Genomic DNA, 288,358 nt, shown 5'->3' with positions numbered 1-288,358 from the left:
CATGCAGCCGTCCCAGGGTCAGCCTGTCCCAGCACCAGGGCACCTGTCTCCATCCCAGGTGACTGAGGTCAGTGCTGCAGGGAGCCCCGCTGCCCAGGCCACGGTCCCCGTCACCATCAGGATCGTGGACATCAACAACCACCCACCTGTGTTCTACGGAGAAAGCGGGCCCCAGACCAGGTTCGAGCTGTCCCTGTTCGAGCACCCGCCCCCGGGGGAGATCCTGCGCGGCCTCAAGGTCACCGTCAAAGATGCAGACCAGGTGTGTGGCTCTGCCCTCCACCTGTCTTCCTGAGAATCGCATGGGGCCAGCGTCTCACACGGCTTGTCACAGGGCATGTGGCCACCTCGGGAACAGAGCAGAAGGGGAACCCAGAAAGCGTAGGAGAGGCTGGCAAAGCCTGATTGGCCAGACATTTATGATTAGTTACAAAGTCAAAGTCAAACACAAGCACCGCCTGCCTGTCTGGCCTGGTGGGTCTGTGAGCGTGGCCTGTGGCCCCTGCGCCAGCGTGGGGCGCGGCCTCGGGCCTTCAGTGCGGTCCTCACAGCCATTAACCCTCCAGATAGGTTGCTCGCCTTCAGGAAGAAGGAAAGCTTGCCTCCACACTGAGGGCTGCTGAGTGTGAGTTCTGTTCTCATTCACCTTCTTGTTTCCTCTCCAAACCTCCATCCAGGGCTCCAATGCCAAGTTCGCCCTGCAGCTGGTGGGGTTGGGGGGCGCCTTCCGCGTGGTCCCTCAGACAGCCTTGAAGGAAGCCCAAGTCACAGTCCTCACTGAGAACTCAGCCGCCATTGACTTTGAGAAGTTCAGAGTGTTAACCTTCCAGGTATGTGACGCTCTGCGCTGCAGGGCAGGGAGCAGGGCCTGGCAGCTCAGGCAGCCCTGGATGCATTCCTGAGGGCCCCTGAGCCCCTGTCCCTTCTCATCCTACTCTCTCTCAGACCCTTTGCCTTGCTGCTGACTTGGGGAGGGAAATGAAGGTGACATGAGAGCCTCCTCCTGTGGCCACACAGCTTCTCTGAGCCTCAGCTTCTAACCCACAACTACGGACTGCACGGAGTGCCAAGGGGAGACTACAGTAGGATGTGCATGTTACTAGGTGGAGAGCCCTGCTCGTGTGGCTCAATGGATAGAGTGTCGGTCTGGAGACTGTTTGATTCTGGTCAGGGCACATGGGGTGTGCAGGAGGCAGCCGATCAATGATTCTCATCATTTCTATCTCTCTCTCCTCCCTCTCCCTTCCTCTCTGAAATCAATAAAAATATATTAAAAAAAAAAACAGGTGAAGAAAGAAACACTACTTGACACAATACATTTTCTTCTTATATACATTTGACATCTGTCACCTACTCTGATAAAAACTTTAGCAAAACATAAAAAATACTCCTTAGTATTTGCAATTATTTAAAACTATAACATATAAACAACATCTATTACACATAAACACATAAGTAATATATATTAATAAAAATGAAAAATACTTTGTTGATATTATTTAAATTATTGTAATTACTTATAATTAATTATACATACACACACAGCGCCAGCATCATTCTTTTTTAAAATATATTTTTATTGATTTTAGAGAGTAAGGAACAAGAGAGAGATAGAAACATTAATGATGAGAGAGATTTATTGACTGGCTGCCTCCTGCAAGCCCACACTGGGGATCGAGCCTACAACCTGGGCCTGTGCCCTGACTGGAAATTGAACCATGACCTCTTGGTTTATAGGCCAACATTCAACCACTGAGCCATGCTACCTGGGCAAACCAACATCATTCTTAAAAGTGAAATTCAAAAGCATTCTATGAAGCCAGAAACAAAACATAGATGTCTGCTATAACCACTATTATTGATACTATTCCTGAAATAGTATTATTCCTGGGTAAAGAAGGGAAATAAGAGGTATAAACATTAGAAAGGAAACGCCAATTTTATCATTTCTTAGGTGATGTGATTGTTTGCTTAGAAAAACCTAAGAGGAATAGAAAAATAGTCAGAAACACACCAAAGTTGTTAACCTGATTGGCTACAAAGTTAATGCACAAAATTCAATAATTTTCCTACATACAACAAATAGCAATGGAAATAATAGGATAACGGTTTTTCTTTTACAAAAACAATTAGCAAAAACATTTCCTAGGAATTCCTATAACAAGAAATAGGGTACATCTAAATGACAAAAAAAAAAAGCGCAAAAATTTAACAAACAGATAAAAAGAAGAAAACCCTGTTAAAAATGCCAATTCTCCTTAATAAAGAATCCAATGCCACCTCAATTAAGTCTTATCTAGAATTTCCTTCAGAGAGGTGGTGAGGGGACTTGACACCATCTGGAGAAATAAATATATAAACACTAGGGGTCCAGTGCATAAATTCATGCACTTTGAAAGGGACTGTGGGCCTCGAGGCTGCAATGGGCACAGGGGCAGGTCTCAGCCCCTCCTGCACACCCTACCCAGGCCTGATTGCCCCTCAGGAGCAGGGGGAGGTGGAGAAGCTCTCAGGGATGATCAGGGCCGGCAGACACCACTCGCACCCACTGATGGTGCTGAGTGATTGGTACCGGTGCTGGGTGCAGGCAGCGGGTGCGAGTGTGAGCAGGGCTGGCACAGGCAGCAGGTGAAGCACTGTGTGGGACCGTGGCACATGGGAGCAAAGAATTTTCAGTAACCACCAGAGGCTCGCCCCAATGACTGACAGAATCTTAACTTGGTCTGGCGCCTCTGCTCACCTGCTCCACCATCATCCCACTGCACACAACGCCTGCTGTGTTTCGTGCTCTGCTCCCTGCTGCTGACACCACCATGTTCCACACTTGGCCCCTGGTGGTCAGCGCATGTCATAGTAACTGGTTGTTCAGGTGTTCCACAGTTCCGCCTATTTTCATATTAGGGTTTTATATAGAGATAGTTGGGAAAACTCAGAAAAAAAGAATGAGGCAGGAATTTGCTCTAACAAATACCAAATTATATAATAGCATAAAGCACAATAAATTTTAAATTTGGAACTAAAAAGGAATATGCAGATTAGTGGAACAAAAGAAACTGGCGGAAATACTAGTTGGAACTATAAGAAAGCTGCCTGTGTAAGTTGGTGGGGGAGTGATGGAAACCTTCCAGGTGCCTCCTGCGGTGGCGGCAGGAACAGTGGCTGAGAGTCAGGACTGAGAAGAGGCAGGTGGACCTAGGCCAGGATGAGAAGAGGATCAGCACCTGACCTGCCTCTTTTCCTCCCTCCCCAGCTCCTGGCCACTGAGGTGGACACGGCCGAGAAGTTCAGTGCCACCGCGCATGTGGTGGTGCAGCTGCTGGACACCAACGACAATGCCCCACAGTTCACCTCTCCCCACTACGTTGCCAGGGTTCCTGAGGACGCCCCCGGGGGCTCCACCGTGGTGGCTGTCAGGGTGGGTTGGGGACTGGTTCCAGGACGGGATCGGGGTGGCGATCTCTGAAGGAGTCCTTACGAAGTCAGACAGGTCTAGGCTGCAGCCTGAGTTGTGATCTCAAGAGCCTGCCCTTGATAGGCTTCCGGCCCTCAGGGAGCCCCTGGGGTTCCTTCTTTATGATGGGATGTAGTCCCAGGATTACGAGGGGGGCATGAGTGTGAGCCCCAAACTCAGGCATGGCCCCGCCTCCTTCCCTCTCACTGACAAAGAGGAGGAGGGTACACACCTTGCAGATCTACACCCTTTGGGACCTCACACACTTGAGATCCCCTGGGCTGTGGGAAGCCTCCATCAGTTTCCACCTGAGCCAGGCAAACCCCACCCTCCTGCTTTGCCATTGAAAACAACTCAGAACTGCCAATGTGCCCACGATGAGGCAGGTACCACAGGGCGCTTTCTCTTCCAGGCTGTGGATGTGGACACAGACCCCTGGGGTGAAGTCACGTACTTTGTCTACGGGCCGGAGGCAGACCTGTACGTAGACCCGACCTCAGGCAGGGCCTTGGGCAAGGCCAGGGAGGCTGAGGGTGGGCGGGTTCTGTGCCACAGTCCAGAATGAGCTGGGGAGGACAGGACTTGGTCTGTTGGAGTGGAGATTAAGCAGAGACCCAAGGCGAGGTGCAGGGCTAAAGAGGGGAGGCTCCCAATGGCTGGGAGCTGAGGCCCTGACCTCAGGAGCCACCAAGCAGCTGCCGGGAGACCAACAGTGGCAGGAGGGGCATGTCCTTTAGTTGGATGTCAGTGGTGGCATATGGGTGGACCTGCCTCTCTTGGTGAGACTGCAGGAATAGGGGACCTTGGAGGAGCTGCACAGTTACAGGCACACATGTCCATGTGCATGTCCATGTGTTCATGTGTGTCCACATGTGTCCATGTGTGTCCACATGTGTGCACACCCTGCCTCTTCTCTATGCCTGCCAGCTTTCAGGTCCACTCCTCCACGGGGGTTATCTGCACGCAGCCCTGGGCCAGCCTGGATGCTGAGGCCACTGCCAGGTACAGCTTCCATGTAAGAGCAGAGGATGCGGGGGGCAGGCATGACCTGGCCAATGTGACCGTCTTGCTGCTGGATGTCAATGACCACCCCCCCCAGTTTGGACAGAGCATCCAGGAGAAGACGATGGTGCTGGGGATCCCTGTGAAAATTGAGGTGGGCTTCAGGTAGCTCAGTGGCCCTAAAGCCTTGTTTCACAGCTGCAAGAGACAGTGTGGCTAAGAATTTATTTCAAAACTAGAGGCCTGATACACAAAATTCATGCATGAGGTTGCAGAGGTCCCCCAGCCCAGCCTGCACCCTCTTCAATCTGGGACCCCTTGGGGGATGTCTGACTGCCTCTAAAAATCTGGGACTTCTGGCTTCTAACTGCTTGCCTACCTGCCTGCCTGATTGCCCTAACCACCTCCGCCTGCCTGATTGCCCTAACTGTTCCCCTGCTGGCCTGATTGCCCCTAATTGCCTCTGCCTTGCCCCACACCCAGGACCCAGGATTCCCTCCTCCAACCGGTCGCAGGCACCCAGGAGATGGGCTGTCTTTGCCTGGGCCGGCCACAGCCACAGGGGACTGTGGACAGGCAGCTTGTCCCTCTACGGGATCACAGCCTGGCTGGTCCCCTTTCCTCTCTCCTCAGTGTTGAGTGTCTGAGCAGTTACGGTGTGATGGCATGATGACCATTTGCATAGTAGCTCTTTATTACATAGGATACTATATACTGAATTCTCGCTCTGGGCTAGGGTTTTAAGGTAACTGCTAGGTCCCCACCCTCACCTCAGCCCAGAAATAACGCCTGAGAAGCAGATGTTATTGTGGCTCCACCAAACAAAGGATGGAGTCCAAACACAAACAGGCTCCTCCGATGGGCTGGGCTGGCTGGCGCCGGTCCCACAGCAGGTCTCAGAGCCACGCTTTGGCCACCGTGCAGGTTTCCCCTGAGGAGATGTGTGACCTCTGACCCCAAGCCTGACCTTCAGCTCTCACCTTCACCATCTGTCCTCAGACCCACCACCTGGTATCCCAGCTTTTGTTTTCCAACAGCACCTGCTTCCAATAGTTCTGAGCGTGGGCAGCAGGCACAGGTCGGGGGCCTGGCAGGGCGCTGGCTCACAGTGGGGCACACACGCAATTTCTCTCCCGGCTCCAAGCCACTCTGTGGGTCAGGACCTGTCCCATCGGCCCAGGCAGCTCAGACGGGACACAGCGTGTCCCATCAGCCCAGCTGCCGCGTGTGCCCGGGCAGCTCAGACGGGACACAGCGTGTCCTGGAAGCCCAGCTGCCGCGTGTGCCCGGGCAGCTCAGACAGGACACAGCGTGTCCTGGAAGCCCAGCTGCCGCGTGTGCCCGGGCAGCTCAGACGGGACACAGCGTGTCCTGGAAGCCCAGCTGCCCCTCTCGCTGTGCTCAGGCCACAGACCTGGATGCAGAGGCACCCAACAACCTGGTGGACTACTCCATCCTGCGCGCGGAGCCGGCCAGCGTGTTTGACATCGATGCACGCACGGGACAGATCAGGCTCAAGAGCTCCATCCGCTCCCTGGATGCCCTGTGCAACATCACACACAATGGCGACTGCACATGGGCCCTGGAGGTGCAGGCCAAGGACCGTGGCTCCCCATCCTTCAGCACCATGGCCGTCCTCAGGATTGACATCACAGATGCTGAGGTGGGTGTGAAGCTCGGATGGGGCAGGCTCCGAGGGCCTCTCAGAACTCACTGCAGCATGACCAGAGGGAGACACTATCTCCAGCTTCCTCTGAAAGACTCAATGTTGAGCAGGCTTCTGCACCATCACATACACCAGCTTTAGGATGAGGTTGAAGTCCTAGTTTCATTACTCACTAATGGACTTTTCCAGGCCTCCACTTCCTTTTCTATAAAATGGGAATAATGATACCTCCTTGTTATGGGTGTTGACAGCGGAAGTGAAATCATTATGTAGAGCTCTCAGGTAAATGTCAGGAAGAAAAAGTCATTATTTTAAGGCATTCCTATTACATTCAGGCAGGTGTGGCCCCCATAATCAAAGGTAAATTACATCCTACTCTCTGGAAAACAGAAACCAAATAATGAGAAGGTCTAGATCCGAGAGAGGATGTTTGCATCATGCTTCCTCTGGGTGCATTTCCGGGTGGGGCACAGGCACCGTGTGCTGTTCTCTGGGTGCATTTCCAGGTGAGGCACAGGCACCGTGTGCTGTTCTCTGGGTGCATTTCCGGGTGAGGCACAGGCATCGTGTGCTGTTCTCTGGGTGCATTTCCGGGTGAGGCACAGGCACCGTGTGCTGTTCTCTGGGTGCATTTTTCTGGAATGAAGCCCACAGTGCTCACCAGACTCTCAAGGGAGACCTGGTGTCAGCAAATTCAAAACCATTGGACTTCCGGGAGCTTGTGTCCTCGCTCTGTCCTTTAGGGACTAGCAGGGGCCACTGAGTGAGGTGGCTCTCTCTTCCAGACGCTGCCCTGGACCTCCATGGACACCTTTCTGACACAGACCAGAGACGAACCTGCGAAGGCTATGGGTGTGCTGGCCGGCGCCATGGCCATTACTGTGGCCATCACTGCCCTTGTGTCCACTGCCACCTTCTGGCACAAGAAGTCCAACAAGGTTCTGCCAGTGCGGCGCGTGCTTCGCAGGCGGCCCTGCCCTGCCCCCCGCGCTGCCCACAGCAATTGGCTCAAGTGCAATAGGACCGAGGCTGCAGCCAAGTTTGTTCTCAAAGAGGATCCCCCCAGTGAGAACTGCAACAGCAGCCTGGGCAGCCCCCCAGCCCCAAGAGCCCCAATGCCCCCTCCTCTACCCAGAGTGGCACCCGACGCGGGGGCACCCCTCTCAACTGTGCCCACAGTCTCTGGCTCACTCACCTCTCTGCAACCTCGAGGGTCACCCAAACACAGTGCCTCGGGGAGCCCCATCCAGTCAGCTCTGGTCTCCGAGCTCAGGCAGCAGTTTGAGAGGAAGAGTAGAGCTGACGAGGAGCGCTTTTAGAGAGCGGCCCGAGCCCCTCTCTTTCCCACCTCCTTCTCCCCTCTCTGCTCCTTAGGGTCACCCTGTTCTGTACGATAGTGTAACCCCCATATTCAGGGCTCTGGATAACACCGCGGGGCAAGGGGTTTCCCTGGTTCCGGGTGTGATGGGCCAGTACTTCCCATTGCTCTGGTGCTTGGCAGCTGCTCTCCATTCGGCAGAAGCCAGGAATCAACTAGGAGTCAGCTCTGTCTCCTGCTCACAGTCCCAGACCACACCCCTTGGTTCTCCTGTGGCCTCTGCACCTTCAGGCGAGGAGCGGGGGTGGCTCCTGGGACAAGGCCATCTGGAGCCCCACCCTGGCGCTCCAGCAGAGAGCAGGGGAGGAAAGCAGGCCCAGTGCTGGCTGGGGCTGGCGGTCAGCAGCCTCGCAGACTGAGGGAGAGCAAATGGGCGGGAAAGGCAGAGCTGCACTGGGAGCACGCAGGCAGCTGAATGTGAGGTTGTGCTGGGGCCGCTAGCAAGGTGTGGGGTGGGCAAAGTGTTTGAGCAGAGACCGTGGGCCCTCCTGTGCCCACGGGAACCAGGGACACGGGTGTAAAAAGGGCCTTGCAAGAGGGAGAGTGGATGCCTGGCCTGGGCTTCCCTGAGCCCAGAGTGTTCAAGCTGGAGCGGGGTTGGGTGGGCGTGGGGAGGGGGGGGTCCTAGTGGCCTCAGGAAAAGCTTCACGTCCCTTGCAGAAGGAGCTGTTCCCTCCCCCCACCGAAGCCGTGGAGGGAGCAGGCAGGTGTCAGGGCTGAGATCTGGGGAGACCTGCGCTCTTCTCCTCCACGGTGTAGCCGTCTGGAAGCTGCTGGAACTCCCAGCTCATCCTCCTTGTTTGTGAGATGAAGAAAGTGAGTCCTGTGGCCCGCACTCAGGCCCAGGGTAAGTGGGAAGTGACAGTGGGGACAGGGCTTTCACCAAGTGCAAGCAGCACCCATGGGTTCTCCGCAGGCCGTTCTCGGGGTGAGCTCTTCCAGGAAGTGTCAGGGACTCTTGGCTGCTCTGCCGAGCACCCCAGGAAGAGCTGTGCGGGGCGAGGGTGTTGCCACTGACCCAGCAGCCAGAGCAGGAGGCGGCATTGCCGGGTCCCAGTCCCCAGCCCCCTGGGTGCGGCGCAGCCAGCCCAGCCTCCATCTGCAAGGTGAGAGGAGAAGGCCCTGGGGCTTGTCCGCGGGTCCAGGCTCCACAGCCACTGGAGGCCACCCGGGGAGGAGCCCCAGCTCCCCCGCCCTCCCCCGGGAACATAGAGGCTGCAGCCCTTCAGGAAATGGGACAGCCTTTACATGTTGCCACCTCATTAAGAACCCTCTAGAATTTGCCCATGATCTTATTCAAGCAGGTGATGTGCACATGTGGGGTACTGGTTCTGAGGAGTTTGGGAAGCTCCTCAGGAGGGCCACATAGGCTGCTGGCCAGGCTCCTGCAGCCCCTGCCCCCGGAGTAGTGACAGGTGGGCTCTGGGGAGCCAGGGCCCCGACGGACAGATGGTCTGCAGAGTGTCAGGCAGCAATGGGCCAGGTCAGTCCCAGCGGCCCGCAGCCACTCCTCTGTGAAGGTAAATACCACCTCCAGCAGCCACACCTCCGGATCCTACTGAGGCTCCAGGTGGTCTGGATCCTGGTCCTGTCAGGCGTGATTTTGGGCCTCACTTCCTCTTAAGCACAAGGAACAAAGATGTGTTTCCAGGAGGATGACAGGAGCTGCCTAGGCAAGACCACCTTCAGCTCTATGCGTGCAGCATAGCGGAGACGGCTGCTGTTCTTGGTTGTAAAACAGGACTGAGCATGACAAGGGTCTCCACGCTGAGCACCAGGTCCTGGGGGTGAGGCCCTCAGGCATCCTCATCTCCAAGATGTTCCCCCACCGCTAGACCTGACCCCAGCACACAGGCAGCATCCCCGGGCAGACAGCGAGGCTTCTGGGGTCAGGGAGATAGGAGGGACGCCACATGGAGATGGGCATGCACCCATGGGAGACCCTTAGGGGTCACAGAAATCACTTGGAAGGAGGCGGTGCTTGGAAGGGCCCAGTTTCCAGAATGAGGCAGGGATGGCCTGCGACTGTTTGTGATCAATAAAGAAGTGGCTAATTTTGCAGCCACAGGCTGGTGATGCTGGGGTGTCACAAGGCCATGGAATCCTGCAAATGCATCTCCAGTTGAATAATTCCAGCAATCCACTCAGTGGTCATCTGTGCCAGGCCTCTCCAGGAAGGAGACGGCTCTTGTAACCAGAGGAAGACAAGACAGACAGGCGTCCTCCCATGGGTGCTGTGCGGAGCCGGGCCAGCAGAGCGCATTCTGGAGGCGAGAAGCCTGCACACCCTCTCTCCTGAGTCAAAGGCATTGGCCTCAAACTGCATCGTCAGAACTCTGAATACTAATTACCCATCAATTAACCAGGACATGTGAAGGATATTAGCAGAGGTAGCATGTCATCACATATATACTTATACATGTACACACGTGAGTGATCCTAATAAGCTCTGATGCTCCAAACAGCCAAGTGTGTATGCTGGGTCACATTCAACACACACACACACACACACACAGCCTGACACATCGTGAATGGTGATAACATTTATTGTGGTGATGCTTACTGAGGACTTATTATGTGACAGGCATTGTTCTGACAGCTTCAGTTCACATGTAAAAACTCATATAACCATCCAAACAAGCCCATGGGGTAGGTAGGAACTATTTTTACCCCCACTTTACAGATGAGGAAGTTAAGGCACAGAGCAAAGCGGTAACCTGACTGATGTTCCAAAGCAAGTATGAAGCAAAGCTAACACCCAAGTTCAAGAAACTGGGTTCCAGCGTCTGCTCTTGCTCCCATATCCATGTTGCCCATCAATCCGATGAATGCACGTCTTCATGCAAGGATTTTTTGCAGGGACATAGAAGGGTCTTAGAGAGCAAGATTCCCAAAAATCCTCCACAGGCCTTCTCCCTCCCTCAGTTTCCACACTCACAGAAGCAGCTGAGCTGCCCAGTGCGCAGACATGCTCCTGACCTCGGAGGCAATAGGACAGGTTCTGGCCTTGCTCTAACCATTTTCTTTAAAACTTATCCCAAGAAGTTTCACAGGAACAAATTCTATTATACCAGGTGCATGTATGGATATGTGATTTGTACAGGTATAAGTATATATGTACATAACATGTAAAAATATGTGTTCTTTGTTGTGAGGATTGTCTGTTATAAATAAAACTAAAGGCCCGGATGCACGAAATTCATACAAGAGGAGGCCTTCCTTCCCCTGGCTGCTGGCACTGGCTTCCCTCCAGCACCAGCTTCTCTTGCAGCCCCGGCTTCATCTGGAAGGTCATCTGTTCTAATTAGCATATTATGCTTTTATTATTGCAGATAAAATAAAATGCTCACGGGTGCTCCAGAGCTCTGTGTTTGCCTTTAAACGTACCAGTATTGTTGTTTTTTAACTTGAGGGTGATGATTAGATGAAAGGAGACTAGAAAATGTTAAAAAAATCATTGAACCTGCCCTGGCCAGTGTGCTCAGTGGTTAGAATGTCAGCCCATGCACTGAAGGGTTTTGGGTTCAATTCCTGGTCAAGGACATATACCTGGGTTGCAGGTTCAATCCCCAGCCCTGATTGGGGTGTGTGTGAGAGGCAACTAATCAATGGTCTCTCACACCGATGTTTCTCTCTCCCTCCTGCCTTCCACTCTCTCTAAAAATCAATGGAAAAAAACATCCTTGAGTGGAGATAAGCGTACACACAAACACACTCTCTCTCACACACACACACACACTCACACACACACATTGACGCTGACTAAAGGGGAGGATAAGATTCTCTCTACTATGGTGTGTGTCAGAGTCAGCAGGAGCCCTGCTCAGCACTGCTGTTCTAGTCCACGTGTTCTCAATTCTTCCCAATTACGCCTTGCAGGTCTTTCGAACCCTGCCCACTGTACTAACTCAGTCCAAGTTCCTCCTTGTCCTCTGCTCACTAGTTACAGGTGGTGGGTCTGAGCCCCTGCCTGAGGCTGGAGCTCCTGGGATGCTGGGTCTCAGACGGAGAGGCCATGAGAGGCTGTGGGTGTATAAGGATGAGTCCTTATTGAAGAAGCCAGTGGTCATATAGCCATCAGACAAGACAATTCTTCACAGCAATCCCATACAGGCAGCCGCACAACGGCTGGTGAGCACATCTTTCCCACGAAGCAGCTGTCTGAGCAGGCGCACACCGCCCCGCCTCCCCGCCTCCATCGCAGCGGCCCGCGCTCTCCCTTGGGCTGCAGCCTTACGCCTCTCGGGCTCAGCAGCTTCTCCGGCTTCCCTGCCCGCACGCACACTGCGGGGACATGCAACTGACCCGGAGCTCTCTGGGAGCTCCAGCCTCCTTCGGGCAGTGCCGCTCTCGGCTCCGGCCAAGCTGCGTTCTCGTGCCGATGGCCTCTGCATCTCTGAGCTCTCGCCTCGGCGCTGCTGGCTGCTCTCTCTCGCAGCTCCGGTCAGCAGCCTGTATTACTCCAGAAGCAGAGAAGGTTAGCTGCCAACAGCGACATCAACCCTTTGATTACAGAAGGGCACAGTGTACCGTATGTCCTTGCACCCACTTATGGTGTCTTGGCCTGGGCACCTGATGAGATTCATGCTCAGAGTGGCCTTGGCCATTCCAGTGATTGACATCAAGGCCTCTGTGCTCCCCCCGGCCCTGACTATCCAGGGACCTGGTGTGGTTCCCTCAGAATGACTGAACATTTCCATTAAAAAGGGTTTTTCTTCTAATGCTTGGGGAAAAAAATAACAGAACTTAGAGAAATGAGGGAATAATTACTTTAAATATGAAAGCAGTTTTCAATTTTAAAGAATTTGTTTCAACCAATATTGATTTTCCAAATAGTCCAGGTTGTGAGTGGGCCCAGCAGCTACAGCAAGACGGTGGGTCTCACCCAGAGGGCTCGCAGCTGATGGAAACATTGCCTGTCCTGCCCGACCCATGGCTTCTTTTCACAGGACATGTTAGGTCCCAGGAGGCTAATGGGGGCCCTGTTACTTGAGACAGGCCAGGAAGATGAGAGGGCATGGGTAAGGAGGGTGGGAGGGGGAAGCAGTGGGGGTGTCACAGAGGCGGCTCCTGCTACAGCTCCAGGCCATTTCCTGCCCTGGTGGCAGGAGACACTGTAGGGAGATGGGTGGGTAAAGCCTGGCCTTCCCCAGCTGGGCTCCCCCTCCTGCTCCTCCCCTTCCCCCTCCCCCTCCTCCCCTTCGCCCTGCCCCTCCTCCCTTTCCCCCTCCCCCTCTTCCCCTCCCCTTTCTCCTCCTCCCCTCCCTCCTCCCCCTCCTCCCTTCCCCCCTTCTCCCCTTTCTCCTCCTCTTCCTCCCCTCCCCCCTCCCCCTCCTCCCTTCCCCCCTTCTCCCCTCTCCCCTCCCCCTCCTCCCCTCCCCTCTCCCTCTCCTTCCCCCTCCCCTCCCCCTCCGCCCCTCCCCCCTCCCACCTCCCCCCTCCCCTCCCCTTTCACCCTTCTCCCCTTCCCCTTTCCTCTCCTCCCCTCCCCTCTCCCCCAGCAGGCTCTGACTGCTCAGACCACAGTGTTTGGAGACATCACCTTTCACCATCCCAGTGGGGTTTGCCATTAGGAGGGAGGACAGCTCTCTCTGAACAGGAGACACAAGAATGCAGCCTGTGCATTTAGAGGAAGCAATAGCTTAGACCCTCTCCCAAGGTCTGCCCCCACCCTCCCTATCCATGCCCCACTACCCCTGCCCCCACCCGAGGGGAGGACAACGCTGGGAATGGGGGAAGGGGGGCTGGACGTGCAGGGAGGTGACAGGGGGGAATTGGACGTGCAGGGAGGTGACGGGGGGCTGGATGTGCAGGGAGGTGATGGGGGTGCTGGACATGCAGGGAGGTGATGGGGGGGCTGGACATGCAGGAAGCTGACGGGTGAGTTGGACGTGCAGGGAGGTGATGGGGGGACTGGATGTGCAGGGAGGTGATGGGGGGGCTGGATGTGCAGGGAGGTGATGGGGGGGGCTGGATGTGCAGGGAGGTGATGGGGGGGTTGGATGTGCAGGGAGGTGATGGGGGGAGGGGGGGTTGGACGTGCAGGGAGGTGATGGGGGAGGGGGGGTTGGACGTGCAGGGAGGTGACAGGGGGAGGGGGGTTGGACGTGCAGGGAGGTGACAGGGGGAGGGGGGGTTGGACGTGCAGAGAGGTGATGGGGGGAGGGGGGGTTGGACGTGCAGGGAGGTGATGGGGGCTGGACGTGCAGGGAGGTGACAGGGGGGAATTGGACGTGCAGGGAGGTGACGGGGGGCTGGATGTGCAGGGAGGTGATGGGGGGGCTGGACGTGCAGGGAGGTGATGGGGGGGCTGGACATGCAGGAAGCTGACGGGTGGGTTGGACGTGCAGGGAGGTGATGGGGGGACTGGATGTGCAGGGAGGTGATGGGGGGGCTGGATGTGCAGGGAGGTGATGGGGGGGGCTGGATGTGCAGGGAGGTGATGGGGGGGTTGGATGTGCAGGGAGGTGATGGGGGGAGGGGGGGTTGGACGTGCAGGGAGGTGATGGGGGAGGGGGGGTTGGACGTGCAGGGAGGTGACAGGGGGAGGGGGGTTGGACGTGCAGGGAGGTGACAGGGGGAGGGGGGGTTGGACGTGCAGAGAGGTGATGGGGGGAGGGGGGGTTGGACGTGCAGGGAGGTGATGGGGGCTGGACGTGCAGGGAGGTGACGGGGGGAGGGGGGGTTGGACGTGCAGGGAGGTGACAGAGGGGGGGCTGGATGTGCAGGGAGGTGACAGAGGGGGGCTGGACGTGCAGGGAGGTGATGGGGGGACTGGATGTGCAGGGAGGTGATGGGGGGACTGGATGTGCAGGGAGGTGATGGGGGGGCTGGATGTGCAGGGAGGTGATGGGGGGGCTGGATGTGCAGGGAGGTGACGGGTGGGGGGGGCTGGACGTGCAGGGAGGTGACGGGGGGAGGGGAGGTTGGACGTGCAGGGAGGTGACGGGGGGAAGGGGGGTTGGACGTGCAGGGAGGTGATGGGGGCTGGACGTGCAGGGAGGTGATGGGGGGAGGGGGGGTTGGACGTGCAGGGAGGTGATGGGGGGAGGGGGGGTTGGACGTGCAGGGAGGTGATGGGGGCTGGACTTGCAGGCAGGTGACGGGGGGCGGGGGGGTTGGACGTGCAGGGAGGTGACAGGGGGAGGGGGGGTTGGACGTGCAGGGAGGTGACGGGGGGGAGAGGGGGTTGGACGTGCAGGAAGCTGACGGGGGGGCTGGATGTGCAGGGAGGTGACAGAGGGGGGCTGGACGTGCAGGGAGGTGACAGAGGGGGGGCTGGATGTGCAGGGAGGTGACAGAGGGGGGGCTGGACGTGCAGGGAGGTGACAGAGGGGGGCTGGATGTGCAGGGAGGTGATGGGGGGGCTGGATGTGCAGGGAGGTGATGGGGGGACTGGATGTGCAGGGAGGTGACGGGGGGCTGGACGTGCAGGGAGGTGATGGGGGGAGGGGGGGTTGGACGTGCAGGGAGGTGATGGGGGCTGGACTTGCAGGCAGGTGACAGGGGGCGGGGGGGTTGGACGTGCAGGGAGGTGACAGGGGGAGGGGGGGTTGGACGTGCAGGGAGGTGACGGGGGGGAGAGGGGGTTGGACGTGCAGGAAGCTGACGGGTTGGCTGGATGTGCAGGGAGGTGACAGAGGGGGGGCTGGACGTGCAGGGAGGTGACAGAGGGGGTCTGGATGTGCAGGGCGGTGACAGAGGGGGGGCTGGACGTGCAGGGAGGTGACAGAGGGGGGCTGGATGTGCAGGGAGGTGTTGGGGGGGGCTGGATGTGCAGGGAGGTGATGGGGGGACTGGATGTGCAGGGAGGTGACGGGGGGCTGGACGTGCAGGGAGGTGATGGGGGTGCTGGACGTGCAGGGAGGTGATGGGGGGTTGGACGTGCAGGGAGGTGACAGAGGGGGGCTGGACGTGCAGGGAGGTGACGGGGGGAGGGGAGGTTGGACGTGCAGGGAGGTGACAGGGGGAGGGGGGGTTGGATGTGCAGGGAGGTGACGGGGGGAGGGGGGGTTGGACGTGCAGGGAGGTGATGGGGGGAGGGGGGGTTGGACGTGCAGGGAGGTGATGGGGGCTGGACTTGCAGGCAGGTGATGGGGGGCGGGGGGGTTGGACGTGCAGGGAGGTGACAGGAGGAGGGGGGGTTGGACGTGCAGGGAGGTGATGGGAGGGGGGTTGGATGTGCAGGGAGGTGACGGGGGGGGAGAGGGGGTTGGACGTGCAGGAAGCTGACGGGGGGGCTAGATGTGCAGGGAGGTGACAGAGGGGGGGCTGGATGTGCAGGGAGGTGACGGGGGGGGCTGGACGTGCAGGGAGGTGACAGAGGGGGGCTGGACGTGCAGGGAGGTGATGGGGGGACTGGATGTGCAGGGAGGTGACGGGGGGCTGGACGTGCAGGGAGGTGACGGGGGGAGGGGAGGTTGGACGTGCAGGGAGGTGACAGGGGGAGGGGGGGTTGGATGTGCAGAGAGGTTATGGGGGGAGGGGGGGTTGGACGTGCAGGGAGGTGATGGGGGGAGGGGGGGTTGGAAGTGCAGGGAGGTGACAGGGGGAGGGGGGGTTGGATGTGCAGAGAGGTTATGGGGGGAGGGGGGGTTGGACGTGCAGGGAGGTGATGGGGGGAGGGGGGGTTGGACGTGCAGGGAGGTGACGGGGGGAGGGGGGGTTGGACGTGCAGGGAGGTGATGGGGGGAGGGGGGGGTGGACGTGCAGTGAGGTGATGGGGGCTGGACTTGCAGGCAGGTGACGGGGGGCAGGGGGGTTGGACGTGCAGGGAGGTGACAGGGGGAGGGGGGGTTGGACATGCAGGGAGGTGACGGGAGGGGGGTTGGATGTGCAGGGAGGTGACGGGGGGGAGAGGGGGTTGGACGTGCAGGGAGGTGATGGGAGGGGGGTTGGATGTGCAGGGAGGTGATGGGGGGGAGAGGGGGTTGGACGTGCAGGAAGCTGACGGGGGGCTGGATGTGCAGGGAGGTGACAGAGGGGGGGCTGGACGTGCAGGAAGCTGACGGGGGGGGCTGGATGTGCAGGGAGGTGACAGAGGGGGGGCTGGACGTGCAGGGAGGTGACAGAGGGGGGCTGGACGTGCAGGGAGGTGATGGGGGGACTGGATGTGCAGGGAGGTGACGGGCTGACTGCAGGGAGGTGACGGGGGGAGGGGAGGTTGGACGTGCAGGGAGGTGACAGAGGGAGGGGGGGTTGGATGTGCAGGGAGGTGATGGGGGGAGGGGGGATTGGACGTGCAGGGAGGTGATGGGGGGAGGGGGAGTTGGACGTGCAGGGAGGTGATGGGGGGGCTGGATGTGCAGGGAGGTGACAGAGGGGGGGCTGGATGTGCAGGGAGGTGACAGAGGGGGGGCTGGACGTGCAGGGAGGTGACAGAGGGGGGCTGGATGTGCAGGGAGGTGACAGAGGGGGGCTGGACGTGCAGGGAGGTGATGGGGGGACTGGATGTGCAGGGAGGTGATGGGGGGACTGGATGTGCAGGGAGGTGATGGGGGGGCTGGATGTGCATTGAGGTGACGGGTGGGGGGGCCTGGACGTGCAGGGAGGTGACGGGGGGAGGGGGGGTTGGACATGCAGGGAGGTGATGGGGGCTGGACGTGCAGGGAGGTGACGGGGGGAGGGGGGGTTGGACGTGCAGGGAGGTGACAGGGGAAGGGGGGGTTGGACGTGCAGGGAGGTGATGGGGGGAGGGGGGGTTGGACGTGCAGGGAGGTGATGGGGGGGCTGGATGTGCAGGGAGGTGACAGAGGGGGGGCTGGATGTGCAGGGAGGTGACAGAGGGGGGGCTGGACGTGCAGGGAGGTGACAGAGGGGGGGCTGGATGTGTAGGGAGGTGACTAGGGGGGGCTGGACGTGCAGGGAGGTGACAGAGGGGGGCTGGACGTGCAGGGAGGTGATGGGGGGACTTGATGTGCAGGGAGGTGATGGGGGGACTGGATGTGCAGGGAGCTGATGGGGGGGCTGGATGTGCAGGGAGGTGATGGGGGGCTGGATGTGCAGGGAGGTGAAGGGGGGAGGGGAGGTTGGACGTGCAGGGAGGTGATGGGGGCTGGACGTGCAGGGAGGTGACGGGGGGAGGGGGGGTTGGACGTGCAGGGAGGTGATGGGGGGATGGGGGGTTGGACGTGCAGGGAGGTGATGGGGGCTGGACTTGCAGGCAGGTGACGGGGGGCGGGGGGGGTGGACGTGCAGGGAGGTGAGAGGGGGAGGTGGGGTTGGACGTGCAGGGAGGTGATGGGAGGGGGGTTGGATGTGCAGGGAGGTGACGGGGGGAGAAGGGGTTGGACGTGCAGGAAGCTGACGGGGGGGGCTGGATGTGCTGGGAGGTGACAGAGGGGGGCTGGACGTGCAGGGAGGTGACAGAGGGGGGGGCTGGATGTGCAGGGAGGTGACAGGGGGGGCTGGACGTGCAGGGAGGTGACAGAGGGGGGCAGGACGTGCAGGGAGGTGAGAGGGGGAGGTGGGGTTGGACGTGCAGGGAGGTGATGGGGGGGGTTGGACTGCAGAGAGGTGACGGGCTGCTGGACGTGCAGGGAGGTGACAGGGGGAGGGGAGGTTGGACGTGCAGGGAGGTGATGGGAGGGGGGTTGATGCAGGCAGGTGACGGGGGGAGAAGGGGTTGGACGTGCAGGAAGCTGACGGGGGGGCTGGATGTGCTGGGAGGTGACAGAGGGGGGCTGGACGTTCAGGGAGGTGACAGAGGGGGGGCTGGATGTGCCGGGAGGTGACGGGGGGAGAGGGGGTTGGACATGCAGGGTGGTGACAGAGGGGGGGCTGGATGTGCAGTGAGTGCAGAGGGGTGCTGACGTGCAGGGAGGACGGGGGAGAGGGGGTTGGACATGCAGGGTGGTGACAGAGGGGGGGCTGGATGTGCAGGGAGGTGACAGAGGGGGGGGCTGGACGTGCAGGGAGGTGACAGAGGGGGGCTGGACATGCAGGGAGGTGATGGGGGGACTGGACGTGCAGGGAGGTGATGGGGGGACTGGATGTGCAGGGAGGTGATGGGGGGGCTGGATGTGCAGGGAGGTGATGGGGGGGCTGGATGTGCAGGGAGGTGACAGAGGGGGGGTTGGACATGCAGGGAGGTGACAGAGGGGGTGCTGGACGTGCAGGGAGGTGACAGAGGGGGGCTGGATGTGCAGGGAGGTGACAGAGGGGGGGCTGGATGTGCAGGGAGGTGACAGAGGGGGGCTGGATGTGCAGGGAGGTGACAGAGGGGGGCTGGACGTGCAGGGAGGTGATGGGGGGACTGGACGTGCAGGGAGGTGATGGGGGGACTGGATGTGCAGGGAGGTGATGGGGGGACTGGATGTGCAGGGAGGTGATGGGGGGGCTGGATGTGCAGGGAGTTGCTGGGGGGGCTGGATGTGCAGGGAGGTGATGGGGGGGCTGGATGTGCAGGGAGGTGATGGGGGGGCTGGATGTGCAGGGAGGTGACGGGTGGGGGGGGGGCTGGACGTGCAGGGAGCAGGGAGGTGACGAGGGGTGTTGGGGAGGGCTGGGTCTGGGAGAGGAGGCCATTCGGGCGTGATGGACGCTGACAGGGCAGCACCCTCTGGGGGAACCCGCGCCCCCCCTCCGAGCTGATGGATAACCAGGTTTCTGGCAAGGTCCTGAGCATGGACAGGTGCCTCCCACCCTCTGACCAGGATGGGATTGACTGGGAACCTGGGGCCAAAGCCTGGTACCCCCTCACCTTGGCCTCAATTTCCTCATAAATGAAATGGGTCTCCTCCATCCAGAGACTTAAGTGTTGCCTGTTTTGTCGCTGAGAGAAGATGGGAGAGACGTGGGTGTGTAGGCTGTCCTGGGACAGGAGGCAGGAGTAACCCTGCACTCTCTTCCCATTGGTCTCCAAGTGTGATCGAAATGACAGGGAAACGCCCACATTCAGCTAATGTAATGTTTCTAATCACTCAGGGTTTGTCCTCGCGGAGCAAACACCTGGTGGCTGGCTGACCTCCTCAGTGGAACCCGGTGTTCCTAGCTTCTTCTGGTCTCACCCCCCGGACCCCTCCTGCCCTTGGGAAATGAGGCCGTGTGGGTCCCTCTGGGGGGCCACCAGCCCCTCCCTGGGTCCTAGTTCCGCTTCAGCCAAGGGGGTCTGCTCGGCAAGTGGGCAGTGCACCCTCCATCACACGAAGCCCCCGGCCTTGCCTGGTGTTAGGAATATGGGGGAGAGAGGAGACTTACTAAAATATGTTCTCAGGCCCTGCCTCGACTCCCTGAATCCAATCTTCCAGGGTGGGGCCTGGACATCTTATTCCAAACAAGCACCCCTGTGAGGCTGCTCAGGCACATTTAGGAAATTAGTAATGGATGATCTCTAGAATTAGTCCTAGTCAGAAGTTTCTATGATTTAAAAATACACAGTATAGGTTTTGTATTTAGAAGACCTTCAAAAATCATATTTGTTCATATAATTCTCTAGTATTTATACAATACTAGAGGCCCCATGCACAAAATTCGTATGGGGCAGGGGTGTCCCTCAGCCCGGCCTGTGCCCTCTCGCAATCCAGGACCTTTTGGGTTAGGGTCCCTAGGCCTGGCGACTAGCAGGCCTTCCCCCAGCTGCCCTGTCCCCACTGCTGTCACTGCTTGCCATCTGTGCAGCGCTGCCCCCCACCAATTGCATTGCACCCTCCTTGGCTGGCCTGGCGCCAGTGCATGTCATAGCATGGTCGTTCTGCTGTTAGATCGTTCAATCGATTTGCATATCATGGTTTTATTATTATAGATGTTGTCAACTCCAATATATCTATCTCTTAGAGATCTGTAGGCAACCGTTTAAAACATGACATGGACCACTGCCTTCTTGTGGTGTGTACAGTTCAGGCGTGTCCCGATCTTCCCTGCCCCCCAGGTTAGAGCCTCTACTGCCGCAGACCGCCCCTCCTCCCAGATACATCGAGAGGGCGCACATGGCTGACCATCATTCCCTCCACATGCTCAGGGGCTGCCTCCACATCATGGTTGGTGAGGGGCTGGCCTGTGCCAGGCATTGCAGGGCTACACTTTGTCCCACCTGGATGGTGACATTGGCACTGAGGGTTGGGATGTGGGGCTCATGCAGATGCTGAGCTCAGTTTCATGGAAAAACTTCCCGGCCTTGAAGAGAGGGCCTTAGCAATCAGGTAGGGACTCACCAGGACAGCCGGGAGGCGGTGGACTTTACAACCTGGACAAGTCCCCTTATAAGTGACAGTCACAAGCCAGGGTTTATTTTGCAGAGCCAGCCATGCGCCGGAGAGACTCTGGGCCCCACATCCAGAAGGCTGGCATGGCTGGTAGGCAGGCCAGGTCAAGAAGACACTCCTGGATACCACTGCCAGCGACTGGAAAACAGGTCAAGGTAGACCAGGTGGCCAGTCACTTAAAGAGCCCGCCCAAGGAGCATATCAGTCCTGCTGTGCTTGAGATTCAAGACTCTCGGGCCCAGGGTGGCACGGAACACTGCCCACGGCACTGAACAGAGTCTGTTCCCCGCATCTCAGCTCCTTCACTTATGACAGGTACTCTCGGGCTCCCGGGTGGATCACAATGATGTTGTGAAGTTGAGTCGTGTTGGTGCTCATGTCGACGCAGAACCCTGAGGGCAGCTCAAACAAGGACGCGTGTCCAATCCTCACATGCCTGAAGTCCTCAGGAAGGTTCCCTGGGGCCTTTCCCAAGGAGCTGGACATGCACTGCAGAGGCCTGCATGAGAAACAGACAGACAAGCTTTATGGTGGACATCAGAGAACTGGGAAGTGGGACCAGGCATATCCTGGCATTAGGTGTGTGAATTAGAAAAAAAATATATTATTCACTTGAAATAAAAGAGTTAGAAAAGTTCACAGCTCATCAAAGTTCAGTACCAACTAGAATGGGTCTCCTAGAGATTTTGCTGATTTCCTGAAAATTCTAGGCCTACTCCCCCTCCAAAGTATCCACAAAGGAGCCCACCCCCTCAGCCCTCTGGCTTCTTGCCAGCACAGAAACGTCTCCTCTGTGCAGGCAGGTCCCAGCACACAGGATGGCTAAGCTGCATGTGAATTCAGAAGGACCAGAACTAGCAGCAAATGTGAGAAACTGAAGCCATATTCCTCCATAAGGAATTACCTTGGAAATTTTTAATAAGATAGTCCCAGCTCCCGTGTGGCAAATCGTATTATTGGTGATCCTTGGTGATGTAGGTCAACACAGCAGTTGAAAAGCCACTGGACACAATAAGGTCTATTGTGGCCCCAACCACAAGCTCAGGAAGAACCTGTCAGGGAACTATGTCTAACTAAGCTCAGAAATTCACCCTTTGTCTGGTTCTTGAGTTTCAGAAGGCAAACTCGAGGCCAAATGTTCAATTCTGTCTTGACACTGCCTTCCCTCCACTTCTTGCAAAAAGATCTAAGATGCCAGATGGTGCCTTGTGCTGGAGCGATGCCACAGGCTTTAAGGAGTGATCTTTCCTTCAGAATGAGCAGGAGTGGGAGGAGGCTGAGAACTCTGAGCATCATGGATCAGGTGATTTGACCAAAATTCATCCAGCCCTGCCGGCGTGGCTCAGTAGAGCGTTGACCTATGAACCAGGAAGTCATGGTTCGATTCCTGTCAGGGCACATGCTCGGGAGCAGACTCGATGCCCAGTGTGGGGCATGTAAAAGGCAGCCAATCAATGATTCTCATCATTGATGTTTCTCTCCCTCTCCCTTCCTCTCTTACGTCAATAAAAACATTTTTAAAAAAACATATATTTTATTGATTTTTTACAGAGAGGAAGAGAGCTAGAAACATTGATGAGAGAGAAACATCGACCAGCTGCCTCTTGCACACCCCCTACTGGGAATGTGCCCGCAACCAATGTACATGCCCTTGACCGGAATCGAACCTGGGACCTTTCAGTCCGCAGACCGACGCTCTACTGCTGAGCCAAATCGGTTTCGGCAATAAAAACATTTTTAAAAATTTATCTAATACTTCATCAAACATAATTGGTTCCTGAAACTTAGAATTTCCAACCATTCTCTAAAATGATTGCAGGTGATGGGTGACAAGTAATCTTGTGACCACCCCCCACCCCTGAAAGGTTCCCTCCCACGCCTGGCCTGGCCGAGTCCTGCCTCTGCTGCACACAGCTGCCTCTGCCCGTGGCAATCAGGATCAGAGAAGCATCGTGCTTTGGAAGGCAGACCACAGACTGTGGTTTAGTTTCTGATCCAACTAAAACATGTGTGCGTGTTTTAAATCTTGGATCTCACAACTTTTCTTGAATGCTGTGTATTTCCCATGATGAGAAGGAAAGGCCTATATTTAAAGTGATACATATGCGATTCTTGGGTACTTGCTCTGCTACCCATCATTCAGTCAACAAATATTTATTCGTCATCTGCTCCAAGCTACACACCTACTGGGTGCAAGGAGTGCAGTGGTGAGCAGCCCTGTGCAGGCGCTGCCCCTGCGGCCTTCTTTCCAGCTCAGCCTCCCTGTCAGGACATCTTTGGGAAGTCCTTTAACCTCTATGAGTTTCCAAGTAATGTCCTCTGCAAAGTGAGGGAATTAACACACATTCCGAGTGCTTCTAGGGAACGCTAAAACTATGGAGAATGAAGTCCCCCATGCAGCAGTCCAGCACCTGTGCTGTGTGTTCACCACCCTGGAGGAATACATTTCAGTTCCTCTCCCACACCAACAGACTCCCCTTCCCTGTTACCAGGGGCACTTCCTGATGAATATTGAGGTCCCCTGGTTCCCCTAAGACTCAGGACACACACTGCTCCTGCCAATGGCTTCAGTGCACAGCCAGTGAGGGGAGCCGTGGGCCCCTACTAAGCTGCTTCCACCCCAGCTTTCCTTCCGAGCAGACACACCTGCCGGGTTCACAGTCTAACCCTGTGACCTGCCCAGGTCTCTGAGTCCCTCGTGAGGTGAGAATCAGAGCAGCACATGCTGAGGGCACAGAGCGGGGGTGAACGGACCTCTCCCGGAGTGAGTGGGTGCTCCCCAGAGAGGAGGCTTGCAGAGGTCCTGCTTGCCGAACGTGCCCCGGTGAGAGCGGCCGCACGGGCAGTGACCCCGAGGACAACACTGAAGGGCGGCTCGCTTTCCGGGGTCCCCACCAGGCTGGCCGAGGTTTTGTCACTTTGCTTCCTGGAAAAAAATGTATTTTACTCCGTGAGTATCAGAAACCACAGTGAATTCTGTTCTCACCCCAAAATATAAGGGCTTACAGAACTCTCCACCCCCACAATTTTTTCTCTGTTCATCCCACATTAGTCTCTTCAAATGAGTCTAGCTCAACCCAACTTACTGGTGATTTGCTGAAAACACCCACTGGCGTGAAATATCTGGCATCGCTGGCACTTCTGCTCCCCCTCACCCTCACCCTCTGAGTCCTTACATGGCATGTGGGCCTTGGAGGAGCTATGTTGTCAGTGAAGGCCGGACACTAGGACAATGAGAGTTACTTGGGTTGTATTATTTTTCTTAAATAACGAGTGGTTTAGTGGTGTCTCTAAACTCAATAGACTCAACAACAAGGGTGTCTGAGTATATTACACCCCACCTCTCTTCTTGCAAGATGCCTTTAGGAATTGGGCTCTTATCATGGTAGAGGCAGAGTGCAAGAGAGAACTCACTCCCTGTTTATGAAATAATTAGAGAGAAATGGCTTCTTGGTATCAGCTTCCTGGCTTGTCTTAATAGACTATCAATCAGAAAGTTTCTGATCTCTTCAATTGGCAGGACATTGGGACATCTCGGATGGAAACTAAGTGACGTGTAAGAAACAGACACGCTGCCCTTGCTCTCCCTCAAGCTGGTGCTCTTCCCTCCCCTGCTGCTGGCCATCATATCGGAGATGGAGGCAGGCTCAGCGGAGGCCTGTGCCTGGATGGACCCACGGAAGGCTATGTTCCCACTGCCTGGAACAGGTGGGCGATGGGACTAACATTCTGGCTGATGAAATGTTAGAGCAAATAATGTCTTAAAAGCCCCAACATGCTTCTCCATTCCTCCTTCCCTGGTGCAGCCGCTGTTGACATTCCAGGTGGTGGGGCCATCGGCCTGGGCCCCTGTGTGAGCGGGTGGAGTAGACTCTCCCCTTGTGCACTTTCCCTCCTGACTTAGGCAGATCTGTGAGAGCAAAATACATGTTTCTATGTTAAACCACTGAAATTTGGGAATTGTTAGCACAGCCTAAGCATAACCTATCCTGAAAAAAAAAAAAAAAAGCCCTTGCAATCAAATAAAATATGCTCAAATACTTGAAGGTGATGTTTTCTCTCTACTGGCTTATATGATAGTCAAAACAGAAACTTCCAGCTCTAGCCCTGGTTGGCATGGCTCAGTTGGTTGGAGCGTTGTTCACACACCAGAGGGTGGTGGGTTCATTTCTGGACAGGGCACATACCTAGGTTGTGGGGTTTGATACCTTGTCAGGGTGTGTGCAGGAGGCAACTGACCTATGTTTCTCTCTTGCATCTATATTTCTCTCTCTCTCCTCTCTCTCCTCTCTCTCTCTCTCTCTCTCTCTCTCTCTCTCTCTCTCTCTCTCTCTCTCTCTAAATCAATAAAAAAAAAATTCCCAGCTCTAGTTCTCTAAGCACATTGCCCTCTAGGTCCCTTGACTGAAAATCTAGTTTTAATAGCCCACCTCTACTTCCAGGATATAATTTCTTTTATTTGCCTTCCATACCCTTCAACTTAGACATGCAATTACAGACAAGTAACATGAGACACAGATTCTCCTGGGAAAAGGAGAGCATAGCTATGCACCATTCAGAAAAGGCATGATGAGAGGCTATGGTTCCAGCCCTCCAAAGAAGGCTCCGGAAGGCAGTATGCTGTGGGACCCCATGCGGGTAGGCCCTCCACATGGGCTGCCAGAACTGCTTTTCACAGGGCTCAAAAAACAGCAGGTATTCAGGGACTGACTCAGACTAACCAGACTCATACACCAAAGGCTAATATATAAACAAGACATTGTTTTGTTTTTTTATAATGGGAATTTGTTTTTTCCAATGACTTGAATATTCATGAGCACAATCCAGTCCAAATATTCTCTGTAAGGGCAAATCAGAGAAGACAGAACACAGGAGAAGAAGATGGTTACATGGATTGCAGGGCTGACCATCTGGGGTTATTTTGTCCAGATGAGTTTGCTTTCTCTCTCTCTCTCTCTCTCTCTCTCTCTCTCTCTCTCTCTCTCTCTCTCTCTCTCTCTCTTTCACACACACACACACACACACACACACACACACACAAGTACAATGCTAGATAAATACTAACACACTGAGAGGTGCTTGCTTTGAAGTCCTGGGTGATGGGCAAAAGGCATCTATGGATGGACATTCTGTGTGCATGGGCCACCGCTGCTCTCATGGTTCTGATCCTGCTCCAGTGGCACAAGCCCCCATTCATGTGGTGAGCTGCCATGGATCGCACTGCAGGGGGCCACACTGAACACTGACCCTCAGCCGGCCAGAAAGTTACCAAAGACTTGGACCCTCTGAGAAAATCACCATCATCCCTGTCCACCCTTCCGCTCTCAGACTCAGTGTCTCGTCTACGCAGGCCAGTAGCCCAGCCTCTATAAAGAGCTGCTGTGGGGGTCAAATGAGAGAAAGCAGGAAAATATGTTGTGAGGTCTTTGGTAAGTGTGAGAGGGAATGACCTTAGAAATCCAGTGAGTGTTCAGCACCATGTGGAGTCTCCTTGGTGATGTTAGTCTGTTAGTTTCCGTGGATCACATGCCGTCCCAGATCTTCTCCAGAGTTGTTACTTCAAGGTTTTGGCACCAAATACCCCAGATACTCCTTTGGTAGAGCTCAGAGCTGCAGACGAGACACACTGACAGTTTGTGGACTCTCACACTCAGGCCTTCAGGGGCCCCAGCGCTGAGAAGGAGCCTTCGTTCCAGTGGCCCTGAGAGACTGGGAGACCTGGAGAACCCCCAGGAGCCAAGGCAAGTTTTAGGAAGCACCACAGACATGGCTGCACGGGCAGGGCGAGCTGTGCGCAGACAGCACGGCACACGGGACTGAGCCCTGGCACCTCTCAGCCCCTCCAGACTGACATTCGTGAGTAAATGAGCACCATTCAAACTTCTAGAACTCATTGGAAATCAAATCACTCTCTCCGGGCAGAATGGCACCCAGAGGAAACTGTGAGAATCAGTCAGTGTCCACCCGGAGGCGTGTGTGAGGCCCTGGAGCGCACCCACCACCCGCACCGATGCCAGCGCACGGCCTCTCTGTCAGCCGACTCTGCCAAGCCAGGTCCCGCTTCGTGGTTGTGGATGATGCAGCAGATGAGATCACAGGTCAGCCAAAGTGCTGCCCACCATGACTTACAAACAAGAACTGCCCTCTGCCCATTTAAGTTGGGTTTGGCCATGGCTCTGGCTTTGGCAGAGAATGGGGCAGACATGGCAGTGTGCCCGATCTAAGCCAAGCGTGTGAGAGGCATCACATTCCTCTGGTATCATCTGACCCCCGAGAAGGAGTTGCCCCGGTGGCCACCAGCTCTCCATGTTGGGCCCCAAATAAGATGGGGGAGAGCCTGCCACTCCCAGACCTGTGGGCTATGCAAACGGAAGTGCCGCTGGTGGCTCGGGGCCAAGCGGCCGCACAGGCGTGTGGGCACAGGCCCTCGGACGCCCAGGCTCAGACGGAGTAGACGTGAGACGTCGTGGGCACACAGGGAGCCTTACTGCAGACCAAGCGGCCGCTGCTGACAAGGAGCCATTAAACAGTAGTTCTTCCCACAAAGCCGCCGGCAGACATAGGAGCCAGCCACCTGCTGGCCCGCAGCCTCTGGATAGGAGCTCAGGCGGAAGAGGCTTCTTGCCAAACAGACACCAGCATCCGGTACCGAGAGGCCGGCAGGGCCACGCTGGGTCCTGCCTTTGCACCTGAGCGTGGCAACTTGGCCTCGAGCACCGGAGTGCTCTGATGAGGGTCCCACAGCAAGTGACTGAGCGCCCTGCTTCCGCTCCGGGACAGTGCGGAGAGGATGCAGAGGAGTCTTCTGCAAACGCTGGTTGTAAGAATTAAACAAGTTAATGCACAGAAAGCACTTAGACACTTTCTGGCACAGAGGAAGTGCTTTAATGGGTGCTAGTTCTTGTGGCTGTGTGGAGTGGAGGAGCGAGCAGGCAAACACGTGGGAGGAGGGGAAGGAGCCAGAGCAGGTGTTGGGCACCGTGTGCCAGGGGAGCCTCAGCACAAGTACTCGCCCACCCACCCACCCCTGCTGGCGTCCCCAGGCGCAGAGTCCAGGCTGGAGCCAGCGCGGATGGACAGGAGCCCGTCGGCCTCACTGAGGCTGGGCTGGGGCCGCGCCCCCGAGTCCTCGCCCAGGCCGAGGCTCAGCGCGTCCAGGCTGAGGTAGGTGCTGGGGGCCTGGGCGGAGCGCCCGGCGCGGCCGCGGCGGCAGCGCCTGCGGAGGGCCCCGCAGCTCACGAGCAGCGTGAGGGGCAGTGCGATGACCGCGGCCACACTGGCCACCACCGCGTTGATGAGCCGCTGAGTGGCCTCGGCGTCCGCCACCTCGTCAGGGGAGAAGACGACGCATTGCTCCTTCCGGGGCGCCAGGCCCCATGCGCACACACAGGCCACGTACTTGGTCTCGGGCAGCAGCCCCCGGAGGGTGACCCTGGTCCTCCCGGGCGGCACGGCCACCCGCCGCATGGCCCGCTGCCCGAGGGCGGCGTACAGGATGCTGAGGGCTGCACCGCCGGCCCGGGGCGCCTTCCACACCAGCGTCACGCTCCGGCGCGTGTCCCCCACCACCTTGAGCGCCATCACTGTCCGGGCCTCCTGGGGTCCCGTCGGCCCAACGTCCTCCGTGCTGGGCCCTGCAGGCCCGGGTGTGGGGGGCGCACGCCGGGCCACCAGCCTGTTGTACACAGCTGCTCCCGGCCCCTCGCCTGTCCCTGCCCGGGGGGCCCCCGGGCTCCCGCTGTGCTCAGTGGAAGCCTGGGGCTCAGCGATGACCAGGGAGGTGATGGTCTCAGAGGCGCCCAGGAAGTTGCTGGCCTGGCAGACGTAGTCCCCGGCATCAAGGTGGGACACGGCGGGCAGGCCCAGCAGCGCCCAGCTGGTGCCGTCCCTGGAGACCTGCTGGTGCACTGGGGGGGGAAGCATGGATGAGGAGGGTGCCCGTGCCCAGGCTCCCTCCCAGGACCAAGCTCGTAGCCCAGACTGTGTACACGTCACTGAAGGCCTTGTCACCCCAAGAAAACACTGGGGCTCACCCAACCTTCCTTGGACTAGCCAAGGAGATTGAGGCCCTCGAGGCTCTAATCTGGGGAGACACAGGCTGAGTTAGTGTCCAGGAGTGTCCGCCTTCTAAGCCTGCCCTGTGCCCACGTTCCTCAGCCCTGGAGCTCTGCAGCGCTGACCAGGCAGCGGCCGGTGGGGGGAGAGACGGAAGCCCTGGGACGTGCCCTCCCGGGGCTGTGCGGCCCTGCCCAGCTCCGGGGCACCTCCTGCTGCTGTCTGTGGCATGGCGCTCTGCACAGCTCCATGCACCCTGGTTCCAGACCCCTAGTTCTAACAGCACTGCCAGCCTGGCTGCAGGAGAGAGAAGAAAGCTGGTGGGACCAAATGTTCGTCAGACACTGAGATATTCCTCCTCAGCCCCCGTGGGCATGGTGAGCGCTGGCTCCGCACCCTGCCAGCCCATCCAGGCAGAGGAGCCCTCTGTCCCCGGGGCAGAAAGAGCCGAGCTGCCGATCACGGTCTGTGCCCAGCCCTCCTGCTGGGTGGGGGGGCCAGGCATGCAGCTCTCAGAGCTTCGGGTCATTTACACAAAATAAGAAGACTGCTCTTCAAAGCTCCAAGACATGAGGGACAGAATACATTTAACAAAGAGCTTCATGAATGTAACTCACATCAAAAGTTATCCTAGTGATACCAACTTAATATTTGCAGCCAGGAGACTCACTATAAATCTTAAACACACTGAGAGAGCACCTCCCGCCCATGTCAGCACGCTGCCCTCTCGGGCCCTGAGCCTCCAATAGAGGGACTGGTGGGATGTGACAGGACAGGCGAGAGCCACCAAGATGCCACTGTCCCCGGCCTGCCGCTGTGTGGCGCCTGCCCAACCCCACCGGGCAGAATGGGAGTGACCAGTCCGCTCCTCGGCCTCTGGGACCCTGCCTCACCTGCCCTGCGGGGCTCAGCAGGTGGCCCTGGCAGCTCACACACCTGTGCCGTTGAGTGGGCGCCCACTGACCCTCCTCCAGCTCATCTGGGGCTCAGGGACGCCAGTGGCCCCACAACGAAGCAACACTGTGCTGCCCAAGGGAGACCTGACGCTGGCCACGGCTGGCCGCAGCTCGGGTCCCTGGCACCTCCTCAGCTGCAGCTGGCCGAAGGCCACGCCGGCCAGGCCTCCCGGGCCCGCACACCGCAGCCCAGCCTCGATGAGGGCCAGGTGCGGGGCCTTGCCATCCAGGAAGTGGACCAGGTCGTGGAGTCGGCAGTCGCACACCCAGGGGTTGTCTTGCAGCCCTGCAGGCGAGAGGCCTGAGGTCAGCCCGGCTGGTCACATCCCCAGGCCCACTCCCTTCCCCTTGGAGGGACGAGGCAGGTCCAGAGCTCTGCTAGCAGAACTGGCATCCCAACGCATTTCTTGCCCCTCCCCCGCCCCCTCGGCCCCCAGCCCTGCCCCCTCGCCCCCCCCCCCGCCCTGCCCCCTCAGGCCCCCATCCCTGCCACTTCAGTCCCCCATCCCTGCCCCCTCGGCCCCCCTGGCCCTGCCCCCTCGGCCCCCAGCCCTACCCCCTCAACCTCCCCCGCACCCCCTGGCTCTGTCCCCTCAGCCCCCCTGGCCCTGCCCCCTCGGCCCCCATCCCTGCCTCTTCAGCCCCCCATTCCTGTCCCCTCAGCCCTCCTGGCCCTGCCCCCTTGCCCCCCCCCGCCCTGCCCCCTCGGCTCCCCGGCCCTGCCCCCTCAGCCCCCTGGCCCTGCCTCCTTGGCCCCCGAGCCCTGCTCCCTCAGCCTGCTCTTTCTCTCGAGGCCTCACATGCTTCCCTGTCAGGTTGTCATGAGCATAAATAAAAAAGAATCACATCAGGTACTGGGAAGGCCATACAGCTCCAACAGCATCATGGAGGGACCCTTTCAGGCCACTGGCCAGTGAGTATCCCTGTGGTGCTTGCTACGGGACACTGCCAGCACCGGCGCAGGCAGCTGTGAGCCTGGTTCCTCTGACAACGGCTCCAAAGGAGAGAAGAGAGGAGGCCGCTGTCCCCAGTCCCTGCGCTCCCATGACTTTCAGAGCTGGGAGGTCACTGCCCCCCCACCCCTCGTCAACACCTCCAACAGGGACAGGGCAGCCTGTGTCCTCAGTTCTCAGGCACAAATCCTCTTTATGTGTTTGCGTTTCTGAAATGCAAAATAAATGCTTTTAATATGATCCCCCAAAGACTGGTATGGAATGCGATAGTAGTGTGTCTAGGAATCGGTGTGTCTTGTACATGAATCTGCAGGCGTTCGGTTTGTTTGAAAGGAGGATGTGAGTGTGAAAAGGCTGCATTCAAATCTGCTGGATGTTCACAGCTCATGTGAGAGCCAGCGCGGCACGGGCCCCTCCTGCCCCAGCCCTCCCCACCCAGCGGCGGCTGCTCCCATCCCCCGGGAAGTGCGTGGAATGGGCCGCCAGGCTGTTCTGGCTTGCACCTAGTACAGAGTCTCCAGTAAACGACTGCAAAAGGCAGAGTCAGAGATCAGTGACGCGGTCACCGCCATTGGCGAAGTGGGACTTTGGCCACGTAACCTGTTGGCTCCATGAGAAAGCAGATCTGCATCAGCTGTGCTCACGGCTGCACTCCCAGCGCCTAGAACTAGGCCCACGTTCATAAGGGCTCACGTCAGCTTGCAGAGTGGGCACACAAGCCTGGGGCCACGCCCCAGCCCCTGGAGAGATGCCTGCAGGTACCAGGCTGCAGAGTCAAGAGCAGGTGTGACTAAAACCACGAAGGCAGCCCAAAGGCCACTGCAGAGGCCTGGCTGAGGAAGCTGCGCTATGAAGTGTTAGGCGCTGGTTTAACAATGCGAAGCTGGAACTTGTAGTAACTAATGTCTCTGGGTGGGAAGGTGGTGCTGGCTGATATATACAATATGATAAAATTGTAAAACACACAGATAAACTTCCTGTGTGTGTGTGTATGTGTATGTAGATATCTTGTGGAAGACAGGAAATATGAAAATAAATATAAAAGTGGCTACCATTTATGAGGGGGAGAAGGGACAGAAACTTTAGCCTTTCTAAAATATTTTAAATGTTCACATATATTCCTGCATGTGTTGTGTCATTAAAATTAATTTTCCAGAATGTATGTCCCCACCCCCGCCAGGGAGGTGCCTGGGGCGGTGGGCACCGCCCTCCGCTACCTCCTGGCTGCACGCAGACGCTCTGTCCCTGAGGTGTGACCCTGGCTCAGCGCCCCTTGCCCTGCTGCCGGCCATGGTTGGAACCAAGTCACCAAACATTTAAAAAAAGGATGCTCCAGTTCGACTTGATGTTCAAATTAACATTTGTCCTGGAGGTGCTCCCCGGAAGGTGCCCTTGTGTGGAGGCTCTCGAGGGGGCGGGCTGAAGGGCTTCCGCAGGGAGCCACTCCAGGGCAAACCCCCCAGCCCCAGGCCCAGGCTGTCTAGCCAGCGGCCTCTCTGATGCTGCACACCTCCCTCAGGGGGCTGGGAACCAGACCCGCTCCTGACAGAGCATTGGCCTAATCCTCCACCCCAGCCAGACTCACACAGGGCTGTGCTTGCTGCCCGTGCCCTGCTGTGCCCTGGAGCACGTTACATGACCTTGTCTTTCCTCCTGGTCCCCTTAACAAGAGAGTCCGCCTCCCGGTGGCTGGGGGCAGAGGAGGCCGTGTGTGCCAGTTCACACATGGTCGCCCGCAGGCCCAGGCTGGTGTCAGTCTCCTCACCCCCAGTGTATGTGTTCCTTGTAAAACGGGGATGTGCTGCACTGGCTGCCCTGGTGCGGTGAGGGCCGTTCTATGAGGAGCAGGAGGGAGTGTGGGGACCTTCAGGGCCAAACTGATGCTAATGGCCATCAAGGACGGCAGGTCAGCAACTCCGCCATCTCGGAGGGGGGAGGGGGGAGGTGCTTTGAAGACTGTGGGCTTTGGGTTTCCCAGGAGGCTGAGAGGAAGAGTATGGTGCAGGAGGAGGAGGAAATCAGGAGAGAGGGGAGCTCTGTGCACCTGGCAAACCCCGAGGCTGGGGCGGGTGGGGTTGTGGGGCAGGGATGGTCTGTAGCTGAACTACCCCATCAGAGTCTCTGGTGATTGGGCCTTTACCTTCCCCTGACAGGTCCTGGATGGGACTGTTCTCAGAGAGGGGTGTGGCCTTGGGAGAGGCTGTTCTGCGTGAAATGGTCCATATGGTCCCTAGGTGCTGGGCTGGGGGGAGGGCACGTCCCTGTGCTGCCCAGGTGCCTGTGGCTGCCAGCGCTGTGCCCACAGGCCTGCATGTTTGAGTAGATCTTTCTATCAACCTCTCTTCTCTAAGGGACACGGGCACAGAGAGGCTGAGCCAGGGACGCAGCTAGTAAGAGGCAGGGCCAGAATTGGAACTCCTCGCCTTACCGGTATGTGCCTGGCACCCAGCCTCCACTCAAACCCGGCACTGGCGCCTGGTCTCTCTCCCAGGGAGTCAGAGCCCAGAGGCAGCATCCGCGGCGGCGAGGGCCCTCTTACCTAGGACCAGCCCGGGGCGGCCCGGGGGCGCGGGCGCGGTGGGCCGCGGGCCCCAGGCGGCCAGCAGCGCGGGCGGCAGCCGCAGCAGCCGGTTGCTGGAGAGGTCCAGGAAGGCGAGGGCGCGCAGGAAGCGCGCGGCGCCGGGCGGAACGGCGGCCAACCGGTTGGCCTGCAGGTCCAGCAGCCTCAGGCGCGGTGCGTCGCCCAGCGCGGCCCAGGGGAAGGCGGCCAGGCGGTTGCCCGGCAGGCGCAGCTCCCGCAGGCGGCCCAGGCCCCGCAGCGGCCGCGCGCCCAGCCGGCGCAGCGCGTTGTGCGGCAGCCAGAGCTGCTCTAGGCGGCGCAGCGCAGCGAAGGCGGCGGCGGGCACGCGGCGGATGGCCGTTCGCTCCAGGCGCAGCCGGCGGGTGTCGGGCGGCACGGCTGCGGGGGGCAGGGTCATGTCCGGGTCGTTGCACAGCACGGTCCTGGGCACAGAAAGGGGGCGTCTGAGCGCGGGCAGGCCAGCGAGACCCTCCCCGCCTCCTGCCCGAGGCCGCCGCTCTGCAAGGCCCTGGACACCCGCCTGGCTCCCAGCGCGGGTTCTGGGATGGGCGGGAGCCAGCCCTCCTGGTTCCTGGTGTGTGTGTGTGGGGGGGGGGGGGGGGGGCTGATTTCAGAGCCTTTCAGGGGTCCCCGGGGCAGCTTGGTCTCTGTCACACCGAGGGACCTCAAGCTGATCCTGCCATGCCGGACACGGCCCCCCTCCCCCCCAAGTACAGCACTCAGGAGTCCCAAGATCCCCTCAGCATGTCCTTTTACAAATGTGCTAAAAGTATTGATGTTAAATTGTAACCATGTGGGCTTTTCTTCATTTAAAAAACTATATGCCAAGAGCATCCGAAACGCAGCCACCGAGGTGCCTCCCCTCTGACTGAGCCCGCCCCACCCCAGCCAGCCTCACACCGGCGGCCGTGCTTGCTGCCGGTGCCCTGGAGCACGTTACATGACCTTGTCTTTCCTCCCGGTCCCCTTAACAAGACAGTCCGCCTCCCGGTGGCTGGGGGCAGAGGAGGCCGTGTGTGCCAGCTCACACGTGGTCGCCCGCAGGCCCAGGCTGGTGGCCGGTGTCAGTCTCCTCAGCCTGCCAAGGCACCTCCTGCCCGACAGCGGCACCTGACGTTTTGGCTGTGAGTTGGGCCGCAGGGCTGGCTCTCACCACAAGAACTGCACACCTGCAGGATGGAGCAGCTGTGCGGGAGCCGGCCCAGGAGGCCGGGAGGTGCCAAGATGCAAGGGGCCTCAGCCTCCCACATGTCGTGCCCCTGGGCATGGCAGCCGCTCAGTTCTCCTCTGGCAGGACCTCCCTGCACATGGCAGACGAGCAGCTGTGGGCTCCCAGGGACTGTGGCGAGAGCTCTGGTGTCAGAGGCAGGATGGCTGCGGCTGCCATCAGGGGCCTGGAAGCTGTCCTTGGAGAGTCCTCCACACCGAGGTCAACCTGCTGCCAAGTCCCCGTCCCTGCCTGCCCACCGCCGACTGGCAGGCAGGGTCCCAGCGCCAGGCCCACTGCGCTGCTGCGGTGCAGCGGAGCTTCCTGTGGTGGGAGGAGGCCCTGTGCGGGCCCAGCGCAGCCTGGCTTCCCTGCAGGGGCCCCTCCTGGCTGACGGGCTGTAGGGGCTGGATGCAGAGACCTGAGCCACACGTGGAGCTCTTCTGTGCTCCGGCCCCTCACAGCCTCCTCCACCGGGCCAGCCAGCATGCAGGCCGGGACCCCGCAGAGGCGCACTGACTGTATTGCTGCCTGGTCAGGAACCAGCAGTGTCTCCGCCCACCGGAGACAGGGAAAAGGAAGGTGTATTCCAGAAGGTGGACAGGCTGTGGGAGAGGCCTGAGCCAGGTGAAATCCAGGTGAGGGTTTGGTGCTCACAGATGGATAAACTGAAGTGTCAGAGGAAAGACGCTTTAAAGACAGGAGGAGGAAGAGAGGGCGTCGTGGTGGGGGTGGAAGAGAAGGGCACACAAACCCCGTGGCCTAGGGACGCCCCTGGGAGGTGGTGGTGGAGGTGCGCCCAGAGCTCAGAGGGGGTGGGGAAAGTCGAAGAGCGGAGCGGAGGGAAGGGCGCTGCTGCAGGAGAATGGGCAGCGGCTGTCGGAGAGCTCTAGGAAGCGGCCAAGGCTGAGGCTCCCAGGGCTTTGCCAGAGGAGACCCAAAAGGCAGCGCAGGAGGCAGGCGCTCCGTCCTGGGAGGTGCTCAGAGACACCTGGGATGTGAATGGCACCTGGGAGACGAGGCAAGAGAATAGGAAAGGCCTGGGAGAGAGGAGGCTAAGGAGACAGAGAGAGAATGGTGGGAACGGAGGGAGGGAGGGAGGGAGGAAGGAAGAGAAAGAGGAAGGGATGAGGGGAGGGAGGAAGGGAAGGAGGAGGATGGAAAAGGGGGAGGAAGGGAGAGGGGGAGGAGAAAGGGAGAGAAGGAGGAGGGGAGGGAGGGTGGGAGGGAGGTTGGAAGGAAGGAGGAAGAGGTGAAGGGGAGAAGTCTTGGAGGAGGATTCGGAAGGGTTTCCTGGGCTGCACACCTATGCCCACCCCCCTCCTGCAAAGGTGCTGGTGCCTCGGAGGCAGAGCCAGGCCTGGCTGGCCAGACAGTGATTCGCACAGATGAGCCTCAGGTCCGGGAAATGGAGGTCTCACCTGGCCACTCTCTGAGCCTCATCCAGCCCTCCCCCCTAGCCAGCTGTGGAGCTGGGCACTGGGTGCCACTCACACCCCTGGCACCTTACCGGGCCATGCTGCCTTCGCCCAGCACCTGGCGGCTGCAGCTGCACCGAGGCGGACAGGAGCTCCAGGCCTGGGGCGGGGGCCTGAGGGCCAGGAGCCAGAGCACGCCCAGCGCCACCCTCATGGCTCCGGCTCCACTGCAGCCCAGGCAGGGGCCGGCCTGGCCCAGTCTGTCCTGCCGGCTTACCCCCTGCCCCCGGCCATCAGATAAACAGGACCGAATGGGGATTAGGGAAGGGAGCTCAGCCAGTCACAGTACTCAGCGGCTTACTGTTCCCTGGAATCACCCATCCTGACATTAGGGTGGGGGTCCCCTCTGTCACAACAGCCACAGGCCCAGAAGCCGGGCTGGGCAAGATGGGGCAGGGAAGCGGACAGGGCAGGCAGTAGCTGGGCCAGCTGGCTGACCGCCCACATGCAGAGCCCGAGGACAGCCCGGCCGTGGGCAGACAGACCACCAGGCTCCAGGCTTACAGGAGCCAAGTCAGGTGCTGGCGTCGGTGCCGCGTGGAGATTCTTCTCTGTGCTGTGTGCTGTGGTGCAGACGCAAAGCGGTGAGGCAGTGAAGGTGTCAGGAAGAGCCCAAGCTCAGGACCACACTGCCTGGTTCAAATCCCAGCACTTCCACTCAGAGCTGTGGCCTTTGATCAGTCACATGATTCCTCTTGGCCTCTGTGTCTTCATTTGTCCACGGGAAGTAATGTTATTCTGCTCTGGCTGTTTATGAAAACTGAACAACCCAAGTTCCCCAGACCTCGACAGCCCGAGGAGCAAAGCTCTCTTAGGAGTCTCCAGGACTTTGTTGGCGCTGCTCAGGGAGGAGTGGGGAGATAAAGAGGTTTGGCAAGACCCCCGAATGCTCTCCCAGGAGCTCAGGAGCCCCTGGGCGCCCGGCAGGCAGCTGTCTCCTGCCTGCCGTGAGCAGCCGGGCGGAGCAGCGCCTTCTGAGCAGAGCCTGGCCGTCACCGAGGACCAGGCGCGCTCTTCTCCACAAGGCTCTCCCGCAGGCGCCGAGCTGGGCAGGTCCGCCAGGCTCCGGAGCTTTGGGGGCGGGTGCTCTGCTGTCAGGATGGTCTCCTACCCCAGCCTCTCCCGTCAGACAGCACCTTCCACTCTTGCGTTACTCACACTTGACCCCAAGGCTTTGCCCCTTGGAACAGATGCCCTCTCTGTTTCCCTTGGCCTTTCCAGAAGGTTCCTTAGTCTCTCATGACCATGGGTCTAGGCAGGCCTAGACCAGGGAGATGTGCCCAGCAGAGCCAGGCCACGGGCACCATGCATGCCTGTGTGGACACGGCTTCCAGGGGAGGTGGTTCCCCTTCCTTCCCTTCTCCCAATCCAGCCCAGATGGTCTTCTACCTGCCACCTCGTCGCACCGCCCCCCCCCCCCCCCCCCCAGCCAAAGGCCAGCCCAGCCCCGCTTCTCAGTCTCTGCCTTCCCTTCTCCTGCTGGGGTGCCCTCTGTTGGCCTTACCTGCTGGACTCCACCCTGATTCCAGACCCGCCCTGCTTCTCCTCTCCCTCCAACTCTTGAAACCTTGTCATGAGAAAACCCTGACATATGTATTAGCCAGTGATGCAAGACAGAATTGGAGACAAGCAGGGAAAACTGTGGGAACACGGATGACCAAGGAAAGCCCCCAGTAACTGTGGGTGTCACTCAGCCTCAGGGTGCTTAGGCACGGATACATGTGGGAACATAAGAGGAAAGCATGGGAAATACATGTTTAGGAGATAAATTTCGCTGCTTTGGAATGACTGCATGGCTTCAGGCTGATGCTGAGCTGCAGGGGTGGGGTGTGTGGTTCCCGGAGCTGTGGCAGGAACCATCCCCAGGAGGTAGTCCGCCCTGGCTTCAGGGAGCACCACGCGCGTGAGCTGTGCTGCTGACCGCTCTTACCTGAAATGAATCGGATTGCTCCAGACCGGCGTTTCCTGCTGTAATCTCACCACGAGCCAGTGCATAACCTCATTGTAGAAGCCAAAGTTCGTAGTGTTGTGGGCCAAGCCCTGGGAGACTATTGCTTGGAGCTGAAGGGCTCTGTGGGCATCGGGACATGCCACCCTAAACACCACTCCCACCCAAGACCTGCACAGGCCCTGAGAAAAGATGCTCACACTGCAAGAGGCACACAGCTAGGCAATGGCAGACTCAGAACCAGAACCCAAGTCTCTGATCCCAGTTGGGGTTCTTTCTACGACAACAGGTGGCTTCCTAGCCATCATCTTTCCCCCACTTGTTAGTACACGCATGTGACCATGTGGACACATATGTGCACACACATGCTCAGGCGCTCAGCTTGTCAGCATCAAAAACATGCCAGGACTTGGCTTCTAACCAGTTCTCAGGCACAGCTGCAGCTCCCCTCCCTCCCTGGTTATGCAACTCTTCTAATTCGGCTCAGGCGCTCAGCTCAGCGTTCAGCCTCCTCCTAATCCCCCTCCAGGCTGGTAAAGGGAGCTCCACGCTTCACAAAGGCTGCCCTGTGCAGCCGGACGTTCCTTCTGCTCTGGCTCGGAGGACACTGTGGGAGGAAGGGCAGTGAGAAGGAGCCCAAGGTCTAGCTAATTCCCCTGGGCCCTCCTGTGTCGGCTGCCTTTAAAAGGGAGGGGTCTGGCTTTCAGGAGCCAGAGAAGCGCTGGGCCAGGGGAGGAAGGAGATGGCAGAGGCCGGGTCCCTGCCTACAGGCTTCGGGGAGCTGGAGGTGCTGGCTGTGGGGGTGGTGCTGCTGGTGGAAGGTGAGGTCTGGGGGTCGCCCAGAGTGTCTGAGGCTGGCGAGGAGAGGTCCCAACCCTCAGGGCTTTTGGTGGCTGCACTGGGGAGCTGAGAGGAGGAGCCAGGGAGGGTCAGGCAGGAGGGCCTCTGAGAGGGGGCATTAACCAGAGCGCAGCCAAGCATCCACTGCAAGCCTCTCCTTCGGCGGAGGCTGTGCGTTTTGCTCGCTGAGCTGGAGATTGTGTGCTCAGGCCCAGAGGCTCTGGAGACACCACTGCCGCCCCTCCCCATGCGCCTGCAGCCGAGCCCCTTGTGCTCTGGCCTCGGTGCCCTGGCCTCCCAGGTGTGGGCATGAAGGGACATAGTACAAAGCACCAGCTGAGTCAGACACCTCTCCGCGCCCCATCCCTGCCACCACCTCCTTCTCTCGGCCCTAAGCCTTTCCATGCCTGGGCGACAGGGTCCATGAGGCGCTAGCCTCACCCAGAACCCCACGATGCTCGCTGAGGCCAGAGCTGGGCTGGGCCAGCCCAAGACAAGGTTGATGGGGATGAACCCTGGTCAGAAACAACTGGCACATCTTCTCACCCAGTGAGAGTCGCCAGGGAGCCGGAGTGCAGCCGCGGAGGGACCTGGCGGCCGGCCCCGCTTCCTCTCTCCTGGGAAGCTGAGGGCAGCTCCCCTGTGCCCTGAACAGGGTGGGACAATGCCCACGGCACGTCTTTGCACACGCTGCTCCTCTTTCCAGAAGATCTCTCTCCCCCTGCCTTCCTAGGAAAAGCTCTTTTGAGGCAGGATGCGTCCCCATTTCTCACTTAGATGGGAGAAGCTGGCTCAGCGTGGGTAGCGAGCGAGAAGCCAAACTTCAAGTCAGGTCTGCCTGCCCGACCACCAGCGCTCAGCAGCCTCCCCTCCGCCAGGCTCCCCGGGGCTCCAGGCATGGGGGGTGCTGGGACTGGAGAAACTTGTGCTCCCTGCCCAGGGCACCCTGCCGGGGGCAGGTCAGCTGGTAGCTCCCGAGGCAGGAGGACGGCGCCCATGAAGAGCAGAGGGACCTGCAAGACGCCAGCTGTCCGTGAGGCTGGCTGCTTGGTGGGTGCAGGCTGGTCAGTCTCCCTCCTGGCTGTCTCCTGAGGGTCCTCGCAAGGCTTCAGCTGTGAGGCCAGCCTCAGGGGGGTGTTGGACGAGCTTCACGGAGAGTCTTGCTGAGTGTGAGGGCTTGTGGGGTAGAGAGCTGTTTAGGCTCCGCCTAGCCCACACTCCTGGTTCTGACCAGCCGGGCCTCCCAGCCCCTCTGCCAGCCCCTACCTTCCTTTCAGCTCTCGCCGGCCTCAGCCTCAATAGCCTGACTGTCCTCTCCTTTTGCACGAGCCCGGAGCTCCGGACCCCGAGCCACCTGCTGGTGCTGAGCCTGGCCCTGGCGGACAGCGGGGTCAGCCTGAACACTCTCACCGGAGCCACATCCAGCCTCCTCCGGTATGCTCCCTGGGCCCTGGCCTCTGGGTCCTGCCCCCAGCCTGACCTCTCAGCACTGAGCATTCTTTTACCAACAGAAAACTGACGGTGGGAGGGGGTGTGAGGGTGCAGGCTGAGCGGGGTGGATCCAGCCCCAGACCCCACAGCCCACACTGGTTCCTGGAGCACAGGAGATCCACCGACCACAGCGGCGCCGGGGAGAGCAGGCGCCTGCTCCCACGCTGGAATCTTGGCTGCATTCTTCCTCACCTCTCAGCTTCCTCTCTGAGCTGGGTCTTACTGTCTAACTCATGTGGTGGCTGGAAGTGCGTGTTGTTATGTGTGAATAACTTCACAGTCGCTGTCCCTGGGAAGCCCTAGTTACGTTTGTGAAAGCAAACAGGACTTCACAGGCTCTGAGACCTCCTCCCGGGCCGCCCCGTCTTCCCACTGGGCCCTGGGGGTGTTTCCAAGATGGGTCCCTTTAGGGGGACTGAGCCCTGGCTCCTGCAGGTGGAGGCTGGCGCCCGCTGGTGTGAATGGCCTGGGTCCGAGCCAGTAAGTGTTCCTCCTGCTTCTGCTGAAGCTCTACCTTTGTTTGGCTCATGAGGCCACGAGCTGGGCGGCCCGGGCTTTCCCTCTGACTCTGCTTTCATCGGCTCTGTGGCCTCAGTGTCTTCTCTGAGCCTTAGTTTCCCCATCTATGGAATACAGGTATGAGCTCTCTTTTCGACCGGGGTGTTCTGCTTACCGTAATGAAAGCACCTGATCACACAGAGACCTTTGTTCCAGCCGTGGGGCTGAGCCTGAGCCTGCACCCCACCCCCCACCCCCCGCAGGGACCACATAGGAAACAAAGATCATACCAGCTTCATCTAAGGAGCTGGGCCAACATCAAGGAAGGTGCCTGCATGCTACTCCTGGGCAGATGTGGGTGCAGAGGCCAAGGGAGGTCACTGTGCCCATGTCTCCGCAGGCGTTGGCCCTACGGCTCAGGTGGCTGCCAGGCTCACGGCTTCCAGGGCTTCGCAGCCGCGCTGGCCAGCATCTGCAGCAGTGCAGCCGTCGCCTGGGGGCGCTACCATCACTACTGTACCCGTACGTGTTTGGGGCTCCCAGGAGGAGGGACCCAGGCAGTGAGGGTGATCGGGATGGAAATCTGCTCAGTGTTTCCTGGTTCAAGGGGCAGGGTTCGCGGGGGGGGGGGGGGGGGGGGGGGGGGAGGGAGGTGCAGGCACCAGGCAAGGAGGAAGACCGCATGTGCTGGGCAGGCTGTCTGTGCCTTTGCTGTAGCTTCAGGCAAGTCAGGGGTCCTCTCTGCACCTTAGTCTCCTCTTCTGCCAAATGGTTTTTGTAACCAGTCTCAGTTTTATCCTGACAATCAAACCAGATCATGGATACAAAAAATGTCCTTGATGACGGGCACTGCTGGGGAGCAGAGTGGTGATATGTAGGTGTGGGGGGGGGGCGGGGGGGAGAGCACTGGGCATGAGACCCCACACCTCACATTTTCTTGGAGCCTGTGCCATACCAGAACTTCATGAAAACTAGTCAAGCTCTCGAGCTCCTAGGCCATATTGTCAAGTGCCATATTAATTGGCCAGGTGAGTGTACCACCTGCTGTCATTTACTTGGTATTTCTTCCTTAGAAGCGAGCCACTTTTAAATACCTGATGTATTTTTGTTCTTAACAGTATCTGTGACCTCACAGCTTCAATACACATTCATATACAACCATGTTCCCCAGAGGCTCTACAGAATCCCACTGACCTCAGCGCACACACCCGCTGCGGGGAGCAGTGGCTCAGCAACCCCCACAGCAAACACCCAGCTCGCAGACTGGGAAGCTGAGGCTCCGAGAAGTGAGGGCGCCGCCTAGGCCACAGCTGATGGGGCGACCCTGGGAGTCGGCCTGGCCTGCATGCCTTCAGAGGTGGCCTCTCCCTTGCTCCCGGTCTCCTCATTTGGAGCAATGGAGGTTCTGTGGGGCACGTGGTCAGCATGGCCAGGAGCCCTGGGCATGGCCCCTTTGGAATCACAGATCTGCCCTCGCCACAAACACAGGCACACACCCTTGACCCTTGGCAAAGTCACATGTCTCTCTCCAGCCAAAACACTGCCTTTGTCTGGCAGCCCAGCCCCTCCTGTCCCATCTGGCCTTGGAGCTCCTCTGCCATCACCCCCCAGCCCTGCCCCCCACACTCCCTCAACCACTCACACACAGACTCTCACATGTGCACACACACACCCACACACACCTTCTCAGAGAGCAACAGGCCTCTCTGTCCCAACGTGGCCGTGAGCCGGTGCCAGGGCCTAGACCCTGGTGCCCGCAGGGTGTGCGGCGCCAGGCAGGGAGGGCCGGGGCAGCACAGACTCCTCCTAGGTGACCTTAGGAATGCACCTTGGTCATCTGTTTCCAAAGCCAAAAAGGCTAATGCAACACACGGCAAGACGTCTCTGAGTCCTTGTGCCACTGTGATTGCTGTGGGGTCATGGCCAGCTAGGAAACAACACAGACGGGGCTTCAGCCACAGGGAGTTCTATCTTGTTCTAGAAGTCCAAGGTCAGGTGCCAGTACAGCTGGGTTTTGAGGAGAGCTCTCTTCCTGGTTTGCAGGGGCTGCCTCTTGCTGTGTCCCTACATGGAGGAGAAAGAGATCATCTCTCTTATCTCTTCTTTTTTAAAAAAAAATGTATTTTTATTGATTTCAGAGAGGAAAGGGAAGGAAGAGAGAGAGAGAAATATCAATGATGAGAATCATTCATCAGCTACCTCCTGCACACTCCCTGCTGGCGAGTGAGCCCGCAACCCAGGCCTGTGCCCTGACTGGGAATCAATCTGTGGCCTCCTGGTCCATAAAGCCCTGCCGCTGGGCCTCTCTCTTCCTAGAAAGGCACTAACCCATCTTGGGGGCTCCACTCTCAGAACCTAAGTGCCTCCCAGAGTCCTCTGGCGATGGGCTCCGTGGTATGGCTTTCGGGTGGGAAGCATAAGATTTGATCATAGAAGCGGACATATCCACACCAGCCCCTCCGGGGTGTGAATGAAATCAGTGTCAGGTGAAGGGTTTGCAGACCTGCTCCTCTCTGCTGCCCCATCTGGAGTGCTGTCTGCGGACGAACATGACCTAGAGTCAGAGAAGGCTTCTGGGGGAGGCCTTCTGGAGCAAGACCAGGAGGAAGCCTGGATGGGAAGGGCTGGGAGGATGTGAGGGTTATCGGTGGAGGAGGTCAGGTCACTGGGACCAAAACCACTGTCAGGACCTAGCCTCCCCCGTGGCACTTAGATGCCCAATCCCACGCCCAGTGCTCCTGAGTCGCAAGCAGACTGCTGCTTCTGAGCGAGAGCGGGAGAGCGAGACGCTAAGTGTTCCACTTCCTCTGCCAATACCCGCCCGCCTCCCCCCCCCCCCTTCTCGTTGCTGCCCCTTCGTTCTCTGTCCTCCAAGAAAGAGAGTACGGAGTGTCTGTGACCTCTTTATTCTCCAGAACAGCCCTCTGATGCAGGAGCCACCTTTCCCGTTTTGTGGAAGGAAAAGTGAGACTCGAGCGCTTCCCCTGCCTGAGGCCTAAGTTGTTGGGGATCAGAGGCGGGTTCAGGTCATTGTGCCTGACCACGAAGCCCACTGTTCTTCCGTCAGCTCCTCCCCACCACCTCCTCCTCCCTGCAGGCAGCCGATTGGCATGGAGCACGGCGGGCTCCTTGGTGCTCTTCGTGTGGCTGTCTTCGGCCTTCTGGGCAGCACTGCCCCTCCTGGGCTGGGGCCACTATGACTACGAGCCCCTGGGGACCTGCTGCAGCCTGGGCTACCCCAGGGGAGACAGGTGAGGCGGAGGTGCCCTTCGGGGGAACCCTGGCCAGGAGCCCTGTGACAGCAATGTCATAGTTGGAAATCCCAAAGGGAGGGCCAACAGTGGCCAAGCAGTCCTGACTCCTGAGCTGTGAGGCCCACTTGCAGGCTGACGAGGGGCAGGGCAGCCCTCTCCGAGAGGCCGAGGGACGACGGCAGAGTGTGGGGGCAGAGGGGGCGGCTGCGAGCACTGGCCTGCTTGGTGGTAACAGCTGCTGAGCCCAGGACCCCTCGACCCTCTCAGCAGTCAGCCATTGGAGCTGCAATTTGCGTGCTTTCTAAGGGGAGTCCTGCCCTTGGGCTGGAAGGATTCAGGGAATGTCACGGTCTTTGCTTTGGGAGGAGCTTCCTTGGCACAGCACAGAGGTCTCTAAACCCCTGAGCCGCTGTGGCAGGCCAGCCCTGCAGAAACAGAGCAGAGGCAGAGCAGATGCACAAGACATTGTCAAGGAGCCCATGTCTACTGCCCGTCCCCTCCCCACCCCCCAGACTCCTGGAGACCAGGACTGAGAGGACAGGCCACATGGGCTCAGCTCCCTCTCACTTCCAGCAGAACCGCGTTGCATTTAGATGTTTACTCACTTTTGTTCGTGAAGCATCTGCCCCTGATGAAACCTGCTCAGAACCCTGCGCAGCATTTCCCTGTCAATGCCGTCCTGCTGGCACCCCTTCCCCCATCCGCCCTTAGTGAACAGCACCCAGGTGACATGGTATCTTCTTTAAAATATGTATGTCTTTATTGATTTCAGAGAGAGGGAGGGAGATGGAAACATCAATGATGAGAGTTGATGATTGGCTGCCTCCTGCCAGCCCCCTACTGGGGATGGAGCCCACAGCCCAGGCCTGTGCCCTGACAGGAAATTGAACCACGACCTCCTGGTTCATAGGTCAACACTCAACATTGGCCGGCAACATGGTATCTTCTTAATGAAGGATCAGCCCTTGCACCTCCCACAACCACAGCAATTGCTTCAGTGACACAAGGCCAGTCTCTGCCATCCACAGGCTCCTTCCAAACCCCTTTGCCAGGAACACTCCTGGGATGCTCCTTCCTCTTGGTCCATTGGCATCTCCATCTGGTAAACATGGTTTCCAAACAGAAGTGCCCACCCCCATGCTGGCGGCACATGCTGAGCTGGGCACCTGGACGGACAACAGCTAGGGAAGGAGGAACCTCACCCAGCTCCCTGGCTCCTCCAGGCGCGTCTAGGAGGCCTGGTGGCTTCCTGGTTCTGAGGGGAGTGCAGCCAGGATGGGAGCGGCCACACTCTGAGCTCACATCCCCTGGGAGCGGATCCCCGCATGCAGCTGCCTGGAGCAGAGGTGAGGCGGAGGGACTCGGGGACCCCTCTCCTTGAGATACAGCCTCCCGCTCCCCTCTGTCTGCAGAAACTCCACCAGCTTCCTCTTCATCATGGCCTTTTTCAACTTCCTCCTGCCCCTCTTTATCACACTCACGTCCTATCGGCTCATGGAACAAAAACTCAGGAGGACTGGGCCCCCCCAGGTAAGGCTAACCCTGGAGCAGAGGACTCCGGCTGCTCAGGGACACAGGAGCTGGAAGGATGCAGATGCAGTCGGGGTTCCTGTGTTTTCCACAATCAGCAATGGAGCTGCTGCAGGGGAGGGGAAAGTGCCCCTCCTGTGGGTGCTGGGATCGGGCTCCATGACCCTGGGGAAGGGCCAAGCTGCTCAAGCTTACCGGCGACACTGAGCCCCGAAAGCCGCGCCTGCCCGACCTCACATGTATGGTTCTTTCTTCCCAAGGCCGTGAGGTCGGCACAAAGTTGCATGCTTTTTTTTTTTTTTTTTTTTAATATATTTCATTGATCTTTTACAGAGAGGAAGATAGAGGGATAGAGAGTTAGAAACATCAATGAGAGAGAGTCATCGATCAGCTGCCTCTTGCACACCTCCTACTGGGGCTGTGCCTACAATCCAGGTACATGCCCTTGACCGGAATCTAACCCAGGACCTTTTAGTCCGCAGGCTGATGCTCTATCCACTGAGCCAAACCGGTTTCGGCACAAAGTTGCATGCTTTTTAAAGCTGCTGCAGCAGCATGGAGGGTGAGCTCCTCGGAGTGCACGCGAGAAGAGAGCATGGCAACTTACTTTACAATTAGGTCGCGAGCGAGAAGCCCCTGAGTCCCAGGTGGCACACACTGGTTGTGTTCCCACGTAGGAAGCCGCCCTGTGAGCCAGGACTCTGCGGCTGCAGCTGCAGGAGAGCCGGTTCCCAGGCTGAGGTGTGAGGGCAGCGCACAGGGACCCTTGTGCACACAGACACACTCAGGGAGCCTGGGTTCGGCCAGACCCTGCCTCCAGGCCAGTCAGGTAGAATCTGGCCATTTTATAGACAAAGCAACTGAGGCCAAGCAAGCTTACATGAGAGGCTGAGGTTGTGCATCTGAAACGGCAGAAGGGATCCTGGGATCCCAACTTCTTCCACAAGCTCAGCACCTTCCCCCAGCCTGGCCACGTGCCAGCCTGTGTGTGCCCACATGGCCCCTGGCTGCCTGGGCTGCCAGCTGTCAGGGCAGTCATGCCTCCTCCCATGACCATTTCTCCCCAGGTGAACACAACTCTGCCAGCCAGAACACTGCTGCTCGGCTGGGGCCCCTATGCCCTCCTGCACCTCTGCGCAGCTCTCGCGGGCACGGCCCTTATCCCCCCCAGGCTGCAGGTGGTAAGGGACCCCCAGTGTCAGCGCCTGGGCTCACTCCACTTTTGTCTCTCCTTGCTTTCCTGCCTCCATGATAGTCTCTCTTCCTTTGAATACCCCAAATTCACTGGGACTGTGCTTGTCGCCCAGGACACATGGGTGGCTGCTCGATGCTGCCTAAGCCTCAGTGAGATGACAGGACAGATGGCCAGAGGGGACGTGCCTCCTGGGGCCAGGGGCTGAGGCTGTGCCCAGAGCCATGTACTCCCAGACAAGACACATGGACAACTAGTCAGGGTGGACAGAGCAGCAGGACAAGTGATGGGGCCCCAGGGGGAGGGGGAATCACCAGGTGAGACTGGGAAGAGGGGCAAGCCTTTGTGACTTTTCCTGGGTGTTTTTGCCACAACAGGTGCCTGCTCTCATTGCCAAAATGGTGCCCACAGTCAACGCTGTGAACTACGCCCTGGGCAGTGGAATCTGGCAGTGCCTGTCCCTGCAGCGAAGTGGGTGGGACTCGGCCCAGCGAGCTGCTCGGGTGCTGCGCTGACCAGGCCCCCACACCTGGACGGAGCCTGGGCTGGGTGCTGCCCGTGGGTCCTAACCAGCAGGCTCAGAGCCAAGCTCCAGACATGCATCCTCCAGTCCTAACAGCCATGAACCAGCCGCGCTGGACACTGTAGGAAGCGGCTCTAGGGTCAGGCCTGGGGCTGACCTGGGCAGGACCACAAACAACTCCCAGCCTGGAGGACAGAGCTCTCCCAGCATAATTAAGCCTGACCTTGCAGCCCTCCCTAATTCCTTCCTAAGTAGCTAATGGGCTGTGGGAGGTAAAGCAAGTGCTGCCAAAACAAGAACATCTGAAAACATGTTAGTCTCCCCTTGTTGTAACAGACTATAAAATAAAGCCTCGCTTGCAGGCTGGGTCTTTGTGTCCTCCTTCAGGCACGGGAGATCCACCGAGCCCCAGCTCTCTTCTCTTGTCTGTCTTTCCAATCCTTCACCGCCTCCTCAGGCTCACCATGGCCATGATGGTGTGGCACAGGACACAGGACCTTGAGACGCCAGGCTGCATGACAGTTGTGGGAGGGGGCAGGCCCTGAACGTGAGTCATAGCAACCCCTGACCCCAGGCCGAGGCTCTGGGAAGCTATTGCTCCTGACCTTGACATAAATGTCAATATGGTTCCACAGATTTTGTGAGGCTCAAACAGGATGACGTACGTGCACAGGGAAGCTGCTCATTGAACAGAACTGAGAGCATTCAGAAGCTGAGGTAGAGCCCCAGTGCACGCAACCCGGCCACCAGCATTCAGACGCCACTGATTACACTGTGATCCGGGTGCGTTTCCCAGCTTCCAGGGTGATGTCAGGACGGCTGGGTGTTTGGGAGGGGCCAGGTGCTCCCTGAGTTACCCACCAGCATGCCCTAGTCAGACAGCAGCCCGTGCTGCTTAGTTGTCAACATTAAAAAAAGGTTTATTTAGAATCCCAGAAGCTTGAGAAGGAGGCCTGTACCTCTGCTGTGGGACAGGCACAGGCTTAGGCAGCGCTGCCCGGCCAGGGCCACCTGCAGGAGCAGCCCGTGCGCTCCCTGCGGAGCCCGTGGCACCTGGGCGTGACACCAACACAGTCCCCACCCTGGGGCCCTGTGTTCCCCCTGAGTCAGCACTGCGGGGACAAGGAACAGGAGCTGGGGAGATGGAGAGTGGGGGCGGCGCAGGGCTCAGGGAGGCCTGGTGAGGCAGAAATGGCAGAACGCAGTCCGTGGAGGAGCCCTCAGAACAGCAGCTGGGTCCTTGGCACCAGGGCCTGACTGTTGCAGATGCAGAAATCAGGCCACACACTGGCAGCTCAGGGCATGCATACAGGCTGAGGCCAGTTCCTCATTCTGCACCCGGTGGTGAGGCGGCAGCTGCCTCGCACACTTTTTGAGGCCATGCTGGCCTCACTCCACGGCTTACACGGGCTTGTCTTGGGCCCTAGTCTGGGGCCAGGAGGGAAACGGTGGCCTGAGCGGTGCACACCACAAGTGTGGGTGGCCAGGAGGGCAGCAGGCTCAGTGCCTGGAGGTGTGCCCCCACCAGAGCCTCAACTGTGTTTATCAAGGAGCGACCTTCACTCACCATTTGCCACCCATGAGGGACTAGGAAACGTGGTGAGAAGAAGAGAGAGGAGCTCAGACTCAGAAAGGGTGGAAGCTGAGAGGCTGAGGACACAGCGAGTGGCAGCCCCCACACAGGCCCCGCCCCCGTGCTCAGTGGAGGGTGGGAAGGGGGCAAGACAGCCCGTGTGGCCAAGGACACCTTGAGCCCAAGCCCAGGTTTGTGTGGAGCTGGGAACAGTGGGCTCAGGACATCTCCCCACTGGAGGACGGGGTCAGCAGGAAAGGAGAAGGGCTGCAGCGGTGCTGTTGTGGGGGTGTAGAGGGGTGGGGGGTGGACAGGACGGGGGTCCCCAAAGCCTGAAGCCCTTTGCTCTAGAATAGGGGTGTCGAACTCAATCAGAGAAGGGGCCAAAATCTAAAATCCAGCCTAAATCGCGGGCCGAATGGTTTACTGAACAGTCATAAACTGTCATTGTGATGGAAACGCAGCGGAGTGCAGTGATGACAGCGCGGTGCGGGCCACATTGCAAGGCCTGGCGGGACGGATTTGGCCCACGGGCCTTGTGTTTGACACATGTGCTCTAGAAGTTCCAAGTCCACCCATGCCCTCGCCTCCACTCACATGTAGGCCTAGGAAGCCTCCTCATTTTTGGGCATGCCCCAAAGTCCTCTGAGCACCAGGTGTAGGCCTCTCACCCTGCCCTCCTGCCCCCCAGACCCTCAGCCCCCTCCCAGCCTCACTCTTCCATGGAGCAGCTCAGAGAGACAGGGAGGAGCTGACTCCAACACAGGCCCGCCTCTGCCAGCCTGGCACCATCGCTGGGCAAGGTCAGAGCCACCTGTCAGCCCTGGTCCTGGCCAGTCCCTGACACCGGCTGAAGCACAACCCCGCGGTCTGAGGACCCAGGACTTTCTTCGCTCTCAGTGGCCCTGGGCTGTCCACAGCCTCCCTGTGGCTGGTCTCTGGGGAACAGGTGTCCCTCTGCAATCAGGGACACGGAGAGCAGCACCCTTGCCTCCTTGGAGCTCTGCTCCAGGCCCCTCTCCGGGTTGATTTCAGTGGCTGTTCTTCCCGTCTCCTCACTCTCCTGCCCACCTGCAGCTCCTGCTAAGAAAGGTCTCGCTCTTTCTGGGCCCCAAACCACTCTTCTCCACTCACCTTGCAGCCCCTGATGCGACCTGGAAGGAACAGTGCCCGGCCCCTGCCCCACCACTGTGGCTCCCCTGCCCAGCCATCTGTCACTGGAGTGCCAGGCTCTCCCCAAGATTCTTGAACACCAGGAAACAGAGGCCACGTGGGGGGCAGGGGAACACAGCCCTGAGAAACCAGGAGAGAGGTGAAAGCAGCAGAATCCGAAGCCTGGTCCACAAACCTGAGAGCGCAGGCCCCTTCACTGGGCCTGGGGCCCACCCTGCCTGTGCATCAGGCCTCCCAGCCCCGCAGGCCCAGTGGCTTCAGCTCACACCCCACCAGAGATTCAGAATGGACTAGAAGAGGCCACCAGGAGGCGCTGGACAACCACCCAGGCAACTCCAGCAATCACGTCCTTGTGTGCAGTTTATGTCCAGAACTGGACCCCAAGCCTGTCCGTGCCATTTGGACTTGCTCATCTACTTCCTCAGTGTGTGTTACTGAGCAGCTGCTGTGTGCAGACACTGTGCCAATGGGATGACAGGGCCAAGATGCTTTCCAGTGACAGCAGGAGATGTCCATGGTCTTTGTCTCTTCGTGGCACTTGTGACCAACTGACATCACACGGAATAAAGTCAAAATGGGTAAAAGACTTAAATGTAAGTTATGAAACCATAAAAATCCTAGAAGAACCCATAGGCAGCAAAATCTTAGACTTCTCATGTAGTAGAATTTTCACTGATACATCTCCTAGGGCAAAGGAAAAATGCACAAATGAGACTACATCAAAGAACGCTCCCACACAGCAAAAGAATCCATCAATAAAATGCAAAGGGAGCCTACTGTATGGGAGAATGTATTTTGCGATGATACATCTGATAAAGGGTTAATATCCAAAATATCTAAGGAACTCATACATCTTAACAAAAGGAAGACAAACAATCCAATTAAAATATTAGCAAAGAACCTGAATGGACACTTCTCCAAAGCGGGCATACAGATGCCCAATAGACATATGAAAAATGCTCAAAGTCACTGATCATCAGACAGATGCAAATGAAAACAACAATGAGGTATCATCTCACACCTGTCAGAATGGCTTCCAGCAATAAATCAACAAACAAGTGCTGGTGAGGATGTGGAGAAAAGGGAGCCCTCATGCACTGCTAGTGGGGACACAGAGTGGTGCAGCCACTGTGGAGAACAGTAAGGAGTTTCTTAAAAAATTTGAAATGAAATTGCTGTTTGACCCAGCAATCCCACTTCTAGGACTATATCCTAGAACCTGGCACACCAACCGGAAGAAATATATACACTCCTATGTTCATAGCAGCACAATTTACAATAGCTAAGATCTGGAAACAGCCCAAGTGCCCATCTATAGACGAGTGGCTAAAAAAACATTTATACCATGTGATAGTGTGCAAGTTTTAATAAATAAATAAATAAATAGCCGAGACCAGTTTGGCTCAATGGATAGAGCATCGGCTTGGGGACTGAAGGGACCCGGGTTCGATTCCGGTCAAGGGCATGTACCTTGGCTGCAGGCATATCCCCAGTAGGGGGTGTGCAAGAGGCAGTTGATTGATGACTCTCTCTCATCGATGTTTCTAGCTCTCTATCTCTCTCCCTTCCTCTCTGTACAAAATCAATAAAATATATTAAAAATAAATAAATAAATAAATAAATAAATAAGGATCTCTTACACTTTGATACAACTTGAAGGGACCTGGAGAGCATTATGCTAAATGAAATAATCCAGTCAGAGAAAGACAAGTACCACATGATCTCACTCATACACAGAATCTAATGAACAAAATAAACTGATAAACAAAATAAGACCAGAGGTATGAATGCATAGAACGGACTGACAGCACTCAGAAGGTAGGGCGGGAAGAGATTAACCAAAGACCTTGTATGCACATATGCATATCTCATGGACACAGACAATGGGTTGGTGAGGGGCTGGGATTGGTAGGGGCTGGGTGAAGGGAGTCAGAGGGAGGGAATGATGAACATCTTTAAGGCTGTCAAAAATACTTAAAAAATAAATAAATAGGTGCCAATATGGATACAAAGACCAAGTAAGTGGCATTAGTCACAGTAGTAAGGGTGATCAAGATTACTCGAAAGTTTCCTTCAGAATCTCTACAAGTCTACCTCAAAACTCCTTCCCCTCATTCTAGACAAATAAACATGTCCACTGAGCTTCACTTGTATTTGGTTTAATTGTGTGTTTCCACAGAATTGTCCCCTGCTGACATTAAATGCACGGTGCTTTCAGCCCCATATGGCTGCTGCTGCTGCTGCTGCTGCTGCTGCTGCTGCTTCTTCTTCTTCTTCTTCTTCTTCTTCTTCTTCTTCTTTTCTTCTTCTTCTTTTTCTTTTAACTTTCTGTGGTTTGACTTGATTGCTAAATGCCACCATTACATTAAGCTAACAGAGAAGGCCCATGCATTGTTCCTGGGTTGGATGGGGCCCCAGCAGTGATGTGCCCTCCTTGGCGCCCACAGTAACCACAGGCCACCATGGCCATCCCGTCTTCCACCACAGCTGGAGAGGGTTCAGACAAGGCAAAGGTTTTTAAACTCTATCAAAAGGCTAACTCCTTGTAAAACAAGATGTTTGTTACAAATTTGATGTTTGAGTCCTCCTAAAATCTGTATGTTGAATTGCTACCCCCCAGTGTGACTGCTTAGGGACTCAATATCCAATTTGAGTAGGCAGAAAAAAGAATCAGTGAACTTTTATGATAGATCATTGGAGATTTTTCCTGTATGAAAACAGAAAGAATAAAGAATTAAGAACAATGAATAATCTCAGAGACCTGCAGGACACCACCAAGCATAATAACATGCACATAGTTGGAGGGTCCCCCCCCCCAAAAAAAAAAAAGAGAGAGAAAGGGTCAGAAAGAATATATTGAGAAATAATGGCCAAAAACTTTGCAACTTTGATGAAAATGATTAATCTTCACTTGATCATTTATATATATATACAAAAAGCAATTAACAAAAAGCCAACATCTTCTTATAATAAAATCACTCAACAAACTAGAAGTAGAAAGGAACTTCCTTAAACTAATAAAGTGTGTCTATGAAAAAAACACAGTTAACATCATACTTAATGGGGAAATACTGAAAACTCTACTGAGGACCCAGGACAAGGCAAGGATGTCCACTCTCAACACTTCTTTTCAACATCATACTGGAGGGTACCAGATTAAGAGGAAAAGGAAAACTATCTCTATTTGCATATGACATGACCTTGAATATGAAAAATCCTCAGGAAGACACATACACACAACTATTAGAGATAATCAACAAATAAAAAAAGTTTTTAGGATACAAGATCAAGATATAAATAACAATTGTATTTCTTTATTCTAACAATGAGTGACATAAATTCCATTTATTATAACATTAATTTTTAGGAATAAAATTATCAAAAGAAGTACAAGATTTATACACTGGTAACTAGAAAACATTGTTGAAAGGAATTAAAGAAGACCCAACTATATGGGAAGACATCTAATAATCATGTATTAAATATTATTAAACTGGCAATGCTCTCCAAGTTAGGCTACAGATTTTTTGGGGGGAAAAAAACCCTGACAATCTGATTCTAAAATTTTCATGGAAATAGAAAGAACCAAGAACAACTAAAATGATCTTGGAAAAAAAAAGAATAGTGTTGGAGAACTCACACTTCCTGACCAGAATGCCCTAACAACCAGGATGACACCCACTGTGGCCAGTGAACAGTCCAGATCAGGAGGTGGGGCCAGCCGGCCAACCTCCTACAGCCCCTCCCCTCCAGCCAGCCTCACTCCCAACCAGCCCCCCCACACCAGTCAGGGGCTAATCACCTGCAGCTCCTTCCCCCAGCCGGCCTGGCCCTGATCAGCCCCGATTGGGCCGAGCAGGCCTCTGACCTTCCTCCGTCTCCTCCTCCTGACCTGCCTGATTGGGGCTGGGCTGGCCAGACTCCACAAGTGCATGTATTCGTGCACTGGGCCTCTAGAAAAATTTTGAGAAAAGAACATAGGCATAAATCTTCATGACCTTATATTGGGCAGTTGTTTCTTAGATAGGACCTCAAAAGCACAAACAATAGTAAGATTTGATAAATCGGACTTCTTTAGAATGAAACACTTTTAGTAGTGCTTCAAAGGACACCCAAGAAAGTAAAAAGACAACCACATACACTCTGGGAGATAATCATACATTTTATGAGACTAATATCCAGAATATATAAAGAACTCTTATAATTCAACAATAAAAGGACAAAGAACTCTCAAGTTTTAAAAAATGAGCAAAGCATTTGTATGTTTCCCCAGAGAAGATATATAGTGACAAATCAGTCCATGAATAATGCGCAATCTCATTACTATTACAGAAATGCAAATCAAAACCATAATGAGATGCCAGTTCACACCTATTGTATTAAGATGGCTAGCATAAACAAGGTTTCCCTGGCTGGTATGGCTCTGTTGGTTGCAGCATTGTCTCATGCACTGAAAGTTCACAGGTTGGATTCCCAGGCGGGACACGTACCCAGGTTGCAGGTTTGATTCCTGGTCAGAGTGCTTACAGGAGGTGGCCTATAGTCTGTTCTCTTTCATTGATATTTCTCTCCCCCTCTTCCGCCTCTCTCTCTAGAATCAGTGAAAACAAATCCTCTGGTGAAGATTAAATAAAAAAGTTTGACAATTATAAGTATTGACTAGGATGTGGAGATATTACAATCCCCATACATTGCTGGTGGGAATGCTAAAGGAGTAACACTTTGGAAAACAGTTTGAAAGTTCTTAAAAAGTTAAACATAGTTTGACGCAGTGGATAGAGCGTCAACCTTTGGACTGAAGGGTCCCAGGTTTGATTCCAGTCAAGGACACATGCCTGGGTTGCAGGCTCGATCCCCAACAGGGGACATACAGCCAATCAATGATTCCCTTTCATCATTGATGTTTTTATCTCTCTCTCCCTCTCCCTTCCTCTCTGAAATCAATAAAAAATATTTTTTTAAAAAGTTAAACATAAGAAAAGTTAAATACCCATCAATTTCACACCTAAATATTTACATAAGAGAATTAAAAACATATTTCTACACAAAATCTTGTATACCAATTTTCATAGCAACATTATTTATAATAGTTAGAATATAAAAATAATCCAAATTTTAATTAATTGATAAATGGATAAACAAAATGTAGGTTATTCATATGATGAAATATTCAGCTATAAAAAATAAATGAAGCCAAAACCGGTTTGGCTCAGTGGATAGAGTGTCGGCTTGGGGACTGAGGGGTCCCGGGTTCGATTCTGGTCAAGGGCATGTACCTTGGTTGCTGGCATATCCCCTGTGGGGGGTGTGCAAGAGGCAGCTGATCGATGACTCTCTCTCATCGATGTTTCTGGCTCTCTATCTCTCTCCCTTCCTCTCTGTACAAAATCAATAAAATATATTTTTTTTAAAATTAAAAAATAAATAAATAAAGTAAAATAAATGAAGTACATATATATGCTACAACATGGATGAAACTTGAAAACAAAGCAAAAGAGGCCACATACAAAAGACCACATTTTATATTGTTTCATTAAATGAAATGTCCAGAATCGGCAAATACATAGAGACAGAAATTAGATTAGTGTCGCTACAACTGGGTGATGGTTGGAAGAGAGAGGACTGCTAGTGGGTGTCAGGGATGTTGAAAATGCTCTGGAATTAGTGTGATTGACTTACAACTTTATGAATATACCACTAAATTCTACATTTTAAGAGGGTGAATTTATGATGTGAATTATATCTCAAAATATACCTCACGTACAGTTCAGCTCCATGACCCTTGAATTCACAGTGCTCCAGGAGTGCAGATGGAAGCCCCCCTCAGAGGGGCAATCCAGAACGGCTTGCCCAGGAGGCAGCATGCACGTGGCACAATAATTTCTCAAAGTATCATTTCTCTGAGGTGTCCCAGAGGTGAGGGGACACCTCACCTGCTGCTAGGGCTTCCTGGACCTCCTGTCTTCCAAGCAGGCTCTACGTCACATGACAATACCTCCAGCCCCATGGGTCCATATATTGTAGCAGTTTCTTCTACATCTGAATACATTTTTTTCAAAGTGATTTCAAAAATCAATATCTAGTAGATATCTCCCATGAGAATGTCCACATCTTCCCCATGTTCAAGGATGAGGCAGAGTGGGAGAGGGTCTGTCCATGGGACATAAAGGAAGGTAGGCCTAGGGACTGAGTGCCATGTGTAAGGTCATTATCTTGTGACTAGTAACATGGTTTTGTCTTCACTGTGGTCCTGTGCCCTAGGAGCAATGCTGATACAGAAACTTATGGACAAATGCCAGTACCCATGAGGTGGTGTGTTGGTCTCAATGAAAAATGGAGCACAGGGAAAGAAACAGCAGAGAAGCAGCTGGAAGCTTTGAGAGCCCTGGGGGAGAAGGGTGGGTTTGGGGAAGTGCTGAGAGGAGCAAAGTCCTAATTCAAGGTCCTGGAGCAGCAAGTGTCCACCTTTAGGTAGGAAGTGGCCTGTGCCCAACTCTCTGGACCTCGCACTGCTAAGGTTTGAGAAAGTCATACCTTTCAGTTGAGGTATTTTTTGTGATGAGAGAGACATAAGGCCATTTTGGCTGAAGTAAAAAGCACAAGCTACCACAATTCACCCAATATTAAACATAATTTAAATAACCCTACAACTATTAAGAAAATTCAACTTATAATTTAAAAATTCACAGAATGGAAATCTCTGGATCCAGAGAATTCTATCAAATGTTTAAAGAAGAAACACTACCAATTGTATGCAATTTCTCCTAAAAAATAGAAGAAAGAACACTTCTCAATTTATTATTTTTTTAATTTAATGTCTAAACTCTTACATATTGCTATATTGTAAATCAAAAGATGCCTTAATCAATAAACCAAATTAATTTGGAGTCTTTTATTATTACCATAGCACTAGCAGGCTCAGAGTGGAATATTTCTGTCGAATTCTTGGCCTCAATATGGTGGAAGCTTTCCCTATTTATACTTTTTGCAGCTCTTTGTCTTCCAAATTTGGAATGAGACTTCCGGGCCTTCTGAGAAAGAAGTCCTGTGTGCTGGGACAGGGACATGAGACCATATCTCAAGGCCTGGCTTGGCGCTAGCACCGACAACTTTGTCTGAGGTTAAGTTTATGGCCTCTCTAGAATGGGAGTACTCTTATTTCCCCCTAATATTTAAGCAAGCAAGTGTTTTCAGAAGCCAAAATAGCAGGGTTAAAATTTCAAACAGCAGAGGTTTTTTTTGTTTGTTTGTTTGTTTTTACACTAGATGGAGGTTACTATGCTTCAATATGTCTCCTTTTCCCCTGATGGACCTTCCCCCGCCCAGTCATTCGCATCCCAGGCAAGCCTCCACCACCCAGGTGATTTCTCAATTTATCTATGGAACTATCATTATCCACATGCAACTATGATGCCAAAACCAAGCAAACACATGACAAGAGAATTACAGATCTAGATCTCAAACCAATATACCTCATGAATAGATGCAAAAGCCCTTAACATAATACCAGCAAATACAAATCAATAATACATAAAACAGTTATATAACATGACCAAGAGTGCTTATTTCCAGGGATACAAATTTTGTTTAATATAAGAAAAATCTATCAATGTAATTTACCATGTTAACAGATTAAAGAATAAAAATGTAGAAAAAGCATGTGATAAAATTCAACCTTCCATTATCATAATAAAAAACTTTCAGAAAAGTAGGAATAGAGAGAAATTTGAATAGAGCATCTACAAAAATTCACAATGAACACAGTTGTCTAAATGTTTTCTCTCTAAAATTAGAAGCAAAGCAAAGATGCTTGCTTTCTCAACTCTAACTTCATACAGTGTTGAAAGTTCTGGCCAATGAAATCAGGCAAGGAAACGCAGTAAACAGATGCAGATTGGAAAAAAGAAATAAACTGCCTCTAATTGCAAATGAGAAGATGTAGAAAATCTCAGCAAATGTATACGAATAAAAGAGAAACATGCAAATTGACCTCCCCCCCCTCCCCCCGTCCACCAGCCAATTAGAGCAAGTATGCAAATTAACTCAACAAGTGGCCCATCCTTGAGACCCAGGCCTCCTAGCCTGTAGGCCAGCGCACGTGTAGGCACCAAGGGGTGGGGCAGAAACATAATGATTCTGGACGGGTGCATTGGCGCCAAGCAGAGGCCTGGGTCTGCACGCCCCACAGGCCAGCACCCACAGTGCGGGGCTGGCTGCCAGCCTGGGGAGTGTGCGGACCCAGCAGCCTCTGCGTGGCCCTAGCCCCGCACCCACCGTTGTCAATTACAAAAGTACTTTATTATTTCAAATTGCATGTTTGTGTTGTGGTGAGAAGCTGGCACGGCCGCTCAGGCACAGAAGAGCACGGCCCTCACATTCTTCTGTCATTTCATGAGGTCGTCTCTTTGGCTTGTGCCCTCACGTGTGCCTAGGGTTCCTGCAGGTTCCTGCAGGCTCCTGCAGAGCCCCCTTCGCCCCGCACCTCCCCCATCCCCACATCTTCCTGCGAGCCGCAGTGTCTAGAAATTGTCTCCATCTGCCTGGCCAGGCATCTTCAGCAGCAGAGGGGTCACCCGAGAGCTCCCCCTACAGGGCACATTCCCAACAAGCGCCCAGGGGAGCAGGTCGGAGGCAAGGACTGCTTTGCAGGGCAGCCTCCGGCCCTGTCTCCACCAGCCTCTGCTAGGAGTCACCTTGCTCGCACCAGAGTGAGCCAGGCTGGCTCACCAGCTCAGCTCAGCCGCCTACCTCAGCTGAGAGAGGATTGCATTTCACAGAGGGATGGGGAGGGGCGTGCTCCTATAGCTCTTCTGATGATTCCCAAACTCCTCTCTCTCCTCTGGACGGAGAGCCCTGAGAGAGGCAGTCGTCCACAGCACCCCGCAAAGAGAACACAGCTTCTTTTGCTTCTGGCTTTTGAACTGAAGATGTGATTTTTCTCTATTCTCTTCCCCCATTTTAACTTCAAAACCCAAATGTGGAGAAGATACCAAGTCCCCGGCATCTGATGCCACTGTGCAGGTCCCCCTCCTTTCTTCCTCCCAGAGCAGAAAAGCTTCCACTTCCTCTCGTGCCTGAAGTCCCTTCTCTGAGGTCAGTGCCTCCTTCCTGTGGGGCCTCTGGCTGCCTTCCCTGGGCAATAATGGCAGGATGACCTAGAGAGTATTAAACACACAGTCTAATGTTTGCACACTACTGTCTGTAATCCATGTAGTGATTGTGTTATCTTGTGTGTGTGTGTGTGTGTGTGTGTGTGTTTACTACTTATTTTTGTTTCTTTATTTGGTTTTATTTATTAACTAGAGGCCATGTGCACAGAGGGAGGGGGAAGAGTGTCCCTTAGCCCAGCTTGCATCTTCTCCAATCTGAAACCTCTTGAGGGATGTCCGACTGCCCATTTAGGCTCACCGGGATCAGGCCTAAACGGGCAGTCGGACATCCCTCTCACAATCCAGTACTGCTGGCTTCCAACTGCTTGCCTGCCTGCCTGCCTGCCTGATTGCCCCTAACCACTTCTGCTTGTCGGCCTGATCACCCCTAATAGCCCTCCCCTGACAGCCTGGTTGCCCTTAACTGCCTTCCCCTGCTGGCCCAGTCACCCTTAACTGCCCTCCCCTGCAGGCCTGGTCACCCCCAACTGCCTTCCACTGCTGGACATCTTGTGTCCACATGGGGACAGCCATCTTGTGTGTTGGAGTGATGGTCAACTTGCATATTACCTCTTTATTAGATAGGACTAGAGGCCTGGTACATGAAATTTGTGTGTGGGGGTGTCCCTCAGTTGGCCTGCACCCTCTCCAATCTGGGACCCATCAGGGGATGTTTGATTGCTGGTTTAGGACATCCCTAACCCAGCAGTCAGACATCCCTCTTGCACTCTAGGACCACCTGCCTTCCTGTCTAATACCCCCAAATGCCCTCCTCTGCAGTCCTGATCACTCCTAACCCCCTGCCAGCCTGATCTCACCCCTAACTGCTCTCCTCTGCTGGCCTGATTGCCCCTAACTGCCTCTGCCTCAGCCCCCACCATGATGGCTTTGTCCAGAAGGAAGTTGGACATCTGGAAGATGGCCAGTCAACCGGTTTAATTAGCATATTACCCTTTTATTAGTATAGATAGTAATGTTTTCCAATTTTCAGGTTCAATAATTTGTTATATTTATATCATTCTTAATTATTTTTTTAGATATTTTCTTATGTTTTGTAACATTTTGAGTGAGAAGTTTAGTTTGTTTTTATCATCTTGAACTTTACAAGTATTTCACATTCACATATATATCTGTGACTTTACACAAATGGGGTTATACCTGCTGTTTTATGATGGACACCTTTTCTGTCGCCTTCAGTTGCATCATCTCTTCCCATTTGCACCACCCCTTGCATTTTCCTTCTTACATAATAAAACATTTAAGGCTAGAAGTTTATCTTTGTATGTAGATTGGCTATGCCCCATTAGTTCAACAGGTAACATTCTCACTTTAATTTCTTTCTTTTTTTAATATCATCTTACTCTCATTTCTGAGGAGTCATGATTTGTTCTGTTAATTGCTTATTAGAAAGTAGGCTTTAATTAATCTTCTTATATTGGGTCCTTGGTAGAATTTTATAGGGTAAAGACTCATTCATTGAGCAAAGAGAATTCTTTCTGTTCATTTAATGTTTTTTTTCCTTGAATTTTTATAGATATTCAAATCCTGCTAGTTTGTCCCATAAGTAATGTGAATTAGGACATCATACAAATGTTGATCTATTATCATTGGTGCTTCATTTCCCTCCCCTCAGCCCTCTTCTTCCTTTTCAGTGGGGCATGTGAAAATTCTCATCTTCCTCAGTGGAAGGGGCATGTTAGAAGATGATAAGTTAGTTAGTAAAATGATGACAATATGACCTCCAACTTCCTGCAATTTTCTGGCCCAGGGTCCCAGGTCAACTGGATCTGAACCAGTTCAGAGATCTTGGGGTTGGCGCTGCTGCCCTGGACTTCTGAATCAGCCACAGAGCCCAGAAGTGCCCTGTGAGGATTTCCGCTAGGGCAACCATGCCAGCAGGTGGCACCAGATGCAGCAGGTCCTGAATGAATTTGAAAGTTCCAGCTCCAAAGACTTGTTCCTCATCTTTCCATCTTGTTAAATGTGCAATAATATAACATTGTACGTTTTGCAAAATTCAACGTTTTGGACCCTGTAAGTGAATTATGGGAGGGGTTTGCTGTGAGAAGAAAGATCCTTGAGTTTGCTCCTCCCCTGAGCCAGGAACTCCCAGCCCAGAGGAGCTCCCGCTCCTTCTTGTGCACCTGCCACTGCTCTGCTTGCTCACGTCACAATGGGTCTAACTTGGCTTTTCTGCAATTCACATCCTAGGCTCCCAAGTCTGTTTGCCATTTCTTCCCTTTAGCCTTCTTGTTTCAACCACTTAACCTGGTACTTTCCTTTTAAATCATGTTTTATTATTTTTTTCTAATTTGTATTCATTTCTTATTTTGAATACAGATATTTTATTCGCATAGTGCAGCATTGAAAAGCTACACAGACTATCCAGTGGGAATAAAGTCTCCTTTCATTCCAAGCTCTTGGTAATGGAATGCCCTCTGCAAAGCAACCACTGTTAGCAGTTTCCTGAGTATCTTCCAATAGATGGCCTTTGAATGTGCAAGTATTTGTGTATACACACATCTTCCTTCGTTCCTGTGCAAGCTGTAGCTCACCACTCCCACATTCCACACATGGCTGTCCGCTCCACATCTGGCTGGGAGAAGCTCCGTGGAGAGCATCTCATTGTTAATACCATTATATTTCGGGGCTTTGACTTTTGGAAAATGCCTTGAGTCATTCTTGGAACCCCCAAACATACCCCCTGCTTCCCACACTCAGCTTCCAGTAAGAGGTACACCCTCAGGCATTGGCTCCATCCCACAGCTCTCCCTGGCTTTTATATCTCCCACAGAACAGCTGAGCTGAACAGGGAAATGGCTTTTTCTGGAAGGGACTCTGGACCTTCATCAATGCCAACCTGATGCCTGGCAAGAAGCCTAGAGTAGCAAAATGTCCCCAGCCACAGCAGACAAAGCGCATGGCTCCAGGGAGGCGGGCTCAGCTCCCAGAAAGCAGCGCCTGCTTCACCTGCCTGTTTCTCCCATAAGACAGGGACCACTCCCACCAGGAGCAAGTCAGCCTCCTTGGCAGGGCTGCGGCAGGACCCTCAGGCCGCTCCCTCGATCACACCAGTGGTCATTGCATTATACTTCCTGATGTTTTTTCTTGCCAATTCAATGATGTTTTTGAATGCTTGCCACATCACAGGTTGTGTTCTAGGCACCAAGCATATAACTGTGCATAGAGAGGCATGCCCCTGTTTGCAGTCTAACTTAGTTTTTCCTTTTCCAGTCCCCTCTCTTACTTGCTCTAACGTCCGCCCACAGGCTGCTTCTTGCAGAATATTTCCAGTGGAGAGAGACTTGATGAGCAGAAAACTGCCCAGTCTTCCTGCTTGCTTTCAATTCCTATTCCTTCCTCCGAAGATTTCCACAGATCAGGGATCTCACACAGCCGGGTGGCTTCTCTGGCTCAGTGCCCAAGGCTCAGGAGAATATAAAGGAGGAAGCTGAAGGAGGAAAGAAGTAGACACCTGGCAGAAGGCATCTAGCAGAAACTGCCCCACCTGGCACACCTCCCCTGCTTCCAGCACCCAGGAGCTGGCCTCTGCGCATAGAGCTGCGAGGAAGAGAGCACACTGGCCAGCCTTCCCCACTAGGTTGGCCACCACCCACAGTCTGACTGCGGAAATAGAAGGGGAGAGTCTTGTGGCCAGTTCCAGGAATTTTCCTTAGAGAATGTTGTGCAGGCTTCTGCCCTTTCTCCTTCCTCCATCCTGCCACCTAGAACCCAGCTGCTGGCCAGGACGTGGTAAGACCACATCCTGTGATGGGAGAGGGACTGCAACAGAACTCCATACAGCCAACCTGGGACTACAGACCTCCTGACTTTTCCATGAGGAAGAAATAAATTTTGGTTTCATTGTAACCTCTGTCAGTTTGAATTTTGTTGACTTTTTCATCTCTTCTTTATCCTAAGTAATCAATTACTAACCACTTAAAATTCTCAATAAATAAATGTTAATGTTTGAGGATCCAAGATGGCTGCGCCCAGGTGAACACCTAGCCGCAGCCGCACACAACAATTTCAATAAAATACAACTAAAATATAAAACGGACATTGCCCAGAAATACAGGAAGGTTGACTGACTGGAAATTCTACAGTGAAAAGCAAGGAGAAAACCAGAAGGAGGTGTGGAGGAGCTGGAAAAGCCAAGGTACGGAGACGCAGCGCGAGGAGAGGACGGAGCCGGAGAGGAGGGAGGCCGAGTGCCTGGCGGGCGTTCCCTAGCGGAAAGGAAATAAAACTCCGACTGTGCTGGGCCCCTGACTGCTCTGATCCCCAGTTTTAAGCCAGACCCCGGGGACTCAGGCTCAGCCATAGGGAGCCGGGCTGTAAGGCGGAACCCCGGGGAAGCAGCGAAAGGAGGTCCCGGCGGTGCGCAAATGCGCGCAGAGAAGGGACGGTCGGCTATGCCTCGGGATTGCCCTGACGGGAAGGAGACTGGGGCTCCAGACTGCTCTGAACGCCACCTCCAACTCCACTTCCAACTGAACTGAACCCCAATACCGGGCCCGTTGGGGGAGAGCATAGACTGTTTGGCAGCAGGCGAAAATCGAGGGCACCTTTCTCTCAGAGGCGCAGGCAGCGAGCACTGAAGGACCCGCATAGGGCGGGGCTGACGGAAGCCAAAGTTGCAGGCTCCACCCTGAAACCCCGTCCCATCTGTAACTGCGAAATGCGACAACAAAATAGACCACAAATGAAAGAAATGGAGGACAAAAAGCGTCTGGATATAGAGTTCAAATCTATGCTTATAAGGTTTTTCAAGAATTTCCTAGAAAAGATGGATAAGGCCTATGAGGATATGAAAAGAGATCAACTAGAATTAATAAGGAGTCATCGAGAAATGATAAGGGATCAACAAGAAATAAAGAATACATTGTCTGAAATAAAAAATATTTTACAGAGTCCTAAAAACAGAAGGGAAGATCACAAGAATCAAGTAAAAGATTTGGAACATAAAGAGCCAGAAGACACTCCTCCACAGAAGCTAGAAGGCAAGAGAATCCAGAAAATTGAAGATAATGTAAGAAACCTCTGGGACAACTTCAAGCGAACCAACATCAGAATTATTGGGGTCCCAGAAGATGAGAGAGAGCAAGATATCGAAAACATACTGAAAGAAATAGTGACAGAAAACTTCCCCCACCTGGTGAAAGAATTAGACTTACAAGTCCAGGAAGCGCACAGAACTCCAAACAAAAGGAATCCAAAGAGGACCACACCGAGACACATCATTATTAAAATTCCAAGAGCAAAAGACAAAGAGAGAATATTAAAAGAAGCAAGAGCAAAGAAGGTAGTAATCTATAAAGGAGCACCTATACGATTGTCAGCTGACTTCTCAACAGAAACCATGCAGGCCAGAAGGGAATGGCAAGAAATATTCAAGGTGATGAATAGCAAGAACCTACAGCCAAAAATAATCTACCCAGCAAAGCTATCACTCAGAATCGAAGGCCAGATAAAGAGCTTCACTAATAAAAAAAAGCTAAAGGAGTTCATCACCGCCAAACCAGAATTATATGAATTGCTGAAGGGGGTTCTTTCAGAAGAAAAAGTAAACAAAGATAAAAATTATGAACAACAAATACGTAACTATCAACAAGTGAATCTAAAAACCAAGGAAATTAAAAAAATCTGATGAACAATATTAACTATTGAATATAATAGAATCAGAGGTATGGAAGGGGAGTAAACTGACAATTCTTGGGGAAAAGGGGAGAGAGGGGCGTGGGAAGAGACTGAACATAAACTGTGCACCTATGGATGAGGACAATGGGGAGAGGGGAAAGGGCAGAGGGTGGGGTGGGAACCTGGTGGAGGAGAGCAATGGTGGGGGGGGGGGGAAAGGAACATTTGTAATAATATGAACAATAAAAACTTATAAAAAAATAAAAAATAAAAAATAATAATCATAAAAAAAAATAAAATAAAAAATAAATGTTAATGTTTATCTTTAAATCTCTGCCTCTTGGAATGGCAGTGGCTCATTTATAGATGCTGATTTACAGGCTGTGAATTATTCTCGTAGGAAACCCTCCTTTTGAAACCTCAGCTCTGGACAGCGGTGAGCTGGAGAGCACTGTGAACCAAGCAGTTTGGACTTGTCCTTTTGGGAGGTTGGATTCCAATATGCCCAGTTACTCAGGTGACACCCTGGACACCTATGTGCCCTTGGAACCTCAGCCAACCCCTGCCTGACCCAGTGTCAGAAACCGACTTCTTGCCACTCCATCATGAGCAGGCACTGCTCCTCAAGGACAGACCCTTTTCTTACGTTTTTTTGGGAAGGACTGGCTACTGGTTGTGGATTCTCTCTATAAATGATCCCAAGTCTCAGGAACCAGGTGGCAAGAGATGAGAAAAGCAGCCCCCGGGCCACTAACAGATGGTTCCCATCACTGGCGCCACCCGGGGTGCGTGGGCACATTTGCCAGTTTAAAGTCCAGGGAAATGTTCTGGTTTCTGGGCTGCTGGCTCCTGGCTCTGCATCCCACCAGTGCGAAGCCAGATGGGCTCCGCTGCCCCAAAGCAATTCCGTGTCCATTTTGTTTGTAAAACCTGCTTCTGGGCTCTGTCCACTATTCCAGATTGGGGAGGGAGGGAGAGGTGGCCAGTGTGTCACAGCCCTTGTCTGTCTGCATGATCATTGGAAACCCCTGCCCCTCCATTGGAAGGCCCTCTGCAATGTCCTCGGTGACCCAAGCCTGGGAATCACCCTATTCCTTTCCCCCAGGTTCACATAAGCCAAGTGCTGAGGGTCACAGATTTCAGTCCATCGTGCTTACAGGGCTGAGGGCTCCTCTCACTGCCTCACCTGGAGGCTTAGGCCCAGAGGGTTCAACGAGGAGCATTGCTCCAGGGCATGGGAGCAGGAGACTCTGGTCTGAGGACCTCACTCCCTGCACCGAAGGCTGGAAGGCTCTAGCCCACATACTTAGACACCATTTTGGAAAGAGAAGGAGGGAATGGAGGCAGCCATGGAGAGAGTGGACCTTTTTACCCAGATAGAATTGAAGGCTTCTTAAAATTCAGCTATATCCAAGTTTTAAACAGATTAATATGTTATTAATTTTTTCTGAAAAATCATCAAACAAAGACTCAGGACAAAAAGATACATTAATTATGGCCAAAATAAAATAATTTAAATGTTCTTGACTACTATGGGCTAAATTGTATCCCCTAAAATTCTTATGTTGAAATCCTAGCCCCCAGGATCTTAGAAAGTGACTTGGAGATGGGTTCTTCAAAGTGGAAATTAAGTTAAATGAGGATTATTAAGGTAGACCCTAATGCAATATGACTGTGTCCTTATAAGAAGAGGAGATAGAACACAGACACAGAGGGGCGACCCTGTGAGGACACAGGAAGAAGACAGCTATCTAGGAGCCAGGAAGAGAGGCCTTGGAAGAAATCAACCCTGCTGATACCTCAATTTTAAACTTTCTGCCTCCAGAACTGAGATAAAATACATTTCTGTTGTTGAAGCCACACAGTCTGTAGTACTTTGTCACAGTAGCCTGAGCAGACTGAAATATCTGCAAATCTGAATAATAGTGTCAAAAGTTTACATCTCCATTACATCTGTAATTTTTTTTTACATAAATTGGAGTATCTATATATATAAAAGGCTAATTATGCTAAGTGTCTGCCTGTCTGACCAGTAGCTATGATGTGCACTTACCACCAGGGGCAGGTGCTCAATGCAGGAGCTGCTGAGCTGCAGTGACTTGGCAGCGGTGTTTCTTGGGTGATGCACCCTGGAACCAGAGAGGAGGGAGCCCGATTCCTCATGGGGCCACGTGATTCCACACTAGGCCGTGGGTGATGTTGTGGCTGGGGCACTGTTGGCCAGGATCTGGTTTACTGCACACTTGTGTTTGATTTCCACACCCTGTACGACAGCAACTTTGCAGAGTGCCCTCTCCCACTCCAGGACCCCTCAGGGGATGTCAGAGAGCTGGTTTCAGCCTGATCCCCGCAGGCCAGGCTGAGGGACCCCATCTGCCAGAAGGACCCCACTTATTCCCCAGATGCAGGGGAGGGACCACAGGAGGTTGACTGCAGGGCATATCCAGCCCATCTCATCCAGTCCCACCCCACTGGCCACCTTCTAATTAATTTCCTTTCAATGTGCACAAGTCTGTGCACCAGGTCACTAGTGTAATAATATCTACTTATTTTACACTTGCTACGTAGCAGACATTTTTCTAAGGGCTTACGTATATTTACTCATTTTATTCTCATAACAACCTCATGTAATCCGCATTTCCAGAAATGAACAATGAGGGGCAGAGAACAGAACATGCCCAACCTCACAAGCATCCTGGGCAAGTACAGAGCCAGGGTCAGAGCCAGGGTCAGGTCCTGCGCCCGCACGGCTTCCTGGTAGTTCTCCATGTCAGTCCAAGTGTGTCTGCTGCTTCTGTTTTTAAGAGCCACTTGGAATTCTGTGTTCTATTCCAGGGTATAAATGCTAAAACTGCACCGAAGTCTTTGCTCATTTTGTAAGTAGCCATCTGTTCATCCTCAGGAACAGTATCTTATTCAGATAGAATTAAGGCATTTTCTGTCACCTCAGCAGAAGCAGAATGGCCATAGTGTTTCTAAGGATGGGGTAGGGGTGCTCCTTCACTTAGTAGACACCCTTGCATGGCTAACAGTTAGAGCTCCTTTCTAAAGAAGCTTTGCCTGAAATCACTTTAAGCCCGACTATGACAAAAAAGAAGCAAATGAGGGTTTCTAGGAGAGATATTAGATGGATGTGGAGCTGGCATCCTAAGAAATGGCGATGGTTGGAGACAGGGGGAGACCTCGGGCCCCAGGCTCCAGGGCCTGGCCCATCCTTGACTGGCTCCACCTGGTGTGTGGACTAAATGAGTTCAGGTCTAGTGTGAGTGGGGTAGAGGGTGAGTGGGATCTGCTAGAGTGCCCGGGAGGGCTTGAAACTGAAGAAGCAGAGGTGCTCACTCTGTAGGCTGCACACTGGGAAGGAACTGCAGAGTGAGCACCACTTGTCTGGCTCTAAGACTCGGAGTTCAGCCTGGAAGAGGGCCTACTGAACAGTAGTCCCTCAGTGTCAGGGCTCTGGTCAGGGTTCCTTAGCAACACCCCAGGAATCTGGAAAGCATTCTGGAGGTCATTTTATCTCCTATTCTCAATGTCTTCTTCTTCTTTTTTAAATTTTATTTTATTGTTTAAAGTATTACATATATTAGTACATATAACTTCTTTTTCCCCCATTGACCTTCCTCCAGCCTCCCTTAACCCCTGTGGCATGCCCTCATCCCACCCCCCAGTGTCTTGTGTCCATTGGTTGTATTTATATGCACCCATACAAGTCCTTTGGTTGATCTCCTACTCCCCACCTCCCCAACACTCCCCAGCCTTCCCACTGTAATTTGACAGTCTGTTCGATGCTTCTCGGCCTCTGTGTCTATCTTTTTGTTCATAAGGTTATAATGTTCTTTATTTTCCATAAATGAGTGAGATATGTGGTAGTTTTCTTGCATTGCCTGGCTCATTTCATTTAACATAATGCTCTCCAGATCCATCCATGCTACTGCAAATGGTAAGAATTCATATATATATATATATATATATATATATATATATATATATATATATATAGCAGCATAGTATTCCATTATGTAGATGTACCACAGTTTTCTAATCCACTCATCTGCTGATCGCTTTTAGGCTGTTTCCAAATCTCAGCTGTGGTGAATTGTGCTGGCTCATATATCCTTTCTGATGGGTGTTTCAGGTTTCTTAGGATATATTCCTAGGAATGGAATTACTGGGTCAAATGGGAGTTCCATTTTTAGTTTTTTGAGGAAACTCCATACTATTCTCCACAATGGCTGCACCAGTCTGCATTCCCACCAGCAATTCCCTTTTCTCTGCGTCCTCGCCAGCACTTGAGTTTGTCAATGATAGTCATTCTGACAGGTATGAGATGGTACTGCGTTGTTGTTTAGATTTGCATCTCTTGGATAATTAGTGACTTTGAGCATGTTTTCATATGTATCTTGGCCTTCCTTCTGTCTTCTTTTGAAATCTATTTAGGTCCATTTCCTTTTTTTTTTTTTTTATTGGATCATTTATCTTCCTTTTGTTATGTTGTATGAGTTCTCTGAAATGTTGGAGATTAAAGCTTTATCAGCAAATATGTTCTCCCATACAATGGGCTTTCTTGTTTTGTTGATAGTTTCTTTTACTGTGCAAAAGCTTTTTATCTTGATGTAGTCCCATTTCTTATTTTCTCTTTAGTTTCCATTGCCTAGGAGCAGTATCCGTGAAGAAATTGCTTCAGTATGTATGAGATTTCACTGCCTGTGGATTCCTCTAGTATTTTTATGTTTTCTTGTTTTATGTTTTAGTCCTTTATCCATTTTGAATTTATTTTTGTGTATGGTGTAAGTTGATGATCTAGTTTCATTTTTTGCATGTATCTATCCAATTTTCCAACACCATTTATTGAGGAGACTGTCTTGACTCCATTGTATGTTCATGCTTCCTTTGTCAAGTATTAATTGAACATAGTGGTTTGGGTCGATTTCTGAGTTCTTTAATTTATTCCATTGGTCTTTATGTCTATTCTTGTGCCAGTACCAGGCTGTTTTGAGAACAGTGGCTTTGTAATACAGCTTGAAATCTGGTATTGAGATCCCACCTATTTTGTTCTTCTTTCTCAGGATTGCTGCAGCTACTTAGGGTCTTTTTTTTTATTATTATTATTCCAGATGAATTTTTAGAGAGTTCTTTCTGGGTCTGTGAAATATGTTGTTGGTATTTTAATGGGGAGTGGATTGAATCTATAGATTGCTTTGGGTAGTAAAATTTGGACATTTTGATGATGTTGATTCTACCATTCCATGAACATAGTATCATGTTTAATAAAAGGCATTCAAATTGGAAAAGAAGAAGTAAAATTGTCCTTATTTGCAGATGACATGATATTGATATTGTACATAAAAAACCCTAAAGATTCCATCAGAAAACTATTAGACTTAATAAATGAATTTGGCAATGTAGCAGGATACAAAACCAACACCAAGAAATCTATGGCATTTCTATACACCAATAGTGAACTTACAGAAAGAGAGACAAAAAAGCAATCCCAGTTACCATTGCACAAAAAAAATTAAGATATCTAGGAATAAATTTAACTAAGGAAGTGAAAGACCTATATGTGGAAAAACACAGGACACTAAATAAAGAGATAGAGGAAGACATAAACAGATGGAAGAACATAACCTGTTTCCCTGAAAATAAGACAGTGTCTTATATTAATTTTTGCTCCCAAAGATGGGCTAGGTCTTATTTTCAGGGGATGTCTTATTTTTCCATGAAGAAGAATAAGGTACACATTTATTGTTAAATGAAAATACAGGAAATTTATTACCTGTATACGGTACGGTAGTATGGTAGTTGTCAACACAAACCAGACAAACTGTGAATCCTACAGTATCAAGAATTTACTCATTTATTCAATGACAATCATGTCAGCATCTTCTGGAACATCATCATAACTGAATTTCCTGGTGAATTTCTTGTGACTCCATTTCTCTCAGAATCAGTGGACCAAATCTCTCATGTTTAGCAATAACATTCTGAGACAGAGCCTAGGGGGGGCCTTATTTTCGGGGGGATGCTTTATATTTCACTCAGAAGGAAACCTGTAAATAGGTCTTATTTTCAGAGGATGTTTTATTTTCGGAGAAACACGGTAGAATACAAAAAGTTGAAGATAGTTTAAGTAGCCTCTGGGACAACTTCAAGTGTACCAACATCAGAATTATGGGGGTGCCAGAAGAAGAGAGAGAACAAGATACTGAAAACCAATTTGAAGAAATAGTGACAGAAAACTTCCCCCACCTGGTGAAAGAAATAGACTTACAAGTCCAGGAAGCACACAGAACCCCAAACAAAAGGAATCCAAAGAGGACCACACCAACACACATCATAATTAAAATTCCAAGAGCAAAAGACAAAGAGAGAATCTTAAAAGCAGCAAGAGAAAAACAGTTAGTTACCTATAAGGATGCACCCATACAATTGTCAGCTGATTTCTCAACAGAAACTATGCAGACAAGATAGGAATGGGAAGAAATATTCAAAGTGATAAATAGCAAGAACCTACAACCAAGATTACTCTACCCAGAAAAGCTATCATTCAGAATTGCAGGCCAGATAAAGAACTTCACAAATACTAATAAAAAAAAATAAAAGCTAAAGGAGTTCATCACCACCAAACTAGAATTACATTAAATACTGAAAGGTATTCTTTAAGAAGAGGAAGAAGAAGATAAAAATTATGAACAACAAATATGTAACTATCAACAAGTGAATCTAAAAACCAAGGGAATAAAAAATCTGGTGAACAGTATTAACTGGTGAATATAATAGAATCAGGGACATAGAAAAAGAGTGGACTAACAATTCTTGGGAGAAAAGGGAGTGGGAGTGCAGGAAGAGACTGAACAAAAATTGTACACCTTTGGATAAGGATAGTGGTGGTGGTGGTGGGGGTAACAGTAGAGGGTGGGGTAGGAACCTGGTGGAAAGGAGCTATGGAGGGAAAAAACAGGAACAATTGTAATAAACTGAACAATAAAGATTTATTAAATTACAAAAATATGAAACTTAGAAGAAATATGTGTTTTTAGCAAACAAACCTTATTAAAATTAGTTCTATTAATTACTATAGAATAAATGAAAAGGTCAACAAGTTACTCCATAAAAACAAATAAACAAAGAATCACTAAGCCAAAGGGTTTCAAAAAGAAATTTTACATAACATTTAAATATCAGATAATTCCTTCCATGGCCAGTGTGGCTCAGTGGTTGTAGTGTCAGCCAGTGTACCGAGGGATCTCTGGTTCTATTCAAAAGCTCATACCTGGGTTTCTGGTTCACTGTCCATCACAGATCTGGGCACATGTCAGAGGCAACCAATCGATGTATCATCCTAACACAGCTGTCTCTCTCTCTGTCTCTTTCTCTGTCTCTTTCTCTCTCTCTCTCTCTCTCTCTCTCTCTCTCTCTCTCTCTCTCTCTATATATATATATATATATATATATATATATATATATGTATATATATAAAACTTTCTCTCTCACTCCATTACTCCATTACACTCTTTCTAAAAAACAATGGGAAAAAATAAAAATATCCTCTAATAAGTAAATATCCTCTAATAAATAAATAAATAATGATAAATATCAGATAATCCCATTGTTATTTAAACTATTTCAGAAAATTTCATTTAGGAAGCACATATAATATTGACCCGTGGGCTACCAGGTTGTTTATTACAATAAATTTCAAATTTATTTGGAATATAGCCCCTAAATTTTTATTCCAATAAAAGGAAACCATAGACCCGTACTCTCTTAAGAATTTCCATGCAGTGTGAGAGGGAAAATGGCAGAGGAGTGAAATATAGTGGCAACAATACTTTGGTAAAAACTGCTGTTTGAATTTTAACCCTGCTAAGTCTGGCTTCTGCCTGATTAAACACAGAATACTTACCTCAGCTTCCAGGTGGAGACCTGAAGGCTAAGGCAATTTTCCCTTGCTTGGGACCAGGACCACAGGAGATGGATTCCCACTGACTCAGTAGCTTCAGGGATAGAAACTGTAGATAACCTTAGAGACTAACCACTGAGCTCTGCTTCTGTGTTATCGGCTAACGCAAGATAGGGCCACATTCCAATGTCCAGCAGGATGTGACTGGGAACCAACCCTGCGGGCTGTCCCCAGTCTTTAGAATTTAGTCTTTAAGATTTAGGAACAAAGGAAAATTCTTGCGGTTTAGGCCTTTAAAAGACTTGCCTACCCCTGGAACAGTACAGTCGTGTGGAGACCACCTGCGTGTGGTGCTCTCATGGCTGTCCTGGCCAGTTATTTCAATAAATCCTTGCCTGCTTTTTTTTTTAATTAATCATCAGCCTCCAGTGGTCTTATTTTGAACCCAGGGTTCGACCCCACAACATTTGGAGGCCCCAGCGAGATACCCGAGAGAGAGAGGAGAGAGGGACCCCCCCAGGAGGGGCAGGAGGCTCTCCCTTCTTTCGGGGACCTTAGCAGGAGACAGAAGCCGCAAAGATTTATTGAAATCGGGGAGACCGGTCTCAGGAGGTAAGGCGCCCAGGTTGAGATCTCAAAAGAGTAACAGTCCTTGGAGGGCTGGATGCGGCTTAACCTCCAGGCTCTGGCAGGATGACACGATGGTGTCCTCGGCCCGGGAGGACACTACGGTGTGTGTCCTCAGCCCCAGGTGTCTGGACTGGTTGTCTTGTGTTTTGTCATGTTTGTGTCAGGCCTATTTGTTTTGTGTTTTGTATTTTGGTCTCCGTCAAAATGGGTCAAGGTTTGTCTGTATCTCCATGTTCCCCTCTACAGTGTTTTTTGAAAAAATTTTCAGGACTTCAAGAAATGGGCGGACGAATACAGCTCTGATGTTAATGCTTTTTAACCACTCTTTTTCCCAGGTCAATGCCGGTCTGTAGAATAACTTTCCCTTACAGTTCCTAGAGTATTAGTCTTATTTCCTTTGTCCAACATGAATGCCATTTCTGTTTTGCTGAAACACTGTGATAGTACTTGTTTACTGAAAGGGTACAAGTACAGACGTTTGTTTGATATTTTGTTTATCTGCTTAGGTATAATTATTTGTTCATGTAAGTGTGAAAATCTGTGAAAAAGAAAAAAAAGAAAGAAACCTTTTATTTGTTTAAAGCTGAGTGCTCTGACAGCTAGCAAACCGCCCTGAGTGGCCACTGGGATTCCTTTTTCCCAGGGGTGCTTTGCTTTCTGTCAGAGGGGAATCAGCCCACCTAACAAGATTTATGTCTATGTTTATTGATTTAAAGGTATGAAGCTGTAACAATTGTGGTACAAAAAGTTAAAAGCAGAGACCAAATTCTAAAGTTAACTATTTACAAGAAGGAAGCTGACTGACAAAGTCACCAAGTCTGCTCAGCAAACTCAAAAACTAAATGAATCTTATTTCTGCCACCTGCCTCCACCCAGTCTTCATCAGTGGTGGAGGAACAGTCTCAGAACTGTTTGTTTCAATTGGCCATCTAAGTTTAATGTGATTAATAAGGTACAAGTACATGCTAATTTTTATAGACACCTTCTCAGATTGGGTTGAAGTAGGACAGACACTGCCTCTATAGTAGTCAAGAAATTAGTTTTGAGCTGCCAGTAGTCATAGGATCAGGTAACAGCCCAGCCTTTGTAACAAGGTTTCTCAAAGGACAGACATGAGCAGTACTCTAAAAAGTTTAATTAAATTTGTCCTAGAAAATGGTGAAAAATGGACCAACCTCCTGCCCTTCACCCTCTTATGGGCCAGGTATACACCCTACTGGGATGGGCTCCCCCCTCCCCCTTTTTTTGAGATCATGTATTGTAGACCTCTCCATCCTTCCCAGGATCAGAGAGAAAAACTGAAAGCTAGAATTTATAACCATTCCCTTGCTCAAGTCCTTACAGGCTCTGCAGTTTACCCAGAGAGCCACCCTAAACTTGTTCCAGATGCACTGCCAGTGCCCCCCATGGACCCTGTACACCCTTCCAGCCCGGAGACTCTGTGTAGGTAAAGAAGTTCACTGTCCAAGGACTCACCCCAATCTGAAAGGGATGCCACACTGTTATCCTGAGCACGCTTACGGCTGTTGAAGTAGACAGCACCCAACCCTGGCTACACCACTCCCAGCTCCTGCACAGAAAACAACCTAGATCCCTAGCCTGGGCTCCACACAGGCCAGGAGGATACTTGATGCCTGCAGGAGGGGAATTGGACTTCAGTGAGGACAGTACTAATGGGAACTGTAGTACTAGGGGTTTTGGTAACTGTAAGAACATTTTTTTTTATTTTTTATTTTTGCTAGCCAGTGAGAAAGTCCAGGGCTAAGTAAGACTAAATGTGCTATGGGACTGGAGAACAAGAACAGAATAGAGAATGCCCTTAAAGGAAGTAGGATGAGTCAATGATTTGACCATGCACATAAAACCAGTGGGGAATGAAATATAGTGGCAACCATACTTTGGTAAAAACTGCTGTTTGAATTTTAACCCTGCAGTGCTCACTTCGGCAGCACATATACTAAAATTGAATTTTAACCCTGCTAAGTCTGGCTTCTGCCTGATTAAACACAGAATACTTACCTCAGCTTCCAGGTGGAGACCTGGAGGCTAAGGCAATTTTCCCTTGCTTGGGACCAGGACCACAGGAGATGGATTCCCACTGACTCAATAGCTTCAGGGATAGAAACTGTAGATAACCTTTAGAGACTAACCGCTGAGCTCTGCTTCTGTGTTATCAGCTATCGCAAGATAGGGCCACATTCCAATGTCCAGCAGGATGTGACTGGGAATCAACCCTGTGGGCTATCCCCAGTCTTTAGAATTTAGTCTTTAAGATTTAGGAACAAAGGAAAATTCTTGCGGTTTAGGCCTTTAAAAGACTTGCCTACACCCGGAACACTGCAGTCGTGTGGAGACCACCTGCTTGTGGTGCTCTCATGGCTGTCCTGGCCAGTTATTTCAATAAATCCTTGCCTGCTTTTTTTAAAATTAATCATCAGCCTCCGGTGGTCTTATTTTGAACCCAGGGTTCAACCCCACAGCAAGGAGTAAGTGTAGGCTACACAGACATGCTCCCAGGACCAAACTGGAATTACAACCAAAAATAAAAAATTATTCCAAATAATCAATAGAAGACTAGATGGAGAGAACCATGATAACCTACGATGGAAAGTGGAGACCACATAGAGACTGGTAGGAAGACAGAGGAATGGAAACACAGGCCAGGCTCCCACAGACACTGGCTGAAGTTTTGGAGAGATATCTTATCTGTGAGGGGTTGCCACTGAGAAGTCTGGAGTCTAATTCCCAAACTGGGCCCCTCAGAAGAGAGCACCAGATCTGAGAAAGGTACCCACATAACACCTGGCTGTGAAAAGCATCTGGGTTTCTTCCTGCCAAGGAGAGGTGGCTGGAAAGGCAGGCACCTTTAAGGGCCAACGCACAAAATTTTGTGTACAGCTACTCACTTTGTGATTTGACAGAGGGAGGGCAGAATGGACTAGAGCTGTATGTGTAGAAGCCAGAGTTAGAGCTCAGAAGGCAGACACCCCTGTTTCCTGTGCTGAGTCATTCCCTCACACTGTGGAGGTCATCTTTCTCAGCCAGATATTTACTATCCAGGCAGTTTTTGCATGGGAGAGAAGATACTTGACCCACCCTATTGGAAAATACCTTGCCCCACTGTGTATAGTTCCTGCAGCCCATTAAGAGACTGAGAATAACAATTAGCTCTAGGCATAAACAATTGCTCCACCCTGTTGGAAAACTTCTTGCCACACCTGTGGATGGTTGCCTGAGAGCTCCTCAAGGCTGAATTCAATCAGTCTGCAAAGGCAAGATTCTAGAAGCTTTGAGCTTTTGCCTGAGGTAATTAGAAAGAAATAGCATTTGACACTCTTGCACTAAAGATTGAGAGGTGTAAAAGATCTAGCTAATACATACTAAGTGTACCGGTTAATAATGCAGATTTTGTAATAAAAGAAAACACGACAATTTAAAGAGAAACATAAAAAATGCTTTATTTAAAGTAATGTCCATCATTAGCTACACATTTCCCCCATCTTTAGGTAATTTGTGGATATCATCCCAATAAAACTTTTCTTGTTTTGAGGCAAACCATTCAGAGACTCAGTTTTTCACTTCTTTGTATGTTTTGAAGTGCTGCTCGGAAAGTGCGTGTTCCATAATTGGAACAAGTGGTAATCTGAAAGAACAAGGTCTGGTGAATACAGTGGGTGGGTTAATACTTCTCAGGCAAGATCTATTAAGGTGTCTTTAACTAATTTTGGAGTGTGTTATGGTGCATTATTGAAAGAATAAAAATGTTTAAAAGCTGTCTGTGTTATCTCAACTACCCAAGCCCCTCCCCCCCCCTGCCAGTGATGGGAACAGGACCCTTAAAGTTGTCTCAGGAAACAGCCCCGAGCAGGGAGTAAAGGGAGCAATGTTTGCTCCAACAAGATAAGAGAAACAGGATAACAGAGTAAACTTTGCTTTGACAGTTAAGTGAAATAGTGTATGAGATTACCAGACAGGACTGTTGACTTAGCGCAAACCCTGTCATAGAATATGTTATTAACGAGCCCAGTTCCCCTTTTAGAATTCCTTTGTTCCCCTCTTCCCCCTCTGTGTGTAACCCCTCCTGACATATAGTTTTTGCCTATATATACTCGTAAGATTCTTTGCTCGGGGCTCAACTCCTCTGCTCCTGCGTGAGTTATGAGTTGAGCCCCAGCGCGCTGGAATAAAAAGCCTCTTGCTGTTGGCATCAAGTGACGCCTCCTGCGGTTGATTGGGGTCGCCGTCTGTCCGTGGGACAGAGTGAGGGTCTCCCTCTGGGGGTCTTTCATTATAATGAAACAAAATTACTTTGCCATGCCTTCTGGAATATTCTGGTTGTTTCACAATCAAAGCGCGGTTCAAGTTGATTATTTGTTGTCAGTAGCAATCAGTATTAATGGTTTCACCTGGTTTTAGAAGATCACAATAAACCACACCTTCCTGATCCCACCAAATGCAGAGCATTGTCTTCTTTCTGGAGTGATTTGGCCTTGCAGTCGACCTGGATCAACCCATGATTTTGTTAACATCTTCAGCAAATTTGACATATGAAATTTTGAAGCTAGTTGTCAATATTGTTCTGGGCTGCAAACATTGCACAGCTCCTCTGTTGCCTGGAGGCAGAATGCCTTGGGACAGAGGGAGGTAGAGTAGGTCACTGAACAATGGGTTGGTTGGAGTTTAGAGGGAGGTGGTGATTCAAGCTCCAGCCAAGCGTGCCCAGGCGTTGGAAATGGCTGAAATAACTTTTGTAACCTTTGGGCTGTCATTGTAACTGTCCTAACTCCCTCTTGTGGTTTTCTGAGTATAAATTTGCTGTACCATCTGTGGTCTGCACTGCAGTTTGGCCTTTACCGTGGTGAAGTGCTGCAACTGTAGTTGCTGGCCATCTTAATAAAGGCTCATAAATTTTGATCTTTGTCTCTAATGGTCATCTCTTGTGGTTGCCCCATAACAAATACAACAAAATGGCATACATATCAAATCGCATGTATATCAACATATGTGTCACTCCATCTATTGAAAAAAATCTTCATTATTAACTGGTACACCTAGTAGTCATCAACACAAACTGGAAGCCAATATGGGAGATAAAGAAATAACCCTCAAATGAAAGAACAAGATAATTCTCCAAAAGAAGAGATAAATGAAGTGGAGATAAGAAATTTATCTAATACACAGTTCAGAATAATGATGATAAAAATGCTTAAGAGCACTAGAAGAGATATATTAACTATGAAAAAACACACAATTCGAAATAAAGAACAACATAGCACTAATGAAGAACACATTGGAAGAAATACACAGCAGATTAGGGGAAGCTGAGGATTGGATAAGTGAATTAGAAGACAAGGTAGAAAAAAATCACTCAATAAGAGAATCAACAAGAAAAAAAATTAAAAGGAGGAATGTATAAGGGAGCTGTGGGACAACATTAAATGTAACAATATTTGCATAATAGATGTGCCAGAAGTGGAAGAAAAGAAAGAAGGGATAGAAAATGCGTGTGAAGAAATAATGTCAGAAAGCTTCCCTAACCTGGTAAAGGAAAAAGTTACACAAGTTCAGGAGGCACAGAAAGCCCCAAGGAAGAAAATCCCAAACAAGCCCATGCCCTGACACATAATAAATACAATAATAAAAATTAAAGACAAAGAGAGACTATTTAAAAATATACATCTTTATTAATTTCAGAGAGGAAGGAAGAGGGAGAGAGAGATAGAAACAACAATGATGATACAGAATCATTGATTGGTTGCCTCTTGCATGACCCCCACTGGGGATTGAGCCTGCAACCCAGGATGCTCCCTTGAACGGCATTGAACCTGAGACCCTTTAGTCTGCAGGCCAATGCTCTATCCACTGAGCCAAACCTGCTAGGGCAACAAAAAGAGAATGTTAAAACAGCAAAAGTCAAGCAAGTTGTTCCCTACAAAGAAGTTCCCATAAGGGTGTTGCCTGATTTCTCACCAGAAACTTTAAAGGCCAGAAAGGAATGGCATGAAGTATTCAAGGTAATGAAATATAAGCATCTGAAACCAAGATTACTATATCCAGCAAGGCTATCATTCAAAATAGATGGTAAAATAAAGAGCTTCCCAGACAAAAAAATAAATAAATAAAAATAAAGGGCTAAATGTGTTTATTCCCACCAAACCAGCATTGCAAGAAATGCCAAGGGGATTGCTATAATGAGAGGAAGAAAGAGAGAGAGAAACCTAAGCATATAAAATTTAAATGTCAACAAATAAGTAACTTATCAATAATAACCTTAAAGGTAAATGATTTAAATGCTTCAATCAAAAGACATAGGGTAGCCGGCACCGGTTTGGCTCAGTGGATAGAGCTTGCGGACTGAAAGGTTCCGGGTTCAATTCCGGTCAGGGGCATGTACCTTGGTTGCGGACACATTCCCGGCGGGGGGTGTGCAGGAGGCAGCTGTTCGATGACTCTCTCTCATCGATGTTTCTAGCTCTCTATCCCTCTCTCTTCCTCTCTGTGAAAAATCAATAAAATATATTTAAAAAAAAAGCCATAGGGTAGATGAATGAATACAAAAACATGACTCAACTATATGCTATCCACAAGAGAACCATTTTATAACAAAAGACTCACACAGGATGAGAGTGAAGGGATGGAGAGATATCCATGTAAGGAGAAAAGAAAACAAAAAGCTGAAGCAGCAATACTCATATCCGATAAGATACTAGTAGACTTCAAAATGTGAGCCCTCACAAGAGACAATAAAGGTCACAATAACATTAAAGGGATCAATCCAATAAGAGGATATAATCCCAATAAACATGTATGCACTCAATATAGGAGCACCTAAATATATTTTTAAAAACTCCAAGAGGACTTTAAGGGAGCTGTTGACAACAATACAGTCATACTAGGGAACTTTAACACCTTGCTGACCTCACTGGATAGATTTATAGACAAAAAGTTAACAAGAAAACAATGATTGTAAAGCACACACTGGATCAGATGGATTTAATTGACATTTAAAGAACATTTTGCCCCAAAGCCCTTCTCTAGTGCACATGAGTCATTCACAAAGATATACCACATGTTATATAGACACAAAACAAGTCTGTACAAGTTCAAGAAGATTGAAATCATATCAATCATCTTCTCAAGTCACCATGGAATGAAATTAGAAATCAAATACATTAAAAACCATTCACATACTTAGAGGCTAAATAGCATGCCATTCAACAATGAATGGGTTAACAATGAGATCAAGAAAGAAATAAAAAAACTTCCTGGAAACAAATGAAAATGAACATACAACAACCCCAAATCTCTGAATCTCCTGAGAGGGGAGTTCATAGCACTACAGGCCTACCTCAAAAAACAGAAAATTGAATAATGAACTATTTAACCTACAACTTAAAGAATTAAAAAAAAAGAACAATAAGAAAATCCAAGAGATAGTAGAAGGAAGGAAATAATAAAAATGAGAGCAAAAATAAATGACGTAGAGACTACAAAAAAAAAAAAATCAATGAAAGTAAGAGCTGGTGCTTTGAAAAGATAAATAATATTAATAAACCTTTAGCTAGATTCATTAAGAAACAAAGAGAGAAGACCCAAATAAATAAAATCAGAAACTAAGGCAGTGAAGCAATCACTGACACCACAGAAATACAGAGAACTGAAAGAAGATACTATGAGCAACTAACTACATGCCAACATGCTGGATATTTTGGATGAAATTGACAAATTCTTAGAAAAAGACAATCTCCCAAAAGTGAATCAGGAAGAATCAGAAAACCTAAATAGGCCACTAGAAATAGAAGAAAGAAACAAACAAAACAAAAAAACTCTGAGCAAACAAATACCTGGTCTAGATGACTTCACAGGGTAGTTTTACATTCAAAGAAGAACTAACACCCATCCCCCTCTAATTATTTCTCAAAACCCAAGAGGAAGGAACACTTCAAGCTCTTTTTATTCAGCCAGCATTATCATAATTCCAAAACCAGATGAAGACACTTCAAAGAAAGAGAATTCCAGACCAATATCCCTTATGAACTAGATGCTAAAATCCTTAACAAAATATTAGCAAAAGAGGATTCACAATACATTATAAAAATGGTACATCATTACTAATTGGGATTTATTCCAGGGATGCAAGACTGGTACAATTTATGCAGATCAATAAACATGATGCATCACATATACAAATTTAAACACAAAAATCAATATCAATAAACAGAAAAAGCATTCAACAAATTCTATCACACATTTTTCATTAAAAAAACCCTCAGCAAAGTGGGAATATAGGGGTTTTATGCCTAAGAAGAGTCAATTTTAAGATACTTAGGAATAAATTTATTCAAGAGGGTAAAAGATTGTACTCAGAAAACTATAGGATGTTGACAAAAAGATATTGTAGAAGATATAAACAAATGTAAGAATATATCGTGTTCATGGATTAGTTGAATAAATATCCTTAAAATGCCCATATTACCCAAAGCAATCTATAGATTCAATGCAACCCCTATTAAAATACCAACAGCATATTTTACAGATCTAGAACAAATGCTCCACAAATTTATATGGAAGCAAAAAAAGCCCCACATAGTCACAGCAATCTTAAGAAACAAGATCAAAGTTAGAGGAGTCACAATACCAGATATCAAGTTATACTACAAAGCCACCATAATCAAACAGCCTGGTCCTGGCATAAGAACAGCCATGTAGCTCATTGGAATAGAACAGAGACACACCCCCCCCCAAAAAAAAAAATTGACCAAGTCATTACACTGAATTAATATTTGACAAAGGAGGCAAGAGCATACAATGGAGTCAAGACAGACTCTTCAATAAATAGTATTGGGGAAATTAGACAGATAAATGCAAAAAAAAAAAAAAAGTAAAAAAGAAAGAAAGATACCAGACCACTAACTTACACCATACATAAGAATAAACTCACATGGCTAAAAGACTCACAAGTAAGTCTTGAAGCCATAGGAATCTAGAAGAAACCATAGGCAACAAAATCTCAGACGTCTCTCCTAGGACAATGTTCGGCAAACTCATTAGTCAACGGAGCCAAATATCAACAATACAATGATTGAAATTTCTTTTGAGAGCCAAACTTTTTAAACTTAAACTTCTTTTAACATCACTTCTTCAAAATAAACTCGCCCAGGCCGTAGTATTTTGTGGAAGAGCCATACTCAGGGGGCCAAAGGGTTGAATGTGGCTTGAGAACCACAGTTTGCCAATCATGGTCCTAGGACAAAGGAAACTAAGGAGAAAATAAACAAATGGTACTACATCAAAATAAAAAGCTTCTGCACATCAAAATGAAGAAAGCCCATTGTATGGTAGGACCTATTATAGTTAGCAGCGGTACTTCTGATAAACAGTTAATATCCAAAATATATAAGGAACTCATAAATCTTACCAAAAGGAAGACAACCTAATAAAAAAAATGTACCAAAGACATATATATATATACACTTCTCTAAAGTGGACATACAGATGGCCAAGAGACATGGAAAAATGCTCAAAGTCACTGATCATCAGAGAGATGCAAATTAAAATGACAATTCACACCTGTCAGAATGGCTACCATCAACAAATCCATAAATGACAAGTGCTGGAGAGGATGTGGAGAAAAGGGAACCCTTCTTCACTGCTGGTGGGAATGCAGACTGGTGCAGCCACTGTGGAAAACAGTATGGAATTTCCTCAAAAAGTTAAATATGGAACGGCCATTTGACCCACTGATTCCACTTCTAGGAATATATCCTAAGACTTCAGAAACACCAATCAGAAAGAATGCATGCACCTCTATGTTCATAGCAGCACGGCTTACAATAGCCGAGATCTGGAAACAGCCCAAGGACCCAGCAGTAGAGGAGTGAATTAAAAGCTGTGGTACATTACTGGGCCAGCCTTGCTCTGTAGTTGAGTGTCAACACATGAACCATGAGGTCACGGTTCGATTCCTGGTCCGGGCACATGCTCAATCCCCAGTAAGAGGCATGCAGAAGGCAGCCAATTCATGATCTTTCTAATCATTGATATTTCTATCTTTCTCTCCCTCTCCATTCCTCTCTCAGAAATCAATTAAAATGAAAACCAGTGGTACATTTACACCATGGAACACTATGCAGCAGTAAAAAAGAAGGAGCTTTTACCCTTTAAGACAGCATGCAAAGACCTGGAGAGTATTATGCTGAGAGAAATAAAGCAGTCAGAGAAAGATAAGTACCCTATGATCTCACTCACATGTGGAATATAATTAACAAAATTAATTCCTGAACAAAATAGATTCAGAGACACATAAGCATGGAACAGGCTGCAGAACCTCAGAGGGAAGGTGGGTGGGAAGAGATAAACCAAAGGCCTTGTACGCATCTATGGGAAACTCAATGACATGGATAATAGGGTGGGGAAGGCCAGGCAGAGGGCAGAGATGGGCTAGAGGGGACTTTAAAGGAAAAACAGAGCATATGAGATATTTTCCACAATAAAGGTTTAAAAACAACAACAAAGAATTTAATGTAAAAACTTAGAATCTAACAGCAATTTTAAAATATTCATTATCCTCAAGTAGGTGGTTCGGTGGTGAGAGCATTGGCCCATGCTCTGAAAGTCAGGTTTATTTCAAAGATGCAAAGGGGTTCCATATTAGAAAATCTGTTAACTTGTAATACTTACCACAGATATAGAAGAGGTATTTGACAGCATTAAACATCTACTTGTGTTTTTTTAAAAGTCAAAACACTTAGTAAACTGGGAATTGATACTATGGACTTTAACATGATTTTATATATATATATATATATATATATATATATATATATATATATATATATATACACACACATACACACATACTATAGTTCAGAAGTCAGCATCTTACTGGCTTTCTGCTTAGGTAATGACTAAAATGATGATGTCACTATGTCCTCTATTGTATATGTGGTGGCCCAGTCCATGAAATTTGTGCACATTAAAAGGGAATTAATTAGAGGAAATATTTTAATATTGCTATTTGCCCTTTCTCTATAATAGAGATAAAAGAAAATTAGGGAAGTGTATATGAAAATCTCCCTCCTGTCAGAGTTTGTGGTGCACCACAGGACCCAGAGTCAAGTCCCCTCCTACCTGCATGCCTCGAAATTGCAGGAGACCCAGACCGGGCCATCCCCAGCCCTGTCAATCCCTGCTGGGCCGGGGGCACAGCCTCGGGTCCCCCATCAAGCCCAGTTGAATGGGGAGCGCAGCCTCAGGTCCCCCAGCCCCAGCATGAGGGTGTGATGACCATTTGCATATTAGCTCTTTATTATTTAGGATGTAGAGTTGGAGGCATTAGCCAGGACTATTTATAGAAGATATGCTTATACATTGTGGTATAAAAGTAGGTTTACAGTTGTGATTACATACAACACAGTTTTTATTCTTATATTATTACTTATTAATTATTGTATTATTTTCCATACAAGCAACTGTAAACTTATTTTTGTCCCATCCTCTATAGCTTGAAAACTGAAATATTAATGGGAAAACTATTAATAGTACAAATAAGATCATTTTTTAAATTACCAAAACATTTTATCATGCTAATGTATAAAACCCAAAGACCTTCTTACAAACAAACAAGAAAAAGATAGAAGACATGATGAAGAAAAGTCCCTGATTATTATATAAAGTACCAGGGCATAAGTATCTACACTGTAAAAGAGTAACATGCAAATTGACCATACCTTTGGGACATCCACCAGCCATTCAGGAGTGAGTATGCAAATTAACCCAACAAATTTGGTGGGTTTATTTGCATACACAGGCTCTGAGTGGCTGGGGGCAACAACGCAGGTATTCCACATCACTCCAGGCGTCTGGGCAGCGTGGGAAGGCGGAAAGGCTGGAGCAAAGGCGGTGCCCACAATCAAGGGAAGGAAGGCTCATTCTTGCAGGAATCTTCATGCATCAGGCCTCTAGTAATAGATAAAGCCCAAAAGAGGGTGACTAGCAAGGGAGATTCAACTTGGCAGGAATGTTAATTCTTACCACCCTAATTTATATATGGAAAGCAATCCCAATAAAAATACCGGTTTTTGTTTAACCAGGTAATTTGATTATAAAATGTATTTGCAAGTTTAGAGAACCAAAAATAGCCAGTAAGCCCCTCTAAAAATAGGGCAGTGGATAACCTTACCTAAGGCCTAATCCTATCAGGCATTAGAATATAGTATACAGATTCTATATTTAAGACATTTAATAATGGCCCATTAATAAACAGAATGATCAATGGAACAGAATTTAAAAATCTAGAATTAGACTCAATTTCATTTTAAAAAAATATATATTTTATTGATTTTGTACACAGAGGAAGGGAGAGAGATAGAGAGCTAGAAACATCGATGAGAGAGAGAGTCATCGATCAGCCGCCTCTTGCACACCCCCTACTGGGGATATGCCTGCAACCAAGGTACATGCCCTTGTCCGGAATCAAACCAGGGACCCTTCAGTCCCCAAGCCGACGCTCCATCCATTGAGCCAAACCGGTCTCGGCTCAATTTCATTTTTATTTATTTTTATTTTTATTTTTTTAAAACAATTCTTTATTATGTATGATGTGTCTTTTTTTTTTAAATATTTTTTATTGATTTTTTACAGAGAGGAAGGGAGAGAGATAGAGAGCTAGAAACGCGATGAGAGAGAGAGTCATCGATCAGCCGCCTCTTGCACACCCCCTACCGGGGACGTGTCCGCAATCAATGTACATGCCCCTGACCGGAATCGAACCTGGGACCTTTCAGTCCACAGACCAATGCTCTACCGCTGAGCCAAACCGGTTTTGGCTCAATTTCATTTTTAAAGGTATACATGAGAAAGGTAATGTTTAAAAGCAAACAGACTTTAAAAAAATACTTTTTAAAAAAGTCCTCACCCAAGGGTATATTTTTCATTGACTCTTGGCTGAAGAGAGAAACATAGGTCTGCTTGGGATCACACTTGAGACCCTTCAGTGCATGGAACAATGATCTAACCAACTGAGTCACACCTATGTCCATCTTCTAACTGATTGGTTTTTTGCTGTTGTTGAGTTATAAGGAAAATACAAATCAAAACTATAATGAGATACCTGTCGGAATGGCTTTAATTAACAAGACAGGTTAAACAGTACAGAGATCCTGGGACCTCTTTGGGGCAGGGCAGACTGGCAGACATTGCTGTTTGCTCTGCCCTGGTGATTCCATGAGACCCCACCTCACCCAATTTACAACCCCACCCAAGCTGTGCACAGCAGCTTCTGCATATGAATGGCCTGCCCCTCTTGCAAAACCTAGCAAACTGAAGCTGGATAAGAGGGCTCCAAAGTGTCCAAAAGAAGGCCTAAGGCCCTGCAGTAGCAGCCTACATTGCTTCACAGCTGGGCCTCATCTGGATACTTCCAAACTCCAAACAAAGAGGAGGAATCTGCAGATCTCTCTGTAGCTCCTGCTGGGTGGCCTCAGGTAGTGGCTGACTTTGCATCTTCTTGGAGATCCAAGAGCCAGTGCACCCAGTGGTCAGTGTGAGACCATACCAGATTACAACTCTCCAAATCCATAAGCAACACACTCAAGGGGCAGACTCTGTAAGCACCAAATCCCCACCGAAGCAAGTCCTGCCCCATAAGGGTGTTTCTAGCACAGCAGTTTTCCCATTATAGACACAGCTGGTCTTTACAGCCAATTGGCCTGGAAGTTAAATCCTCCCAGTGATACCAACAGCAATCAAGGCTTAACTACAACAAGACTGTGCACACAGCCCACAAAAGGGTGCACCAAGAGCGACCACCTTAGGTGATTGGGGAGACTGAGCCACTGGACCCTAAAGCACACCTAGCACACAAAGCCACTCTATCAACACAGTGAAGCAGCTAAAATGTGGAGACAAAGAATCATGTCACAAATGAAAGAAATGGAGGAAAGCAAACTACTGAATATAGAGTTCAAAACCATGGTTATAAGATTTCTGAAGAATCTTCTAGAAACCTCCGAGAAATTTAGTGAAACCCTCAAGGATATGAAAAGGGAACAATCAGAATTAAGCCTACACTGACTGAAATAAAGAATAATATACAGAGATCCAATAGCAAACTAGAGAATCACAAGAATAAAGTCAAAGATTTGAAATATGAAGATGCAAAAAAACACCCAATTGGAAAAGCAAAAAGAAAAAAGAATCCAAAAATATGAAGATAGTGTAAGGAGCCTTGTAACAACCTCAAGGGTGCCAACATCCAAATTATGGGGTTGAAGAAGAAGAAAGAGAGCAAGATATTGAAAACCTATTTGAAGAAATAATGACAGAAAACTTCCCCCACCTGGTGAAAGGGATAGACTTACAAGTCCAGGAAGTGCAGAGAACCCCAAAGAGGACCACACCATAATTAAAATACCAAAGGCAAAAGATAAAGAGAGAATATTAAAAGCAGCAAGAGAAAAATAGTTACCTAGAAGGGAGTACCGATATGGCAGTCAGCCGATTTCTTTTTATTTATTATTATTTTTATTAAATTATTATCTGTGTACATATTTTAACATTGCCCCCCCCCCCCCCCGCCATACATACCCTCTCTCCTCAGAGTTTTATGTCCATTGGTTGTACTTATATGCATGTATACAAGTCCTTCGGTTGATCTATTATCTCCCCCAGATCTCCCTACCCTACCTACAGCCGATTTCTTAACAGAAACTATGCAGGCCAGATGGGAGTGGCAAGAAATATTCAAAGTGATGAATAGCAAGAATCTACAACCAAGATTACTACCCAGAAAAGCTATTGTTCAAAATTGAAAGTCAGATAAAGAGCTTCATAGATAAGAAAAAGCTAAAGGAGTTCATCACTGCCAAACTACTATTATATGAAATGCTGAAAGATATTCTTTAAGAAGAGGAAGAAGATAAAGATAAAAATTATGAACAGAAAAGTGACAACAAATACATATCTATCAACAAGTGAATCTAAAAAATCAAGTGAATAAAAAATCTGATGAACAGAATAATCCGGTGAATATAATAGAATCAGGGGCATAGAAAGGGAGTGGACTGACAATTCTCGGGGGGGAAGGAGGTATTGGGGGTGTGGGAAGAGACTGGACAAAAATCTCACACCTATGGATGAGGACAGTGGAGGGAGATAAGGGAATGGGGTGGGGTGGGAACCAGGTGGAGGGGAGCTATGGGGGTAAAAAAGAGGAACAACTGTAATAATCTGAACAATAAAGATTTATTTATTTATTTATTTATTTATTTATTTATTTATTTATTTATTTTTTAAAAAGGAGGGGTAGACCTGTGGGTAACAAAATCCTGGTTCTTGGCAAAAGGAACCCAGATTGATGGTGCTACTCCAAATCTCAGCACTTGGGGTGCTTGTTTCTTCCCTCAAGCTCAGCAAGAACTCATATTTCGGTGTGGTAGGCAGAATGTGTGTTCTTGGCATAGTTCAGAGCGCGGGAAGGCAGGGGACCAGGCATGGATTTGCAAACAAAATATTGGCAGTGTCCACATCAACAATGCCAGCGCCAAGCTAAGGTTCTCACTGTCTGGGTCAGCAATGGAGTTGACAGGTCTGACTAGGTCCAGCAGCAAGGCCTGGAGAGTTGGGCGGCTGCTGGGCTGGCATCATGGCTTAGGTGGAGCCCGCCTTGGGTCCGGGACACAGAAGCAAGGTCAGGGAGGGGGCGGGTTCCGAAAGGGGGCGGAGCCTGGAAAGGCCGGCGCGAGGCGAGGGCGGGGCCAGAGGTGGGCGGAAGCGTGAGTCAGGGCGGGGTGGGCGAGGCGGAGGGCGGGGCCGCGTTCGGCGCATGCGCACGGGGTCGGGGCGGGGCCGCGCACGCGCCGTTCGGGGCCCGAGGGCGGAGTCCGGCGGGCGCGGCCAGAGCGGGCGGAGGCTCCGGCGCGGCGCTCCATCCGGCCACTGACGCGATGCCGGCTGCAGCGGGCGGGGCGGCCGGGCCGGCGGGGATGTGACAGGCGGCCCTTCGCCCACCTGCGGTCCTTGCGCCCTCAGGTCTCCGGCGAGCCGCCTGGGCCGCGCAGAGGAGGCAGAGCGGATCGGAGCGGTAAGGGCCGGATGGTGGGGGCGTCCCGGCAGGATGCTGGCGGGCAGCTCGGGCAGGGGGCGCGGTCCCGGAGCTCAGGCCCGGCGCCGGGTGAGGCGTGACGCCCTTCGGCCTCCTGCCTCCGGTGTGACCCTCGCGAGCCTGCTGAGGCGAGACGGGCGTGGGCCGGGCTGGACGGCCCCCGTCCCCCCGTTCCCCGAACCCTCGCCCCGGTCTCCCTGGAACCCCGTCTTCTCACTCCCCACCCCAGTTCCTCTCCGTCCTCCCCATCGCAGTCTCCGTCCGTCCTCGCTTCTCCCGCCCCGCCCGTTGCCTCCCCCTCCGGTCCCCGGACCCCTCCGCCTCCCGAGCCTCTGGGAAAAGCAGGCGAGGCTCAGGCGCGGGGTTTCAGGGTGCTGTGCGGGTTGGCAGGGGAGGTGCCGGTATGCTCCAGTGACTTTTTTGGGGGAGGGGATTGTTCCTGGGACACAACAAAGACACACCCTAAACACGTCCTGAGGTGAAACTTCGTGGAGCGCACCGTTTGCTTAGTCAGGTGCCCTCTCCTTGCAGAGACCGTGTTCTCTGCGCGGCCTGTGTCAGGCACTGACGGCCTCCTTTGGGTGGTCCTGGGGCCGAGGTGGAGCCCAGGGTCAGTGACTGCAAACCCGGCATCAGGCCTGCGCCCCGACCTGGCCTGGAGGAATGGCTGAGGCCCACTCCCGGGTCCCAGCTTGGCGCGTGTGCCCACCCACAGGGGATAAATTGTGTTAGACTTCTCCAAACAGCCATTGGAAATACATTCCTTTTTTCTTGAACATTAAAAAATAGTAGAACCCATTAATTTTGCCATTTAAAAACCTTCCTTTGGTTTAAGGAGTTTAGTGGTGACAGCTCTTCTTGAACCAAAAGAAATTTAAAATACTCTCCTCTTGCAAAAGATAGGCACACAACATGTCTTATCTGAAATGGATGCATGGTAAGGATTTACACATTTCTGAATGTTTTACTTGAAGTCAGTCTTCTCAGATGTTATTACTGTTAGCCTCTCTTAATTTATTTTATAGATCTTTAGTATTTTCTTAATTGGTTGTGTTCTTTAGTGTGCTCAACAAAACTGGCTTCAAATAAACACACTTTCTTGAAGGCTTAGCTGTAATTTTACTTCACTGTTGTATTAATGTGCCATAGGAAAAAACTGCTACGGGCCCTGAGAGGATGAACCGTCCATTTAAATAAGCACAATTTGCTCTGCCTTTCTAATCCAGACCTGCGTTTTTTGCTTGTCACCTTGACTCAGCTCCTTTGACTGCGTGATGGAAGAAGGGGACTTTGATTCCGTGTGTGAAGTCTGTCAGTGACTCTCCATAATCTGTAGTTGATAAAGTCAAAGTCCTTCACAGTTCTGGTTTTCATGTTTGTTTCCAATATCATCTTCTACCATTTCACCTGCCTTCTTCATGCAAAGCCTGCTTAGAGGTCTCTGAAGATGGCATCTTCCGTTGTTGGTTTTACACTCTACTCTGTTGAGAATTCTTTTCTATCTAGTAAACTAGGTGCCTTTTAAGACCTAACCGAAATACTCCTGGATCTTTCCCAGACATTTTGTCCTCCTTGTCTCAGCTGACCCAATAGTGCATTGTACATTGTGCAGTTAGCATCTGTCAACTGGTAGTTAATCATTTGTTTGTCTCCACCAGACTTTGGGGCTTCTTAAGGAAAGGGAGTTTTGCAGCTCTAGCACATACTGTGTGTGGCACAGGTGTTCAAAAACTGTTGAGTAAATTTTTGAGGAATGCTTTCAGTCTTCAATATAGCTTTAAGAGAGGCAAAATGTGTTAACTACTTTCAATATCAGAAAATTTAGAAAAGAGAAATGCACAAACGAGGTACTTTTACATTTCTAAGAATCAAGTCAAAATTATTGTTGCTTGTTAGGAAGTAAATCCCAGTCATGACAAGGCACCAGTGTGTTTTATGGCATGAATGAAAGGGATGGTCTGTAGGACTGCTGCTACTTTGATTTTAGGACTTCAAGGGGGAGTAATTTGCCCAAGGTCATGCAGGTAGAAAAGGTCAGACAGCTGGGATCCAGTCCAGGCTTTTGACCATCTGTGTATTTTACCTTTGCTTCCAGTTTCCTAATTCTAAATCTTAGTAATTATTTTACAATGAGTGAGGCATTTTCTGAGGGGGGTGGGAATCAATTCTTTTAAATAACGTGTTATTTTACTTTTTTTCTCCCAAAGTTGCCCTAGGTCTTATTTTCAGGGGATGTCTTATCTTTCCATGCGCTAGGTCTTATTTTCAGGGAAACACGGTAGTAGAATATTGAATTTGAAAGAATTAAGAGATTATTTGATTCAACTTTTACATTTTTATATCAAAGGATAAGTTGCTGAGGTTGCTTAGTCACCTGTATAACACATCTCCTGACCATATGCTTGTGTATTTTTTAAAAATATATTTTTATTGATTTCAGACAGGAGGAAGGAGAAATAGAAACATCCTATAAAATAAAAGGCTAATATGCAAATCTACCAAACAGTGAAATGACTGGTTGATATGATGCACACTCAATGCAGGAGCTGCTCCCTGGTGGTCAGTGTGCTCCCATAGGGGGAGCACCACCTGGCCAGAAGCCCTGAGCCGGACTCATGACTGGCGAGTACAGTGTAAAACCACCGCCTCTGCCGCTAAGGATGTCTGAGTAACGGATTAGGCCTGCTCCCTGAGTGGCCGTAAGCCATCAGTCGGACATCCCCCACAGGCTCCTGGACTGTGAGAGGGTGCAAGCTGATGAACACTCCCCACCCCGAGTGCACAGATGTCATGCACTAGGGCTCTAGTCTATGATGAGAGAGAATCATGGATCGGCTGCCTCTTTCACACCCTCTACTGGGGATTGAGCTTGCAACCTGGGCCTGTGCCCTGACTGGGAATTGAACCGTGACCTCCTGGTTCATAGGTTGATGCTCAACCACTAAGCTAGGCCAGATGGACTGCTTGTGTATTTTTCATCACTCCATGGTGTTTTTAGAAGAAAATGAAGAGGTTTCCAATTTTCAGAGGGAGAGCAAATAGTCTTACAATTTCTTCCTCCTTGAATGCTTAGCTCTTGAGTGCCTAAGAAACATGGCAATTCATTTGGGATATAGGAGAAACCTAGGCTTCACCATTGCATTTGGTTGGATAGTTTTTAACCTCAGTGCTTGGGGCCCACTCTCTAGTTGCCCCATAAGTGGCTTCTGCTACCATATGAAGATCACACATCCAGTTAATGTTTTGATGGTAAAATGAGATTTTAATATAACAAGGTTCTAGCTGGCTAATAGCATGGCTAAAATGACGTGTGTGAGAATTTATCCAATTACTCTGTGTGATAGCTTTTTTTTTTTTTTGAAAAAATGATAATTGTGGTTTTATGCTTCAGAAGAGTCATTTAAAAAAAAATACATTTTATTGATTTTTCACAGAGAGGAAGAGAGAGATAGAAAGTTAGAAACATCGATCAGCTGCCTCTTGCACACCCCCTACTGGGGATGTGCCCGCAACAAAGGTACATGCCCTTGCCCGGAATCAAACCCGGGACCTTTTAGTTTGCAGGCCGATGCTCTATCCACTGAGCCAAACCGGTCCCGGCCAGAAGAGTCAATTTTAAAATGTGTACTTGCTGTGGTTTACCTGATCAATTCTAACAGGCTTTTTTTTATTTTACAAATAACTTAATGGTTAAAGTATTAAGAAAAAAAACTTTTAACTTTTAATTTTCTTCTCATTTATTTCTCACTATATATACATGATTTTATACAACAATCAAGGGTAAATATAATATTTAACTTTGCTTTCATAGTTAATGTTTTTTTTGCTCAAGTTTTTTATATGTAAATTATCACATAATACTAGAAGCCGGTGCACGGGATTCGTGCAATGGTGGGGGATTTGGCCTGCGAGGATCAGGCTGCTGTGGGAGCACTGCTCATTCCCGTCTGCCAAGGAGCTATGGACCCGCCCTCTGAGCGGCTGTTCCCTGGTCCGGCATCTTCTGTGGAGCCAGAACACTCGAAGTGACTTCTCCAGGGGACCCGGCCGGGCCCAGGGACAAGAGCACTGAGAGGCGGCAGAGTAGGCCTCAGTCCTGTGGTGGCCACAAACCCACCTCCCAGTCTCTAGGGTCAGCTCTGAAAGCTTGGTGGTGACGCTGCAAGGCTAGTGGGTATCTGGAGGAGGTGGTAAGGAATGAGGAGGAGGAGCCTGGGACAAGGAGGCAATGATTGCAGCCCAGGTTCCTGCCTGTCGGTTCGGGGTTCACAGCGGGAGCAGCCGCTCATCCTGGTCAGCTGAGCAGCACTCCCATTGTGGTAGTGCGCTGACCACCAGGGAGCAGCTCCTGTGTTGAGCATCTGTCCCCTTGGTGGTCAGTGCGCATCATAGCAATTGGTCAACCAGTTGTTCTGGTCGTTCTGCTGTTTGGTCATTGGGCTTTTATTATATAGGATTACTAGTTGAGTTGCTTAGTTTTACTAATTGGACATCTAAGATGCCTCCAATTTGGTAAGTAATGTAGTTAATATATTGCTGTCCTTTGTTTTCTTATTTTGTTAGGCTAAAGTTCCAGGAGAGGGGTTACAAGGTAAGAGAGCATGAAGGTTTTTGTCACTTAAAAAAAAATGTTCTTATTGATTTTAGAGAAGAGGAAGAGGGATAGAAAGATAGAAAAATCATGCATGAGAAACAAACATCCATTGGCTGCATCCTGGAGGCCCTTACTGGGATGGAGCCTGAAATCCTGGCATGTGCCTTCATTGGAAATCCAACCAGTGCCCTCTTGGTCACTGCTCAACCACTGAGCCACACCAACTGGTGGTTTTTATCACTTTAAAAAAATATTACCAGGTTTATTTCTAAAAGTTTGTATTGATTTATACTGCTTCCTGCATTTTGGTTGATAGTTTTACAATACTTTTAAAGGCTTTTGTTTTTTAAAAGTTGGTATTTTACAAATAGGTATAAGGATACCTGCTATCTAACATACAATCCTCAGTTGAAAAGCTAATGCAGTATTTTTCTACTTTTATTTTCTCCTTTGTTGGAATTGTTTGTCCTTTATGCAAAAATTTATGGGGATCTTCTTACTAATTTTCATTAGCACTTAATTTTTAAAACTGCAAAGTATTCTATCTAATAAAAGAACAATATGCAAATTGACCATACCTCTGTCACGCCCACAAGAATGCCCACCAGCCAATGAGGAGCAAGTATACAAATTAAATCAACCAAGATGGTTCGGTCAAGGAGTGAGCAGGAGGCTTGGGTTTCCCTGGCAATGGAGGAAGCCAAGCTTTTCGCCTGTCCTGGTTTGCCCTAGCCTCCACTCAAGGTTACAAAATTTCAATTATAGAAGGTAAACAAATCCCAGATACCAGGGCCTCTGCTTGGGTCGTAGGGAGGGGTGGGGGGTGCTTGACCAGCCTGCAAACCACCACAGGCTCCTTGCCCAGGCCACCCCACACCCCAAGGGAACCCCCACCATGATCCGGGACAGCCTTCAGGACAAACCAGTTGGTCCCCATCTGTGCACCAAGCCTCTATCCTATTTAATCTAATAAAAGAGCAATATGCTGAAGCTGGTTTGGCTTAATGGTAGAGTGTCAGCAGGCGGACTGGGGGGTCCCAGGTTTGATTCCGGTCAAGGGCATGTACCTTGGTTGCGGGCACATCCCCGGTAGGGGGTGTGCAAGAGGCGGCTGGTCAATGTTTCTCTCTCATCGACGTTTCTAGCTCTCTATCTCTCTCCCTTTCTCTCTGTTAAAAATCAATAAAATACATTAAAAAAAAAAAAGAGTAATATGCAAATTGGCCATCACTCCCAACACACAAGATGGCTGCCCCATGTGGACACAAGATGGCCACCACAAATGGCCAGCAGGGGAGGGATCAGGCCTGCAAGGGAGGGTATTTGGGGGTGATAAAACTGCAGGGTAGGGCAGTTAGGGGTGACCAGACCTGCAGGGGAGGGCAGTTAGGGATGACAAGGCCTGCAGGGGAGGGAAATTAGGGGCAATTGGGTTGACAGGGGAGCAGTTAGACATCAATTAGGCTGTCAAGGAGTGGTTAGGGGGTGATCAGGCTATCAGGCAGAAGCGATTAGGGACAATCAGGAAGGCAGTTAGGTGAGCAGTTGGGAGCCAGCAGTCCTGGATTTTGAGAGGGATGTCTAACTGCCCGTTTAGGATCCTACCAGGATTGGGCCTAAATGGGCAGTTGGACATCCCTTGAGGGGTCCCAGTTTGGAGAGGGTGCAGGCTGGGCTGAGGGACTCTCCCACCCCCTTGTGCATGAATTTTGTGTACAACCGGGCCTCTAGTACAACAATGAACACACACAAAAAAACAAAACAAAACGAGATTAATGTATTTATGATGATAAGTGTTAATTAAAATTACTGACTTGCCAAAACCGGTTTGGCTCAGTGGATAGAGTGTCTGCCTATGGACTGAAGGGTCCCAGGTTCGATTCTGGTCAAGGGCATGTACCTTGGTTGCGGGCACATCCCCAGTGGGGGTGTATGGAGGAGGCAGCTGGTCAATGTTTCGCTTTCATTGATGTTTCTAGCTCTCTATCCCTCTCTCTCCCTCTCTGTAAAAAAAATCAATAAAATATATTTAAAAAAATTACTGACTTTTTAATTGAATTTATTGTGGTGACATTGGTTGATAAAACTAAACAGGTTTCAGGTATATAGTTCTTTGATACATAATTTGTATACTGCATTGTATAATTACCATCAATCTTCCATCATCATTTATCCCCCCTTTATACCTTCTTCTAAAAATCATGGACTTTTAACAAAATTTTGTGATTTCATCTTTTGATTATGAAATCTGAATGTCCATCTGATGCACACTTATTGTCTTAAGTTTTTAAAATTTGTTTTGTTGTATGTGTATATCTTTAGTAAATTATGCATATGATTGAGATTCAATTTAATTCATGTGTATTTTATACTATAGAGAATCACATTCTTACATGTTGAAGTGAGTTTTCATTTTTTTTCGTCCTGAACTTGAATAGGAAACAAAACAATACAAAGATAAATATCACATGATCGCACTCATTTGTGGAATGAACAACATAAACTGATGAACAAAACCAGATCCAGAGACAGAGCATCAATCAGACTGTCAAACCTCGGAGGGAAGGTAGGGGAGGGTGGGGGTAAAGGGGAGAGATGGACTAAAGGACTTGTATGCATGCATATAAGCCTAACCAATGGACGCAGACAGCAGTGAGGTGAGGGCATGGGTGGGAGGGTTGGAAGAGTAGTGGTGGGATGAGGACACATATGTAATACCTTTAATTAAAATTAAAAAAAATAAACTATAGTAAATTTAGACAAACCAAAATTTTTATGGGAGCAATATTTTGGTTAATTGAAGTTTTTATTGGATCAGGATTAACCAGAACACCATTTTTGATTTCACTTTTACTATTAATCATTCTAATATATATGAAAGTAAGACCTTGATTATCTGCTTCCTTTGGGTAGTGTTACCTTCTGGAGAGATGAGATAAAGCAGGATAATAGTTAATATTGATCGAGTGCTTGGTACTGTGCTGGTGTTTGACATGGAGTTTTTTATTCGTATAACAGCCCCAAGAGAGAGAGGTTCTTTTGGTATCCTCCTTTCACAAATGGGAAAACTTACAGAAGAAAAGGGACCCACCAAAAGTAACATCTATCAAGCAGTGGACTGGAACTTTACCTACTTTTAAAATGCTCTCTTTAAAAAATGTATTATATTTTATTTTTGTGTGCTAAGGATTTGAACTTTATTTCTTAGGCATTGGAAAGATATCAGATATTTCAAAGCGAGGAGATAATATGGTATGTTATGTCTTTTAGGAGATGGCTGATGTAACATTGTGGAAACATTGAATTGTGTTTCTGATAGACAGTGGTTGAAATAGGTCATATGAGAAATGAAATCTGACTGCAAGGTGAATTTGGAGGTTAGGGGATATGAGTGAAAGATAGAGGACTTAATAACTGACTTACAAGAGAATGGGAAGTTGGAGTGTTGATTTGGAAAATATCTGTTAATGACAAGTGAACATGTGGTCACAGCACTTGGTTATATTTCTTTTATAGCATTGTCTGATGTATTGTACCTCATCTAATGACATGTCTCTCCCCTTTCTCCCCAAAAGAAATATAACCAAGTGCTGTGACCACATGTTCACTTGTCATTAACAGATATTTTCCAAATCAACACTCCAACTTCCCATTTAGTTTCTAACATTGTTTGCTATGCATACTGATGCTGGGGTTTGACTCAGCGTAATGAGGGCAACCAATCAGAACCTTCCTTCCTTTTTCATGGAATCAACCAATCAGAGTATGTTAGGTATAATTTTTGAGTTTTCAGATCTTCTTGCTGAGTTGATTACTTTTGAATGCCCTCAGATTTATTTCTCTAACTTTCAAGAATCCTGTTTCATTATTTTGAGATTTGGAGCCATTGGGAAGGCAGAGGCAGAGGTTTCTAAAAGGAAAGCTGAAGTTTTTTTTTTTTTTTTTTTTTTTTTTACCTGTTTACATTTCCATGTTGATGCTTTGAATATAGTTGGATTCTCTTTGAGGATTGCTAATTTTAACAGTGACCCAGGACCATAATTTAAATGATTAAGAATTTCTGTTTTCTCTGTACAAGTTTTATACATATTAGGTGTAAGGCTTGTTTTAAATTTCCTTGGTCAGTTCCTAACTTCGTATGTCTGCTTTTCAAAGACATATTCCTTAGAAAAGGAATTCATCTTGATTTCTTCTGCTGCCATTTGCTTCAGAGCTCCTTACCCTTCACTCTGCCTTCTCCTTTCCAGTTTTCATCTGCCCAATTTTTGTACATTTGTAAGTACAATAGGAAAGGGAAACAGACAAACTCGGGTAACTACTTCCTTCCCTCCTTCCCATATGTGTCACCACCCTCCTTTCCCCTATTACTGCTCCCATCGGTCCAATTTGGCATGGCCTCCTGCACCACGGCTTCAGTTTGGTGTGTGGGAATGGGAAACACAAGACGGCTCTATAGCTGAGAAATGCTGGCTACCTTGAGGTATTTGGTCCTACTGTGATCTGTGTGCTGGTGTCTGGTATTGCAAACGCATCAGTCCACAGAGCCAAATATCAACAGTACTGTTGACTATTGAGTTTGTCGACCAATGGTATAGTAGATACCGTGGGAGAAATAATATTGTGATCTAGTATGAGCAGATTTAGGGGAGAAGACATTTGAAGAAGATGGAACAAGAATACAAATGTGCTTATTATGTTTGAGAAGTGGCAATTATCCTCCCATTTCTTCAAGTTCTCCTCATTTATTTTTTCTAAGCATTAGAAGAAAAAAGCCTTTAAATGAAATTTTCAGTCATACAAAAAGTATCTTATTTCCACCTTTAGTCAGCTTTAATAATTTTTATTGAAAGCACACTGGAGGACATCTTTTCCGTTGATTTTAGAGAGGGAGGAAGGGAGAGTTTTGGCTTACCTGTTTATTTTTATCACCAGTTTTACACAGTGTTTGCCCAGTAGTAGATTCTAAATTTTGGTTGGGTAATCACTAATATGGTAGTTTTACTATATAACCTTTTTACTAAAGAAAAGAAAAAAACCTTTAATTTGAAGTATAATTAAAGCACTTTCAAGGGGAAATTTGATAGCCACTCTTTTCCTTTTTATCTACTGTACTTGACAATGCTTTTACTATAATTGCTTCTGATTATTGAGTTGCTCTCTGAGATAAGTTCAGAAAATTAAGTTGAAAGCCCATATTACAGTTGCAGCAGTTTATGTGCCTTTTTTTGTGGCTCACTTACTTTTAAGTAGTTGTCAATATTTAGTGCTGGAACATTATTGCAATAGCTTCTTAATCTTTTTTGTTGGTCTTCCTCCAGATTTTCTCTCCTTTAGCCACTGATTCATGCTACTGACTTTGGATTTCTGGAACACAGATCTGATCAAGTTCTTTTATTGCTTAAAAATCTCCTGTGGCTCTCTGTTTATGGGAGTTAGTTCTCCCTTTTTTTTTCTTTTCTTTTTTCTTTTTCTTTTTGCCCACCTCCCTGCACTTGCCTTCTGCTTTAAGGGATCTGGAGTATTCCCTGGCGGGGGAGAGGGGGGTTTCTAATGCACATCACATCTGACATTTCTTAACCAGAGAGGACCACGGGGTAGAAGTCAAATTCTTTTATCCGTGTTCACAGAAAGTCCTCCATGAGCTGTGGCCTTTATCATCTGCCATGGTTCCATGGAGATGAGAAACTGATATTTCTGTGCTTTTGTACATACTATTCTTTTTTCCAGAATACCATTGAACTTCTTAAGTATCTTGTTAAATCACTTCCTCTTTTTATTTTAGTATGTATTGAGAATATATATGTATTTATTTGTCATTTTTTTTCCTTCCATGGATATTCTACATGCCCTGCTGGAGAACTTTTTTCCCCCTTAAAATATATATTTTTTGATTGCAGAGGGGGAGAGAGAGATAGAAACATCAGTGATGAAAGAGAATCATTGATTGGCTGCTTCCTGCACACCCCTCACTGGTGATCGAGCTGGCAACCCAGGATGTGCCCTTGACTGGAATTGAACCCTGGATCCTTCACTCTAAAGGTCAACACACTATTCACACTGAGCCAAGCCAGATAGGGCACTTTGTCTTTTTAAAAGCTCACTATGGATGTCTCCTTTTTCTAGGAAAGCTTTCTTTTAGGCATATTTTTATCATGAATTTTCTACTCCCATTATATTCTTTATCAGAGACCTGGTGCACAAACTCATGCATGAGTAGGTCCAGCTAGCTTGCTCAGATGGGGGCCCATCAGGCCAGGCCGGTGTGTTTGTGAGGGGTACGTGGAGCTGCGGGAGGTTGGCTGGCTGGCCCTGCCCCCAGTTGGGGGGCCAGGCTGGTTGGGAGTGGGGGTGGATGCCAATTGGGGCCTAGATAGGCCTGTTGGCTGCCATAGTGTGTGTCTTAGCCACTGGTCATTGGGCTTTTATATATATAGATTCTTTGTTACCTATGTTCCTGTAACATTTTGCAGTTATTTTATTGTAGTAATTGCTATATTTTACTCTATTTGCTTTTGTGTTTAGTTCCCCTTGCTCCAACACAAACTTATAATCACTCAATACATTTTGTTGAATGAATGATGGAGGAAAGTAAAAAATATTTCAACATTGACCTGGTTTTGATTGACTCATTTGGTTGGGCTTTTACATCAAGTTTATTTGTATAAAACATACAAAAGAGCAATACAGATGGCGTGTTTAAGAGAGTCTTACTCCAAATTATCTTAGGAAATTAATATTTTATTGCATGTTTGTTCTTATGAGCAAATAATGAGATTTGTTGATTTCATTATATATCACAAATCTCTATTTTTGTCTAAATATCTCAGTATTTTTCTTTGTGGTATCATTTTTTTTCTTTGTCATTTCTAATTGAATGCTGGCCTTAGACACCCTCCACCCTAAACATAAGTTAAATTCATTCCTTAAACTTGATCTGTTGTTTTCCATTCGTGTTTTTTTTATATCACTACTTTGTAAGTGACTTAGGTTTCTCTGAAGCATCTTTTAACAAATAATTATTTATTTTTCAACTTATTTTTATTGTTGAAACTATTACACATGACCTTTATTCCCTCCACACCCTTTTGCTCACCTCCTCCCAGTGTCTCCCTTCCCTGGCTTTCACCACACTGTTGTCTGTGACCAGGAGCTATGCATATGTTCTTTGACTAATCTCTACCTTCTTTTATCTAGCCCTCCTGCCACACCCTCCTTGTTCCCGAGCTTCATGTTCCCGAGCTCCATGTCCTGGTTCTATTTTGTTAGTCAGCTTATTATATTTATTAAATTCCATATATAAGTTAGATCAGATGGTATTTGTCTTACTCTGACTGACTTATTTCAATTCGTATAAAAATCTCCAGGTCCACGCATGCTGTTGCAAAGATAATACGTATATTCTTCCTTTTAAGGCCAAGTAGTTTCCATGGTGTAAATTCACCACAGCTTTTTATCCACTCCTCTACTGATGGGCACTGGGGCTACTTTCATGTCTTGGCTATTGTAAATAGTGCTGCTATGAGCATAGGGGAGCACATTTTTTTTCTGATTGGCATTTCAGAATTACTAGGCTATATTTCCAGAAGTTGGTTCCCTGGGTCAAAAGGCAGTTCCATTTCTAATCCTCCTATCTAATAAGAGGGTAATATGCAAATTAACCATCACTCCATCACAAAGATAGCAGCGCCCATAGTGGCCGGGGTGATGGACATTGGCAGCATTGCCCTGGCCATGAGCCCCAGTGTCTCATGTGCCCTAGCCCACAGAGGGAGGGAGGCCGGGCAAGTGGGCCTCTGACCAGAGGCTGACTAGGGTGTAGGATTCTGGCATTATTGTAGGCCGAGCTGAGGGATTACCCCCCCCCCCCCCCCCCCGTGCATGAATTTCATGCACTGGGCACCGGGCCTCTAGTTTTTTTAGGTAACTCTACAGTGGTTGCACCATTCTACATTTTCACCAACAATGCACTAGAGTTCTCTTTTCTTTACATCCTCAGCAACACTTTGTTTGTTGGAGTCAGATGCGCTACCATTGCGCCATGAGGTCTTAACACTTGTTTATTGGCCTGGTGCATGACATTTATGCATGGGGGGTGTCCTTCAGTCCAACCTGCACCCTCTCCAATCTGGGACCCTTCGGGGATGTCCGACTGCCAGTTTAGGCTGGATCCCTGCAGGGCTAAACCGGCAGTTGGAAATCCTTCTCATAATCCAGGACTGCTGGCTCCTAATTACTTACCTGCCTGCCTGCCTGCCTGATTATCCCTAACCACTCTGCCTGCCAGCCTGATAGCCCCCCAACTATTCCCCTGCCACCCTGATTGATGTACGTAGCTGCTTCCCTGATGGCCCAATTGTCCCCAACTGTCCTTCCCTGCCACCCTGATCACCTTTAACTGCCCTCCCCTGCCAGCCTGTTTGCCCCATACTGCCTTCTTCTGTGGGGCTGAAGGATCTGGGGGACTGACTGGATGAGGCGCGTGGCACCTGCCACCTGCCACCCCCTATTGGGACTGAGGGAACTGGGGGACTCTGGCTGGATGAGGCGGAGCTGAGGACACTGGGAGACTGAGGCTGGATGAGGCGGGGCTGAGGGGAAACTGGGGGACTCTGGCTGGATGAGGCACGTGATGCCTGCCATCCCCTGGTGGGGCTGAGGGGACTGCAGGACTCCAGCTGGATGAGATGGGGTTGAGGGGATTGGGGGACTCCTACTGGATGAGGCACAAGGCACCTGCCGCACCCTTCCCTACCCCCTCACCCTCCCCTGCTAGCAGGGCTGAGAGGACTGGGGGACTCGGTCTGGATGAGGCTGGTTCAGGGGACTGGGTGCCACCATCTTGTGGCTGTGGGCACCACCATCTTTGTGAGGCGTGACAGTCAATTAGCATATTCCCTTTTTATTAGGATTGCTGCTATCCATTCTGGTGAATGTAAGGTGTTATCTCATTGTTATTTTAATTTGCGTCTCTGATGATCAGTGACTTTTTTTCATATGTCTATTCGCCATCTGAATGTCCTCTTTGGAGAAGGGTCCTTTGCCCATTTTTAATTGGGTTGTTTGTTTTTCTGGTGTCCAGTTGTGTAAGCTTCTTATGTATTTTGGAAATTAACCTCTTATCAGTTATATCATTGGCAAATATGTTCTCTTGTTCAGTGGGTTCCTTTTTCATGTTGTTGATGGATTCTTTTGCTGTGCAGAAGCTTTTTAGTTTGATATATAGTCACATTTGTTTATTTTCTTGCGCTAGTGAATGTATTGGCAAAAATTATGCTATGACGGATGTCGGAGATTTTACTGCCTATTTTCTATGATTTTTATGGTTTTGCAACATACATTCTAAATTTATTCCTATGAATGGTGTAAATTGGCAGTCTAGTTTCATTTTTTTGCATGTACTTGTCCAATTTTCCAGCACCATTTATTGAAGAGACTGTTTTTACTCCATTAAAAGCTCTTGCCTCCTATATCAAATATTAATTGACCATAAAAACCTGGGCTTTCAGTTTGTTCCATTGATCTATATGCTTGTAATGTTAGCAGTACCAGTTTGTTTGACAGCATCATTCCGCTGCCTCCTGCACACTCCCTACTGAGGACTGAGCCCATAACCCGGGAGCTACTCTTGACTAGGCATGGAAATGGCAACCTCCTGGTGCATAGGTCAATGCCCAGCCATCTGAGTCCCACTGGCGAGGGCAGTACCAGGCTGTTTTTATTACAATGGCTTTGTAGTATAGTTTGATACCCAGTATTGTGATCCCTCCAACTTTGCTTCCCCCCCCCCCCCCCCCCCCCCCCCCCCCCCCCCCCCGAGATTACTAAGGCTAATCTTTATTGGTTCCATATAAATTTTTGGAATACTTGCTCTAGCTCTGTGGAATATGCCATTGGTATTTTAATAGGAATTGAATTAAATCTGTAGATTGTTTTGGGTAGTATAAATATTATAATGATAATTTTTTCCAATCCATGAACATGGTACATGATTCCATGTGTGTGTGCTTTCTTGTATTTCTTTCTTAAATGTCCTATAGTTTTCTGGGTACAGGTCTTTTACCTCAAGTTTATTTCTATATACCTTATTACTATTTTTGTTGCAATAGTAAATGGGAATTTTTTAAAAGTTTTTCTGAGAGTTCATAATTGGTGTATACAAATGCCACTGATTTTTGTATATTAGTTTTATATCCTGCTACTTTGTCAAATTCATTTATTACATCTCATAGGTTTTTTGTGGAGCTTTAGGGTTTTCTCTGTACAGTATCATGTAATCGGCATATTCTCTGCAGTATCTTTAAGTCTCACTTACATATATTATAATTACTGAGTTCTATTATAATTCAGCAAATACTTTTCGGCCACTTGTAGTGATCCTAACTTGTTAGTACTAGTGATGAAAAGTTGAATGAAAGAGAGCCCCAGTCCAAAAATGATTATGATACAATGTGGCAAGTATAATAATAAAGGGACAGTGGGATATCTAGGGCACCCAAGGACTATAGAATATCTTTTTCATATATCCCTTAATTCTTACTTTGGCTATTGCCAGTCTCATTTAGGCCTTCATTACTATGTAATTTTAGGACTGCTTAATAGCTTGCCCTGCCTTAACTGTGTTGTCATTCCAGTTCATAATTGAGGCTAGTCACCACAGTAGTTATCTAAAAAAAAGAAAAAAAAAAAAAAGGAAAAGAAAAGAAAAGCAAAAAGATACCTGTCTTTTTTTCTTCCGCTCTTACCGCTCACAGAATAAAATCAACAGTAGAATAAAATGTGGAATGCAGTCTTTAGCCTAGATTTCCTTTCTTGTCTTCTGCTATGTGAACCTTCCATTCCAGCAAAACTCTTCTACATTCTATTCTAAACACACTTCACACTTTCCCTTTTTTGCCTCGTTTGTTTGAGCCATTTTCCCTCCCTGGAATGGCCTCAGCAAATCTTGAGTGTTTCTATTCTTGGTTCCTTTACTTACTGAAATTGTATCTATCCGTGGATATAGTTCCTAATTGTTAAATCCATTGTGGACCTTTTATATGGTCATGTCCATGTTTTTAACACCCTCTCTTCCTTTATCTTCATGATATCACTTATTTCTCTTTTTTACTTACTAGAGGTCTGTTGCATGAAACTCATGCACGGAGGGGGGATCCCCACCACCCAGCCTGCACCCTCTCCAACCCGGGACACCTTTGGGATGTCTGAATGCCAGTTTAGGCCCAATCCTAGCCTAAACCAGCAGTTGGACATCCCTCTCACAATCCGGGACCATTGGCTCCTAACTACTCACCTGCCTGCCTGCCTGATCACTCCTAACTGCCCCCCCCCCCCCCCCCCCCCCCGCCAGCCTGGTCACCCCCAACTTCCCCCCTGCCAACCTAGACACCCTTTACTATCCCCTCTCCCAGCCTGGTAGCCTCCCAACTGTCTCTGCCAACCCCCCCCTCCCCCCACCAGCCTGGTTGCCCCCAAATGCCCCCTTGAAAACCTGGTCATCCCTTACTGTCCCTCCTCCCGCCTGGCTGCCCCCAACTGCCCCTCCCCCCCACCCCCGCCAGCCTGGTCACTCCATGCAGGCTGCTGTTCAGTCATTTGGTCGTCCCTCACTAACCTCCCTGCTGGCCTGGTTGCCCCACGCAGCCTGCTGTATGGTTGTTACTGTTACTGTGACAGCGTCATGACCAATTTGCATATTCCTCTATTATTACAATAGACTAGAAGCCCGGTGCACAAAATTCATGGACGGGGTTGGGAGTGTCCCTCAGCCCAGCCTACTACACCCTATCCAATCTGAGACCCCTCGAGGGATATTAAACTGCCCGTTAAACTGGCAGTTTGACATCTCTCTCACAATCCAAGACTGCTGGCTCTCAACTGCTCACTTGCCTGCCTTCCTGATTGCCCTTAACCACTTCTGCCTGCCAGCCTGATAGCCCCCTAACCACTCCCATGCCAGCCTGATTGATGCCTAACTGCTCCCCTGCCAGCCTGTTTGCTCCCAGCTTCCCTCCTCTGCCAGCCTGGTCACCCTAACTGCCCTCCCCTACAGGGTTGATTGCCTCCAACTGCCCTCCCTTGCAGGCCTGGTGCCTCCCAACTCCCCTCCCCTGCTGGCCATCTTGTGGTAGCCATCTTGGGTCCACATAGGGGCAGGATCTTCGACCACATGATGGCAGCCATCTTGTGTGTTGGAGTGATGGTCAATCTGCATATTACTCTTTTATTAGATAGGATAGAGACCTGGTGCATGGGTGGGGCCAGCTGGTTTGCCCTGAAGGGTGTCCCAGATCATTGTGGAATTCCCTTAGGGCATGGGGCAGCCTGGACGAGGGGCCTGTGGTGGTTTGCAGGCCGGCCATGCCCCCTGGTGACCCAAGCAGAGGCCCTGGTATCTGGGGTTTATTTATCTTCTACAATGGAAACTTTGTAGCCTGGAGCAGAGCCAAGCCTCCTGCTTGCTCCATGGCTGCAGCCATTTCTGTTTGGATTTGTTTACCTTCTATAATTGAAACTTTGTAGCCTGGAGTGGAGGCTTAGCCCAACCAGGACAGGTGGAAAGCTTGGCTACCTCTGTTGCGGGGGGGAAACCCTAGCCTGCTCTCTCCAGCTACGTGGCTGCCGCCATTTTTCTTGGGATTTATCTTCTATAATTGAAACTTTGTATCCCTTTTTGGAGGCCTAGGTTGGCCAGGGCATGTGGAAAGCTTGGCTTCCTCTATTGCTGGGGAAACCCAAACCTCTCAACTGCCCTCTGTGGCTGTAGCCATCTTGTTTGGGGTTAATTTGCTTACTAGCTCAGATTGGCTGGTGGCCCTGGCTTGAGCGGAGTGATGGTTAATTTGCATATTACTCTTTTATTAGGTAGGATTTTTTCTCACCTGTCTTTACTGACTCCTATCCCTAATGTTTATGCTTCCTGAAGTTTCAGGCTGACTTCTGTTTTTTTCTTAATTCTGCCATGCTTTCTTGAACACATGTTTTTCATGATATCCTTTCTGTGTTCATTTCCTCAGCCCATTTTTCTGGTGAGCACTTCTAGTCTTTAGGTTGCTACTTAGAATGCCCATCTGAATGTCTAGTAGAAAATCTGTGTTAAGCCTGTGTGGCTCAGTGGTTGAGCATTGACCCATGAATTCAATTCCCAGTCAGAGCACATTCTTGGGTTGCGGGCTTGGTCCGCAGTAGGGGATGTGCAAGAAGCAGCTGATAAATGATCATCATCATTGATATTTCTATCTCTCTTTCCCTCTCCCTTCCTCTCTGAAATCAATTCAAATATACAATATATAAAGAAAACCCTTCCTCTTAAAATCAATTAAAATATGTATGAAGAAAACTTGAAAATCAGAACATCGAAAATTAAGTACATGTTTTTTTCCATTCACCCAATTTTTCCATTTTGATTAGCGATGCTGCCAGTAACTCACCCAAATTATAAACCCAGGAATCAACTTGACTTCTGTCTCCTATCCCTCATTTTCCATTAGTTGGCAAGTCCTGCTGATGGAGCTGTTTTCTCTCTGCCCCTTCACTATTTCTTACTAGCCAGGCTCTAACATCCTGAGTAGAGCATTGTAAAGAACCTCTTCTGCTTGGTCCTGGACATTGCAAACAAGTTTTGACATGCTTGTATGTTGGTTATATTATGTAGGAATGCCAAAGGCAAAGTAGTTTTGGGTGCCACACCACTAATCCTTGTATATCCATTAAAGGTCAATTTCCTAAACATTTTTATTTGATGACATTATTAGGAAATATTTTAGGCTTTTTATAATAAATTTGCATAAGGATTAAGAGTATGATTTATAACAATTACAAGGGAAAAGCAAGAAAAGATATATAGAAATAGAAGTCTGAGTGGGTTAAGAGCCAGAAATGATTTTATAGGACATTTTCTTAATGAGCTAAAAAAATGATTAAAAGTTTTAAGTAATACCTGGTGCTTGGTAGTCAAATATCAGTTAGGAGCAGTTAACTATAGGAAGATCTTGATACTGAGTAGGTTGAAATAAGGTCTTTGCTATTGGGAATTGTAAGCTAATCTATTTGAGTAATACTTTGAACAGATGCTATTTAGCTATCAGTTAATACCCAACAGAGACTCCTGATATCATTATTTATGCCCCTCTCTGGAAGATATTGGCCTCATGTACTAATGCTACAGATGTGGTAACATAATCACTGTGCCTCTACATTATCTAATGTGTTTCATAGCCATGTTTAGCATAGAAACCAGATATAATCATAGAAATGCTTAGTTTCTCGATTTTTTTTTCAAGCAGACTTCAGAATTTGTCTTGCTTGTAATATTTTTAAAAGTCCAAACTTATAGAAGAAAGTACTTTAAAATTTGAGTCCTTTATATTCTAAATAATTAGTATGTTTAAAAATAATTTTATTTATTGTGAATATTTTGCAAAGTATTATGAGTATTTACATTAGCTTTTGCTATAGTGTTGGCCTTTATTTACTTTCTGAAGATCTTAGGTTTTATGAGGGTGGCACTGGATTCTTACCTAGTGTAACTTACTGTAGAAGATCTATTGGAACATTCTGTATAGTAGTATTTTGTAGTTGAGAGTGGAGTGTGTGTGTCATTTTGGCTTATATTGTTCACCTAGGAACTCCACTCTGAAGGAGGGGAGAAAGAAAGAACAAGTTTCAGAGAGTTACCAAGGTGGACCAAGGTAGGGGAGTGGCATTTTGAGCCAAGGGAGTAGTGTGTTCCCTGTAAGAAGTCCTGAAAGATTGTGGTGTAATACTGACCCTTGGGTGGTTTGGTGTGAATGGAAGGCAGAGTTGGATAGTGGTGGGAGAGAGCAGCTGCCAAGTTTCCTTTAAAGCATTCCCATCCCCCTTTCAGATTGCCTTTTGTTTGTTTATTTTATTGATTTTAGAGAGAGGAAGGAAGAGAAACATTGATATGAGAAACATTAATCGGTTGCCTCCCGAAACCTGGGTATGTGCCTTGACTAGAAATTGAACCCACCACCTTTTGGTATACTGGACAATGCGTCAACAAACTGAGCTGCAATGGCCAGGATTACAGACTGCCTTTTAAAGAGCAGAGAATCTATCATGAGAGAATTTTTAAAACTTTATTTGTATTGATTTCAGAGAAGAAGGGAGAGGGAGAGAATCATTGATCAGCTGCCTCCTGCATTCCTGCTCCTGGGGATTGAGCCCACAATTCAGACATGTGCACTCCTGGTTCATAGGTCAGTGCTCAACCACTGAGCAACACTGGCCTGGCAATCCTGAGAGATCTTGTTAGAATTTTGTATTTAAAAAATCATGGATTCTTCAAATTGGATTCTCACTGTACTCCTTATCTGTCTTTCCTCCAATCTTTTCATCTCAGAAATGGTAGTATGATTTGATTAGCTATCCAGGCCAAAAACCTGAGAGTCATTCTTGATTTCTATCCTTCCTTTTTCTCTCATCTCTTGCATTTTATTCTTCACCAAGTGCTATAGCTCCTATCTCCCCCACACATCTTGAACTCTATTCCTTTCTATCCATCTACTTCATCCTACTTAGTCCATCATCATTTTTCTTAGGCAAGACTCTTTCCTATTTAGCTTCTTAACTGATTTCCTTGCCTCCATGTTTTTTCCCTTTTGACTTATTTTCCATTAACAGTGACAATGATCTTTTAGAAGTGAAAGTCAGATCATGTCACTCTCCTGGTATATCTTTAGTGGGTTTTCATTGCGCCAAAGTGCTCCTTTCATAGCTAGCTCCTCCTCTTTTAGGCCGCAGATGAAATGTGCCCCTCTGAGATGCCTTCCTTAACGCCCAGTACTGTTCTCTCTTATAGCATTTCATTGTTTCCTTCACAGGTCTTATGATTTGTAATTACATTTTCACTTGTGTTTTTTTCCCCCCCCCTTTTGTTTTTTCCCTTCCTCCCATTTTTTCCCCTCCTCCCCCCCTTTCTATACTAGACTTTAATTGCAAAAGCCATAGGGACCATGCCTGTCTTGTCAACTTTTTTATACCTAGCACCTAGCACATCGCTAGGATCATAGCAGGTGAATAATAAATATTTGAACACACCAATAAAATGGAACTTGAGAGATTACCTAATCCTACTGTCCACCCAGTGTAAGAGTCTTCGCCAGCTCTGGCAAGTGATTGTCAGCTTGATTTTGAATGCTTTCAGAGATGGGCAGCTTAGTGTTTTATGTGGTTGCCCGTGACCTCGTTTAGTGATTCTGATAGTTTGAAATATTTTTTATTTAGGGCTTAAAACTGCTTTTCTTTTTTTCCCCCAACTGTTGATTCCCAGTTCTGCCCCTCTCTGACACCCTTTAAACTGTTTACAGCAACAATCATATGCTCTCTTAGTTTTGTAAAAGCTTTACTTTTCATCGTGTGACATAGTTCTTCACCCTTACCCCTGTGTGTATATACATTTTGTCAGGGTAACTTTAAAAGGCTATATTGAAGGATAAAGATGTTTATAATCTTTGGTCCTATAATTCATGGTTAAATAATTTGTAGCATATTAGTTCAATATAATACATTGTAGCCATTAGCAATAAATGTAATGATAGAAATGTGGGCAATCTTTATAAAATGATATTTAAAAAATATAATATTAAATTTTATCTAGATTATTATTATAGCTGAGTGGGTTGGGTATGTAGATGTGATTTAGAGGGGTATAAAAAGTAATGAGAAAGTTGTGTTAGGGTGGTACAAGATGATTTCAAATAAAGAGCATTTTATAGTTAGTTTAATAAAAATGGAGAAAATGTAATACTCAGAACTATTAATGTCATTCCAACTAGAAGTATGTGAAACTTCAATAGCCTGTAGTAACTTTTTGTTTTGATACTGAAACTGAAATACAAATAGTATATCAAATTATTGCATTAGTGTAAAATTTAGTCAAGTCTATAATTGTATAGTGGTTACATTAAATAAATTATTATTCTTAAGAAATACATATGGAAATATATATTTTTATATTTTATGCAAGAGAGCAAATAATAACCAAATAGCATAAAATATTAACACCAAGTAAATCTGGATAAAGACTATCCAGATACTCTTTGTCCTCTTCTTACTCTTGCAACTTTTATTATATCGTTTCATTTAAAAGTTTCTTATAAGAAGTTACTTTTATCTGATTTATCTATTTTTCAAGGCTTATCCGTCTTTCTGAGGGCACATTTTGTGATTCATAAAATGGAATGAAAATAAACAAGTGACCTTTTTTCTAGAAATAATAACAAGATTTGAAAAGACAGGAAAGAGGTTAAATTCTTTGTTTTTTTGTTTGTGTATATGGGTTTCCCAAACTTTTGACATACGTGTACCCCTTCTATAATTTTCGTAATGCTGAGTACCCCTCGTACTCATGAGAACATAGAATTAGGCGCAGCTAAGCACAGTGCAGTGCATATCCCCACCAAACTCTGGTGCAATGTGTACCCCCACCAAACTCTTCCCGTACCCCTGGGGGTACGCGTACCACACTTTGGGAAACACTGGATAAGACTGCGTTGTCCATTATGATAGCCTCTAGCCACATGTAACTATTTAAATTAGTTAGAATTAAATAAAAATAAAAATTCAGTTCCTTGGTCTCCCTTACCATATGTACTCTGTGGCTAGTAACTACTTTATTGGACAGGAAAGATATAGAATATTTCCTTTACCAGAAAGTTCTGTGAATAGTGCTGAACAGTACTATTGTAGAATAAGTAATTGTTTGGGATGGGATTATTCATGAGACAAAATAGTGACTTGTGTGCAGTCACTCCTTTTAAAGCTAAAGAGGTTAATCTTTGAAGGTTGGGTGATGAAGAGGAGTTGTGTGAATAGAGCACCAAGAAATGCAACTCCTTGTACTGGCCAACATTTACCAGTTATGGAAAAAGCACTGGGGAAGGGGGAGGAATGAGGAGAGCCGTACTCTGGATGAGTGGCAGCTAGTGTGCAAGGTTTTTGTATGTACTATATGCAAAAGTTTATTGGTAAGGTTTTTATATTTTATACCTATGCAGGAAAAATTTCTTAGACATTACATAAAATGTTTTATTCCTACATATTATAATTTTACAATGCTGAGAACATTTAACATGCTGCACACACATTTATACATATAACTGAAAGTACTATGTGGTGTTTTTTTTTTTTAAAGTAATATGTTATTAAACATCCTCACTATGCATGATGCCTTCTGATATTTTCTGTTTTATTCCGTGCTTGTTGTATGTGTAGAAAGGATTTGATTCATTAAGTTTTAAGATATTACTATGATCTAATTTGAACATATACATCGATTGTGTGAAATGTTGCCAAACTAATTTAAAAAATCCAACTGAACATTATAAAAACTGCTGAAGCCTATAAACATCTTAGGTTATATATTAGTTTTCCTTATGTGAGCCACTTATAAAAGTAAAAATCCAACTAATAAAAGAGTACTATGCAAATTAACTATCACTCCACCACACCCACCAGCCAGTCAGGAACAAATATGGAAATAAACCCAACCAAGATGGTTTCGGCCACAGAGAGCAAGAGGGAGGCTTGGGTTTCCCCAGCAATGGAGGAAGCCAAGCTTTCTGCCTGCCCTTGCTGGCCTAGGCCTCCACTCAAGGCTAAAAAGTTTCAATGATAGAAGATACATAAACCCAAACAGAAATGGCTGCCACGAGCAAGCAGAAGGTTTGGCTCCGCTCCAGACTACAAAGTTTCAATTGTAGAAGATAAATAAACTTCAGATACCAGGGCCTCCTCTTGGGTCACCAGGGGGCGTGGCCGGTCTGCAAGCCACCACAGGCCCCTTGCCCAGGCCATCCCACGCCCCAAGGGAACCCTCACCCTGATCCAGGACACCTTTCAGGGCAAACCAGCTGGCCCCCACCCATGCACCAGACCTCTAGCCTATTTAATAAAAGGGTAATATGCAGATTGACCATCACTCCAATATACAAGATGTTTGCCCCCATGTGGATACAAGATGGTTGCCACAAGATGGCCAGCAAGTGAGGGCAGTTGGGGTGATCAAGCCTGCAGTGGAGGGCAGTTAGGGGTGACCACGCCAGCAGAGGAGGGAAGTTGGGGGTGACCAAACCTGCAGGGAAGGACAGTTGGGAGGGACCCAGGCCTGCAGGGGAGAGCAGTTAGGGGAGATCAGGCCTGCAAGGAAGGGCAGTTAGGGGTGACCAGGCCTGCAGGGAAGGGCAGTTGGGGGTGACCAGGCTGGCAGGAGAGCAGTTAGGCATCAATCAGGCTGGCATGGGAGTGGTTAGGGGGTCATCAGGCTGGCAGGCAGAAGCAGTTAGGGGCAATCAGGAACGCAGGCAAGTGAGCAGTTGGGAGCCAGCAGTCCTGGATTGTGAGAGGGATGTCCGACTCTTGTTTATACCTGATCCCACAGGGATCATCTCTTGAGGGGTCCCAGATGGGAGAGGGTGCAGGCTGGGCTGAGGGACACACACACCCCCCCTGCACGAATTTTGTATATTGGGCCTATATATATTGATATGAAAGCTCAGTGACTGGAATGGGGGAACGACCAGATGACTGGAACAACCAGTTGCTATGACACACACTGTGGCAGCCAACCAGCCTGATCCAGGCCCTGATTGGCCTCCAACAACCTGATTGGGGACAGGGCCAGCTGCCAACTACCTGCAGACCCTCCCCTGGCCTGTCTGGTCCCCGATTGGCTCCCAATACACCAATGGGGGCAGAGTTGGCTGGCCAACTACTCTTGACCCCTCCGGCGATGGGCCCCCATCAAGGCAGGCCAGCTGGACCTCACCCATGCATGAATTTGTGCACTGGGCCTCCAGTGTTTACATAATAAAATTACATTTTAAAGTATTGTTTTAGATTTTATAAAAACGTTACAGCCCTAACGAGTTTGGCTCAGTGGATAGAGTGTCGGCCTGTGGACTTAGGGGTCCCAGGTTTGATTTCGTTCAAGGGCATGTACCTTGGTTGTGGGCACATCCTCAGTAGGAGGTGTGTAGGAGGCAGCTGATGGACGTTTCTCATCTATGTTTCTAACTATTCATTTATATTAAATAAAATATATTTAAAACTAAACAAAACATTACAGTGAAGGTTTTACTCTGTCTCTTCTTAAGTCCATAAATGCAGCAAGCCTTGTTTCTTTGATCTGACAGTTAAGACCTTTACCACATATAAATGGAATCATTTATCATATATAATTAAACCCTAATATGTAAATCCAGTGGCAGAATGACCAATTGCTATGATGTGCACTGACCACCATGGGGCAGACACTCAATGCAGGAGCTGCCAGTCGGGAGCAACTCCTGTGTTGAGTGTTTACCCCCTAGAGGGAGTTGACCAGTGGCAGCGATCGTGGGGTGGGGATGGAGGTGCCCAGCGGGCGGCACCAGGCAGCCAGCCTAGGTGGGTGCCAGTAGGCGCCCACTGCCCCCTGGTTGCCCTGCCTGCTGGTTGCCCCACAGATCGGCCCTCATTGCCGGCCAGGCCTAGGGACCCTACCCCTATATATTGAGAACAGTCTCTTAAATTTAAACATTAAAATCTGGCAAGGCTATTCTAACACTGAAAAAACAGGATGATGCAGCGATGACATGCATGGACTCTGGCTTGCACAATTTGTGGTCAGCCCTGATTCTGACACTTACAACTATGTGGTAAAGCCAATTACTTAACTTCTCTCTGCTTTAGTTTTTTCACCCATAAGATGGGTAAAATGGTACTATTGCCTCAGAAGGATCATGTCATGTACTACGTTTTATAATCAGGGCAAAACAATGTAGCTGCCCATACAACAGCAAGCTGCCTTTGACCTGTATGAAAAGTATTGTCACAGTGCATGCAGCATTCTGGATTTCGAGAGGGGATTGGGCCTAAACTGGCAGTCAGATAACCCCTGAGGATGCAGGCTGGGCAGGACCCCCGTCTCCCGTGAATGAATTTTGTACCCTGGGACTCTAGTGTCACATGAAGAGACTATCACCATTTTACAGTCTTTAATCCACTTTGATCTTTTATTGATGGGTGGATTATAGAATTAGGATAAAGTCTTTTGAAGTAATCTAGAATGTCTGTCCTCCTTTGCTGGTATTTTCTCTCATGATGGTCGATTCAACTATTATTTTGTGATTTACTCCAAATAAGAGAATTATTTTTCAACTTCCACCAGTTTTGTTGATTTTTTAATTACATCAGTTTACACTTGCTGTTTTTTATCCTTTAACCAAATGCATGCATGCGTTTGTATACCCTTCCAACATCTCTACTTTCTACCAGCATTTGTTCTTTAGTAAAGATTTCCCTGAACTTCACTTGCTTCCCCATTATAAAACCGTAGTCTTCACTCATCTGTCCTTTGGTCTCCCTGAAAAATTTCCAGTTAGCATTTAATAGGTACTTTACCCCTTGCTTCCTAACTTTTAATGGTGAAACTGACCAACTTCCAGTTCAGCATCTATTGTTTGACTTACTGGTAGTATTTCTTCCTCCTGCAGCCCTTTCCCCTGTCTGTCCTGTCTCAATTGTCCTGATTGGAACCTCCCCTGGCCCTCCCCCTGCCAGCCCCGATTGGGACTAGGCAAGATGCCCTGATTGGCCCAAATCGTTGGCCAGGCCAAGGGACCCCATCCATGCACGAATTCATGCACTAGGCCTCTAGAGTGTGTGTGTGTGTGTGTGTGTGTGTGTGTGTGTGTGTGTGTATGAGGCTAAGCGGATATCTATCTATCTATCTATCTATCTATCTATCTGTCTGTCTGTCTGTCTGTCTATATAAAAGACTCAGCGACCATCCGGCCATTTGACTGTCTGACTGTTAGCTAGATGCACACTGACCACCATGGGGTAGACCCTCAAAGCAGGAGCTGCCGTGCAGTGAGTTGGCAGTGGAAGTTCTCAGTGATGCACCCCAGAATCAGTAAGGAGGGAGCCCAATTCTAGGGTGCATCACCCAAGAACTGCCCTCTTGCAATCCAGGACCTTTCAAGGCTAAGGAACCTCACCTGCTGAAGGGACTCTGCTTACACCACAGATGCCCTTTGAGCTGAGGTACTGCCCCAGGTGCAGCTGGCCGGGGAGGGCTGCAGGAGGTTGGCTCCAGAGTGTATCCTGCCCATCTTGCCAAGTCCCATCCCATTGGCCACCTTCTAATTGTTTTCCTTTCAATGTGCACGAATCTGTGCACTGGGGCACTAAAATGAATATAAGTTCTTTGGTTAATCTCTTCCTTCCCACCCCCTTTCCTTCTTATATTCACCAGTCTGTTCAATGTTTCCATGCCTCTAGTTCTATTTTATTCATCAGTTTATTTTGTTCATTAGATTTCTTACTCTTTTATTTTGATTTTTGGATGTAATTGTTGATAGATATGTATTTATTGCCATTTTGTTGTTTGTATTTTTAATCTTTTTTTCTTAAAAAAGACCCTTCAACATTTCATATAATACTGGCTTGATGGTGATAACTCCTTTAGTTTTTTCCCCTGTATATGAAACTGTTTATCTGATCTTCAATTCTAAATGATAGCTTTGCTGGGTAGGGTAATCTTGGTTGTTGGTTCTTGTTTATCATCATTTTGATTTTTTTTTTTTTTTTTCATTTTGATTATTTCTTGCCACTCCCTTCTGGGCTGCAAAGTTTCTATTGAGAAATCAGCTGACAGTCATATGGGAACTCCTTTGTAGGTAACTGGTTTTCTCTTGCTGCTTTTAAGATTATTTTTTTGTCTTTAACTCTTGACATTATAATTATGATGTTTCTTGAGCTTTTTTGGTTTCCTCTTATTTAGAACTCTGTGCTTCCTGGATTGCAGTTCTATTTCTTTCACCTGGTAGGGGAAGTTTTCCATTATTTTTTCCAATAGGTTTTCAATTTCTTGCTCTCTTCTCCTTTTGGCACCCCCATGATGTGAATGTTAGTATGCTTGAAGTTGTCCTAGAGGCTCCTTACACTATCTTCATATTTTTTGGATTCTTTTTTTTTTTAATTGCTCTTCTGATTGGTTGTTTTTTGATTTCTTATATTCCAAATTGCTGATTTGGTTTCCAGAATCCTCTACTGTTGATTCCCTGTACATTTTTTTTTTTTTCATTTCAGTTCATGTATTCTTTGTTTCTGACTGATCCTTTTTCATGTCTTTGATATTCTCACTCAGAACTTTGAAATTCTAAGTTCCTTGACATTCTCACTAGGTTCCTTTGAAACTTTCATTAAGATCTTTGAGCATCCTTATAACCAATGTTTTGAACTCTATATCTAGTAGTTTGCTTGCTTCCATTTCATATAGTTCTTTTTCTGTAGATTTCTTTTGTTGTTTCATTTGTAACATGTTTTCTTTTGCCTCTGCATTTTAGCTGTATTAGGTAGAGCACCTATGTCTCCCATTGTGCTTTGTGTAGTAGGTGTCCAGTTGGGCCCAGTGGCTTAGCCTCCCCAGTCACCTGAGTTGGACACTTTAGGTCACATGTGTCAAACACAAGGCCCCCGGGCCAAATCCGTCCCGCCAGGCCTTGCAATGTGGCCCGCACCGCGCTGTCATCACTGCACTCCGCTGCGTTTCCATCACAATGACAGTTTATGACTGTTCAGTAAACCATTCGGCCCGCGATTTAGGCTGGATTTTAGATTTTGGCCCCTTCTCTGATTGAGTTCGACACCCCTACTTTAGGTGCAACCCTGTGTGGTCTGTGTGTACTGTCCTTTTGTAGTTGAGCCTTGATTGCTGTTGGCATTACTGGGAGGAGTTGACCTCCAGGCCAGTGGGCTTTGAGGACCAGATATGACTATAGCAGAAGAGCTGCTGTGCATGAGACATCCCTATGGAGCAGTACTTGCCTCAATGGGGCTTTGGTGCTACCTGAGTCTGCTTCTTAAGTGTATTGCTGGTGGATGTGTTAGTGTTGTAATCTGCTTTGGTCTGAAGCTGTCTACTGGATACACTGGTTCTGGGGCCTTCTAAGAGGTACAAAGTCAGTCACTGCCTGTTCTCTGCCTGGGCCTCCTGGCACAATATACAGAGTGATCTGCAGATGGCTGCTACTTGTGCTGGGCTGGAGCTTCTCAAGAGATGCCAGCCTGTGAACCTTGGCAAGCTGTTGCTAGTGCCAGGCCTGGTGCCTACTTATCTGGAGGTATGGGGCACACTGAATCCAGCTGCTTCTCATTTGAGAGATTTTAGGAAAATTGAAGCCTGAGCCAGAACAGGCCATTTAGATGGAAAAGCCACTGCAAATAGCTTGATGGGGCTGCAGATTGGTTGGTGCCAGGGCAGGGGGTCATTAGTCAATGAAACTGGTTGAGGCAGCCAAGGCCATGGTCACTTTTCTGGCTGTGCTGCTTTTCTGGGCCTGGATCTAAAATATAACTGAGGCCTAGATGTTATCTTTAGGGATGAAAAGATCAAGGGGGAAGTCACCAGGGTGGGGCAAATAGTGTGGGTCAAGCTGATGGAAACTCAGATATGGTGCCTGCCTGTCTTCTCTGTCACTGGGGAGGTCTCAGCATAGGAGCAGTGGAGCAGTGACCTCTGCAAGCAAGTTTGTCTTAGAGAAAGCTAGCCACAGCTCACCCCCTTCTGTCAGACAATTTAGTTCTCCCTGTATGTCCCTGGATGCTTTCAAGCTGCTGTCCCTGGTCTGGAACTCAGAGGGAGTGAGTCCAAGTAAGTTCATGTGCCAGTGCTTTAAGAGAAACTGCTTGGGTTTTCAGGTGCCTTCACAGCCACAATCCCCACTGCTTTTTTTTTTTTTTTTTTTTTTTAAATATATTTTATTGATTTTTTACAGAGAGGAAGGGAGAGATATAGAGAGTTAGAAACATCGATGAGAGAGAAACATCGACCAGCTGCCTCTTGCACACCCCCTACTGGGGATATGCCTACAACTCAGGTACATGCCCTTGACCGGAATCGAACCTGGGACCTTTCAGTCCACAGACCAACGCTCTACCACTGAGCCAAACCGGTTTTGGCCCCACGGTTTTTTGTTGTTGTTTGTTTTGTTTTAAAAATATATTTTATTGATTTTTTACAGAGAGGAAGGGAGAGAGATAGCTAGAAATGTCGATGAGAGAAACATTAACCAATTGCCTCTTGCACACCCCCTACCAGGGTTGTGCCCGCAACCAATGTACATGCCCTTGACCGGAATCGAACCTGGGACTTTTCAGTTTGCAGACCGATGCTCTACCGCTGAGCCAAACCGGTTTTGGCTCGGCCCTACTGGTTTTTATAGCCCAAAGTTACAGGGTCTTTTCTTCCCAAGTCTGGAGCCCTGGGCTGAATGTTTGGTGTGTGGCAGGGACCCCTTACTCCTCATGGGAGGCCTCCACAGCCAAGACATGCCTCCGATTAAAAAGAGCACAGTGGGCCCTAGCTGGTTTGGCTCAGTGGACAGAGAGTCATCCTGTGGACTGAAGAGTCCTGGGTTTGGTTCTGGTCAAGGGCACATCACTGGGTTGTGTGCTTGATCCCCAGTAGGGGATGTGCAAGAGGCAGCCAATCAGTGATTCTCATCACTGATGTTTCTATCTCTTTTCCCTCTCCCTTTCTCTCTGAAATCAACAAAGATATGTTTAAAGCAACAACAACAAACAAAAACAGCACCGTGAGTGTCAGCTCAGCCCATTCTGTGCCTCCTCCCCTCCTACCAGTCAGTGTGATTTCCTCTTTTAGTCTCTAGTTGCAGGGCTTCCATTCATCTAGATTTCAGCTGGTTCTGAATGATGATTGTTCTGAATTTTAGTTGTAATTTTGTTGTGGTTGTGGGAGCATGTGAGTCCCACCTTTACCTTATGCTGCCACCATAGTTCTTCCTCTTATTATGATATTGTGTATACTACAGGCCTGGTGCACAAAATTTGTGCGTGAGGCGGGGGAAGGGGTGGGTCCCTCAGTCCAACCTACACCCTCTCCAATCTAGGAGTCCTCAAGGAAGCCCTCTCCAATCTGGGAGCCCTGACGGCTTAGGCTCACTCTCAGTGGTTCTCTGATCTCTGTGGGGCCTGGCCGCTCTGCGCCTGCTGCCCAGAGGCCCTCCGTGGCTGGGGTGGGATGCTTGTCTCGTAGCTGTGGCGATGAAGCAAGTATCTTGCCTGTCTGCGCCCGCTACCTAGAAGCCTTCTGCAACTAGAGCAGAATGCTTGCCTTATCACCGTAGTGAAGAGCAAGCATTCTACCAGGCAACTCACACTGCCCGCTCTCAGCGGCCACTCCCCGTACCCCCCCTTCCCCAAGGACTGGGGGACTTAGGCGGGGCTGAGGGTACTGGGTGCCACCATCTTGTGGCTATTTGACTGGGTGCCACCATCTTTGTGACAGAGTGATGGTTAATTTGCATATTATCATTTTATTAGATAGGACTAGAGGCTCATTGCATGAAATTTGTGCCCTGGGGGGGTGTCCCTCAGTCCAGCCTGCACCCTCTCCAATCTGGGACCCCTCGGTGTATGTCCGACTGCTGGTTTAGGCTTGATCCCTGGGCCTAAACCAGCAGTCAGACATCCCTCCCACAATCTGGGACTGCTTGCTCCTAACCACTTACCTTCTGGCTGCCTGATTGCCCCTAACCACTCTGCCTGCCAGCCTGATAGCCCCCTAACCACTTCCCTGCCAGCATGATTGACACCTAACTGCTCTCCTGCCAGCCTGATCACCCCCAACTACCCTTCCCTGCAGGCCTGGTCAACCCTAATTTCCCTCCCCTTCCGGCCATCTTGTGACAACATGGGTGCGGCCATCTTGTATTGGCCATCTTGTGATGATATGGGGTGGTCATCCTGTGACAACGTGGGGGTGACCATCTTGTGATGTGAGGGCATGAGGGTCAATTTGCATATTATCTCTTTATTATATAGGATTAAACCCTGTGATGTGTACATTATATCTGCATGACTCATCTATTTTATAACTGGAAGTTTATTATTCCCCGTCACCTTTTTTACCCATCCTACCACCCCAGCCATCTCTGGCAACCATCAGTTTGCTCTCTGTATCTATGAGTCTGTTTCTATTTTTAAATGTATAATTTTTATATTGTTGGTGTTCTTCAGGAGGCTCTGGTAATTTTTTCCTTCTAATTTTGCATACTTGTGTTTGGTGGCTACATTTTTTCTCTCTCATTAGAGTTAAATTGAGCAACTTCTTTAACTTTCTTTTGTCAACTCCCACCCTTTTCCTCATATACTTCTAAAAGTTAACTGAAGTGTTGATTTCTTAAAAAATAGATTATTCTTTGTTTTTTTTTCATTGAAATAGACTTTATAGTTACTTTGAATAATTCTTAAATATTTTTTCTCTTTCTGTTCTATACAAGTTTATACTTATAGAAACAAATTTTCTGATTTGTGCTCCATGAATAGCTCTTGAATATTTTTTATTGTTAAATTTGATTGTTTCCTTCCCTACTCTTTCAAAACTAACTTGAACCTTTCAATGAGCAGTTTGAAAACACAGGTATATTGAGGGTAGCTTAAGAAAATGAATTGGAGAGAGGCCATATAGGGCAATAGTTAAATTTCAGTCCTGGTCCCACTACTTATTAGTTGTGTGACCTTGGGACAAGTACTTAATCCCTCTATATTTACTTTTTTTCATTTGTAAAGATTATATTTACATCATCAAGTAGTTGTTATATAGGTATATATATGTCAAACCCTTAGAATACTGCCTAAGGCATTGGTTACCAACCTTTTAGACTTCACAGATCACCAGTGGTCCCCGGACCACCAGTTGGCAACCACTGGCCTAAGATATGGCACGAGCTACAAAGCCATTAGCTGCCATTGCTGTTGCTATTTCTGTGCTGCTACTACTACCCACCTCACCATATTGGTGCCACTGAGTTGGCTTCAGTAGTCTTGGTTCTTCACTATCTGTATGAACTTGGCTGAGGTACTTAATTACAAACCCCAGTTCCTTCATCTCTGAAATGGAAGTAAATGTCCCCAATCTGTGTTATAATGAAGTTAAATTATGATAATTCTTATAAACTGCTTAGCATAATGCTATGTGCATCCTGGTGTTAATAAAGTTAATCATTATCATTTAGGTCCCTCACAGTCATGCTTTCCCTTTTGTCTTCAGCAGGGACAGTTAAGTTCTTCCATCTTCCTGGTCCGAGAAGAAGGAGAGTTTCTGGCTCGGTCAGGGAGACAACGGCATAGCCTACTTTCCACAGGGGTTCCTGTCTTGGGCTATTGGCCTGAGCCAACCCCAAAACATCATTCATTTATATACACTGATGTCTGTTATGTGCCACACTCTGTGCTAGATGCTGAGAATTTCAAAAACAGTTTTTAATTTAATTTTTGAAATTATTTGCATTGCCCAAGTTTGCCATGCTCTTGCTGGTTGAGTTTGCTCATAACATTTAATAAGACCTAGTCCCTGCTTTCTCCAGTCTCATTTAGCTGTAAGCACAGTTCCCACACCTGCGGGCTCAGCCAGTCCTGCCTGAGGTGCGGAGTGGGCCTGCAGTCAGTGTGGCTAGTGTAGCTGCAGTGCTCAGTGTTCCAGAGCTCGAGCCCCGAGCAATGTGCCTGCAAGTCTGTCACCTTTTTCTTGACTCAGCTGTAAATCAGAACCTCTGCATTGTTCTCCTGTTTAGCATTCCAGTTCTCATAACAGGACTGGAAGCTTATTTCTTATATCTTGTTGGATCTTGCTCCAATTATTGTTCCTACCATTTATTTTTATTTTTATTTTTTTTTATTTCAGAAAGGAAGGGAGAGGGATAGAAACTTCAGTGATGAGAGAGGATCACTGATCTAGCTGCCTCCTGCACACCCCACATCGGGGATTGAACCCGCAACCTAGGCATGTGCCGCTGACTGGAATCAAACCAGGGATCCTTCAGTCTGCAGGTCAATGCTCTATCCACTGAGCCAAACAGGCCAGGGCCCCATTTTCTTTAATTTTAACCTTATTTTTAGCTTTCCCCCTGCATCTTAAAAATACTATTAGTACTCTGGTATTGATTAAATGCTGTTAACTAGGGTGAAGATTTTTTAAAAAAATCTTTATTATTGATAGTATTATAGATGTCTTCCCCTCTCCCCCAATTACTCCTTCCCACCCAGTTTCCACACCACCCCATACCTTCACCACCCTATTGTCTTTGTCCATGGGTTATTCATATAAATATAAGTCCTTTGGTTAATTTCTTCCCCCCCACACCCCCTTCCTCCTGAGATTTATCAGTCTGTTTGTTTATTTTAATTTCTTTTTCTGACCTTTAATTCTAAATAATAGCTTTGCTATTCATCACTTTGAATATTTCATTGCAGCTGTCTACATCCAAAGCAGAAGTGCAAGTTTTACCTTCCTATAAATGGAATGATGATATATGTACTTTTAAGTATCTGGATTCTTTTGTTTGAAGGATTTTATTAGATTAATCTGTGTTGCATATAACCACCAGCTCTTATTTTTTATTCCTGTGTTGTAGTCTATTATGTCAAAACTAGAGGCCCGGTGCATGAAAATTCATGCACTTGGGGATACCTCTGCGTTGCCTGTGCCCTCTCGCTGTCCAGGATCCCTCGGGGGATGTCCCCCTGTTGTCTTAGGCCCACTCCCTGGGGGATTGGGCCTAAGCTGGCAGTCAGACATCCCTCTGGCAGCTCAGGAGCCCTCAGGAGATGTCCAGCTAACAGCTTAAGCCACAGTAGGACACCCTTAGTGCTGCAGAGGAGGTGGGAGAAGTTCACTCCACAGCCGCTGCACTTGCAGCTGTCAGCCCAGCTTGTGGCTGAGCAGAGCTCCCCCTGTGGGAACTCACTGACCATCAGGGGCAGCTCCTCCATTGAATGTCTGCCCCCTGGTGGTCAGTGAGTGTCATAGCGACCAGCCATTCCCTGTCATTCTGCTGTTTGGGTCAATTTGCATATTACCCTTTTATTACATAGGATATTTAGGTGCGTTTATATTGGGTGCATATATTTTTTCAGTGATATATCATGTTGGATCAATCCCTTTGGTATTTTATAGTGACCTTTATTGTCTCTTGTGATAGCCTTCATTTTGAAGTCTATTTTTTCAGATATGAGTATCCAGCTTTTCTTTTTGTTTCCATTTGTATGGAAACTATTTTTCCCATCCTTCCTTTCATCCTGTGTGTCTTTTGTTCTGAGTGGATCTCTTGTAGACATAAATAGTTGGGTCTTTTTTTGTATTCATTCAGCTACTTGAGATCTTTTGATTGGGTCATTTAATCTATTTACAGTTAAGGTTATTATTGATAGGAAGCTATTGCCATTTTTTAATGCTATGTCTGTTTCTATCTCTCTTGTAATGCTATTTTGGTGGCAATGAATGCCTTTAGTCTACTTTTGTCTAGTAATCTCTTTACTTTTGCCTTAGATTTTTAAATGATAGCATTGATTGAAAGAGCATTCTTGTTTTCAGGTTCTTGCTTTCCATTACTTTGAATATTCATGCCAATTGCTGAATTGCTTCTGTTGAGAGATCTGCTGATAGCCTTATGGGAACTCCTTTGTAGGTGACTGTTTCTGTCTTGCTGCCTTTAAGATTTTCTCTGTGTGTTTAACATTTGCCATTTTAATTATGATGTGTCTTGGTGTGGGTCTCTTTGTGTTTATTTTGTTTGGGACCTTGTGCTTTCTGAACTTTTGTCACATTTTTCTTAACCAGGCTAGGGAACCTGTCTGTCATTATTTCTTCAAACAGGTTCTCTGTCCCTTGTTCATTTTCTTCTCCTATGATGTAGATGTTAAGTTTCATTTTATCCTAACATTCCCTTAAACTATCTTCCTGCCTTTTAATTATTTTGTCTTTGTTCTGTTTTGAGTGATTTCCCCCCTATTTTGTCTTGTCATTCACTGATCCTACCCTCTGTTTTGTCCCATTGACTGGGAATTCCTTCCAGTGTATTCTGCATTTCAGATATGACATTCTTCATTTTTGACTGATTATTTTTTCATGGTTTCTATATCCTTCATGCTGCTGTTCTCACATTATTCTGAATTCTCTGTCTGATAAATTGCATGCCTCCATTTCATTTAGCTCTTTTTTTGGAGTTTCCTCCTGTTCTTTCATTAGGGACTTATTTCCCCATCTTGAATGTCTCTGCGTTTATGTCTGTTTCAGATAGTAATTCTATGAATCCCAGTCTTGGAGGGATGACTTGTAGATTCCAGAAGTGCAATCTTGATCTCTTCACCTGGGTACTCTAGGAGTGACTCTTATGTGGTTTGTTTGGACCTTCCTGTTGTAATTGGGCCTTGATTGCTGATGGCCCTTTCCTGGTAGAGATCGACCCTCAGGCTGGGTCACTATGAGGCTCACCTCCGACCATGGTATGTAAACTGCTATGCAGGTGCAGTCTTGAGGTGTCTTGATGGGCTCAGTGGCACAATCATTAACCCTTCAGGCTGGGTGTCTTTAGAGGTAAACCTTTATTACCATGTGTGTGATGGTATACTTGGGCTTCTCCCCAAGGCAGGCTTGTTCCCAGTAGGACAGGGCTTACTGGGCCACCTTTGGGCATGCCATTTGATGGTTTAGTTGGTTGGATTTCTGGTGTGGTCTGAGGCCTAGCATTCGTTGTGATGGTTTGTGAGTCCTTTGGGTTTCAGATGCAGCAGGTTGCTGTCAGATGCTGTATGTAACTGGTCTTGGGCTGCCTGTGTGTAGTCACCATTCTGTTCACTGTTTGTGTCTGCCTCTGCCAGACCTGTGTGTTCATGGGAGGGACCAGTCTATGTAAATGAATTGACTTCTTTTAGCTTAGAGCTGGGGGCAGGTCTGTGGTGCTTCTGAGGCTCCTTGAGCTCTGCCTCCACCGTCAGCTACTCCTTCCCCCTGAAGTTGCCTGGTCTTCCTCCAATGCCTTCAGAACAAAGTCTTTTTCTTTTTTTTTTTTTAATCCTTATTGCTCAGATTATTACAATTGTTTCTCATTCCCCCCCCCCCCCCCAATAGCTCCCTTCCATTTGGTTCCCACCCCACCCTCTGCCCCCTCCCCCCTCTCCCCCACCATTGTCCTCATCCATAGTTGTACGATTTTAATCCAGTCTCTTCCTGAACCCTCCACACTCCTTTCCCTCTGCTAATTATAAATCCACACCCTTTCTTTGCCCCTGATTTTATTATATTTACCAGTTTATTCTGTTCCTCGTATTTTTAATTCACTTAATTTTTAGATTCACTTGTTGAATATATATGTATTTGTTGATCATAATTTTTATCTTTTTTCTTCTTCCTCTTCTTAAAGAATACCTTTCAGCATTTCATATAATACTGGTTTGGTGGTGATGAACTCCTTTAGCTTTTTCTTATCTGTGAAGCTCTTTATCTGCCCTTCAATTCTGAATGATAACTTTGCTGGATGCAGTAATATTGGTTGTAGGTTCTTGCTATTCATCACTTCGAATATTTCTTGCCACTCCCTTCTGGTCTACATAGTTTCTGTTGAGAAATCAGCTGACAGTCGTGTGGGTACTTCCTTATAGGTAACTAACTTTTTTTCTTGCTGCTTTCAAGATTCTCTCTTTGTCTTTTTCCCTTGGCATTTTAAATATGATGTGTCTTGGTGTGGTCCTCTTTGGATTCCTTTTGTTTGTGGTTCTGTGTGCTTCCTGGACTTGTAAGTCTATTTCTTTCACCAGGGAAGTTTTCTGATATTATTTCTTCAAATATGTTTTCAGTATCTTGCACTCTCTCTTCTTCTGGCACCCCCATAATTCTGATGTTGGTATGCTTGAAGTTGTCCCAGAGGCTCCTTACACTATCTTCAACTTTCTGGATTCTTTTTTCTTCTTGCTTTTCCAGAAGAGTGTCCTTTGGCTCTTTGTATTCCAAATCTTTGACCTGATTCTTGTGTTTCTCCAGTCTGCTGTTGGATCTCTATATAATATTTTTTATTTTGGTCAGTTTATGTTTAATTTCTATCCAATAGTTGGACCTCATTAAATTTATCAGCCTTTTCTAGGAAATTCTTGAAAAACCTTATAACCGTGGTTTTGAACTCTATATCCAGTCTTTTGTTCTCCATCTCTTTCGTTTGAGATCTGTTTCCTTGTCTCGGCATTTTCGCTGCTTCCCAGAGTGGATAGGAATGGCTTTGTGTGTTTGGTGCCCTATATGGCCCAGTGGGTAGGCCTCCCCAGTTACCCGAGGTAAACCTCTTGGTGCTCTTCTTTGTGGACTGCGTGTACAGTCTTGTTGTAGTTAAGTCTTGATTGTTGTTAGTATCCCTGGGAGGAATTGACCTTCAGGCCAATTGGATATAAGTATCACCTGTGTCTACTCTGGAATACCTTCTGTATTATAGATAGTCTTATAGGATCAGACTTGCAAAATTGCAAAAGCCTCTGCGCTTAGCTTGGATGGGGTGGAATCTCAGGGTTGAGCTGACAGTTTTGGCTTCCTGTCAACCCTGCCCTGGTGCGCTTGCCTGAGTTTCCGCCTGACCTCTGCCTTCCATGGCTCCCCTGAGTTTCTACCTGACTGTCCAGATTCCCCATGCAAAGGTGTGGGTGCCCCAAGGTCTCTCCTGGAATTGAGTTGGGTCTCTGTAGTCTGGAGCTTTTGACTCCTTCCACTATAGAGAGGCCGTGACAACCTCCGGGGTCAGACCTCTCTGTGCGCATTCACTCGTGCGCCACTGTAGACCCTGCCCGCTGCAGCTCCTGGCTCCCTCAGTCTCCCAGTCTCGGAGTCTCCAGGTGCCTTCCTCTACAGTCTGGACTCCCCCCTTATGAGCCTGGGTCCACGGAATTTCGGCCGGGGTTGGAGTTCAGTACAGTCGGAAAGGGTTCAGTGCAATCGGGGGCTTCCTTTCCCCTCCCACCAGCCAGGCATTCGGCCTCATTTCCTCTCTGTGCACGCGTCATCCTACCTCAGCGCTTTGCGGCTCCCAATCCAATCCGTGAGCCTCTCTCCTTTCTAGTTGTAGACTTCCCACTCCGCCAGCTTTCCTGTGTTTTTGGATGATGTCCGTTCTGATTTTAGTTGTTGTTTTGAAATTGTTGTGCGAGGCGGCAGCTAAGGTGTTTACCTAGGCCGCCATCTTGGTTCTCTCCCAGAACAAAGTCTTTAGAGTGGACCCAGGCTAGCCTAGCTCTGGCTAGTGTCTTGCCCCGCTTAGATATTACAGTCAAGCACTTCATGAGTGGAAATTAGTTTCTGCTTCAAAGCCAAACTCCTCAGTCTCTTCCAGAGACTTCAACTCTCGTTCCCCCTAAGGTGTCCTGCTGCAGGCTCAGGCTGGCTCTGCCTGCAGTCTTCTCTGCAGGAGCAGTTGCAGCTGCCCTGGGCTCGGGGTTGAGGAAAAGCATCTCTGGGTGAGGATGTTGCCAGCCCAGCTCGCAGGAGGGCTAAGCACTCCCTCCTGGTCCCACACTTGAAATGGCCCGTTCTGAGCTGCTCCCCTTCCCCCACAGAACTGTGATTGGTGAGGGAACCCATTGGGGATATCTGGAACTTCACAGAGCCAAACCAGCCTCGTTTCGGGATTGGGGTTTGCATCCTGAAGGACAGGAAGACAGATTCTATCTCGACTTCCCAAGGCTGCCTGGCTGAACTCACAGAGAACCCAGATCAGCCTCTCAACAGCGCAGTTACAAAGCCCAACACTTGCTCATCCATCTTCCCGACAGAAGTCTTCTCAGGGGATACAGTCCAAAAATCCCAGCTCTGCGTGGAATCAGTGTCCGCATGCCACAGGTCCAAGCAGGAGGGGTTAGAAAACAGCCCCGTGCAGGACTCAGACCTCTCCCAGCTCTAGTCTCAGCAAAACGGGGCTGACATTCCCAGCTCCACTAGTCCTCTCAACTCTCCGCAGTGCAGGCCCCACACCCCAACCTGCCTGCTCCTCTGTGCGCTAACCCCACAGGACTGAGTAGTCGGGGAGATTCCACAAGTGAGGGAAGAGGTTCCAACCTCGCACCTGAGGTGGGAGAATCCTTTCCTATTTCCCCAAGCCAAGCAGGTTAGTCACTCTGCGGCTCTGCACAATGCCTTTCAGGAAAGTAGAGGGTCCTTCAGGATCATTGCTGTGCAGCCCACAGGCCCCTCAATGAATTGAACATTGCAGTGCAGCCTTTCCAGAAGTCAGACCCCAGAGGGAACGTCTCGCTGGGCTGTTCTTTCACTGGGAGGGTGGTTTCTATGGTTCCCTCTGCTTATGAAATACGTTATGTGGGCTCTTATTTCACTCTCTGCTGCTCTGGGTTTGGGACCCCTGCGTGGTGTTGAGACCCCACATCTCAAGGGGAGGGAGCTTTGCAGGCAATATCACTGGGCTTCTCAGCTGGAGCACTTGCTCCAAGGGCTCCAACTTTCCACGACTCCCTTCTTGCTAGTCTATATGTTGTTTCTTCAGTGCTCCTTAGAGATATGTCCATTTAGCTACACTTCTCTTGGTTTCTCAAGTTGATTGTGCAGTATGTTAGCTGTAAACCCACGCCCTGACTGGGAGCAAGTGCATGCAGCCTCCAGTTCTCTGCAGCCGTCTTCAGTCATTGAGGCTTTGCTTTAGTAAATGTATGTTCTCAGTAGATTGTTTTCTGTTACAAAGAAGTATTAATGTAAAAACATTCAAACCTGTAAAGAAATTTTGGTGAGCCACTCTGCCAACAATTTCCGGGAAGCACAATCTCAATGAATTGGGGATAATGCTCCAAAGCAGTGGTTGCCAACAGGTGGTCCGTGCGGTCTGAAAGGTTGGAAACCGCTGCTCCAGAGAATGGTGTTTTTTGTTCACCTTGTTTTATACAAAGGAGGAGTGGGTTATGTTGTTGCAGAAGATCAAAGAAATACCAATCATGTTTCCTAGAGAACGGGAGGGACCCCGTTTATTAATATTAGTGGACTATGGGAATAATTTCCAAATCAGAGTGAAGAAACACAGAAGGCTTCACTTTTAAAAAAATATATATTTTATTGAATTTTACAGAGAGGAAGGGAGAGAGATAGAGAGTAGAAACATGGATGAGAAACATCCATCAGCTGCCTCCCGTACACCCTCTACTGGGGATGTGCCTGCAACCAAGGTACATGCCCTTGACCTGAATCGAACCTGGGACCTTTCAGTCCACAGACCAAGGCTCTATCCACTGAGCCACATTGGTTAGGGCAGAGGACTTCACTTTTTATAATCTTCTGGGGTCTTTGTCTTGCAGTTATGGTCCTGCCCCTTTTTGTGGGCTTACAGGAAGGCTCCCAGGTTTTGGGGGTCCCCAGGCCATATCCAATGATCTGTCCTGGGGCCAGCGATAATGATCCCTCCCCCCCCCCCCCCCAGGGCAGTGCACTGTTCACAGTTTTTATGACCTGATACACCTTGTAAGACCAGTTTTCTCCTCAATATAAACTGTTCTGAAAATTTGTAAGCCATCTAGTTATACCTATATAGTGTAACATGACACACCAAAAAAGTTGAAGAAACTTTAAAAATAAGGTTCTTGTCTTTTTTAGCACTGAATTCTTTCCCCCCTTTTGACATTTGAATAAGTGATAGTTACATACATCCCAATTCATCTTGAACTTGGAGAAAGCTGATATAATGTCATAACAAATCATCACTATGGTTGGAGAGAAACTGAACCTTCAGAAAGAGTTGAACACTTACAATGAAGAAAAATATTTTAAAATGTAAAATACTAATAATTAAAGTGAATACATTTCAAAAACTAATGAAAAACAGACTATTAAGCAGATAGGTAATTATACTTTAATTCATTAAGCATTTCAAAATAGCCTGAAAATTAAATTGTATGACTTTAGTCTAATTCATTCCCTGCATAAAGTGGACAAGATTATAACTTTGAATGCATATTGGAATTTCTTATATTTTTAATGTCATTAATAAATCGAAGAAAGAATTTCTACAGTTAGCCAAGATGAAAAAAACCCCCACAGTGTTATGACATTAAATGTAAATGATCCCAATACACCAGATTGGATAAAAATGCTAGATTCTATAAGTTTCTAATAAACTAATTGTAAATATAAAGAAACAGGCCAATTAAAGGTAAAAAGCTAGAAAGACACCGTGATTACGTAAATCAAATCTGGAAAGATTAAATTAATATCAAAGTAAATTTCAGAGCATATAATATTAACAGGGATCAAGAAAGTCAAATTACAGATATAAAAGTTAATTTATCAAAAACACAATGATCCTAAACATTTTTGAAATATATTTTTATTGATTTCAGAGAGGAAAGGACAGGGTGAAAAGAGAAACTTCAATATGAGAAAGAATCATTGATTGGCTGCCTTCTGCATGTCCCCATGTAGGGACTGACACACCAGCATGTGCCCTGGCCCTGACCTCAACATGAAGTCCATTGGCAATAGATTAGGGAGGTGGGAAAAACTAAACGGCATTGGGAGTGGGGCGGGGAGAACCTCTGGGATTGGATAGAAAGTAAAATGATAGACACATTTCTTAGGTGAGTACAGGATAGTTAACAGTCAACAACTAACAGGATAGCAATGATAATGAAGGAATTTGTGATATCTGTTCTGTGCCCAGGCATATTAGGTTGTGCCCCAAGGGGTCCAGAAAAAGGGGAGTTACAAGTTACCCAGACATTTCAAGGATATGTTATCTTAGATGAAAAAAACAAAACAAAAAGCCAGATAACAGGCTCAGTTAAGGTAAAGGCTGAGCTTGTCTGGGAAGATACAGCCCTAGGAGTGACTACCCATCATCACTGCTTTTATTTTAATTTCAGACCATCATCCTTTGTGAGGACTTTATAGAGTCTGCAAGACTGCCATGCAGGCCTCCCCTGAGCCATCAGGCCAGCATGTGGCCCTCCCATCCACAGAACTCACTGGGGATTTCCTCACTTTCATTTTTATGTTTTCTTTCAGATTGGGCTTTTTCTTTGTTTCTCTTGCTATTGTCCTTTGTTTCTCCCCTTCCTCTCACCCCTTGTTTGTATAGTTGAGAAACAATTCCATTCCTTCTTATCTTGGTAAAGGCTTAGCCGGACAAGACAAGATTGCATGTTTGCTCTGAGGTACTATGGGTTAATTAGCTGTGACTTTGTTTCCTCCTTTCACTGGACCCCCTGACTACACTTCTGAGCATGGTGTGGTTCTGTTTAGAATAGGTGGTATTGGGGGGATAGCTCTGCCTTAGGCTCTCCTTCCTGTGTCTTTAGAACTTGTTGTATCTTGTCCTGGCTCTTTCTACCCTGCTGAGGTGTAGTATCTTTTCAGGGCTCAGACCCTTCCTTCAACTTGGAATTAAACAGGTTCTGGTGTCCATGCCAAATTGGATATTTCTATCCAAACTAGAAGATAGTTATTAAAATTTTCAAGGTTTACTCCTTCACCCATTTTTCTCATTATTGCTTCCAGGAAATGTAATCAGGCGAGGATAGGAGCCAGACCATACTGCATACTATACAGAATGTTTCTGGCCACTACTTTCTTTCTTTCTTCTTTTTTTTTTTTAAATAATGGATGTGAGTCACCATCGTTAGTTTATTAACTTTTTAAAAAATATATATATCATTGATTTTGTACAGAGAGGAAGGGAGAGAGATAGAGAGTTAGAAACATCGATGAGAGAGAGTCATCGATCAGCTGCCTCTTGCACACCCCCTACTGGGGATATGCCTGCAACCTAGGTACGTGCCCTTGACCGGAATCGAACCCGGGACCCTTTAGTCCCCAAGCCGACGCTCTATCCATTGAGCCAAACCGATTTCGGCTCTTTTTTTTTTTTTTTTTTAATTAATTTTCCCCATCATCATTGATCCCCTCTGTACCCTCCTCTATCCATTCCTCTCCCCCTGCAATCTCTATACTGTTGTCCTTATCCATGAAATTTTTTTCTTTTTTTTCCTTTTTTTGCTCAATTTCTCTACCTTCCAGTAACCCTCCCCTCCCCCCACAGCTGTTTAGTTTAAACAGTTTCTTGTTTGCAGCTGGTGGTTTTTGTTCATTTTTTGTTTGTTTGTTTGTTTGTTTTAAATCCTCACCAGAGGATATGTTTCCATTGATTTTATTTTTTAAAAAATATATATATTTTATTGATTTTTTACAGAGAGGAAGGGAGAGAAATAGAAAGTTGGAAACATCCATGAGAGAGAAACATCAATCAGCTGCCTCCTGCACATCCCCCACTGAGGATGAGCCCCCACAACCATGGTACATGCCCTTGACCTGAGTCAAACCTGGGACTGACCTTTCAGACCACAGGCCGATGCTCCATTCACTGAACCAAACCAGTTAGGGCTGTTTCCATTAATTTTAGGGAGAGAGGACAGAAGAAAGAAAAACATGGATGTGATAGAGAAATATCGATTGGTTGGGGATTGAAACCGCAACCTGGAGTATGTGCCCTGAACAGGATTTGTACCATGACCCTTCAGTGCACACAATGCCGCTCCAACCAACTGAGCCACGTGGCCAGACCAGCTGGATTTTTGGCTAAAAAAAAAAATACACACTTTCACACCTACATACATATGTATGTGTATTTTTCCTTTTTATTAGTTATTGGGGACAGGAAATTCGATGATTCTGCTTCAGCCTACCATCTTTACTTGAAAGTCTGTGTGATTTCCTAAATATTATTTTTGACATAACACATATGCACTTTAAAACTGATAATTCTAAAGGTCAGGGATGATTTGGAACCAAATTTTTAACTAAATAAAATTAACAAATTAAAAACAATATAAGATACTAAGCTTAAAAATATCAATGACCTTAAAGCATGCATATTTCTTTCATTTGCATTCTCTTGGGTATGCTTTTATAAAATTTGTATATAACTGCAATAAACATATAATGACCGTATTTTAATGTTAGGGTAAACATTTTAATATTTTTTATCTCATCTTTTTAACCTCATCATATGTCATATCATAATTTATTAAACAGTTACTCAAATAGAAGACGTTGTTTCTAGTTTTATGTCTTTGTGTGTGCATTTAACCTTTTTGTGTTTATTGTATTACCTTTAAAATAGAAAGGTTCAGATTAATGGACTAATCAACTTTATTAAATCATTATACTTCTTACACTGGCACTAAACAGAGTCTATTTATATTACTGGATAAAAATTATTTTGAGATTGTTGCCTAAAATGACAGCTGAGCCCTAACAGGTTCCGCTCAGTGGATAGAGTGTCAGGTGCCTGTAGATTGAAAGGTCCCAGGTTTGTTTCTGGTCAAGGACATGCACCTTGATTGTGGGCAAATCCCCAGTAAGGGGTGTGCAGGAGGCAGCTGATCGATGATTCTCATTGATGTTTCTAACTCTCTATCCCTATCCCTTCCTCTCTGTAAAAAATCAATAAAATATATTTTTTTAAAATGACAGCTGATATCTCAGCCTTTAATGCTATCAGATTTTTGGGGCTATTGTATTCTTTCTTACATCCTTCTAATGACTTGAATAATGAAAGTTTAAAAAAATGTATTATAGTCCCTATAAGATAATGTATGCTTATAAAAAAAAAAAATCACATGTTAGTGTTTTTAAAGGAGATAGTACCCAAAGTGAAAAAAATATTTTGGGTAAAAATTAAAAGATATGCTATAGAAGTATGTTTTTTGTTGCTGTTTTTAATAGTCTTTGGTATTCTAATTTTATTATTGATCTTGCTATCATCCATAGTCTAGGTTTATAAAAGTGTTCATTAAGAGTCTTATAAGAATCATGAGTAGCTTTTGGGCTTTGCCACATTTAATTATGTAAGAATTCTAGAGGCCCGGTGCATGAAATTCGTGTATGGTGTGTTGGGGATGTCCCTCGGCCCATCCTGCACCCTCTTCAATCTGGGACCCCTCGAGGGACTGCCTGTTTAGGCCTGATCCCACCAGGACCGGGCCTAAATGGGAAGTCGGACATTCTTCTCACAATCCAGGACTGCTGGCTCCCAACTGCTCACCTGCTTGCCTTCCTGATTGCCTCTAACCACTTCTGCCTGCCAGCCTGATCACCCCCTAACCACTTCCCTGTCAGCCTGATTGATGTCTTACTGTTCCCCTGACAGCCTGTTTGCCCCCAACTTCCCTCCTCTGCTGGACTGATCACCCACTACTGCCCTCCTTTGCAGGTCTGGTCCCACCAACTTATGTGGTGGCCATCTTGTGTCCACATGGGGGCAGCCATCTTGTGTATTGGAGTGATGATCAATCTGCACATTACTCTTTCATTAGATAAATAGAGGCCTGGAGCATGGGTGGGGGCCAACTGGTTTGCCCTGAAAGGGTGTCCTGGATCAGGGTGGGTGGGGATTCCTTTGGGGTGTGGCGTGGCCTGGGTGAGGGGCCTGTGGTGGTTTGCAGGCTGGCCATGCCCCCCTGGCGACCCAAGTGGAGGCCCTGGTATCTAGGATTTATTTATCTTCTGCAATTGAAACTTTGTAGCCGGGAGCGGAGCCAAGCCTTCTGCTTGTTCTGTGGTGGCAGCCATTTCTGTTGGGATTTATTTAACTTCTATAATTGAAACTTTGTAGCCTACTTGGGCCAGCCAGGGTGTGCAGAAAGCTTGGTGTCCTCCATCGCAGGGGAAACCCAAGCCTCCCTCCTGATCTCTCTGTGGCCGAATCCATCTTGGGTTAATTTGCATACTCATGCCTGATTAGCATTTGGGCGTGTCTTATTGGTGAAGCAGAGTTATGGTTAATTTGTATATTACTCTTTTATTAGGTTGGATGCATTCATATTATGTAACAATCAATATAATTATCCTTATTTAGGAATGTTTAATCTATTTTTATTCTCTCCTCAGATTCTGTCAAATTTTAAGAACAAATGTACTTTATAGCTCATGGAAGAAAAAACACAAATCAAGACATATTTGGGTTCCAAGTTGCCAAAGTATGGAACAAAATCTGTAAGAAGTACACTGCAGCCAATGCCAACTGGGACACCTGTTAATTTATTGGGAACTTCCAAAACTAGCAGCATCAAAAGTTACATAAAAAATAATGGCTCTGATTGTCCATCATCCCATTCATTTAATTGGAGAACAGCAGCTAAATACCAGCTTAGTGCACCAAGTGCTGAGGAACCTAACGATACTCAAAGTTCACATGATAAAGTAATTGATCCTGCAAAACATCCACCTGCTCAAGGAATGTTTGCTAAAAATGGGATAAAGGGAGATATGAAAGGTGTTTCTTTTCCATCAAACTTAGCAAAGCCATCTACCATGTTTGTGTCATCTACAGAGGAATTAAAACAAAAGTCTTTGTCTGGACCATCCAGTTTGGGTAAATTCACCAAAGGCACAATATTAGGAAGGACTTCATATTCTCTAGTCAGTGCTCCAACATCGCAGTTGAGTGGGTTTTATGTAAATCGATCAGCTAGTAGCATACAGAGGCCTAGAGCAAACTCCTGTGCTACCAGAAGCAGTTCTGGAGAAAGCTTAGCACAATCCCTAGATAATATTAAATCTCTTACTTGTGAAAAAATGGTAAGGTCACAGAGTTTTTCACATTCCATTCAGAATTCATTCTTTCCACCTTCATCTATAACCAGATCACATTCCTTCAATAGAGCTGCAGATCTTAAGCCTTATCAGAATCAACATCTACCCATTAGAATACCTCTGAGGACAAGTATGCTAACAAGAAATTCCCAGCAGTCTGAACTTCTCAATGGGCATGAACATTTAGGGTATGGATTTAATAGGCCTTATGCTGCTGGTGGAAAGAAGTTGGCGTTATCAAATGGCCCAGGTGTAGCTTCCACTGGGTATAGGATGGTCCATCCCTCTCTACTGAAATCTAGCAAATCTCCATTTTCTGGGACTATCACAGTTGATGGTAATAAAAATTCACCTGCTGGCACATGTGTAGAGGAAGATACTGAACTTTTGGCTAAGGACAGAGCTACCAACAAGGACCCAGGACTAATTGAAAATAATAGTGATAGAACAGAAAATGGCCAGACCATGAAGCATGATGCTAAAATTAGATACCTGAGTGATGATGTGGATGACATTTCCTTATCTTCTTTGTCATCTTCTGATAAGAATGATTTAAGTGAAGACTTTAGTGATGATTTTATTGACTTAGAAGACTCCAACAGAGCTACAGTAATTCCAGAGGAAAATTCTCACAAAGAAGAAAAACATAAAAATACACCACCAATGGATATATTTGGTTCCCCCACGGAAAATGAAAAATCCTTCAGTAAAGCTGATGAGTGGATGGATAAAAGTGTTTCTGGTAAATATTAATATCCTTAAGTTTATTTGCTTTCTCCTAGATTATATAACTGAAGTTATATTTAGGATTATCTTCTGATTAATTCCATAAAACTATCAATTTCATATAGGATGGATCTAGATAAAATAGAAATGTGGCAACATTTTTATTTCTTGTGACTTTTGTTCCCCATCCTATTTTTCACTTTATGTATAACATCAATGAAAACATTATCCTAAAGTTTCTTACCTTTTTCTGTTTTGGCTGTCCCACACAGGCTTATTCCTACCTACTTCAAAAAGCTCCCTGTCCCCACTTCTTCCAACAGGTGGCATGCCATTTTAAACCATCTCTTTTCTTAGGGGTAGTAAATCATTGCTATTTGTTAAGAGTGAAGTTATACTGCTGAAACCGGTTTGGCTGGTGGTAGAGCGTCGGTCTGTGGACTGAAAGGTCCCGGGTTCGATTCCGGTCAAGAGCATGTACCTTGGTTGCGGGCACATCCCCGGTAGCGGGTGTGCAAGAGGCAACTGGTTGATGTTTCTCTCTCATCGACGTTTCTAGCTCTCTATCTCTCTCCCTTTCTCTCTGTAAAAAATCAATAAAATATATTTTAAAAAAAAAAGAGTGAAGTTATACCAAAGGTAAATGAGCAGTTATGTCTAATCTAAAGAATTTTCTTATCCTAGGAAATTTTAATTTTTTTAATGGAAGACTTAGATTTCTTGTTATAGCAAGCTTTTTATAGTTAATGTTTTAAAGAATATGTATTTATTGGTTTCAGAGAGGAAGGGAGGAGAGAGAGAAAAATATCAACAATTAGAGGAAATCATTGATTGGCTGCCTCCTGCACGATTCCCTACTGGGTATCGAGCCTACAACTCTGGCATGTGCCCTTGACCGTAATCAAACCTGGGACCCTTCACTTCATAGGCTGATGCTCTATCTCCTAAGCCAAACCAGCCAGAACTATAGTTTATACTTTCAGAAAAACCTTTATTTTTTTTAATTGAGGAAACTGAGATGGCACATGTTAAACATTTATTTTTGGTTATCTTAGCACTAAAAGCCACAGAAAATTTATCTGTGTGCCCATATAGTCTGAAAATAGAACAATTTGAAGGGTAAGGCATGTGGCCTGGTCAAGGCACTAGGCCATACTTAGAGATGTACAGAACCTGTGACTGCCTGAGAATCTTCTGTTAGGAATGACTGCCTGCAGAACTTGTTTCCTGGGGGAAGGAGTTTCCCAGCCAGCGTTTAAATGTAAATATATTAGGAGCTATTAAGGGAATATTAGGCTTTACTTTCATTTCTAGAAATGTTGCAGAAGTGAAAGATGGCTCAGTGAATTTTATTTATATTGGTAAACATTTCAGTAGGTTATTTTTGAGATTTTACTTCTGGATTTATTTGTTGTTTAGAAGTTAGAAAATGCTATATTTATTAATGATTTTTGCTATAATATATCACATTTTTATCTTGTAATATTTATAAAAATAAGTTATATTTTTGGAACCTGAAAAATAATTATATTTTTGTGAATTAATAACTGTTTTCTCTCTCTTTTAAAAAAAATCAATTGAAGACAGGAGTGAAGGTACAAAACATACTTCTGGGAGTAACTTGGTTTCACCAGATACGGATTTCAGAGCTGGTTCTTCATTTGAACTCTCTCCATCTGATAGCTCTGATGGAACATACATGTGGGATGAAGAGGGCTTGGAGCCCATTGGAAATGTCCACCCAATTGGGAGCTATGAGTCCTCCGAAATGAATAGCATAGTACGTATGGTTTCTATACACTTTTGGAATGGTTTATCTTACTGCAGGGAGACTCGTGATACTGACTGGGTTATTTTTTAGGTACTGAATTAACTCTCCAAGTTGGAGAATGGAAATTTATATATGTCAAGGGCCTGTAAAATATCTGATCTTTATACACTGTAAAGCATATATTTGTGTCATGTGACGTGAATTAAATATACTTTCATACACATCTTTGTAATACACATATACATAGAGACATCAAGATAGGCTAATGCTTCTCAAAGTGGTGGTGGTGGGGGGAGGGCAATGTTGAGATCCGATAAAAAAATTGAGGGTAGACACCAGGAATGCTGCTTAATGTTGCCATTCTTTGGTGAATGCTCCTAACGCACAGAACAGCACCCACAGCAAAGATGTATCCTACCCACGATGTCAGTAGTGCTTCTGTTGAGAAACCATCAGGTAACATTAAGAGCCAACTTTCAGGGCTTAATGCAATAAAAAAATATTTTTTATTCTTACAAAATCAGTTGTAGGTATGAACAACTCTCGGGTAGCTGTCGTGCGTGTTCTAAGCTGTCTTAACCTTGGGGCTTTACCATCTCCTTTAGAGGTTCTGTTTTGTCATTGTGGTAGAGGAAGAATGCCTATGGGTCTAAAATGTGCAATTACTTGTTTTGGCCTGTAGATGGCACATAGAACTTGCACATAAAACTATTGAGCCAAACTAGTGTTATGTAGTACTAAGAAATTTTCCTGTTGCCTGAAAGGCAATGAAGCCAGATATGGATGAGTACTAGAAGACCTGCTATTCATCTATACATGCAAATTTTAAGAAACATTGCAAGTAATGTGTATGATATGCTCTATGAGTAAAGTGTAGTTGGTATATTTAAAGGGACTCATTATACTTAATATATAGTAGTAAATATATGGTTTTCCAGTAGGTATATAGGAAATTGGTAGTCTTTGTGCATTTACTAAATTCCAGGCAATGTAATTTTGTTGTTAATCCTCACTAGAGGGCATATACTTTTTCCCATTGATTTTCAGAGAGAGTGGAAGGAGGAGGGGAAGTAAGAGAGAGAGAGAGGGTCAAGAAGAGACAGACAGACAGACAATGATTGATCAACCCAGGTTGTGTGATGTGCAGGCCGACTACTGTACCGTACCATCCAGGGTCAGGCAATGTAATTCTATACTCATACTAATGACCCAGCATGGGAAATCACGCGAGACCAGGGACCCCCGAGTCCTGCTGGCGCTGTGGGACCCAGAGTTAAGTCCTGTCCACCTGTGTGTGCTTTGCTACACATGAAACCCACCCAGCCACGCATGCCTTGTTGCACATGCAACCTCCTGGTGACTGGTCTTTGGTCGTTATGGCATTACGACCACTGCATTTTTATTATATAGATAAACCTGTAACTTGGAAAAAATAAGCATCGTTACCAAAGGTTTAGGTTTCACAAACAGAGAGAGGATACAGATTTAATTCAGAGAGACTGTTTCTATCCTATTAGATGAAGGAAGTTAAGAAAAGAGTATGACTTATGGCCTTAATTGCTTTTTTTTCTTTTCTTTTTTGAATGTTTTTGTTTTGTGAGTTTTTAAAAATGTATTTTATTGATTTTTTACAGAGAGGAAGGGAGAGGAATAGAGTTAGAAATATCGATCAGCTGCCTCCTACACACCTCCTACTGGGAATGTGCTCACAAACAAGCCCTTGACCTGAATCGAACCTGGGACCTTTTAATCTGCAGGCCAGTGCTCTATCCACTGAGCCAAACCAGTTAGAGCCTTATGTGTTTTCTTATTACTACGACTTTCTAAAGTGACTGATTGAAATAGAAATGAACATTATGTCCAGCAGATGGCAGCAATAAGCCACTTAGTACCTGACATTTCTTAGTTCGCCATCTTTAGTTACTCATTGCGCTTTTTGTCTTAAGGCCTCTTTTTTCCGATAACAGTATATTTCACCAGTTTTATTTACATATTTTTTAGCCTTTTCTTGTAAAACTTTTTGACACCTAGCAAATAGGTTATTATTTTTTAAATGCAGGCTTTTTCTTTTAACCTGTGAGTTTAGTCCCTTTATGTTGCATTTATTGATATACTGGGACTTCATTCTGCCATCTTATTATTTTATTTAAATCGTTTCACTTTCTCTGTTTTTTTTTTTTTTTCTTTCTCCTTTCCCCCCTAAAGTAGTCTAAATGAATATCATTATTTTAAAATGTTCTCATTTTCCTTGGTTTCTCTATTGCTTCTCACCAAAGGCCTTTCCTGACCCTCATGTCTGTCATCTCTGTGGCCTTCCATTCGCTCCCTCTCCCCTTCAGCCACCACCACAGTTGGCTTGTCTCTACAGCAGTGCTCCTTCCAGCTCAGGTGGAGGTAAGGAGCTTTCAGGGGAATGTAAGTCAAATGGTGTCACTACTCATACAGCTTATTTCAGCCCACTATTTAGTACAGTTAACACTGTTTTTCATAGCAAGGAAATGCATTGTGGTGCAAGCTCCTTATCATAGATCCTAAATACACTGTGTGGACTGACTTTATTGCATAGCACTTAATCTAGAATCTAGGCTATTTTTTTGTTTAAATACAGTATTTTGTTGAGATAATTTACATACAATAAAATGCACAAATCATTTTCTTTTTTTAAATTTTTTTAAAACAAATTTTTATTGTTCATATTATTACAAATGTTCATTCCCCCCCTCCATTGCTCTCCTCCACCAGGTTCCCATCCCACCCTCTGCCCTTTCCCCACCCTCCATTGTCCTCATCCATAGATGCACAGTTAATGTTCAGTCTCTTCCTACATCCCCCTCTCCCCTTTTCCCCAAGAATCGTCAGTTCACTCCCCTTCCATACCTCTGATTCTATTATATTCACCAGTTAATATTGTTCATCAGATTTTTTTTTAATTTGGTTTTTAGAGTCACTTGTTGATAGTTACGTATTTGTTGTTCATAATTTTTATCTTTATTTACTTTCTCTTCCGAAAGAACCCCCTTCAGCAATTCATATAATTCTGGTTTGGTGGTGATGAACTCCTTTAGCTTTTTTTTATTAGTGAAGCTTTTTATCTGGTCTTTGATTCTGAGTGATAGCTTTGCTGGGTAGATTATCTTTGGCTGTAGGTTCTTACTATTCAACACCTTGAATATTTCTTGCCATTCCCGTCTGGCCTGCATGGTTTCTGTTGAGAAATCAGCTGACAATCGTATGGGTGCTCCTTTATAGGTAACTACCTTCTTTGCTCTTGCTTCTTTTAATATTCTCTTTGTCTTTTGCTCTTGGAATTTTAATTATGATTTGTCTTGGTGTGGTCCTCTTTGGATTCCTTTTGTTTGGAGTTCTGTGCGCTTCCTGGACTTGTAAGTCTAATTCTTTCACCAGGTGGGGGGAGTTTTCTGTCACTATTTCTTTCAGTATGTTTTTGATATCTTGCTCTCTTTCATCTTCTGGGACCCCCAAAATTCTGATGTTGGTTCGCTTGAAGTTGTCCCAGAGGTTTCTTACATTATCTTCAATTTTCTGGATTCTCTTGTCTTCTTGCTTCTACGGAGGAGTGTCTTCTGGCTCTTTATGTTCGAAATCTTTTACTTGATTCTTGCGATCTTCCATTCTGTTTTTAGGACTCTGTATAATATTTTTTATTTCAGACAATGTATTCTTTATTTCTTGTTGATCCCTTATCATTTCTCGTTGATTCCTTATTAATTCTAGTTGATCCCTTTTCATATCCTCATAGGTCTTATCGACCTTTTCTAGGAAATTCTTGAAAAACCTTCTAAGCGTAGATTTGAATTCTATATCCAGTCACTTTTTGTCCTCCATTTCTTTTGTTTGTATTTTGTATTTCGTTGTTGCATTTTCGCAGCTTCCTTGATGGGGTGGAGTTTCAGGGTGGAGCCTACAGCCTTGGCTTCCGTCAGCCCCACCCTGTGTGGTTCCTGAGTCTCAGGGTCCTTCAGTACTTGCTGTAAGCACCTCTGAGAGATAGGTGCCCTCGATTTTCGCCTGCTACCAAACAGTCTAGGCTCTCCCCCAGTGGGCCTAGAACTGAGGTTCAGTTCAGTTGGAAGTGGAGTTGGAGGTGGCGTTCAGAGCAGTCTGGAGCTTTTGTCTCCTTCCTGCCAGGGCAATCCCGCAGCACAGCCAACCATCCAGTCACTGTGTGCAATATGTGCACCTCTGGGACCTCCTTTCGCTGCTCCCCCAGAGTTCCACCTTACAGCCCAGCTCCCTATGGATGAGCCTGGGCCCCCGGGATCTGGCCTAGAACTGGGGTTCAGAGCAGTTGGATCTGGGGCCCAGCACAGTCAGAGCTTTTATCTCCTTCCCGCTAGGGAACGCCAGCCAGGCACTCAGCCGCCCCTCCTCTCCGGCTCCGTCCTCTCCGCGCGCGCCTTATGTCTCCGTACCTTAGGCTTTTACAGCTCCTCCGCGCTTCCTTCTGGTTTTCTCCTTGCTTCTCGTTGTAGAATTTCCAGTCAGTCGACTTTCCTGTAGCTCTGGGCAATGTCCATTTTATATTTTAGTTGTATTTTATTGAAACTGTTGTGTGTGGCTGCGGGTAGGTGTTTACCTGTGCAGCCATCTTGGATTCTCCGCACAAATCATTTTCATACAGCACAGGGAATTTGAAAATTTGTGTATATTTAACAATCATTTACATGTTTCCTGTAGCTTTTCAATCATTCAACCCTCACTAGAGGCATCACCACTATTTATATACTTATTTTTTTTTAAAATATGTTTTTATTGAGTTTTAGAAAGAGAAGAGGGGAGTGGAATAGAGAGATAGAAACACTGAAGAGAGAGAAACATCATCGATTGGCTGCCTCCTGAACACCGCCTACTGGGAATCGAGCTCACAACCTGGGCATGTGCCCTGCGAAATCAAACCTGCGACATCTTGGTTCATGGGTCGATGCTCAACCAGTGAGCTGCACTGGTGGGACAGTTTGCCTATTCTTGAATTTCATATAAGTGCAATTATAAACATGTCTATTTCATGTCTGGCTTCTTTAAATAAATATTATGTAGATAGTTATTTGTAATTTTTTCAATTTTTATTATATAACATTCCTTTGTGTGAATAGACTACAACTTAGTATTTTATCCTGCTGTTATGGGCCTTTAAGTTGTGTCCAGTTTTGGGTTATTACTGCTTTAAAGATTTAGCTACCTGGTTTTTGGTGAACAGTTATGTATTTCTCTTGATAAAATATGTAGGAGGGGGAAAACCCTGGATTATAGACTAATGTATTATAGACTAAATATACTTACATGGAGAGAGACCAAAGAGGTTTCCAAAGTGGTTTTACCAGTTTACACTCACTGGTAGTAAATGAGCATTCCAGAAACTCCACTTCCTAGTCAATCCCTGGCATTGTCTGTCTGTTGCAGTTTTGCTATTCTGATGGGAGTATGATGTAGTATTGCACTGAGATTTTTGTCTTGTGTTTTGGATAACTATTCTTAGAACAATTCATTTATGTTTATTTACCATTAGGAGATCATCTTTTGTGAAGTGCCTTCTGTTGGGCTGTATGTTTTTCTTTTCACTGGTTTGTAGAAATCTTTCATATATTTTGGATATAGTAAATCTATTCTATACAGGATACCTCAGAGATACTGCTACTTAGGTTCCAGAGCACCACAATAAAGTGAGTTCTAATCTGTTAGCTGGTAGAGGGTCTTGCCTTCAATTTGTAAAAAATACAATATCTGTGAAGCAAACTAAAGTGAGATATGCCTGTGTGTGTCACACACATACACATATGTGTATGTATATCAGGGTTACTTTTTAAATTGTTCAACCAATTTAAAGTTTTACAATTTAAAAAAAACATATATTTTGTTGGTTTTACACAGAGAGGAATTGAGAGGGTCAGAGAGTTAGAAACGTCGATGAGAGAGAAACATCAACCAGCTGCCTCTTGCACACCCCCCACTGGGGATGTGCCCACAACCAAGGTACATGCCCTTGACCAGAATCGAACCCGGGACCTTTTCAATCTGCAGGCCGACGCTCTATCCACTGAGCCAACCCGGTCCTGGCTAAAGTTTACAATTTTAATACAGTCTAATATAGTATTTTTCTTTATTGTTAGCACTTTTTTGAACTCTGTGAAATTTTTGTTTTTTCTAAAGTCATGAAGATATAATCCAGTGTTTTCCTTTAAAATATTTGTTTTTTAACCTTCAAATTTAGAGCCTCAAAGCCATCTGGAAATTATTCCTGTGCATGGTGAAAGGTAGTGGTCAAGATTAATTTTTTTTTTGAAAACTCATATTTCCGCCCCACTACTTCAGGTTTATTTTTGTCATAAATGTTTATATATTTCCTGACTTTCTTTTCGTTCATTGGTCTCTTTGTCTATCTTTATGTCAGTGCTACACTGTTTTAATTACTGTAGCTTTATAAGTATTGACATCTGGTAGTGTAAGTCTTCCATCTTTGTTCTTTTCTAAGATTTGCTTAACTTGCCTTTTTAAAATCTAATTAAATATTAGAATGACTTGTCAATTTCTGCAAAAAAAGCTGCAGGGATTTTGAATGGGATAACACTGAAAAACTAACACGATTCTTCCAATTCATGGTGTCTGCCAATACTTGTTCTATTTATTTGGTATATTAGAAATAATTTTAACTGATGTTTTGTGTTTTTCTATATAATTTTACACATCTAATTTATTTTTAGCTATTTGAGTTTGTTGTTATAAATAATACTTCTACATCTTGTTTTTTAAGTTTTTGTGTATATGCAAATATATTTGATTTTTTTGTATTTTAACCCATTTTTCCAGTGACCTTGGTAAATTCACTTATTAGTCTAGTAATTTGCTTGTGAATGTTTTTGGAATTTCTGAATATGTACTATACAATCATACCATTTGCAAAGTCTTTATTTCCCCATTTTGGTTAGGACCCCTAACATAATGTTAAATTGAAATAAGGATAGAATTTCAGGAAAGTTTTAGTAGTTACCATTAAAGTTTATCTGTGTGTGAGGCTGGGCGGGGAAGAGATAGGGGTTAATATATATCTTTCATCAGATTAAGGAAGTTCCCTTTTATTTCATTTGTTAAATTTTTGTTGCGAGTTGATGTTAATTATTATTAAATGCTTTCTCTACATCTATTGAAATGATCAGATTATTACTATTGTTTTCCTGTAACATATTTTCTGTTAGTGTGGTAGATTGCATTTTGTGATTTTCAAGTATTAAACCACCTTTTCATTCCCGAAAGGAATTCACTTGGTTTTGATATATAATAAAACCTTGATTTTTCGGACCTCAACTTAACAGACTCAAGATTTATGGACAAAATTTCTAGTCCATATGTCATATGTGAAAATTAACACTGTTAATTTAAAAATGATTTTAACCAAGATTAGCTTATAATTAGATTAGGTTACTTTTTGTTATTAATTCACTATTATTTTTTTAAAATTGTAGCGAATAGGTCATATGTTGGAAAAAACACTGTAGTAATTTTGCTGACGTAATAAATATATCTACAGTGATAATCTACACATTTAAATCCATGCGTCACTGTTCGTCAGCAGGGTTCCGCAGGTGATTAGCACGTGATGACACCACATTGGCATGGATAATAGATTCTGTTGTCATCTGTTGTGACTTTCTGCAGCAGTTTAAGGTGTGCAGATGTTCTGAATTTTGCTAAGCCACGCCCCGTTTGTACATTTGTTTACTCACAGTGATTGGTGAATGTTTGCATTTACAGTATAAATTTAAAATTACAATAATAAATATAGAAAACTTTTCTGTGAAATTGAACTTTTTATACATAATGTTAATTTCACAAACATGTCTACATAAGTAAAAACATGTAAACTAATTTGTCAGTTTTTTAACATTCGCATTTGGAAAATCTACTTTATTATATAGTGGACTTTCGGTTTTAATGGCCACACCCCCTTGCCTGAATTAGTCCATTATATCGAGGTTTTACTGTATTTTCTTTTTAAGTGCCATTAGAATTGATTTCCTACTAGTTTATTTAGTGGTGTGTGTTTTGTGAAATTCATAATTTTCAAAAAGAATTTGAAGTTTTATTTAGTCCTCAATAATATGTTTCTATTGATTTGATTTTATTTTTTTAAAAATATATTTTATTGATTTTGTACAGAGAGGAAGGGAGAGAGATAGTTAGAAACATAGATGAGAGAGAATCATCGATCAGCTGCCTCTTGTACACTACTGGGGATATGCCCACAACCAAGGTACATGCCATTGACCGGAATCGAACCCGGGACCCTTCAGTCCCCAAGCCGACGCTCTATCCATTGAGCCAAACCGGTCTCGGCTGTTTCTATTGATTTTAGAGAGAAAGGAAGAAAGAAAGGAAGAAAGAAAGAAAGGAAGGAAGGAAGGAAGGAAGGAAGGAAGGAAGGAAGGAAGGGAGGGAAAAGAGAAGAGAAGAGAAAAGAAAAGAAAAGAAAAGAAAAGAAAAGAAAAGAAAAGAAAGATTGATGTGAGAGAGAAACACAGATGGGTTCCCTCGTGTGGGCCTCAACTGGGGATCAAACTCACAATCTAGGTATGTGCCATGACCAGGATTTGAACTCGCAACCTTTGGGTATATGGTGCAGTGCACCAACCAACTGAGCTACTCAGCCAGAGTGGGTTTTGTGCATTTATGTTCATAAGCAATATTGCACTATAATTTTTCTTTTTTTGTGTTCTTGTCACATTTTGATATCAAAGTTATGCTAGCTTCATAAGTGGGTTGAGAAATGTTTTTCTGTTTTTTGCGCTTTCCAAGATTTTATGTATAATTGATATTACTTCTTTCTTAAATGTTTTAAAGAACTCACCAATGAAACATTTTTGTTCTGGAGAGAAGTTTTGTTCTTTGAGAGAAGTTTTTATAACAGATTTGATTTTCAAAATAAATATTGGCCCATTAAGACATATATAATCAGGCTGGTTGAGAGAGGGAGGGATGGTTAGTGAGGGATGACCAAATGATTGAACAAGCAGGCTGCATGGGGCGACTGGCCAGCAGGGGTCACCGTGAGGGGCAACCAGATCAGCAGGGGGGTAGTTGGGGTTGACCAGACCAGCAGAGGGGAGGCAGTTGGGGGTGTCCCAGGCCAGCGGGGGGCGGGGGGCAGTTGGTGTGACCAGGTCAGCAAGGGGATACTAGGCCAGCAAAGGGGGTCAGTTGGGGGCGATTAGGCTGGCGGGGAGGGGGGGGGGTGAGGCGTGACTAGGCCCATGGGGGTTAGTTGGGGGCGACCAGGCTGGCAGGGCAGAGCAGTTAGGGGGGGCAGTTGTGGGTAACTGGGTTGGCAGGGGGGGCAGTTGGGGGCTATAGGCTGGTACACAGAGGCAGTGAGAGGCAATCAGGCTGGCGGGGGAGGGGCAGTTAGGGTTGACCAGGTAGGCAGGTAGGTGAGCTGTTAGGAGTCAGCAGCCCAGGATTGTGAGAGGAATGTCTGACTACCAATTTAGGCCCGATCCCTAACTGAGGGGTCCTGGATTGGAGGGGGTGCAGGCTCAGCTGAGGCCTCCCCATCCCCCATGCATAAATTTTGTGCTCTGGGCCTTTAGTCTAATCTAATAATAGAGGAATATGCAAATTTGTCCATTACTGCCTCAAGTCACAACAGGATCAGCAGACTGTGCCCCCACCCTCTGCTCAGGCAGCTGAAAGGCCCGGGGTAGGATAGGATATGATAGGAGGGGATAAGAAAGGAGCGGGAGAGGAAGGCAGGCCTGTATGCAGAGAGGCCAAGAGGAGAAACAGAAATACAAAAGGGAACAAGAAAAAGAGGGAGGAATGGGAAAAGGAAGGAAGCGGTGGGAGCAGGTGCACTGCATGAAGCCGTTGAGCACGGCCCAGATGAGGGAGGAAGGCAGTGATGGCTGTTGGTGGGGAGGTGCCCACAGGTTCAGTGTGGAGTGGAGGTCAGTCCGAGGCCTTCTGGGTCTCGCAGCAGCAGCAGCAGCAGCACCCAGACCTTAAGGGCCTTGGCCAACCTTGCTGGGCTGGGTGTCCAGGACAGGAAATGAAGGACAGAGGTGGGAAGGCCAGGGGAGGGGAGGCGGCCAACACTTGGCAGGGGCTGAGCCTCTCCCACCAATGTAAGCTTTAAGAAGTAAAGGAGGGAGGGAAGAACTTTATAAAGGAGTCAGTAGAGAGCAGAGTTAAAGAAGGAAAGAGGATGTGTGAGTGAACTGTAGGAGCTATAATGAAAATCAAGTAGAGTTGTGTACTGGGGACAGATTTTAAAAGTAGGAGTTAGAAAAGAAAAAAGATAAATGATAGTGAGTAATTAGGCAGGTAGATATTAAAAGAGTGGAAGTAAGTAGAGAAGAGTGTATGGGAAAGGTAGGATGAGAGAGAGAGAGGGAGGGAAGAAAAGTTTTAAAGGGGAGCCGGTAGAGCCTAAAAGGAGAATGGGAAGAAGGAAGAAATGGGGGAGGGAGCAAAGCAGGTCCAAGGGAGGAAGAGAAGGAAAAAAAATTAAGGTGGGAAGAAAGGAAAAGGGGAGGGAGGACAGGGGTAAAGATAAAGGACAGGAATGTGGGGAGGGAGGCATGGTAGGAGAAAGATGGGAAGGAAGATGGAACAGAAGTAGGAAATAATGAGGAAAGGAAAGATTGAATATTCAGTAGGAAAAAGTGTTACAGAGAGAGAGAAATTGTGTGACAGGGAGAAGCCAATAAGGAAGTCAAATACAATTGTGTGTCAAGAGGATAAGATTAAAAAAAAAATTAATAGGGGCGACCAGACTGGCATGGGAGGCCAGTTAGGGGGATCAGGTATTCAGGCAGAGTGGTTAGGGCAGGCAGGCAGGTGAGTGGTTAAGGAGGCAGAGGTCCTGGATTGCGAGAGGGATATCCAGCTGCCAGCTGACATCCCTGAGGGCTTCCAGATTGGAGAGGGTGCAGGTTGTGCTGAAGAACACCTCTCCCCCTCCAACCCCCTTTCACGAATTTCCTTTACTGGTTCTCTAGTATATATATATAAAAGTCTAATATGCAAAGTGTCCCCTTGGGAGTTTGACTGATGGGGAGTTCAATCGCTTGCTATGACATGCGTTGACCAACAGGAAGTGGGGCGGAATATATATGTATGTATATATTTCTTTTGTGTTGGTTTTTGAGAATTTGTCCATTTTATCTACTAGTAAGTTGTCATTTGTTGGTGAAAGTTGTTCAAGATTATCTTATCTTGTTAAGTAGTCCCATTTATTTATTTTCTCCTTAGTTTCCATTGTCCTAGGACAGTTGACAAACCGCCACATGTGGCTCTTTGGCCCCTTGAGTGTGGCTCTTCCACAAAATACCACGTGCGGACGCGCAAGTACAGTGTGATTGAAACTTCGTGGCCTGGGCAAGTCTATTTTGAAGTAGTGGGGTTAGAACACTCAAGGGGCCAAAGAGCCGCATGTGGCTTATGAGCCGTGGTTTGCCGATCATGTCCTAGGAGATGTATCTGTAAACATATTGCTATGAGATATGTTTGATATTTTGGTGCCTGTGATTTCTTCTAAGATTTTTATGGTTTTAAGACTTACTTGTAAGTCTTTTATTATCCATTTTGAGTTTATTCTTGTGTATGGTGTAAGTTGGACAGTTTCTTTTACTTTGCATGTACCTGTCTAATTTCTCTGACACCATTTAAGGAAGAGACTCTTTTGACTCCATTGTATGCTTTTGCCTCCTTTGTCAAATATTAATTGAGCGTAGTGGCCCGGGTTAACTTCTGGGTTCTCTGTTCTGTTCCATTGATCTACATGCCTGTGCTTATGGCAGTACCAGGCAGTTTTGAGCACAGTGGCTTTGTAGTGTAACTTGAAATCTGGTATTGTGATTCTTCCAACTATGTTCTTCTTTCTCAAGATTGCTATGGTTGCTTTGGGGTCTTTTTTAGTTACAAAATTTAAAAAGTTTTATATATAAACTATTCAAGATTTTTCCAGCACTAACTGACATAAAGCACAATGAGATGGCACTTACATCGCTTCTCGGCCTTTTGGCTAAGATCAAGTGTGAGATGGCACTTACAGAGACAGCAGCTTCAGACCCAGAAGAGGGTGAGTCAGTGATGAAATCGTCATTTTCTTCCATTCAAGGAGGCAAGAGAGCAAATGACTGGTCACTTCAACGTAAGGAGCAGCTGCTCCATTCTGGGAGCCCTGGGGAAAGGCTAGAGAGAGGACACGGATTTGGTCTCAGACAGAGGCCTCACCATTTTCATTTGTTTGGTCACTTTTGATGGAAAAATAAATTGCCCAAAGATACCTTACAAGCTGAAACCTAAACATCACCCTACTTTTATTTTTTTATTTTTTTGCTAACTCCTGAAATCACCTTTCCGACTTGGCTAGCACTCTGCACAAAGCAATGATTCCCCATCGTGGAGGGCTCTCTGTGGCTCTCATTGAAGGAGGCCCACACCTCTTCCCCTCCTCTGCGGAGCGGGCACTATAGACTAAACTGAAAGTACCTCCAAAAGGGAGACACGGATTAGACTGCTGCTTGAAAACTGGAATTGGATTGTTTTACAAATGCCACAACAACAAAAAAAAGGTAATTACAAAATATGTACATTACAACATGCTTTTAAAGACACTGCATTGTTGCTGAAACCAGTTTGGCTCAGTGGATAGAGCATTGGTCCCAGTTTCGATTCCGGTCAAGGGCATGTGCATTGGTTGTGGGCACATCCCGGTGGGGGGTGTGCAGGAGGCAGCTGGTTGATATTCCTCTCTCATCGATGTTTCTAGCTCTCTATCCAGCTCCCTTCCTCTCTGTAAAAAAAATCAATAAAATATATTTTTAAAAAAATAGACACTGCATTGTGCTCACATTCCCTTAAATGTTCCCAAAGGTGCTCAGCCTCTAGCCCAATCAAAATCTCTGAGGAGAGGCAGAGTCAATTTGGTGAAAAAGACACAGGTTGGGGGTGGTGGGAGGTAGTGAAAGGAGAAAGCAGCCTTCCAGTTAAAGATCAGCCCTCAGTTTAAAGGTCAGCTTTAAGCAGGCTGGCCAGGGGTGTGGGGGTGGGGGGTATGGTGGTGGTGTGATTGTCTGGGTCCTGGGTCGGAGGGAGGAGCAGCGGCAGGGCGGGACCAGGGTGCTCTCCATCTCATTCAGCTCCAGCAGAGAAGGTCCAGCCTCCGTGTACAGGTTGTTCCTCTCTGGTGCATTTCAGTTTCTCTTCCAAATCATCAGGGTTTTTTTCCAGCGTGGCTACCGATCTCTCAGCAAGCTCAGCACCGGTCCCTGCGTCCTTGAGTTTATCATTAAGGATCTTGATCTCTTCCTCATATTTGCCTTCTTTTTGAGAGTACTTTTCTTCAGCAGCACTCAGATGCCTCAGGTTCTGGCCCATCAGTCTGATCTGCTCATCCATATCTCGGCAACGGGACTCTGCCAGCGCAGCTCATTCCTCTGTGTGGTCCAAGTCTCCCTCAGTAATCACCAACTTAGAGCCACCTCTTCATACTTCCTGTCTGCCTCTTCTGTGATGTGCCTAGTTTCTTTGAGTTGGATTTCCTTATTTTCTTCATCTTTTACAGCTTGATTTTCATTAACCTTCATTCATCTCTTGCTCTCTTCAGCAGCTTCCTCCAGTTTTTGCAGGGCACTGGCCAGTGCTCTGAGCACGGTCCAGTTCCTCTTCCACCCGCTGGATCCTACGCTTCAAGGAGGCTGCCTCAGCTTCAGCCTGTTCCCCGCCTGCCTTTCTCCCTCCACTTCCCGCTGGAGGCAAAACTGGGGTCTTGTATTTCATCGCCTCGGTGGTGGTGGTCCTAGCCATGGTGCCCCCCAGCCCCTGCTTGAGTTCCTGCCTTTATCTTATTGATAAGGAAAAGTGTTTTGTGTGGTCTGAATTTCTTTATTTTCTTAAATTCTTACCTGAAGATATTTTGCCATTGATTTTTAGAGTGGAAAGGAGGGAGGAAGGGAAAGGGGGGGGGGGGAGGGGGGGGGGGGGGGGGGGGAGAGAGGGAGAAGAGAGAGATATCGATCTGACAGAAACACATTGATTGGTTGCCTTTGCTTGTACCCCGTCTGGGTTTGGGGGATCAGAACTGCAACCGAGGTACGAGCCCTTGACCTGGAATAGAACCTGCAACACCTTGGTCTCCAGGCCAATGTTCTAACCACTGAGCAAAATAAACCAGTTAAGTGTGTCATAAATAATCTTTTCTCAGCCAGTGACTTCTAACTTTGTGTATGTGCCTTCTACCATATATAGTTTTAAATTTTGATAGACTGTTTAGTCTATCAAAATTTAGATAGTAATGTGTTTGTGTGTGTGTGTGTGTGTGTGTGTGTGTGTGTGTAAGATATCCTGCCCATCCTAGGACCAGCCATACAGCTATATTTTTTATATTGAGAGGCAGTATAGGACAGTAACTTAAGAGCCAGGGTTCTGTAACAAGGAAATTAAAAAGCCAATCTCTGTCATGTACTAGCTGTATATCTTGGATTCTCTATGTTTGTTTCTTTTTAAAAAGCAATGTGGTGATAATAACAGTACCTGTCTTCAAGGCTGACATTAGGAAGTACATGCCTGAATGGTGTAGCAGCCATGTGATATTTGTTATTGAGTATTTTGAGTATCATCACTGATTATCTCATGGGGTTATTGTTAACATTAAATAAGGCCATAATGCTTAGTATAAGGAATATAGCAAGAGCTCGTAAGATTAGATAATTATTATTATTTTACGACTAGAGGCCCGGTGCATGGTGCGTGGAATTTGTGCACGGGAGGTGTGTGTGGGGGGGCTGTCCCTCAGCCCAGCCTGCACCCTCTCCAATCTGGGACCCCTCGAGGGGTGTCTGACTGCCTGTTTAGGCCCAATCCTGGTAGGATCAACTGCCTGCTTAGGCCCAATCCTGATTCTTTTATTTGCACTCTTTCCCTCCCCCTCTTCCTGTCCCTCTGGTAGGATGGGGCCTAAACAGGCAGTTGTACATCCCTCTCACAATCCAAGACTGCTGGCTCCCTACTGCTCGCCTTCCTGCCTTCCTGATTGTCCCTAACTGCTTCTGCCTACCAGCCTGATCACCCCTAACCACTCCCATGGCAGCCTGGTTGCTCCTAACTGCCCTCCCCTGTCAGCCTGTTTGCCCCTAACTTCCCTTCTCTGCCAGCCTGGTCACTCCTAACTACTCTCCTCTGCAGGCTTGATTGCCTCCAACTGCCTTCCCTTGCAGGTCTGGTCCCTCCCAACTGTCCTCCCCTTCTGGCCATCTTGTGTGTGGCCATCTTGAGTCCACATGGGGGCAGTCATCTTTTACTACATGGGGGCAACCATCTTGTGTGTTGGAGTGATGGTCAATCTGCATATTACTCTTATTAGATAGGGGTAGTATGGTCTGTTCTTCCTATTCATGAACATACTATATGCTTCCACTTATTTGTATCTTCTTCAATTTCTTCAGTGTCTTAAAATTTACAAGTACAGATCTTTTACATCTTTGTTCAATTTATTCCTAGGTATTTTTTAAAGCAGTTGTAATTGGGATTGTTTTCTTAGTTTCCCCCTTCTCAAGTTTATGACTGGTGTGTGAAAATGTAACTGATTTTTAAAAATTTATTTTATATCCTGCTACTTGACTGAATTCATTTGTCAGTTCTAGTAGTTTTTAGATAGAATTTTTAGGATTCCCTATATATAGTATCATGTCATTTTCAAATAATGACAGTTTCATTTTTTTTTTTTCTCCCAATTTGGATACCTTTTATTTCTTCTTTTTATATGATTGCTTGTGGGTAGGTCTTCCAACAAGAGTGGCAAAGCAGATATCCCTGACTTGTTTCTGATCTTAAGTGAAACACTTTTAGTTTTTGCCACTGAGTATGATGTTGACTATGGGTTTCTCTTATGTTCTTTATTACGTTAAGGTATGATCCCTCTATTCCTATTTGCTGAGAGTTTTTATCTAAATGGGTGCTGGATTTTATTGAATGCTTTTTCTATGTCTATTGATAAGATCATGCGATTTTTATCCTTCATTTTGTTTGTGATGTACCACCTTTATTGACTTAATGAATATTGTAGCAGCCTTGCATCCCTGAAATAAATCCAACTCGTCATAGTATATGAACTTTTTAATGTATTTTGCTGGACCCAATTTGCTAATATTTTGTTGAGGATTTTAGCATCTATTTTCATCAGAGATTGGCCTGTAATTTCTATATAGTGTTTTTATCTGGTTTTGGAAGTATCGGATAATGTTGGCTTCAAAAAAAAGAGCTTGGAAGTCTTCTCTCCTCTTGAATTATTTGGAATAATTTGAGGAGGATAGGTGTTAGTACTTTGAATGCTTGGCAGAAATCACCCGTGAAGTCATCCAGTCTCCAGGACTTTGGTCTGCTGGGAGTTTTTAAATTACTGCTTCAATTTCATTAGTCATTATTAGTTTATCTAGGTTTTCTCATTCTTCTTGATTGAGTTTTAGAAAATTGTATGTTTCTAGGTATTTGTCCAGTTTGCCCAGGCAATTCCATTTGTTGGTAATATTTTCTAACAGTCCTTTGTATTTCTGTGATTTCAATTGTTACTTTGCCTCTTTTCATTTCTGATTTTATTTGGATATTCTCTGTTTCTTGATGAGTCTGGTTAAAAGTTCCTCAATCTTGTTTAACTTTTCAAAGAACCAGTTTTTTGTTTCCTTGATCTTTTGTAATGTCTTTTTAGTTTTTATGTCATGTATTTCTGCTCTGATCTTCATTATGATATTTCCTACATCCTACATATTCTGTGCTTTTCCTGTTGTTCTTCCTCTAATTCTTTTGTGGGTTTAGATTGTTTATTTGAGCTTTTTAGTGCTTCTTGAGGTAGGCCTGTAAAACTGAATTTTCCTCTTACTGCTTTCATTTTGTGCTATAGATTTGGAGATGTTGTATATTCGTTTTCATTTGTTTCCCAGTAGTTTTTATTTTTTCTTTGATTTCATTGGTAACTCATTCATTGTTTAATTACATGCAATTTAACTACCATGTTTTTTAATGTTTTTGAAGGTTTTTTTGTGTGTGTGGTTTATTTTTAGTTTTGGCCATTGTGATCTGAGCAGTTGCTTGATATGATTTTAATCTCCTGTTGTCTGTCTTTGAGAATGTTCCTTCTGCACTTTAGAATAATGTAAATGCTGGTGCTTTGGGTTGAAATTTCTGTGTATATAAATTAAATCCATCAGGTCTAATGTGTCTTTCAAGGTTGCTGTTTCCTTGGTTCTTTATTTTTTTCCTTCTGGAAGATCAATCCTTTGATGACAATGGGTTGTTAAAGTCCCCTACTAGGACTGTATTTCTTGATCTTTTCTTTAAAGTCCACCAAGAGTTTTGTAATTTTTTTAAAACATATATTTAGGTGCTCCTATTTTGAGTGCATAGATGTTTATAAGGATTATAGCCTCTTGTTTCATCATCCCTTAATATTAGTAGTGAACTTCTTTGTCTCTTATTTATGGCATTTGTTTTGAAGCCTATTTTGTCAAAAATATGTATTGCTAACCCAGCTTTTTCTTCGTTTCAATTTGCATGGATATTTCCCACCCCTGTTTCTTCACTTTCAGTCTGTGTGAATCTTTTTTCTGAGATGACTTTATTGTAGATAGCATATGTGGATTGTATTTTCTTGTCCACTCAGCTACTCTACGTCTTTTGATTGGAGCATTTAATCAGTTTACATTTAAGGTTATTATTGATAGGTAATTATTGCCATGTTTTCCCTTTATGCCTATGTTCTTTTCTCCCTATATTCCCTTTTTTAAATATATTTTTATTGTTGGTAGTATTACAGATATCACTCAGTCTGTCCCTCTCTTTTCCCCCTCCCCCAGCCCCTACTCACCCTTCCAGGTCTTCACTATATTTCTTCTTTATAAAGCAGTCCCTTTAGCATTTCTTATAGTGCTGGTTTGGTGGTACTGAACTCCTTTAGCCTTCTTTATTCTGGGAAGCTCTTTATATCACCTTCAATTTTAATGATAACTTGACTATGTAGAGCACTCCTGGTTGCAGGTTCTTGCTTTTTATTATTTGGAATACTTCATGCCAGTACCTTCTGGCCTGAAGTGTTTCTGTTGAGTGATCTGCTGACAGCCTTGTAGATTGTATCTCTCTTGCTGCCTTTAAAATTCTCTCTGTTCCTTTAACTTTGGCCATTTTAATTATGACGTGTCTTGGTGTGGGTCTCTATGGGTTCATCTTATTGGGACTCCTTGTGCTTCAAGAACTTGAGTGACTTTTCTATCACAGGTTAGGGAAGTTTTCTGTGGATATTTTTTCAAACAGGTTCTCTATCCCTTGCTCATTTTCTTCTCCTTCTGGTATCCATGTAATGCAGATGCTGTTATATTTTATGTTGTCCTGAAGGTTTCCTTAAAATATCATTGTTCTTTTGAATTCTTTTTCTTTTTTGTTGCTCTAATTAGGTATTTTTTTTATTGACTTTATACCTTGTCCTCCAAATCGTTGATTTGATCCTCTAGTTCGTTCAGCCTACTTTTAATTTCTTGCAATGTATTTTTGATGTCAGATATGGTATTCAGACTCTGCCAGAGTCTCCAGCTCTATCTCCCCCAGGAGGCGTGCACTGCAGGTTCAGGCTGGGTATAGCCAGTTGTCCTCACTGCAGGAGAAAGCTCAACAGAACATGGCTGATTCATGGGGACTTGGGCAAGCAGATTGAGCAAACCTTCTTTTGGGGGTGGATCAACTGTGCTGCCAGAGAGGGGCGAGGTGTACTCTTCCTTTTAGTTCTGTGTTCACATCTGCTCAAGCCCTGGACTGGAGCCTCTAAGGCAGGCGTCTTCAAACTACGGCCCGCGGGCCACATGCGGCCCGCAGAGGAGTCTGATCCGGCCCGCCAGGTTTTTTGGGCAGTGAGCGCAGCCGAGGTGTTACAGTAGGAATTAGTAGTTCATATAGTCCGGCCCTCCAGCTCTCTGAGGGACTGTGATCTGGCTCCCACTTTAAAAAGTTTGAGGACCCCTGCGAGTAAGGCATATGCATTCTATCAATAAATGCCCTGGATATGAGCAGAGTTTCCTTTCTCCTCAAAACAGAGCCTAGCAGGACAGGCCCAGTTGGGCTTTCTCTGCTCCCTTCCCTATGCAGGTCTTAGAGGGATAGATCAGGGCAGCCCTCTGCTTGGAATGGCATTGGCCCTCGGGAGGGGAGAAAGCTGCTCATCTCCTTCTGTCTCTGCAGTTCACCGTCAGAGATACTGAAGACTCCGAGAAGGTCTCGCCAGATGTCCCAGTTTTGAGTTGTGCTTCCTTTCCCCTGTAGAACTGTGCTTGGCAGGCTGGTGCCAGCAGAATTTGGGAATGCAAATCCAGACAGCCTTTCCTGGGTTGTTTCAGAGCCACAGGTGGGGTGCAAGTATATGCCTCCCCATGACAGAGGAACCTTCCATTGGGGGTGGGGGGAAGACTGGCCCTTGTTCTGACTCAGGTCAATGATTGTCTAAGAGTCTATTTATAATTTCTCTAGAGAAAGAGCATAGCTCAGGTTCCTGTTGGATGCAGCCACTCCTTTATGCGGGGTTTGAGCTTGGCAGGGTGGGATCACCACTATTTGGAGGACGAAGTTAGTGCACTTTCTCTAGCTTGTGCTGTAGGACTAGAAGTGCTCAACCCTGAGAGTTGATGCCTGAGGGCCATGTGGGATGTTGACACAGCACTGGGATCTCAGATCTTCGGAGCTCTGCCACTGTAGTCTCCTTTATGCCCCGAGTCTCCTTTCCTCTACTAGAGCCCTGGGTGAGAGCCCGTGTGCCTTGGCCCTCAAGGAGGTCACCAGGATTCCAGCAGATTCCCTCCTCTTTCCAGGGGACAAAGTCCCTGCTTCTTTTTACTACAAGATGCTACGCAGGCTCTTCTTCCCAGCCCTGGTGCTCTGGTTTGGGCATCCTGGCGTGGGATTGAGACCCCACTTTCCTGACTTCTCAGCTGCTGCCCTATTCACATTCCCTCCTATTGTTTATTTAGATTGACTGCTCCAAGCTTTAGCTGTAACTCTGGTTTGGCACCAGGAGGAGGTATGCTTTCCTTTCACCTATTTCCTTTCACCTTGGAATCTCCAAAAAGAACTTTAAATATATATATATATATATATATATATATATAATTTGTTTAATTTCTATCTCTTGCTTCTTTGGAATATATTAATAGGAGGCAGCAAACTACAACCAGCAAGCTTTCCTCTTTTTGTAAATAAAGTTTTACTGGAACACAGCCATGCCCTTGAGTTTATATACAGTCCATGGCTGCTTTCATGCTACTGTGGCAGGATTGAGTAGTTGCAACAGAGACTGAATTACCCAAACACCTAAAATATTTACTAATTTACCTTCAAGGAAACATTTGCTGATCCCTAAATTAGAATACTGTACATAATTTTAAAAGATTCAGAAATTAATCTTCTAAACCAAATATCCATCTGTGTAAGGCATTCAATTTTCTCTTTGTTGTCATTCCTAGTACCATTTTTTCCTCTGGTCCCCAGTAGGTTTCCATTGATTCATTCATCACCTTTAGCAACCATTATGTGCAGAGCACTGAGGATACAGTGATCAAGACAGCTACAGATTCTGTTTTAGTGTTGCTTATATTCTTTTTAAAATTTTTTTCAAATTTATTATTATTCAATTATAGTCAACATTACGCATCTATACTAATAATAGAGGAATATGCAAATTGTCTAGGACCCTGTTACAGTAACAACCCAACAACAAGCTGCATAGTGTTACAAGGCTGACGAGGTTAGTGAGAGATGACGAACAAGCAGGCTGTGTAGGGTGACCAGGCCAGCGGGGGGGGGGGGGGGGGGGTGGGAGTTGAGGGCAACCAGGCCAGCAGGGGGGCAGTTGGGGATGACCAGGGCGGCAGGAGGGGTAGTTGGGGGTGACCAGGCAGTGGGGGGGGGGGGGGGGGGGGCAGTTGGGGAAGAGCAGGCCAGCAGGGGGGGCAATTAAGGATGATCAGGCAGGCAGGCAGGCAGGTGAGCAGTTAGGAGCCAGTGGGCCTGGATTGTGAGAGGGATGTCTGATTGCCCATTTAGGCCTGATCCTGGGGATCGGGACATCCCCTGAGGGGTCCAGGATTGGAAAGGGTGCAGGCTGGGCTCAGGGGACTCCCCCTCCCCCCCTGGGGGGCACAAATTTCATACATGTGGTTTTTAGTTATTTTATGTTAGTTATTTTATGTCAGGTGACCAGCATAGTGGTTAGACAGTTATGTAAATGACAAAGTGATCCCCTCCCTGATAAGTCTTGTACCCACCTGGCACCATACTAGTTATGACAGTATGCTATACTTTATCTTGTTCTGTGTTCACATCTGCTCAATTAATTTGACTTTTATGTTTGAAAATAAGTTTAAATTTATCAAATGTAGTTATTATGACCCTTTTTTATATTGTTTCTTATAGATTAACTCTATTACAATATGAACTTTAATTCAGTAATTATTGAGCTTTGACTGTGTGCCATGCATACTGTTAAGTGGTAAAAATACTGGATGTGGATAATGCTATCTTTGTCCTTAAAGAATTCAAAGTATAGTATAATACACTGATCTCTAAACGCATAATAATCTGGCTACTCAGTGTGTATATATATATATTAGAGCACATGTGTTAAACACAAGGCCCACGGGCCAAATTCGTCCCGCCAGGCCTTGCAATGTGGCCCGCACCGCGCTGTCATCACTGCACTCCGCTGCGTTTCCATCACAATGACAGTTTATGACTGTTCAGTAAACCATTCGGCCCGCGATTTAGGCTGGATTTTAGATTTTGGCCCCTTCTCTGATTGAGTTCGACACCCCTATATTAGAGGCTTGGTGCATGAATTCGTGGGGCTGGCTAGCCTGGCCAAGGGGAAGGGGACATGGGCAGTTGGCCAGTTTCCCTGCTGGTTGAACTCCTGATCAAGGGGGAAATTTGCATATTAGCCTTTTATTATATAGGATATACACTGAGTGGCCAGATTATTATGATCTTCACAGATCATAATTATCTGGCCACTCTGTATATATTATTATCATATTATAGTTTTATAGGTGATATGCATCCTGTGATTAGTGTGATTAGTGAAATAATGCAGAATGGAGGTTTAATTGTGTGTGTTCAGAAGGTTTCAGAGAGGAAGTGACATCTGAGTTGAATTCCAGAGAATGAATAAAACGTTGACCAACTGGCCAAGGAAAAGAGAAGGTGAGCATTTTAAGCATAAGGAACAGTGGCATGGAGACATCACAGAAATCATGATGTGCTAGAGGACTGTTAGTGCTCCTAAGGGTATGGCATGGGAGATGAAGAGAGTTGAAGACAAAGCAAGGGAATTAAGAAATTGGAAAGGAAGAAAAATCTTGCATCTCACGCTGAAAAGACAAATTATGTTTACTTAGGGTAGTTCTTTTAGTTCTCATCTCGGTTGTTGTGTTACTCATTTGTAATCCTGTTAGGTTCATTTGTTACTGCTTATATTTCATTTTGAGGTTCTCCCCTCCATGGCATGGTTCATTTAAATTATTGATTTACTTCATATTCCTTATAGAGCAGTTCCTTGTTTTTTTGTTTGTTTGTTTGTTTGTTTGTTTTTACCACTGTACACTACTTCATTCTGTAGGGATACAGCATTTATTCAATTACTCTTCTAACAATGGATGCTAAGCTTATTTCCAATATTGTACAGTTATAAACTGCAGTGACTATCCTAGTGCATATTTACTTTTGTAATTTAAAGAAAATAAAGTTTATCACCCTATTCTATGTTTATATCAGCTCCTATTCAATTGTTTAGAAACTTCTGCATATGAAAATGCTACTCAGTATAACAATCTGGTGGTTGTTACTCCTGATATTGTATTTACCTAGAACATTTCAAGTCACCTTCCAATCTTATCCAAAACTTACTAGCAAATTGTAAATGCTCTCATTAAGAAATCTATGAGGTTACTATAACATATTCTTAAATATCATCCTGTAATGTTTTTATTACTACTACCTCCCTCCAATGTACATTACACTTAAGATGTGAATGTATACAGTATAATGAAACCAAAAAATGCTTTTAAAAATAGTTTTGAAACTCCATTTGATATAATTTGTAATAAGTCTGATGTTCAGCCAAATGCACTATAACTTGACTGGTTATAAATTTAGAAACTTGAATCTAAAAGAAGGAAATCATGCTAGCAAAGCAATTAGGGCCATTAAATACATTTTCCCATCATCCAGCAAGAGGACTACACTAAATCACTAATGTACTTGGCATTTCGATTTAGTGAACATCATTTTAATCAATATTTGTTGAGTAGAGCCCTAGTGTGCGGGATGTGAGCCAAAAGACCACAAGAGAAATTAAGACAGAGGTTTACTATTTACAGATCCTGGAAGAAATATACCACACAGGAACAGGCAGAGAGTGACCAGGCCTGGGCACATACCTTTCTGAGAGTGCTTTGAGGTTCAGGGCCAAGGTAGGACCGGTCAGTGTGAACCAGGAGCAGGGTCTTGGTCCGTTGCTTAGGTGGTTTTATCTAAGGATCTCACAAGGAGAAGGTGCTGGGAGGCAGGGAACTTACATTTACTTGTCACCACAGGCTGTTTCTAGGGTTTTAATGTCAGTGTCAGGTCCTGGCAGGTTGCCTGGCCTAACAAAATGGATGCCGAGGCAACAATGCTAAGGCGTGGCTTAGCTGAACTCTTGATAAACACGCGTGAATTGAAATCTGCTAACCACTATTATAATCAATATAAAGTTATTCATCTGAAATCTATAAAGACTAAAGTAAAATTTAAAATGGTTTAAAACAATGTAAGTTGTTTTATCTTAGAGTTTTATAGGTTGGAAGTCAGATGCAGGTCTCAGTGGGCTAAGGCCAGGGTCTGTTTTCTGTGGAAGGCCCTTACTGTTACCAGATTGTATCATCTGCCCATGAGTCATTCCCCTGCCCCTTTCATCTTTAAAGCGAGCACCACTGCATCTCCGTGACAATTCTCCCTCTGCTTCTCTCTCTCTCTCTTTGGCTCGCTCTTCTATGAAGAGTGATGACATTGGACCCATCTTGTCCATCCAGGGTGATATTCCTATTTTTAGGTCAGCTGACTGGCAACCATAATCTCATCTGTAGCCTTAATTCTTTTGCTATGTCACCTGACATTCATAGGTTTCAGGGTGTCCCAGCCCATGGTCCTTGGCGCCAATTCAAACACCGACAGGAATCCCCAACGTGGGGTAGTGAAGAAGACTGTTCAGCGCCAACTCTTGGACTGTAGTGCAGCCGGGCTGTGGGCTGTGGGCACAGCAGGATGGGGCCCAGCGGGGGCTGCGGGGCAGTAGGGCCTGGCCCCTCTTCAGCTGCGCAGCTCGGGACCTCATTGTTTCCCGCCAGCTGGGAAAAGCAGTGCCGCTGTGGGGAAAAGTGCCCTTTCTCTGCCAAGGGGAAGATGGTTTCAGTAGACGGAAGCTCACGCCCCTGGCCCCCTCATTGGTCAGAATAGGTCCACTCTGATTGGTCAGAGCTGCACAGCTCCCATTGGATGGGAAAGCTTAGTCCTATTGATTGAAATAGGATTCTAGGAACCCTTTATGAGGGCTCAGATGCAGAAACGGAGCAGCCAGCCAGGTCAGTGCAGAGGCAGGCAGTTCAGCAGCGGTTTCTTCCTAAAGGGCAGTTTGCCTGAGAGGCCCTTGTACAGAAATGGCTGCTAGGCTCTCCCTCCCTCCCCTCCCCTCCTCTCCCTCCTTCCCCTCCCCACCCCTCTCCCCTCCGTCCTTCCCCTTTCATCCCAACTTCTCCTCCTTCCTTCCCTCCCTTCCTCTCTTTCTTTCTCTTTCTCTTCCTCTCTCTCCCTTCCCTCTCTTCTCTCTCCTCCCTTCCCTTTCTCCCCTCCCCTTCCCTTCCCCTCTCCTCCCCTTCCCTCCTCTCAGCCCAGTTAGCCACCAGCAGCCCTTAGTCTTGGAGTTCACGGGGAACATTTTCTTAATGAGGAAAATTATTTCCTTTTTGTGGAATTCTTATTTTTATTGCAGTAGATCTTTAAAACATTTTTATTGATTGATTTTAGAGAGGGCAAGAAATGGAGAAACTTCGATTTGTTCCACTTTATGCATTCTTTGGTTGACTCTTTAAAAAAAATATTTTTTTGGTCTCAGAGAGAGGGAGGAAGCGATAGAAACATCAGTGATGAGAGCGAATTATTGATTAACTGCTTCCTGAACACACACACCCATACCCCCCACCCATCCCGTCCCCCACTGGGGATCCAGCCTACAACCCAGACATGTGATTTGACTGGGAGTCAAACCATGCTCAACCACTAAGCTATACCTACCAGACTTGATTGATTCTTCTATGTGCCCTGACCAGAGATTGAATTGTCACCTTGGCGTATCAGGATAATGCTCTAACAAACTGAGCTACCTGGCCAAGGCCTGTAATGTCATTTTTAAAGCATTTTTTGAGAAGTCATAATTTCAGCATGGAAACCTCAAAATGAAACAGCAAGTAGTCATTTCTACTGTAAGTAGAACACAGGAGGGGCTGCTAATAGCCATTTGACTACAATCCTGTTATAGAAAAATAATGTATTAAGGCAAAGCAAGGAGGTAGTAGTGGTGCTAAAGGTAGTAGTAGGTAGCTTTGGCAATAGAAAGGAATGGAATAAGCACAGAGTTAAAGGGTTATTTTGTTATTTTTACATAAATTGCCCAATACCTAGAGATAATAAAACAAAACCTCCCGCACCAAATATGAATAAGATTTGGGAGATTCTTCTTTCTTTCTTTTTTTTTTTTTAAGATGAACTTATTGGGGAGACAGCCTATCTAATAAAGAGGGAGTATGCTAATTGACTGTCACAACCTCACAAAGATGGCAGCACCCATGGCCAATAAGGAGGGGATATGCTAATTGAATGCACTCAAAGATAGTGGTGCCCACAGCCACAAGATGGTGGCGCCCAGTCCCCTCAGCCCTGCTGGGCAGCAGGTGTGCAGCATAGTCGGGCCCACCCCCAGGCGGGTCTGGCTGCTTCACGTACCTGCCTCCAGAGTCCCCCAGTTCCCTCAGTTGCCCAGGGCCAGCCCCAGGTGCAGGCAAGGCTCAGATGGCGTCTGTCCAGTCACCCAGGGCCAGCCCAAACTTAGGTAACCAGGGCCGGCCAAGGCTTGTGCTGCCCCCGAGGGCTCCTGGACTGTGAGAGGGGGCAGGCTGGGCGAAGGAATTCCCCCATCCAGTGCATGAATTTTCATGCACCCAGCCTCTAGTTGGTTAATAAAAGTATATAGGTTTAAGGTGTATAATCTATAGTACATAATCTGTATATTGTATTAGATAGATTTCTTGTGTTCATATCCTGTTTTGACCAATTATTTAGGCTTTCTGTGCATTAAATTCATCATATATAATATGGGAATTGTACTAGTCACAATATCATAAGGTTATGTTATAAATAAATGAATATTTGTAAAGTGCTTAGAACAATATCTTTCAGTGTGTTTTTCAAAATAAAAATAAAAATCTACTGATAGGGAGGAAGACTAGGAAAAGAATACAAATAGCTTAATCAGGTAAATCAGTTGAGTCTATTTTTTTATTTAAGAAATTTTATTTCTAAAATCTATTCTTAACACACAAACATAGAGTAAATTCATATTATCATGTATTCATGTTTTCAGAGCTAATGATTATATACATCCTGGAACTAGGTGGTAGCATTTCTACTGCTTTTGTTCACAGGATATTCTGAATAATCTTGAATCATGTGACCTGGAGGAGGATGACCTTATGCTTGATGTGGATCTGCCTGAGGATGCATCTCTTGAAAATGGTAAGTGGGGACAGTGTTGAATCTTCAGAGACATATATCAATAGTTGAATTATTTGATGATAAGCCAATTTGATATTTGTTATTTACAGAGTTCCTAATCTCAGTAGAGGAAGATTGTGTGTGTGTGTGTGTGTGTGTGTGTGTGTGTGTGTTTTCCAGGACCAATGATCACCAGCTTCCCAAGTACCAAAACATTATGCTTCTGAAACCTCTTGATGTTGATTCTGCACGTAGAGCAATCAGGCTGCTCTGCGTGTGCCACACACGATAGAAGTCCCTTTTTTAAGGAAGACTTTTTAGACTGAGAATTCAAAGTGATGTTATATAAGTTCATTGCAAATTTATTTAAATGTTTAAAACCTGATTTTGTAGGTAGATCTTGGTATAATTCTGTATGATGCAATAATACTGTATACCTATTCCATAAAGTAAGTGGTAGCTAGGATTTGGCCTTTTTTCCCTTATATACCAAATTTTTTCTCATTTTATCTCATTTTGATTCCATGAAGAAGTACATTTAGAGAAACAGATAACATTTGACTTGAGAAATATCAGTAAAATATCATGGTTGATAAATATTTTTAAAAGATTAGTTCTGGGAAAATTGTAACCTGAATTAATTATTCTATCATTTTAATTACCAAGTCAAGTCTGTCTTCCTGTGTAGACCCCAGTAAGTGCTGGAGTCGGGCTTTAGATAATCCATGCCAAAGGAGCCTGGCTGCTCTTGCCCCCATTGACTTAGCATTTGCAGGATTGCTATCTTGAGGACTGGTCAAGGACCAGAGATCAGCTAGGAAAGCCCCTGGGACACAGGTTGAAATGGGGATCCTCTTGGAAAGAGAAACCAGCTCCAGAGATATTTCAGTCAACATTTGCCGGTTTCCTCAGGCCTCCCAGGACCAGGGATGAATTAGGGTGGAGAGGCTGAAAGAGTGCTAGGATGTTTGAGGGAGGGTAGATGTTTGTTTTCAGTGCATCGCTGAGGTATTAGGAGCCGTTGCTGCTCATATTTGTCATATTAATCAGGCTTTTTTTGTGTGTGTGCTGCCAGGATGCTCTGTGACAGTTAATCTCAAAATCTCAGTGGTTCAAAATAGACGTTTACTTTTCTCATTCATGGATCTGTGGGTTAGCTTGGACAGGTTAGGCTATGGGTCTGAATTCATGTCTCCTTGCTTTCATTTTGAGACCAGTCTGCTTGGAACAGGTTTCTCTCATGGCAGATGACAGGACAGTAGGGTGAGCAGAGACCTGCATCCCTTTGTCTCTAAGAACCAGCACTGTCAGTTCTGCCCCAGTAGGGCGGGGAGGGCCACACTGTTGGCTGTGAAAAGCCCTGCCACCGAGGACATTAAATGCATAGTTCTACTCCAGGAGGAAGGGATGCGCTGAGATCGGTATCTGCTCTACCTGCTGCGCCTTCTTGTGGTTTTGCTGTCATTTGGGATACTCGAGCAACAAAAGCTGAGTTCCAGTCATCTGAGAAAGAAAAACCACAGCTAACACCCAGAAAGAAAAACAGAAAAACAATAAAACTCCCAGAATTAGAGTGGCCAAGGACAGTGGTCGGCAAACCGTGACTTGCGAGCCACATGCGGCTCTTTGGCCCCTTGAGTATTCTAATGCCACTTTTTCAAAATAGACTGTCCTAGGCCGAAAACTGACTTCTGGCATGGGCCACGAAATTTCAATCGCATTGTATGCATGTGGCTCGGAGCCACGGTTTGCTGACCACTGGCCTAGGAGATAATAATGAGAGCACTTAGTGAGAATCAATTGCAGACAAAGCTTTCTGGAGCTATAAAAGAAGGCTTCCCACAGAACAGTTCAGTAGATGACAAAAAAAAATAGCTGTTGTTGAAATCTGAGTTAGTACCTGGAAGATCAAGTAGAAAAATATTGTAGAACAGAGGAAAAACCTACAGTATTGAAAATGATATGGGAAGAATGAGACTTCCTGCCCAGGTTATGTATGTGAAGTTTCAAGGGCTGGTATTGAGAGACCAGGGATCTACCTCCTCGGAATAAGTCACCTCCTAAGCAATGCATTTTCCTTTGGCAGAAGTATAGCCACTTCTTTTTGGGAACCGTATGCCCTTTCTTAAAACAGGAAGTAAAGATGGAGTCAATCTTAGAGCCTGCCTTATTTTTTGGTAACAACAAAAAGTTATCCACATAGAATATAAAAATGTGATCACAGGGAACTTTATTGTTTTGAGGTCTTATTTAGGGACTTGGGAAAAGTTCAAGGGAATTCCTAAGGAATAGCTCATGTATATTACAGATTTTCCTAGAAGGCAAACAAGTATTAGCTATTTTGAGTTAATGGATACTAAAGAAAGCAGAACATGGATCTAAAATATATTGCCTTCAGAGGACCCAAAGATAAAGTAGCATTTAGATTTGGTGCTACAAGGAAGCAAGTAGTGACTGTCTTTATAGCTCTGAGGTGCTGAATGACACTGTACCTACCCACTGAGTGTTTTGATTAGGAGAATAGGAATGTTATGAAGACTGGTACAGTGTGTTTTTAAAATATATATATATTTATATTGATTCCAGAGAGGAAGGAAGAGGGAGAGAGAGAGATAGAAACATCCATGATGAGAGAGAATCATGGATAGGCTGCCTCCTGCATGCCCCCCACTAGGGATTGAGCTCATAACTCGGGCATGTGCCCTTGACGTGAATCGAATCGGGGACATTACAGTTCACAGGCTGACACTATCCACTGAGCCACACTGGCAAGGGCTGATACAATGTTTAAGGAGTCTTCTGATATACTTCTGACTATTGTTTTTAGTACCTTTAGATTCTGGTTTCTGAAGCTATTAGGGAAATTTGGGTCAAGTTTTTGGATGGGTCACTGTGAACCTGCATGGATTCCGCCCACTTAGCCTGCCAGTGTAGGTAGAGTTTTTGCTAACAAGACGACTGGCACCTTGTTGAAATCTTCAATTTGAATTCAAGTTTACTGTGACTTCATTGTGATAGGGGACTCTTCTGTGATTTTAAGGAAGAAGTTCTGGGAATATTAATCTGGTAATTGCATTCGTATAGCAAATCATTACCTATTAAGCCAGCACAGAGGAGGAAAGAATGTCCTTTGGTCAAAGATTTGAGAACTGTTTGAGAGTTATTGGAGATATTCACATCTGAGTGGTTTGGTGACACAGAGGGAAGTTATGTAGAAGTAGTAGGTTAATATTGTAGTATCTGAATTAACAAAATATTTTCAATGTTTTCCTTTAATATTGAGAGAAATTTATCTTTGAGTTTAAGGGTAAAACCAGAAATAGGGAGCTTGATTTCTTCCTCAGAACACTTTGATTCATCATCCACTTTACTTTTTCTATTTTATTTTTTAATGAAATATAGGACACTTATTTTTTAAATGCCCTTCTATTTATTGCATTTATAAATGTATTCAGAGATTTCTTCTTCCACTATTTAACTGAGTATGGAAGCATCTAATTGTTATATGTGAAGGACATCATTTTATTGAGTCTTATTCTACTTTTTTCTAATGCTCTTTTTGGGTCTTGGAAGTCTGGGAGTGAGGCTATTTAAAGCATTTTGGCCTTAAAATCCTTCCACTTCTATTATCTACTCCTTAATATTATCAAACTAGAGGTCTGGTGCACGAAATTTGTGCACAGGTGTGTGTGTGTTCCTTAGCCCAACCTACACCCTCTCCAATCTGGGACCCCTCGAGGGATGTCCGACTTCCCTCTCACAATCCAGGACTGCTGGCTTCCAACCTCTTGCTTGCCTGCCTGCCTGATTGCCCCTAACCACTCCCTGCCAGCCTAATTGACACCTAACTGCTCGCCTGCTGAGCTGGATTGATCTTAACTGCCCTCCCCTGCTGGCCAGGTCACCCCTAACTGTCCTCCCCTGCAGACTTGGTTACCACTAACTGCCCTCCCCAGCTGGCCTGGTCACCAACTGCCCTCTCTTGCCAGCCCGGTTGCCCCTAACTGCCCTCCATTGCAGGCCTGGTCCCCACTAACTGCCCTCCGCTGCAAGCCTGGGCTCCCCCACCCCAACTGCCCTTCCCTGAAGGCCTGGTCTCCCCCCCCCCCCCCCCCCCAAATTGCCCTTTCCTGCAGGTCTGGTCACCCACAACTGCCCTTCCCTGCAGGCCTTGTCACCACTAACTGCCCTCCCCTGCTGGCCAGGTCACCCCTAACTGTCCTCCCCTGCAGACTTGGTTACCACTAACTGCCCTCCCCAGCTGGCCTGGTCACCAACTGCCCTCCCTTGCCAGTCTGGTTGCCCCTAACTGCCCTCCACTGCAGGTCTGGTCCCCACTAACTGCCCTCCCCTGCTCCCCTCCCCCCCGCCGCCAACTGCCTTTCCCTAAAGGCCTCCCCCCCCCCCCCCCCCAAATTGCCCTTCCCTGCAGGCCTGGTCACCCACAACTGCCCTTCCCTGCAGGCCTGGTCCCCTGCAACTGCCCTCTCCTGCAGGCCTAGTTGTCCCCAACTGCCCTCCCCTGCAGGCCTGGGTCGTTCCCCCCTGCCCCCGCCCCCAACTGCCTTCCTGTGCCGGTCTGGTCACTCCTAACTGCTGCAACACCCCCCCCCCCCCCCCCCCCCCCCCATAGGCCTGATTGCCTCTAACTTCCCTCCCCTGTCAGCCTGGTCACCCCTAACTACCCTCTCTTACAGGCCTAGTCCCTCCCAACTGCCCTCCCCTGCAGGCCTGATTCCCCCAACTGCCCTCGCCTGGTTACCCCTAACTTTCCTCCCCTGCCAGCCTGGTATCCCTAAATGCTCCCCCCTGCAGGCCTGAGTCTCCACCAACAGCCCTCCCCTGCAGGCCTGGTCACAACTAACTGCCTTCCCCTGCAGGCCTGGTCACAACTAATTGTCCTCTCCTGCAGGCCTGGTCACCCCCAACATCCCTCTGCCGCTGGGTCATCCCTAACTGCCCTCACCTGCAGGCTTGATCGCCCATAACTGCCCTCCCTTGCAGGCCTGGGCCTTCCCACAGCCCTCCCCTGCTGGCCATCTTGTGGTGGCCATCTTGTGTTCACATGGGGGCAGGATCTTTGACCACATAGGGGCAGCCATCTTATGTGTTGGAGTGATGGTCAATTTGCATATTACTCTTTTATTAATAGGATAGAGGCCTGGTGCAGGAGTGGGGACCGACTGGTTTCCCCTGAAGATTGTCCTGGATCAGGGTGGGGGTTCCCTTGGGGTATGGGGTGGCCTGGGCGAGGGGCCTGTGGTGGTTTGCAGGCTGGCCATGCCCCCCAGTGACCCAAGCAGAAGCCCTGGTAGCTGAGATTTATTTATCTTCTATAATTGAGACTTTGTAGCCTTGAGCAGAGCCAAGCCTCCTCCTTGCTCTGTGGCTGCAGCCATATTTGTTGTTGTTGTTTTTTTTTTAATCTTCTACTAGAGGCCCAGTGCATGAAATTTGTGCAAGAGGGGGAGTGGTGTCACTCAGCCCAGCCTGCAGCCTCTCCAATCTGGGACCTCTCTCAAAATGCACGACTGCTGGCTCCCAACTGCTCACCTGCCTGCTTTCCTGATTGTCCCTAAGTGCTTCTGCTTGCCAGCCTGATCACCTCTTAACCACTCCCATGCTAGCCTGATTCATGTCTAACTGCTCCCCTTCCAGGCTGTTTGCCCCTAACTGCCCTCCCCAGCAGGCTTGATCATCCCCAACTGCCCCTCCCTTGCAAGCCTGGTGCCTCCCAACTGCCCTCCTCTCCTGGCCATCTTGTGGTGGCCATCTTGTGTTCACATGCAGGCAGTATCTTTGACCACAAAGGGGGCAGTAATCTTGTGCATAGGAGTGATGGTCAATCTGCATATTACTCTTTTATTAGATAGGATAGAGGCCTGGTGCACTTGTCGGGGCCAGCTGGTTTACCCTGAAGGATGTCCAGGATCAGGGTCGGGGTTTCCCTGGTGAATGGGAAGGCTTTGGCGAGGGGCCTGTGGTGGTTTGCAGGCTGGCCACGCCCCCTGGCAACCCAAGCAGAGGCCCTGGTATCTGGAATTTATTTACCTTCTACAATTGAAACTTTGTAGCCTTGAGTGGAGCCAAGCCATTTCTGTTGGGATTTATGTATCTTCTATAATTGAAACTTTGTAGCTTAAGCAGAGGCCTGGGCTGGCCAGGGTATGTGGAAAGCTTGGCTTCCTCCATTGCCAGGGACAACCCAAGCCTCCTGCTCTTTCCAGCTCTGTGGCTGCCGCCATTTCTGTTTGGATTTGTTTACCTTTTATCATTGAAACTTGTATCCTTGAGTGGAGGCCTTGGCTGGCAAGGGCAGGTAGAAAGCCTGACTTTCTCCATTGCCTGGGAAACGCAAGCCTCCCTCCTGCTCTCTGTGGCAGTAGCCATCTGGGTTGGGTTTATTTGCATATTTGTTCCCGATTGGCTGGTGGGCGTGGCTGGTGGGTATAGCGGAGTGGTGGTTAATTTGCATATTACTCTTTTATTAGATAGGATAATTTAAACTTTGTAGCCTTAAGCTAAGGCCAAGGCAGGTCAGGGTGTGCAGAAAGCTTGGGTTTCCTCCATTACTGGGGAAACCCAAGCCTTCTGCTTGCTCCGTAGCTGCAGCCTTCTTGGTTGGGTTAATTTGCATATGTGCTCCTGATTGGCTGGTGCGCATGGGTTGTAGGTGTAGCAGTGTGGGGTTAATTTGCATATCACTCTTATTAAGATAGGATTCTGTTTGAGAATTTTTAACTTTTTCTAAGAAATCACCACTGATTGTTATTTCACATTATCTTCTTAATAACAGTGTACAGTGAATAAACATGTGATTGATGGGAGCCTCAGCTAGAAGTGTCAGCAGGACTTTTCTACACAGTCTTGGCGCAGACTCACCTCTGAGAAGCCAGCCCCCTCTCTCTCCGTTTCTACCAGTTGTCTTTTGTGGTCATGACAGATGTTTCTTTCCAGTACTTAGTTGCTGTTGTGCCCATGTTTGAATTTAAATTTCAGTAAAGGTGCTTTAATTTGAAGGCTATGTGTAGTATCAACACTTTTAGCAAACTGAAAAGCAGCACATCAATTTCTGCAATATAATTTCACATGGTATTGAACCCTGTCTCCTGACCTGTTGCCTGGTTTGTTTGCTATTTGTTATTCTGTGTGTACTGTATTGTTGATGTGCTAATTAGGTTCTTATTAAAACAATTTCTTGTGTGGGGAGTGAGTGAATTTTACCTGCCTGAATTAAGAAAAATATGAATTCAGAACACTTAACAGTAGATATAGATTGTCCCTCAGATATTTAGAGTTGTACCATGCTTTTATTTGTCTGACAGCCTGGTTTTCTAGAATTGAACTTAAAAGTAGATTTTAATTTATCACAATAAAGTGACAAGGCCTTCCCAGCACTATTGTCTGTCCATGGGCTATGCATATCCTATCTAATAAAAGAGTAATATGCAAATTGGCCATACTTCTACTACTCCCACGAGCCATGCCCACCAGCCTTTCAGGAGCAAGTATGCAAATTAATCCAACCATGATGGCTATTGCCACCAAGAGAGCAGGAGGAAGGTTTGGATTTCCCCAGAGATGGAGGAAGCCAAGCTTTCTGTACATATTGGCCAGCCCAAGCCTCCACTCCAGGCTATAAAGTTTCAATTATAGAAGATAAATAAATCCCAACAAAAATGACTGCCATCTCGGAGCAAGCAGAAGACTTGGCTCTGCTCCAGGCAACAAAGTTTCAATGATAGAAGATAAATAAATCCCAGATACCAGGGCTTCTGCTTGGATCACTAGGAGGGAGAGGGGGGAAGAGTGTGGCCAGCCTGCAAACCACCACAGGCCCCTCGCCAAAGCCTTTCCATTCTCCAAGGGAATCCCCACCCTGATCCAGGACACCCTAATCAGCTGGCCCTCACCCATGCACCAGGCCGCTATCCTATCTAATAAAAGAGTAATAGGCAAATGGACCATCACTCTAACACACAAGATGGCTGCCCCCATGTGGACACAAGATGACCACCACAGGATGGCCAGCAGGGGAGGGAAGCTGGAAGGACCAAGCCTGCAAGGGAGGGCAGTTAGGCATGACCAGGCCTTCAGGGGAGGGCAGTTAGGCATCAATCAGGCTGGCAAGCAGAAGTGGTTATGGGCAATCAGGAAGGCAGGCAGGAAGGCAATCAGTTGGGAGGCAGCAGTCCTGGATTGTAAAAAGGATGTTCGACTGCCCATTTAGGCCCGATCCTGCCATAATTGGGCCTAAACGGGCAGTTCGACATCTCTCGAGGGGTCCCATATTGAAGAGTGTGCAGGCTGGGCTGAGGGAAACACACACTTGTCCACGAATTTTGTGCACTGGACCTCTAGTATGTATAAAAGTTCATTGGCTAATCTTCCTGCTCCCAACCCCCTTCCCACTGAAATATGTCAGTCTGTTGCATGTTTCAATGTCTCTGCATCTTACCTTTTGTGACAGCATGGAGGGACCTGGAGAGTATTATCTAAGTGAAATAAGCCAGTCAGAAAAGACAAGTACCACATCATTTCACTTATATGTGAAATCTAATGAACAAAGTAAATTGATGAAATTATTTTAAATGTAAGCTGCCTTTAAAAATTTTATCAGTCCTAGCCAGTTTGATTCAGTGGATAGAATGTCAGCCTGAGGATCAGAGGGTCCCAGGTTTGATTATGGTCAAGGACACATACCTGGTCCGGGCCCTGGTCAGGGCCCATGCAGGAGGCAACCAATCAATGTGTTTCTCTCACACCGATGTTTCTGTCTTTCCTTCTTCCACTCTCCTTAAAAAATTAATGGGAAAATATCCTTGGGTGAGGATTAACAACAACAAAAGTTTATTATAAAAAATTTTTTTTTAAATACTATAAAACATAGTCCTCCCCCAACTTATACCTCTAATGAAGTTAAACAAAATTTCAGTGTCTTTTAAAATCCTAGCCTGGCCAGCCTGGCTCCATTGTTGAGCTTTGACCTATGAGACCTAAGAACCAGGAGGTCATGGTTTGATTCCCATCAGGTATAAGCCTGGGTTGTGGGCTGGATCCCCAGTGTAGGGTGTGCGGGAAGCAGCCAATCAATGACTCTCTCTCATCATTGATGTTTCTATCTGTTTCTCCCTTTCTTTCTGAAATCAATACAAATATATTTAAAAATAATAAAATGTTATTCATTTAGAAGACATATGGTACAGTGAGTTCAGTGTATATGAGAATTGAATTACACTATTTTTCCTTTGGAGTGGGAAAGTGTTTTTTATCTGGTGTAGTATAATGGGATACTTTTAATAATTCTAATTCAAGTTTTAGGTTAAGGGAAAACAATCATTAAAATACTGTAATGAGTTGTTGTTTAGTTGGGGATTACATTTATTTTTTAAGGTTTTTTTTTTTTTTTTTTTTTTTTTTTTTAATCACAAGAAGTCCTGAACATGCCGGATTTGAACTTTCTCATGTAGTAATTCTTGGACTGGAGAATGCTTTCTTGTTCCTGGCTTGATTTAGTGTTGAGCTGTATTTTTAGTAACAGCCCTAACTCAGTAGCTATGTGAGCTGAGGGAAGATGGAGTCACAGGGTAAACTGGGCTTGCTTCCCACGGGGAGGCTGGGAATGGAGCAGGAAGGAGGCCTGCTTGTCTGCCTGAGTGCAACTATGAGTAGGCAGCAGGCGACACAATGTCTCCGTTGTACAAAGTAACGCTCGCAGCGAGTGCTCAGATATGTGAGGAAAAAGTGTTCCGGTAAGTGAAGGAGAAGCTTGGCTGTTCCAAAGAGATTCTTTTCGTGTTTTTGTGGCATTTGGATTTCAGGGAGTGGACTGTTTGTTGCTGCAAAGGCCGGCTTTGTGTTCAAAGGCATTTTAGACTATTGAACAGCTCTACTGCGGGCAGATTGGAGCGTCTGTCCTTCTACAACTGGGAGCGTCATTGCAATCACAGGGTTTGTGCTGAAAAGCTAAGATGTGCTTTTTGAAATGAGGAATACTGTGACATTCATTTTTAATAATGAATTCTCTACTAGCCTTAAATACTTTTTTTTATCATTTTATTCTGAAGTCAGAACCAATTAGTGATAATGATGAAAACCACATAAAACTGGTGTTTAAGATGTATATTGCTGATTTCAAATTAATTTGCTGTTCTGAAACATCAATTATTACTTTTAGTGACTGTGATAGGAAAGTTTTATAACTTACTTTAGTTTTGGATGATATAAACTTAAGTTGTTACCAAAAGAACTAGTTTTTTATTTTTCTTGGAAATCTTGATTTTGTGATAAGCTAACATAAATGATTGGCATTTTTTAGAATACTACTTTTATATTTTAAGCAGCAATTAACGATCAAGCTCTAAGTAGTTAATTTTTGTAGAGTATGTACATGTTTATAGTGTTTTTGCTTTTGAATCTGCCTAGTGGAGTGTGACAATATGAATCGCTTTGATCGATCAGACAGAAATGTTCGGCAGTCGCAAGAAGGATTTTGGAAAAGGTCACCCCAGAGGTGGAGTGGACAGGAACATTACCCCCTCAGTCATCCTGACCGCTATCATCACCATGGAAAAAGTGACTTGAGCAGGTGAGTCTAGTTTCCTATTCTCTTATTAATTTTGAGTCATAAAGTCCCCTTTATTCTCCACTCCTTCCCCACAAAATATTTTTTTGGCCTGTTTTTTTGTTTGTTTGTTTTGTTTTGTTTTTTTGGTGCAGCAAAAAATATTTCAAGTTATATATAGTACTAATTGGAATAATATATCTAATTTTTTCCTTTTGATCCAAATCTTTGTTCATTAACTTTATCGTGAATATTAATATTTTTTTATGTCTGCTATTTGGAATTTGTTTTGTTGTGATTTTTCTAGTTCTCTTTTGCGAATGATTAAATGTTGACTTTGTTAAAGTTTATTTTTTTAAATACTAATGTAAAATTAGTGCCAAGTGCTTGTCTTCTTTTGTACATATAAATTGAAATTGAAAAATTTCTCAAGTACTGTAAAGGAAGGTACTTTACAATGCTAGAATTCTTTTTCTTTTTGAAGCATAGCATAGTCTTTAATTTGATCAGACCTTTTATATAATGTGTCTTTATAATCATTCAAGCCTGGCCTGGCACATGTTCGCTTTGTGAGCTTAGGTAATGTATATAATACCTCTCCACTTCAGTTTATCATTTGTAGACTCTAAAATACCTTTTCCTCACTGTTCAAAGATCATGTTAAAAGAGCAGTATTTGGCTTATATTAAACACCTAGTGGTAGTTATTAAATTTTTTTTTTTGTCACTCTCTCATCTTGTTCCTTTGGGATTTGAGGTCATTTTTTAGCCAGTTTGCAATATGAATAATAAAATTGGGATAAAGAAATAGTGGGAGGGAAACACATGGCCCATATAGTTCTTGAAGTAAGAAAAAAAAAATTGGCTCTAATTCCTTGAGGCAAATGCAAAGAACAAAACTGGATTTATTACAAGAGTTCCAGGCTTCGTAGACAAAGAACACATTTCTCCTGAATTGTTTGGCCTTTATAAGACAGAAACCTGAAAGGTTGCTTTGTATGAAAATACCTTGTGATATAGTGGACAGATCTCAGACAGTTTCCCAAAGTAGAAGTAATGATAAATTCCTTAAGTCCACAGAGAACTCTAGTCCAAGTGAGAAAAGGTGGTTCTACAGTGGGTCATGAAATGATGATGTCCAACTAAAGATTATAGTTTGATGCAAGGATGAAATTTAGAAAAGCTGAAAGAATTCATGCAGTACACATCCTTCCAGGAATTATTTTGGCTATTTTATTTCTCACATCTGGGATTTTGTTAATGAATGGACATCAGAGAATTGGCATTATCAGACAAGAATCTGATGTGAAAATAATCTTTTTTTAAAAATTTGTCTTTATTGTTGGAAGTATTATAGATGCCCCTCTCCCTCCTTCAGTGGGCGAGCCACCCCCCCGCCACACACACATCATCTTATGCCCCACAGGGCATACTGCACTATTGTCTATGTTCATGGGTTATGAATATATGCATATAAGCTCATTGGTTAATTATTGCTAATACTGAAGGTTTTTGCTTCTTTCATCTTTGATGTTTGGTTTAAAAGAAGGTAAATTTAAGGCCGTCTAACAAAAATATGAATCATTGCTTATACTTCAGATAATATTCATTCATTCATTTCACAGATACTCATTGAGAAGCCAGTATATTGAACTCTGTGCTTAATGCTCAAGCTGGGATGAATTTAGGTATTGCATGAGGGGTGAACGCTGTAGATTGGTCACAGCTTCTTGGAGCATTGTTCTGAGGATGATAAGAAGCTGTGGAGTGTGTGGGCTCAGTTGGAATCATTGCAGTTATTGGTGAGGTAGGAGATTTGTGTATCTCTTCCATCCCATGCAAAGAGGAGGAGTAGATTGCTGGCAGGCTGCTGAGGCTGAGAGGGACAGGTATTTATAATGCAGTATTCGTGTAGTTATAATGCAGTATTCGTGTAGTTATATACGAATGGTAGTTATAATGCAGTATTCGTGTAGGACAGTGGTGCCATGTGCCTAATATGGTGACATCTACAGACTGCAAGAGCACGCAGCAATGGTTTTTGTCTCAGGTAGTGCTGTGTAAAGAAAGTTACTATTGAAATGTGAAGTATGACTGTAGACTTTGCAGAGGAGTGGTTTTTGTAGGAGAAGGATGAGATTCAGATGGGAAAAATAGCATGTATAAAAATATTTAAGAAATGGTGGCATTTTCAGAGAACTACATTTAGAGCTTGACTGCTAGGTCCTTTGGAGAAATGAATAGATGTGATTTCTAACTCTAAATTACAAAACAATCTATGCATTTAAAATAAAGATGCCAATTCAACTAAAGTGAGAGGCTATTAGTCAGACCATCTAAAGTAGAACGAATTATCAAGGTTAGTAATCTCTGTCCCTGGGAATGATAAAGGACAGGCTGATTAGTTTATGTCAGGAAAGTTAAGCAACATTTTCCAAAAATTATATTCCTGGATGTCAATAGGTATAAATAAAAGAGATTCTCTGATCAAATGAGTGTAGGAATGAATTAAACAACATTAAATGAGTTTTTTAATAGTAGATTCCACAGTGCCTTTAACATATAAACACTAGAGGCCTGGTGCATGAATTCATGCATGGTTGGGGTCCCTTGGCCTGGGGCCAATTGGGGCCGATGGGGGGGGAGGGTAGCTGACCAGGGGAAGGGACCGCAGGAGTTTGACCAGCTGGTGGTTGGGACCAGCCACCTCTCCCCTCCCCCCATTGGCCCCGATGGGGGAGCTAACTGAGAAGAGGGACTGAGGGAGGTTGGCTGGCCACAGGAGGTTGGCTGTTGGATTTTGTTGAATGCAATTTGTGTCTATAGAGATAATTATTTTTCCCCCTATTCTCTTAATTTGGTGATAACATTGAGTTATACCAACTTTGCATTTCTTAGATAAATCCCACTTGGTCATAGTATGTAATCTATAATAATAAAAGCATAATATGCTAATTAGACCGGACAGCTGAACACTTCCAGACGTCATCCCAGATGTCCTTCCGACTAAAGCCATTGCAGTGGGGGCTGAGGCAAGGCGGTTAGGGGTGATCATGCAGGCAAGCAGGTAGACAAATGGTTAGTAGCCAATGGTCCTGGATTGCAAGATGCAGTTGGACATCCCCAAGGGGTCCTGGATTGCCATAGGGTTCAGGCCCAGCTGAGAGACAACGGCCCCCTCCGCTCCCCACATGAATTTTGTGTTCCTGGCCTCTAGTTATTTTATAAGTTGCTAGATTCAATTTGTCAGTATTTTGTTGAGAATTTTTCTGTAAACATCCTACATACCAGTAATAAAAGCATAGTTTGCAAATTGTCCCCTCGACCATAGTTTTTCCGGGAGTTCGACTAGGGGGTGGGTTAGCCAGGGGAAGAGAGGGAGGTCCTGGCGCTGGCAGGTGGCCGGGGGATGGAAGGGAGGGAGGACCCAGCCAGCAGCTGGCAGCCACTAGGGACCCTGCCAGTGCATGAATTTCATGCATTGGGCTTCTATTAATAAATATTTGTCCTTCTTTTCTGGAGATGTTTTTCTCTGGTTTTGGTATTATGCTCACATAGACTGAATTGGTATTTCATTTATTTCTATTTCTGGAAGAATTTGTGATGGGTTTTTGTTAATTTTTCATTGAATGTTTTTGTGATGAATTTACCAGTAAAGTTTGGTCCTGGGTGTTTTTTTTTGTTTGTTTGTTTTGTTTTTTGTGCTAAGTTGTTTTTTTTTAAATTATTATTATTATTAATTTAATCTCTACAGATGTTCTATAGATATTTGTTAGTATATTTTTAGTTTGTAGTGTTGTTCAGGTCTTCTATTTCCTTGCTCAGCTTCTTCCCAGATGTGCTATCCACTAAGGAGAAGAAAGTTTTGAAGTCTTCAACTTCAATATATCTTGTAGGGAAGGTCTGAGAGTAACATACTCTTTCAGTTTTTTGTTTTCATAGGAATGTTTTAATTTCTCTTTAGTTTTGAAGGATAGTTTTACTGGATATTGAATTCTTGGTTGACAATCTTACTTTTAGTATTTTGACTACTGTGCTTTCTCATGAAAAATCAGCTGTTAATCTTATTGAGCATGCCTTCTACATTATAGGTTACTTCTTGCTGCATTCAAGAATTATCGCTTATTCTTTGGCTTTCAACTTTTAACTATGATGTGTCTCTCCTTTACTTTATCACATTTTGGAGTTTGTTGAGCTAATGATTAGACAGTGATTTCCTTAAATGCTTTGAACCAGTAAGTATTCCAGCCTTTGCCAAGGGGCTCTGTCTGTGTGTGTGTTCATGGATGGTCTTAACAATCTGACAAGCAATTTATAGTTCTGCTTAGCCTTCATTTCCTGCTTGCTCAGAGCAAGTGAGATATTAAGGCCTTCTCAGGTTATTTCCTTGGCATGCAAACATCCCTATACATGTGTATAGCCTTTTCTATGTCCAAGAATATATTGCAGCATTTCAAAACCACCTGTGGACATCTCATTCTTCAGGTTTTCCTTATAAGTATTTTGGTCAGCTTGTTTGCCCCAATTGGTATCAGTGTCTCATCCAGCTGGGATTTTAAACAATTGCCACCAATTGTTTTCAACAAATATATAGAATTAAAGCTGTTTCCACATAATGAGTTCTGAATCAAGTCAAATAAAACAACTGCAGAGAATGGGCCTTTTCTAAGGAAGTGGCAGATAAGGTCAAATAGAAGCAGTTTTCTGGAAATTATGCTTTTTGGAGCGCCCACCTCCTGCCCACCCTCTACTGATTGCTGAATTTCACAGCTATAATGCTTGTAAGACTCTTATTTTTCAAGCTGCCACAGAGCGAGGGAGATAAGAATGGCAGTAGAAAAAATTAAAATGTCACTGTTGGTCTCACTAAGATTTTTTAAAATAAGTGCTCCTCCTCCATTGTTGTAAGCATTTGGTTGACTTCCAGAATTCTGAAAAAAAGTTAGTTTTGACTAATTTGCCAGTGATCTCAGTGCTTTTATGAAGGAGTGAATTTTTGGAGATATTTATTCTGCTCTTCTTTTCTGTCATCTTTTCTTTGTTTAATAGACTTCATTTTTTAGAACAGTTTTAGATCTACAAAAATATTGAGCAGAAAGTACACAAAGTTCTCATATATTCCCTCACCTTCTTTTATGCAGTTTCTTCTGTTATTAACATCTTACATTAGTTACAACTGATGAGTCAGTATTGATACACATTATTCACGGAAATTCATAGTTTACGTTAGGGCTCACTCTGTGTGTACATTCTCTGGGTTTTGATGATTGTATAAAAACATGTATCTACCATTACTGTATCATACTAAATAATTTATTCATCCCTTCCTCTCCTCATGCCCTACCACTCTTGGCAATGTCCTGGATTTTCTTCCTTGATATTTTCCAGTTGTTCCAGTACCGTATGTTGAAAAGACTGCCCTATCTGAATTGTCTTTGCTCTTTTCTCAAAGACAAGTAGGTTCTATGGGTTTGGGTGTATTTCTGGACTCTGTTCTGGTGTACTGATATGTCTATTCTTTAGTTAGTACTCCACTGTCTTGATTAGTGTGTTACTTTACATAGTATGCCTCAAAGTTAGATATAGCCAGTCTGACCTTATTCTTCAAAATTGTGTTGGTTGTTCTGGGTCTTTTGCCTATTCATATACATTTTAGAATCATTTTGTTGATATCCACAAAATAACATGCTGGAATTTTGTTTGAGATTCTGTTGAATCAAGCCTTTAAAAAATATAGTATGAACATAAAACACACACACATTTAACTTTTATCATACAATTTTTAATAAAAGTGAATAAAGAAACACTAAAGGTTGTGTGAAGACAAATTGTGACTCAGATTAGGAAATATCTCTCTCTCCTACTACCTCACTCCAAACACACCTCCATTTACCAGTCTAATCTATGAATCAGAAACCTTAAGCACAAAACACACATCTTGATGGTTAAGAAGCTTGGTAGAAGTGGAGAAGTATATGGATACAACCACTTAATTTTGTGAGATTCCTTTAAAACTTCAATAAGTAATTGGGCAGCAGTGTAATTATTAGATGTGTGGGATGACTATCAGGTGCTGTTATTGGATGAGGATTCAATTTTAACGGGTTTAAAAAAGGCTGATATCTTAAAGATTTCTTTCTATAGTTATTCTGATCCTTTATTTTCTTGTTGATTTTATTGGCTGTATTTATAAAACAATTTACACTAATAAAAGAGAAAATGCTAATTGACTGTACCTTTGCTACGCCCACAGCCAATCAGAGCAAGTATTCAAATTAACCCAACAAAGATGTGGTGGTTAATTTGCATACACTGAGTGGGGGAGGAGTGAAGACTGAAAACAGCTTAGAAGGAAGAGGGAGGAAAAGCAGAAAGCAAGGTGGCTGCCAGAGGAAAATATGGGCTGGGTGGGTGGCAGCGATGGCCACTTGCAGGAGTCTTTCTGCAATAGGCTCCTAGTGTTAAATAATGTTGACGATTGTGGGCATTTCTTTCTCATGTTTCTATAATAACTGAACTCATTTATCCATTGGTTTCTTCTTATCTACTAACCTGCCTGGCCTGTGACTGACCACATAGACCACAAAGGCACATTTCTGCCTTTACTAACACATTACTGACCTTCAGTGTATTCCCCAAAGCAGCTTGCAGTGTTCTGTTGCTTTCACCATATAATTCTCTACTAGAAAGCCATGATTATTAAAATTTGTATAAAAGTACATATATGTACCTGTCATCTTTTTTTTTTTAAATCCTCATCAAGGATATCCCCCCCAATAGCATTTTTAAAAAAATCTTTATTCTTGAAAGTGTTACATAGGTCCCTCCTCTCCCCCTCCCCCATTGAATTATAGCCCACACCTGTGCCACTCCCAAGGCTCCATTAATATTTCAAGAAAAAAAGGATTTTAAGCATAATGATATTACCAAAACTATACTAACATAGTATGATATTACAAAGGTTGTAGGAAATATTAAAAATCTGCAAATAACAGGATTACTTCTATATGTTCTTAAGATATTATTTTTTCCCTCTGGCTCTATTTTTGTTCATCAGTTTATATTGTTTATTATATTCCACATATGAGTGAGATCATGTGATATTTATCTTTCTCAGACTGGCTTATTTCACTTAGCATGATGCTCTCCAGGTCCATTCATGCATGCTGTTGCAAATGGTAAGAGTTCCTTCTTTTTTACAGCAGTGTAGTATTCCACTGTGTAGATATACCACAGCTTTTTAATCCACTCATCTCCTGAGGGGCACTTAGGCTGTTTCCAAATCTTAGCTATGGTGAATTGTGCTGCTATGAACATAGGGGTGCATATATCCATTTTGATTGGTGTTTATGATTTCTTGGATATATTCCTGGAAATGGGATTATTGGGTCAAATGGAAGTTCCATTTTTAAATTTTTGAGGAAACGCCATACTGTTTTCCACAGTGGCTGCACCAGTCTGTACTCCCACCAGTAGTGCATGAGGGTTCTCTTTGCTCCACATCCTCTCCAGCACTTGTCGTTTGCTGATGTGTTGATGGTAGCCATTCTGACAGGTGTGAGGTGGTACCTCATTGTTGTTTTGATTTGCATGATTAGTGAACATGTGTTTTCATAGGTTCTTGGGCTTCTGAATGTCCTCTTTCAAAAAGTATCTATTTAGGTCCTTTGCCCATTTTTTGATTGGATTGTTTATCTTCCTGTTATTGAGTTGTATGAGTTCGTGTAGTCTGCTTGACCTGACTGGGATGCTCTAGGAATGTGTGGGTTGTGTAGACCCAGCTGTTGTAATTGTGTCTCGATTGCTGTCGTCCTGTTCATGGGTCGGCTTAGCGCCTGGGCTGGATGACTGTGAGTCTCAATCCCAACCACCTCGTAACAACTGTGACACAGGTGCTGACAGAGCAGAACAAGACCAAGCAAGCCAAGCTGAAAACAACAAGCCAACAGCCACAGAAACAAGAATAATTATGAGGAAAAAACAGTACAGAAAGACAAGAGACCAAAGAATTAGAAAAGAAAAGAGAAACAAAAAGGAGTATGAAAGAAAAGAAAAATAATTAGAAAGAAAAGTAAAAAATGTTAAATGAGACAATTGTTAAAAATAATAATAATGAATAAAATAAAATATAGAATAGGAAAAGAATAAATGAAAAAATAAGAAAGGAAAAAAGAGAGAAAGAAAACGTAGTATAAGAAAAGAGAAGAGAAACAGATATTAAAGTTTTATAGGTGGAGTGGTCTCCGTGTCCCCACTTATTATTAATGGAATGACACTTCTTTGGTGCCATGGGAATAAGAATATCTTGAGGCCCCCACAGAAGGATACGGTATTGAAAACATTATTTTGGTTGAAGTAAACTCCTCCCTGTGTTCTCAAGGTCCCATTGCCCTCAGTCTCGCCATGGGAGAAGTCTGACTTTGTCTTTAGCAGAGCAGGATTTGAAGCCGCTGCCCAGACTTTCCACTGCATTTGCACAGTCCAGTCCTGCTAACACTAGGCTAGCTTGTGTTCCAGCTACACTCCATTGCATGTGGGGTTTGCTTGGCTGTGGGCCATGCAGCTCCCAGGGCCACATGGTTACAGAAGGGGCACAGGCGAGTGCAAGGAACCAAGAGGAACTAGAGAGAAAGAATTCCTTTGTATTTGTATTCCAGATTTTCACAGGCTTGCAGTGGCTCCAACCCCAGCCAGTTATATTTGTTCCAGGTTAGCCTGACAGGCAAGTGCCTTCCCTACCTCACCTCGTCTTCACTGTGCGAGCGTTCATCTTCCCCTTGGTTGGGCCCCTTCCCCCAGTGATTTGCAAGGAATGCACTGTGCAGCATTGCAGCTCCCAGGTGCAGTGCCCAGGTGACCGTGCTTATGTCCAGCAGACCCTTTGCCTCAATCCTATTAACATTAATAACTAATTACAATGGTGACAAAAGTGAAAAGAGAGGAAACAAATTTTGTAAATGAAATATAAAAGAGAAGTAAAGAAAATATTAAAAATAAAAAGTGTTCCCCTCCATAGGTTTTAGTGCCAATTGTGTTCACCCTTTGTGGAGCCCACTGGATTTTGCTCCATGAGGTCAAGTTGGCCACTGGGTGTGCTGGTCACAGCTCTCCCTGGAGGTTCTCTGGTGCAGGCCAATGGCAGTCATTGTCCCTGCCTGGCCCTTGGCAACGTGAAAGATGCTCAGCACAGCAGAGCCCCACATCTGGTGGGTGGGGCTTCTGGGGTCCAGAGGCCCGTCTGCCTCCAGTATGGATGTCCTTGCTTCTTTGCCCAGGGGCCTGCACTGTGCTCCTGGGCCTCACCAGTGGTTCAGACACACCAGCCTTGGGGGTGCGGCTCTAGCCTGTGGGAAGGTGGTCTCTTCCTTTTCTTCCTGGCACAGGGCGCTGACCTCCCTGGGAAACAAGGATCTGCTTCCCATCATGCAGCCCAGGGCTGAGCGTAGGCCCACCTGCCGCCCAGCAGAAGCCCTCTCAGGGCACAGCTGCATCGCCTTAGCTCTGATGGCCTCTTGGCACTTCTGGTAGCCATACCAGTAGGGGTGTTCAGAGAAAAGTAATGTTGTGAAAACAAAGCTTATATTGAGCATTTGAGAATTTAGAGATTTGGGAATATTTATTCAAAGCTAGAAAATTTTAGCAGAAATCATTTCTTCTTTTTAATGTGGTTGAAATTTAATGCATTATGAGTTTTGCAAATTCATTGCATCAGGAATTTATCTTTATCCTCATAAAATATATCCATTACAGTATATTGTAAAGAACATTTTTTTCAACATGTTTTTGTTTTAACATAAGAACCAACTGGAATTATGTGTATTGTGAATGCACTACTTTTTAAATTGCTGTAGCTATGACTTCTGATTGAAATATGGTTTTCCACATCCATAAAATACATTATCCCTAGTCTTAAATGTTCAAACAAAAAAATTCTAATTTACTCAGAATGTGTATTGTATGAAACTAAAGGAAAGTTTAATTTTTTTTTTTTACAGTGGATTTTTAAAATGTAGTTTAAGATTAGGAAAGAAGACTTAAAAATCTTATTTAATCTTTATTGGAAAAAATAATTTGTCAACAGTGTAAAACTTAACTGTCTACTGGGACTTTCAAGAAATAGGAGTCCTGTAGTGTTATGGGCTAAAAAAAAAAAAAAGTTATGTTGAAGAGGCCAATTAAAGTCAACAGATAAAAAGGAGGCAATCAGTGTGGAAAAAAGAAAAATATTTTTCCAGGCAAGGCCTTTCCACAAAGATTTTTGTTTCTATTCATGTTCCTAAGGAATAAGGTTTATTCAGCCAATGTGTAAAATACACAAAAGGGAAGAGCAGTGCAACTAGAACTGATTGGACTTTACAGTGGAAACAAATTCAGGGTCTGAGGTGAGTAAAAGTCAAAGGCTTTGTGATAATGATAAGTCAATTATAATATTCATTACAGTAATTTTATTACCTTTATTTTTTTCTGAAATTTGTGTTGTATATCTTTTACCTCCAACTTCTCCTGCCCTTCTAGAGGCTCTCCCTACAGAGAATCTCCTTTGGGTCATTTTGAAAGCTATGGAGGGACCCCCTTTTTCCAGGCTCAGAGAATGTTTGTAGATGTACCTGAAAACACAGTGATACTGGATGAGATGACCCTCCGGCACATGGTCCAGGATTGCACTGCTGTAAAAACTCAGTTACTCAAACTGAAACGTCTGCTACATCAGGTGAGTATATAATGAACATTTTGACTCGATATTTTTAGTTGCAAGATATATTAACATTACTTTAAAATTTTTAAATTGGGTTTTTAATATCTATTTAGATTTATGTAAAATAATACTTGTAAATGGTACTTAATAGCCCAGCTGGTGTGCCTCAGTGTTTTTGGTTGACCTGTCAAGAGGTCACAGTTTGATTTCTGCTCAGAGCACATTCTGGGTTTCAGGCTTGATCCCCAGTGGGGGGCATGCAGGAGGCAGCCAATTAATGGTTCTCTTAATCATTAATGCTTCTATTTCTCTCTCCCTCTTCTTTCCTCTCTGAAGTCAATAAAGTATATTAAAAATACTTTTTTAAATAGTACACAATAGAAATTTTTGTGGAAGAAAAAAATATAAGAATTTGTATATGGTCTCCATACAGTCCCCAATATTTATGAACTGTGTAATATTGGATTAGCCAATCTCTGCTTCTGTTTCCTTATTTTTATAGTACCTGCACTGTAAGGTTATGAGAGAATTAGAAACAGTAGTTTTAAATTGAGAGATTTAATACCTGAAACATAGTAGGCTTTCTGTCATCATTGACGGCTACTAATTTCAGCTAAGTGGAAAATAAGAAAGAGCAGTTTTTATTTACATCTATATACATAGAAGCCAAGTGACTGGGCCGACCAGAATGACTGGTCATTATGACGTGCACTGGGGCAGCCAACTGGCCCAATTGTCCCACCCCCAACATCCTGCGGTCCCTCCCCCAGGCCAGCCTGGCTCCCAATCGGCCCCCCTTCCTGATTGGGGGCGGGACCAGCCAGCGAATAGCCTGCAGCCCCTCCCCCAGACTGGTCCCACCCCTGATCAGCTCCCCATCCCCTAATTGGGGGCAGGGCCAGCTGGCCAACTGCCCACATCCTGTCCCTGCCCCCCTCGCACCTCCCTCCCCACCTTTGCCAGCCCAGCTCTAATCAGGGTGAGCTGGCCAGACCCCACCCATGCACGAATTCATGCACTTGGCCCCTAGTAATCATATAATTGTACTTTTGTTAGAAACCTTCAGGTTTAATCTTTCTCCATCTTATTTTTTTATTCGAGAAAATCTAGACTAATAACAGTGATGTGACTTCTCAAAAGATATGGAGTGAGCTGATATTTGAATCTGGCTTCTGATTCGATAGCATTTTTTTGTTTGAACATGTAACACTTAAGAGACAAGGTCAGATGCATAGCAGAAAACTTAGGAATAAAATACTAATTTCAAAATGTGGATATCTTTAGTTTTAAATCTATATTTGTGTTTTATAGACTTGTCAAATTTTGCTTAAATTAATGTTGATAAAGAACATTCTGGCTTGCTTGCTCAACTTATTTCCTCATCTTCCTCAGGGTTGTGTGTTCTAGCTAATTCTGAGCAGGGACCACGTGTTAGTTTGTGATGGTAATAAAACCAAACTCAAGCCATATGCTCAGAAGTGAAATATGGCTCTGCTATGTCACCAATGATGATTAGTATATTCTGTTACTGTCATGTAAATTATTTTATATTATTTGATTATGGATTTCCTGGGCTACTCTTCTCCATGCTTATAGATATTGGACCTTTCTGTGCTAAGGCTGGGAGTGAGAACATGCAGATATCCCATTCTTGGACTCTTCAGGACAGAAAGGATTTCAAGTTTGAAATATACAGACATAGAGCTTAGAATGTAGTTTAATTGTAGTAGGAGTAGACCAGTTTTTATAATATTTCTCTGTTTGCCAGTCTGGAGAGAAGATTTCTGATCAGGAGCTTTAGAGACAAAGGAAAGAAGACATAGAAAGGGTGGGAAATAGCTAAACTATGTTCAGTGTCTCCTTTGAGTTAGCCTGTTGGTAGCTTTTTTGTGTTTGGATTTATTGTGAAGAAACATGAAGCTTGCCCTAACTGGTGTGGTTAAGTAGATAGAACATCGGCCTGTGGACTCAAGGGTCCTAGGTTTGATTTTGGTCAAGGGCATGTACCTTGGTTACAGGCACATCCCCAGTAGGGGGTGTGCAGGAGGCAGATGATTGATGTTTCTCTCTTGTCGATGTTTCGAACTCTCTATCCCTCTCCCTTCCTCGCTGTAAAAAAAATCAGTAAATTACATTTAAAACACACACACACAATAAGAAACCATGAAGCATGATCACATATTATTAGCTAATAAGACCAGGCCACCTCTAATAGTGAGAGAAGTTAGGTAATTTAGAGAATAAGTACCATAAGAATAGAAAGCTGTTTTTCGAGACACTTTATGAAAAACTGAATCTCTTAATGGGTTTGTGCATTACTCTGAAATTTTAGATAGTACACATTGATCAATTGACTTTTTGTTTACACAGTAACAATGAAATTTTGAGAAGAAAATTGCAAAATCTTTTTAGGGCATGCTTAAATTTCCCACAAATGCTAATAGATGTTAAAAGCTGAATAAATCCAAGATTTTATATAACTGCCTCTTAATTTTTTCCTTTTTAATATTACTAAATTTTAAAGAAGTTTAGTGTGATAAATATACAGTCTACAAACATTCACGTAGTGTCAGAGGCTTAGTGAAAAGCAGTCTCGCTTCCCCCCACCGCTGGCCATTTGTCTCGACAAGCCAAGACTGCTGGCTCACTGTCCAACAGTGTGATGCAAACTGCACTTTGTCCTCCCCCCTGCCCTCTGCTGTCTGAGTTCCAGGGCAGCTTGTGCTGTGAGTCCTCAGGTTAGAAAGCAAACCATTGACCGCAGCCATGAGTTGGTTTATTATTGCACCTCTGGCCATTTTTCCTTCTGAGTAAAGTGAACACCAGATGCACTGCTTGAGATTTTGCCCACAGGATTTCCTTCGCTGCTGTTCCTCTGGGTGTCCCAGAAAGAGGCTGGCTTGCTCAACTGTCCACTTCCGGGTGCCATCTGTGTGTTGTACACCAGCCCCAAGGATGCTCTGCCAGCTAATCATAGGGAACTCCTCGGAGAGCGGAGAGCGGCTGGGAGAGAGAAGGGTGGAGCAGGCGTGGAAACATGGGCATTTGAGCCACTTCTTCATGTGACTTACTTGTTTCCTCAGGGCCTACTTGGGCCCTGGCACAGCTGTACCACTTGCATTTGATGATGGAATCTTGTTATGCACACTCCACTTTAGGCTTTGTGTGTCAGATAATACCTAGTTCTTGATGGTAACTGAGTGGCCTTAGGTTAAGCATTTAGTTACTAAGACCCAGCAGCAAGCCACGAGCTGTGTCTCCAAAGGAGAGCAGTTCCCGACAGAGGTTGGCAGGGCTTCACTCCTAAGGGCTTGCACTGAGCTGCACTTGCAGAAGCCTGGGAAGACGGTGTCCTTCTCTGCCACCGCCACTGCTAGACCACAGGGCCCATGTGGCAGAGCAGCTGGCACAGCCGCCTTCTGGGTCTTGCTCAGAACTAGCAGCTTTCCAGGCTACTAGGTAAATGGGCTGGAATAATACACCCAAACGAGGACTAGGTTACCTCAAAAACAGAGGCCAGCATTATAGGTCTTCTTTGGTTGCAGAAAGGGCCAGATGCAGCAACTCTTCCTACACCTTCTTTAGACCTGCCCATGACTCCCACTGCTACACCAACTTCTCTCTCTACAGCAGCTGCTCATCTTCCTTTTGTGTTCCTGGCAGTAAGGGTAAATCAGTGATTGGACAGTGCTATTCATTATAGCTTGTACATGAAGTGTTTGTTACAGGTCCATTGAGAGTTAAAGTAGCACTTGCCAGAATAGAAATGAACACATTTCATCCTTCTTTCACAAATTCTTACCACCGAAGGCAAAAAAAAAAAAAAAAAAAATTAAGCCAAACTAAACTGTATTTAGTGACTATTTATAGTCTGGTGCAAGCTTTTTATTGTTTCTCAGGCAGGAAGCAGTTTGTGGACCAGAACTGATCTACAAATCAAACTGTATAACACTAGTGTGAGATACTCTTCTTACCTGTGAAAGACAAGTCCAGGGAGTGATAAAGATATGCAATCAAATGTTGTATCAGAGGTATCTTTATGCAAGAGAGAAAAGGTTACTCTGGAATGGAGATGAAGACATTAACTGTATGCCACTATAGAGAATACAAACTGGAAGATGAATTTATCAGGTGAAGAATTTGGGGTTAGATTAAGGGAATCAGCATGAGCAAAGGTAAAGGTTCTTCACTTCTCACAATGACTGAGGGAAAACCCATGAGTAAAGAAAAAAGAAAAGTAAAAGCAGTGCTCACTTGATACACTTAGAGTTAATATAACTGCTTACCTTAAAAATACTTATTAATAGGAAATAATTAAGCATCTATGCTGCATTTATAGTGGGATCTATCCTATATAATAAAAGGCTAATATGCTAAGTGTCCAATCATCAGGTGACCGGTCGACTGTTCAACTAATCAAAGTGTAATATGCTAATGAAATGCTAAGGCCATTCAACCACTCGCTGTGACGTGCACTGATCACCAGGGGGCAGAGAGTCGACTAGTTGCTATGATGTGCACTGACCATTAGCGGGTAGATGCTCTCCCTTGCAGGCCTGGTCCCTCCCAATTGTCCTCTCCTGCTGGATCCACATAGGGACAGGATCTTTGACCACATGGGGGCAGCCATCTTGTGTGTTGAAGTGAAGGTCAATCTGCATATCACTTTTATTAAATAGGATAGAGGCCTGGTGCATGGATGGGGCCAGCTGGTTTGCTCTGAAGGGTGTCCCGGATCAGGGTTGGGGTTTCCTTGTGGAATAAGAAGGCCTTGGCAAGGGGCCTGTGATGGGTTGCAGGCCCGCCATGCCCCCCCCCCCCCCCCCCCCCGGGCTACCCAAGAGGAGGCCCTGGTATCTGGAATTTATTTACCTTCTACAATTGAAACTTTGTAGCCTAGAGCAGAGCCAAGCCTCCTGCTCGATCCATGGCTGGCAGCCATTTCTATTGGGACTTATGTACCTTCTATAATTGAAACTTTGTAGCCTTAAGCACAGGCTTGGGTCAGCCAGGCTGTGCAGAAAGTTTGCTTCCTCCTTTGTTAGGGGCAATATTAGCCTGCTCTTTCCAGCTCCATGGCTGCCGCCATTTCTGTTTAGATTTGTTTACCTTCTATAATTTGTTTACCTTTTTTGTAGCCTTGAGTGGAGGCCTAAGCTGGCAAGAGCAGGCAGAAAGCTTCGCTTCTTCCATTGCCTGGGAAACTCAAGCCTCCCTCCTGCTCTCTGTGGCTGTAGTCATCTTGATTGGGCTTATTTGCATACTCACTCTGATTGGCTGGTGGGTGTGGCTTGTGAATGTAATGAAGTGATGGTCAATTTGCATATTACTCTTTTATTAGGTAGGATATTCAGCATCTGCTTTGACCTTGGAGAGGAGATGAAAAATCTAAGGTGGAATAATGAGAAAAGCATGATGTCATTTTTTTTGGTGACATTTTCTTTATGATTCATAGCCTGTCTACATGTTTGGGGGATAAAAATACAGAAATATATAATAGTGCCTTCTAAGATGACTTTTCTTTAAAAATATTTATGTGACACTATCCCACAGACAAATTACATAATCTAACCATTGCTTTTATAAGAGTTGATAATACATCACCATGGTTCCCTATCTTGCTTTTGTTCTAAAGCATCTCAGCTATTCTTAGTCTTTTGCTTTTTCATAAGATGCTAGAATCATTTTGTCCAGTCTTTTGAAAAACTCATTTGGGGTGTTAATCGGAATAGCATTGAATCTATAGGACAATTTCAAGAATTAACATCTTGGAATATTTAGATTTAGTATCCAAAAATGTGATATAGGTCCATTGGTTTAGTTTACATTTTTTTCAATAAAGTTTTATATTTATTTTCTTTTAAAAGTCTTGAACAATTTTGTTTGATATATTTCTAGTTTTTGAGGCTGTTGTAAGTGCTGCTATTTTCTAATGGAATGTTGTTGGTGTACAGAAATGTAGTCAGTAAACAGGGTTTTATTGAATTTATATCCAGTAACCTTGATACAACTATTATTCTAATAACTTATCATTAGATTTATTTAAAATTTTAAATTTATATAAGCATGTAATCTGCAGTAATGATAGTATGTCTTTCCTTTCCAATGTTTGTATTTTTCCTTGCCTATCCACTGGCTAGGAACTCCAGTATAATATTGGATTGTTCCTGAACTTAGTTAACAGGCGTGCTTTCCATGGTTGTCTATTAAATGTGATATCTACTATATCTTTTATGTCGATACCCTTTGTGAGATGAATGAAATTTATTTTTTATTTTTTAATATAAAACTTTTTGAAACTTTTCCATTCTTACAAAAACATTGCAAGCACTTCAAGTTTCATGAACATTTTTTCTGAATCACTGAGAGTAAATTGCCTGCTGAAGCACATCACCCCAAGTATCGCTTGCATTTCCTACTGAAAAAAGGTTTCCTCCTATATAACCACTACATTGTCAGGAAATCAAGTCTGGTGCACTGTTAGCATCTGTCCTCAGAGCCTGTTCAGGTTTTGCTATCTGTCCTGGTAACGTTCTTTATAGCAGCAAGGTCTAGTTCAGGATCCCATCTAGTTTCCTTCAAACCTCAGTCCTTCCTCAGCCTTCCCTTGGCTTGATGGCCTTGACACTTGTATGTAATGGGCCAGTCATTCTACAGAATGCTCTCCCTTTGGATTTGTATAAATGCTTGCATTTGGTTTCTGCATCTTTAACAATGCTACATTGTCCTTAATGGCTGTTTATCCTAAAGTGATATTGGCATTGACCACTTGATAACGGTGTTGCTGCCAGCCTTATTAACTGTGACCTTACTTTTCCCCTATATAATTAGCATTTTGTAGGGAAGAATTTTGAAACTATATAAATATCCCATTCTTTGTCAATTTTTATTCAATGGTTTATTTATATTATGTCCTGTGGTTTCTTATTTTATGCAATCAGTTATAATTTGGGAATATAATTTATCATGATGCTCAGACTGCCCAAGATTTGGCATTTGAGAGTTTTTTCAGTTGGCTTCTATGTTTTGACTAGTGCCCATATTCTTGGAGTAGTCTTTCCAGAGGTGCCAGGCTATTTAGTATTTCCCCTGTTCCAACCGGGAAACAGCCATTTCCCCCACGGAGCCCAATAAAGAATGGTATTTGGGAGCCAAGATCTGGAGGCTAGTTGTGCTTATTGCTATTGTCGGCGGTGGGGGAGGGTAGGGGTCAGTGCCGTTGAGCTCGTTTAAGATGTGTATGTGTGTGTTATGGGTGTCTGTCTGCATATTGTGACTATATTTTATATCTGTATCTGTTAAGAGCTATATTCATACCTTTAATTGAGTCTAAAGACAGCATTTCTCCTTTTCCATATTTATAACTGTTCTCCAACAGGGAGAAAATTGGTATCTATTTTCCTTAATATATTTACTCATTTGATCAATAGAAACACAGAGCAGCAGGAGGAAATAGACAATGCAGAGTATGTGCTGAAGTGTCCACTGGAAAACAATTGGACACAGGAGGATTTTAAAGTAAATATTGAGAAAAACTCAGTATTAAAGATCAATTATTTACTTGTTTTATTCTATAGTAAATTCATATGTTTGAAGAGTTGAGTATTTTGATTAAATATAGAAATTTTATTAAGTTAGAAGAAATTTGCAGCTAATATTTTTAAGTGTCACAAGAAACCTATTGGAAAGGATATCCTGATTCGATATGTACAAATAAAATACTTTTATTTACTTTAAAAATCTAAACAAAATAAAATTTTAAATAATATCCTATATAATAAAAGGCTAATATGCAAATTGACTGGACAAAGGAATGACCAGTTGCTATGACATGCACTGACCACTGGGGGCAGATGCTCAACACAGGAGCTGCCCCCTGGTGGTCAGTGCGCTCCCACGGGGGAAGCACCACTCAGTTAAAAGCCCTGAGCCTGGCTCATGGCTGGAGAGTGCAGTGGTGGTGGCAAGAGCCTCTCCCACTTCCGTGGCAGTGCTAAGTCTTCAGTTGGACATTGGCTCCCAGATTGTGAGAGGGCACAAGCTGGGTTGAGGGCCCTGCCCCCCACCAGTGTACAATTTCGTGCACTGGGCCTCTAGTTTGCTTATAATATATATTACACATCTATGCAAATACCACAACATTTCAATCAATTTTAATGCATGATAGATTTTTCTGTTTAAAAAATGTCTTTGTCTCAACCATTTGTTAAAATCATCTAATCTCTGAAAAGCTTATTTAAAATTAGGCTTTATGAGTGCATTTTTAAAAGCCTCTCTAATGTTGCTTGAATCATTATGTTTTAACTCCCATAGGTGTTACAGCATTCCTTAAAATTTTACAGCATTCCTTAAAATTTTACAGCATTCCTTAAAAATTACTCTCAGTGCACATTCCAGATTCTGTGTGATATGATACAGTTTTCAACCATATTTTTAAAGTTAATTTTTGAAAAGCAAATGAAAATACGAATCTCTCTTCTTCCTCTCCACATGTGTCAAACACAAGGCCCACGGGCCAAATCCGTCCCGCCAGGCCTTGCAATGTGGCCTGCACCGCGCTGTCATCACTGCACTCCGCTGCATTTCCATCACAATGACAGTTTATGACTGTTCAGTAAACCATTCGGCCCGCGATTTAGGCTGGATTTTAGATTTTGGCCCCTTCTCTGATTGAGTTCGACACCCCTACGAATCCCTTTTCTAAGATGCCTCCTGTGACTTGCTGCAGCAGATCTGAAACATAAGGCAGCTTTGTTGACATCACTGATGATGCTTGTCAGCAGAGGTTGGTCAGCACTGCCAGGTTTTTGTTGTTAGTCACTTCAAGTATCCATGTCCATTGTAGCTGCTCTGGAACTCATAGGAAAATCCCAGTTTTTGCAAAGTCATAGAAGAACCACATGGGTAAGATGGAGTTTGTTATAGGATTTATCAGCAAGTTAATATGTATAACAGTTAGGTTATTAGAACAAAAGTTTACCTATGTGCTGTGTCCAAAAAGTGGAAATCATTTGCTGATAGTAGTCCCCTAATACTCTTAAGAATAAAGGAAGGCTTATCTTTTTTTTTTGAATCTTTAATAAAAATGCTGACATTTAATTAGCTTAAGGTTACCTGCATTTAGAGTTTAAAAATCCTAACTAGAGTTTACACAAACTGCTGAAACTGGATTGCTCATGTTTTATACAGTGATGTGTTGTTCATATTTTTTGCATTTATTATGCAAAATCTGTACAACAGCACCCATCAGTGTTCAATAAGTGTTAGTTCCTTAGTATGTGTAATGTGAATCATGAACTTTGCATGCATGATTGTAATTCAGACTTTTTTAAAAAAGAGGTCTTCTATTTTAAGGTTTCATTATCCCCTGTAATCCTTAAAGATGCTTTTCTCAAACTGTTTCCTTATTTTGGCTCAGACACTTTTCAACTTAGTCACGGTTTAATAGAGATTACTATCGTTGGTCAGTGCCAAAGGCATTTGGAGGGAGCTGGTGTTATTAATTGATGCATCAGAGATCATATTCCTTTCTTTAAATCCTTATGCTTTGATGGGAATAGTTTTTTTTATCTCCTATGTATAAATTGCTAGACTCAAATTAGAAGGTGTTTTTTTTTAGAGGCATAGCAATAATTTAAACATTAATAATGCCCAGTTGTTTTTGGCTATATTATAAATTTATTTTATTTAGAACATTGATTTTCAGTTTTCAAAAATATTGGTCTGGTGTATGGGGCTTTCACTTGCAATTGATTTCTAATCTTAATACATTAATTAAGAATAATATCTATGATACAAATTATTTGCAATGTGTTGATATTTTTTTATGTTCTAAAGCAAGAAAAAGGGAAAACAAAAACAAACTTTTCCTTAGAGGGCCACATAGTAACTACTTTAGCCTTTTCAGCAAGAGGCATGACTGAGGTTTTTATGTAGATATTCATGAAGTCATTTAAAATGCAGCCATTAGAAATTAAACACCGTTCTGTTCATGAACTGTAAGAAAAATCGGCATCCAGCTGGTCTGTCCAATGGGCTGTGGTTTATCAACCTTTTCTGGCTTAGAGCATGGCTTGTGTTTGTAACTGCGGGTGTGTGTTTGAATGAAATGTCTATTCTCTGTATTTGCAGTAGCAGAATGTCTATTTTATTGAGCTTTTTAATTGTTGTGCTTATATCTTATTTATCTTTACTAAATAATTACCTTTGATCTGTGAATTTCTGAGAAAAACTTTGTGCTATAATTATGGATTTTTCCATTTCTCCTTTTAATGCTGTGAATTTTTATTTTAGTGTCTTCAGGCAATTTTACTAGAGCAGTAATGCTCCCTTATCTGTGGTTTCACTTTCTTCAGTTTAAGTTACCTGTGATCAATTGCAGTCCAAAAATATTAAATGGAAAATTCTAGATAATTTGAGGAAGAAGACATATTTGCATAATTTTTTACAGTATAATAATTGTTCTATGTTATTACTAGTTGTTAAGCTCTCCACTGTACATGATTTATAAAGTGAGGAAGAACAGTATATATAGGGTTCAGGACTATCAGTTTTCAGGAATCCACTGTGGAGTCTTAGCATGTATTTCCTTCAGATAAGGGGGAACTACTGTATATAAATTTTTATGATTGGTACATCTTGGTGGATTGTTCCTGATCACCAATTAAAGTCTTTGTTTACCCTTATTAATACTTTTCATCTTTGTCTCTTGTTATAATAATACCAATGGTCCACAGCACAAAATTCGTGCACATTAAAAGGGAATTAATTAAAGGAAATACTTTAATATTGCTATTTGCCCTTTCTCTATAATAGAAGGGTCAGAGATGAATGAAAATTAGTAAAATGTATATGAAAACTTTCCTCCTGTGAGAGTCTGGGCACACTGCTGGACCCAGAGTCAAGTCCCCGCCTACCCACAGTGCCTCAGAATTGCGTGAGACCTAGACCCAGTCGGCCCCACCCTTGTCAAGCCCCTCTGGGAGGGGGTACAGTCTCAGGTTCCCTGTCAAGCCCTGTTGGGGTGGGGGGCGCAGCCTGAGGTCCCCCATCAACCCCCACTGGATGGGGGAGCTGCCTGAGGTCCCCCAGCCCAGCACTGGGGCAGGGGTGCACCTTGAGGCCCCCCATCAAACCTTGCCAGGCGGGGGACGTGGCCTGAGGTCCCCTAGCCCAGGCTAAGGTCAGGGGGGTGCACCTTGAGGTCCCCCATCAAGCCCTGCCAGGCGGGGGACGTGGCCTGAGGTCCCCTAGCCCAGGCTAAGGTCAGGGGGATGCACCTTGAGGTCCCCCATCAAGCCCTCCCAGGTGAGAGATGTGGCCTGAGATCACAGTCAAGCCCCGTGGGGGTGTGTGGCCTGAGGTCCCCATCAAGCCCTGCTGGGTGGGGGCATGGTCTAAGGTCCCCTGTCCAGCCCTGCTAGGCAGGGAGTGCAGCCTCAGGTTCCTCACCCAGTGCTGGGAGGGTGGCACAGCCTCAGTTCCTCCATCAAGCCCCACCGGGTGTGGGGGGTACAGCCTCAGGTCCCCAATTGAGGTGGGGGGGGAGGGGCGCAACCTGAGGTACCCCGTCCCAGGGCTGGGGGAGCTGCCTGAGGTCCCTCAGCCTAGCACCGGGTTGGGGGTGCACCTTGAGGTCCCCCATCAATCCCCACTGGGCAGGGGTGCGGCCTGAGGTCCTTCCGTCAAATCCTGCCAGGCAGAGGGCACGGCCTGAAGTCCCCCAGCCTGCCACCAGGGAAGCGGGCACAGCCTCAGGTCCCCTGCCCCTGCCCAGCACCCTGCAGCCGCAGGTCCCTGCTGATTGCTCATTAAGGCTCCTTAATGGAAACTTGGCCTCCGTTGTGGGCTCACCCATCTTATGTTACGGAAACCCTGCCTCTGCTGTGGGCACAGCCATCTTTGACATTGTGACGGTCAATTTGCATATTCCCTCTTTATTAGATAGGGTTGGTATTATCACTTTTGTTTTTCTGATTGTTGAGATTTATATGTAATTTCTTTTTGTTTGCTTCATTTTTTTTTTAAAGTCAATTCTTAGTTTTCTAGGGCCTCCATAACCAAGCATCACACTCTGGGTGCATAAACCACAGAAATGCATTCCTTCACGGTCTGGAGGCTAAAAATAGGAATCTGGGGTTATGAGGGCCATGCACTCTGCTGGTTCCAGGAGAGGAATCTGTAACCTGTGGTGGCTGCTGGCGGTCCTAGGCATTCCTCGCTTGTAGGTTCATTCCTCCCCTCTGCTCCATCTTCCTGGGACCTTCATGTTACCTGTGTTTCTGGGCCCAAATTTCTGTCTCATAAGCATTCAGGCATCTTGGATGAACTCAATTTGATTACATCTGCAAATATCCGATTTCCAAGTGAAGTTACATCCATAAGTTCTGGGTTAGTTTGAATTTCTGGGGGAGCATGATTCAGCCTAGCAGTACTGTGGGGGTATAATTTCCCTGCAGTGAAATGTAGCCTTTTTAATTGTACATTCTGTGAGCTTTGACAAATGCATATAATTATGTCGTTTTTACAGTCACATCCTCAAAAAATTCATTTTCCCCCTTTTATAGTTGATCCCTACACTCACTGACTCCTAGCAATTGCTGATATGTTTTATGTCTCTGTAATTTTGCCTTTTCAAGACTGTCACATAAGTAGACAAGACTCTAGCCTTTTGAGTCTAGTATTTTTCACTTATCATAATTCATTTCAAATTCATTCATGCTGATCCATGTATCAGTACTTGTTCCTGTTTGTTCCTGAGTAGTATTCCATTGTATGCATGTATCCTAGTTTATTTACTCATTTCACTTTTTGGCAATTAGGAATAAAGCCCTATAAACATTCACACACAGACACACACAGAAATGCATGTTTTCATTTCTCATGGGTAAATACCTGGGCTGGGATTGCCAAGTAGTATGGAAAGGGTACACTTTACTTTTTAAGAAACTGCCAAACTGTTTTCCCAAGTGGTTGTCATTTTGCATTCTCACTAATGATTAATTAGAAATTCCCGTTGTTCTGCATCCTTGCCTACACTTGGTATTGATAGAATTTTTCAAAAGCCTTTCTCCTGGGTGTGCAATGGTATCTTATGATACCATTATAATTTGCATTTACCTTTTGAGTAATGATTTTGAGCATGTTTTCTTATGCTTATTTGCCATTTGTAGATTTTGTTGTTAAGTGTTTGTTCTTTGGCCCGTTAACAAATATTTTGAAAAACGAAATGCACTTTTGGCAGCTTTATACCGTTAAGTTAATAAGGTTGGTTAAATATTCTGGAACTCCACATTTTCATTATTTTTGTTACTGTTGTTTAAAAATAGCTAGCAATTTATAAACATTCTCTATGAGTTAGTCACTCTGCTAAGTATTTTACCTGAATTATTGCAAATATTTTCTCCTATTTATGGCTTCTTTTTCATTTTGCTGATAGTTTTTCAAAGAGCAGAAATGAAATTTATTAAATTTTTATGATAATGTTTTTGGTAACATATCTAAACCAAGAAATATATCTAGGTACATTTTTATAACCTGTGGTTATAACAGTGGGTTTATAACCCATTGCTGTGCTCACCACTCCCCCTGAGGCTGTGCCCCTTCAAAAGAAATCTTTGCCCAACCCAAGGTCAGAGAGATTTTTTATTTATTTGGGGTGGTTTTATAGTATTAAGTTTGACATTTAGGTTTAAAATATGATTTGAGAATTTCTGTATATGTTGTGAAGTGTGAGAAAAATTAATTTTATTGCATATGGGTATTCTAGCATCATTTGTTGAAAAAGCTGTCCTTTTCTCTATCGAATTGCCTTTGTATTTTTGTCAGAAGTGCCCTTGAACATGTCTGTGTCTGTCTATTTCTGGACTCTATTCTGATCCTAAGACAGTGTTTGTCCTTTTGTTAATGTCACACTCTTGATTACTATTCATTTTACTAGTGGCCTAGTGCATGAAATTCGTGCACATTAAAAGGGAATTAATTAGAGGAAATACTTTAATATTGCTATTTGTCCTGTCTCTATAATAGAAGTGTCAGAGATGAAAGAAAATCAGTAAAATATATATGACAAGCTCCCTCCTGTTAGTGTCTCGGGCGCACCATGGGTCCTAGAGTCAAGTCCCCGCACACACTTAAAAAATGCAGCCCTTGTCTAGCCCTTCTGGGAGTAGGGGGCACATCCTCAGATCCCCCGCCCAGTGCTGGGTGGGGGGCACAGCCTCAGGTCTCCCGGCCTGGCACCAGGGGTTGTGCAGTCTCAGGTCTCCCATCAAGCCAGCCAGGCAGGGGGCACAGCCTCCCCTGGCCCAGCACTGGGGCAGGGTTGTGGCCTGAGGTTCCCTGTCAAGCCCTGCCAGGTGGGGGAGTGTGGCCTGAGGTCCCCAGCCTGGCACTGGGGCTGAGGGTGCATCCTGAGGTCCCCCATCAAGCCCTACGGGACGGGGTCATGCAAGAGATGAAGTAATGTGACTCCTCCAGTTTTGTTTTTCTTTTCAAAATTGCTTGATTGTTTTAGTTTTTATGTCTCTTTTATGATAAGTTTAAGAAGTGGCTTTTCTATTTCTTAAAAAAAAATTCTAGGATTTTGGTTGGGAGGGTACTTATCTGTAGCAAATATGGAAGAGAATTGACATTTCAATAATACTATCTTTTAATATATTAACAGTGTGCCTCTTTACTTAGGTCACCTCTGATTTCTTTATCAAATATTTTTGTTTTTAATATAGAAGGTTTGTCTATATTTTGTTAGATTTGTACCTAGATATATATTTTTAAATTTTAGATTTTGATTTTTCTTGGTTTTGTTTGTCTTTTGTTTTGTAGATTTGGGTTTATTTGAGTCATTTTTTAAAACTGTAATTTTTAGTTGTAGTCTGCCATATCGATAGTAGATTTTTGTATATTGGTCATATATCTTGTGACTTTCATAAATCATGAATTAATTCTAGTAGTATTGTAGATATTTTGGGAATTTTTTACAACAAAAATTATACTGTCTGACTTGAGATGGTTTTATTCCTTTCCTACTTGTCTCACCCCCCCCCCCCCCCCCCCCCCCCACACACACACACACTTTATTGCAGTGAGTAGAAACTTGAGTGCAGTTGTGACTAGGAGTGCCTTGTTCCTGGATTTAGGGGTAAACCATTATCTTTTACTGTTAAATATGATGTTAACTGTAGGTTATTTTAGAAGAATTTCATCAGGTTGAGCAACTTCTATTTCTACTTTGCTGCTGAGTTTTTATCATTTTCAGAAACTTTATCTGTATCTGTTGGGTTGGCCTTTTTTTCTCTTAATATGGTAAATTACATTCTTTGTCAACTATTGAACCAGCTTTACATTCCCAGCATCAGCCTTGCTTGTTCATGCTTTATCTTTTTTATATATTGTTGAATTTGTAAAGGACTTTTGTTTTTCTGTTCATGAGTGTTACTGACCTATAATCTTGTTAGAGAGTCTTAGTTTGCTATCAGGAAAATGTTGGCCACATTCATTGATTTGAGTAATTTAATTTGATTGTTTTCTCTAAGATTGTACAGAATTGATATTGCTTCTTTAAATTTTGGAAGAATTTGCCAGAAAATATCTGCCTTCAATTTTTCTCTTAAGGAAGGTTTAAGCTATGAATTAATTTCACTAATAATTATAGATATACTCAAACTGTTTCATTTTGGATGAGTTTTGTTTGTAGTTTTTGAGTAATTTCTTCATTTCATATAAGTTGTCAAATTTGTGTGCTTAGTCACTCATAATATTATTGCCTTACTAGCTTTTAATGCCCGTCACATCAATAATGATATTTCTGCTTCCATTGCCTGATTTCTGTCTTCTGTGTCCCTGCAAGGGTCTGAAGGTGCTTTCTGTCTTTTGCCCTTGGGCAGTTTTTCCAGAGGCCTTGCAGTTGTCAAAGAACCTGTTTTTGGTTTATTGATTTCTATTTGTTGATTTTCAATTTCATTAACTTCTGCTCTTTATTTTTTTCTGCTTATTCTGGGCTTATTTTGCTCCAGTTCTGAGTTAACACCCTTTCTTTTAATATAAACAATCTCATACAATCTCATACAATAATTTTTTCGCTGTGCACTGCTTTAGTTGCATTCCACAAATTTTGGTATTTAGTTGTCTTCATTTCCCTTCAATTCCAAGTACTTTTTTTGTTTACTCCCAGACTTCTTCTTTTGACTCAGGCGTGATTTAGAAGTTTCTGTTTACTCTCCCAAGTGTTTGGGTAAAGTCCTTTATGTTCAGAGAGCAAACTTTGTCTATGTTCTATTCTTTTAAATTGAGCTTCTCAAATGTGAAGGTTCATGAATTTCACCAAATTAGATATTTGTTTGACCATTATTTCTTCAAATATATTTTTCTTAGTAGGCTCTATTTTTTGGGGGAGGGGGTTGTTTGTGGGGTTTTTTGTTTGTTGGTTGGTTGGTTGGTTGGTTGGTTTTGCCAATCTTTTTATCTCTTTGTTGTTCAGGTTGGATGATTTCTGTTGATCTGCCTTAAAGTTGACTCCGTCATCACTAATGGTACTTAGTCCATCTCATGTATTTTAAGTTTTTGGTTATTAAGTCTTTTTAGTTCTAAATTTTCCATTTGTTTTCACTTTTCGTTTTCACTGAGACCTTCTCTTTTAATCCATTCAAAAATCTACTTTACTTTTGGAGAATTCTTATAATAGCTCTATTAAAATCACTTCCAATTAATCCCAATATCTATTTTGTTTTGGCATTGATGTCTGTTGACTGTCTTTTCCTGTGAATTTATATTTCCCTTGTTTGTATGTTGAGTAATTTTGGTTCTTCATCTTGTTTAAATGCTCTGGAGAATATTGATTTTTTTTTTTTTTTTTTAGCTGGCAAACAGTTTGCTTGGGTTGAGGCTACAAGTCCACCTAGCCACCTTGGGATTGTGGTTTTAACATCAGTTCTGTTTTCAAAGCCTCTGCCATACTCTCCAGCTATGTTCTGAGTGTACACTGGGCAGAGGTTAGTTCGGGTCCTATGCAGTGGTCTTAGTTCAATGCTCAGTCTTTGATCTGATGTTAGAATCAGATCGCAGAAGTGCTACTCATGGGAGAACCAAGAAACTCAGGCACAACTTTCTGGAGTCGCTTTCCTGAGCTCCTGGTACTTCACAACCTCCCTGGTGTCATCTGAGTCCCTGGACTCCCGGTTTTCTTTCCCCCTAAAAGTTGATGTTCATATTTCCCGGTCTCCTGTTTAGTTCCACAGCTACACACATGCTCAAGGCAGAATGTGTGCTCTTGTGTGTCTCTCACTCCTTGAGGTTCCTGCTTTACATGGGCAGAAAGATACTATCGATGTTTGAAATTAAGTCAAATTTTAAAGTCCCTTTCTTTTCTCAAATATTATATATTCTTGTATGTAGGCCTGGCCTGGTTTCATTTACAGCAGAGCTGAACTTTTTACTGACATGAGTCTTATAAAATTTTTCTTTTTAAAAACACGTGTAGAAAAACATTTTTTTTAAAGGTGTTGTTCTGAGAATAAGAATATTTGTTATTTATTAGGCCATTGCTTCCCCTTTCAAGTCAAATTCTGGATGTCCCTATGATACCACCAATAAATGTCATTTATGCTGGGAATTTATTTGGCAAATACTTATTTTTTTCACTGTCAATCAGTATTACCAATTGAACTTTTCTATCTACGACATTCCTTGGCCCCATCCCTTTAGCTACTGATTTAGTAGATGCACAGCACAATAAATAAAGAGGAAGATGACCTTCATGCTTATGTCTCCTGTTTGGCACTCTTGTTTCAATGCCAGGCGTTTCCATGGTCTGGGGGATTTCCTTTAGGACAGATATGTCTGAGGAAGATTGGGATCATATTGCTCCTTGAAGGTTGTCAAATCCCTGGGTTTCCCAAGGCAGCTAAGTACCATCTGAGCAAACATGGTGCAGTTTTCCTGCCTCGGTGAGGGGCTCAGCTTCTCCCCATGTCCCAGGTGTGTTCTTCATTGGCCATCGTTCTTGAGGTTGTCTCGAATCATTGAACATGCATTTCTTAGCTGGTTGTTCCAAACCATTTTGGCAAGGGACTTAATATTATATTGTCATTTTCTTTATTGTGTTTAAGGACAAAAAATTAAATTTTTTCAAATTTTAAAAATTGAGGTGTAGCATACGTCCAGTACTGCTTCACTTGTACCAAACTTAGGTCTACAGCTGGGGCTCTGCATAGCACGTGACCACACCCCCTGCATGTGGTTCCATCACCCTGGTGGCTCCACAGTGCTCCTTCCCAGCCCGTGACCTCTTCCCCTTGAGTCAGTCTCTGTTCTCTGATTTCTGACACCACTAGTTAGTTGTGCCTGTTCTAAGACTTTATAGAAGATGCAGAATATATACTCTGTATCTAGTATTTTTAATCAAATGGTTTTTATGACCAATCCTTGCTGAGTTACTTAATATTACTGTTTCTGACTCGTTTATACCCCCCAAACACCACAGCTAAACCAAAGCAGATTTAATTTGACTTTTATTTTACATTTTTCATAGGTGAGAGACTCTTAAAATTCTTTAGAAAATTTGTCATATTTCTTTTCCCATTCTAAAAGTTTCAGTGGTGTTTTGCTTTGCCTACTCATCTTATATAATAAAAGTGTAATATGCAAATCGATCAAACAGCATAATGACTGGTTGGCGGGGGTAGGGGGGGTGGGGCTAGCAAGCAGGTGGCGCCAGGCCAGCCAAGGCGCATGCCAGCGGGCAGAGGGAGGGGACATCAGTGGAGGGTGATGCAGGAGGTGGGGGTGGAGCTGCCACTTGCCAGCCAGCACCACCCCCTAATCAGCCTGCCTGAGCACCTCCCTCAGAGGGAGGCCAGACTGTGAGAAAGTGGCAGCCCAGGCTGAGGGACTCACCCCCATCCCCAGGTGCACAAATTTTCATGCACTGGGCCTCTAGTATATTATGTTATTTATTTTCACAATTTTTTTTCTTGCCCTAGCTCTTCTTTTTTCCCACTTCAAAAAATTTTTTGTTCCTTTTACTATTCACCCAAGGATATGTTTTTATTGATTTTAGAGAGAGGAAATGGAAGAGGGAGGGAGGGAAGAGGGGGGGAGAGAGAGAGAGAGAAAGAGAGAGAGAGAGATATCAATTGGCTGCCTCCCATATGCTCCTTGACCCACAACCTAGGTATGTGTCCTGATGTATGGGATGACACTCCAAACAATGGAGCCACCTGGCCAGGCGTGCTCTTCCACATTTCCTTCTACAAGTGCGTAGAGATGAAAGGGCCATTTCTACAATTTGTTTTCTATTTGTTCTTTGCTGTGCTAGCATTTAGTCTGGGATGAATTAAGGTAACTGAATGCCCGCAGTTATGTATTAATCTCTATTTTCCTTTTCTTCCTTCTGACAGCATGATGGGAGTGGATCATTGCATGATATCCAGCTATCATTGCCATCTAGCCCGGAACCAGAAGATGGCCATCAACTATACAAGGTCATGCTGAATTTTTCAAAATTCTTTTTATTACTAAAATTAGACACCGACTGCACGAAATTCATGCATGGATCACTATTGGGATCGGGCCTAAACGGGCAGTCAGACATCCCTCTCACAATCCATGACTGCTGGCTTCCAACTGCTAGTCTGCCTGCCTGATTGTCCTTAACCACTCCCCTACCAGCCTGATCACCCTCTAACCACTCCTTTGCCAGCCTGATCAACACTTAACTACTCCCCTGCCAGCACGATTTTCCCTAACTGTCCTCCCCAACCAGCCTGGTTATCCCTGACTGCCCTCCCCTGCATGCCTGGTGGGCCCTAACTGTCCTCTCCTACAGGCCTGGTCCCTCCCAACTGCCCTCCCCTGCAGGGCTGGTCCCCCTCAACCATCCTCCCCTGCAGGCCTGGTCCCTCCTAACTGCCCTTTCCCTACAGGCCTGATCACCCTCAACTTCCCTCCTCTGCCAGCCATCTTGTGGTGGCCATGTTGTGTCCAAATGGGGGGTGGCCATCTTGTGTGTTGGAGTGATGTCAGTTTGCGTATTACCTCTTTGTTAGATAGGATTGGATTTTAGAACTTCATGCTGGGTTCCGCTGGTTGTTTCCCTGGTTTCAGCTGGGCTCATTCCTGCCTCTGCTCGCTGCCCGGGGCCTGTAGCTCCTCTCCCTATAGTCTTTCACCCAACAGGCCATCCCTGTTTTGTTCACTTGGTTGAAATATTAGGGGTCCTCATGGCAAGAGAAAGTGTCAGAAAAAGGCAATATAAGAACTCCGTTAGGCCTCCATTCCTCATGTCACTCCTTCAGATGTCACTGTTGACTGCTCCTCTGTGTTCTCCTCTCACATCCAGCGAATCACCAAAATCTTCTCATTTGATTTTATTCCTTTCCCTTCTCACCTCTGTTATCACTGTTGTGTGTCAGGTTTCTACTGGTCTGGAGTATTACATTTTGACAATAAGTTTCCTGGTCTAGTTTTGTTGTGGATGTTGTCAAGTATGTCTTCAAAACAGCTGTCAAAGACATCTCAACTGCAAATTCATGTGTCACTTCCTGGCTTAGGCCATACTTGATACTCATGGCCCTCTGATCTGGCCATTGCCTAGTAACTAACCACATTGCTCCCACCACAGCTTTTGTGCATGGCACCATTTGTAGTTCTCCAAATGTGCTGTGCTTGTCCTCATCTCTGTATTGTCTATAATGCTTAGCCTCTCTCACCCTAAAACCTGTCACACTCCTGTGTCTTCAGAATATTTTACTCATTCTTTTTTTTTTTTTTTTTAATATATTTTATTGATTTTTTTACAGAGAGGAAGGGAGAGAGATAGAGAGCTAGAAATGGTGATGAGAGAGAAACATCGACCAGCTGCCTCTTGCACACCCCCTACCGGGGATATGCCCGCAACCAATGTACATGCCCTTGACTGGAATCGAACCTGGGACCTTTCAGTCCGCAGACTGACGCTCTACCACTGAGCCAAACCGGTTTCGGCCATTTTACTCATTCTTTAAAGCTCTCCTGGAGCTAACCCATCCCCAGTTGCATTCTCCTTTGCTGATCTTTATGTGTAAAATCCTTAGAGCAGTGCCTGTCATATCGTGAGTGCTATGTATATGATGTTTATCAATGTTATTACTAATTGTATTTTGATTTCATTTTGGAGTCCTTTCCTCCATCAGTGGCAGAACTTAACACTGACTGAGTGATGGCTAACTAGTACTCCATCAAGTTGAATTTCAATTGTTCCCAATAGGACAGGTGTATATTTGTAAACTTTCAGATAATACCTTGTTGTAAGTTTTCTCATACATAGGACCATTTCTTTGGCATAGATTCCTAGAAATGTCAAAGACTGCAAGTATTTTTATGAATCTTGGATAACCATACATTTGTCTTTTGTAGTATCTTATAATTGCCATATTTTCCTGCAATCTTGTTAGTCACATTGGGTATTTTTCTCAAATTTAACACTTACAAAATAATATCTTTATTTTACATTCTTCACCAAGTTAAACAGAACATTTTGCCAGTGACATATACTGTGAGGACTGGCTCTTAGTCTTTTGGAGCCTAGAAAATGGTTTTATGTGTTTGAACAGGCTTTTACTGAACTGAGATATAAACCCTTTGTCATGTTTGCTTAGGTTTTCTCCAGCTTTTAACTTTGATGGTAATTGTATACATGCTTTAAAATTTTATGTAATTAAATATGGTTATTATTTTTAATAGCATCATTTGCCACATAGCTTAAAACATATCTTTCATTATCTGCAATCTGTCTTTTTTTGGTCTTGATTTATGAATTTTTCAAATTCCTAAACTCTTTATTTCAACTGGAAAGCTTTTCTATATATAACTAGAGGTCTGGTGCACAAAATTCATACACGGGGGTGGAGGGGGGCTGTCCCTCAGCCCAGCCTGCACCCTCTCCAATCTGGGACCCCTTGAGGGATGTCCACTGGGATCGGGCCTAAACAGGCAGTCAGACATCTCTCTGACAATGCAGGACTGCTGACTCCCAACTGCTCGCCTGCCTGCCTTTCTAATTTACCACTAACCACTATTGCCGGCCAGCCTGATCACCCCCTAACCACTCCCATGCCAGCCTGATTGATGTCTAACTGCTCCCCTGCCAGCCTGTTTGACCCCAACTTCCCTCCTCTGCAGGGTTGATAGCCTCCAACTGCCCTTCCTTGCAGGCCTGATCCCTCCCAACTACCCTCCCCTACTGGCTATCTTGTGGTGGCCATCTTGTGTCCACATGGGGGCAGCCTCTCTGACAACATGGGGGCAGCTATTGTGTGTTGGGGTGATGGTCAATCTGCATATTACTCTTTTATTAGATAGGATAAAGGCCTGTTGCATGGGTGGGGGTCAGTTGGTTTGCCCTGAAGGGCGTCCCGGATCAGGGTGAGGGTTCCCTTGGGGTGTGGGGCGGCCTGAGCAAGGGGCCTGTGGTGGTTTTCAGGCCAGCCACTCCCTCTCAGGACCCAAGCAGAGGCCCTGGTATCAAAAATTTATTTACCTTCTACAATTGAAACTTTGTAGCCTGGAGTGGAGCCAAGCCTTCTGCTTGCTCCATGTCTGCCGCCATTTCTGTTTGGATTTGTTTATCTTCTATAATTGAAACTTTGTAGCTTTGAGTGGAGGGCAGGAGGAAAGCTTGGCTTTCTCCGTTGCCTAGGACACCCAAGCCTCCTTCCTGCTCTCTGTGGCTTAGCCATCTTGGTTGAGTTTATTTGCATACTTGTTCTGATTGGCTGGTGGGTGTGGTTTGTGGGTGTAGCAGAGTGGTGGTTATTTTGCATATTACTCTTTTACTAGGTAAGATTAGGTAGGATAAAGAGTTTTCCAATTTCAGTATACATAACAGAATTTTATTTATTTTTTGTTAATATTAGTAGAGGGCCATTTCATGAAATTTGTCCCTAGGTCTGGCCCTCAATCAGTGCTTATTGGGGCCTTCCTTCCCCTAGTTGCCAGCTGCTAGCTGGGGCCTTCCTCCATTCTGCACTGCTCCCTGGTGGTCATAGTGAGCAGTAGATCTCCTGGCCATTCGAATTCCTGAGGGGACAATTTGCATATTAGCCTTTTATTATATAGGATTTTTTTTAAGATAGGGGCCTAGCCAGTTTGGCTCAGTGTAGGTCTGCAGACCAAAAAGTCCCAGTTCGTTTCCGGTCACTTACCTTGGTTACAGGCTCCTCCCAGACCCCAGCCCTGGTCAGGACTCATGCAGGAGGCAACCAATTGATGTGTTTCTCTCACATTGATATTTCTCTCTGTCTTTCCCTCTCTGCCACTCTCGCTAAAAATCATTGGAAAAATATCCTTCGGTGAGGATTAAAAACAAACAAACAAACAAAAAAGAAATGTGATAGGGAATAAACACATGATTTCTCTCCTCTCTCTGCCAGATCAAAGAAATTCCAGTTTGCTCAGTTGACAAAAGTCAGAGACCAAGGAAGCTCTTGCTTAATCTCCTCACACCCCTTACCAAATTGCTACCCTGTTTCCCCGAAAATAAGACAGTGTCTTATATTATTTTTTGCTCCCAAAGATGCGCTAGATCTTATTTTCAGGGGATGTCTTATTTTTCCATGCACTAGGTCTTATTTTTGGAGGATGTCTTATTTTCGGGGAAACACAGGTATTTCGTCTCTTACCCAGCTCCATAGAAAGAGCCCTCTATTCACTTGTTCAAATCAAAAATGTAAAATTATTCTTACTTTTTTTCTTTTCCCTCAGACAATTGCAACCAATCCATTAATAAACCTTATGAGTTCTACCTCAAAAAGCTATCGCTCAGATATTCTTTCCTCTTCATATATCACATTTCTTTTGTAGATTTCAGAAATAGCTTCATACAGATCATTCGCTTGCTTTCTTAGTCTTTTCTACTCTCTACATAAAATGCCAAAGACCTCAGAGTGACCTTTAAAAAAATGCAAGTAGCCGAAACCGGTTTGGCTCAGTGGTAGAGCATCGGTCTGTGGACTGAAAGGGCCCAGGTTCGATTCCGGTCAAGGGCATGTACCTTGGTTGCGGGCACATCCCCAATAGGGGGTGTGCAAGAGGCAGCTGGTCTATGTTTCTCTCTCATCGATGTTTCTGGCTCTCTATCTCTCTCCCTTCTTCTCTGTAAAAAAATCAATAAAATATATATTTTTTAAAAAATGCAAGTAAATAATGCCTCTGCTTGGAATCTACCCAAACGTTCCCTTGCATGTGGCTCAAACCCAAACGTTTCATTATGGTAAAAACTTTCTATGTGGCTTGCTTCCTACTTACATAACAGCATTTTAACAAATAATTTCTCCTTCATTGTAATGCTTACTTGCTATGTTAAAGTCTTTGTAAAATATCCTTTTCTGATCTCTTGCTAAAGAAACTGCAAGTCTTTTTGTTCCTAACAGATCTGAAGGAGTTGGCATACCTTTGCTCAGTAACAATACATCCTAATTATTTGCTTACATGTTTTTCTCGCTGGAAACAGAATAGCATTATTCATACTGTGTGTGTGTGTGTGTGTAAGACATATATATCTTACTGAAGAAGTAGTGCAAGCAAGGATGTATATTCTAGTATCCTTGCTTGCACTACTTCTTCAGTGTGTATTTCTGGGTAATTGAATAGTAGTAAACAAAATAGACTAGCTATAGGGTAATGATACTTTATATTTAAAAATATAACAGGATTCTGGCTTAAGTTGATAATAGATTTCCATTTAATACTATTAAGAATTTCTTATTAAGTTGACTCAAGCAGTTTTCAGAAAAGTGGCTTCTCAAAAAATAATCTTTTTAAAAATATTTTTTATTATTTTTAGAGAAATGATAAGAGAAAGAGAAACATCCATGTGAGAGTGAAACATTGACCGGCTGCCTCCTGCACAACTCCTACTTAGGACCGAGCCTGCATACTGGGCATGTGCCTTGATCAGTAATCGAACTGGAAACCTTTTGGTGCACAGGGTTATGCCCAGCCAACAGCCACACTGGCCAGGGCTCTGCTGATTTTGGAACCAGCTATGAAATGACTCTTCCTTTCAATACCGTTCCCTCTGCTGCTTGTGCCCTTCGTTTTCAGTGACAGGCACATCTAATACATCCCTTAAAACTTAGCTGGACTGTTTGTATGTGACTTGTACCATATGGCCTGTGTCCCAGTGTTTTATTCTGTAAAATGGAGATAATAGTACCTGCCTCAGGGTTGTAGTCAGGATAAAATGTGTTGATACCTGAAAGTACTTAGTTCTTGGCCCCTGTTGAGTACTCATGAATGTTAGCTGTTGCTGCTATTTTTCATTTTTTACACATCAAATTCCATTAGAATATGAATTCATAGAACACTAAAATGTGTTTTTTGTGTTCTTTTTATAAGCTAATAGCTGGAATATTTAAGAACAATTTTTACCTTGAATAAGTGAATCATTGCTCAATCTTGATTTAATTTTTCTCATTAGAGTATTTTAAATGTCATTAAATACTTCATGTTAAATATTTTTGTAATGTTTCAGAATGAAGATTTATTAATTGAAATAAAACAACTTAAAGAGGAAATAAAGAAAAAAGATGAAAAAATCCAACTATTAGAACATCAGCTTGTAAGTATTATAGTACAGTATGTGAAGTGAAGACTTTTTAAACTGGGCAATATAAAACTATAGTCAGAATTTAAACTTGACTTTATTTTTGGCTTTCAAAGTTGCACTTTTATGTTATTTTTAGATGATGTGCACTCTAAAAGTATGTGGTTCAACTTACAGTCTAAATAGTAAACATTCAAGGTGAAAAGAAAATCTTTGTCCGTTCATTTTCAGTGGCCTTATGTTTTGGGGTTTTTAAATTCACCGATTTGCAATCATTTTATCAGTAAAGGGTAAATGCCTTTCCTTAATGTGTTTTTAAAGAAGTGAGTACTGGTGAGCTGAGAACAAGGAGTTTTCTCTCTGTGGTAGCAGAAGGACACTGGGTATCAGACTCTATACCCATATGGCTGTCTGTTGGAGACCGTGAAGAGTGTCCTAAGGAAGTGGTTCTCCTCCGTGGGTGATGCTGAGGAGAATCTTTATAATTGTATAGTGGTTACAGATCCAAACATGAAAATACATACACTGTCTCCAAATTAAATATAATTTAGTTTCTAATAATATAAAAGGCCAGGATAACAAGAACATGATGGCATAAAAATACCAACAAGCCAAGAAAGATCTTTGTTGGAAATGAAAAACATATTACTAAAAACTAGGTTTTCCTAATTATGGAAAACTCAAGTACTTGCCAATTCTTACTCTTCATCTGATAGCACACACACACAGAGACGAACTTATTTCCAGAATTGCACTAGAGTAGAGAGAATAAGTCATATATGCTTGGCTTAAGATGAATGGTTTATATTATCTTTCCTTCTTTACACACCTCCTATATATGTGAAAAGTCCTATTGGAGTGAATACCTAGAGATTCTTAAGTTGACTCTTAAATTGAATGACATGGGATTAAACTGTATGGGTCCACTTATACACAGTTTGTTTTTTCAGTAAATTCATACAGTATTGTAAGTGTATTTTCCTTATGATTTTCTTAACATTTGCTTTTCTGGAGCTTTATTATAAGAATATAGTATATATCCATTCATCTGATATCAACCAAAGACTTGTATGCTTATAATGCATAACCCATGGATACAGACAATAGGGTGGTGAAGGCCTGGGTGGGGTGGCAGTGGTCTAGAAGAGGTCGATGGGGGAAAAAGGGACATGTGTAATACTTAAAATAATGAAGATTAAAAAAAAAAAAAGAATACAGTATATATAATACTTATAACATACAAAATATGTGTTAATCAATTATTATAGCTCTGATCAACAGAAGGCTGTAAGTAAACCTTTGGGGGAATCAAAAGTTATATGCAGATTTTCAACTGCCAGGAGGTTGACACACCTAAATTCTACATTCTGTAATAGTCAATTATATATTGAACTAGAGGTCTGGTGCACGAAATTCGTGCACGAGGGCGGGAGGTGTATATAACCCTCAGCCCAGCCTGCACCCTCTCCAATCTGGGATCCCTCTCACAACCCAGGACTTCTGGCTCCCAACCAATCAGTCTGCCTGCCTGATTCCCCCTAACCGCTTCTGCCTGCCTGCCTGATCACCCACCAGCCACTCCCCTGCCAGTCTGATCGACATCTAACTGCTCTCCTGCCTGCCTGATTGCCCCTAATTGCCATCCACTGCTGGCCTGGTCACCTTTAACTTCCCCCACTTGCCAGCCTGGCTGCCCCTAATTGCCCTTCCCTGTTGGCCTGGTTGCCCCCAATTGCCTTTCCCTTCAGGCCTGGTACCCCCCCAACAGCCCTCTCCTGCAGGCCTGGTCCCCGCCAACTGCCCACCCCTGCAGGCCTGGTTGCCCCCAACTGTCCTCCCTTGCCAGCCTGGTCACCCCTAACTGCCCTCCCCTGCAGGCCTGGTCACCCCTAACTTCCCTCCCCTGCAAGACATCTTGTGTCCACATGGGGCAACCATCTTTGACCACATGAGGATGACCATATTATGTGTTGGAGTGATGGTCAATTTGCTTATTACCCTTTTATTACATAGGATTTTGTTTCAATGACCATCTCATTTCTTAGGAATTGGAAATATGTCTGTACTACAAGAAATGGAAAATATCACTACTTACAGATATCTTTTTGTTTTAATTAGATTTTATTTTATAAATGGAAATTGGAATGACCCAATTGCAATTAAGATAAACTTTGAATATTGTTAATTGGGCCACGCCAGCACAGCCAAGGGTTCAGCGAGCCTGAGGAAGGGCGGTGAAGGATGGAGAAAAAAGACAGACAAAGATAATAAGCTGGGTCTAAGTGGATCTTCTGTGCCTGGCTGAGGCCACAGAACAGATCCAGACTGCAAAGGTGAGGCTTTATTTATAATCAGGGACAAACAAGGTAACTTACAATGTTCTTGTAAGTTTCACTTGTTTTGGCAGCACTTGCTGCCCCCTCACAGCCCATTAGCTACCCAGGAAAGATCTAGGGAGCAGTCACAAGATCAAGCTTAATTATACTTAGAGGACTGTGCCCGCCAATCTGGGACTTCTTTGCGACTTTGCCAGCATGTCAGTCCGAGGCTTAACTCTATAACCACTCCCTACAAGTAATTATTTTTGAAGTATAAGCTTATAATTTTAGCTTGTGCAATAATCAAGAATTTGCTATATAGGTATCCCTACAAGAAAGTATATTTACCTCTATTGGAGTTATTTAACAAATAATAAGGTTATATTCCAACTTCCCACTAAAGAAAATTTTTTCATTATCAGTCTTTTTATTTTTTAAAAAAATTGGTATTTATTTGAAAGACCAAAGTTTACACAATAGACACATTACTTTGTGTGTGTAAGTGACTCAGTAAATATGCTTGAGGAGAATCATATGTAGAGAATGCATTTGTGACCTGAGATGCCCGAATAGGTCTTGTCAAAGGGCAGAGACCCTTCAGCTTCCCAATCCAATGAATTCAGCACATCCTTACAGGAGCTTGAAAGCACTGGGCATGTGAAAAGACAAGCTTATTTGTGGGCTGGCATATTTAATATCCAGTAGAATCCAATCAAAAGTGAATTTAAGGAATTGTACTGCAGTTGTTGTAGTAGCATCATAGTTTAGGGAAATATTTAAAATCTTACAATTGTATTCTTTAGATACTATATATTATTATATATATTCTACATCTATATATATAGTACTGTATCTATATATGTAAAGTCAGGTAGTGTGTTTTATGCATAATAAAAGAGATTTCCAACGGTAATTTAAACTATTCAAAATTGTAAGTTGACTCTAGAATCCAATCTCTGAATAAGACAGGAGACTACCTAATAGATCTTGATGTTTGCCCTTTTATTTTTACCCCCTAAGAGAGATCCTGATTACTTTGTTTGTCCACGCATAGGGATGTGAAAAATTATACCAGTATAAAAATTTGTGTTTTTGTCCAGGCAACACGGTGTAACTGCCACCAAAAATCTAAAGAAGAAAAATGCACATATGTCGATAAATATACCCAAACCTCCTGGAGAAGAATTCCTGTAAGTAATTAACCCCTCTTCTTGTCATTTACTGTTTCGATGTTTTGTTCACCTTTTTTACTCTGATCTCTAACATTGTGAATCGGCCATGGTGGTTAATTTTTTTTAAGTTGTCTTTTTCTTGTCTCGTAGGTGTGTATGTGCTTTCTAAGCTTGTCTTGTGTGTCTTACATAAGTGAATGTGCATTTAATAGCTTTTCCATTCTGCATATTGCAACCCATTTTATTTGAGTGTCTAGTCTTCTCTTACTGCCTAGTATATTTATGAGTATTATTTCCCCATACCCTTAAAGAAAGAGAAGTCCAAAACGCAGCCTTCCTTTTAGCAGCAAATGACTCTGAAAATATATAATGCCATGTATTCTTTTTGTTGTTGTTGTTGAAATTTTTCAAATAGATTTTATTATTAGAATTTCTCAAATGTTGAGGCTGTTAGGAAGTATAAATGAATTAGGAAATAGGCAGTAAAGGTTATGTTTTAGACATGGTTAGGTAATAGTTTGTAGAAAATAACCATGCAATCTTTTCTTCGTTGTTTTGCAAGGTTACATCTCAAAACATAGTTAGTACTAAAATACACTGACCATAATTTAACCTGAGTTTTTTTTAAATTTAGTTCAGGTTGTCTGAGCCAGAGTCATCAGATGGCCACAATCCTTATCCTATGGCATATGCTACAAGTAGCTACTTCTTGTTAAGAGAAAGTGTAGTAACCCAGCCTTGACTCTTCTTTTGCCTTATTTTGGCAGTGAAATCCTAGTAGCACAAATGAACAAGAACCCATATATATATACACTATTAGGTCTAGTAATAATTAATGTCGTTTTCTAATACTTTTTTAAATCGAATTTATTTAAACAATACAACAAAATTTAATCAACAATATAGTTGCCGTTGTTTTCTACTACTTGTGCCCAACGCTCAGGAAGCATTTTAATTCCTCTGTTGTAAAATTCTTGTGATTTTGATGCAAAAAATCAGTCAATGCATTTTTGAGGCATTCTTCATTATTAAATTTTTTTCCAAGAAGAAAGTTTTGCAAAGAACGAAACAAATGGTAATCGGAAGGGGCAATATCAGGAGAATATGCAGGTTGAGGGAGAACTTCCCATTCCAACTGGCACAGTTTTTCAGCAGTGATTCTTGCAGTATGCGGTCGTGCGTTATCGTGGTGAAGAATTACGCCCTTCCGATTAATCAGCGCGGGTTCTTTTTCTCTTAAAGCTTGGGCTAACCTTTCCAATTGGGCACTATACACTGCACTTGTAATGGTTTGGTTAGATGGTAAAAGTTCATAATGAAGAATTCCTTTAAAATTCTACCAAACACACAACATCACTTTTTTCGCATGCAAGTCAGGTTTTGGCGTGGGCTGAGGAGCCTCATTTTTGTCCAACCATTGAGGCCGCCTTTTCAGATTAACATACAACACCCACTCTTCATCTCCGGTAACAATTTGCTCTAAAAACGGCAAACGGTTTTGACGAGAGAGGAGCGAACTGCAAATTGTGACTCTTTGATTACGGTTGTTGTCAGTCAACTCATGAGGAACCCATTTTCCAAACTTTTGGACTTTGCCAAGTGCACGCAATTGATTGGAAATTGTTTTTTGTGAACACTTTAAAGTTGTCGCAAGCTCTTGTTGGGTAATTTGAGGATTTTGCACCAAAAGAGCTTGAAGAGCTTCTTGATCAAAATTGGACACGGCCTCGACCACTCTTGTCATCTAACGAAAAATTTCCCTCGCGAAATTTCTCAAACCAACGTTGGCATTTTCTGGCGCTAACTGCATCTTGACCAAGAGCACTACAGATGTTTTTTGCAGCCTCACTTGCTTTTCTTCCTAATTGAAACTCGTAAAGCATGCAGTGCCGAATATGCTCTTCATCCGCCATCTTCTTAGCCCTAGTTTTGCCACAAAAACCAAACCAAACACAAACTTTTTCAAGCAAAACTTGTTAATTGCACTTCACACGTTCTGTAGATACCACGTGTTTGAAGGTTATGTCAATACAAGTCAACGCCAAGCAAGATTTTAAACTAATGTTTAAAAACGACATTAATTATTACTAGACCCGATACCTAATAGATCTTGATGTTTGCCCTTTTATTTTTACCCCCTAAGAGAGATCCTGATTACTTTATATATAAAGAGCCAGGGTCCATAATGACCAAGGCTCGACCGAACACTGACTGCAGAGGGGGCTGTGAATTAGGCCCAGAGAGAGGCCTGCAGGGAGAGAGGCAGGGTCTGATCCTCAGCATCTCTGGTAGCTGTTGATCAGCCTTTGTCTCTCTCTTTCTCTCCCAGTGTTGGCAGCAGCCATGTCTCTGTTTCTCTCCTGGCCTCCTTAGGGGCTGCTGATCAGCCCCAGCTCTTTGATCAGGCTCAGAGATAAGCCTGGAGATCCTGACTGGCATAGAAACCTAACACACCTAACAAACCCAGACTTCATGCTTCCTTGTTGTCCTTTATTGTAGGAGTCACCTGGCTGACTACCTTTGTTTTATAGGGAAGGGAGATTAAATGGCATAGTCAAGGCTCCTAATTAACCAGTGGCTGAAATAGTACTATTGACTTCAGACTGCTGACTTTTTAGTCCAGGGTTCCTTCCCCGCAAAGCACACTGAGGTGCCTGAACTGAGAGGGGGTCACAGATTGAAATGGGAGATACATATATAGAGTTGGGCAAAGTTAAGGACATGATATTGGCAGGAACACAGACATGATTAGAGAAATAGTTGAAAATAATGTTAAAGTTCATTTAAGGATAGAATTTAAAAATATACCTAGGAATTACTGGGAAAGTAATTGCATTTATTTAAAGGAATAGTTACATATATTTATTTAATCAATTTAGTGTTAACAATTAAATATTAATATTAAATATTGAGTTTATTCCCTGATTTTTATTTTCTTTGGATGTTGATGGATTCATCTTATATAATAAAAGCCTAATATGCTAAGTGTCCAATCATCCGGTCATCTGTTCAACCAATCAAAGTGTAATATGTTAATGATATGCTAAGGCTGCTTAACCGCTCACTATTGATGTGCACTGACCACTGGGGGGCAGTTGACCATTCGACCAGTCTCTATGACATGCACTGACCACCAGGGGACAGACACTTCGACTGGTAGGTTAGCTTGTTGCTGGGGTCCGGCCGATCGGGACTGAGCAAGATGGTCCAGATACACCCTGGAGCCTTCCCTCAGTCCCTCCCCAGCTGGTTAACCTCCCACCTCCCTCCCCACCCCTCATTGTACAATACAGTGGTGGGGTCTCTTGGCCTGGCCTGTGCTCTCTTGCAGTCTGGGACCCCTTGGGAGATGTTGGAGAACTGGTTTCGGCCTGATGCCACAGGCCAGGCCAAGGGACCCCACTGATGCACAAATTCGTGTACCAGACCTCTAGTTTAAAATAAATTATTTTGGAGACCATTTACTGTAATAACAAAGGTTTTCTTTTTTCTTTTAAAATTTACACTTGATTCTTTTTTAGCAAGAACCCAACATATTTAAATAAGATGTTGATGACAGGGATGGAGAGATTCAGTGGGACTCTTTGGCAACATCTAGTTTGTCAGGTGGTGATTTGGGGAACCAAAGCCTGTTATATTAAAAATATTTACCAAGTTTAGTGTAGGTTGTGTTGTCTTTTTAAATCTGGCTAAGCTTTTGGGAAGATTGAAAGTAATAATCTGAGTACTTGCTCTTCACCACTCCCTGCAATATCTTGGGACATTAAATGCCCTTTTTGAGACTCCCCCAGTTAGTTGAGGGTTATTTGATGAGTCTCAGAGATTTGTGAGGCACATGTCAGCATTTCCAGTGAACATTTCCTGGAATAAGAGGAAGAAACCTGGCTGCAAGGGAAGGCAGAGGATGGTGGAGGAGAAAGCTTCTGCCTATAATACTTGGGAGTGGCTATTTAGGATGTGGAAAGAAATAGAAAAAAATAGATATTGCAGGCAGAGCCTTTCAGAAGAAGGAGAGTGGAGGGCCACTACCAGCAGCAGAGCAATGAAATGTGACTGTGTTGGGCCCAACATATGTTCTCATAAATATTTCCCTAAGAATTTTGGTATCACCTAATAGCTGCAAGTAAATTTTTAATTTCGAGAACCAACAGGAATATGAGGAAGAAATAAGGTATTAGAACAAGGAAAGGAAGGAAAGCAGATATCCACATACTCACTTACAGATATTTGTGCGCCCACTCTATTCTGGCACTGTCCTCATCTGAGAGTGTAAGATGAAAAGGGTGCACACAGGCCCAGGCCTCAAGATGCTTACAGACCTCTAGTGTGCCATGAATGGTGTTCCTCTCATTCTCTTCCTACCTTTGAAGAAAATGGGACCAAGAAGTAAGTTGTGCAACTTGGATACAGCAGTCTTAGGCCAAAGCAGGTTTTCTCCCTTGGAGGTAACACCTTAGTTGCCTTCCTTTGAGGGGCAGCACAGTGGGAAGGGCACAGGAAACAGAGGAGAAGGATCTGAGCTCCAGGAAGGAGGGCTCAGGCTTGGTCCAGTTAGAGGCCACGATGACAACGACTTCCTGAGACACAGCTTCCCAGGTGTATGTTCTGTGGTAGGGTTTTAGCATTCCATTGCTAAAATTTTATCTTGGAGATAAAATGAAATGTTAGGTATTTTGTTTTATTTTTAAATCTTTATTGTTGAAAGTATACTTTCTATAGTTTGGTGCATACACATTCAGCATTGCTATGTCTGCTTGGAATTTTATTGACCATGCATGTAATTAGATCATGATTTTTTTCTTCTTTAAAATGTTTTTTATTGATTTCAGAGAACAAGGGAGAGGGAGAGAGAGAGAAACATCGGTGATGAAAGAGAATCGTTGATTGGCTACTTCCTGCGTGCCGCCTCCCCACTGGGGATGGAGCCCACAACCCAGGCATGTGGCCTTGACCAGAATTAACCTGGGACCTTTCAGTTCACAGGCCAGCAGATCGGCTAGGACAGATCATGATTTTTTTCATCCAATCTGCTAATCTGCCTTTTTAAAAATACATATATATGTATATTTTTATTGATTTCAGAGAGAAAGGGAGAGGGAGAGAGAGGTAGAAACATCAATGATGAGAGAGAACATTGATTGGCTGCCTCCTGCATGCCTCCCACTGGGGATCAAGCCTGCAGCCTAGGTACATGTCCCCACTAGGAATTGAACCTCCTGGTTCATAGGTTGATACTTAACCACTTTGCCACACCAGCCAGACCCAATCTGCCTTTTAATTGATGTCTATACTTCCTTTGTATTTAATGTAATAATTTTTGTTAGGGCTTCGGTCTACCATTTTATTTTTTTTTCCTTTCTCCTTTTCTCTTTTTTTGCCTTTTTGTTTGTTACTTATACCTTTTTTTAGAATTGCATTTTGATTTATAGTTAGTGTTTTAAGTGTATCTTTTTATGGAAATGTTATTGTTAGCCTAAGTGTTGTTATATGTCAAAAGTTCATAAAGAACAATAATAAAAGCAATAAGCCGAAACTGGTTTGGCTCAGTGGATAGAGTGTCAGCCTGTGGCCTGAAAGGTCCTGGGTTCGATTCCGGTCAAGGGCATGTACCTTGGTTGCGGGCACATCCCCAGTAGGGGGTGTGCAAGAGGCAGCTGATCGATGATTCTCTCTCATTGATGTTTCTAACTCTCTATCCCTCTCTCTTCCTCTCTGTAAAAAAATCAATAAAATATATTAAAAACAACAACAACAATAATAATAATAATAATAATAATAAAACCAATGAATCCCCAAAATAGTAATTAGTAAAAGTTGACGATGCTAACATCAAAAAGACAATTTGCAACCTGGGAGCATTCAAACTAAAACATGGAATGAAGTTCAGAGGTATCCTATATAATAAAAGGCTAATATGCAAATTGACCAAACAGCAGAATGACCGGTTGCTATGACACACACTGACCACAAGGGGGTAGACGCTCAACGCAGGAGCTGCCCTTTGGTGGTCAATGCATTCCCACAAGGGGAGCACCACTCAGCCAGAAGCCAGGCTCATGGCTGGTGAGTGCAGAAGTGGTGGTGGGAGCCTCTCCCGCCTCCACAGCAATGCTAAGGAGCATCAAGCCCAGCGGTAAGAAGCAGCAAGCAGGCGGGCAGTAAGGAGTAAGGGGTCACGGACTGCAAGAGGGTGCAAGCCAAACTGAGGGACGTCTCCCCCCTCCAAGTGCATAAATTTTGTGCACTAGGCCTCTAATATTATTATAAAGTATTGATAGTTTATATAGTGAGAAAATAGTGCCTGTTTATTCTCCACAATGATGAGTTATATTCGAATTTTCAGTGGTTACCTTATATCAACCTTGAGAAATAGTTCAAGTTTTAGTTACAATTTCTAGGGCATAAGCAAGAAATGACCCAGGTCAAGCTATTCGTGCAAAATAATCTAAATTAAACTGTGTTTATAACACTAAACTGGTTTTCTCTGCTCAGTTAATTTTTAAGGCTGGTCTCCATTTGTTCTGTTTTGTTTTATTTTAATAATGTATTTATATTTATGTATGGGAACTAAGTATGGAAACATTATTTTCCTTTCAGTCCCTTCCTTTCCCCCATTTTTAAGTATTTTAAACATTTGCTATACTTTCCTTAAGATCCATGGAAGACAGTGTGAGAGCCAGGTGAGTGGGCTGGGCTGGGTCCATGGTGTTGTGCAGTGTGTATTTACTAGCAGCACTTTGAAGGTGCAGGTTTTCCTGGAGACCTTTTTGCTTTTGCTTTTGTCTGTGTCCCTTGGCATTTCTGGGTGCTGGCTTCTCCGTCACCTAATGCAGGACACACTAGGCCAAAAGAAAACCCAGGAATTATCTACCATGTTTCTCCTCAGATTTAAGGGTCCCTGACTGGTCTGTCTTCTTAGCATCACCCTTCAAAATTGTGTGTTTGTTTTATCCTATATGATAAAAAGGTAATATGAAATTGACTGTCACTCCAACACACAAGATGGCTTCCCCCATGTGGTCAAAGATGGCCGCTACAAGATGGCCTACAGAGTAGGGCAGTTAGGGCTTACCGGGATGGCAGAGGAGGGCAAATGGAGGTGACCAGGCCTGCAGGGGAGGGGAGAGGAGGGGAAGACCCAGGCCTGCATGGGAGGGCAGCTGGGGGTGATCAGGCCTGCAGGGGAGGACAGTTAATGGCAACCAGGCTGGCAAGGAAGGGCAGTTAGGGGTGACGAGGCCAGCAGGGGAGGGCAGTTAGGGGTGACCAGGTCAGCAAGGGAAGAAAGTTAGGGGTGACCAGGCCAATAGGAGAGGGTTATGGGGGCAATCAGGCTGGCAGGGGAGTAGTTAGAGGGTGATCAGGCTGGCAGACATTCCTCGAGGGGTCCCAGTTTGAAGAGGATGCAGGCTGGGCTGAGGGACATCCCCCTCCCTAGAGTGTACGAATTTTCATGCACTGGGCCTCTAGTATATAATTTCCAAGGTTGTTTGCTATACGTGGCAGGAGAAAATGTCTATCTGTTTCATCCTGTGCTGGTACTGCAATGCCTCTTCTACTAAATTTTATTCACCATATGATTCTACTCTGTGAGTTACTTATCAAGAAGCTATAGTTCACACCAAGAAACGTAACAAAGCTATTATTCTAAAGGTAGTTATGTGCACTAGAAGAATAAGAAAAATGTTTTATCAACATAATGAACAGAGGGAGAAAAATGCCCTGAGACAAGCATCCGCCAAGAAATGCAGGTGTGTATAAACTAGGGGGTTGGCTACTGTAAGTAGGAGAGGGAAAAGCTTTCGAAAATGTGTTTGAAATGTAGGGAAGTAGCCTCTCAGAAATCCTGACTTGGTGGTCTTGGTGGGGTCAAGATGGATTGTCATGTTTTTGTTTTTTAAAGATTCTTTACTGCTTGCAGTATGTGTCCAAGCCTGATGGAAGTTACAGTTTCATCTCTAGATAAACATAGTAACTTACTTTAATTTCATTTAAATTGACACAGTTATTTAGAGTCTGCTGGGGCTGTTAGGCAGAGGGGGTGAACATTTAGCATAGCTACTGTGTTAGGAGGGACAACTTAGTCTAAAGTTGATTGTTTGAAATACCCTATAAAGAGAGTTAGAAATGAAGGGATAGCAGTGATTCTGGATGAGTGAAAACAGGGCAGATATTTGAGTAGCTGAATTACAAGAACTGAAGTTAGGAAGGAGCCATTCTGCCCTAGTCTGTCCAGGCAGCTGTCACACACCGCCGTGGGCTGGTGTCTGATAAACAAGAGAAGCTCCTTCCGGCAGCTCTGGAGGCTGGCATCTCTGTCACACCAGCAGCTCAGTGTCTGTGTGGCCACTTCCTGGTTCTCCGACAGGAGCTCCTGGCGTTTCCTGTTCTAAGAGCGCAGGTCCCAGGTGAGGGCTCCCCTGTGGCCTCACCTTCAAAACATCACATGGGGAATAGGTTTCAACACTGGAGATTTTAGGAGGCACAAATATCATCTGCAGCACATCCCAAGCCTGCATCTCACAAGTGAAGAAACCGAGGCTCGCAGAGGAGCTGACTTTCTCCAGGGGGAGGGTTTAGGGAAGAGCCAGGAGCAGCGCGGCCCCGGGCCTCCGGGACTTGTTCTGCAGGCTCCAGAGAACCTGCTTCTGGGAGGCCTGTCTGCTGCCGAGCTTCTGTCCAAAAGCCCTGCCTGCAAGAGCCGCTCCAGTGAGGGGCAGACGTCCCCGGTGAAACCCATCGGAAGCGGGGAGGAACCAAAACAATTATGAGAGCAGAATAGAGTTTTATCAGTATCATCTATGGAGAGTTCCTGGGGTCATCGCTCTATTAGGTATTTTCTAAGCTATTTTCAGAAACATCTATGGTAAATTAGTGAAGAAAGTGTAATAATTTTTTTTAAATGGATCTTTATTTACTAGGATATTCTAAAGGCCATTAATTCTACTTAGTAACTTATAGCTGGCTTCCTCCCCCCAGCCCCTTCTTCAGCATAGAAAATGGATCTTTTGTAAAAAATAGTGGATCACTTATGTATTGTAGAAGGGAGCAATGTAGAATCGCCCTGAAATAGAATCTGATTTTACTGAACTGTGCCAGGAATGTTACTGATACAGAGGGACAAACAAATTGTTATGCGGATCAGTGTTCTTGAGATTTGTCAACACCAGTCAACTACGTTAGTAATCTCCTAATTACACCGTTTCTGTCAGACTAGTTGGTCTGAAACATTGTGCACACTTTCTTTGGCAGATTGAGCTGGGTATGACGTATAGGCTCCTTTTCCTGGTGATGGTGTTTGAATAGTTTTGTTTATTGCTATGCTTCAGTCAGGGAGGAGGCAAGGAAGAGGAAGACCTGAGACCCCTCTGGGTCTGTTGCCGGCAATGGCTGGGTCCGGGCTGCCGGTCACTACTGAAGCCAATTAAGCAGAGACACAGAGCCTGTGTGAGCATTTATTCCATTCCTGCCACATCATGGGCGAGCAGCTCCATGGGGCTGGCGATTCTGGTTTCTCACAAAGTAGTTCGTCTTCCATGAGAATAGGCAGCTCCAAACGGGGACGGCTGCACTTCCAGGTGAGCCCAGGGCCAGAATGGGACTGCCAGCCAGGTTAGCATGTGCCTTCTCTGATCAGAATGAAACAGTCATGGCCACTACTCCTTATAGTTCTAGCTGGCTCCCCAGCATTCTGTTTCTGCCCTGTCAGTTCTACTTGTGTGGCATTGAGCAAATTCTTTTTTGAAGACTCAGTTTTATCTGAAAAGTGAAGAAACTTAAGTAAATGACATTCAGATGTATTTTATTTTTGACAATCTCTATTAAAAATAAAACTAAGGAACCACAGGTCATTCAAATTAAGTAGCTGCATGTCAAATGCTTGGGTGTAGTTATTCTCACAGCATCCTCAGTCTTCTTAATGCTGCGTTGGTTCTGCTGTCTTTAGCTAATGGTCTTTATCTACTAATCCTCTGAAAGCATATAACGTAAAAAGAAGTACAAATTTTTGTGAGGTAATTTTTTTATTGCTTGATTGATAATTGATGTTTTGTTTCTGTTTAACACCTACAGTTTATCTCCCCTTTTAAATGCTTTCATTTTTTGCAAGACTGGAATATGCTATTTTAAAAAGGGATATATGAAGATAAACGTAATGTGTGTCAAAGAATATTTTATTTTTTGTGTGTTAAATACAAATATTAGAAGAAAATAATTTTTATTAAAATACATGAAAAGCAAATCAGCTGGAAATTGTGTGTTTTTTAATAATTTGAGCTGCCTATATTTAAAAAGTGAAATCTGTCTTCTCATAAATACTATTGTGTTATTTTTTAAAGTATGACTGGTTTCTCTATTTTTCAGTTCCCTTTTTTATTATGCCTCCCTACCCCATCTCTCTCCACACAGGGTGGGTATTCTGCTCCCTCCTTCTCTCCTTGGCAGGGCTCCTTCCAGGGGACCCCACGGACTGTGCCACCGCACCGCAGACAGAGTGAGTCTGTGCCTCTCACTCCTCTCCCACCCACCTCCCTCCCGGAATTTCCCTCTGCATGCTCTGCCCCTCCCAGCACCGCCCTGCTGCTCAGCGGCCTGCAGGCGTGTGCTAAGCCAGCACTGCCTGGGCTCTCCTCTCTTACCCGCCCTTGTCCTTCCACTGCATGGAAATAGACTTCTACTTAGAGCCTGCAGAAAATATCTGACTCCTTTTTATTCTAAAGCTGTAACACCTCCTGCCAGTGGCCCTAACCCTGCCACCTTCACCTGTCTCCAGTGCATTGTTCTTTTTCATGGCCTTGATCTATGTGAATAAAAATTGTTTTTACCTAGTTATGTTTAAGATGTCCACAATCCAAACAGTGTGTCACTGCCAAGCACATGTCTGAGGATTCCATGTGGAACTCAGTGACTCCGAGTGTTCTGGGGGAACTTATGCTATTAGTAGTGATATAATGAACAGATGCATACCGGTTGGGAACAGGCTGACATCGCACATTTCTTTAAGCATTTCCTAATCAAAAGGCTGTGACTACTTTTCACTGTCTTCTAAAAGAAAAATTTTTAAATCAATTTTCAAGGGTGGTTTTTAATAATTAACATGTCCTTTTAACTTATCAGCTGCTTACAAGTACAAAAGAAATGGCTTTTGAATGTGCATGGTTTACTAACATTTCTAATGTGACTTAAAAAGATTTATTTACATTAAATCTGCTTTCCACAACATTGTATATTATTTTTTATTATGTACTTAAGTATATCTGGTAAGTGGGTTATATTTTATCTTTTTTGAAAAGTCACCCAAAAAAACTAATGTTAATGAAAAAGAGATATAAATATTGTTAGTCACTTTCATGAGAATAGGCAGCTCCACAGATTTATCCTGATTTGTGATTCAGATCCATTTTTTCATAAATTATTCTTATCGATGTGATGTATTGAAGGTCCAAAAGGGAGCAATTTTAAGCAATTAAAAATGTGATTTATGATTTATTAAAATAAAATTTTATTTTTTTAATTAATCAAAATTATTAGATATCAACATGACTTTGAGACGACAATGTTGAAGTTTATTTTTTGGCTTGTTTTAAAGATAAATAGCATAGAGAGTTTGTATAGATTTTTATATCAAGTATTTAGTAGCAAGTGACTTTGTTTAGTGGCTGCAACAAGAGGAATTTTTCCTCCTCCTTCCTTTTCCATCTCCTACCATCTTCGTAAACCCTCCTTTTTTGCATCTCCTATCTTCAAGTTAGTTGCTTTCTTTTCTTCTCTGTTTAAAGATTTTTTGCTCATAAGGAATTATTCTAAGTTGCTAGTGAACTACTCTGAATTTCAAGTGCAGCTACAAGTGAGAATATGTTTTGGGCCTGTAGCAATAAGCAGCATGGGTGAGGGCTGACCTCCAGTTACTTGTGACTGAATTACTGAAGCCTGCCTTTGGCCTCGTTCCTGTCTCCCACCACGCCTCCCGTTCTCCTTCCCCTCAGTAGCTGCGATGGGAATGAAGTTTAATTATTCTGTATTGCTAATAGATTTTAAAAAACAAACAACAACAAAAAAACATGTTTCTCGGAAACATCCACGTCACTAGTTTCTTATCTGTACAGCTTTAGGATTTCCTGTCCCTCCATTTGCAAACGCTTCTCCCGCCTTCCCTTTGGGTGTTGAGTTGTCATTTTCATTCCCAGCTGTGAAGGAGCACTTGTTAGTACCAAGCCCTGTCTTTCTAGCTTAGGGGTGTCGAACTCAATCAGAGAAGGAGCCAAAATCTAAAATCCAGCCTAAATCGCGGGCCGAATGGTTTACTGAACAGTCATAAACTGTCATTGTGATGGAAACGCAGCGGCGTGCAGTGATGACAGCGCGGTGCGGGCCACATTGCAAGGCCTGGCGGGACGGATTTGGCCCGCGGGCCTTGTGTTTGACACATGTGTTCTAGCTGTTCTAGAACAAGCCTCCTTCTCTGTAGCGCCAGGTGAGCGAAATAAAGCGCGGGCTGTCCGCACTTGGGCTGTGAGCTGCCCAGGGAGAGGGCCTGTGCCCGGCGTCCTTCCCAGCCGGTGCAGTGCGAGAACTGGCCCTGGGCTTGACCGTGAGACTTGGAGGACCTCGTTTGTGGAAAGTGACGACTGAACTTTTCTTAGCTTTCAGAGAGCTGAACTTGAAATGTTTCTTTTGAGAAGAAATAGGCTCTATCCTAGTACACAATTTTGAGTTTACTCTGAGAACAGCTGTAGCAGTTAAACAATAAAATCATCATTTTTATTTTTTAATGATAAATTATAGAGAAAGAAAAGGGTATGTAATTATGGAAGCAAATACAGTGTTTTTTTCAGAATTTTTTTCCTACACCACACATATTCAGTGAAGTTAATATGTGATTCCTAGTGCGGATTGATTTGGGAGAATTCTGTAAGTGATGCTCGATGGTTGAGAGTGTTCACCTACATTATAATGTTTCATTAATACATTCTTCCTGACGCCCTCCTAAGTATCAGCTAAGTGAACTGCCTTTAATTCTAAATGTAGAAGCGGGTAGGATTGGCTGTTAGTCACCAGGCAATCTGTTTAGCTCTTTTTAATGGATAGCAACAGTAGACTTTGCCTGGCAGAGCGGCTCAGTTGGCTGAGTGTGGCCCTGGGCGCTGAAAGGCTGCCAGTTTGGCTCCTGGTCAGGCGCATACCTGGGCTACCTGGGTGGCAGTTGATCCCCAGCCTGGAGGGCGAGTGATTGATGCTTCTCTCTCACGTCAATGTATTTCTCAATTTCTCTCTCTCTCCCACCTAGCCCCTCTCAATAAGCTTACCATAGCATGAGGCTTTACAAATAAATAAATAAGTGAACAAATAGTAGACCTTCGAGCATAAAAAGATAGCCTGGTCACCATATGCAGAGTGACACAACTCACGTTGACAGGGAGTGTTTAGTTTTGGTCACTCAGGAAGCTGCCCTGGCCAGGGTACGCTTAGCCAAGCTTAAGAATAATTCTGGAGAAATGGAGATAAAAGGAAAATCCTAGTCTTCAAGTATTTTTTTCTTTCTCGGGACATTTTGACTTAATATTCCTTTTCTCTGGTGTTTCACTAGTCTCGGTGAGGATGTCTGACCTCCCCTCTCCGATGAGAGCTTTCTCTGGGCAGCAGAAGCATCTCCCGTGGGGTCCTCCCTGCCCCTCAGGGCACCGCGCGTTGGTCCCCATTGACTCGCTGGCATCGGGCGGCGCTCGGAGTCCCAGCTGCGGGGCCATCCACAGCACGCCCCCGCGGGCGAGGCTAACAAACCATTCCTGAGGCCGCAGGCTCCGAGCAGCGCTTCTTCCTGTGGGTCCTCACAGGTTGAGAACCGCAGGCAAGGTCGCCTAAGACCATCAGAAAACACAGACATTTACATTACGATTCATAACAGGAGCAAAATCACAGTTATGAATTAGCAACGGAAATAATGTTATGGTTGGGTCACCACCACAGGAGGGACTGTGTCGGAGGGCGGAGAGCACGGCGCTAGGACGGGAGCCGCTGCCTTCAGCCTTCAGGCAGGGCCCGTGCGGGGGACCGCGCCCAGCACTCAGCACTGTGTGCGCAGCAGACCCTCAGATAAAAGATGCCCGGAGTAGGCCTTCCTCGCAGGGCATGTGACACTCAATTTTCTTCTCAATTTTTGTTTTGCTTAGTTTCACATAGTGTCATTATGTGAAATTTCTTACATACTAGTATTTCTTGAAAACATCATTTTAATGGCTTCATGGCATTACATTATCATGTGGATATACTCTATTTAATAGTTTCCTGTTGCTGGGCATTTGTATTGTCTCCATTTTTCCTACCTATAGAGACACTGCTGCAATGCATGCCATTCTCGCGTGTGAATCAGTGTCAGCATCTCTGTGCTTTAGCAGGTTTCCAGGCGATGGTAACGAGGCTGCCTCTGCAGGCACTGGTGTGCTGTTGAGGGGGCGCTAACCGGCTCAGGCAGGGTGGCCTCACCCCGCAGCTAGCCTCACACAGGGAAGTGCATCGTTTCCGTGCTGTAAGAGAAGTGAGCTTAGGAGTGACTTACGTTTTCCAGTGAAAGGGACTCTAGGGTAACTCAGTAAAAACAGGACAGTTGCATTTTACAGTGAGCTACTTTTTGAAGGCGGTTACTGTTGAATATAGTTCTTTGTTCATTTTTGCAGCTAATTCAAGTGTAGTATTGCTTAATTGATTAGAAATGTGCCTAAAACTCATGTTCCAGGAGACTGTCCTCTAAGCTTAGGCGGAAGTGCGTTTTTCTCTCCACACCTTGCAATCAGAAAAGCCAGTGGCACCGTCCGGGCCTGTGCCCCTGCCCGGGGCCCCTGCTCCGGGGAGGTCCGTGCGCGGGGTCAGACCAGGGGATGGTGCTGCTGTGAAGTTAGTTTTTTTTCCGAACCACTTTGCATTTCAAAACTAGATACGATGGTACTGTGTCTTAGAGAGAGGAAAATTAAGTATCTTATACTGATTGTGCCTGTGTAGTAAATGCTTACTTAGTTCACTATTATTCACTGATAGGTTTATTTGGGGGGGCTATTTTTTTAATTTTATCTTTTTATTGAGTTTATTGGGGTGGTCAAAATTATACAGGTTTTACGTGCACAGTTCTACAACAGATCATCTACACACTGAAGCAGTTAACTGATCAACTTGGAAGAGCCAATGATTTATTTTAGAGTTAGTTTATCATTTATAAGTCAGGTGTCCTTTCTAAGCTCTCTGAGAGTGCGGGCACCATTGTGAGCCCTGAGGAGAGAGCAGCAGTCCTGTTTCCTCGAGGCCCGGAGGCGGGCAGCGGCTGAGTGATTGTAGAGCGGAACTCATTCCCCCTGCAGCGCCTGCCCTCATCTTCAGGGGAGACCGTTAGAGACCTTCAGGGGATGCCTGAAACCAGGGTGGTACCGAACCCTATGTATACACTATTTTTCTTTCTGCACACACACCTTTCAACTTAAAGTGGACACACTCTGTGGTTTCTCTCGGGCATATTTGAATTGCCAGCATCATTATCTTGTGCTATGGAGTATTAGTAAGTAAACTGAGGGTGGCTTGACCATGAGCTCTGTGGGGCTGTGCACACGGGTCCAGGGCTCCTAAGTTACTACGGCAGGTGGCACACATAGCGTGGATCTGAGTGGACTTAGGGTGGTTTACACCCCGTGGGTCTCCAGAGTGAGATTTCATCAGACCTCTCAGAACAGCACGCAGCTGAAAACTTAGGAATTGCTTATTCCTGGTATTTTCCATTCATGTTTTCAGACCATTGGCTGATGACACGTATCTGAGACCGTAGGTTCCTGACACTGTAAACAAGGGGGACTGTGGTTATACCAGGGACTCGGTTGTGTCTCCATCTCTACAGTGATGTGTGAGCCTCACTTACCGTTGAGAATATTATATTTAAGACATACACAAAGATCAGATTATGCTTTTATCAGTCTTTAATGCAGCAGCAGTCATAAAAGTAAACGAACAAATATTGAATTGTGTTAAGTTTATAATGTGGAAGACTGAAATTATTAAAAAATAATTTCTATTTTCTTTGTAAGGGATTACATGTAGCTAAACCTTTTTAGATCTTTGAAGTATGAATATTAAATTATTTGGAAAAATTCTTCAAGTGTTTTCTTTTAAGTATGAGAACTTTTATAGACGCTGTTCTGTGGATATAAATATTTACTTGTGATAACTTGCAAAAAAATATAACACTTGAGCAAGAGAGTATAAATCTATTAAAATGTTTTCATTTCATACAAACACGTTAAGAATGCCTAGAAAAAAACAGAGGCAGAGCAGATACAGCTGGCTACTACAAGCCAGGCAGTTCCTTAGTGGTGTATGTGCTCTGACACCATTGTCCTGTCTTTTCTTGTCTCTGCTCTCCCATACGCCTTTGGCAAGGAGTTGAGAAGTTAGTCCATTACTTCTCTGACAAAGCGTGGTACAGTACAATTTCAGATTTTTCCTACCACCTTCCTCATAGTCACTCTTTTGTTTTTGCTTTCCCCCCCAGTTTGCATGTTGCATGTCAGAGCCTGCATGAAATTACAAGCATGTTAAAGATGGCACCATTTCCATCTTTCTTTAAACTTTTCAAATGTATTTAATAATAATAATAAACTTGTATGTGTTAAGAAAATAATATTAAGTAATTTCTGTTTTCTATTATGCAATAACATTATGACACTTGAGAACTTTTCCTACTTTCTGCCTTACAGACTTTGACGTCTTTTTACTCTTATCGGGACTTGATATAGCTAGCTGCCATTTTATTATTATTGGTGACTTTAGGATGTTTACCGAAACTAGTATGAGTATTATTTCTTATGTTAATGCTAAAAATCTTGGAATTAGTACAAACGGTGAGGGTGAAGTTCTTAGTGATGAGTGCTGATTTATCTGTCCTGGATTCAGTGTATGTTTTCAAGTGGGTCACCACTTTCCCCAGAAACACTGCTCCGCAGTGTGGCCTGAGTGTGCGAATTGTCCTGTGTGCTATAGATCAGCTAAGAAAGAAATGGGACATTAGTCAGTACCTGAATGTTGGAATATGCCTGTTGAGTTTTTAAAATAATCCTCTGGCTTTGTTGCATATTCTAAAAGTCTGTGAACTCATTGGAATTACCCAAATAGTACAAATAATAAAGTTTTAGCCCTGCATTTTAAATTCTCTATGGGTACAAATTCCTGTTTTGCCATTTGATAAAGTGTGTGAATTTGGACATGTTACTTAAGTTTATTTAACTTCAGCTTACTTATTTACCAAAAGAAAACATTATCTTTCACCTAGGGGTCTTGTGATAACTAGAGATCACATGCAAAATTAGAGTCTGGCTACTGCCCCACAAGAAGACGGAAAACCCTGTTCTTGGCCCTAGCATAATACTCCTCACGTGTCTGTAATGTTGTCATTCGCTGCTCACAGTCATGTGATATGGCACAGATATTGCTAGGAAGTTCCATCTGAGTAGTAAGATGATTCACTCAGTATCTCACCCATAGTAAGTGATAGACTCAGGATTTAAAACCAAATCAGTCTGACTGTAAGAGCTAACTAAGTGATTCACCACTCTGTTGTGCTAGCTCCTTCCGATAGCCGTTTATGACCTTTTTCTGAATGGAAAAGTGTCTTGCATGCCCTAACTCTGGTGTCTCTCCAGAGAGGAGTCTTGACTTCATGTCATATCACATATAACTGCCGTGGATTTAAAACATTTAGGTGTGACTGGCATTTTGAAACCTCTTACTCTGTAGCAACTAATTTATTACTATACTGCTATAGAACTTGCCTTTCTTTTTCAGTTATAAACGACCATGGCTTAAATTCATTGTTTTCACACCTAAGTCGTAGATAGCATTTATTGAGCATATTTACTGTGCTAGGATGGCTTATGATAAATATTCTACATGAATATTGTGAGATGTATTTAGCTATTAGAAAAAGAAATAGCTGAATGCTTGTTAAGATAATTTTCACAACTCATTTTATCCACAAATTTGTAGTCTCCAAGTAAAACACATCGTGGCTTAGCTGGTGGGCCATTATGAAAGGTACTGTGTTCAAGTTCAAAGATAATCTTTCCTGTTGTCCTTCTAATCATGAACCACTAAGCTAACCCTAAACTTACTTAGGGTAAACATTTTTATAATTACTTTTTTCATCAGTGTTGTTTTTATTAAGCTTGTTTTTATTTGATTATTAGTGCTGCATCATTGACCAATAGGGAAATATCATTTTGATAATTTATTACCAAAGAAGTAATTCTGGTATATAACATTCACTAATATTAATTTATTTGTTTTTCTAGAAAATATATATGTGCATAAATATATATGTGTGTGTGTTTGTGTGTGTGGGGGGGCAAAAGTAGGTTTACAATTTTATAGAAAAAAAGACATGCAGGTTATGATTATTAACTTTGCATTTCATATACTCACAGCCGTGAACCTACTTTTGCCCACCACTTACAGTATACATTTCCTACTAGAGGCCTGGTGCACAACATTCATGCACTGAGAGGAGCAGGGCAGGGTTCCCTCAGCCTGGCCTGCACCCTCTCATAGTTCGGGACCTCTCAGGGGATATCCCGCAGTGGCCTAAGCCAGGAGTAGGACATCCCCTGAAGGGTCCTTAGTGCTGCCACCACCACCTGGTGGTCAATGCGTGTCATAGTGACCAGCTGTCCCCCTCTTCGGTTGATTTGCATATTAGGGTTTTATTATGTATCAAATACTAGGGATACCAACTACAACAACAAAAAATGAATAAAGCTGGTACATGCCTGTGGAAGCTCCTAGTCTCTGGTTATCTTTGTAAACATCTCAAAATAGACATTTAAAGATGGTCATTGAAGATGCCTACCAATCCCTTGCACAATTAATTATCCAATAGTGCTTATCACTAGCACTAAGACCTTGACACTTGTAACCATTGCTTCTGAAAATTCTCAGAATAGTGTGCTGAAGTGTGTGTGTCTAACTAAAGTAAGACTGAAAGTTTACTGGGTCCAGTTAGAAGCACTTAGCTCTTTAAGTCTAGGTGTGGGTCCACATGTTAAAGTAACCAACCCTTCTACAAGTTGCAAGGACCAAGGAATGACGTTCTACTTGTTCGTGCCTGATCGCGCCTGTGGTGGAGTTCCTTGCCCGGAGTCCTGTGGGCCGAGGCTGAAATGGGGAGCAGCTTCCCCAAGGCGTTAGTTCTGTATGGGGCAGCAGGCATCTTGCCTCTCCAAGGCCAGAAACCTGCAACAAGCTTAAATCTCTCCTGAGCAGGCAGGCAGGTGAGCAATTAGGAGCCAGCAGTCCAGGATTGTGAGAGGGATGTCCTCCAAGGCGTCCTGGGTTGGAGAGGGTGCAGGCTAGGCTGAGGGCCCCTTCTCCCGGCCGTACACAAATTTCATGCACAGGGCCTCTAGTTTAATATAAGCAGATATCTTTCTCTCTGCTATATTTCCATTTAGTTCTCTGATAAAGTAGTAGTCAGTTGGATAATATGAGTAATCAGAACAGTGCAAATGGATAATTTATCTACAGTTCACAGTGTCCCTTTTCTGGAGATTTGATTTTCTTAATTTATTACTTCACCATAATTAGAAAAATTAGGGTGAAGTAATATGCTTTTAGCACATATTTATATCTTTTTTTGCACTGGCAGTAAACATATGATGATGAAGTCATTTTTTAAAATTGTTACTGATATTTTCAAAAGTCTTAGTCGCTTTAAGATGTTTAACTTGTAACTAGTTTTTGAGGGTGAAAGGGGAAGACAAATAGTCATTCAGTTGCTTTTTTTCTCTCTCTGGAGATTTCAGTTTGCTTAACATGGTCCTGCTCTATATTTTTACTGATTTTTCTGGTGTGTGATCACATCAGCATGCTTGTTTTTCCAAGGAAACCCCAGGGAGAGTCTTCTAATTAGTTACATGGTGATTTTAGTACCCTCACTCTTTTTTTTTTTTTTAGAACCTTCATTCTTGAAGGGTAATTTACTCATCTCTGTGGTGATTTATTGTGAAAATGCCCACTGACTTTAAAGTCCAGGATATTTCACTTGAAGTAAAAACTGAGGTAGCTTATTTATTTTAAACATTCTTAAATAAGAGTTTAATGTAATGTCCTCAGTATGGATTGATTTTGAACAGTCATTGTCTTGATTTCATTATTTTTTAAATAGCAAGTCAGCCCTTTGCCATCATGTCCTCTACCCTCCATGTCCCAGCCCCTGGTGACCCGCTGTCACCTGTCCCTGGCTGCTGACCCTGCCTTCCCCCCACTGGTCCCGGAGGCGGGGAAGGCAGCAGGACAGGGGGCGCAGCATGCCATGAACAGAAGTTAGAAATGCTGTGTAGGTTTGTTTAGTTTTAAAAGTTATTTTATTCTTGGATTCAGACCTATTTTATTAGTAAAAAAATAAATAAATAAAATAAATGGTCCTTTAGTTTCATGTTTCAAAGCGCCATGCCAGACGTTTTGATACTTTGAGCCCACATGATGTAATAGGAAGAGGTTATGTGTAGCACCCCGTGTCAGGCTAGGACCAATAGGCTCTGCCCCATGTAAACTACTATCTGGGCTATTGAAAGAAAACTTTAAGATTCATATTTCTTTGCAAATGCACAAAAGTAACAGAAGTAGCACATTTCATCTGATTGTACAAACTCTAACCGCACAGTGAGCGCCAGGAAAGTGTGTGGAACTGGGGCCTCTTGAGAACTTAGCTATTGCAGGCTTCTGAGCTTTAGTTCAAGTTACAGGCAATTTCAAATTTGTTTAATCTCAGCCATCATTCCAAAGGCTGGTCACTTTTAATTTTGTTGAGTGGGTGTTATCTCTTGGGGAAGGCAAATTTGCTTTCCGCGTGCCGGCCATAGCAGAATCTCAGCTGATCCCTCAGATGGCAGTGAGTCAGACAGATAAGGGGTGAACATATTTTATTCTAAAACTTCTCAGCAAGAACATTAAAGGTGGGTTAGCATTAGCTAAGTGCATTGACCTTTTTTTGTTTGTTTGTTTGTTTGTACAAGTACAATTTCATATCTACTGAAAATATAAGCTTACTTATAAACCTTATTTGCTGGTAATTTTAATTCTCCATAAGGACTGCACCTTGACACATTTAAAGGAATTCTTCTGTTTGTCAAGTGTGATAAAGTGGTATACAGCTTTCCTTTTCAAAAAAATCTTAAAAGTTGGTCATATTCTGGGCACTTTATGGAGATTAAACTACAGTGCTATGGAAGTCCTCTGTCAAGCTCTTACATATAAAGTTTTAAATATGTAATGAATCAAAGGAGGCAGAAATCTTGTTTCAACAATAAATTCGTACTTTTAATATTTTTCATTCCTCCTGTTTAATTTTGAATCTTGTTTAGTGTTTACTGCCTGTATCAATTTTGTTTGCATTTTCATTCTTGTAGTGTGTCTCATGAATTTAGTTGAATGTTGTAATTTATTTTTTAATTTAAAAGAATCTCACATACTTCTTACATTAAAACATAGTAAGTACCAACCCAGACAAATTGGAAGTTATATTAATTCTGGGAGGCATTTCTAAAATGAGTTGTTGCTAATGTTGTTTTTAATTTCAATAGCCTCAAGTACTACAGCCTTCCAGCAGCCTTCCCAGACCCACAGACCCCGCCCTGGGAAAACTAACAAGATGGCAGCCTCGCGAGGACCGCAGTGAGCACGTGGCCCAGAGCGCGCGTCCCGGGGCCACACGTCGCCATGACAGCTTTGCACAGGACTCGCAGCAAGAGCGCAGCGGTGGCCTGGAAGGCCCCCCTTTCTCTGCCAGCCCGCAGCTCGCTGAGGAGGTGGCTGAGAGTGCGCCTTCCAAAGCAGGCTGGGACGTGGCCATGGATGCTCCAGAGCCTTATCGTTTGACAAATAATCCCATTAAAGACATGCAGGTGGTACCCACTTCTTCTCAAACACTCACCCCATCGAGTGCGGGAGACCAGGCTAAGAGAGGGGAAAGAAACCAGTCTTTACCTGACGACGACACATCTCAGCTCAAATCCGTGCAGCTTCTGAAGCCATCCAACTTGAGTTCTTTGGTACCTACTTCAGTTCCTGAATCATCGCCAAGTAAGAACTCGCCAGTAATTGCACCATGTAATTCAGCAAAAATTCAGCTAACATCTAGTCAAACAAATCTTGTAAATAATCTAAATCCACGAGCATCTAAGCTCCGCCCTCCTTCTGGCTCTTTCAAACAAAAACAAATAAGCAACCCCCGACCAGAGCCTCAAAACTTCCAGGCCAAGACAAGCATCCCCAGGCCATTGGCAAGAAGGAAAGAAATCATGCAGAATCCCAATGGCAATTTGAATTCTGGGGATTGTCTATCATCTAATCGATATTCTCGTCTTCCCAAACCAAAGATACACTAAGTACATAGCCATCACCTGCCAACATGTCTTTTAAAAAAACACCTGTAATCACTTTACATGCAGTTTGCTGCCATGGTGGAGGTTCCATTAAAAGCTTGCGAATCTTAAAACATTAAAACATGGAATCTTCTACTCGTTTGGGCTCTTCCATTCTATGTCCTGGTCGAAGCACACAGCAGTGAAGTGTAATTGTCTTAGGTGAGCATTAGCTTTCCCGTCAGAGGCCCACAGCGGCTCGCCTGTGGCCACTGCCGGCCACCAGGAAAGGCGCAGCCCTCCGGAGCTGGCAAGACAGGCCCGTGGCGCCCTCGTCCCTTAGGTCTGTATTGGTGTGGTCAGAGCCTCCCTCTTTTTCACTAGCCCCTTGTGAACAGGGTTGGTTTTTAAGTGAAGATCTGCTGGTAATGGGAGGCGGTAGGTAGTCTGTACACAGAGTTCTGGAAAGTTCTATAAGAAAGCTCTATGATGAGGCGTGGCCTTCAGTGGAGAGCTGTGAGTTCTGTCTTTCCTTGCTAGGATCAGCAGGCTGCTCTCAATATTAACTTACCGAGTGCCCAGGCTAAAATGTTTCATAGGCTGTATAAACCAATTACCTACATATCACTCTAACATTTTGTTCATACGTGCACACCACTGTGTTTGCTTTTGGTACTTGATAAATTCTGGAAAGCTTAAGACATCTTGAAACCTATATCCTAAAGGTATATTCACTTGTAACGTTGGTGCTAGAGTTTTGCTGGTAATTCAGGTTTGGACTCTAGAGGCTTATGCATTCATGGTAACTGTTTTAAAATCCTACAGCGTATATTTTAAATTAAGTCTTTATTGTAAAGTCATTTATTGACTTTATGCTAATATTTGAAGACCAGAATAATGGACTTGAAATATTTGCACAAAATTTGGATGGGATATAAATACCCCATGCATAGGGAGTTAGACTATTTTCTGTAGCAAAAAAGGCTAAACTATGTTGGAAATAATGGTAAATGGAAGTAGACCTTCTTGAGAAAGCTGGAGTGCACAGCGCTTCTGCTGAGTTTTCAGGGCCCCTTTATGTTGGTGTGTATTTGAATGTCAGTTTCTTAAAAAGTAGGTTTGGGAGAGAAATGGAACTAGAGAGTGGGAACTGTGTCCTGTGAAAGGTGTGAAAGGGTATTTCAGGGGCAGTGCCCCAGGAAGAGAGCTGGGGACGCGGCCCAGAGCGCCACCTCTCCAGTGTGCGCGTCCGACACTCCTGCTCTCCAGGTCATGGCGTCCGGAGGGGTCCTGCGTGGCTCCGGCTAGTTCCTGTCTTTCGGAGAGATGGGCTTTCTCGGAGTAGATTTTGGTTGTGATCAGCTGACCAAAAATGTATCAAAAGGGGTTCTTAGCCACTCAGATTTCTAGAGATTCTTTTTTAAAATGTACACATGTGAAATTGCCCCTTTTTAGAGAAATAACAGCAGTACTTCAGTGTAAATTTTAAAAATGTTGATTGATTACTACCATTTTGAGGGTTCTTCCCGTAGAGTTTCAGTGACTCTGCCCTTCGCCGGGGACAAACCATTCTTTGACTTGGTAGCAGGTGACGCCATACTCTCATTCGGCAGCACTTGTGTAGGAGAAACACTAAAGTTCAGAAACTTTTCGCATTGTCCAGAAGGCGTTTGTATCTAGACGCCGCAGCAAAGCTCTGTGTGTGCGCAGACGAGCAGTGGTGGCTGCAGCTGTGCGTGGGCACAGGCGCTCCTCCGTTTGGAAGGAGCAGGAAAGCGGGCCTCGTGTTATAAATGGGTGTTATTACACTACAGAGCTGGTCCCCAAAACGTATACACCCGTGAGCTGGTGGCTCACGGAGTTTTCCCTCCTTTCAGATTTAACTGATTTGAAATATAGTGCAGGGTGAGGCCAGATTAAGCTTTGAACAAATAAAATTTATCCTAAAATGCCACTAGACTTTTAATGAGGATTTAAAAAAGATAAAGCTTGCAGTCAACAAATTGGGGGCGCACAAACATCAAACAAAATTATTCTTGATGTTTGCTTCCCGTTGTCAGCAGTGCCTGGACCAAACCAGTCATCAGTTTGAAAATAGGCATTAACAAAAAAAATATTCCTGTAGATTATTTTAAATTTTGAAAGTGGACTGTATGTTAAGTAAACACTGACTTTATAGTAATTCAAAATGTATGTACACTTTGGGGGACACACTGTATTCCCTACATACCGCATCCTGATGAGTCAGTAGGCTTGGCTGACTTGGGAGTTGATAGGCACACCGTGAGAGGGTGGCTCTTTGGGAAGGACAGTGATGGCCCTGGAAGGCCGCAGGAGGAGGGGAGACCCCGTGGAGGTCGTGGGCTGAGTGCGGAGCGGAGCGGAGCAGGTGCTGAGGACGGCAGGCGCTCATCTCTCACTCAGGCATCCGCCCAGCATCGGAGCCGACCTGCAGCCGGAGAACAGCAGACTCTGTGTCACAGTCATTAGTAGGCCTTTATCTTTAAGTGAAAAGTTTTAAATTTTTATATTATTTTTAACCCTCTAGTCTGAAGTCTGCAGTTCTTTTATTTGGATATTTTCCTGCTCTTTTTTCTCCCCAATTAGTATGCAGAAATATGAATGAACCCATCATTTCAAACTCTCTGTACCTCTGTTGAGCCTTAGTTTTGGCAGAAGGCTCATCAATATACTTATGAAGCATAATACATTTAAGAAAAAAACATTGAGGATGCTTGCACAAAACCAACAAAGTATTTGCCTGTAGTTTTCTTTAAAATGCAAGAATATTGTGTTAGGGTGCTCCTTAGTAAATGCTAAGTTGGAAATGAAATGAGGATAGAGCTTGCCTGATTTGGCTTAATCTCTGTTTAATGGTTCTGTATATCAATTCTGTATGTCACTTAATGCACTTCCTTCTACACACCCAGTGCACTCAGCCTTTACTGAGTAGGAGATCAGGTCACTTTTATCTTAGTCCCTGTGCTTTCAGGAAGATGGTTGCAGTGCATGAATTCCAAGTCCTAAGGAAGTTTTCTGGGGATTGGCTAAGTCACACATCTGAGAGAGAAGAATTACTGAGTATGTGTAGTGCATACATCGGCTGTTAACAGGATGCACGTACAATTCTTTAGAGAAAGCCTGGCGTGCGGAGTTTATCCCCCGGGTGCAGAGGGTTGGTGCACTAAAGGACCCTGTCATTTAGATGTGAAAGTCATTAGCGCTTCTAAAGACAGGCCCTCTAACATTTCTCTCTTGTAGTCTCGATTTAATTTGTGCAATATTTTCAGGCATATAAACTACTGTTTTGTATTTATATATAATAGATATTATATATTAGGGAACCTATTAAATATTTTAACAAGAAATAACCTGAATATGAAAGAAAATATCAGATTTGCACTTTAAATGAGCTTAACTGCTTGGAGCTGTGCCTGAAATATCTAAATGCCTCCTATTGGGAGTGACTTTTTTGTTGGAATAAATTTATCTCTAGCAGTTGCTGTTAGAAGTACAGTTGTTGACAGAATTACTCCCTCCATGTGCTACTTTTCTCATAAAGCACTAACTTCTTTGAGTGTTTAATTGACCGCTTAAGTATTTCACTCTGCGTCAACGAGAACATGACCCTCCTGTGGCTGTCACTTCTAGTCTTCCTGTAGCAGATGGTGCTGGGCACGGGCACCACCTGTGGAGCAGTTGTCCCCAGGGCACAGAGGATGGGCTTTGGAATCCCTGAATGGGCTTGCGCTGAAGATCAAGTCTGCAGCACATTCTGTTCACTGGGATTACACAGTGTTTCCGTGTTTATGGGTTAGTTGGGTGGTTGTGTTTGCGTGCCTGTGCACACATTGAAATTAATTACAAGCTGTAATACAAATACCTGGTGTTTTCCTTGGGGATGATGGCCTTGCTGTTTTTCCTAATTTTTATATTTGAATTAAATTACCTAATTTCCACACCTCCTTTCAGTGTTTTTGCTGCAGGAATTTGAAAGAATACATTTGAATAATTGATTATGATGGTGGGTGACAATCTACAACTATGCGATTAATTAAAGATACATCAGATGTTTTAACTTGAGAAAAAGCTATCCATTTTCTCCTTGGTAAAGCATTGCCATAACAAAAACACTGACCTAAAGAATTTAAAGTCTCTAAGTCATTATTAACTAAAAACAAAAACACACCAGTCTTTAATATCTGCAGTATTGTTTTTCCCATTGATTTTTAAAAAACCTGTACACAGTAAATACTGTATATTAGAACTTGCGTGTAAAATGAATTATAAAACTAAATGTAAAGTCTCCTGAAAATGTTGGTATAGTAAATAAAAATAAAGTGCATAATTATAAAACTTTTCTCGTTCTCAACATTGGCTTTCATAGTGTTACTTTTTCTTGGATATCATTTTCCCACAGATTTATTAAATACTGTTCATTTGGTTGATTTTGTTTGTTTGTTTTCAAATTCTGTCACTTAACACACTTCCTTCTACACCCACACCATATGCCAGCCTTCATTGAGTAGTGTTCAATAATAGTTTGTTGTGTTTTCACAGGTTCCGTAAATTAGAATGTTGCATAAAAGTGGAAAACTTTTTAATTGTTTTGAATGTGTACACTAAGCATGTCAAACTCAAAGGCTAACACGGGCCAAATAAACAAGGTTTAAGTTTATGTGGCTGCAAAAAACTAAAAGCTTCAATTTTCATAGAAACGTAGATTTATTTCGATAGAGACATGCTGAATACAAAGGGCTGAAATAAATGAGTCATCGTTAAAATAATATTTTAATAAAAGTCAATATTTTTTCTTGAACATTAACTTGCCAGACACTGAATAAATGCACAAATTAATAAACTGAAATAAACCTACTTTTCTTCTCCGAAGTGAAATATTTTCTGTTGTGCATAACCAACAAGTCAGTCCAAGACTAAAGATGTGGCCATCGGCTGCTAAAGTATTCGCTGCTGGTATTAGTGTCGAGAGGTGCGCCTGTGCAAAAGGGAAATGAATGCAACACGATTATAGTCATCAGTCATTAGCAAGTGCTGTAGTTTGTTGTTAATAATTATGTATAACAGGATATTGTAAAAATTAAGTTACAAAAATTTTTTTTTAAATATATTTTATTGATTTTTGTACAGAGAGGAAGGGAGAGAGATAGAGAGTTAGAAACATCGATGAGAGAGAGTCATCGATCAGCTGCCTCTTGCACACCCCCTACTGGGGATGTGCCCGCAACCAAGGTACATGCCCTTGACCGGAATCGAACCCAGGACCCTTCAGTCCCCAAGCCGATGCTCTATCCATTGAGCCAAACCGGTCCCGGCAAGTTACAAAATTTTTATTGACGTTTTTTACATACTGTTATGTTGGCTAGGCCGCAAAAATTCTTTGTGGGCCACATGCGACCAAGGAACCATGAGTTGGACATGCTTGGTGCATAACCGCTGAGGCAGCAGAGTGTTCAGTGGAATTTTATGTCGTAGTGTTTAGGAACAAAAATAATAGGCAATTTATAATTTTATTTTACAATTTAACTATATGTGATAATCCTGATACACTGGGATATAAGTTGATGCACTGGTATATCATGTTATCCAAAATGGTACATAAATGCTGGAAAAATAATGAAATTCCATTAGTAATTAATTTTATACTGGCTCTCTCAAGACAAAGGCTAACACGGGCCAAATAAACTTAAAGCTATCAGTGTTAAGGCCCTCTGAGTCAGTAGGAAGTGTTTTCTTAGACTAGTTCAAAATTATTATTTTTCAGTCTGTCAACAAGTGCAGTTATTTCTCATAGTTGTTCATTCCTCATTTTCCATTCTGAAAAAAATTTCCCCACCAGGAAGAAAGTAGGAGTGAATTCTGACTATTTATTGGGCAGAATAGTAACTGTTGGGGGTGCTGTGTCGGCAGTGGGGCCAGCTGCTGGGATGGGAGTGCCGAGCCCATGGTCCTGCCTCTCTCCTGCGGCAGCTCCCAGGGAAGGGAGGGAGAGGGCGGCAGGAGGCCGCTGAGGGCTCTGCTGGCCAGGCTTCCTGCCAGGCGCTGGGTCAGGCACCGGGATGGGGAGGGAGAGTGTCAGGCACCAGGGATTTGGGGGGGGGGGGGGGTCAGGCACTGGCGTGGGGGGGTCAGGCACTGTGGATGGGGGGGGGGGTCAGGCACCGGGGATGGGGGGTGTCAGACACCGGGGGTGGGGGGGGTCAGTAAACTGTAAAGGCCAGCACCCAGTCCTCATGTTCCCTGGGAGGAGCCCAGGCCCCTCAGGGCCGTCATCGAGGAGATCCCGCCCGCCCCCTCCTGCTCCTCCGAGGCCTCCGCACCGGGAGGAGGCGCGGGGCCCAGGCGGCCTCCTGGCGGGCACCCGAGGGCGCCCCGGCCTCTCCCCCGCCCCCGCCCCGGGGGAGGCGCCTGGCGCCCCATCCCCTCCACCGCCTCCCTCAGCCTCAGCCCCCACCTGCCCGCCCGGGGCACAGGGCGCCGGGACAGGCTCGCTCCGCTCAGAGGGAGGGAGTGCGCCCGGCGCCCCTGGGGTCCCGCCGGCACAGGGCGGCCGGGCAGGGCTCGGGCTGCGGGGGGCAGTGCTGCGGGGCCGAGGTTTACAAGCGGTAGAATGGGTAGGCAGTAGACATGTCCTCCCAGTGTTTTCTCTACAATTCAAAGTATATTGTGGATTAATTAAAATTTTATTCTGACTACCTGAGTGCAGGTGGGCTGAGTCTAAGGGGAGGAGTATTGGCGAAGAGAGCAGAGAGAGAGGTTTTTATTGAATTTTTGCTGGCTGCAAGCCACTCTGCTGACGCTCTGGTCTGTCCTTGGTTCCTCCCATGCCAGAGGTCTTCTGGTTATTTGAGCTAGGCTGTGCTCAAGGCTTCAGGCTTTCTGCAAGATATCTGCTAAGCACAGTAAGTCTTTCTCTGCCCCATTTTATTCTCTTTATCCCTTTCAATATATATAGAGAAAGTCTCATTGTCCAGCCAGATTAAAAAGGATTAATTTTGTGGACAAGACCAAATCTTTAATGTTACAACTGCTTTAAGTTTTAATAATATTTAAATTGGGTATATTTGACAGCTTTTCCAAATGTAATATTTCAAGAATATAACCGAGAGACAGCTTTGTGACATCTCAAGGGCCCTAAGGCAACACAAAGATCTACTCTCTCCCTAAAAAGAAGTATTTTTAACTAAATTAGACCAATACAATATACTTGAAATTACCACCTGTAAAAGTTGCAACCCAGAGAAGTTTAAACAAAGGCCAGACCATTACTAAATTTCTCCAGAGCAAACAGAATGTGGGGATGGGGAGAGAGAAAGAATATGAGTGGTACATGTGGCCAATAACACGGGTTCTAAGAAAATTTCCTTGACCCGTGGTTGGCAAACTGTGGCTTCTGAGCCACATGCGGCTCTTTGGCCCCTTGAGTGTGGCTCTTCCACAAAATACCTGGGTGAGTCTATTTTGAAGAAGTGGTGTTAGAAATTTAAGTTTAAAAAATTTGGCTCTCAAAAGAAATTTCAATCGTTGTACTGTTGATATTTGGCTCTGTTAACTAATGAGTTTGCCAACCACTGCCCTAGACAGAAGGAAGTAACTAAAAAAGACCCCAGCCCATTGACTATTCTTCTGGTGATCCTATAAAATAGATGCCCACTTCTAGGAGTGTTATTAAAAGTCTAATTTTTGCCATGTTTTTATTTCCCAGTCCATCATTTGAAATTCGTAAATGTGAGACATTTCTCACAATGTAGGGATACATCTAGGATTTCTGCGCTCGTGAAGAAATAAAGGCAGGTTAATGGAAATGGAGCGCCACACCCAGTTTTGGGGGGCTCTTGAGCTGAGCCCCGTGTCTCTTCAAGGATGCTATAGAATAAAACCCACGACTCTTTTTCTTTAAAAGATGGCAAAAATGACACAAGGCCCTATTTGGGCAACATGATTAGTGTTTCCATAAAAAGGGTAGTTCTTGAATAATAATGGACCGCCTTCTAAGGTTGCCTTATAGGTCCCTGGGCACTCCTGTTTTTAAAAAGGAAAATAAAATAAAATAATAAAGCCACCAAAGGTCAATAAGTTATCTCTGTTACAGAATTTGCCAAAAAAAAAAAAAAAATGCCTTGGGTAATAATGATTGACTTTAAAATAAAAGTTGTTAAGGCAAAATATACATAACTAAAATGAAAGGTAAGAGCAGTTTAATATTGAAAAGATTTCAAGTTATACCTGGAGTGATAAATCAGGACTATACTGGAGAAATTAAAGTAAGGGCACAAATAATTAATACCATTATCCTGCAAATAAAGTCTTACAATTTCTCTTAATTACTACCTTTATCTTCAGGCATTAACCATCTTTACAGACGGATCCAGTTCTGGAAAGGCTGGATCTACTGCACCAGTGGAGCAAAGGTCCTTCAAACCCCTTATATTTCAGCACAAGCTCTTATTTATGCCTTAACAGACTTTGCTATAGAGCCCATCAACCTATACAGTGATAGTGCCTATGTGGTAAGTATGGCCAAAATTATTGGAAAAGATACTGTAGGGCACACTAATTTGGAGGAACTCTTTTATTTATTTTTCAGTCTTCAAAAGGTTATTAGAAAATGAAAATTTCCCTACTGCATTGGTCATATCTGATCTCATGCAGGTCTCCCTGGTCCGTTAGCTATTGCAATGAGGCTATTGATCGCCTCCTTGCCTTAATGCAAGGGGCTACCCCATTTTCTCTTGCACAGTCCTCCCATGCTTTGCATCATCAGAATGCTGCTGCCTTGCACAACCAGTTTCGTATTTCTTGGGAGCAAGATTGTCAAATTGTTAAGCAGTGCCCTCAGTGTGCAGTCCTAGGGGTCTTAAACCTAATCAAATCCGGCAAATGGATTTCACCCACATCCCAGAGTTTGGTAAGAATAGATGGGTACATGTTAATGTAGATACCTGCTCCCATTTTATCTTTGTGACTCCCCAAACAGGGAAAAGTGTCAAGCACGTAATTAATCATTGCTTAGCCACCTTTGCAGCACTAGGACCCCCTTAGAGCTAAAAACAGACAATGGACCCGAATATGCTAGTTCTGTTTTTCAGCACTTTTGTCAGCAATATCAAATTTGTTATAAAACTGGTATCCCTTATAATCCTCAAGGTCAAGCAATAGTAGAAAGACCCAATTGTATTCTTAAAATTCAATTACTAAAATAAAAAGGGGGAGACAGATGTTATGTGTCACCTCAAAACAACATTCATGCTCTTTATACTTTAAATTTTTTTAATTGTGATGCAGAGAGTTGTACAGTGGCCGAAAGGCCTCATATACCATACCCTCCGCTGAGTTAGCTAGGTGGAAGGAAGCATAAATCAGACAAGAGTTTTACCGGATCCAGTAATGATGTGGGGAAGGTGTTGTGTTTTGTATCTTTCCAGAAGGAGCAGCATGGCCAATTCGGGTGCCAGAGCATTATGTGCATCACCACAATGGACACAGAGAAGCTCCTTGTCCCTTCATTCAAAAGACTGAGAGTTGCCCCAATGACAGCAATATGGAAGAAGAAGAAAGCGAAGGCTTTGCAAGGGGCCGAGGTGCCAACATGGGGTCAGCTGAAGAAGTTAATGATTGAAGCCCAGCAAATGGTAAAAAAATAAGAAGTGGAAGCTACTCCCTCAACCATATGCTGGCTATGTAGCATCGGTTAGCTGCCAGTCTTCTGTAATGTCTTGTGCAGCCAAATCTGAGGACTCTGAGAAACTATACACCAGCAGCAAAAGAAACTTCCATTTAGTGGCTAAAAATGTTAACATGTCTGTAGTTTGATTTCTCTCTTATTGCTGTGTTGGATTGGCATTGCTATTATTCTAATAGCTAAAGTTTTGCTCTTGATGTTCAACTTTTAATATGTTAACATGCCTGTAGTTTTGCTTTTGCATTTTGTTATTGTTTTTAATAGTCAGAGCTTTGTTCTTAATGTTTAAGTTTTACTTTTATTATAGTAGCTTAAAAACAAAATAAAGGGGAGATGCAGGGAAAAGACATAGTGTTAAGCCTCAGACTGACCTGTGGCAGGGCCACAAACAAGTCCCAGCCTGGCTGGCAGAGCTCTCCCAGCATAATTAAACCTGACCTTGTAGCCCTCCCTAATTCCTTCCTAAGTAGCTAATGGGCTGTGGGAGGTGCAGCAAATGTTTCCAAAATAAGAACCTTTTTATACATATTAATCCACCCTTGTTTTATTATAAAATAAACATGCAGTATCAGCTCTGGGGCTCTGTCTCTCCATCAGAGGACAGCTGTCCCACCCGGCCCCAGATTTTCCCTTCTGTCTCTTTCTTTAATTTTCCCAATCCACAGCTGCCCTACTCAGGAACCAGACCACTCTCTAGCTGTGCTGGACATGGAAAAGAGAAATATTTATACCCCTGTTACAAAATTAGTCAAGAAAATGCTTTAGATAATAATTGGCTTTAAAATCTCAAAGTTGTTAAGACATAATAAATAACTGTAAATAAAATAAAAAATTTAGATAAAGCTTTGTAGTAATAATTATAAATATATTAATATGTCTCAAAAGGAGACTGGACTGTTCTCTCTATTGGAGGAAGGGGCCAGTCCTCCTTCTCCCTGTAATGGCAGAGCAGCCTAAAAGAGAACGAGGACAATGAGACCCTGGTCCTGCCTTCTCCCTATGTGACCCAGGGACACTCTGAGGGAACAGCCACGATGGCAGCTTATAATCCCAGCCTCCCCCTTTGGAGGAAAACTGGCTTGATAAGGCTCCAACTGTCATGAAGCCACTGTGCCATCAGAAACAAGCTTTTCTAGGCTGAGAAAGGAGTTGGAGCAGTAAAAAAAAAAAAAAGAGTTAAAACCTCTGCTGGAATATCCACATGGCTCAGCTGAAAAAATTAAAAATTTAGTATTATTGAGCAATTAGAACAGCAAGAGTTACAACTAATGGTCTGGTGGGAGGGAAAGAAAACATTTCAGTTCTAATAGTTTCTATTGAAATAGAATTTTTCTCCTTAAAATCATCTCCTTATGTTTATTATATTTATTTTTTAAATATATATTTTATTGATTTTTTACAGACAGAAAGTTAGAAACATTGATGAGAGAGAGAAATACCAATCAGCTGCCTCCTGCACACCCCCCACTGGGGATGTGCCCACAACCAAGATACATGCCCTTGACTGGAATCAAACCCGGGCCCTTCAATCCACAGGCCGACGCTCTATCCACTGAGCCAAACCGTTTCAGCCTTTATGGTTTTTATTTTTTATTAAGGTATTATATGTGTATATATCTTTCCATTGCCGCTGCCCCCCCACCTCAGCTCTTATGTTTATTAAAGAGCCAAATTAAGACTAATTTATCTATTGCATTCAGTTTGGTCTGATGGTTTGCATAAACACACAAGAATGGTAACGGACTACCTTTGCCAGAATTTCATGATTGAATCTCAATGTGCCCCATGGGGCCAGGAAGCCAAGCCATCCAGCTGCCGTCAGGCCTGCAGTATCGGCTGTGTTAGGTGAATCCTTCACCAAGATCTGTACCTGCAGCAACTCTGCCCTGGCCCATGCCCTAGGCTTCAAGGCCCATCTTAGTAGCCATCCTACTCGTTGTGGCCTAGAGTGTGTGGGGATTCCACAGAGACACAGAGGGGCCCTATTGCTCCCCTTCTACAATGCCCAACCACCAGTGATGGTACCCATACGATTGATTGCCAGCTGATTTCTCAACAGAAACTGTGCACAACCCCCGGACAGGCAGCCCTCGAAAGGTCGGCAGTCCCATCCCATATCTGGGGGACAAAGAAACCAAAGGATATAAAGGGAAAGCTTCCTCCATATTGGGGGGCTCAGGATTTGGAGAGAAACAGCCTCCCCGAGTCCTGTACTGGACGATGAGAAACACCTGAGAATAATGGGGTTTTCCTGTGCCTCCAGAAATACTCCTGCATATTTTTCAGCCGCCTGGTAAATTCTGTAACGGGAGGGGGTGCCTTCTGCTGCTAGGAGAGGCCCCTCGAGCGGGAGGGGTGTAAGCTGGTGGCCGTCCCAGTGCTTCCAGCTCTGGAACCTCAGAGGGGTGGCTTGCAGGCAGCACATCCATCTCGCAGGGCCGGGCCGTCTGAGGGCAGGCCCAGTGCAGGTATGGATAGCCTGTGCCCTCGCTGAAAGCCATTTCCCCTGTGACCTCAAGGACAGAAGGGGTGAGGGAGCTTGGGGCCCCCCTTTTTAAGGGCAGTGACCTGCTCACAGGAGTGCCCACGGGCCTCCAGATCCATCCCACAGGGGTCAGGATTTCATCACAATTTTGAGGACACAGACAGCAAGCACCACCCTTCCCGAGGCCTCTCCCTCCGCCCGAGGTTCGTCCCTGGGCCAAGGCGGCAGCCTCAGCAAATCTGCGGGCAGCTTGGACCCCACAGGCCCAGGGAAATCCGGCTTCTTCCGCACCGAGACCGGCCCAGGTCCCCACTGAGAGCGTCTCCAGAGGCCTCCCAGGGCAGGTCTGCTCTGCTACCTGCACCAAGGCCCAGACACTCGCCGCACTCCCCAGTGGGCAGCCAGAGCCTGGGTGTGGGCCTGTCTCCCACCCATAGCAGGGCCGTGTGGGCCCGTGTGAGGAGGCTGGCACCTGGGAAGGCTCGCGTTCTGCACGGTCTGCAATGCACAGCCCGTGTTCTTGTTGGCTCCTGGTGCCAGCTGCCGGCTCTCGGATCTCGGGATCTTGCCCACAAAGAACCTGAGCTGAAGCGCTGGGCCCAGTGGATGTGGGCAGGTGGCGGCAGCAGAGACCGGGCCCCACTCCGGGCCTCCATCCCGGCCCCGGGGAACAGGCCTGAGCCCTCCGTGCTGCCTGCTGAGCCCCGGCTGTGCCCCCGGGGTCATGGTCAAGCAGGGGCAGGGCTGGCTGTCTGCCCTGAGGGTCTGTGCCGGCCGCCCCGTGTCCCTTTGGGGGTCAGGCCTGACGGAGCTGCAGCGAGGTGCAGACTGGGCGCCTCTGCTGCGCGGGATGGGCCCGCAGCCGCCTCCCTGGAAGGCTGGCAGGTGCGGGTGCTCCACCTGCATCCTGTGCGGCCGGCCTCTGGTCTCTGTTCTGAAGCCGCAGCAGGGCTGCGGGGTTAGATCCCGGCGTCCAAGTTGCAGACTTCCTGTCCGAGATGAAGGCCTCCCGCTCTGAAGACCCTGCGGTTGTACACCAGGAAGCGGCCTCCATGGCCGGGCCAGAGGCGATGTGGGTGCGGCCGGCCAGGGCAGTGCTCACAGGCACAGCCACTGCGGGAGAAGACATCCCACAGCAGTGCTGGCCTAGGGTGGACACACCCAAGGAGGCTCCCCTGGGAGCACCTCAGGATCCGGGTGTGGGGAGAGGCGGCATGAGGCCTGCCCTGCGGGTGGAGGGGGAAGTGGCCCCACTGCATGTGGGTCTTAGCAGCGGCCTCCTCTGCCTCCCTCACTGCCTCCTGGACACCGTGGGTGAAGGGACTCTCCGGGCAGCTCCCCGCACGTCTTTCCTGGGCAGAGCTTTGTGCAAGGACAGGGTTCCATGGATTGTCGGAAAACGTGCCTTTGGGCGGGGCACAAGATTCAGAGTATCTGATGTCCAGGCTTCTTTTCTGAGATGCTGCTTCTGAGGCTCCAGAGCAGGAGCAGCTTTGCACCAGCTGGTTTGATTTAAAACCGAGACCAGATAAGAGGCATGTGATAGAGGCATGTGGTGAGAGGCGTGTGGTGAGAAGCAGTGCCAGGACGTGGCACTGGGGTCTTTGTCAGACTCGCCAGGTGGGCATGCAACCTGACCAACCCCAGTGGACTCACTTCTCACTCGTGTCTCGGTCATCGTAAGAGAACAAGTCAGTGATGTTTAAGCTCCAGGCTGTGGTAACTGTTACGGCAGCAACAGAAAACTAATAGTGTAAGAAAAAGACAAATAACTCAACAGACAAAAAGGTCAAGAATATGAACAGACAATTCACAGAGTTTGCCATTTAACATTTGAAGAGATGCTTAATCTTTCTAATGAAGCAGATTAATGCATATGAAAACAGAGACCCATTTTCACTCATTAAATAGGCCAGTGTTAGAGCATTGATAATACACCCTGATAGTGAAAAATAAGCAACCTTAAACACTGCTGATGTGAGTATGAATTGTTATAACTTTGGGGAATGTAATATGATATTTAATAATATTTATATTTAATAATATGAATTACACACAAATCCTTTCATTTAGTAAACCAGTTTGGGTTATTGTTCTTACAGAAATAAGTCCACCCTCCCTTTTTGTAAATGTGACATCAAAAACACTGGGACCAACTGAGGGTTCCTGCTGGAGAAGGGTTACACAATGTCAGTAAATCCATAATACAGAACGTCGTGCACAGGTGAGATTAGCCAGCTGCCCATGCAGAGGCCCGCCACGTGGTGCGCTGTGGACCACAACCGGAAAAGCAGGCTGCGTAAGAATTCCCGCGGGTTCCGTTTATGAATCCCTTGAGATTAAAAATAACACAGCAAAGCATAAAATAATCTTTGCACATACATGTTTATATACACTTTTATTTGTGAAGACAAAGACGTGGAAAAAACACACCAAGCAATTAACATTGTTTATCTCCAAGTAGGACACTGGGGGAGAAGGGGCAAGTGGAGAGAAAACTAACTTTTTCTTCATACAACCCTATTGTTCAACTTTTCATAATGGACAAACAGCTTTCATGAAAGCAAACGTTTCAGTGCCTCCTTAGGAACGGGAAGAACCCCAGCTGTAGACGAGCCTTTGGCCGTCCGGTGGTGCTGGTGCGCAGCCACAGCACTGCGGGTCTGAGGGCCACGCTCCCTCGTGTCCTTGAGAATTTCATAAGATTTTGTTCCTCTTTTTAAAAATGGGAATATGGGGGGAAATGAAAGGGCAGATAAGACATATAGGTTTCATAAATTTAAGACAATGGAATCTGTTAGGGTCGCCAAAGGAGGAATGCATGAGGCCAACAGGGTGAAGAATTATTAATTTATTAGGACATCTGGACACCAGATGGGCTGAACCCCAAAATGGTTCAGCACCCAAAGTTGGGGAGTCAGAAGTTTTTAAAGGACTCTGGCGGGCTTTATCTGGGCAGGGAATTCTCTGTGCAGGTCCAGATCCTAGAAAACTCTGGAGGGGAGAGAGAATGGTCTTAGGAAGTGAAATGAGGTCTTAGCAAGTGGAATGTCCATTGTGAAGTGGCTTGAAGGTCAGTTCCCAGGGGAGGGTATGGATTCAATTATTTGATCAGACCTAACATTCCAGCCTTCTTGTTTTATGGAATAGGGACGAAGGTCACATCTTCCTTATTCAATTCCTGCTGAGGAGGGATGTTGAGATCACAGAGGGATGGACTTTGATGGTAGTTGGCTGGATGAGGGGCCACAGCAGCATGGTTTCCCCAAGAGACTGGTTGGTGAAGGCTCAAAAGAATCCTGTTGAGTAACTTGGGAGGTAAAAGCTGGTCCTGAGGTTGCCACAGCATCACTTGTCTGGTTTTGCTGCTTTTCTGGGCCTGGATGTTATTTTTAGGGGAGTGGGCAGGGAAGGGGGTCTCAGTTGCCTCACTAGTGAAATAAAAGGGGAGAATAGGTTACCCTGGAGGTAAGGTTCTTGTTTTCCCAATTTTTCCCCTTGCTGGGCATCTACATGTTTCTTGTAGTTCTTGAGACAGGGTTTCAAAATAGGTAGAGCAGTGGTTAAGGTCCCTATGGCAGTTCCAACCCCTGTTGCCGAGGGTTATGAGGAAAGAGATGATCTGGACTCCTCTTTTGTGTCAGATATGATGGGTTATGGGGACAGGTAGAGACTGATTATTGGGCTGCATCTACTACATGGGGTGAGAGAGAGATGAGAGTACAGGTCCCTGTCCAGCTGATGGGGAAGCAGATGTAGGCATTCTCCCCACAGAGGAAGAAGAATCCCTGATGATGGAGACAAGCTGAAAGTGTAAGGAGAAGAGGTGGGCTAAAGGGTATGAGATTCCTTTTCCTAGTTCTGCACTCCAAGCTGAGAGGGTAGTCGCCATGGCACTACCAATAAGAGGTGACAGATGAGTGATTGAAACTGTATTGCAGTGAAACTGCAAGGGAACGCTAGAATGGGCTGCTATCCAAGGGAAAAGAGAAGGGAAGGAAAGGAGCAGGGGAAGCCTGGGGCCTGGGTGGTTGGATAAGCAAAATGGACCGGCTTCCAGGGAGACCTGGCAGTCAACCAATGGCCGTTGGGTAGCTCTAAATTAACTGTGGTGTTGCCAGCTGATGATGGGAGATGGCATTTTGTCACATTGCCCTGTTACCTTGTAAAGCACAAAGGGGCTTGGGTGATTAGTGGGGTGTGTAGAGTGTTAGGACCATGTGATGGGAAGGAGGAAGGAGCTGCCTCAGTAGGAAATAGAATATAAGAAGGAAATGAAGGGAGGCTTGGCTTGCCTGGGCTGCAAGATGAATTACCTAGGAGGGTGTCTGCCTTTTTGAGAAATATAGTTCCCTGTCCCTTCTTATAAGCTAGAGTGGTTTTTGCCTGATTCCATCTCTTGATTGGCAAAGGGATGGTGGTGTACGCTGAAGAGGAATGGGAAAGGCAGAGCGAGCAGTCCCTGGCAAAGGTTGAACTGGTCTAGTTTAGGAGGGAACGGGTGAGGGTAAGTGTCAGGATGAGTGGAGGTGAGCAAGTTCCTAATGGTGTAGAAGAGGAGGCTGGGATAGCATGAGAGGAGAACCAAACCCCACTTCCAGGGTCGGGATGGTTCCAAGGGGAGAAAGGAAAGAAGGAGTCTCATCCTCCTGTAATTCAAGTCCCTTGGAGAAGGGAGTCCCGTCAAAGGTGAGAGTCCCCTCATCACATGTCCTAGCCTAGCCTGCCTCCTGTGCGATGTCACCAAAGCCTGTTCTATTGTACTTGTCACTCAGCATCTCCCCAAGCACAGGGCAGACTTCTTTCCCCTCTCATCAGGCAAGGGGCCAAACCTCTGGACAAGATGGCAGATTGACCTCACTCTCATGCCTCCTATTAAAAGAATCATATATCTTTTAACCCTCATAGATACTGTCTCAGGGTGGGTAAAAGCCATTCCCCCCTACATCTGACTCACCTCATTACAATCAGAAAATGGACCTGCTTTCAGATCTCAAATGACACAACAGGTCTCCTCCACTCTGAATATCCATGGAACTTACACCCCCTACCAGCCCCAATTTCAGGCAAGGTAGAAAAGGCAAATTCTTCATTAAGTCCCACCTAACTAAATTAAGTCTCTAAAACTAAAGAACCTAAAACTAGGCCTTATGCACATCAGGGCACCCCCCTCCATGCACCCTCCTTTCTTAGTCCCTTTGAACTCATGTATGGAAAACCCTTCTTATTAGGAATCGTCCCTCTTGGAGCCCTTCTCGGAGACTGTGTCCCCAGCTTAAATCTCGCTATAGAATTATTGAAGAACATGCTGATCGGGTCCTCCCTCGACTTTTTACAGGAGACACCCCCTACTCCCCTTAAAGGAAACCCACCATAATTTACAGCCTGGAGGCAAGGCCCTGATCAGGTCCTCCTAACTACCCCAACTGCAGCTAAACTGTTGGGGCACACCCATGGTTCCACCTTCCAGGTTATAACCCGCCCCAGAACACCTCCAGCATGTGAGCCGAGTCCCTAAGTATCACAGCCACCAGGTCAGGCCCACCAGACCTCGCCTTGCCCACCTCCCAGAGGCAGAGGACAAATGAGTGAGCGCCTGGCACGTGCCCCCTGTGTACTGACCCTATCACCACTGACTTCCGGGTTTTGGCACCAAAGGTTAGGTCGCTGAAGGAGGAATGCACGAGGCCTAAAGGGGTGAAGAATTATGAATTTATTAGGACATCTGGACACCAGATGGGCTGAGCCTCAAAGTGGCACCAGCCCCCAAAGATGGGAGTCAGGTTTTTAAAAGACTCTAGCTGGGCTTTTTCTGGGGGAGAGTTCTCTGTGCAGGTCTGGATTGCAGGAAATGAGGGGAGAGAGAATGGTCTTAGCAGGTGGGATTGGGTCTAAGTAAGTGAAATGTCCATTGTGAAGGGGCCTAAAGGTTAGTTCCCAGGGGGAGGGGTGTCAATTCAATTATTTGGTTATAATAACAGAATCAAAGATGGAAATCATTAGGCATATACCCACACCTGATTCAGATTCTCAGGGTTTGAGCTAGTTGACTGAGTTTAGTTATGAAGGAAAAAATAAGTAAAAAGAAACATTAAAGAAAAGAGGCAAAGATCTTGCATCTTTGAGACCAGTAACTGGGGGTTACATAAAACATTTATTTTCCTCTCCAAGTGCACTTAAAGCGTGTGGGCACAGTGAGGGTTCTCCTGGCACAGTCGTCTCTGGGGCCTGCTTGGTGTGCACAATGATAATATGAAACGTTACTTTTGCTGCTTCCTTCAGCCATTCCTTTGTACCCATTTCCTGACCCCACTTCCGGTCCGTCAAGGCACTCCATGGTCTCAGGATGAGTAACATAAGTAGGGAGAGAAACAAGCAGACATAGCCCGTTTTGATGATTTAATTCCCAAACAGGCCTTTCAATTCAGGACAGACCCGAGGGAAGCAAGATGCAGACTTCCTATTACACTGACCGGAGGGAGAGAGAACGATGGAGGTGCCCCGCTCACGCCCCCTCCTTGCCCCGGGAGCTGGACAGAGAGGAGGGGTCGGTGGGCCCAGGCCGGGAGCCTGGCAGCCTGTGGTCTGACAGCGTGTTCACTTGTCAAGAGGCAAATGGGCTGTGAACCGGAAGTGCTGGAGGACATCATTATTTGTGTGCTTTTGCTTCACGCACTCTGCCTGCCTGTCCCCTTCTCTCTCTGGCTGGAACTGATGAAGTCAGAAGTGGGCATGAGACTCAGAGTTGCTCAGCAAGGCATTTACAGCAGGACTCGGGCCCTGTGTCTGTAGTGCTGGGTGCTGGGTGCTGGGAGCTGGGAACTGGGTGCTGGGAGGGGGGCTGAGAGGGAGGTGGGAGGAAGGGCCAAGAAGAATGAGCGGCCACACAGTCCAGTGGACAGAGGACCCGCCCCTCCAGACTTGCTGAAGCTGGAAGGTGGTTCTTCACACGGTCAATGCCAGGACGGCCTGGGCCCGGCAGCATTGCACGGCGCTCACGCATCCGGTCCCAAGGCTCCCTGATGTTCGCACCGAAGCCTCCCAGCCAGGAGCCGGTTCTGGAGGAACCAGAACGTCCTCCTTTGAAAACGGAGGGGCCACGCCCAGGGGCTCCTCAGGGCAGTGGCCACTGCCGCCTCCAGCTGGACGTCACCTGGGTTTCCCGGTTCTCGCACTGGGGAGCCTTTTTGGTCCCGGGACTGAAACGAGGTCTCACTCTGCACTTACTAATCCTGTCTCCTCCCCTTCTCCCCCCTGCGACTGTGCCAGTGTTCCTTTTCCCCCACGACCTTGGTACTTTTGATTTTTTAAAAATACATTTTTATTGATTTCAGAGAGGAAGGGAGAGGGAGAAAGAGATATAAGAGAGAGCCGAAACCAGTTTGTCTCAGTGGATAGAGCATCGGCCTGCGGACTGAAAGGTCCCAGGTTCTATTCCGGTCAAGTGCATGTACCTTGGTTGCGGGCACATCCCCAGTAGGGGGTGTGCAGGAGGCAGCTGGTTGATGATTCTCTCTCATCGATGTTTCTAGCTCTTTATTCCTCTCCCTTCCTCTCTGTGAAAAATCAATAAAATATATTTTAAAATAATTTATTTTAAAAAAGAGAGAGAGATGAGAATCATGGATCAGTTGCCTCCTGCACACCCACACTGAGGATCGAGCCCACAACCTAGGCATGTGAATTGAGCTGTGGCCTCCTGGTTCACAGGTTGACTCTCAACCACTGAGCCACACCAACAGGGCACCCTTGACACTTTTGAATACTTTTTACAGCGTCCTGGATTGGGTTTGCCTGACATTGCTTCATGTGTAACATAGGCTCCGAGTACAGCAGAGAGAAGGGGCCTGCCGTTCGGTTCTCACCTCACGGGGCATGAGCACCAACATGACTTATCACTAGGGCTCCCCTTCCTACTGGTTGATGCTGTGCCAGCCAGTTCTCCGCTGTGAGATCATTGTCCCTTTCCACAGTCTGCTCTTTAGAAGTGAGTCACTAAGTCCAGCCTACACCCAAGAGGGAATTATTCCATCTCCTGAAGGGAGGAGCACTGTGGGGACCCTATTCAGAGGACTCCAGATGGTCAAGGCCAATTGGAGTGTGGAGGCCTTGTCCAAGGTATGCCGGATGTCCAAGGCCACTCTGAGTGTGGGAATCTTAATCAGGGTGTCCAAGGCAGGTGAGAGGACACAGTAAGCTTTACACTGCGCAGGCATGCCCTCCTGTAGCCAAAAGACTGATGTCACTATTTGGCAAAAAGCCTTTTGTCTAAGTGTATTAAGTGTGCTCCTGAGGCTCCTGAGGCTGTGCACTCAGATGTGGCTGCTGTGAGAGGCTGTGGGTACAGAGGCTGCTGCTGCTGTGTGGGCAGTATTGTTACTGCGCTGTGTGTGGCTGCCTGCTGTATAGAACTCTGCATTGAAGGACTGTTTTGTCTAGTGGCTCCTTGTTAGCAGTGGTTGCATGGCCACTGGCTCCTACGATAAAAATTTCCTTATATCCATGACCTCTCATGGTTTCTCTGTCTACCACCCGGCATTGCAGAAGTTTAGCCCCTGGCAGAGGGGCTCGGTCCCACAGCTGGGGTAGTGGAGCAGCATGGGGCCTGTGCTGACGCCCAGCAAGTTCCAGCACGTGTCTGTTAGAGATTCGTGGTGAAGTCAGCAAGGTAGCCTTTTGGTGGAGATACTCCGAGGCTATGCAAACGTCCCTGGTTCTCCTGAAAGCTTTGCTGCTAATTTCTGGCCTGCACAGTGGGCCTTGCTTATAAGCAGTTACACTGATATTCTAGGGGTGGTTTTCTCTACGTTCATTATTTTAATTGTTGAAGTTTATAATATTGATCCTGTCAGAGTACCTTCCGCCCTTTAATTCTGTGAGCTTCGCCCAAAGTTTTGCTTGTTCATCAGAACTCTGCTGAGCAGAAGGTGCCCACTCACCTGGCCTGCTGTCCTCTTTTTCCGCTCCGTCCTCAGCAGCTCCATCTCCGGAGGGCAGCTGCCTGGCCCCTGGACTCCCTGCTGCTGCCTCCCCTCAGCTTCTACCACAGCAGCCAGTGCACCTCGCACACGGTCTTTGCAGCTGGACACCGAGCGTCCTGAGAACCACTGTCTGTCCATCTTATCTGGTTATTTTTTAAGTTTGGTTGCTTGAGGCAGGAGAGCAAGTTGGTCCCAATGACCCCTCTTGCCCAGAGCAAGAGGAGCAGGTGGAACTTGGAAGGCCTCCGCCTGTGGCAACGCCCCCCCCCGCCCCAATCCCTCAGGCCCAGGCACCCCGCAGGGCCCCTGCCCAGGCGCCCAGGGACCTCCATGAGTGGGCTCACTTAGCAAGCGGCTGCTGAGTGAATGAAGGGTGAGCGAGTGACCGAAGCGCAGCTCCCTGGCCCCAGCCCTGTGCCCGCGGCAGGAGACAGGTGGGGAGGAAAGGAGCCTGGGAATGCCGCCAGAATCCCCTGGGGCCCACAGTCGCAGCGAGCTGACCACGGGTGGGGTCACAACCATGAAAAAAAACGAGTGGAATTTACCAAGAAGACTGCCTCTTTAGCCGGCCTGTTTGCAAATGAGAAGCTCTTCCAGGAGTTCCCACTGTGGTTCATGAAGTCTGGCCTCCGGCCCCTCCGCCTGGGAAAGAGTCCCGAGGACAGCACAGAGGGCAGAGGGCAGAGGCCTGTGCGGGGCGTGCGGGCAGGTGTGGAGGGTGTGCGGGCAGGTGTGGAGGGTGTGCGGGCAGAAGGCACAGGTCTGTGCGGGGCGTGCGGGCAGAGGGGCAGAGGCCTGTGTGGGGTGTGGGGGAGGGGAAGGCCAGAAGGTGAGCATGTTCTAGGCAGAGGCAGTGGCTTTGTGCCAGGTAATAGAGGCGTGTCAGACAGACCTGAGGTGAGCAGAGACTGGGAGCTGCTGCACTTCCTGCTCAGCTCCATCTGCGGACTGGGGGGGAGGAAGCAGACAGGACGGGGGAGGGCGCGGAGTCTGGCCTCAGTCCCTTAAGGAAATGAGGCCTGGGAGCTGCCTGGGAGAGGATGCTGAGGGAGAGCCGCAGAGGGACCTAACAGCAACAGCTTCATCTTCCCCGGCACGTCCTTCATCCACGCTCAGCCTCTCTTTCCCGTCCGTCCTAACGGCATCTTGATAAGGTTCTGTAACCTTCAGGTCTCTGGGATATTAAAATTTATTCCAAATTGTGCCTTCCCTTTTAAATCTCATCTCCTTGGAATATCAGAGATGTTTTAATAGGGGCCTGATCACTAACAAGAAGAATGTCACTCAACTGTACCCCTTGGAGGTGGGAGGGCAGGGCTGGGGCAGAGGGAGGGACTGCACTATTTTGTCTCTGCAGCTGCCGGTGGCTGCCCAGGGGGAGGCGGGGCCTGCTGGGGGGCTGTGGGTGAGGAAGGTGGCTGCTGGGCAGGGGGGGGGGACCAGCTGGGGGGCTGCGGGCGGGAGAGCACTGCTGTCCTGCTCTCACCCCTCATCCCTAGCTGTGTGGTCACCATCGGCATTTGGGAACATCACTGGAGAGCTAGTGAAACGACCTTCATAGCTAGGAGCCCATGTCCTTCCTGGCCAAAGCTCCTGCTGGACCCTCCGGGAGGCGGTGTCAGGGTCACAGCCCTGCCCCTTCTCCCTTCTGCAGGGGAGCTGGGCAGCTGGGGAGGGCGCCTGCCTGGGGCCTGGGTTCTTTCTTCCACTTCCAGGACCCACATGCTTTCCTGAGTCTGTTGCCCATCCTGCCTCTCCCGGCTCCTGTCACTTCTAGCGCAGTCGGGTCTGCACCCTGTTTCTTTCCTTCATCCTCCCAAGAGAGATGGTGTCCACTTTCCTGACCACTTCCCCGGGAGGCTGAGCCCACGCCTGGCCCCACCTTGCCTGTGGCAGTGCAGCATCGGATGGATGGACCTCATCCACCTAGGTCATCTGGAACCAGGCCACCTGACCCCGAACTCCTGTCCTACTTGGGAGCCAAGACCTGGTGGTAGGTTTTCCTGCCCACCCAGGGCCCCATGCCCACCCAGGGCCCCAGGTCCACCCCCAGGACCCCATGCCCACCCAGGGGCCAACAGGTGGGGAAGGGAGTGCTTACCTGCTCCCCCACCCATGGCCTCCCTCTCTCCTGGGGATCCCCAAATAGCAAGGATGTGTAATCCTGGGAAGGCAAAGTGAGAAATAATTTCTGGAGCCAGAGAGGCTGTGCCAGCTTCTGCCCATCACCCGTCCCGCTCTGTTCATAACCATGTCTGTGCTCCGGGAAGTGGATGCAGGTGGCAGCGGGAGATGCTGAGATGGTTCTTGCCAGGAGTCACTGTGGGCCGGCACGCCCCGCTGGGAGTGAGGAGCAGGTGGGAGACGGGCGGGCTGCCTCTGAGGCCATCAGTGCAGGATGAAGGCTGGTCTGTGAGTGACCTCGAAGCTGCCAGCTGCACACGCAGGCTGCCTGCAGGGCACAGAGCAGAGGCTGACTCTTGGCGTCCTCTGCCATCCTCGGGGGCACTCTGACACCTGCCAGCAATGGCCTTTCCTGATCATTCAGCCTGATCTTGCTTCTTTTGAAAACCAAGAGCCGGGTGAGTCTGTTGTCTGAACACACTGGCTGCCCGCTCTGCTCTCTGGCCCGGCTGGCTGTGCCCAGGGTACATTCCAGTCTCGGGCGGAACCTCCGCATTCCGGCTCCCTCACCACAGGCCCTTCTCCTCTCACCGCCTCTGGTCCCGCTAAGGCCTCTGCTGGCATGGCAGGGGCACCTTTTGTTCCCAAGGCCTGCTTCACACTCACCCCTTCTTTGGACTCAGTCCCCTGCTGCTCGCAGACCTCCGCTGCCGACCCTCCAGGTCACACACACCCTTTAAAATCCAAAGGAAAACCAGCTCCTTTTGAGTAGCCAGCTCTTGGAATGGAGCTCACAGGTAAGACTTGAACTCCTTGTCCTGGTCTGACTCCCTTCTCCCCCCTCCCCCCACCCCCCTGCCGGGTTCTGGGGAAGGGGGCCCACCAGGGCAGGACTGGGAGCAGCAGCCCTATAATAGCCAGTGATACACACCCCCACCTTCACCATCAGTTACCTCTAAAGTGCCAATTAAAATGTGAAGATCACAGCATGAGTGACTAAGGGTGGCTTTTTAAAGGCACCACACTGGCCTGCAGACTGAACTCCGTTCCAGGTGAGGCGCTTTGTGTGGTCGGCAGGGGGCCCCAGGGACCTCCAGGGAGCAAATGTGCAGGCCCTGCTGCTCCCTGGGCCCACAGTAGCACCACGGCTGTGCTGCCTCAGTCCTCACCCCTGTGCCATGGGGTCCCCCTCTCCCTGCCCCCAGGGTGAGCCTCAGGTTTTCAGAAGTGGATTCAACCCAGCCTTCACAGTGAAGCCACAGAGAGGAAGAGCAGAGCCCCTGTGGGGAGAGGGGGCTGGGGGCTGTGAGATAGAGGGGTCTGGGGGGAGGGGTCTGGAGCGCCCTGTGGGGGGAGGAGGGGAGGCGGGTTGAGGGCCCTGGAGGAAGTGCTAGGCCTGCCTGCTGTGCCCTTGGCCACAGGTGGCAGATGTCGGCGTGACTTTCTGGGAGGAGGCAGGCAGCCTCGGCTGGTGACCTAGATGTCCTGTGGGTCTCAGGGCGTCATCCGGAGCCTCGTGTCCCAGACACTCCCTGCGCCAGATGCTGCATGCCCCAGACACTGTGTTTCACTGGGGCCTTAGGACCTAGGATGCGTGGCCATGGGGGGCCTGAGTTGAGGTGGGTTGGGGAGCCTGGGCAGTGGTCTGCGAGGCAGCAGGACAGTCCTGACCCAGGAGGCAAGAGAGAGACTTCTAATGCCGCTGCTCACAGAGCTGTCCTAGCGGTGGGTGGTCCAGCTGGGGCTGGATTCTGTCCCTGTTCTCCCCCTGGCCCCGGACCTGCACTGTCTGTGCACATGGAGCCGGCAGTGGGTGTGGCAGGAGGCACGGGCCTCGAGCAGCGGCTCTCCCCTTCCTGACGCCGTGGCCGCAACCATAACATTATTTCCGTTGCTACTTCATAACTGTGATTTTGCTCCTGTTATGATTTGTAACGTAAATGTCTGTGTTTTCCGATGGTCTTAGGAGAACCACTGCTGTAGAGCCTAAGACCATCGGAAAATTACAATTATAAAGTAGCAACGAAAATAATTTTATGGTTGGGGGTCACCACCACATGAGGAGCTGTGTTAAAGGGCCACGGCATTAGGAAGAAACAGGGTAACCTGGACAGGGAGGTGGCCAGCCCCACCCGGTACCTGGAATCTGCTCTGCAGGAACGAGGTGCCAGGTCCCTGGCTCTCCTGTTCTCCTGAGAGGGTGTCCGCGGCAGCCCAGTCCAGAGGCCCTCCTCTTAGCCTGCAGCTCTGGGCCCTGGAGTCACTGCACAGTTGGAATCACAGGCCAGACCCTCCTCCACCCTGAGTCCTGCTGCTTTTAGGAAGGTGAAGCACTGAAAGACTGTCAATGAAAAAAGCCAAACAGGAACTTCTGTGAAATAAGTTAACTCACACCATTTAAATGAAAAGAGGGGTCCATGATATTTTTAAAAACCTCCCCCAGGAACTCTCTTTAGAATAAAGAAATTGTTCTCTTTGCTGACAAATCTGATGCTAAGGCTGGACCCTGAGGCTGGTCTAGGGAGTAAGAATCACAGGTTCCCAGAGTAAGTACACCCACCAGGGGCAAGGAGGATAAGATGTGGTGATGATAGGACTTTGGGGAAAATCCCATTGGAGCTCAGCACCAACTCACCTTGCCTGATGGGTGGTGCCATGATAGGGGGCTGAGCGGGGAGGATGCCAAAGTGCAGGCCTTGCACCTTGTGAGGCTGAGATTCTGGAACCAGCTGACCTGAGGCCTGAGCCTGGTGGGTGCTGAGGCAGAAAAAGCTTGGGTCCCCACAGCCTGTGCAGGTGTGTGGGAGGTCACTAAGGGTCACCCTCCAGGGTTAGGAAAGCGTAATGTAATTGAGAGGCAAGGGCTGTGGGAACAAAATGGTATTAGCTGAGCTTGTCAGGGGATCATGGCAAGGCCATTTCACTCCCACACAAGAAGCCAACAAGGACTTAGAGCACGGGTACTCACGTGAGGTCCCCCAGCAAGAGCCAACTCAAGTGACCTTGACTAGAAGAAGGGGAAGGAGGTAACTTGCAAGACTAAACATTCACTTGTAAAATTTAACCTGAGAAAGATGGTTTTATCTAATTGATTTAGCTTTGATAGGCAAGCACTGTGGGAAGCCACCACTTGCCCATACTATCAGCGCATCAAGGAATGTGGAAGGGCATTAGAACGATGGTTCTATGGTTTGTGATGAGATAGTGGTGGCTCAAGGCAATTCCCTAACCTGATAATTCTTTTACTGTTTACCAAAATTTACCTTTGATATGCCTGTATGCATTGCTAAAGGGAAAATTTATATTCAAGTAAATAAATAGGGGGCCAGGCCAGAAATTGGTGTGTCTCTTTAAGAAAGAGACTCCACTTGGCCCCCATGCCTTCTAAATTAATATTTCTTTTATAGCACTTTAATTTGTGTCAGCCTCTCCTTCAGATCCTGAACCCCACTGTGAAAGTCACAGCATCTGGTGCCATGAATAGGGACTGGAGGAGAATATTTGCCTGAGCAAAAAATGAAGTGAAAAAGGAAAAGTGGAAAATTACCAGAAAGGTGGGAAGTTCACCACACACAGAGCCCATGTCAGCTTAGGAGTCATGACCATAAGTGTACAGGATGTTTTTAATCAGCCAGGTTATAATGGGGAAGAATTCAAGTAAAAGGCAAAAACAGCATTGTAAATTTTTAGCTTGTATACCCAAGGATAAAGGAATTAAGGTGTCAGAAGGTAGTCTCTTAAATCAGACTCAATGAGTGCCCTTGTCATCTTTAACTGTGTGGGCTCTTCAAACTGCATTATGCCCACTTCGTATTGAGGATCTAAAGTCTGTAACTAGGACCCTGGATCCTCTGCCTCTGGTGTGGGAAGGCTCATCAACTAGAGAAAATGAGGCTAACAATTCTTTTTCAGAAGGACTCCTTGACGCTTTGTCTGAAAATCATCGTACGATGCCTTGGGACTGGCAGACTTTAGCTGACACAACTTTAGACTATGGAGAGTAGAATGTGATGAGATATGTAAACAATAGGCTGAGATCTGGGCCACCAGGCTGTAAGTCCCAGGCAACGTAAAACATCTGAAAGATTCATGAAAAGAACTCTGATTTATTAAGTCTTGTCTATGTGTTATGCTCACTTGTCTGTTGATTGTCGTTTTATCTGTCTTTGTTGTTTGGCTTACTATGTTTATTGTTAGTCTATTAAGCATGCCTTTAATTTGTTTTAATAGAAAAGAAAGAGTAGATGGCCAGACCATTACTGACTTTCATCAGAGAAAACAGAATGTGGGGGTGGGGAGAGAGAATATGAGCAGTACACGTGGCCAATAACACAGGTTCTAGGAAAATTCTCTAGACAAAAAGAGGTAACTAAAAAAGAACCCAGCCCATTAATTACTAGGTCTCTTAGTGATCCTATAAAATGGACACCTGCTCTCAGAAAAGTCTCATTTTCACCATGATTTTGTTTCCCAGTCCATCATTTGAAATTTGAATAAATTAGCCATTTCTCACAGTTTGGAGACTTCTATGGAACTTCTATGCCCATGAAGAGAAAAAGGCTAGTTTAAGAGGAAGGTGACCCACCTGATTTTAGGTGACCTCTTGACCTAACCCCCATCTCTTCACGGGTGCAATAGAACAGGCAAAAAAATTTAATTCAGCCTCTGTTTTTCTTTAGAAGATGATGAAAATGATACAAGGAAAATATACAGGCTGTGTTTGAGAAACAAGACTAATGTTTCCATGATAAAGGGAAGTTCTTGAATAATAATGGACTGCATTCCAACGTTTTTTCCCAGGTCCTAAAGACACTCCTGTTTTTATAAAGAAAAGTAAAATAAAATAATACTTTAACATTAAAGCCACTGAAAGTCAGTGCATTATCGCTGTTACAGAAATTGCTAAGGAAAATGCCTTGGGTAATAATAATTAACTTCACAATATCAAAGTTGTTACGGCAAAATATATATACCGTATTTTTCGGACCATAAGACGCACTTATTTTCCCCCAGAAGTGGGGGGGAAAAGTCCCTGCGTCTTATGGTCCAAATATAGCCTACACATATACTTTAAAAAAAAAAGTTTTTTTACTTGCCCAGCTCTGTGTGGTCTCTGTGTGCTTGCCCGGCTCTAAAATGGTTCTAAATGCTGCTGTTTACTTTACAGGGTTGATTACATGTGTTTATGACTGTGATGTTGGGTTTTAATGCACATAAAATATTTTAGGACACTATTTGTTTCAGAATCTTTTTTTCTTCATTTCCCTTCTCTAAAAACTGGTCCGTCTTATGGTCCGGAGCTTCTTATGGTCCGAAAAATACGGTAACTAAAATGAAAGGTATGTGATTAATCTTTTTCACTGGTAATTATATATGCCTATACATATCTTTCAAAGTTTTTGACAACTCAAAAGCTTTGGAACATTGCTGGATTAATGATAAACATCTAAATTTTCCAACAAGTTTTAAATTCACCTGGTTTTACCCTTTGTTACAGCAAACCTAAAAATATATTTCTTAAAGGTGAGAATGCTCATAAATGTCAATATAAGAAATGCTGGTTATTTACTTTTAAAAAAATATGTTTTATTGATTTTTTTTTTTTTTTTTTTTTTTTTTTTTTTTTTTTTTTTTTTTTTTTTTTTACAGAGAGGAAGGGATAGGGACAGAGAGTTAGAAACATCAGTGAGAGAGAAACATCGATCATCTGCCTCCTGCACACTCCCTACTGGGGATGTGCCTGCAACCAAGATACATGTCCTTGAACCTGAAACCCTTCAGTCCTCAGGCTGATGCTCTATTCACCGAGCCAAACCAGTTAGGGCTGGTTATTTACTTTTAATTATCATTGGAAAATTAAGGTTTAAATATTGTATGGTTTTAATAATCGAAGTCATGGACATACAATTTAATGGAAAAAGAAAGAAAAAGGTCTGTGCAAATTGCTAAAAGTATATACAAGTTGATGACAGAAAGAAATAATTAAAGTGGAAATACTTCATGGAAGGTCTAGGCATGGCTATGCATTTTTGAAGCACATATGAAGAAGGTTTGAAGGCTAACCTTTGAAAGTGTGAAATTTGTGAAGGTTGTGTATGTAATGAGAAGGAAAAGAGAAATGTTGAAAGTAAGAAAGAAATCCTAAAGTTAACTATTTACAAGAATTGTAAAAGGGCCATTTTATTCTGAGCAAGAAAGCCCAAGGTTTTACTGTCCAAGCTTGGCAGGACAATGTTGCTAAATACTTCTTAAGCAAACCCAGAATATTCAGCAGTGGAATTTCAAAAAAGGACCATACATAATGCCTCAGACTCCCACCCAGTTTGCTCTTTAGAATGGCTGTGATGTTGCTGGCATCTGTACTTCATGTGTCAAATTATATGTTTGCTTACTTTTCTTTTTCAATGAAGGTGCCTACTTTAATTACTTAATAAGTTAGTTTTTTACAATATAATCAAGGTCTCATAAAAATGTTATACAAGAAGACAATGTTTTATGAGCAATTGGTTCTAACAAAGTCCAAAGTAAAATTTGCATACAGTAGAAATAAGCACTAGCCAAAAAGAATGATGTTTGAAAATAAGTTTAAGCTTAATAAGGAGAAATTTTAAAATCTCTCCCAATACTATTTACAAAGTAAACTAAAAGTTATTATTCAAGCATTAAATCTCACCATTAACATGATACCATAAGTAAGAAGGAAGTTACCTTTACTTGAGATATAATACATGCATAGAAATACTGGCCAGCATGTTCCTTTCCTACCTGTTTTTTTGAAAAGCAACCAAGGAAAGTAAGTCTTTAATGTAGTAATTTGTGGCAAGCTCACAGGAAAAGCAAGCTTTAGCAGTGTTTATTCAGTTAGAAAAGAAATGCCCTGGGTGGGCCTTAAAGATTGCACCAGAAAAAGTACAGAAAGAAACACAATTCAGATCTAGGAACTGTAATTAAAAATCAATGTGTTGGGCCTCAAAATGTAGAAGTACAAAAGGATTGCCTTAAGACATAAATTACTTTTAGAAATTATTAGAGAACATGAATTTATTAAGACCTTATTTAAAAATCTGTGTGGAAGAAACAACAAATTTCTTCAGTATACTTAGGGAATCCTAAGAAAGCTTTTATTAAGTGTATGCAAAGACCTACCGCATCATTTTCTAATTTCGTGGCTCACGTCACTTGAGCAGTAACAGCATGTAACAGCATTTTGCAACCATTAAAAATATATAAATGTGGTTTGGAACCATCTAGTAAACCCTATCTTTCCTAAACCAAGGACACTTAAGAGTAAACAATTTGCATTTTTGCCTCCCTAAACAGGGTAAACAGCTTATGTCAATATACTAAAAAACAAAAAAAACTGATAGCAGAAATCCAATTAGTGTCATTTACTGTCCATACCCAAGGACAAATGAAGTTAAAAAAATAAACCTCATTTCAGACTAAATTGAATTGGCAAACTGAAATAAGTGAATATCCAGGGGAACTTAGTTGTTACCTACTAAAACATAAGTTACTATAATTTTTATATTACACCCCTATCATTACACCAAAAGATACTAGACAGGAACCTATTCCTGAAGCATTAACCTTTTTTTTTTTTTTTTTTTTTTTTTTTTACTGACAGTTCATCTAATGTAAAAGCTGCTTGTCATACAATAAATTCAGACTGAGTTATCCAGACTAGCCACACTTCTGTACAAAGAATTGAATTAGAAGCTATCAAAGCTGCATTGCAGAATTTCCAGGAGCCTCTCAATATTATTTCTGATTCTGCCTATACTGCTGACCTGGTAAACAGAATTAAGTCTGCTTGATTAAAATAGCTCAGTGATCAAAATCTACTTATACTATTTAAACATGTACAGCAAATTGTACAGCAAAGACAATATTCCTTTTATATTACTTATATCAGGCCTCATACCACTCTGCCTGGTCCTTTAACAAAAGGAAATGCATACTTTGTTACAACAGGCGCATTATGGTAATACCATACAATTCCCAAGGACAGGCTAAATTCCCAACTTGAAAAACAAAAAGGGATAATAGCGGTGCTAGAGAAATCTCCTTTGACCAGGCCTTAATTACTTTAAAGTTTTTCACTTATAATGCTGATGGCAAGACACCTATGGAATTACACTGATGTCAGAATAAACCAAAGGAAAAATGGATTGATCAAATGGAAGGATCCTGAGTCTAGTTTATGAAAAGGTCCCAACCCTTTATTAACCTTTGGCTGAAGATATGCTTGTGTACTTCCAGAAAACTTCTCCAAGCCTGCGTGGATTCCTGCAAGGAACATTAAACTTCAACATGGATCCAAGAGAGGAACTGATCAGACTAATGAGGACAGCTTTAGACCATGTTGAAGTACCACCACCCAACTACCTCCACAAATGACACACTCAAGGGGTGAACTCAGCGGGCACCAAAGCCCTGCTGAAGTAAGTCCCACTCTATGGGGGGCCTGCACAGCTGATCCTCCACAGTGGCCAGAGGTCAGTGGTCACAGCCAGTCCTTTCAGCTGACCAGCCTGGAGGCGACTATCTTCCATTTATGTGCCAACAACAATCCAGGCTCAACAAAAATAGGGAGGGTATATAGTCCTCACAGTGGGTACACTTCAAATACCCTGATGGAATGATCAGAGAGGCCGGCCACTGGACCCTACAGAACACCTACTACATTAGGCCACTTTACCCAGCTTGAGAGACATAGCAGCTCTACCTAATACCTAGAAACAAACAGAGGAGGCTGCCAATATAAGGAGACAAGAAAACACGTCCCAAATGAAGGAATAGAACAAAACCCCAGAAAAAACAAAAACAAAAACAAAATAAAACACAAAGACAAATAGTCTACTAGATTCAAAGTTGAAAACCGTACCTATAAGGATGCTCAAGGAACTTAGTGAGAACATTAACAGAATAAAATGGACCAGTTAGAAGAATATGCCAATTGAAATAAAGAATAACTTACAGGGAATCCACAACAATGGAACAGATAAAGCCTAGAATCAAATTAGCGATTTGAAATATAAGGGAGCAAAAAACAACCCATCAGTACTGGAAAAAGAATAAAAAAAATATGAAGATAGTGTAAGAAGCCCCTGGAACAATTTCAAGTGTACCAACATCCCCATCATGGGGGTGCCAAGAGGAGAAGAGAGAGAGTAAGAAGTTGAAAACATATTGGAAAAAATAATGAGAAAAAAAAAAAGACTTGTTGAAGGAAATATATACACAAGTCCAGGAAGCACAGAAAGTCCCAAACAAGGTGAGCCCAAAGAGAACCACACTAAGACACATCTAATTAAAATGCAAAAAGTTAAAGGAGAAACTCTTAAAAGCAGCAAGAGAAAAGCAGTTAGTTACATACTAGAGAGCACTCATATGACTGTCAGCTGATTTCTCAATAGAAACTTTGCAGGTCAGAAGGGTTTGGCAAGAAATATTCAAAGTGATGAATAGCAAGAACCTGCAACCAAGACTACTCTACCCAGCAAAGCTATCATTTAGAGTTGAAGGTCAGGAGGCCTACTGTGGGTTGAGCCCACTGTGCCCAGGGTCACCTCTGGCCCCTCCATCTCCAGATGGAAGTGCTTCTTCCTGGACCCACGGAGGCTGCTGGGGGCCTGGGTCTGAACAGTGACTTTGAACTTACAGACTCATGGCCTGGAGATAGTCACCAAGTCTCATTCTCACTTTTCAACCTGCCCAGAATGTTCAGCAATCACCTCCTCATGCCATCCCTGTGGCATCCCGTCAGAAGGCAGGTTGAGCAGTTCCAGCAGGGCACTGCCACCTCTGACCTCGGGTCCTGCTAGTCTCCTGTGCTGGGAAGAGACCCCCTTCTTGTTTAGAATAAAACATGGAAAGTATCAGTGTGCTCAGATGAGAGAGAACAGTACTTTTCCTAAATATCTTACAAGTCCAACTTCTGACTGATAACAATGGGGTTTGCTGATGGCATCTCGGCTTTGTGGTTCAGAACAAGCCTCGCGGTGCTCTGCCTCTGTGGCACATGCTGTCTGCTCTGGGGCCAGGTCCATGCCCAGAGTCTGGCAGCGGCCGCTGGAGTCGGCTCTGAGGGTGTCGAGGGCAGAGGCCTTTCTGGAAGGATGCTGAAGCTCAGGCCCGGGTGGGAGGTTGACTGGCTTTGTTTGAAAGCACCAGGTCAGCTGGGATTGGAGCCAGGATGGGAGGAGGGGCTGCCCTGTGCCCCAGCGCAGCCTCCAGGATGCCAGACCCTGCCTTACTGCCTCAGAAAATGGTTCATTCTCTGCAGTTAGTGGTCTGCAGCAATAGATTGGCCTTGGTCAAAGTCAATGTCTATCATCTGGAGAAGGGCTGGAGGAAGTCCACTTTCATCATCAGGCCACAGGTGATGGTCCTGTAGCTCAGTTGTTCACAGACAAGGCTTGTTTTGGGTGTGGTTTGGGTACATTCGCAATTTTTTCCTTTCATTAATTCTCAAAGCAAGTCTTAGAGTAGCTCAGCCAGTCCTGGTTTCCCCAGAAGGGGGTGGGGCTCGTGGGCACAGTTCCGAGTGGATGGTGCCCAGGTGGGGGTGGCGCTGGGCCTGCACCTGGTCAGCCTGGCTCTGGGAGCTCACAGCTCACCAGGTCTGGAACCTCAGGGACCAAGGCTCACTGAGCCCCTCTATCGGGTGAGAGGAGAAGGGCCGGTGGCTCCTACCTCAGGGAGGAAGGACAGGAGCGGGGAAGGTGACAGGCCTGCAGCTGGAGGATGCTACTCCTCATACCCCTGACTCCAGCACTGCTGCTCCCTGGAGCTGGGAGCCCGCTGGCATTCCATGTGCCCTGCCTTCCCCTGGGTCTGCCTGCCACCCTCACCGCCCAGCCCAGCCCAGCTCTCACCCACAGCGCCTGTCTCCTGCCTGGACAGCAAGTGTCCTGGCGCCCCAATAGGGACCCACCTCTAGGTTTTCTAATTTGGTGGTATATGGACCATCACAGTATTCTAGGAGGACCCCTTTGTATATTTGTGATGTCTATGGTCACCTCTCCTGTTTCACTTTTTGTTTTGTGTATATGGGTCTTTTCTCTTTTTTCCTTAGTGACTCTAGCCAGAAGGTTGTCAATTTTATTAATATTTTCAAAGAACCAGCTCTTTGTTGTATCATTTTTATATAGTCTTTTTTCTCTATTTCATTTAATTGTGCTCTAATTTTATTATTTCTATCTTCTGCTATTGTTCATTCTTGTTTTTTCTAGTTCTTTAAGATATAATGTTCAGTGTTTACTTGCATTTCTCTTGTTTCTTGAGATAGGCCTGCAACGATGTAAACTTCCCTCTTAGTACTGCTTTTGCTGTTTCCCAGAAGTTTTGATATGTCATATTGTCATTCTCATTTCTATTTGATCTCAACCTTGATTTCTTCTTTGACCCGGTCATTTTTTAGTAGTATGTTGTTTCATCTCCATATCTTTATGGGTTTCTGTGTTTCCTTTTTGCAGTTCATTCCTAATTTCAAGGCATGGTTGTCAGAGAATATGCTTGGTATCATTTCAATCTTCTTGAATTTGTTGACTTAATATATAGTCTATCCTTGAGAACATCCCACATGCGCTGGGGAGAACGTTTATCTTATACTTTGAGATGAAAAGCTCTGCAGATGTCAATTATATCCATTTGGCCTAGTGTGTCACTTAAGACAATATTTCCATATTGATTTTCTGTCAATGGAGTATTAAGGTCCCCAACTCTGACTGTGCTTTTGTCTGTTTCTCTCTTTAGTTATGTAAGAAGTTTCTTTATATGTGTTGGTGCTCCCTGGCTGGGTGCATATTTATTAAAAAGTGTTTTGTCTTCTTGATGTCCTGTCTCTGATATCATTATAAAGTGTCCATCCTTGTCTCTTTTTTTTTCTTTTTTTTTTCTAAATTTTATCTTTATTGTTGAAAATATTACAAATATCCCTTTCCTCCCCCCATTAACCCTTTTTTTAAAAAAATAAATCTTTATTGTTCATATTATTACAAATGTTCCTCTCTTTCCCCCTTCCCCCTCCATTGCTCTCTTCCACCAGGTTCCCACCCCACCCTCTGCCCTTTCCCCAACCCCGATTGTCCTCATCCATAGGTGCACAGTTTATGTTCAGTCTCTTTCCACATCCCCCTCTCCTTTACCCCAAGAATCGTCAGTTCACTCCCCTTCCATACCTCTGATTCTATTATATTCAACAGTTAATATTGTTCATCAGATTTTTTTTTATTTTCCTTGGTTTTTAGATTCACTTGTTGATAGTTATGTATTTGTTGTTCATAATTTTTATCTTTATTTATTTTCTCTTCTGAAAGAACCCCCTTCAGCAATTCATATAATTCTGTTTTGGTGGTGATGAACTCCTTTAGCTTTTTTATTTTATTTTATTAGTGAAGCTCTTTATCTGGCCTTCGATTCTGAGTGATAGCTTTGCTGGGTAGATTATCTTTGGCTGTAGGTTCTTACTATTCATCACCTTGAATATTTCTTGCCATTCCCATCTGGCCTGCATGGTTTCTGTTGAGAAATCAGCTGACAATTGTATAGGTGCTCCTTTATAGGTAACTACCTGCTTTTCTCTTGCTGCTTTTAATATTCTCTCTTTGTCTTTTGCTCTTGGAATTTTAATTATGATTTGTCTTGGTGTGGTCTTCTTTGGATTTCTTTTGTTTGGAGTTCTGCGCACTTCCTGGACTTGTAAGTCCAATTCTTTAACCAGGTGGGGGGAGTTTTCTGTCACTATTTCTTTCAGTATGTTTTTGATATCTTGCTCTCTCTCATCTTCTGGAACCCCCATAATTCTGATGTTGGTTAGCTTGAAGTTGTCCCAGAGGTTTCTTACATTATCTTCAATTTTCTGGATTCTCTTGTCTTCTTGCTTCAGCGGAGGAGTGTCTTCTGGCTCTTTATGTTCCAAATCTTTGACTTGATTCTTGCGATCTTCCATTCTGTTTTTAGGACTCTGTATAATATTTTTTATTTCAGACAATGTAGTCTTTATTTCTTGTTGATCCCTTATTATTTCTTGTCGATTCCTTATTAATTCTAGTTGATTCCTTTTCATATCCTTATAGGTCTTATTGACTTTTTCTAGGAAATTCTTGAGAAAACCTTATAAGCATAGATTTGAATTCTATATCCAGTCGCTTTTTGTTTGTGATCTGTTTTCTTGTCTCTGCATTTTCGCAGCTTCCCTGAGTTGGTAGCCTTAAAAGTCTCTGTGTTCAGCTTGGATGAGGTGGGGTTTCAGGGTGAAATATCAGATTACACATTCTCCTACAGCCTTGGCTTCCCTCAGCCCCATCCTATGCGGCTCCTGAGTCTCAGTATTTCCCAGGGTCCTTCAGTACTCGTTGCAAGCACCTCTGAGAGAAAGGAGCCCTCGATTTTCGCCTGCTACCAAACAGTCTAGGCTCTCCCCCAATGAGCCCAGAACTGGGGTTCAGTTCAGTTGGAAGTGGAGTTGGAGGTGGCGTTCAGAGCAGTCTGGAGCTTTTGTCTCCTTCCAGCCAGGGCAATCCCGCTGCACAGCCAACTGTCCCTTCTCTGCGCAAAATGTGCGCGCCTCCGGGACCTCCTTTCACAGCTCCCCCGGCGTTCTGCCTTACAGCCCAGCTCCCTCTGTAGGAGCCTGGGTCCCCGGGAACTGGCCTAGAACTGGGGTCCAGCACAGTCTGGAGCCTTTGTCTCCTTCCCGCCAGGGCAATCTGGCAGCAGAGTCAACAGTCCGTCCTCTGCGCGCAATGTGCGCGCCTCTGGGGGCTCTGGCTTTCGCCGCTCCCCCGGGGTTTCACCTCACAGCCCCGGCTCTCTGTTTGAGCCTGGGTCCCCAGGATCTGGCCTAGAACTGGGGTTCAGCGCTGTCTGGTCTGGGGTTCAGCACAGTCGGAGCTTTTATCTCCTTCCTGCTAGGGAACGCCAGCCTGGCAATCAGCCGCCCCTCCTCTCTGGCTCCGTCCTCTCCGCGTGCGCCTTGTGTCTCCGTACCTTAGGCTTTTACAGCTCCTCTGCTCTTCCTTCTGGTTTTCTCCTTGCTTCTCATTGTAGAATTTCCAGTCAGTCGACTTTCCTGTAGTTCTGGGTAATGTCCATTTTATATTTTAGTTGTATTTTATTGAAATTGTTGTGTGTGGCTGCGGCTAGGTGTTTACCTGTGCAGCCATCTTGGATTCTGCAGCTGTTTTTCCATCCTTGTCTCTTGTTGCCTTTGTTACCCTGACTTCTATTTTGCCAGCTATGAGTGTGGCTGCCCCTGCTGATCTGTGCATGTTGTTTGGAGAATCATTTCCCACCTTTTCACTTTGAATCCACCTTTGTCTTTGCAGCTTAGATGTGTCTCTTGAAGGCAGCACATGGGGTTTTCATAGTTTTCGTTTCGGGTGGATCTGTGCCTCCACTCCCTTCACATTCCTGTTGTTTCTGTTTGGTGATATTCCATACTCCTTTCTTCTGTGCCCTCTTTTTATTTTATTTATTTATTTATTTATTTATTTATTTATTTATTTGTTTTTTTTAATCTTTATTGTTCATATTATTACAAAGGTTCCTCATTTCTTCCCCCCTCCACCAGGTTCCCACCCCACTCTCTGCCCCCTCCCCATCCCCCATTGTCCTCATCCATAGGTGCACATTTTATGTTCAGTCTCTTCCTCCCTCCCTTTCCCCGATAATAAATCCCTTTTCAGATAGTAAATCAGTTACCTAGCATTTTCTAATATCAATAATACCTCCACATGCCCAATTATACACTTCACACAAAAAACATTTCCAAATAGGTCAACCAGCCTCATCCAGGCCCCACCCAAGGCACTCACAGATCAACACCCCAGCGCTATACTAACTCAACACATCCAGATATAAGCCTTCATCACTTGATTCAGCAGACCCTCAAGTTCCCACAAAAGTTTCCAGCCATGTCTGAGAGGTAGCCGTGGGGCGGGGGCAGGCGAGGAGCGAGCTGTTCCGGGCCTGGCTGCTCTGGGCCTGGCCTCTGTTGCTCTGGTTCATTCCACAACCAGCTGTTCCGGGTCTGGTCACTGCCGCTCCTGACCTAGTTGCTCTGGACTTGGCTGCTGCTGCTCCGGTCCTGGCCACACCTGACTCGGCTGCTCTGGGCCCAGCTGCTCCGGGCCTGGCTGCTCCCAGCCTGGCAGCTGCTGCTCCGGGCCTGGCCTCACCCGACCCGGCTGCTCCGGGCCTGGCCGCTCCCAGCCTGGCAGCCACTGCTCCGGGCCTGGCCGCTCCCAGCCTTGTGCCCTCTTTTTAATGCTATGTGCTCTGGTCTGGGGTTTTTGTGTGTAGTTACCATTTAGGTTTATAAAAGTGAAGTTTTATGTATACAGTAGTTTTTTTTTTTTTTAAAGCATTTAATTCTCCTTCTCCTTTGACTGTTCAGACCTTTATCTCCTCCTCTTTTATGTTTTTCTTATCACAAATTATCCCTGTTTATGCTGTCTGCTTTTGTAATGTGTTTGTCTCAGGTAGAATATCTCCCATGAGTATTTCTTACAATGGATTTTTTTTTCTGTTGATATAGTACCTTAGCTTCTGTATGTCTGAGAAAGTATTTATTCCTTCTTCATATTCAAAGGATAACTTTTCTGGATATATTATGCATGGTTGGTAATTTCTTTCTTTCAGGCATTTGAATATTTGGTCTCACTCTCTTCTAACTTGTGTAGTTTCTGCTGAGAAATCGGATGAGATTATGATGGGTTTTCCTTTGTTGGTCACTTCCTTCCCTGGTTACTTTGAGAATTTTTTCTTTGTCATTGTTTTTTGACAATTTTAATACAACGTGCCTTGGAGAGGGGCTCTGGGTGTTCTTTTTGTTTCTTGAATTTGAAGATCTAGTTCTTTTCATAGGTTGGGGAGTTCTGACTCACTATTTGAATAGGCTCTCCATTCCCATCTCCCTCTCTGGTTCTGCTCGTATTCTTGTTCTAGGCAAACCTCCTATCTCGAATGTCTCCGATCTTGAACAATTTGCTTCTTGACCGGACAATCCTTCTATGCCAAAACCTGTATTGATTAAACAGTACATTAGACATGTCTGTATATAATAAAGTTAAAACAAAGAATCATTTGGGGGTCTGGAAAGGGATTAATCCAATTTACATTATTTTTAAGGAGAAAAAAATGCTTCAGCTTTTGAACAGCCTTCCGGAATGAATTAAGTTTGAGAACCGATGCTCCACTGTATTCTTATATTGCTTTTTGTGATGGAGTCAGTTCTCAGAGAGAGTTTGCATTTCTTTTTATGCTCAGGTCTCTCTCTTATTCCCTCTGCATCATTTCTAGATTCCTATCTTCAATATCATATGAGTTTTTCCTCCTCTTGGTTGGCTCTGTTTCTTATGCTCAGTAGTTCACTCCTAATCTCCTTAATTGCATGCTTCATCTCCAGGATTTGGATTGATTCTTTTTAAAAATTTAATCTCCCTGGTAAAGTTTATTGATTTGTCTTCTGAGTTCATTGAATTGCCTGACTGTACTTTCTTCATCTTGTTGAGTATTTTTGGAACTGCAATCCTGAATTTCTATCTTCCATTTATATCACATACCAGTATTTCCATGTGTTCAAGTTTGCTTTTGGAGATTTTTCATTTTATTTCTGAGCTTCCTCATTACCATGGTTACTAATGTTTTTGCTGGTCTCCTCTGTCTAGGCATATATGTACGTATTGTTCATCTTTCTCTAGCAGCTTTCTATTATTTTCCTGGAGGTGCCACTGAATTAAGATTTTTACCTCTGTGATCTTCCAGAGCTGCCCTCCAAGAATTCTATCAGACAATACTGCCAAGCTTCTTGGGCTGGGATTTGTTCTGCCCTCAGTGTAATGGTGACACCAGACCTCTGTGAGGTGCCACCCCCCTCCACCACACTTCACTTGGGGATCAATCATAGCAAGAAACAGCGGTTCTACTGCCATTGCTCTCATTTTTCAGATGAGCTCTTCTACCCAACACCAAGGGCAACTAGAGGTGAATTTTGGGAGTCAAGGGGTGGCAGGGCTGTGTGGCTCCATTTAAAAAAAAAATCGTTATTATTCAGATTATTACAGGTGTTCCTCTCTTCCCCTCAATAGTTCCCCTCACCTGATTCCCCACCCCACCCCACTCCATGCCCTTACCCCCTGCCACTGTCCTCATCCGTAGGTGTAAGATTTTTGTCCAATTTCTTCCTGCACCCCTCACACCCCTTTCCTCCGAGAATTGTCAGACCACTCCTTTTCTATGTCCCTGATTCTATTACATTCACCAGTTAATACTGTTCATCAGGTATTTTTATTCACTTGATTTTTAGATTCACTTGTTGGTAGGTGTGTATTTAATGTCATTTTGTTGTTCATAATTTTTATCTTTACCTTTTTCTTCTTCTTCCTCTCTTTAAAGAATACCCTTAAGCATTTCATATAATCCTGGTTTGGTGTTGATGAACTCCTTTAACTTTTTCTTGTCTGTGAAGCTCTTTGTCTGACATTCAATTCTGAATGATAGCTTTGCTGGGTGCAGTAATCTTGGTTGTAGGTTCTTGCTGTTCATCACTTTGAATATTTCTTACCACTCCCTTCTGGCCTGCATAGCTTCTGTTGAGAAATCAGCTGACAGTCATATGGGTACTCCCTTGTAGATAACTAACTGTTTTTCTCTTGCTGCTTTCAAGATTCTCTCTTTGTCTTTTGCCCTTGGAATTTTAATTATGATGGGTCTTGGTGTAGTCCTCTTTGGATTCCTCTTGTTTGGGGTTCTGTGCACTTCCTGTACTTGTAAGTCTATTTCTTTTACCAGATAGGGAAAGTTTTCTGTTATTATTTCTTCTAATAGGTTTTCAATATCTTGCTCTCCCTCTTCTTCTGGCACCCCAAAAATTCTTTGTTAGTATGCTTAATGTTGTCCCAGAGGCTTCTTACACTATCTTCAAAATTTTTATTCTTTTTTCTTTTTGTTTTTCTGGTTGGGTGTTTTTTGTTTCCTCATATTTCAGATCTTTGGTTTGATTCTTGGGGTACCGTATTTTCCGGTGTATAAGATGACTTTTGAAATGAAAAAAAGTCAACCGAAAATTGGGGGCAAAAGACCAAAATTGCACAAAAATTACCTGCAGATCTTGATGGCAAAGTAAGTCTTTTCTTTGAAGTGGGGGGTAGTCTTATACAGCGAATATAGGACTAAGCCTATGTTTTAACTGTAAAATTAGGGGGTCATCTTATATGCCGGAAAATATGGTACATTGATCTATAGTTGAGTTTCTGTATATTCTTTATTTCAGACAGTGTATGCTTAATTTGCTACTGGTCCTTTTCCATTTTTTAATTTTTATTTTTTGGCATTCTCATTAAAGTCCTTGAAGGTCTCACTAAGTTCCTTGGATGTCTCATCAAGTTTCTTGGCGTTTTTTAGAAGATTCTTGAGTAACCTTATAAATGTGGTTTTGAACTCTATGTCCAGTAGTTTGCTTTCCTCCATTTCTTTCATTCGTGACATGTTTCTTTGTCTCTGCACTTTGGCTGCTTCCCTGACTTGATATAGCAGCTTTGGGTGGTAGGTGACCTAAAGGGATCAGTAGCTCAGCCTCCCCAATCACCTGAGGTGGATGCTTGTGGTACATCCCTTTGTGGGCTGAGTGCAAAGTCTTGGTGTAGTTAAGCCTTGATTGCTGTTGGTACACTGGGAGGAATTGACCTCCAGGCCAATTGGCTGTGAGGACCTGCTGTGTCTATAAAGGAAGAACTGCTGCACTCGAGACACACTTATGGTGCATGCCTTGTTTCAGTGGGGTTTTGGTGCTCACTGAGTCCACCTCCTGAATGTGTCACTTATGGGTGTGAGGAGTTGAAATCTGGTGTCTCACACTGACCACTAGGTACACTGGCTTCTGGATCTCCAATGAGATGCATGTCAGTAACTGTCTGAGGCCACCCAGCAGGAGCTACAGAGAGAACTACAGTTTTCTCTTCTTTGTTTGGGGTTTGGAGGTTTTGGAGCTGTCTGACCAGGGCTGCAGTTTGCTAAGTTAAGCTGCGATAGAACAGGCCATTCATATGCAAAAGCCACTCCTTGGAGCTTGGGTGGGTTTGTAGGTTGTGCTGGGTGGAGTCTCAGGGCATCACTAAGCTAGGGCGTGGCAAACAGTGATGGCTGCCAGTCAGATGTCACTGCACCTCCCACTGTGTCCCCATGTCCCCTGCCCCAGCACAGTAAATAATTATTCCTGCACACAGCTCTGCAAGCCAGCCACCCTTATTTTCCGACCTGATGGCAGACAGTCCAGCTTCTCCCATTAGGAGTTTGGGTCCCCTGCGTCTCCCCAGAAACTGGATTTCAGAGTAATTGGGAGCTTGTCTCCCTTCGGGTTGAAAAAGAAACACCTACTGTCAGTCTGGTTCAGTGCTTGTGCACGTCTCAATGCTCTTTTCTCTTTCCCTCTAGTTATAGAACTTTCACTCAGCCAGTTTTTCCATGGTTCTGGGTGATAGACATTTTGTCTTTTAGTTGTAGTTTTGAAATTGTTGTGCGAGGCAGCAGTTTAGGTGTTTACCTATGCTGCCCTCTTGGCTCCTTGGCTCAATTTCTTTGAATGAAACACCACCATCTGATAGCAAACACTCTGCCCTTTGCAGGGTCTCTGCTGGCTCAGAGCTGTTCACATTGTATGCCCTGCTGGGCTGCCCACCAAGACTCTCTGCACCTCGTGCCAAAGGCAGTGCCTGATGCCACTGCTTCCTCCCCTTTTGCAGCCAAGCTGTGAGCGTCTGGCTGCAGGGCTAGGTCTGTGGCCTCTGAGCTTTCCTCCTGGTCCCCTCCTTTTTAGTCCTGTTTGCCCACCTTAGATGCCTCAATGTGTGGTTTCATTGTATTGAGCAGGCTATAGTTGATCAATTTGTTAAAGCTAGAGGGAGAGAAGCCCAGGGGGTCTCTCATGCCACCATTACCCCGACATCACTCCAGAACAGCTGCATTCAGATTCTGGATGTCTCCTCCCAGCTAGGTCACTTTTCCAGTCCTCTCAGCTGGATTGTGGAGAGCAGGTGAAAGAGTGGGGAGAATTGATGGAAAGAAAAAATGTAATATTTAAATATATAAAATGAATCTACCCACATTGATTTACCTAGTTCCTACATGTAATGTGGTGAAGATGTAGTTGTAACATGGATATAAAATATGGCATGGACTATAGAAACACATATGGCTAAGAGATAGAATAGATGACTTTATACAGGAAACACATCCTTATATCTGTCGGGGGAGAAGTGCTCCTTCTACAGTTACCTGAAGTCAATGGAGGGACACATTGCTTTTTGTCCCTCTCTGTTTACTGAGCTGGTGAGCAGGAGGCGGACAGGAGAGTCCAGGCCAACATCCCTCTGGTGTTTCCATGAGGAGCTGCAGGCTCTCAGCAGTCCCACTGAGCAGGACAGACAGGGGTCGAGGGTCCTTCCCCCCTTGCTCAGACCTTGACCTCCCACTTATTTCCAAAAGACAGAATTCTGGCTTGTGTTTTCCTGTTGGCTCTCCGAATTGCAAGAAAAGTCTGGGAGCAGGCATTAGCTTCCACCTCAGGGCAGACGCACAGGTGCCCTGGTGCAGGCGAAGGCCTGTCCGGAAAGTGAGCTGTCTGCGGAGGCTCCCAGCTAACGCCAGTGCCAGGGATGCAGTGAGCCGCTGGAGGAGCGCACTGGAGGCCCAGGCCTGTGGGTGGCTCGGGCTCCCAGCCCTGGCTGTGGAATGGGCACAGCAGTACCGCGCTGCAAGGTTGTGGTGAGGATGACATAAGATCCATGTGTAACCCACGGGGAATTACCCCCTTCCACCCTCTCCTCCCCTCTCTTCCTCTCACCCCAAGGGACAATGCTGTCTCATCATCACTATGGTCACACACCAGCACACTTGTGCACACACACACACACACACACACACACACACATGAACAGACATGCAGCAAATGCACACGCGCACACATATGTATACGTGCAGGTAATACTCACATGCACAGGCACGTGTATGTGCGGCCTGTGGAGAGGCGCCCAGCGTTGGCCGGGAGACTCAGCAGATGCTGTTCACCCTCTGGACCAGGGCACCTGCGCGTCTGCCCTGAGGTACAAGCTAAGGCCTGCTCCCGGGCTTTTCTTGCAATTCGGAGAGCCAACAGGAAAACATGCATGCACATGCATGCACACCATCTCCAGCAGACTTCTTCTCACACTCAGCCGACCAGCGGGTCAGGACCTCCATTTACACCATTTAGACAAAACAGGTTTTGTGCCAACAGTGATGCCAGTCACTTTGGCCACAGAAGGGCACAGTGTACTGTGGGCCCTGGCACCGCTCATGGTAAGTTGGCCTGATTGTGGTTCCCAGGCTCAGAGTCCTGAACTTCCCGTCGAGACACATGCCCAGCGCAGCCTGTGGCTTTTCTGGTGTGTGACAACAGGCCTCTGTGCTCCACGGGCCTTGCCTATCCAGGGACCTGGCATGGTTCCCACATTATATTTTCTAGTTAAGAAATTAGAATAAAAACGAGTGGCATTTTTTATTTTATTTTATTTTTTTACTTTTTTGCAACTTTCTTTAAGTGTCTAGCTGGACAGAGGCCAGCTGAGCTCCCACCTCCCCTTTGTATTCCATCGCCCAGTGTTTACACAGTGTCATCCTCACTGGCCTCATCCCTCCAGCCACTTCCGAGCCCGTCCCCTCTGGGGGCCGCCGGCTGGTGCCTCTGGGAGAGTCCGTGGCTCACTGGGATGGGGAGAAGCCGGTCGTCCCTCGATTCTGCTTTAAAAATAGAGCTGACTTCTGACTCCCAGGAGGCATGTGGGTCATCTGTGGGCCTGGTGCCTTCAGGGGGTGGGTGGTGGGGGAGAGGTGCTTGCAGACACCAGCTGGCCCGCCCTCCTGGGCTCCGTGGGCTGCAGGTCTGGGCTGTGCCTTGGGAGCCTCTGGCCACATGGCCGTGGGAGGCGGTGAGTGTGGGAGAGCGGGAGGCCCCGAGCTCGAACCTGTGGTCTGGCTGGACGGTGTGCCTGGGGCAGCCACGTGTTCTCAGGCTGTCTCCCGCCTCTGAGCCCTCCCTGGTGCTCTGCTAGCTGGAGTGTGTCTGGAGCTGCCAGGATGGCACTCGATTTGCCATCAGAGGAGCCTGTGTGTTTGCGCTGATGGTCGCGGGCTGTGCACCAGACCGGATCGTTGCTGGTGACGTGGTTGTCCTGCTGGCCGTCAGCTCCGCAGGTGGTCTGCACAGGACAGCCGGACCCTCACCTGGGGCTGCCGCCCCCCGCAGGCCTCCTGGGCCGCCTGTGAGCAGCAGAATCCCATGCCACAAGGTGTCAGTGTTGCCTCAGCTACTGAGGAGAGCCGGCCCCTCTCCGTGGTCCCGCAGCCGCTGAGGAGCTGGGACAGACCCGAGTTCCTCCCTGGCCTCAGGCTGCCGGACCAGCGCTGCAGGGAGGCCTGCCGGGGCCAGCAGCCAGGCCGCACTCATGGGGTGGGGTTCCCCAAGTCGGAGTCCATATGGGAGGCCACTGGCCGCCCTCCTGTGAGCAGGAGTGAGGCCTGGGGGCGGGGGGCGCCCAGGGAGCTGCAGGGCCAGACTGAGTGAGAGCCCGCAGCACAGCCCGGCCTCCGCGGCCGCAGAGGAGCGCCCTGCGGGGAGGGCAGCGCGGGCCGTGCCGGGTGCTGACTCCCAGGGGCTGCCTAGAGCAGCTCCCGCCGGAGAGGACGGAGCTTCCGAGGCTTCCGTCCGCGGAAACCCGGGAGAGGCGGGCGCATAGGAGGGCGGGTTGCCCTGTGCCGGTCTGCGCGGCCTGGGAGCTCAGGCGGGACACGCGCTTCTCCGGCCTCCAGCCCAGCCCCCCAGCTCTTTTTCCCGGCCGGCTTCCCAGGGAGCAGCGCAGTTCTGGCTCATCAGCTCCTCCATGAACTTAGGAGAAGGCAGGGCTGTTCCGCAGCTACTTCCAAAGCTATTCATTCTGAATGAAAACAGTAATTCCCACGGCTGTGGATGTGGCTTGGATTGTTGTCCTGCAAACACCGTGCAGGAGCACTTGGCCTGGAGGAGCGGTCACCCCTGCACAGGTGCCTGCCCAGGTGCTCCTCTAGCCTTCCCGTGCCTGGGACTACCCGTCCATCCTATCTTATTTTTCCTGAGCGAAAGGGATGCATTTCAGGGAGGAGTGTGAGTGTGTGTGTGTATGTGTGCGTATATGTGTGAGTGTGTGTGTGTGTATATGTGTGAGTGTGTGTGTGTATGTGTGTGTGTATGTGTATGTGTGTGTGTGTGTATATGTGTGAGTGTGTGAGTGTGTGTGTATATATGTGTGAGTGTGTGTGTATGTGTGCGTATATGTGTGAGTGTGTGAGTGTGTGAGTGTGTGTGTGTGTATATGTGTGTGAGTGTGTGTATCTGTGTGTGAGTGTGTATGTGTGTGAATATATGTGTGAGTGTGTGTATGTGTGTGTATATATGTGTGAGTGTGTGAGTGAGTGTGTATGTGTGTGTGTGTGTATATATATATATGAGTGTATGAGTGTGTGAGTGAGTGTGTGTGTGTGTGTGTGTGTGTGTGTGCTTTGTGCGTCAGGAAAGAGTTCCTAAGGGGCTGACACTGAAGAAGAGCCCACAGGGATGGGGGGTGAATGTGCTGGGGGAGGTGGGAGGGGGGAAGGTGCAGATGCTGCAAAAGAAGGCACTGCCATGGACTGTGGACCACGGGGTGCTGTGCCAGAACCTGCTAGTGCCGAATACCCCACATGCAGCGGGCACCGTCCGTGCCCATGGGGCAGGGTTAGCGGTTGAATGGGAGCCGCTGGCAGAGAGCCTGAGGCTGAGGGGACTGTGCTCATAGGCACCACGCTGGCAATGTCCCGCCGACAATTCAAGGTACCTTTGGTGACCTTTTCTACTGGACAACATTCATGTAGGTCTCCACCAAATTAAATCATTCCCAACTTGTCCATCCTCTAAAGTTCACACGCACTGACTTCACAGAGCCCGAGTCTTAATCACTAGGAAACAGGAAGTGAAACGAGAGTTGTCGCCAGGGGCCCTTGGGCGTGTGGTGTGCGGGTGAACTGGCCTCACTTCCCAGCGTGGCCTGGGTGAGGGCAGGGCTGCGTGCATGGGCCCAGCTACGTGGGGGGGGGGGGGGGGGGAGAGTGATTTTATCCCAGTGCACAGCCCTAGTTTTATTTTATTTTTAAATTTAATTTTATTGTTGAAAGTATTAGAAATAGTAATACATACGTCTCCTTTCCCCCCCCCATTGACCTTCTCCCCAACCTTCCCTTCTCCCCACCACGTGCACTCACCCCCCCCACCCCCAGTGTCTTGCATCCAGTGGTTATGCTTATATGCATGCATACAAGTCCTTTAGTTGCTCTCTTATCTCCCCCGGCCCCTAGCCTTTCCACTGTTGTTTGACAGTCTATTGGATGCTTCTCTGCCTCTATATCTATTTTTGCTCATTTATACTAAGAAAAGAGAAACATGCAAATTGGCTGTCCCTCTGCTACATCCACTAGCCAATCAGGAGTGAGTATGCAAATTAACTCAACAAAGTAGTGGCAGCCATAGAACTGGAGTGAGCAGGAGGCTTGGGTTGCACCTGGCAATAGAGGAAGCCAAGCTTCCCACCAGTCCTGGCCTCCACTCAAGGAGTGGCTGGAAAAAAAAAAGGAGGTGTTGGGAGCCTGGGTCAGCAGTGGGGGTGTGGCCAGCCTGAAAAGAGCAATCAGCCCCTCACCTAGGCTGGCCATACTCCCCCAGGAGGGACCCTCACCTTGTGGGGGCATGGCTGGCCTGAAAACCACCACAGGCCCCTCACCCAGGCTGTGCAATGCCCCAAGGGAACCCCCACCCTTATCCGGGACACCCTTCAGGGCAAACCAGCCAGCTCCCACTCATATGCACTAGGCCTCTATCTATACTAATAAAAGGGTAATATGCTAATTAGACTGGGAGACCTTCTGGACAAAGCCATGGTGGCAAGGACGAGGTAGAGGCAGTTAGAGGCTAAGAGTGGAGGGCAGTTGTGGGTGATCAGGCCAGGATGGGACAGCAGTTGTGGATAATCAGACTGGTGGGGAGGGGTCATTGGGGGTGAGCAGGCCAGTGAGGGGGGGCAGTTGGGGGTGAGCAGACCATCAGTGGGGGTCAGTTGGGGGTGTCAGGACAGCATGGGGGCAATTTAGAGCAGGCCAGCAGGGGGGGCAGTTGTGGATGAGCAGGCCAGTAGGGGGGGCAGTTGGGGATGAGCAGGCTGGCACGGGCATTCAAGGGCGAGCAGGCTGACAGGTAGAGTGGTTAGGGTCAATCAGGCAAACAGGCAGGTTAGCGGTTAGCAGCCAGCAGTACAGACGTCGAGAGGGATGTTCAACTGCTGGTTTAGGCCTAATCCCTGTAAACAGGCAGTAGGACATCTTTCGAGGGGTCCTAGATTGGAGAGGGTGCAGGCCAGGCTGAGGAACACCTCCTCCCTCACCCCCCACTGTGCATGAATTTCATGCACTGGGCCACTAGTCAGTTTATAATGTTCTTTATTATCCATAAATGAGTGAGATCATGTGGTATTTTTCTTTCACTGATTGGCTTAGCATAATGCTCTTCCGTTCCATCTATGCTGTTGCAAATGATAAGAATTCCTTCTTTTTTACAGCAGTATAGTATTCCATTGTGTAGATATACTATAGTTTTCTAATCCACTCATCTGCTAATGGGTATTTAGGCTGTTTCCAAATCTTAGCTATTGTAAATTATGCTGGTATGAACGTAGGGGTGCATATATTCTTTCTTATTGGTGTTTCTGTTCTCTTGGGATATTAGTCCTAGAAGTGGTATTACTGGGTCAAATGGGAGTTCCATTTTTAATTTTTTAAAAAATATATATTTTATTGATTTTTTTTTCAGAGAGGAAGAGAGAGGGATAGAGAGTTAGAAACATCAATGAGAGAGAATCATTTATCAGCTGGCTCTTGCACACCCCCTACTGGAGATGTGCCTGCAACCAAGATACATGCCCTTAACCGGAATCGAACTCGGGACGTTTTAGTCTGCAGGTCGACGCTCTATCCACTGAGCCAAACTGGTTTTGGCCATTTTTAATTTTTTGAGGAAACTCCACAGTGGCTGCACCAGTCTGCATTCCCACCAGCAGTGAAGAGAGTTCCCTTTTCTCCGCATCATTGCCAGCGCTTATCCTTTGTTGATTTGTTGATGACAGCCGTTCTGACAGGTGTGAGATGGTACTGCATTGTCGTTTTGATTTGCATCTCTTGGATGATTAGCAACTTTGAGCTTGTTTTCATGTGTCTCTGGGTTTTCTGTATGTCCTCTTTCTAAAAGTGTCTATTTAGGTCCTTTGCCCATTTTTTGATTGGATTGTTTATCTTCCTTTTGTTAAGTTGTATGAGTTACCTGTAAATGTTGGAGATTAAGCCCTTATAGGAGATAACATTGGCAAATATGTTCTCCATGCAGTGGGCTTTTTTGTTGTTTTATTGATGGTTTATTTTGCTGTACAGAAGCTTTTTATTTTGATGCAGTCCCGTTTGTTTATTTTCTCCTTAGTCTCCCTTGCCCTAGGAACTGTATTGTTAAAGATATCACTAAGACA

The 288,358-nt window shown here is 45.5% G+C and overlaps 4 protein-coding genes, 1 non-coding gene and 1 pseudogene across 33 annotated transcripts in view; 3 read left to right on the top strand and 3 right to left on the bottom strand.

Annotated features, from left to right (window-relative positions):
• The window catches only part of CDHR1 (cadherin related family member 1), a 21,541-nt gene extending 11,431 nt beyond the window's left edge, over positions 1–10,110 (top strand). For all 5 annotated transcript variants that reach the window (XM_045570715.1, XM_045570716.1, XM_045570714.1 and 2 more), the window contains 7 exons: positions 59–262; positions 678–830; positions 3,251–3,415; positions 3,864–3,931; positions 4,379–4,607; positions 5,859–6,116; positions 6,905–10,110. In XM_045570715.1, the coding sequence (XP_045426671.1) occupies positions 59–262; positions 678–830; positions 3,251–3,415; positions 3,864–3,931; positions 4,379–4,607; positions 5,859–6,116; positions 6,905–7,438 (1,611 nt within the window). In that variant the 3' untranslated portion in view covers positions 7,439–10,110. The remainder of the gene's footprint in view (positions 1–58; positions 263–677; positions 831–3,250; positions 3,416–3,863; positions 3,932–4,378; positions 4,608–5,858; positions 6,117–6,904) is intronic.
• Positions 10,111–26,931: 16,821 nt separating this feature from the next.
• On the bottom strand, positions 26,932–36,133 carry LRIT1 (leucine rich repeat, Ig-like and transmembrane domains 1). The gene is made up of 4 exons (XM_036461172.2): positions 35,962–36,133; positions 33,203–33,666; positions 29,691–29,996; positions 26,932–28,606 (listed from the first exon to the last, which is right to left on the bottom strand). Exons 1-4 carry the CDS (start codon positions 36,081–36,083, stop codon positions 27,696–27,698), a joined length of 1,803 nt encoding a protein of 600 aa, XP_036317065.1. The 5' UTR covers positions 36,084–36,133; the 3' UTR covers positions 26,932–27,695.
• Positions 36,134–38,459: 2,326 nt separating this feature from the next.
• Positions 38,460–47,493, top strand: RGR (retinal G protein coupled receptor). 6 transcript variants are annotated; one of them, XM_036461167.2, is made up of 7 exons: positions 38,460–38,698; positions 39,995–40,151; positions 41,107–41,228; positions 43,804–43,957; positions 45,373–45,490; positions 46,558–46,671; positions 47,060–47,493. In XM_036461167.2, the coding sequence occupies exons 1-7, from the start codon at positions 38,620–38,622 to the stop codon at positions 47,195–47,197; spliced, it is 882 nt and encodes a 293-aa protein (XP_036317060.1). In that variant the 5' UTR covers positions 38,460–38,619; the 3' UTR covers positions 47,198–47,493. The 6 variants fall into 6 exon arrangements, with proteins under 6 accessions (XP_036317060.1, XP_045426677.1, XP_036317063.1 ...); XM_045570721.1 differs by having other exon boundaries at positions 41,083–41,228; XM_036461170.2 differs by lacking the exon at positions 46,558–46,671.
• Positions 47,494–89,134: 41,641 nt separating this feature from the next.
• Positions 89,135–242,568, top strand: CCSER2 (coiled-coil serine rich protein 2). 20 transcript variants are annotated; one of them, XM_036461183.2, is made up of 12 exons: positions 89,137–89,354; positions 135,692–137,138; positions 138,706–138,902; positions 165,668–165,758; positions 176,163–176,325; positions 186,816–187,011; positions 206,391–206,474; positions 212,504–212,590; positions 215,994–216,083; positions 226,509–226,557; positions 232,479–232,518; positions 237,671–237,877. In XM_036461183.2, the coding sequence occupies exons 2-12, from the start codon at positions 135,731–135,733 to the stop codon at positions 237,732–237,734; spliced, it is 2,469 nt and encodes an 822-aa protein (XP_036317076.1). In that variant the 5' UTR covers positions 89,137–89,354; positions 135,692–135,730; the 3' UTR covers positions 237,735–237,877. The 20 variants fall into 20 exon arrangements, 19 of the variants coding, with proteins under 19 accessions (XP_036317081.1, XP_036317078.1, XP_036317080.1 ...); XM_036461181.2 differs by having other exon boundaries at positions 226,473–226,557; XM_036461184.2 differs by lacking the exon at positions 232,479–232,518 and having other exon boundaries at positions 237,671–237,904.
• On the bottom strand, positions 151,895–155,326 carry LOC118732118 (annotated as a pseudogene).
• Positions 165,907–166,041, bottom strand: LOC118732194. The gene has a single exon (XR_004992078.1). It is a non-coding gene; the product is annotated as a U11 spliceosomal RNA (small nuclear RNA).
• Positions 242,569–288,358: the final 45,790 nt, after the last annotated feature.

This window comes from Pipistrellus kuhlii, unplaced genomic scaffold, assembly GCF_014108245.1.
Source record: "Pipistrellus kuhlii isolate mPipKuh1 unplaced genomic scaffold, mPipKuh1.p scaffold_m20_p_35, whole genome shotgun sequence".
Taxonomy (NCBI): Eukaryota; Metazoa; Chordata; class Mammalia; order Chiroptera; family Vespertilionidae; genus Pipistrellus; species Pipistrellus kuhlii.
The sequence above is the reverse complement of the archived record's forward strand: the minus strand, read 5'-3'. Positions and strand labels throughout refer to the sequence as shown.

What these genes read in the sequence shown, in the direction of transcription:
- LRIT1 (XM_036461172.2), bottom strand. Translation starts at nt 36,083, where the DNA reads ATGAGGGTGGCGCTGGGCGTGCTCTGGCTCCTGGCCCTCAGGCCCCCG. An exon ending in GGCGAAGGCAGCATGGCCCG is followed by an intron (nt 33,667 to 35,961) that starts GTAAGGTGCCAG and finishes TTCTGTGCCCAG; the next exon opens with GACCGTGCTGTGCAACGACC. An exon ending in CCGCCCCGGGCTGGTCCTAG is followed by an intron (nt 29,997 to 33,202) that starts GTAAGAGGGCCC and finishes TCTCGCCTGCAG; the next exon opens with GGCTGCAAGACAACCCCTGG.
- RGR (XM_045570719.1), top strand. Translation starts at nt 40,847, where the DNA reads ATGAGCTCTCTTTTCGACCGGGGTGTTCTGCTTACCGTAATGAAAGCA. An exon ending in CTACCATCACTACTGTACCC is followed by an intron (nt 41,229 to 43,803) that starts GTACGTGTTTGG and finishes TCCTCCCTGCAG; the next exon opens with GCAGCCGATTGGCATGGAGC. An exon ending in GGAGGACTGGGCCCCCCCAG is followed by an intron (nt 45,491 to 46,557) that starts GTAAGGCTAACC and finishes ATTTCTCCCCAG; the next exon opens with GTGAACACAACTCTGCCAGC.
- CCSER2 (XM_036461174.2), top strand. Translation starts at nt 135,731, where the DNA reads ATGGAAGAAAAAACACAAATCAAGACATATTTGGGTTCCAAGTTGCCA. An exon ending in GGATGCATCTCTTGAAAATG is followed by an intron (nt 165,759 to 176,162) that starts GTAAGTGGGGAC and finishes GAATCTGCCTAG; the next exon opens with TGGAGTGTGACAATATGAAT. An exon ending in CCTCCTGGAGAAGAATTCCT is followed by an intron (nt 216,084 to 237,670) that starts GTAAGTAATTAA and finishes TAATTTCAATAG; the next exon opens with CCTCAAGTACTACAGCCTTC.